At 38.9% G+C, this 288358-nt stretch overlaps 2 protein-coding genes and 1 long non-coding RNA gene across 4 annotated transcripts; 2 read left to right on the top strand and 1 right to left on the bottom strand.

Annotated features, from left to right (window-relative positions):
• The first annotated feature begins 16258 nt into the window (after nt 1-16258).
• Nucleotides 16259-19466, top strand: LOC146003344 (uncharacterized). Its single transcript, XR_014443823.1, has 2 exons — nt 16259-16304; nt 19179-19466. It is a non-coding gene; the product is annotated as an uncharacterized LOC146003344 (long non-coding RNA).
• Nucleotides 19467-59703: 40237 nt separating this feature from the next.
• Nucleotides 59704-90354, top strand: LOC146003345 (AN1-type zinc finger protein 4-like). The gene is made up of 6 exons (XM_083141625.1): nt 59704-59829; nt 65281-65646; nt 68395-68596; nt 70811-70960; nt 84108-84228; nt 88194-90354. Exons 2-6 carry the CDS (start codon nt 65487-65489, stop codon nt 89607-89609), a joined length of 2049 nt encoding a protein of 682 aa, XP_082997751.1. The 5' UTR covers nt 59704-59829; nt 65281-65486; the 3' UTR covers nt 89610-90354.
• A 6521-nt stretch (nt 90355-96875) lies between these two features.
• On the bottom strand, nt 96876-218059 carry Ipk2 (Inositol phosphate kinase 2). Of its 2 annotated transcripts, none has more exons than XM_083141822.1 (6): nt 217950-218059; nt 126126-126330; nt 124324-124500; nt 113825-113949; nt 107444-107579; nt 96876-97583 (listed from the first exon to the last, which is right to left on the bottom strand). In XM_083141822.1, exons 1-6 carry the CDS (start codon nt 217965-217967, stop codon nt 97024-97026), a joined length of 1221 nt encoding a protein of 406 aa, XP_082997948.1. In that variant the 5' UTR covers nt 217968-218059; the 3' UTR covers nt 96876-97023. The 2 variants fall into 2 exon arrangements, with proteins under 2 accessions (XP_082997948.1, XP_082997949.1); XM_083141823.1 differs by lacking the exon at nt 217950-218059 and adding an exon at nt 129716-130198.
• Nucleotides 218060-288358: the final 70299 nt, after the last annotated feature.

The raw sequence follows: 288358 nt of genomic DNA on the forward strand, positions 1-288358 counted from the left end.
CAGACCCATGTTTACTGAGACTTTTTTGCCTCTATTATCGTGTATACTTTCAACTGTGTCAGTTTGGGCTATTACTTATGATACACCCTGTATATTTGTGAATGTCCCTTCATCCATTTCATCTTACCACCATTTATCCGTATCTTCGCGACTAGCCAAAAGTGACAGAAATGCGAAGGCAATTGAAACTAATCAATCAATCAAACTAATCAATCAAACACATTGCCGTAGCAATCCCTGGGGTCTCATTTGATGTATTTACCCCTGCTTAAAATGGCCGGGCGACCCTGGAGACTACCCGTGGCGCCGCCTTCAGGTGGGACGTCCCCTTTGATTATTTCTGGATATATTAGAGTAATTGTTTGTTCTGAGTTTAGTTTTAAGTTTACTTCATGCACAGAAAGGTTAGTGCCAACAGCATAAAGTCGAATCTGTACCACTATACCTCCAACGGGTGCGTGGCTATTTGTTTGTTAAGAGTTGAATTTATGGTTGACAGAAATTATTGCTTTTTAACATCAAGTATATTACAAAATCATGTATCAATTTAAGCTAAGAGATTACTGTAATTTTGATATCATTAAGTAGGTATTAAATAAGCACATGCCTAAAATAAACTTGTTTTTTAACAGTAACAGTTAAAGTATTTAAAATATAAGGCTAAAACCGTAAACATGTAACATAGTCATTCTTTATAATGGAGAAAGATTGAAAGTAAGAGGACCTAGGTAGAAAGATAGGAGAGTCCCAAGAGCCGGCCCTATGTGAAAGGTTGGGGCACACTTTATCTGAGCTGTTGATTTGCATATGTTACATAATATGAGTAAAATTTTCCCATAAATTAAAAAAAATGTTAATTACGTGATACGAGAAAACTATTATTTTTGTCTTCTTTACTAGAATTCAGGCATCAAACCAAAAACAACTTTAAATCGGTGCTAATATGCAGATCAACACAATGCATGATTAAAACTTGTAGCAAAACCTTAGAAATTCAACCATGCTTTCTTCACACTTATTCTTATCGTTGCGGCTAGTTCACAGACTATAATTGCACTCTAGAATTTTATCAAGCTGCTAGTCTGTGTTTCCACTCTAGAATGTTAATTTCTTAATTCATTCAAGCGGCAACGAATTAAGAATCATCAGCGAGAGTTGGTGTTTATTTAGAACTCTGATACTACGTGACTTAGTGATTCACGCAAGCTGACCTACCTTTGGACTCCCCGACACAATGCACAGGCTACTCACCTACTTTCCTCCGCAGGGAAGTGTTGCAGCCTTTGATTTGGCGCAACATTCTCACGTCCTCCTGCTCAGAAGCGTGTGACTGTCGGCCATTTCTTGTTCCTCTGTCAGACTCCTTCATCGGCAGTGAAAGCTGGACGATTTCAAAACATCTTCGAAGCCACAATATGCACAATACGTTTTTTAGCTGATATCACATTCATGAATTCTGAGCTTTTTGTGAAATTTAGGAACTCACCGATGGCTTTCAGGAAGTTATAATTTACTACTTCAAATTTACTTCCGGCAGAGCCATCTATTGGGCACTTTCAAATACATGAATTGTGAAATGATCAAACCCTTACGACAGTGGTTCCGAAACTGTTGTACAATTTTCACTGAAATGATATGATTGTTCCAAATATGTGCTTATTTAGTACCTTTCCTGAATTAGAAATATGTGTTTATTTTTAACTTAAGGCAAGCAAATTAACCACACTGACAGCGTTACAAGTGTTAGATAGGCCTGCATTCTGACTTAGGCGCTGTGAAACGAAAACGTTTGGGAACCCCTGCCTTACGAGAAGGTCAAGTACTTCCATCCGTGCCAGCTATGAATGAGTATCTCAGAAGCTACCCGAGGTGTAAAGATAAAACTTGGTAGACTATAGACTTACAGAATAATAACTAAACTCAGCATAAAATAACTAGATTCGCTCGTCTGTCTGTCCGTGAGAAACCAAATGCAATTTCCCAATAACTATCATATGTAAAGATCTGACAATTCCTAAAGGTAAAGAGCTAAAAAAAAACAAAAAAACAGGGTGCCAAATCATTGGGGGACAGGGGCGATTTCCCCCACCAACAATATTGGCCTAAGAAAGCCCCCCCACCAAACATTTCCAGGGGGAAGAGTTTGTGTTATAGCAATGCAGTTAGTGTGACATAAAATATTCTTTGCTAAGGATAATTTCGAAAAAAAACACGCAAAGTAGTGTAGTTGTGAAGGTTGAATGCTTTCTCTCTCACCAATAACAATAGACGCACAATAAAAATTAAATACTTATGAAATCTAGTTAATTTATATTAATAGAAAGCAAAAACTAAAAAACTTGCATATAATAAAACTATCTCAACTATTTCCTAATGTATTGACATATTTAACCAGTTAGTAAATGAATTAGTTTGTTACTTTGTAATTATCTGATACATACAAGTAACAAATTAATTCCTTCATATTTATTTAATTAATAAATATATTAATTTAATTTATTTTTAAATATTTAATAATGTACTTTCACATGAACATATAATTATTGTGTGTATGTGTGTAGATTAGGATCTTCTCGAAATACCCGCTTCCCTGTAAGATGGTATGTGTGTTGCCTAACAGTACGGCGGTTACAGAACTTTCCATTGAAATTTTGGTACAGTAAAACCTCGTTAATCCGAACCCCGATAAGCCGGACTTCGCTTAATCCGGACAGGCAAAAGGCAAAGAAGAGAATGCAAGGTTTTAAATGTGTCAATAAGAGAACTTCCCAAAGAAAAGGCAGTCAACCACTGATGAAATTCTGTTTCCCGCAGACTTTGTACTTTACCCCTAGTGTATTTAGGCCTATGCCCTTTAAAGACACTATAATAAACGTGTCTTGTTGCTATAAACGGAGTTTTAACACACTTTCTAATGTTATTTTAGTTAATTTTCAGTTAATCCGGACTTTCGTTAAACCGGTTAACTTATCCGCCATTAGTTCGGATTAAGGAGGTTTTACTGTGTTATAATTCGTTTATCGCCGAAGAGTTAGGCAACACACATAACGCATTGCAGGGAACCAGATATTGCAATCTAGGTGTTCCATTATTATTGCCTGTGACTGTACATTACATAGAGCCTATATTTCGAGGCTCATGTCTCCCATGCCTATTGTCCATAGTAGCTATACTCTGTCCCGCCTATCTCCTGAGCAAGAGAACGAAAACAAGTCTCTGCGCAAGTAGTGAGGCGAGACGGTTCCACCAATGAACACGTGAGAGGGAATGGGATTGCGTGGAGGGGGAAAGCGACTGCAGTTAACAGCTTTCGCAGCAGCGTGTACTGCTTCGTTCTGCTCATTTGATTCCCTCCCCTCCTCTACCGCGGTCTTGCTCCAGAGATAAGCCGGGACAGAGTATAGAAATTTTGAGGTATGTTTATTTCGATGTCGTCTATCCAACATCGGAACTGTGCGACAACATTTGGGTCACCTTCCTTGTAAGTGAGAAGGGGTGATTGTAGAGTTTCGTTCAATGTCAGATATGTGTAGGCCCACACTCATTTTGTAAGTCTAAAAGGACCATAAGCAGTGGCGGCAATTATGGAGGGCGAAGGGGGTAGTTGCCCCCCAGTTTTCGCCACTTTTGCCCCCTCACTACAAATGGAAATATACTGTCTTCGCCCCCCCCCTTAGTTTTTGGCACCTTGCACCCCCGGTTTGGAACCAAATCGCCGCCACTGGCCATAAGAATTCGGCTATGATCTCCTTTAGTAGTTATTAATGTATCTGACGATTTTGTTTAGGAAGCCTTTGATTAGTTCCACAACGTCGTCGTCCCCCCCATGGACATGCTATTGTTCAATATAATCTCGTATATTCTCGCTATAGCATTTTATTCACACTCACTGCGAAAAGTGTAACATTTTTATGTTGTGAATTTCTTAAGAAATTCAATTACGCTAATTTAATCGTATCGTACATTGTATTAGCACGAGCAAAAATCGAATACAAATTATACCAAGTTTTATATTGTAAAAACATAATTTGTTTAATTTCCCATGTCGAGTTTTAGCATGTATCTACGTCATTATATCATTTCAAGACTTCAACTACTAATTATTATAGTTTAATGATGACAGAAACTAGGCTATTATATTTTCTAAATAATTGTAAAAAATTAATGATCTTTTCGTCCACAAAGCTAACACATGAGTTAACTTTATACATTTGGTAAGTGCTGCCACCTATGAGTTAAAACATTAGTCTCTCGTATTTTCCTTGTTCTGCATAATATTTAATAATAATAATACATTTTCTTTATTAGGCGGGCAAGGTTCAGCCTAGGGCTGCTCTGTCACCTAAACCTTGTCAATGTAATGTTACATACATATATTATGAACTGCATATGGATAAGTAAGCCACATGTCAAATGAAAAACTCAATATGCTGACCAAGGCAGACATTTATTTTATTATAAAACATAAACTAAACGTAGCGTTTCAACCTTCTAGCAAAGTCTTCTTCAGACTCTCCACCAAGTACAAATGTAACGAGGTACACAACAGGACGATATATATACACGAAAATACTCCCCTCCAGACTATTAGATAGTTGTTCTGGAACATTCTAGCAGGTGGCCTTCCCTTGTCAACTGTACTTTCACCTGAAAGTGAATGTGGTTGGACTCTTTATCTCACGCTCTATTTCCTTCATTCTTCTTCCTTCTTCTCTCCTCTTTCTCTCTTGTCCTTTCCACTCTTTCTAACACCTTCTTTCATTCTTTGTTTATCTTCAGTCATCAATTCCAGTTCATTTTGTCTTCTTCACCTTTCTTCTCTATTTCCTTGGCCTCCTTCCATTTTCTCACTAGTATTCTCTTCTCCCTTCCTATCTGCTTAGCCTCATCCCACTCTATGTCATGTCCTGTTTCTCTCGTGTGCTTAAATATCGCATTTCTCTCTCTCTCTCTCTCTCTATTAAGTCGTACAGTCATGGAAAATAGTTCTTGGGCCACGATACCTACGATATCGTAACATCTTAAAGCCTGTTGTCTATGCAACCCAAATAACAAAATTGTCGCTTGGGTTTGCCTGGCGGACCTGGATTCTCGGGAATGATTGAGTATTGACAGCAGCGTGAGTCATACCCCCAGGCCCAGCCATAACAAACAACAGCTGGGTGCCGTGAGACCACCGGAAAAAGTTTCAGGAATTGGTTTCTTAACAACAGCTGTTCGTAAGAAAATGTTCTCTTTACTGATATTAGAGTCATTGTCAAGAAAGATCACTGAAATGGTGGTTTTGGTCGAATCATCATCGCGGAATACACATGCTGTCAACCCAGAAGTCCTTGAAAAAGATTGGAGTTAGAAACAACTACTTGACAAATGATAAGACGAATCGACATTCATTAGTCCCCAAGGGTCCCGGGTTCGAATCCCGGTCGGGCTTGGTTGTTTGTGAATGTCCATTCATCAATTTCATAATTTCATCTTCGCAAATTAGCCAAGAGGCACAAAACGCGAAGTAAAATAAACTAAATCAAATTAAAAAAATCAATCATTAGTCCCAACTTAAAATTTTGTGTAAGACATGGATCATCATGTCCTATCATCCATTTCATAACTTCATTAATCATCCTCATCGCCTTTGTTGACGCCAAGTGCTAGAAAAGCAATATAAAATAAGCAAAATTAAGAAATTAATTAAATGACATTTTCAGCGATTTCACGCAGCGACTCAGTTGCATGTAGACAAAGTCTCATTAATCGGGAACCAAGGGCCCCCTCGTTGTGCTTCATTGTCATTTTCCCTCCACTTTGCCTGCCGCGATTAACCTGATGTTGATTAATGCACAATCCACAAAGTGCACCAAAGCGGCGCATATTATGAATAGGTAAACTATGTGATATTATGCTAATTTACAATTTAGTAATAAAATGTGAATTTTGGGGGCTTCAGTTAAGTGGCTGCACATCCATTACGTAATCGCGATATCATCAAATTGTACGAAGCGTGTCTACACCTACGTAAAGTGTCAGTCCCCGTCATAGGCGTGCGCAGACCCTCTGATTAGAGGGGGATAGCCTTGATTATATTTCAGGCCGGAAAAGAATAACGTAATTTCATCTCACTTGTTTATATTTATTGCATTGATGGGCGTGTTTATATATACACACCCCTCCCCCCGCCCCACACACACATATAAATACATACATATATATATATATATATATATATACAACACACACACACACACACACACACACACACACACACACACACACACACACACACACACATATATATATATATATATATATATATATATATATATATATATATATATATATATATATATATATACCAACAGTAAAAATCATATAAATTGTCTCTCAAATCAGCGCGTTCCTTTTCCTCCAAACAATTTTGTTCATGCACTTAAGAGAAAACCTTTTAGCAGCAGTACTTCTCTCCTCGGTAATATAAAATGCATTACAGAAAACAAATTGCGAGCAAAGCGACCAATAAATTTTCAGATCCAAATTTTTGCAAAATGAAAACAATGTCGATTTAATATGGGGAAAAAATTCATGGAGCGCCATATTATTCTCTTTTACAATTTTTTTCATTTAGATCGTTTGGCGTCCAGGGTTAACTCCCGCCGACCGCTAGCTACGGCTCTGAACTTGACTAGACTGCAAGAAAAGCAGACATTGCGAGCGAAGCGAGCAAGCACATTTCACAAAAGGTATTTATATTTGTATAAAATTTGAAATCAAGGGGGCAATTGCAGATCTGTCCCCCCCCCCGCGCAGGTGCTCTTGGCAGTCAGGAAGAAATAATGCAAGAAAGACGTGAAAACAAAATCCATCTTGAGTATCCTTTTGTCCTGCTACTCTTAGATTCTGCTACTCTTGCTTTCCTTTACTTCCATGTTTGCCCCCTAAAATTGATTTCCGTTCAAGGTTATGGAGGGCTGTGGTTTCGCCACTGCACCCCCTTCCCCCGTAGTTGCCTTTAGTGTAGCCCACGAGACGAGACTTTGGCCTGTCTCGTCTCGTGGAAATGCTGTGAAATGCTGTCTCGTCTCCAAAATATTCGTTTGTCTCGGGACACATGATCAATCTCGTCTCGTCTCGAATTTTTAAAAGCCTGTCCCGTCTCGTACCGTGGGCAACACTAGTTGCCTTGAACTTTCATCGGCTTGAAAATACTTAATTTTCTTTAAGAGTATAATATAGTTTAATAACGACGATAGGATTCATCTATCCTAAATTTCTAGGTGAAAATATAATAATATAGGGGCATAGATGTCTAAAAGGGAGGCAAGGATTGCCACATCTTCCCCTTAGAAAACGAATGTCAACCAAAAAGTACGTTTTCACATGTATAATTTGATTTCAGTCATAATAATTTACATTAATTATTATAATGAGGATGAAGGAATGCGATAATGCAACACTATTATCGGGGTAATATGCCCCATGGAAAAATACCTTGCATGTCTCTTCGTGGAAAAAATCTGCAGACGTCCATGATTAAGGGTGCATTTGCCCTCCCCCTGGCCCCATGGGCGCACGCTTATGATCCCCGTGATGGAATATGTAGCGCAAAGCCAGGGCTTTAAGATCAAATTTGTTTTGTTATTGTTTTTATTAGTAATTACCTCAGTTATCTTCCTCTGAAGTTAATTATTCATGACGACGATTTATGATTACATTAAATACATGAATGAACATACACAATGAATCCATTTTGGTCGGAACTCGAACTCGGAACCTTGTTCGGCAAAAAATAAAAATATCCATAAGGCATGAGTGTTTCATTGGAGATGTTCCTCTACTTCCGTCATTTTATCACTAATATATTTCTTTAATATACAATAATAAGTCACAACTACCTAAAAATAAATATTATTTTGCATTTTCACATGCATATGTTTTTTTACTGTTAGAGTGTGAACTGGCACCTGTTTATTTAGATTGTTCATTATGTTTCGTGTGTAGTTAAAGATAGGAAATATGCTTGAGGAACGATTAGGGCTATAAGAATTCCGTCCGTGACGGAGTGGTTGGCACAGTGCGCTACGATGTCTGAAGTCCTGGGTTCGAATCCCGTCGTGCGTATGAGTGTTCTTTGTGAGAGCCGCTTCATCAATTTCATCATATCACTCATCCTCGTCGTCGCGATTAGCAAGAGGTGAAAGAAAAACGACGCTAAATAAGAAAATAAAAGGACTTATAAGAATAAATCTTATTTCCGGACGTGTCCTACATTTTATAGTTGTGTCTGATCTCCGGAAGGAATTTGAAAGAAATCTCAAATGTCTTATACGTATTTTGAGCATCACGTAACTTCAAATTAGATGGAGAAACAGAAAAACTGAGGAAGTCTAAGATAACGTGGTTCCTTGGAGAAGTATGCTTAAATCAAAGAGTGTGCATGGTTGCTACTGGATGTTCGTTAAAACAATTACAATCCCAGTTCAGAAATTACTTCACGATTTTCTAGAACCGAAAAAGTCCGGATATATGTATAAAAATGCTTACTTTGTGAAGTTTTATCGATATAAGTGTCAGTAATTTGTTCGAAGTAACAAGTAATTTTTCTCGTTATTGGAGAAATAAGGCACACAATTCTGTTTTTTTCCCAGCGTATAGTAGTTTTTTTTTTTTACATATTAATAAACAAGAACTTCCAGACTTTGTTTACGAATTGTGAATTTTTTCCTTCCAGAATTCATGGATTGTTTTCTCTTCCTGGCCCCACATCGACGAACAACGTTCTGTCTTACATACACAAGTTGAAATCACATACAGCCGTGCTATTAATTAGCAGTTGAGGAATTTTGAACTCAACCGTTCACTTCAACATTAATTTTTCAGCTGAAGATGTGTCATATTCTCGTTATATGCTAAGATGTCCTAGTAACCTATTATAGTTACTGCAAATACGATCGTGTTCAACATTTTGAGACAATTTGTCCTACTTTCCGCTGAAGAGTGATCTGATAGCCCTATGTGTGATGAGAACTGTTTTTACTCAATTTCTGATATAATTTATCCCAGCATTTCCTTAAACTTCTATTACCTTCTTATTACCTCCAATGCTTATACAACTTTTCCTTCGTGCTCGACCTTTGGGTTCAGAAATGTTTACAACACCCCCATCTCCGGCGTGTAAATAGCAGGCAACAACACTCTGGAAGACCATAATGTTTACAACTTGTTTACTACATATTTTACGAAAATATTAGAATGTTAGCTTGATATAACTGTGGATTGGAACGAACGAAATAAAATACCTGTTTTATACGCACACTGGAACGAGCGCACGCCTGCTGTGAGTCACTCTGGCAGTGAAGGTCACTGATGGAAGCAGTTGGTGCTTGCCTACTACAAGCAGGCGCCTTATCTTTCCTCAAGGAAACACGGAAATCTTCGTTACTTTCTTTCGCCAGACTAATGGTGAACATTTACAGGAACGTAAGGAGTAGTATCGTATTCTATTGGAATTAGATTTCGTGGTGTTTAAAAGATATCATAACAATATGTAAATCTCTTTTGTGACCTACACCGAACGTATTTTAAGTTTCATTGACATGTGAAAGCGGAAATTTAGAGATCCTTCTTCCTTACGATTTCTAAACAACCGAAGAGTGTGGTGAACGTGAAATTACTTGTTGTTCGCATCAACGATATGCATTATACAAATGGTCCTTAATCAAAAACCCTATTACATCACAGGAAGTGATATTTAAAACAATTCTACCACGTATCCAACGTAACCAATATTCAGATTGATTCCAAGCTTCTGTTTGGTTATTTTGTGTCGCATTTTTACCTCTTGCGATAATCGCGACGACGAAGATGATGGGTAATGATACGAATGCAATGCTACATCTAAGCCTCAACAGGTTTCAAAAATGGATCCTCTGCCTTTGTAGAGAGTTACGGTGATTTTGATTTTGATTTGGTATTTTAAGTCCACTTTATGCACACAAAGGCTAATCGAGACTGCATCTACAGTTTAAAGTGGGATCCTAACCACTGTGTCTCCACCGGGTATCGAACAGGGGACTCCTTGCGACTCCTCTACTACAGCGCCATCGGGAAGGATGAGAGAGAGAGAGAGAGAGAGAGAGAGAGAGAGAGAGAGAGAGAGAGAGAGAGAGAGAGAGAGAGAGAGAGAGAGTGTTACGGTGACTACGATAATGAAGAATTGAAAGTAGCAGAACGCCTAAGCTATTCTTTTGTCAATATTGGAATCGTTAATGAATGTTATGAATGTCAGTTCAAATTGAAAAAAATAAACTACTTGTAAAAGGTTTCCAGAGTGCCGTTACAAATCGTTAATTTTTCTCTTTCCACACATTACTTTGCTACTATGTAGATATTTGCATGCTAAGATGTAGAAAGTGCTGCATATTCAGTGTGTGGAATTGAGATTTATTTCTGAGAATGGAGTGAGTAGTGGGAAAAGGATCACCTCACATGTTTGGATCATACCTCCGCGCAAAAAAAAAAGACACAAAATATATATCGGCTGTTGTTCTTATAAGGAAATATAACATGTATGAATTGTCTCAAGAAATATTGGAGCCTATTCACATCCCTACGGAACTTGGAAGAAAGCCCACTTAGAGATTGGGAAGTTTTGTTACGACAAAATTGGGATGTATACTAAATTAAAATGCAAAGTCCTACCTTGTGCTTTGCACCAAGCCATGAAGGCGTATAAGGGGTGTGGAGTTAGTGGAGTTAGGGCCCCACGCTTTCTTCATCAGGCGGAAGGTGGGAATGATGTGATCAGCACCACGCCCCTGGCCGCCATACCACCCCCCCCTTCCCCAGAGTTTCCTCCAGGTACCCACTTTATACGACGCTGGGTGGGTACCGAAAAAGCTTGAACAGGTGGACAAAATCCCGATTATCCCCCGTCGAGGATCGAACCCAGATCTCTCGCATGGTAATAAAACGCCTTAACGACTGTGCTACTGCGGCACATACAGTAATTAAGGCAAGAATTGTTTTAGCGTTTCGTTCAACGTTTTTAGGGGAATCATTTTCGGAGATATAACGGGTAGCTCTTGTCGGTTCTGCGACCTGGGTTGAGAAAAGGTGATTTTCTGACGAACAACATTCCACCTGACAAGTCACGTGACTTTCCTACATTTCCTATGCCTGTTAGCTTTTGCATGAAAGACGAGTTGCTCTTGAGACAGACAGAATCACCCGATCACCTAATGGTGCAATGTGTGTTGCATACCCTTTCGGCATTATTTACTGCCATTAACGTCTTATGGGGAAGAACTTTTTTCCACCACTGTACATCATCCCTATGTTGTTTCAACCTGTCTTTCAGCCTCCTTTTCGTTTCTCCTATGTACACACTCTGACATTCTTTACATTTCACTTCGTAGATAATCCCTTCCTCTTCCTCTTCTCTGTTTTCCTTTTTCTTGTTTGCACTCTTCGTTATTCTTAAGATGCTTCTCCCTCCCTTCCTGTAAGTTTTAATGCCCACTTTTCTAAGCACTTTGCGCATCTGGAGGGGAGTATTTTTGTGTATATATATATCGTCCTGTTTTGTACCTTGTTACATTTGTACTTGGTGCAGAGTGTGAAGAAGACCTTGCTAGAAGGTTGAAACGTTACGTTTAGTTTATGTTTTATAATAAAATAAATTTCTGCCTTGGTTAGCATATTGAGTTTTTGATATCATTAATGGTATTATTATCAAATGGTACATATACGAGGGGCGTCTAAGAAACTCACAAAAAGCGACCATGCAGACAGGTCATATTGTGCTAAAGTAATGTTAACACCTTTACACATTTACTCAATTGTTTACATGCTGCTATCTCTTTCCAGGTAATTGCTGGGAAAGTTACCCTTGCCACTAAATTAAGGTTCAATAGCAATTGAAGTATCGAGCGGTGATAGTGCTGGTTCACCTTGAATGGATTTTCTTCCTCTCTTGAACTCGTTAGCCCAGTTGTAAACGGTCAATGGAAGAAGCACTGTATTTGCGTACCTTGACCAATCGGGTGTGGATGGTCTTCGGTAAAAGCTCTTCCAGCATCAAAAACTCTTATCACCCCTCGATGCTTCAATTTCTGTTAAGCCAAAATTTAGTGGCAAGGATAACTTTCCCAGCAATTACCTGGAAAGAGATAGCAGCATGTAAACAATTGAGTAAATATGTAAAGGTGTTAACATTACTTTAGCACAATATGACCTCTCTGCGTGGTCGCTTTTTGGGTATAAGTGTAGTATGTCTCCACATTGGAAGAAGAAGAAAGACAATAAGTGTAGTATGTCTCCACATTGAATAGGTAGGAAGTTCTTCATTTTGCATGTTTTCTTTATTTTACTTTCACGTAGGTTAGGTTAGGTTAGGTTAGGAGTGTTCAGTGAACACTGCAAATCAGAAAACTGTCTCAATCAGGACTTTTAGAAGAATGATGAAAATGTTTGCAAAGAACATGACTAAGAGAAGACTTCCAAAACATGACTTAGAAAAGTTATCACCAGTGAACACACCTAACCTAACCTAACCTAACCTTACCTACGTGAAAGTAAAATAAATAAAACATACAAAAATTAAGAACTTCCTATCTATTCAAATGTGGAGCTCCTCTTAGTCATGTTCTTTGCAAACATTTTCATCAGCCTTCTAAAAGTCCTGATTGAGTCACTGATTTGCAGAGTTCACTGGTGTTAACTTTTGGAACATTCTGATAACACAATTCACGTTTCAAACAACAAACACATTAACTTTCAATTCTTAACAACCAACCTTCATTGAAACAATGAACATTACATAATTGTTGAATACTTTCCGAACAAAGGATCAGTCCTTCCGATTTTCGTATGTCGAGAATGTGGATACATACTGCCGTGATTAAATGTGGAGACATACTACATCTATACCAGTTTTTGTGAGTTTCTTGGACTCCCCTCGTATGTAGCCTATACCGGACAGTAACACACAAAATTAAATGGATACACAAATATGAAACTGTAAATACAGAAGACAATAATAATGAATCAATAAGTTCTATAGCTATAGTGGTGGTACCTTCAGTATGTGCTGCGACCAGTGATGTGCCGTACACTATAAGTTTTCGTCTACATGCGTTGTCTACACGTAATCTACGCGTAGATTACATTAGGTTATAGTTTAAATAAACTACGCAGACAATCTAAAGTGCCTTAAAATTAATTTTCAAGGATTTCATGAAAGGAAAGTGACATTTTCAACTATATTGGTTCCTAATGAACTAACAAAAATCATATTTACAACAAAATTTCTCTTCTCTTCTATCATCAACTACGAAAGAAGATAAATCGTATGCAAGGAAAAGCAACAGATGGCAGTCGTGAGGCAAAAGTAGTATTTTTCTCATAAAACACTAGAATATTTCCTGTTAGGTTTCTTCGTGGGTGAGAAATTGTTCGAATTTGGAAGAAAGAGAATGAAAAGTTCTCTGCACACATCAGCAACTGATACGCAGTATAATTTTCTTTTTATTCCAAGGAGCCCTTTGCTAAGTTATCACCTTTCGCCATGTTGTTTACATAGATTACTTCATCTACGTGTATAAAATAGTCTACGTGTGCTCACAACTCAAATATGATATTGGGATTGTGCTATTTGTCAACCACTTTCAGCAGAACCTTTCGCAGCTCAGTATAGTTGATACGAAAAGCCGGCGGTTGAGATACAATGCATTAGAGTACTGGATTAAAGTGCCTCTATGAGCTGTTTTTTTTTAATACAAGCAATCACGCCCTAAATGCACAAAACACGGCCTCTTCGCACGATTTTCAAACTGACAGCAGACAACTGCATCAAAAAACTTGATAAAAGAACGTTGTTGTTAAATCTTAAAACATTGTACATATCGATGCTTTATTATATCAACAAATTAATGCTTCAAACATGTTGTAAGGCATCCGGTTGGGCTCACTTCTAGACTCGAAATATAGCTTGTTTGAATGAAGCATTCACTGCGCATGCGGGAACAACAAATTGAGGCGACACGATGCACGGTATTGAGAAAACGGCACAGTCCGAGCGACATGCGACACGTGCAGCTTGCCGTGTTTCTTCGGTTGGAAAGGTTCAATTGATTACTGAGTGTTCGCTTGCAAGCGTCACGTGTCTCTTGCAGCGTGTCTCTTCAGTGTGAATTCTCCCTTAAGCTTAGACAAGTGCAATTAACTTCGTAATTTTTTTTAGTTTCTTTTTTTGGTAGGACACGTGGAGTTTTTCAATAACTGAATATTAAACCCTCAATATAGTGGAGTTTGTTCAAAACTCTATACCACAACGAAACAGAGACAGACAAAACCGGTCCTATGAAGGGGTAACTAGGGCCCAGGCTCCGCTCCAGTTAAAAATTTATTTTTTTGTGTGTATGATTTATAATGAGTTCATAGCAATTAATCTGATGTTACCTGCTTTGAAATACCGGGTGTCCCAGAAGTCTTTCCCTGATTACAAACTTTATTCATATCCGCTATATGCAAGGTAGAGATGTGAAAGTGGTGCTAAATGTTGGAAAACTAACCATGTTATTTTGTTGCAGGTTTGAGTAACGTTGCAGTAGTGTTGCAGTGTCAGTGCCGAGAAAACCGGAAATGTTCACAAATCAGGAAAAAGCTCAGCATGTATCACGAGACCCGGTCACCAATAACAGTGCAGAGGAACTTTCAAATGTACAGAATTCTTCCGTATAGAATATCTGCCATCAATAAGTTGGTATTTAAAAAATGGAATTTATCTTCATTCCCAAATCCTGTCAAGTCCAAGAAACATTGTATGGAAAGATGCCACCCGATGTCAAGAGCATTAATTCTGCATTCCTTGGTACTGACACTGCTACACTCCAGCCACATTACTGAAACCTGCAACAAATAAACTTGGTTAGTTTTCCAACATTTTGGCACCACTTTCACATCTCTACATTGCATATAGCGGATATGAATAAAGTTTGTAATCAGGGAAAGACTTCTGGGACACCCGGTACTTAAAGATATTCAATATTACTGAAATCATATTGTAAACATTACATAAAAATCGTGTTCAAATATTTCAATAAAAATTATTAACATACGCTATTCGTTTAACTACAGAATACAATTATCAAGTAAAGCTTAAACAACCTAAATTCACTACAGCGTCAATATTCAATGAAAAATAAACAAAGGAAAATTCTGATAGAAGATTACTGCATATGTTAAAAATTGTCAATTTGATTCATAAAATAATGTCTTGAAATTGAAGACACCCAGTTTTGCAATTAAATAAATATAATGAACGTCACGAAATGAAACACTAATTTAGAATTTCTTATTCGCTTCTCACGAAATATATACATTAATTGGTTATTAATTGGAATCATGTTGATAGTGTGATTGTAGAACACCTGTACTTCAGACTAAGGATGAATAATAGTCTCTTAATTTCTTCACAAGTCTGAAAAAAAAGTTAATGCCCCGCGTACATTGTATGGCCAAGGTTTCGGCCCCAGCTCGCGCCGGCCCTGGATTTGATTGATTGGCTTGCTTTATTTTACTTCGCTTTTTGTGCCACTTTTGGCTAATTTGCGAAGATGGGGGATGAGTGATGATATGATGAAATTGACGAATGGACACTCACAAATATCCATGCCCAGGCCGGGATTCGAACCCAGGACCCCTGGCGTCGTAGCGCGATGTGCTAACCACTCCGCCATGGGGAGGGGGCGGCTGGCGGCCCTGGAGACAGAAAATATGAAGTGAAGACGCACATACTCTTCACATGTTATCAGAACCAATGCTGTCCAACATATCTTGTAAACTTTTGATTTTCATCGAGGTGAAAGCGTCAAATAAAAATTTCATGAAAATTACACAGTCGCTATTCAAATCTCCATGCATAGACCATTACATAATAACCGATGTATATATTTGAAAGAAAGCAGCCGAAAAACTAGCAAAAAGGGTCCTGTGGGCCAACTGCTATTACATAACGTAACCAACCGAGACGTTTTTTCGCCACCAATTGACCGCAACTCTTCGATTTCTCGTCTGCTGAAATCCATTTCATGCTGCAGCCAAAGATGACTACGTGGTTTCTTTTGCACCGAAAAAACTACAAGCCTCAACGTCTCCTACGTGCCTCATTGACACCCGCTTCTGGCTTCCAAGCGAAACGTCTTTCGGGTATAAAAGGCGCGACAAGTTACTGGTGTCTATGTACTTACCACAAGTTCTTCACTGGTACATTTGCCTTCTCAGGAAACCAGCAGCTCACCATGAAAGCTTTTGTAAGTATGCAATGTAGTCTCAGCTTCAGCTTCTGAAAGCTGAAGGAATACTGTAACTTGATCTATTTTCTGCAGCCTTCAGCTGTCGTCTTTTGTTCTCATCGTCTTAAACTGTAGGTCCAGTCTCCATTAGCCTAGCTGAGCACGAACTAGACTTGCAACAAATTTTGATTAAGCTGAGGCTCTTTTAAAGGTTGGGGGTCTTTCTAGATCAGAAAGGAATCCAGTAAAACAAACTTTGATTAAGATGAGACTCAAAGGTTGAGGTTTTTCTAGATCAGAAAGGAATCCAGTAAAACAAACTTTGATTAAGATGAGACTCTTTCAAAGGTTACGGGTCTTTCTAGATCAGAAAGGGATCCAGTAAAACAAACTTTGATTAAGATGAGACTCTTTCAAAGGTTGAGGGTCCTTCTAGATCAGAAAGGAATTCAGTAAAACAAACTTTGATTAAGATGAGACTCTTTCAAAGATTGAGGGCGTTTCTAGATCAGAATGGAATCCAGTAAAACACACTTTGATTAAGATGAGACTCTTTCAAAGGTTGAGGGTATTTGTAGATCAGAAAGGAATCCAGTAAAACACAATTTGATTAAGATGAGACTCTTTCAAAGGTTGAGGGTGTTTCTAGATCAGAAAGGAATCCAGTAAAGAAACTTTGATTAAGATGAGACTCTTTCAAAGGTTGGTTTTTTTCCTAGCTCAGATAAGAATTCAGTAAAATCAACTTTGATTAAGATTATACTTTTTGAAAGGATGGGATTCTATTTAGATCAGAAAGGAATTCATTACCACGAACAAATTTGATTAAAAATTCTGAAGCCTTATAATCAAGGTGTCTCGAGTTCGATACCCTGTGAAAGCACATATCACAGTTGTTGGATCCTATTTTAAACTGTAGATTCAGTACAGATTATCCTATCTGGGCATAAAGAAGACTTAATAACAAACTGTGATTAAAATGAGACTATTTTAAAAGTTTGTGTTCTTTGTAGATCAGAAAGGATTTCAGTACAAGTAACATTTTTTTTGTAAACGTTGTCGCCAAATATTCAAGGTGTCACGAGTTCGATATCAGGTGGAGACGTATTGCACAGTATCTAGATTCCGCCTTAAACTTATATGTCCAGTCCTGATTAGCCTATATGAGCATAAATTGAACTTAAAACAAACTTTAATTAAGATAAGACTGTTTTAAATTTTGGGGTTAAGTTCTACATCAGAATGGAATCCACTACAATGAACAAATTTTATTGTAAGAATTATAATCACAATCAAATCCTTACCTTAATGTAAGTTCTGCGAAAATTACGGTAAGCAAGTAGTTTGCTTACTTAATTTGAACTTGGTAAGTCTTTTGAAGGAGGGAGGGGGGAGATTCTTGATACGTACGTACCTGGTATTTAATGTTAATCCTAGCTTACCGTACTTACCTGAAGGGGGCTCAGAGGTATACACAATATTTTAGCACTTATTCAAGAAACCGTTTTGGGCTCAGAGGTATACACAATATTTTAGCACTTATTCAAGAAACCGTTTTGGGCTCAGAGGTATACACAATATTTTAGCACTTATTCAAGAAACCGTTTTGGGCTCAGAGGTATACACAATATTTTAGCACTTATTCAAGAAACCGTTTTGGGCTCAGAGGTATACACAATATTTTAGCACTTATTCAAGAAACCGTTTTGGGCTCAGAGGTATACACAATATTTTAGAACTTATTCAAGAAACCGTTTTGGGTTCAGAAGTATACACAATATTTTAGAACTTATTCAAGAAACCATTTTGGGCTTAGAGGTATACACAATATTTTAGCACTTATTCAAGAAACCGTTTTGGGTTCAGAAGTATACACAATATTTTAGAACTTATTCAAGAAACCATTTTGGGCTTAGAGGTATATTTATCACTTAAACAAGAAACCATTTTGTTACTGAATCACTGCTTCCGTTGTTTCTTACATTAGTGCAACTTATATAACAATAACAGTATAATATTTACGCAAATCCTCATCATTAATGAAAAACAAGAACCAGTTATTGCGGGAGTGTCACACACATATTCTATCATTCACAAAACCTAAAAAAATATCATTTGTTGCCTCAATATGTTTTTATTTATATGGGTGTAGTTATATAGCAATTATAATAATTACAATAATTACCATAATTACCAACCAACCAACCACTGTTACTGGCATGAGTGTCATGTCAGAGCACACATCGCAATGGGTGGCTGATAGGACCACCACGTGAATTTTACCCTTATATACGTTACCTTTGTGATTTTATGAACGAAAGTAATTACATAAATGGAACACCATAGGAACAATGTAATTTATTTTCAATTTTTTAATACAAGTGTTCACAGTTGAAAATTCGAAACAAAACAGGAGGTGGTTGGCCTGCTGTATCACCTTTCTCTCTGGTAAGTTAGGTTTAATTTATTACGATATAAATTGTCTTCATTAGTAATTGATTAGCATCTTCATTACCAGTGAACTGTGGATATACCAGGTGATTACGCGTAGATATGTAGTAAACACGATGTATCAACTTCTGCAGCAGGGCCTTCCCGATGGCGTAGTGGTAACGTCGTCGTCTTATAATCAAGTGGTAATGGGGGTGCACATAGTGGTTCGGATCCCACTTTAAACTGTAGGTCCAGTCCCGATTAGGCTACGTGTGCAAAAAGTAGACTTTACGAAAAAACAATTCAACAACCACTACTCAAATATTTATAAAATTATCAAAATTTGAAATTGACAAACAAAATTTAGCAGAGGGTGTTGTAAAACATCTTCAGAGGTGTGTACATTTCTTATTGTTTCTTATTCTTTCTTATATGTCCCAAACGTTTCCTTTATTCTAGTTTGCTCTGTTGGCTGTAGCCATAATGGTCGGTGTTCTTAACGCCCAGCACCATGGAGGACACCACTTTGGTTCTGGTGGTGGTGGTTCTGGACACGGTGGTTCTGGTGGACATGGTGGCCATGGAGGACACCACGGATTCGACCACCATGGAGGTAGCGGAGCAGGCGGCCACCATGGGCATGGGTTCGGTGGACATGACCACGGATTCCATGGGGGTCACAGCGGAGGCCACGATTTCCACCACCATGGCGGACCAGGAGGTGGACACCATGGATTCCACCATTAAGAATTTCATCGTTATGTCTTCATTGTTGCTCTGTACGGAACGTTAATTAACTATATTTATTGAAATAAAGTAGTTATGTTAGTATTCATTGAGTCTGTTCCTTATGTGACACTTGATACTCCTAACGAGTGGTGTTCGGTGTTTTCCATTTCTGTCACGGGCCTCGCAACGGAATAAGTATCATAAAAGTGGAGACAAAATTGCTTCTGGAAGTTCTTGTGCGTTTTCATGAGTGGATATATCGAAGGTGGGGCTCTAGTCCACGATGAAATTACAGTTATGAATCCAGTGGAAAGATTTACTTGCTCTGGCATGGTTCAACTGCCGTACACTATACGTTTACGTCTACATGCGTTGTCTACACGTAATCTACGCGTAGATTACATTGGGTTGTAGTTTACATAGACTACGTGCACTGTAAAAAGTGTGGCAAAGTACATTAAAATTAATTTTCAAGGCTTTCAAGAAAGGAAAGTGACATTTTCAATTATATCGGTTCCTAATGAACTGACAAGAATCCTATTTACAACAAAATTTCTCTTCTCTTCTATCATCAACTATGGAAGAAGATAAATAGTATGCAAAAAACAACAACAGATGGCAGTCGTGAGGCAAGAGTGGTATTTTCCCCATAAAACACTAGAATATTTCGTTAGGTTTTTTCCCTAGGTGAGAAATTCTTTGAATTTGCAAGGAAGAGTATGAAATGTTTTCCTCACACATTGCCAACTGATACGCAGTATAATTTTCTTTTAATTACACAGCGCCCTTTGCTAAGTTATCACCTTTCGCCATGTTGTTTACGTAGATTACGTCGTCTACGTGTATAAAATAGTCTATGTGTAGAATGTAGACTATCATTGTTTACGCGTAGACGCATATCATTGGGTTCAAGTCCTGATTCGAACGCCAGTTTGGTATTTTTGACATATCTCGAGAGGAAGCCGACCGGAGCGTTTCTGGTTTGAGCCAGCATCTGTTTTTCTGAGAAGCTTTGTTGTCATTTTTAGCTGCAATGTTTAGACATTCAACACGAACTGCGACGACGTTAAACTCCCAAGGTCTCCACATTGTATACATAAAACATAGCACAAGCTAGAAAAGATAACGGCAATCTCAAGTTATGAAATCTCTAAAGATACTGAAGTGGTAACATGTAATTTTTTTTATCATAACTGTGTTTAGAACCTCGCTCAGTAGAAAATAAATAGACTATTATATTCTATTTACTCCACGTGGACTTGACAAGTACTGTCAGTTCCTAAAATGGACGCTATTGGCGGGAAAGTTTTGAGGGAGGATATACTGCGGGCTCCACGTGGACTTGACATGTGGTTGTCAGAGGGAAACTGATCTTTCGGAACTTTCTTTGACGTAAAGTGGCGTTCGAATCAGGACTCGAACTTTAGTCTGCCTTGAGGTAAATGCTTCGAGGCTCAGAAACTCGGGTGGGCCCAGGGGGAAATTGTCCCCCCTTACCCTAACAACCTCAGTACGCCCTTGATAATAAGTCTTGTATTCTACTACATCCCTTTTCTGCCGCAAAGTGTACCACATACGATACTTACAAAAAACTGTGTAGTCCCACCCTGACCATATCATCACCCTGTTCCTGCAGGAGCACAGAATCCATCGCAGCCATGGCCAGCTTATTCACCCGACCTCAACCGCATCAAAAGTGCATGGACACTCCTGAAAAGAGCTAACGTCAAACGCCCCAACCCACCACAGATCCTCCGATAGCTCGCCGAGGCCACTATACAGTTATGGGAGCGTATTCCTCGAGATACACTGGACAACCTGGTGCGACGCACGACTCGTCGTGTAGAGAGATGCATACGTGCTCTGGGAGGCCCATTGTTTCCTGCAGGAACCAGTGCAACCGTGATGACAGTTGTGACTGCTGACACTCATCTGCACATCAGTTGTCTTGGTTCGTTTTGTAACAGTGCTACTGTATACTTTCCCCCCATTGTTCCATGCAAAACACTTCGACTTTACTGTCAAATAAAACTTTCTGCTTTCTGCCTCATTTCCTGACAACCCCATTGCCTTCCGTAAAAGTCACATTATGCAACAATTTTTTAAAGATGAGAATCAAATGTCATTGTTAGGGACATAAATTTATTGTAAATAAAAACTGAGGAGAGCGGTAAATAAAATGTTAGATCAGCGGTATATACCAGCGGTGGAAAAAAAAAATTGCCATACACTTTTTCATCATGAGGGGAAACAACATACAAAAGAGCTATAAATTGATAAACTATTTCTTCATTTTTATGTACTGTACACATACACAAGTACTTAGCTGTCCAACCAAAATAAAACTTCAACAGAAAATAACTTCATTTCTAAATTGCATATTCGGGGGAAGCAAGGAATGCACCTTGACAGGGAGCGAAGTTTTGGAACTGAGATTATGTTTATGGGAAATCCCAATTTGCAGCGTCTTCCTGATGTGATCGAAGATAAAACGTTCTTCAGCTGCAAGTGGTAGGAAGCTTTAGGCAAACGTTTCATTATAAATCGACAGTTTGCGCGCACAACCTCGATTGCCGGTTTTTGCATGTTTTCTACTTAATTTGATGATATTTCACGGTTATTTTGCGAAAAAGCGTTCATTTCGTGGAAAGCACACATTTCGCATTACTTCGCGAATAAAACTCATGCATATTTCATCATTGGGGGTGTAGTTACGTGCAGAATGTTCAAAATTGCATCTTTTTTTCACGCATCGCGAAAATTCAATGTCCCTAGTCATTGTTATTTTGTGGATTTGATGAACTTATTTTTCTTCTGTTTTGAAGTTTTCGCAGGAATGTATTGGAAGCTCACAAAAATAAAACATCTAATGTTGTCATGCGATTAAAAGTGTTACAGTTTCAGAACAAAGCTTTCTTTTATGGAAAGTGTCAGTGTCAGATATACATATCTTGTCCCCTCCCCGCAAAATATTACCAAACGCCCCCTCTACCTACCTACCTTTACCTCCCCCCCACACACAGTGCCTTCTTTTTATAGATGGTCGCGGAACGGCGGCTAGCTCTGCGAGAAGCAAGAGCGCATCTGCCGGCATTTAGACCCGCAGCTGTACGCTGACTTGCCACTGGACGCATCAGTGCTTCTTTATCCAGATAGATGGTGTCCAATTTGCACGTGATTGTTAAGTGTTAAGGTGTTAACAAATGTTTTAGAATGTTTTGTTTTAGTTTATGTATTACTTGTGCTTTTCTGCAGTACACATAACAATTGAAATTAAAGAGAGAGGTAAAATTTATTACATAAAATGGATTATATTAAACTAAATTATAATTAGAAATAATATCACGAAAATTTCCCCAAAATTCTCTGCAGACGTATATACGAACCCTCTACTATGCCAATGGCTAGGGCCCCCTAAAGGTTTACTAGAATTATTGTTATCACAACCTTGAGGACACTTCTAGATCGTTAAATGAGTAAATCATGTTACAACTGTATTCTTATTTTTTATTTTAGTTTGCATACATTTATTTTGTCGAAATGTACGAATATACACACATACATACATACATACATACTTACAAACTTGTACATAACTCGTTCAAGAATAAGCTCTAAAGTTTATGGAGAAAGTTTAATCATAAAGTTTTGAATTCTCACACAAAAATCTCATTTTTGGAATTTCGAAAGCTGTGGAACAATTTATTCTTTAGCTTAACTGATAGAATATAATAAAGGAACACAACCCGGTTTCTGTATTTTGAAAAAATGCAAAACATATTTTGAATTTTTTTCGAGCTATCGCATGTTTTTCTTAAGTTCATCAGTTCGAATACTAACATAACTTCATTTATGGTATGAAATATAAAAATATGAAGTTTGCTGCTTTTTTGTAACTTGAAACGAGTTACATGTGTAAATTTCAACTCGAACACATCGATATTGTAAACAGAGAAGGCATCAAAACAATACGACACTTTATTTGATACGATATAAGTTTCATTTCTCACAAAATATTACAGTTTGGATGAATATACGAAAATGTAAGCGAATAAGTCGCAATCATGTATTATGTGTCTACCACTTCAGATTGTACAAGTAACATCATGTATTTTGAATAGTTATTCATTGTAAGAATAATATCTGTGCAATTCCTATTTGTCAGTATAACTTGCATATTTTCTTATCTATATATTTGTAAATTATGGTATGAAATATTAAATATTTTATTGGTCTCGTTTATTTTGTAGTCCGTAATTAATGGAAGTATTGATTGTGTAGTAATGTTTTACAATATCAATTGTAATTTTTAAATGTAGAATTGGAAGCTGTTTTCTCAGTTAAAAAAGGTAAAGTGCTCCCCTGTGCTATGCACCACGCCATGAAGGCGTATAGGGGGTGTGAGGTTAGGGCCCCACACTTTCTTGATCACGGCCGAAGGTGGGGGCTCCAGGTGCCCACTTTATACGACGCTGGGTGGGCAACTGAGCAGCTTGAATGGGTGGAAAAAATCCCAGTTCTCCCCCCGCCGGGGATCGAACTCGGGTCTCTCGCATGATAGTCAGACGCCCTCGTCATTCACACTTTTTCTCAACATCAGTTTTTTCTCATTATTCTCGGTTTCTTTATTTTACGGACAACACAAACATCCAAGTCCTAGCTGGGATACGAACCCGGTACCTCTGGCTTCGTAGCGCGCTATGCTAACCACTCCGCCACGGAGGCCGACTTTTGAATTACGCGGTCGGCTTTCCGGAGGAGATTTGAACCCGCGTCTCTTCGACGGAAAGCCAACACCTTACCGATCTATCCACGCCGGCTAACGACTGAGCTACCGCGGCTTATTTCTGCTGTTTTCTCAGTGCCATAATATTTAATAAACAAAAGTAAAAATTAACAAATATTTGTAAACATAATTAAAGTTAAGAACAACTAAACCGTGGAATGGTATCACGTGTAAGTCAACAATTCATTAATATTATTCATATCTATGATCGCCAGCAGGGAGGATCAACTTGGGCACTTGCCCTCGTTGGATTGAGGAAAAGTTGCCCACTTATTTTCTCCTCTTTTCCCATTTATTTGTAATTCTTTTCTCTTCTTCTCTTCTTGTGCCTTCTTTCTATCTATCTTCTAGTCTTTGTTTTACTATCTATTTGATTCTGAATATTTCCTCTCCTCCTCTATGTTTTCCATCTCGTTATCTGTCTTGTTTTCTGATTTTTTTCCTTCTCTCTCTCTCTCTCTCTCTCTCTCTCTTTGTGTCGCATCTATATTTCTCTTCCATCCTCCCTTTTTATTTACTCTCCTTCATTTCTCACGGTTTCCTTCTCGCTTCTTTGGCTTTCTTTCTTTCTTTCATTCTCTTGCTTTTTATTTCTCTTTCTCGCCTGTTTACTTAAATATCTTTACTTCTCTCTCAATTTATTATTTCTTTCTCTCTTGTTCACTTCTTTTTCACTCTCTTGCTATCAGTGATGTGCCGTAGACTATAAGTTTACGTCTACATGCGTTGTCTACACGTAATCTACGCGTAGATTACATTGGGTTGTAGTTTACATAGACTACGTAGACAATCTAAAGTGCATTAAAATTAATTTTCAAGGGTTTCATGAAAGGATAGTGACATTTTCAACTATATTGGTTCCTAACGAAATGATAAGCATCCTATTTACAACAAAATTTAGCTTATCTTCTTATCAACTATGGAAGAAGATAAAGAGTATGCAAAGAAACAACAACAGGTGGCAGTCGAGAGGCAAGAGTGGTCTTTTCCCCATAAAACATCAGAATATTTCCTATATTAGGTCTTTTTCCTAGGTGAGAAATTGTTCCAATTTGGAAGAAAGTGTATGAAAAGTTCTCCTCACACATCAGCAACTGATACGCAGTATTATTTTCTTTTAATTCCACGGCGCCCTTCGCTAAGTTATTACCTTTCGCCAAGTTGTTTATATAGATTACGTAATCTACGTGTATAAAATAGTCTACGTGTAGAATGTAGGCTATCGTTGTTTACGCGTAGACGCACATCACTGCTTGCTATTTATTCCTCCTTCTCCCTCTCTCTCTTTTCTTCATTTTTATAGTATCTTTATCTCTCTTTATAAATGTATTATTTTTCATTTATATTCTTTCTATCCTTCTGTTTCATTTCTTTATTTCTATTTTTCTCTCACACACTTCATTCTATTTCCAAACCAGTCTTTCCTTTTTGTCTCTCTCATTCTCTCTCTCTCTCTCTCTCTCTCACACACACACATACAAACTTCTATCCTCTTAATTTCTCTCACTCCCTACCGATTCTGTCGCATCTCTCCCTCTTAAATTTTCCCTTTCTTTTGACGACATGTGAACACGACGCCAAACACACTACCCAAGAACTCAATCTGCGACTTGGTCACCCTCCCTTAGACATTTCTTTTGTCGCCGCCAATATCTCATCTTTCTTCCGGTTCGTATTCCAGGAACTGAAATTTCCAAAGTGATCTTGCTGCTGTGAATTTTAAAAAGATTTACGTACGGGACACCAGGAGAGTCCGCAGCGGGAAAGCTTTTCTCCAGACTTACTGGAGTTTGAAATTGTCTTGTAAGCTCCATTGTTGAGATAAGTGCATTGTACTCCGGTGCAGAGAAAGGTAAACAATTGTTCCATCCGGCAATGCACATTTGTACAAATTAAGCGTCTCAAATCGCTTTTTTCACTTGAATGCAGGGAAAGTTGTTCCCTTGCTGAGAACTGTCTGTTGGTGTTCTTGATTTTTTTCCCCTGAAGATCGTATTCGAAGCTCCAAACGTGTCACAGTATACACCAAGGGTGGGCTGTTGAGGTCTCTTCGATTTGGTGGTGCAGTGACGTAATTTCTTCCTTTTCTGACGTCACCATGGTGAATAAAAAGGCTTTCTGTCGTTGGAGAACAGCAGATCGCTATCTTCTTCTGGAGGTAGAACATTGGCTTCTTAGGGGTAGGGTAATAGAAAGGACAATGAAGGCTGTGGTAAGTTTTGAAGGTAATGGTAACGAGTAATGGTGCAGGCTCAGAAGGCGGAAATATTTGTTCTCTGGTGAAAACCGGAAGCTTTCCTGTCATCACCGACAATTGCGGTTTAGGGCAAAAGGCAGCTTCTGGCTAGTACGTGCGGTCACGTGGACGCTGTTGCTGATACACTTGTGTCGTCTGCTTTACCATTACTACAGAATCGATTCCCATAATGCAAGACTGCCTCCCCGATGGCGCAGTGGTATCGTCGTCGCTTTGTAATCAAGGGGTCCCGGGTTCGATACCCGGTGGAGGCACAAGTAGTTTGGATCCCACATTAGACTGTATGTCCAGTTCCGATTAGCCTTACTGTGCATAAAGTGGACTTAAAACACCAATTCAATCAATCAATTGCAATATCGCGCTGTGTTTCTCCTACTTGCCGTTAAGTTGTTTTTAGTCCACTTTATGCTCAGATAGTCTAATCGGGACTGGACCTACAGTTTAAAGGGGGATCCGAACAACTATGTGAACTGTATGGCGACGACGTTACCACTACGTCATCAGGGAGGCCATATTTGCTTTTGAACATTTTCTACGAATCAGAAAGTAAAGTTCTTCCATGTCAGAAAGCTACTACAAGCAGTGCAGACAACAACGCCATGGGCGAGACTTGGCACCTAACTTTTGAAGGGACAATACATTCTGAAGCTTGTCCTTTCGATAAAAATGTCGTTCAGCACTATTTTGCTAGATAACTGTTACATTTGAGAAATCATATAACACTACTGTTTTATTTATTTCTTCCTCGGGTTCCAGAAGGTTAGCAAAACTTGTAAATTTTGATCAATCTGAAAAATGTAATGGGGCAAGTGACCTCCCTTGCCCCCGCTACGTTACGCCTGTGACTAACATCACAACCAGAGGCGTCTCCTGAACGCATGCGGTGCATTCTGCGCATGCGTCAATTGTGGGAAAAAGAACAGCTTGCTCTGCGACGACATTAATGAGCATTTCTACATTCTAATTTCTTCATATAGGAGAAGTATTTATTTCAAACGAGAGGGCTCAACTAAGCTTATATTACATTTCTTGGATCTGAAGTGAAAGAAAGTAATAATTATTTTCCCACAATTGACGCGTGCATCACTTCAGATCCAAGAAATGTAATATAAGCTTAGTTGGGCGCGCTCGTGTAAAATAAACACTTCTCCTATTATGAAGAAATTAGAATGTAGAGATGCTCATTAATGTCGTCGCAAAGCAAGCTGTCCTTTTTCCCACAATTGACGCATGCGCAGCATGCACCGCATGCGTTCAGGAGATGCCTCTGAAACAAACATAGCTACAATGTCGCGCACATATTCTGTTTGGAGATACAGCGCTAGTTATGGTAAAGCCATAACATGCAGTTACTAATGACCCTTTAAAGTGCTGCGAGGTTTGGCAAGAACGATGGCCAGATCGCTGACGTGGTTGGTTTTCGCTGACACAGCCCCGTACTGTCGTCTGATCGTTGGCGGGAAGCCGTACCGCAATACCTTTTGTCATGTAGTCGAGCAAGAAACTGGATGCCTGTGCGTAATTTTAGGGCATTCTTTAATAACAAACTTTAAGTTTAGGTCCTGAAGATGGAGCCATTTTTTTAATTGGCGAATTTCGACCACCATCTTGAATACTTTCGATTATGTGTCTGCATGAAGCTCAGCTAGCCCTAATCAATAAATACCGGGGGATGTTAAAGTAGTTAGTTGATTTTTCAGTTCTGTCTATAATGGTCATTCATTGCAGAACTACTTTTGTCACGTAGCACAACAAGTATTTTCTACACCATAGGAAAGTTTTCATGTAACGAACAGTTTTGCATTTTACTTTCCAGATCCTCTTCCTTCTGATGGCTTCTTTAGCTATTGTTATTGAAGTCCAAGGTGGCTGGCAGGGAGGTGGTGGAGGCGGTCACGGAGGATATGGTGGCGGCAGTCGTGGAGGTGGTGGAGGCCGTCATGGAGGTGGTGGCGGCAGTCACAGAGGTGGTGGAGGCGGTCATGGTGGATATGGTGGCGGCGGACACGGAGGTGGTGGAGGCAGTCATGGAGGAGGAAGTGGCGGTCATGGTGGATATGGTGGTGGCGGTCACGGAGGTGGTGGTGGAGCAAGTGGCGGTCATGGTGGATACGGTGGCGGCAGACATGGAGCTGGTGGAGGCGGTCATGGTGGATATGGTGGCGGCGGTCACGGAGGTGGTGGCGGCGGTCACGGAGGAGGAAGTGGCGGTCATGGTGGATATGGAGGCGGCGGTCACGGAGGAGGAAGTGGCGGTCATGGTGGATATGGAGGTGGCGGTCACGGAGGTGGTGGCGGCGGTCACGGAGGAGGAGGAGGAAGTGGCGGTCATGGTGGATATGGAGGCGGCGGTCACGGAGGTGGTGGCGGCGGTCACGGAGGAGGAAGTGGTGGTCATGGTGGATATGGTGGCGGCAGTCGTGGAGGTGGTGGCGGCAGTCACGGAGGAGGAAGTGGTGGTCATGGTGGAAATGGTGGCGGCAGTCGTGGAGGTGGTGGCGGCAGTCACGGAGGAGGAAGTGGCGGTCATGGTGGATATGGAGGCGGCGGTCACGGAGGTGCTGGTGGAGCAAGTGACGGTCATGGTAGATACGGTGGCGGCAGTCATGGAGCTGGTGGAGGCGGTCATGGTGGATATGGTGGCGGCAGTCGTGGAGGAGGAAGTGGCGGTCATGGCTGGTTTGGAAGTGGAGGAAGACATGGGTGGTGACAAAACATACCGCACATGTATTACAAATTTATTTATTCCCAATAAACAATAAAATACGTAAAGGACAACTATTTTGTTCCAAACTGATTCTTTCTAATAAAACTGGTCTATTTTTGCTTGCCGATATTTATAATGCTATTGCAGTGGAGAAATTTTAATGTAATTATTATAAATCTGAAGTGAATTTGAAGGATTCCTTCTGGAGCAAAGTTCTCAAATATCTGCTTTTATGATCCCCCGCTAGATGACACTAGGTACGCTGTTCGTAAAAATTTTATTATTAAATCGGTTAGAACGAACCCTAAATTAAATGTTCTCTTCTCATTTACGTACCTTTTTACAAGGTGTATTTGTAGAAAGATTGTATTCAATTGAATTCGTATGGTCGTCTATCTTCGAGGGAAATCTCACATTTCATACTTTTGTAGTGTAACTTAATTTATATAAAGACAATTGTGTGGACCAATTTCACAGGGAATCCCACTCAACGGGTTGCCAATCGAAGCACTTGGTAATCTGTTGATAATGATTCCTGTCTGAGACCCGACCTCCGAGGCGGAGTGGTTAGACTAACGTGCTACTACGCCAAGGGTCCCGGGTTCGAATTCAGGGCCAAACATGGGTGTTCCTTGTGAGTGTTCCTTCGTTCTCGTCTTCGCGATTAGCCCGAAAGTGACAGGAAAAAAAACAAATCAATCAATCAAACAACAACTGATGGTGAAACGGGCCCAACAATGCAAGAAAAATCCTTGTGAGTGTTGCCAGTTCCTGGACCGTAAAAATCTTCCTCTTACCCGAAACCACAAGAAGCACTATCACTTTCCTCGCCTCTTAAACCAGTCACCTATTCCAGGTTAAAAGATTCCCTTTCGACACCGTCGGAGTCACCATCTGATATCCCCCGTGACAAAACAAAAGATTCTAACGGAGTGGGCAAGAAATCAAAATACAGAGGAAAGTTAATTGGTTTATTTCCAAAAAAGGATGCTCTGTATTTCGTGTGTGTTCTTGGAAATGTGAAAGGTGTGTTTTTAACATCATTGTAGAATTAAGTTCTATCGGCGTGTTAGGCAAAGCTCTGTGCTTATTTCCGTAGTTTCACATAGATGGCGCCACATTAATTATAAATTATTTATTTACTTCCTGTACAGGTATTGAAGTAATGCTTAGAATTTTTCATGCATTTTATTTAATTTTCTTTTATAGTAATTGAGTGAATAATTACAATTCAGAAGTGTTATGTACAGTGGCATAAATAAGTGACAAATTTTATCTCGCTTATATGTAATATTGCTGAAATGTTATAATAACAAACAAAAAATGAAGTAAACTGGTATAGAGTTAATCCTGACACGTAACTTTGCAGCTCCCACAACAAGCACAAACCTAACTCAACCACCGAAGAAATTTAATAATGTACAGTCAACGGCAAAAATAATAGGCAAAACGAATTCTGTTGATGCGAAACAGATGTTGTTTTCTATATTGAGGTTCTTATTCCCATTCATGATATCATTTTGTGGTAAACAGACTGGAGGTAAGGACAGTTCGCATACCATTTCTTTTGCCGTTGTGTGTACGAGACTTTAAACATAGGAGTATCATGAGAATTACTGTAGTTGCACGCTTGTGTCCTGTTTTCAAGCACCTTCCAATTTCAATGACAATGGTAATAATAAAAACAACAGTAATAAATCAAACATGAAAACAACTTTAAGGAACAATGCGTTAAGTGGTATACTTTGCTTCCAACCATCGATGCTCCCGGCATCAAGTCCCGGCCTGGGTATCGGTGTTCTTTGTGAGTGCATCTGCATCAATTTCATCTAATCACCGTCATTTTCATCGTCACGATTAGCCAAAGCTGCAGGAAAGCTACGTAAAAGCACAAAAAAATTAACAAGAAATTGTAACAAAGTAATGTGCTTTTATATTTTCGGTGGCGATATACATGTCCAAAGTGTAAGTCGAATTCCCATTAGTCGCCACGAGCAATTTCTTACTTCATTCTGATTGTTAATATCTCATTTTCTTATCAATAATTGGTTATACGCTATTATCTTACCTTTTCACAATACAATTAGTAGTGGTATTTGTGGTAGGGACAGTGCCACTTACAAGTGTAGAAAAGGCGAGGCTATTTGATTGAACAATCAGATTTGCTTACACTTAAAACAATGCCAAGATGGGGCCTGTACCCCAATTCTTCAGGTGTGATATGCTCTGATTTTTAAGAAATTCTGAATTTCTAGTGTAGAAAAGGCGAGGGCTCAACAGATAGATTTACCCATACTTAAGACAATGGCAAGAGGGGCTTATACCCTAATTTTTCAGGTGTGGAGGTTTGGGTTTAAGTCCTCATAAAATATGAAGCCTCCCCTGATGGCAAAATGATAATATTGTTGTCTTGTAAACAAAAGGCTCGGGGTTCGAGTCCTGATAAAATATTTAAGATTGAAATACATGTGGCAAAATAATATGTCCACAAGTGAGATTTTGAGAATAATTACTGCTAGTTGATAGCCCCCAAATCTGAAACCCCCCTCCCTCCTCTGCTCAGACAGATTCGGCCATGTGTGTAAAAGCTATATCTGTGTGATTGTTGTTTATAAACTTGTCAAAAATATGGCTTTTTTGTATGAAAACATGCAATCCAGAATACAATTCTGGTTTTGTATTGTTCTGTTAATATAAACACAAGTGAGACTTACAGAATATTTATTGCACAGTTCAAAATCCAATTTTGAATTGTATTTAGTTGATATAGAGATGAGGTTTTAAACCTGGTGAAGTGTGTTGTACATCAGCAAAACTATCACCAAAACCTAGTTACTGCTGTTGTTTGGGTATAAAAGCACCAGCTCAGCCACTAACTGCTGAACCCAACTGATATTTTTTATTAAGTATAAAGTTTTGAATTGAAGCCCAGAAAATCTTATATAATAAACAACAAGAAAAAATGCCAAAACAAAAATATTGCAAACAGTGTAATAAAAATATATCTAGTTCTCATTGGGCTAGGCATTGCCGTATTTGTAACTCTAAGAAATGCAGAAAAGCCACAAAAATGTGTCCAAGATGCCATAAAATATTAAGCAAGGCATATTACAAATGGCATAAGTGTAATTCTTATGTACAGTCATCAGCATTGCCCTCACAACCATCCACATCTGGTCTGAAAAGGAAGCATGAAGCACCTGTTAATGCTGGACCTGCAAAGCAGCCACGCTATGAACCTATCCATAGCAGTTTTAATGCCCAACTTAGGGATTATCGGTTTGTATCAGAGCCAAGATGTGGCATTAAGAATTTTTTGAACAGTAAAAAACCTGATATACAGGCAATTCTAAATGCACAAAATGGCTCTTATAAGCTGTCCCTCAAATTGTATACTCAATATAAGAAACCAAATGGCACAAAATTTACACAGCCCCACATAACAGAAACTGTACCGGTTTATTCAAATACAAATTCGGACAAAATAATAAGCAGGTTGATAGATCAATTGAATATGAAACACTCTGAATTTGCGGCAAAAGAGTCAGGATGGACTCTCCGCACAAGTTATATGTTAATATTTCTGAATTCAGCCCATTAAAAGGTTCTACATATCTGCCATTACCTGCTAATATCAAAAACAAAAGAGCCGTGGTCAACATAAAAAATAATGACGCGAAATGCTTTTTGTGGTGTATATTAGCTGCTTTGTTTCCAGTTTCAAGGAATCCTGAGAGAATAACTTATTATAAACAACATGAACATCTTTTTGACGATGCAATGGAGGGTTTGGAATATCCAATGTCTGTACAGAATATTGATAAATTTGAAAAAAAGGGCCAGGCATATCAATGGCAAACAATTATCTATTAATGTATTTATTTGTTCTACTGGCAATTGCCCGATAGCACCTCTCAGAATCAGTACACTTGATGATGAATCTGCTGTTCCGATTGATCTGCTCTTAATTGAAGGGGATGGCACATATCATTATACTCTGATACATAATCTTGAAGCTTTAGTGAGAACACAACTAGACAAATCCAATACAATATTCAAGTTGTGCAGAAGATGTTTAACTGTATTTGATGGTAGAAAAATGGTGAATGGTGTTTGTGAAGAGAGTGCAGAAATTGCAAAAAACAAGTTAATTGAGCATCTGAAATACTGTGGGAACCATAAACTTGTTCATATGGTAATGCCTAATCCAAGTGAAAATTGCAAATTCAAAAAGTTTGAAGCCTTGTTGGAACACCCAGTATATATTGTCTGTGATTTTGAATCGAACCTCAAACCTCTTGCATTCTGTAGCCCAGATCCCGAAGAATCTGCAATTACACCATACCAGCTACATGAACCTTCCAGCTTTTGTTGTGTAGTTGTACAGGATGGTGTTGTTATTAAAGAATATTCATACGTGGGACCAAATGCCATCAAAATATTTGCACTTATAATAGAAAATGTGTGCCGTGACATAGCATCTAACATCTTATTAATATCAAAGCCCATGTTGCCTTTAACAGAGAAACAGATTGAAGATTTCAACAATGCAGAAAAATGCCCGGTATGTGATTCTGAATTTTCAGATACAAATATCAAGGTTCATCACCATTCTCATACAGATGGTAAATTCTTAATGGCCCTGTGTAAAAGCTGCAATATTAAGATCAAGAGACCAAGATTTATCCCCATATTTTGCCATGGAGCATCCAATTATGATTTTCATCATCTGATCAGGTACGAGGGGTTTGAGAAGGAGAATTTAAATATTTTAGCTGAAAATGATGAGAAATATATATCTATTAGCAAGATAATTAAAGTTGATGGTGTTCCTATTCACATAAGATTTCTTGATTCCTACAGATTTCTGTCGGCTAGCCTGCCTACACTGGCCACTCAATTATCTGATGATCAATTCAAAATCACAAGTGCCTCGTTTCCAAATCTGGACCTGAAATTAATTAGGCGGAAGGGTGTATATCCATATGACTATGTCACAGATTTTTCTAAATTTGATGAGTGTTCCCTGCCACCACAAGAAGAGTTTTACAGCAGAATCAGAGGATCTGGAATCACTGATGATGATTATCACCATGCCCAGTTGATGTGGAACAATTTAAATTGCCAGACATTTGGTGATTATCACAGGGCATATTTGAAACTTGATGTCACCCTCTTAGCTGATATATTGCAGGCATTCAGAAAATCTTCCATGCGAAATTATAGACTGGACCCAATGTATTTTTACAGTGCCCCGGGCCTAGCATGGGCCGCAATGTTTTTGAACACTAAAATGCAATTGGATCTGATCCCAGATCAAGATACGTATCTGTTTATGGAGAAATGTATAAGAGGGGGGATGGTGCAATGTTCCCAGAGATATGCCAGAGCAAATAACAAATATATGCCTGATTATGATCCAGCACGGCCATCAAATTATATAGCGTATGTAGATGCCAACAGCCTCTATGGTCATGCCATGATGCAAAAACTGCCATATGCAGGGCTTGAGTGGGTGGAAGATTTCAATATTGAGGATCTTCAGGACTTTGATGACAGAGATTATGGCCTGTTCTTAGAGGCTGATCTGACAATTCCTGATGATTTGCACAATAAATTTTCTGATCTGCCCCCATTTTCCGATGTTCAGTGCTCACCTGGCTCTAAACAGAAGAAGCTCATGATGACTCTGGAGCCGAAACAAGGTTATGTCATATATTACAAAAACCTCCAGTTCCTGATGAAACATGGTGTCCAAGTGACCAAAGTTGGCAAAGTTTTGAGGTTCAGGCACTCAAGATGGTTGAAACCATACATTGATACAAATACAGAACTTCGAACATCTGCAAAGAGCCAATTTGATAAGGGCTTGTTTAAATTGATGGTTAATTCTGTGTATGGCAAAACTATTGAAAATGTCAGAAAACATACCGATGTTAAAATAATTACTGACCCCAGCCTGAGCAAAAAATTGGTTGCAAAGCCTAATTTCAATTATAGAAGAATTTATGATGAGCACATGGCACTTTTCAACATGAAGAAAACAAAGATTAAGTTTGATAAACCTATTTATGTAGGGGCTGTGATATTGGAATTGTTCAAATTACATATGTTAACATTGTATTATGATGTGTTGAAACCTTTTTATGGTGATCGTGTAAAATTGATGTACATGGACACGGATAGTTTTATTCTTGATATTAAAACAGAAGATGTTTATCAAGATATGTCACAGCCTGAATTGTTTCAATACTTTGATACCAGTGAACATACAATAATTCAACCCCACAACAAAAAGGTGCCTGGCAAGTTAAAAGATGAGACACTTGGTGATGTTATTGTGGCATTTGCTGGGTTAAGTGCCAAGGTGTATAGTTTTAAAACATGTAGTGCTGTTGTCAAAAAGGCCAAGGGCATTGGCAAAGTAACTGTTGAAAAAGACCTCCAATTTGAAGATTATGAAAATTGCCTCAAATCAAGTGGCACAATTAGAACATCAGAAAATAGAATTCAGAGCGTGGATCACTTGCTGACTTCAAATATTGTAAGAAAAGTAGCCCTGGACCCACATGATGATAAGAGATGTATTTTATCATGTGGCATACATACTCTACCATGGGGTCATTGTGATTTGAAAAATGGAAAACAATGCCCAATTACAGAGCATGATTTGAAATAAACAAACATGCCTATGAACTTATTTGGGTTCAAAAAACAGGCTATTATGGAGCTGCCAACACCACAACCCTCTCCTGATATGCTGTCTAAACTGAGTGGCTTGTTAATTATTCATCTGAACAGCATACTTACAGATAATGATGATGAAACAGGCAAAACATTGTACATATTTAACAATAATTTAAATCATTACCAGTTACCTGTAGGTGGTCAATTGCAATTTATTACAACCCCTGAGGGTGATGTCAAGATTTCAGTGGGGAGAAATATTTATAGAATTAAGCACTCAAACATGATTTCTGGCACTGTTTATACTGTTTCTGCTGGTGACTGCTTATATATTGAGGTCCCTGGATCTTATGACAAGCTTATACCTTTTTTTATAGAATTAAGAATTAGATATTCAATAATAAATAACCATTAAAATAAAAATGCCTAATGATATATTTGGCCATACAAGACATGAAGATCACAGTGATGAGATTCTGATGCTTGATGTCAGAGTCAAGAAATTAAGAAGTGATTTACAAGCTTTACAAACCACACTCAATGCCAGTCTTCAATTAGAAATTACAAATTTACAATCACAATGCATGGACCCTCTTCTTAAAATTGATTCTGAACTCAAATTGTTGCTTCAGAAATATACTGACCTGGCTACATTGGATAATTTTCAAAGTTTAGAAGAAGCTGTAGCAGCTCTTCAAGCCAAATTTAAGACCCAGGCCACCAATTCTGAGCAATTGAAACAACAATTGGAAGAGCAAATAAATAATGTCCAGACACAGCTCCAAACAATTGTCAAAAGCATAAAATCACAAGAAGATTTTGATCTAGTGATTTCCACTCTAAAAGAACAGATTCAATCACTCCAGATACCTAATCTGGATCCTCTGAACAATGCCATAGCCGAGGTTAAAGAAAAAATTGAGACACTTGAAAATTTTATGAACAACTTGCCATCTTCTGATGCTTTGAATGCAATAACTCGGAGTGTAGCAAATATTAAGCTGCAACTTGAAACATATGAAGATTTTGGAAAAATTCAAAGTTCCATAACCCATCTTGAGGGTACAATAGCAGCAGTGCAAAATGATTTGGCAAATGTACTAGAATCCCGCCTGCCTGGTATTGTAGATACCCTTGTCAGTGTCCAGCAACAAATCACAAAGCTTGAAAACCTCAATACTGAATCTGAACTATCACATTTTCATCACTTGATCGATGATATCCAAACAAAACTTGAAATTTTACAACAATCCACACCCTCTCAGGCAGATATAGCCCTGCTCCAAAATGCTATGCAAAATGTGGCTGATGCATCTGAATTAAACAATGTAAAATTGGCACTTGAATTTTTGCAAAATACTGTATCAAATCTCCCGACATCACAGGAACTTAAAAATATTAAGAGAGCTGTGAATAGGATATTGAAATCAGAAGATATCAAGAATATCCAAGCAGAGATCAAACAACTCACTCAGACAGTGGCCACTCTACCAACCAATCAACATATTAATGAACTGCATGCCCTGTTTGAGGATATCAGAAGACAGGTCCATGATCTTACTGCTCAAAATTCAAAATTGGCAGTTGTTGAAAATTTGCAACAAATTGTAGCTAATATCAAGCAACAGCTAGGGACCATGGAATCCAATCAAGCAAATGCTCTGTCTGTTTTTGCCACCCAGCTTCAAGAGATTGTGCAACAATACAAGAAACTTGTTGTGGACATAAAGATCAAGCCAGGCCATGATGATGTTGTTAGGACCATCAATGAGCACCTTGAATCTGTAACAAGCAGATTGCTTACAGCAGAAAAAGAAATAACCGGCATAATCGAGAATCCAAAACATACAGTAATTCTTGAATTGTACAGCATCCCCAACAAAGAATATGATTCACCATTTACACCAGGTGGCAAAATATATATGCTGTCCCCTGCACAATTTTATTACCAGTTTTTTGTTGGAGGCACACTTAGACCAATCAAGATCAGATATTGGCATCAGCCACAGGCACACCACTACCCCACCTTATCAATAACAAATGCTGATAACAAAGTAAAAATCACCAGTGTAGAGTTAGAGGATTTTACAGATCCCAATACATTAGAAACAGCCTATACTGAAGATGATGGCACTTTGGAATTTAAAATACAAATAGGGGACAAATTATATTTAGAAAATCCTGCAGTTTCAGCTGCTGAACACCCCATAGTTGCAATATTCTTGTTTACATATTATGTCTAGACAAATTATTGTTGATGAATTACACAGACAAGCCAGACATAATTATAAGAGACTGCCAGTAGTCACAAAAGGCATAGATGATTTATGGCAGAGCGACTTGATTGAGTTGTCAAGTGGACAGTTGAAGAACTTAGACAAAATCAACAAGGGCTACAAGTATCTACTCACTGTAATAGACACATTTTCAAAATTTGCCTGGGCTGTGCCACTCAAATCCAAGACTGGAAAATGTGTTACAGAAGCCTTCAGGACAATCATCAATCAGAGTGGAAGATCACCGCGCTATTTGCAAACAGATAATGGCAAAGAATTTTATAATTCAGTGTTTCAACAATTTATTAAAAGCCAGGCAATAAAACATTACTCGAGTTACAGTGACCTCAAAGCCTCAATTGTAGAGAGATTCAACAGAACCTTAAAAAATCTTATGTATAAACAATTTACACTTCAAGGTAATTATAAATGGCTTAATATTCTTCCAGAACTTCTACATAAATATAACAACTCGGTCCATTCCACAATCAACATGAAACCCTCTGAAGTAACTTCATCTGATGAGCAAAAATTGATCAGGACTGTTTATTATCCTAGATACCAGCCAACAACAAGAAAGGCCAAATACAAGGTGGGTGATCAAGTAAGAATCAGCAAATATAAGCACTTATTCAAAAGAGGCTTTACAAGAAACTGGAGCACTGAATTATTTACAGTGGTTCAAGTTAAACCCGGGACCCTTAACACATATATAATAAAAGATCACCGAGGAGAAATTCTCAAAGGCAGGTTCTATGAACAAGAGCTCAGCAAAACTAAACAGCCTGACACATATCTCATAGAAAAAATCATCCGCAGAAAAGGCAACAAGTTACTTGTCAAATGGCTGGGTCATCCGGAAAACAGCTGGATCGATGCAGACAAAGTGATAATATGAGCACCTGGGATGTTATAAAAAGGCTGCCAGAACCTGAACAACAAAATAAGAGAAATGGCAACTTGCTGCCTGATAATATTAGGTGTCTTATTGTTGGGCCATCAGCTTGTGGTAAAACTACACTAATGGTTGATAATTTTTTATTGGCACCCAACTGGTTAGACTGGAAAAACAGGCACTTGTATATCTTCTCTAAGAGCTTGGAACAATTAAAATATCAGCAGCTGATGAAGCTATATGATGGATTGGATATAGCCACATTTGAACCAGATGTTAAGCCACTTCATGAATGTCTCGATAATTCTGTTGTTGTGTTTGATGACATTATACTGGATAATCAAAACAAGGTTAGAAATTTCTTTACACAGGGCCGCCACAAAAACATTGATTGCTTCTACCTGGCACAGACTTTTTCTAAAATACCGAAGCAACTGATCCGAGACAACAGCAATTTTATATGTGTGTTTCATCAAGATCATACCAACCTCAAACACATACATGATGAATATGTAGGTGGGGACTTGAGCTACAATGATTTTTCCAAGTTTTGCAGCAGGTGCTGGAACCAGGACAGTTATGGGTTTGTCACTATTGATATGACAAGAACACCTAATAGTGGAAAATACAGAAATAAAATCAACGATTTTCTAGACGTAGAGACGTATATAAACAACCATGAAAAGGCCAATCATTGATGATCTTAAGTTAAGAGATTATCTTGTAAAAAGATTTAAGGGATGGAAATCAGAGAACCGTGGAATTTATGAAAAACACAAACAAACAGAACAGCCTGTCATTGATGCTATTAATAATTTAGGTAAGAATATCAAAACTGTTACAGAGCAGAATCAAAATTTGATCACAGAGCTTGTACCTGTAGCTGCAAGGAACATATTAGATTATCCATTCACCCCACTTTCCAGCATTCATACGCCTAGTCCTGTTGCTCCTAGAAGAATTGAAGCTACTCAGGATCCTATTGAATTGGGTCTTCTTGCTCAAAAATATTTAACCACACCTAAAGACAACAAAGATGAGGTCTTTGGCTTATATGCTGACACAGAGCTTGATGGGAGCATCATACATAGAATTGGCAATTTCAGAGTAACTTTTATGGGGGATGATCTGATTGTTTATTCAGAATCTCGTCTCGGAGAAAAAGGTGCTTTTGTTAAGTACCCCGGAACACCTGGATTGTGGGAACTGATGACTAGGAAGAGGCCTGGCAGCTATACAGATCAAGATTATGAGCATTACAAAGAAATATTAATAAAATCAGATGCTCTATACCAGAACAATGATCCCACACAAAAAAGAGTCAAGTCGAGCAGTGGAGCAAAATACAACAACTTAATCAAGCCCATATGGTCACAGATCAAGACTGGCAGTGGAATCAAACAATACAACACCCTGCCTAAAGAATTTGTGTGGGTTGATGATGTCAGGAAACTTGTAGATAGGTTATTGGTAATAGCTGGGGAGGAAAATGCAGGGAACCACAATTTTTACAATGAAAAGGTTGGAATTATGGACATGATAAGCACAAAATTGTCTAATTTTATAGTGAATGACACTAAGGGGATTGGATATCTTATAAAAATTATTAATACTCTACCACCTAAATTTTGGAATATTTCTGAGGGTCGGGGCCTGGTTAATGACATTATAAACAAGCTGCCATTTGAACTACACATTCCAGGCTATCAGTATTGTGGTCCCGGTACAAAATTGGACCATAGATTAAACAGAGGTGATCCTGGTGTTAATCCCCTAGATGCTGCTTGTAGAGACCATGACATAGCATACAACACACATTCTGATCTTGACAAGAGACATGTTGCAGACAAGAAATTAGAAGAGGCTGCATTTGGTAGATTTGTAAGCAAAGATGCTTCTTTGAGTGAAAAAATAGCAGCATTGGGGACCACCATAGCTATGAGCACCAAACAAAAACTGGGGTGGGGGTTGTGAATATGTATATAATAAACCTACAATGAAGGCCAAGGGTGTTATGTATCAAATACCTTATGCAGGTCTTAAATCTCTTAAAACTATTGACAGTCTCTTGACCAAAAAGCAGCGCAAGAAAAAAAGCTCTTGTCTTGCAAAGGGCCATGGTATGAAATTGTTGCTTAGTACCCCCCAATTAAAAAAAATACAGCAATCCAGGAAAAAATCACATGTGGGGGGTTTCATATTTACTATCCCTGCCATCTTAGCAGCTCTCGGGGCTGTTGGGAGCTTGGCTTGGGGTTCAGCTGCCATAGCAAAAACAGTAATAGATGCCAAGAAGAATAGGGCAGAATTAGATGAGCAGAGGCGCCATAACCTGGCAATGGAGAAAAAAGGCAAAGGTGTTAAGAGAGCCATGAATAAGTTTAAAAAAAACAAGAACCGCTTACAAACCAAGATATTGAAGCTTTAATCAAGCCACTGGGCATCAAACATTTTAGAGGTGTGTACATGTCTGATTCTTTACCAGAACAACCACTCAACAAAGAGTGTGGCATTGTTAATTTGGATGAGTACAAAAATCAGGGCACTCACTGGATTTGTTATCTTAAATATTTAAACAATGAGGCATTTGTGTTTGATTCATTTGGAGGTGTTCCGCCTGAAAATTTAATAAAATATCTAAAATCAGCTAATCTTTATTACAATAATGCCCGTGTTCAAAATTTCAAAGATGTTAATTGCGGACATTTGTGTTTATCTGTTCTCAGATATATGTCTCAAATAAATAAACCATCAATTGAAAATTTTCAAAAGGCCTTGTGGTATTTAAAACATCATGGGGGTATTCCATCTCACCAGCCAAAATTCTATATTGAAACTCAAATTGCATGATGACATAGTGTATCCCAAAACAATAGCTCTCAGAGCATTTTACGGCATGTACCTGATCCCCAATATTACTCACCACAACAACAAAATTGCAGTAGGGGATCAAAAAATTGTCATCACTCCAGGGCAGTATAATCTGTCCACTCTAAATGCTCAATTACCCAGAGGTGTAGTGTTAAGTCAAAATTCTGTCACTCACAGAGTAGAGATTGTATCTGCTACAGAAACAGTGGATCTGGGTACTATATGAGAGCTGTTAGGCTTTGAGAACAACACAAAACTTGAACCAGCCATCAAACACACTGCTATCAATATACCTCAATTCTTAGCCATAGAGACTCTGAATATTCACTGTAATGTAGCCGAGGGTATGATCACCAAATCAAATGGCATAGGCACTCACAAACAAACCGGTATCATTGCAACATTCAAACCTAATTCCGAATTCATGGAGCCAATCATCTACAATCCATCCCCAACATTATATTTTCCTGTGTGCCATAATAGAATAGATTACATTGAATTGATGGTCACTAATGAAAAAGAAGAATTAGTTGATTTTGCTGGAGCCACAACAACTGCAATCATAGAGATTAATATTTAAATAAAAATACATACAATGGAAAATATTGAGAGTTATGAGCTACAATCATTCCCCCCAAACAGGAGGACATTTGCAAATTTAAATCAACCCAACACAGAAATCGAGGTTGATCTTGATGTAGGGGACGGCTTTATACACCCCCACAGAGCAGATCTATACATCAAATTTGATGTTGTAAAGCTCGATGGAACAGATTATCCGGCAAATTCAAATATAAGATTGGTGGACAATTTTGTGCCGCATCTGTTCTCTGAAATTGAGATCAGAAAGCATGGCGTTGTTATAAACAGAATAGATTATCCCGGCATTACCTCCACAGCTTTGGCTACATTAAAATTATCCAAAACCGAGGCTTCATACTACAAAATAGGTGGATTTGAAGCTGGTGATAAGATATTAACCAAGAACCACACAGTGCTGTTCCCTATGCGCCTGTTGCCAGGATTCTTCTCAGATTACAAAGATATCATGTGGAAGGGTGGTTTAAGAATCACATTTAGAAGAGCTGCCAATGATAACAATGCTTTGATGAGGTACAGTGCAATAAACTCTACAGGAGAAGCTTTGCCTAATACCTTACCAGATGCAGGCAAATGCATTATTCAGACTATGGAGCTAAGAATCCCTGTTGTTGAATATGAAGCCAGCTATGCTCTTAAATACAAAGCTGATATCCTAAAAAATCCACAGGTTCCTCTGCAATTTTATACATATCAATCTGTACAGAAGCCCGCATCTGGTACCTATTATGAGTTTGATGCTACAAATTCATTCTCCAGCATACAATATGACATGCCGGATTTTGTAGTGGTATTGTTTCAGACTGGAAGACACAATAATCAGGAAAAAAATTCAAGTAAATTTGATAGCTGCAACATCAAAAACATATATCTTAAAAATGGCAGAAATGAGGTTTTTCCTAGAGAAAATTATAATTTAGACATGTCCAAGGGTGATTTTCTCAAATTATATGAGGCTTTTTCGGCTTTCAAAAGGGTCACTACAGGCAATACTGACATGTATTACACACCAGATGAATTCAAAGCACAGAGACCCATGTTTGTCATCAACACTTCAAAAAGAAAACAAGTTGTGGTGAATGACAGGACAAACATTAAAATTATCTGTGAATTCCATGAGGCATTACCCGATGACACCATATGTAGTGTTATTCTCATAGGTGAAAAATCATATGTTTATGATGTAAGAAATGAGAGAGTCACGGAGCAATTCTAGAGGTCCGATTCAAACACAAAAGCCCTTTGATTACAAAGCAATAATACCAACACTTTGCTGTCAGAGAGGCCCCAGACACTCTACCAGCTTTGAAACCTCAACTGTATTATCAGCTAGCAGTGAATATCTTATGTGTGGGCAGTTGTATGTATTTCAATCTTTTATCAGGACTCAAACCCAAAACCCCTGATTACAATGCAACACTATTAACACTTCTCAATATGGAATATGCCCACATTTTACTGGGTTCTGAGACCTTAATACAGACAAAATTGGATTTTGAACTGCCATAATATTTTCTAAGTCTTTGCCTAGGCTCATATTATCAGAATAGAATTGCTTTCAGCGTGAAGGGGGTCAGTTCATTGCCACTGTGTGAAAATATGTATTTTTAATCTCAATAATCTTTGTTACACTTTTACATGTTGCAGACATGTTACACTTTTTCCCCCTGTCGCACAGAAAGATTAATGGCCCCTTCAGTGAATCGTACAGAAACATCATTAATGCTCCCTTCTAGCGTGTAGATTTTATCTCTTGCGTGCCGGCAGGACATGGAGGCAATTAATTATGCCTACCCACTATTCTTCTATTGTATTGAGCAAGTGGTTATAAAACATGAGAAAATAAGAAAATTGAGAAATTCAGTTTTTGTACAATATATTGTTGTAAAACATTTTTTTACCAGGGTTTCAGATTTGGGGGCTATCAACTAGCAGTAATTATTCTCAAAATCTCACTTGTGGACATATTATTTTGCCACATGTATTTCAATCTTAAATATTTTATCAGGACTCGAACCCCGAGCCTTTTGTTTACAAGACAACAATATTATCATTTTGCCATCAGGGGAGGCTTCATATTTTATGAGGACTTAAACCCAAACCTCCACACCTGAAAAATTAGGGTATAAGCCCCTCTTGCCATTGTCTTAAGTATGGGTAAATCTATCTGTTGAGCCCTCGCCTTTTCTACACTAGAAATTCAGAATTTCTTAAAAATCAGAGCATATCACACCTGAAGAATTGGGGTACAGGCCCCATCTTGGCATTGTTTTAAGTGTAAGCAAATCTGATTGTTCAATCAAATAGCCTCGCCTTTTCTACACTTGTAAGTGGCACTGTCCCTACCACAAATACCACTACTACAATTCTTGTGTATAAAACAGAATGGTACTACACATAGCTATAAAAGATATAGAAACAATATTGCAGGAATAAGTGTGACCTTACTTCCAATAATAAATACTGCTAAATCGCCGCCACTACAGGGGGAGGGATACGAAATGTTATTAGCCACAAGAGCAGTGAACTTACAATACATAAAGATGGCAGCACATGACTTTCAGAAACTCCGAGGTGAAGAAATTGAACGAAAATAGGATAAAACGTTATTAAACAATAAAGAATTCGTGCACCATATTACACAATGGTATATGTGAGTAAAAGATACACAATAAGCAGGGTGAAGCAGAGGTAGGGCTCTACATATTCCCAATCTCGGTCTTTTGCGGAAGTGATGTCTTCAGCAAAACACCCTGACCACCATTACCCTCAGTTCCCTTTTATAAGAGGGTGGGTGAACCACAGAGCCGCTACATGGATATTAATGATAAAGTTCCCATCAATTGAAATCGCCCACAAATAATATTAATAATAATATAACCTGAGACACAATGTGTAAAGGTAAGAAAAATATAGATGGCAGCAGTGACAACGCAAGAAGGGGCAGTGGGCACATGCTCCCCTTCCCGGAACCTAAACTAAACAAGCAAATCTACTAGGTCCAAATAAACATCATCTTAGCACAAATATACCCTGTCCCGTCTATCTTTGCAGCAAACGAACGATAACAAGTCTCTGTGCAAGTAGTGACGCGAGACGTCTACACCAATGAACACGTGAGAGGGAACGGGATTGCGTGGAAAGGGGGATAGCGACCAGCCTTAGGTCAATGTGTATTGCTTCGCTCTACCTATTAGATTCCCTTCCTCCCCTTTATGCTCTACAGATTCCGGGGATAGGGTATAATTATGCATCCTTCTGTATGGTATTTAGAGGTAACCTATATTAAATGTATCTGTCCCCCCAGAAAATATTTCCGCGTCCCCAAGTGCAAGTTCGCCCACTGAGGCAAAAGCTCACTTCATTGCATGTATTTTTCCTCAATGGCGCTTCCGTGCTTGCACTTTATTTCATGTATTTTTCAGTGGCGTAGCATGGACATTTCGGGTGGGAACGCCATGTCCGAAGGAAGAGTCGGCCCTTTCTTGCTTAATAATTTACTTATGGTATTAGTCACCATAGGTATTGTTTATTTGCCTGAAGATAGTTGGGTTTTCAATAAAACATCATCATTGCATGTTTTAGCTAGAAAATTAGATGCCTCACTATGCCACAGATGTTTTGAACTCTGGTGTTCTATACCTTTTTTATATATCTTTCTGCATGACGCAAGTCATTAAAAACCTACCTGAATCACAAGTGCCTCTGCACAACAGTAGACGTCATTGTTGTGGGCGATCCAACTACTGATTGATTTGGTTTATTTTATTTCGCTTTTCTACCACTTTTGGTTAATTGCGAATATGAATATGAGTGATGATATTGATGAAGGGACACTAACAAAGAACACCCGTGCTCACGCCGGGATTCGAACCAGGGACCTCTGTCGTCTTGGCGCACTGTGAAAAGCAGAGTGGATGATCCAAATATCGTACACTCTACTGACGTAACAGTGCCGATTAGTAATTCAGACCACTGTTTATTACATCTTGAGAATGCTGATAAACATTTTAAAATATTTTTGTCCAGAGACAATTCGATGTTAAGAGTTTTCAAATGAATGGTAAACATTTCCATTGACACAATATTAAGCAGTTAGATAATAACGAAAAAATAATAACAATAAAAAAATAAGTGGTTAAGTGGTAGAGCAGCCACAGGCTGAATTTCTACCACGAGGACTTCACCAACTTATTTGACAAAAACTGTGTTGATCTTTTAGTTTCTAATACACATCGCTGTTCGTGCGATAAATTATACAATGCAGTGGCCATTAAGAAGCAGTATATTTGAGATTGGTAAAGTTATGTCAGTCAATATTGCGTATTGTAGCATCACATAGCACGATTTGCATGAGCGCGAAGAGCGAAGAACCGGGTAGGAATTCTGCCGCTGTCGTCTGCTTCAGAAGGCAGGAAGGGTCACATGAACCAATTACGGTAGACCTCTCGTACGCTGGCGTAAGAGAGCCCATTTACGCGCGTGCTGTAGAAATGGAAGCTTTCCCTCCATAAAGGCAGCAAGGAATATAGGAGTCCTGTACGCCGAACCTCCTCGGCGTCCGGCCGGGAAAGGCATTGAAAAGAGATGCTAGAACGAGTGTTGAGAGTGGAGCGTTGCAAGCGGATCGCGAAAAATAGCTATTATAATGCCATGAAGGTCAAACATATATGAAATTAGTCACGTTTTACTTTATAATCACAGCATTTAAGCATTTTTGAAATTTTAAATCTGGGAACGCCGGGCGTACGGGCGTACTATAACGCTACGCCACTGGTATTTTTCCTAATGACGCTTCCGTTCTTGCACTTCATTCCATGTATTTTCCCCCAATGACGCTTCCGTGCTTGCACTTCATTGCATGTATTTTATCCTAATGACGCTTCCGTGCTTGCACTTTATTGCATGTATTTTCCTCAATGGCGCTTCCGTACTTGCACTTGATTCCATGTATTTTCCCCAATGACGCTTCCGTGCTTGCACTTGATTGCCTGTATTTCCCCCAATAACGCTTCCGTTCTTGCACTTGATTTCATGTATTTTCCCCAAGACGCTTCCATGCTTTCATTTGAGTGCATGTATTTTCAATGACGCTTCCGTGCTTGCACTTTATTGTTGATTTTTTGAACTGAAATATGCTTGTTGTTAATTCCGCATTCTTGTTGTTGTTGTTTTTGTATTTTTTAATGCTTTGCATTTTTCGCCGTACAATGATTAATGTCGTCAACAGCTTTTTCTCTTTCTTTATTGATTCACACCTGGCTGCTATTCAGATCTTGTTTCCAGTGACACTTATGTTTTATTTCGCTTCATTTTCTCTCGGTATCATTCTGTGATGAGAAAAACGTCGAGAGAAAGAGGCACAGTTTTTTGTATTGTGGGAGGAAAAGCAGAATCACTCTCATTTGAACTTGGGATGGTAATACTTTGCTGGAATTCCATCAGCAAAAACGTTCCAGAAGACCTTCACAACTGAGATCTTCACAGTCCAGTGTTCAGCAGAAGGCTTCCAAAAACTAGAAACCTTTTTTCTACTTTTCTGACCAGTGGACAATTCATCTTACCTTTCTCCTTACGATTCGTGCAAGGTGGTGTTCAACGACATTCCTAGATAAAAGGCACGCACGAGAGAAAGAGGCATTCAGTTTATAACACACCTCTTCAGTGTACTTTGGAAAGATTGTTCGTACTGTGCAGTTCATATAGGATTATGTGGTGGCTGGTGAGTGGTTAAATAGTTATTTAATGTTATTGAAGAAGACATATGGGAAGCAGCCATTTGATTTTCAAGGTATCCATTTTACAATCGTGTTTATGTTTGTTTATTTCTTATTTGGCTGCCACTTGGAAGACCCGGGTTCGATTCCAGGGGTGGGTGAGTTCAATTGATGTGAACTTTATCATTAATATCCATGTAGCGGCTCTGTGGTTCACTCATCCTCTAATAAAACGGAACTGAGGGTAATGGTGGTCAGGGTGTTTTGCTGAAGACATCACTTCCGCAAAAGACCGAGATTGGGAATATGTAGAGCCCTACCTCTCCTTCACCCTGTTTCTTGTGCATCTTTTACTCACATATACCATTGTGTAATATGGTGCACTAATTCTTTATTGTTTAATAACGTTTTATCCTATTTTCGTTCAATTTCTTTACCTCGGAGTTTCTGAAAGTCATGTGCTGCCATCTTTATGTATTGTAAGTTCGCTGCTCTTGTGGCTAATAACACTTCGTATCCCTCCTATGTAGTGGCGCCGATTTAGCACTATGGCCTGTTAACTTATTTGTTTGTCTTTTCTTATTTATGTTTAAAACCATCCAAATTTAGAATAGCACAGGAACAACGGCGTGTTTAAAGGAGGGAAGAGATTTTCCCGAAAGACTTCACAAGTAAGCTACCAGGCCCGTACCCAAAATTGAGGGAGGGGCCAGATCCGTGTTTATGAAATATACAGTGGCGGCTATTTGGGGCGATCTGGGAGCAAATGCCCCCGACTTTTTTGCCAATTTTCCCCCCAAACCAGTGAACAGCCACGATAATTCTACGTAAGTTCAGAAAATATGTATAAATTATATTATACGCCTTAGCAATTATTATTACGATAAAGAATTCTTAATGTGGAAGGATCAAAGCGGGTTATGGTTAACCAAAGAGAGAGAGAGAGAGAGAGAGAGAGAGAGAGAGAGAGAGAGAGATGTATGTTCACCTGGTAGCCATTAGCGGCGATTGGGTGCCAAAACTGGGAGGTAAGGAAAATTTACTTTCTCTCAGTAGACAAGTTTGAGTTTTTGTTTTAGGCCCATTTTCTGCACAGACAGACTAATTGGAACTGGACCTACAGTTTAAAGTGGGATCCGAACTACTATGTGCCTTTACCGGGTCTGGGTAGACAAGGCTTAGCATTCATAGGCCATAGTGCAAGAGCAAAAGTTGAAATAGTAGGGGAGGACAGGCGACTGACCCCATGCCCCTCCAATGGCCGCCACTGCTGGTAGCCTTGCATCAATGGTTATAAAACTAAATGTACCCAGTTTTCCAGACTGCAGGCTTCTAGAGACTGCCTCTCTACGCAACAAACACATTCATTTATGCAAGGTCAAAATTGAAATTTTGCAAGTTTGAAAAATCGTCGATGTTATTTTCGTAGCTTCTTATAGGTTCACATTTAAAAGTTTCATGGCTCGAGGTGGGGACCATGGCCCACATGCCCCCCCCCCCCCCCTGGGTACGGGCCTGTAAGCTACTACAATTATATAATCAAAATAAACTTGTTAAGCATTTCTTGTATAAGCGAGGTGTATTTATTTCTGTCGAACTTGCATGAAGGCAAGGATTAGCGATTGAGATCATACGACTTGACAGTACCTAAGAAGAGTAATGCACACTACTTATAATAAAATGCATAAAATATTAATCAGGAACTTTTACTTTTCATCAACTGGACATAACATCCCTTTTTTTGTTTTTCAATAAATATTCTATTTTTATTTTTTGCCTTTAACTTCCTTCCAGGACAGTTTTAATGTAATACAAATTTTAGCGTTCGTAACTACACATAACCTAGATCATGAATACGTGCTGTGCTATTCAGTGGCGTACACTGGGGTATCTCACTATATCACGTGGTCCTAGGCTATGAATAGAAATAAGTTTACCAACTCCTAAGAAGTCAGGTTGCCAACTCATAAGAAATCAGGTTGCAAACTCATAAGAAATCAGGTTGCCAACTCCAGAATCAGCATCTCACTGATATGAATAATATTATTTACAATTTCTGATCGATTTTTTTCCTGTATTTTATTCTCTAGACTTCAGGCTTCGCTGAAAGCCCCGGGTACGCTCCTGGTGCTGTTATATCTCTATCTATTCTCATACCTATTCATGTAATAATAACGTTAATTAATTTACCTGTTTCAATAATTATTATTATGAATAGACCTATTAAAGTGCTAATGAGAAAACAATGTAAACCTTAAAAACAAATCATATTGAAGTAAGAGGAAATTAACATATCTAAAAGGTAAGATCCCTGTGCGATTGCATGCATGCCATGAAGGCATATGGGGGTGATGTGGAGGTATAGAGCTCCACTTATTCTTGATCTCTGCCATAGTCAGGATGATGTTATCAGAATCACCCCCGGCTGCCTTTAACCCCCAGGGTTGTCCCCAGGTACTTATTGCTGGGTGGGCCTCAGAGTCGTGCAGGAGCAGGGAAATGGCTGGAAAATATCCTGGTGCAGATCATCTGCCTCGGGATTCCAACCCGGATCTTCGGCGTGATTGCCAGATGCTCTACCAACTGAGCTACCGCGGTTCAGTTATTATTATTATTAATAATAATATCATCATCACGCTGATTTTACTGTTGTGAGATCGTGAGATAGCTCTTAATGATAAAAACAAACTGTGAGGGTACTAATTGTGGTTCTAAAATTTCTTGCTTTAAAAATGGTTACGGTAAGAAATGTGATTTGCCTTATTAAGTGAGGAACTGCTGCAGGCACTTAAAACAAGAGAAGTTAAAGTTATTTTCATCAATAAGGCTTCTTTTAACACCAACTTTGAATCTACTTCTCAAGAGGGTTGTTGTGGATTAGAAGCGTTCAAACATATGTTTCTATTATGAATCAAAAGAGAGACATCTATAGTTCACTGCAATTATTACATCATAGCCCGCAGGATCGTACTGAGAGGAAAGTGATGCTAAATAACAAAAGTTCAAATCAAATCAAATACGGGGTGATTCAAAAGTCCCAGGACACACTCTTGTTCCTCTGAAACGGATGAGGTAGTGTCAAATTCAACTTCACCTGGGTACATCGGGGAAAGGGACCCATGTGTGTGCTTCCGTGACATGGCCGCCATCTTGAAGTCAGCCATATTGGATCGAGGTCAACTTTTACAAATGGCAAAGGGGTCATGTGGGGTATTCTGTTGTTTTCTCATACACCCTTACTTTCTTAACTCTCACATCGGAGTGTTATATACCGTTTCTGAAGACACTTAATGGTCAATTCTCTTCCACATTACTTTGTTACAGACTTATAACACCATTAAGCCTTGTTTCCATGATTATGAAAAACTAAATATGCTGACCAAGGCAGTACTTTATTTTATTAAAAACATAAACTAAACGTAACGTTTCAACCTTCTAGCAAGGTCTTCTTCAGACTCTGTATCAAGTACAAATGTAACAAGATACAAAAACAGGGCATATGCAAAGTGCTTAGGAAAGCGGGCATTAAAACTTACAGGAAGGGAGGGAGAAGCATCTTAGGAATAGCGAAGAATGCAAACAAGAAAAAGGAAAACAGGGAAGAGGAAGAGGAAGGGATTATCTACGAAGTGAAATGTAAAGAATGTCAGAGTGTGTACATAGGAGAAACGAAAAAGAAGCTGAAAGACAGATTGAAACAACATAGGGAAGATGTACGACTTAAGAGAGAGACAAATGAGATCTGTGTTTCCCTTGTCAAATGTACTTTCACTTAAAATTCTAAACATAGTTACTTCCATATAGAATGTGGTTGGACTTTTTATCTCACGCTCATTTTCCTTCATTTTTCTTCCTTCTCCTCTCCTCTTTCTCTCTTGTCCTTTCCACTCTTTCTAACACCTTCTTCCATTCTTTGTTTAACTTCAGTCCCCAATTCCAGTTCATTGTGTCTTCTTCACCTTTCTTCTCTATTTCCTTGGCCTCTTTCCATTTTCTCACTAGCATTCTCTTCTCCCTTCCTATCTGCTTAGCCTCATCCCACTCTATGTCATGTCCTCTTTCTCTCGTGTGTTTAAATATCTCATTTGTCTCTCTTAAGTCGTACATCTTCCCTATGTTGTTTCAATCTGTCTTTCAGCTTCTTTTTCGTTTCTCCTATGTACACACTCTGACATTCTTTACATTTCACTTCGTAGATAATCCCTTCCTCTTCCTCTTCTCTGTTTTCCTTTTTCTTGTTTGCATTCTTCGCTATTCCTAAGATGCTTCTCCCTCCCTTCCTGTAAGTTTTAATGCCCGCTTTCCTAAGCACTTTGCATATGCCCTGTTTTTGTATCTTGTTACATTTGTACTTGATACAGAGTCTGAAGAAGACCTTGCTAGAAGGTTGAAACGTTACGTTTAGTTTATGTTTTTAATAAAATAAATTTCTGCCTTGGTCAGCATATTTAGTTTTTCATGTTACAGACTAACGAGGCTATGGCGTCTGGACTCACGTCCAGTATAATCCTCTGTTAGACTTGTGCTGGTGTGCTGTTCATTTGTGTTTGTGATTGTCCTTTCATTAGTTTCATCTCATCACCTTTACCGATTTGCCAAAAGTGGCAGAAGAGCGAAGTAAAATAAAGCAAATCAATAAATTAACTCGCTCACCACTCAGTTAAGGAATTATACTAGTATGTATATTTTTATCTTGCAGATTGTGCTATGTATAATCAGCTCAAGTCTTCTCCATGGGCTTGGTAGATCTATAGAGACTGATGAGAGAAGGCAGTATGACAAAGATGCCGGCCAGGAGTCTCCAGCTCATTTGAGAAGAGGTTCTAATCCAGGCAACAATCGAAAATACCTATCTGAAGCTTCCAGGCACAGTGTTGACAAACACCCAGATGATGGAGAAGAGTTTACCGGGTTACTAACTCGCACCCCTCATCTATACCGCAGAGCTGACCAACGAGTTCATGCAGAGGAAAGCAGAGAGTATCCAGATAGTATTTGCGATCATCATCATCACCATCATGGGTCTGTTCCAGCGAACAGCAGAAGTGGTGAAGTGAAGTATGAAGGTAAAGGTACCCGATATCAAAAAGAAGGTGTGAGGGACAGTCATTATCGTGAGGAAGAACCTAGCTACAAGGGACAGCAAAGTGGTGTGAAACCTTTACCAAGGCAGCACCACACTCGCTACCATTCGGATGTTGAAAAAGTAGGCCCTGTCCAGTTTGATCATCCCATTCGTCCTATTGAAAAGGAAGTGGACGAATCATTCAAATCTGGTAACAAACATAGGGTTCATAACTTGGTTCTCGATTCCCACAAAAGGAATTTCCATCCCCACAAAGATCTGAACGATGCAAAGGAATCTACTGAATCACTGAGACATTCTCACGATGCTGATGTCGGGCATTGGATTAAAGAAGGCAAAGATACATTGAGATCGAGCACTGGTGATTATCTGGAGAACAAGGAATCTGATGATAAAAGCTACAATGAGGAATCTTTCAACGAAGAACCTGTTCCTCATGTATACAGTGGGTCCTACCATAGTGACATATCAATTGCTGAAGACGACCATGCACCTGACAATTATGGGAAAGATCATGGTGGAGACTTGCATCCCAAACCAGAAAAGAAGCCCGGTATCAAACAGCACTCTGAAGTACAGTACAACAAGCATGACAGTGGGAATGCACCAAGTAAGTACAACAGAAAAGAACACAGTACAGTGCACAGTGAAGATTCATACAGACACAGCAATCCTAGAAAGAACAGCAGACCTCGGGAATATAACTATAGCACGTATATTAACAGAAACAAAGAGAAAGCACATTCACAACCAGCTGATTACCATCCTAAAGCACATTCACAACCAGATGGTGACTATCCTAAAACACATTCACAACCAGCTGATGACCATCCTGAAACACATTCACAACCATCTGATAACTATTCTGGTAGGCATCACTATAATGAGGGAAGGAAAGACACCACACATGCTCATGACTTGCGACAACCAAACACACCATATACCCAGACTAAACATGCACATCATTTAGCTCAACCAGAACGCAAACACTACAGCGAAGATATTCATCATGGTAGCCACACTAAGAAAGAAGAGGATGCTCAAATCCACCACGTGGAGCACCCTTACCATCCAAAGAAACCTCACTACATTACAACTTACAATAATCACGCTCCAAACACACACGTTAAACACCAACCAGAACGCGAGAAAACACACCATGATGGCCACAGACGTAGAGGAAAGCATGATCATATTGAGGAGCAAATATCTACCAAGATACTTCATACCACTGGAAGAAAACATGAGAAGGACGACAATGGTAAACCCCAAATTGACGAGAAGAGATATACAGAAGACAAAGAAGAAAGAATAGTTCACACCCCACATGAACATGCCAGTAATGCACATCCAATTAGTAACAAACACCGTAACTGCCATTGTAACAAAACAACAAAAGTCACTATTACTTCACATAAAGATCCCAGTAACCACAACCATGCTGCTCATGAAAGTTCTGGCAAGCCTACACATTCACCTCATGCACCAAAGAAGCATGAACCGGAAGAGGATACTAAAGAAGATGAACGAAGTGAAGCTCCACCACATCCTCATGACGATGAAGATGACCACAAGGAACTTAACCATGAAACTCATGGCACTCGCGATCATTACCATGCACCTCATCACGTAGGATACATTCGAGGCCATCTGCATCCTCTTCATGACCATTACGAACATGATTATGATCATATCCACGACTACCATGACGATTATGGTGGAAATAAATTTGGAGCCGATAACAGTGACAGTTATCGAAGTTATGCGCATAGGCCTAAAGTTGGGGGTTATGGTCAAAAGTGGTTGTTCTGGAAAAATTGGTAGTGTTCTTTAGATTTGTTTTATTTGCCAGTAAACACAATGACCAGATTCGCAGGTGAAAATTTGTAAAACTGGTTCTCAATCAATTATTTCCCCACTAAAATTCACGAGAAAGAAAGTATGTGATGACCAAGTCACGGTTACAACCCAGAAATGTCATTGACTTTACTAATATCATCCACAGCAATTGTGCTTTGAAATATCATTTTTAATCGTGATCTATTTGAAGTGAAAATTTGAAATGTTCCTTTTCAGCAAGTCTGTTGTACAACCACCAGAATATACACTGAAAATATGTAATATTCCAAGATATGGTTTATAAAGGTGTCATTTATGTTGTTCCAATGTATGGTAATATTCAAGGTTTTAAGTAGCTGTGTTACTACAATAATTTGCACAGGTTGCCAAATCCTGAAGCACCATCATTTTCTAATTAAAATTAACAATTTTGTACACTTTTCAAATATTCTGCTATAATTTAGTGTCTATCCTTCGGGCTTCGCAGTCCAGCTAGCCTATAACATGCTTAGTACTATAAGATAAATTTATTAATACACGTTAACTCATTTAAACGATATTTTTTGCGTTTGTAAGGTATTGGATCCAATACCTTTGCAAGGTATTGTCCTTCCATTTTGTTTGCTTACCTAGATTGTATCATTGTAATACGTATTTCTGATGTACCTTAGAATGTATGAATAGTATACTACAAATAATGAGAAAATTTAATTGTGATAACTGTTACTTTTCCGTTCGAGTACATGTCCAGGGGAAACTCACGTGATAACCTCTCTTACGAGATAAATACTTCGCTGGTACAGCTAAATTAACTAAATATCGTCTCGTTTTCTTCAACAAATAAATATTGTGCCAAAGTCCGCTGCATTTGAGGACAAGATTTCATTAGACTTCAACTATCTTCAGAGTGGTAAGAGAATACTTTTTTTCATTCATCAATTAAATATCTTAATGAAATTAAATAAAAATTGTGTAAGTGAGCAGGTAGTTATAAACACGTTTGACAATCTATTTCTTCTTCTTGTGTAATCTGAATAACAGTTAACAGTGTTTTAAAGGTAGTTTGTATTTAGCTTGTCAATGTTCAGTCTGTTTCACAAACCAAAAGTATACACATATCTTCATATCAATAATTTTCTTATTTAGTTTTGTGCTTGTGTAAATTCTTTTTATTTTCGTTTTTTTATTATTATTTTGTGCAAGATATATTCAGTACAAAATATTAACCTCAAAAAAATGTTGTTATACAAATATGTTCAATATATTGTGTATATTGCTATTTTGTATTGCATTGTTTTTGTATGCTACACTCATATGTTTTGCGGATATTATCTATGTATAGTATTGGGTTGAAGTTGGAAGTTTTTTATTCAACACTGATAATGTATTAATGTAAATAAAAACGTTACATTTAAATTAATGTTAAGACTCACTCACCCCAGTCAAGATATGATTTTACGAAATTATTCATTTGTTCAACTTCTAGACAGGTAATGCCTCCCCGATGGCGTACTGGTAGCGTCGTCGCCTTGTAATCAGGGGGTCCCGGGTTCGATACCTGGTGAAGGAACATTGCACAGTGGTTGGGATCTCACTTTAAACTGTAGGTCCAGTCCCTATTAGCCTTACTGTGCATAAAGTGGACTTTAAAACAACAACTCAATCAATCAATCACATAAGGAATTTATACAGCGTACATTTCGTGGGATGCGAAAACTGGCAGACGAGAAAATACAACACCTCTAGTCCAAGTCCAAGTGGCAAATCAAGAAGGTAATCTAGTCTGGTGTGATTCAGCCTTTACTATTATTCAACCACACCACAGAGGGTTTTTCAGTATCGGGAGATGCGGCGATGACCAAGCAAAATATTAAAAATATTGCATTTTAAAATTTTTAGAGAAGAACTGAAAAAAGAAGTCAGGATATTCGCATATTTGTGCGAAATAAGCCAAGCGACAGCATGAAACAGCTCGAAATACGCAAGAGATTCGCTAATCTTAGCGCATCGGAATGAGGCCCCAGTACTTCCCCTCGCGCCGAACCGTCCCGCCAAGTTTACTATTGAAGGCAATGGTGTTGGACGGCTCAGTTCATCGCAGAATGGTGCTAATCTCTCTGGTCTCTCCCGGTGCCGAAAACAGTCGAACGTTTCCGAACATGGAGACCCTACGACATGATCCAACAACTTCTACTTCCCTTCACTGTTGAAGGTCTGGGTCATAACAGGCCTTTTTTCAGCCCCCATCCCCATGTTTACAGCCACGGCAGGGTTTTTCTTGAGTCATCAAGATTCTTCCGAGTGCCCAGTGGCGTGCTCTAGGAGGGGTTTGTGAGGGTCATAATCCCTGCGTAGGCTCAATATAAAAATAAGATCGTCAAAGGTAGAAAAAGATGGCAAAATGAGGAATGATTATTTAAAAAAGTACACATAATCCTCAATTTCGAAAATCCTGGGCACGGCACTGCGAATGTCTGCTATTTCCACTTGTTAAGAAGAAAAACATATATTGAACGATATAATCATATTTAATAATTCTCATCGTATGGGGCCGGACCCTGTGGTCGAGTTGTTAGCACATCGCGCTGTGGCACCAAGGGTCCCGGGTTCGAATCCCGCTCGGGCTTGGTTGTTTGTGAATGTCCATCCAACAATTTCATAATTTCATTACTCATCCCCATCTTCGCAAATTAGCCAAGAGGCACAAAACGCGAAGTAAAATAAACTCAATCAATCAATCATCGTATGGGATACAGTTATGCATTTTGTAGTCGTAAGATCTGTGGTATGAGCTTTTACATTGAATTGGCAATGACCTTGGCGTTTATCGCAGAGAAATATTGCCCCCCTCCCCCCCCCCCGGTTGAAAGATCGACCCTGACGTTTGGCAAATCTTGCAATGACTACGTGAAGATGTTACGCTTCGCCACTGACTGATGATACAAAGGCAGCAATAGTTAATGCCTGAATACCATTGCCATTTGTCAATGGAGAAGATATTATTTTTACAAGAAAGACAGTTGCATGTTCGCATTCTAAAAGTACACTTCGGTTTACAGCGTGGAGAGCCGATTTTCGTGACGGGGTGCTAAACACTACGGCGTTAGAGGTCCAGGAATCGAATCCTGGCCTGGGCATGCGAGTACTTGTTAGAAAAAATAGAGCCCCATAGAGCCTTAATACCAGTAGTCTTATGGGGGAAATATTTCTTTCCACGACTATACATCAATTTCGTCATATCATGTTCATCCTCATCTTCGCGTTTAGCCAAACGTGGCAGTAATGCGAAGTGAAAATAAACCAAATCAGCTCAGCGTGGAGATATTGCAAACGTACTTACGAGATCTCAAGAGTGCTATTTTTGCAAGAAACGAGTTTTATTTAGTCAATATATTTTTCTATTCGTCTGTATTTTCTCCTTTCATATAGCTTTTCTGTCACTTTGTATAATCGACCGACGGATATGAATGTTGCAGTGGCGTGCCCAAGGGGGTGGGGGTGGTTGGTGGGGATTATAACCTCCCCCTTTGGCCCAGTTTTCCTAAGAAAAAGAGCATCAAATGCAGGAAAAGATGGCAAAATGAGGACTGACTATAAGAAAATGTATACCTAACCCCCTCCTTTCGAAAATCTTGAGCAAGCCACTGAAATGTTGAATATTATATTTTTCTTATTTTCTGTCAATTTTCTATAACAGTGAGGGAATGATGATTAAATTAAATTTTTGAAACGAAAATCGAAAAGAAGTACTCCTGCCAAGACGGGATTTTAACTCGGAGCTTTCGGCGAGGATACAGGTCTTCCACTCAAGGCTTTCGGACATGAAGGCAGCTAAGAATGAATGATTATTAGATTAACTTTATGAAGGGACTTTTACATTTCTCTGTGCTTTTACAAAGGAATGCCCATGAGATTTTGAGCCGACCAATAAATTATAAATGTCTTCTTCTAAAGTTATTTATTTTGCAAATTTATCGTAGCTACTCTTTTTAAGTATATGATGTAATGCTATCCACATGATTTCTTAATAAGAGGTAAAGTCAAAGCTTCAACATAGTAACGTAGCCAGGATTCTCTCTTGGGAGAAGGAAGAGGCTTAATGTGATCAAATATTTATACACAACTATCGTCCTGCTACCTACACATTTACGAAACACATTTTTATTATCGGCTTATATTAGAGAAATCTTCACTTCGGTGAAAATAACTTTTGAATAACACACTTCATCGCGCTACAATGTAAAGCTTAAGGCAACCAAATGACGAACGAAATTCTCAATGGAATCAACTATGCTGGCGCCACCACCGGGAAAGATCGGCAGCAACCAACTTCCCTAATCAGCCCAATTTGCCATTTCCCAAACGGAAAAAAATCGAAATTTCCCGACACTGCGAAGAACTCGAATTTCCAGACTCGAGTTATGGTTTGCCAGTCAGGAATCTGATTAAAAGAAAAAGATGACATGTTGCAGTTAACTGTGACTGCGAGCAATGCATTCTGGGTAGTTTAGGCATTCCACCGTGGTTTATTCATGCGCTAGATGGCAGCAGCAAGGACAAAGTGGGTGTAAGCTATGTGTAGCAGACGATGTTTTTCAGTTGTGACATAAACAAATGCAAATTTTGTAATTCTGCGTTTAGTTGAAGTGTTTAATGAAAGGTAACGATGTTGTAACTTGATATGTAGCACATTTGTTTTCTCAAGTATCACAAACTAACACACATCTGATGTTTAGTGATCGTTTTAATACAAACAAAACTATCCCTCTTTAAGGTTTACTACGGTATTGGTAAGTACACAAAAATGTAGCCCACAGTATAGTAGTAACGACACACGTCTAGAACAAAGTGTACTTAAACATAAGTAAAGTAATTTTACAGGATATTATTTCGTCCAGTAGTTCTGGATTTCATAGTGTTCAATGAGACAGGAAAAAGTCATTACGTGGTACTTGTTTTCATAATAAAATGACGAGTGAAGCGCAATTTGTGTTATATTAAACATAACATCATAGCGTTTTTTTTTCTGCATAAGTCCTTCTATTGTTTTAAAAAGAATCAAGATCAAATCTAGGATGAATGCAATTGGATTTTGAAGAACTAGGCTACATGTACTGCTTCTTTGTATGGTAAAGCTTCGGTATATCGGAGACACATTTCTTAATTTTTACAGAAGAAACTACTTACGGAAATGGGTAACATGCCCATTATAGTATAGGGGAGACGGATTTCTTCAAATTTACAGGAAAGTACGGTAGTATTATAGTATGGGGGAGACACCTATAAATCATATATTTCGGTCTTTTTTACATTGCTAACATACTATTTTGGAATGCGGAACATTTCCTAAGGTGAAATAATGCATTTCTAACTAAGATAATGTCTATTTCTTTCATTTACGCGCACTTACTGTTACTTGTTATTTCGATTCTGTAACACATTATGGCGGGCGATAGTCTACTGGTTCAGGGCGCGTTGTGCGAGTGTTTTGTCGATTTTGCAACCTCGTTCACCGGAAAATACCTACTTTCGTGCCCGGATTTGAAATTATGCTAATACCTCACAAACCATTGACGTTAGCCCCAAAAACCATTTTCCGTAAGGTTAGGTTAAGCAAGCAGTTTAAAAAAAGGTAAGAATTTACAATATAGAGAAAGTCTCCAATTTTGTTAATTTTTGGTGTACTAACTAATTTTTGGCCTCCAAATGATGAATCTGTTGTAAAAACCCGAGGGTCACGTCTGGAAATTGTACATTTTGATGAAACATTGTTCATTAGCCCCAAAAACCATCCACGGGGAGCCCCACAAACCATTGACCCAAAAACCATCCACAGGGACCCACAAACCATTGACGTTAGCCCCACGAACCATTCACACGAGGTTAGGTTAGGTTCCATTAGCTCTCATTTCACCCCTAGATTCATCGAAAAAATAGGGTTCGTACTAGAATTGAACATCATAAATCATTTTCTTGTAAAATAATGGTGTGGTTGGAAACAATGACATTTTCATTCGTAAAACTACACATATACACCTATATATGAAAAAAAACAATCTGCTTTTTTTTCTAATTTCCAGATGTGACCCCCGGTTTTTTACAACAGATTCGTCATTTGGAGGCCACAATTAGTTAGTATACCGAAAATTAACAAAATTGGTGACTTTCTCTATATTGTAAATTCGCTCCAAAAAAAATTCAAAAAATAAAAAATACTAAACATGTCATGTTCTAGTGAAAACACAGCGAGTTTGAAACACTGACTACGTGGTTACATCCCCTATATTATAATGTTACCGCTTTTGTATGGTACGTCCTTCTTTTTCGAAACAAAATAATCTTGAACTACGTCACACAAGTCTTGGTTATGTTCATTCCAATACCCCACTGAGGAAATAGAATGAAGCACTCCTCTAATTGTGATTCTTCTGCAACTGTTAGTGCAGTAGACGTTCCAGGATGCGCTTTTAACTTCATACAGCCGCTCAGCAGTTCTTCATGGAGTTTTCGCGTGGCTTTTGACTGGGTCTGTTTCCCAGTCTAACTACGCAGCTTACATGCCATTTGTGTGCAGAGTACTATTTACACAAACAAAAGAGGATCACAGGCCATGCACACGGCTGGTGTGCCTGCCGCTTCACATTTCTTTGCATTTTTTACAAAATTCTAGCACACGGTCCTTGATGCCCCATGGTCCTTAATACCTTGGGTTACCTTCAGTACCACATTATTCCAAAAAAAAAAAAAAAAGGAATGAAAAGGGACTATAGTTTATTTTTTCACTCCACTAAAAATATTTTAAGCACAATATATATCATTCATATATGAAAAGCGATACATTAAATTTCATATGAAGTAAAGTGAAAAATGCAAGAAATTTATCCCTTTTTATATGTGAATGGTATGTATTGTGCTTTCATTTAAAATAATATTATTAGTGGAATGCAAAAATAAAATATAGTCCTTTTCCATTTCATTTTTTTGAAGGTAAAGTACAGTGAATAATCTTGCCCGACCCTGTGGCCGAGTGGTTAGCACATCGTGCTGGGACGCCAAGGGTCCCAGGTTCGAATCCCGGTCGGGCTTGGTTGTTTGTGAATGTCCATTCATCAATTTCATCACTCATCCCAATCATCGCAAATTAGCCAAGAGGCACAAAACGCGAAGTAAAACAAACCAAATCAAAATCAAGTGAATAATCTTACCATCCGTTTCAATGAAATCTTCCTTGAAACAGCTTACTGCCATTTGTACCTGGCTTTGCCATTTGACTGACACTCAGTACTGTCATGACTGTCACACAGTAAAGTTAAAACTATTCTAAGAAACTTCACAATAAAAGTCTAAATCTAGCAGATAAGTACAGTTTCAACTCAACATGTGAGCCGCTTACAATGCATTTGTTACTGCTTAATCTCAGATTGCATTGTTCTTTAACATACTTCCAACACTCGTGGAGGGAAGGCAAAGTAGAAGGCACTTGTTCATTCTTTCCTGGTAGCTGCACCACATAGAAAATTGTTGAATGTTTTGTTTAGGGAAAATACAGTCATACAAAATATATGATATCTTGTCAATAAAGGGCCTGGAAAGAAAATGTTTTTGAAGAAGGGGAAGGTGGGCTGAAAAAGAGAAATCAATTTTTACACATAATTTCCCAACCCTGTTTCTTCAAATTCCAACAGTGTCTGTTTCTATTCCAAGCATATTCCTGCATGTGGTATTTCAAAACTTTGTAATCTGCCATTATTTTTTACATGTGGGGCATTCCACGAAAAGTAGTTCTACTCCATGTACGAGGGGCGATCAGGTTGCTCTGACCCTAACATAGAAAGAGCGGCAATAGGGTTTCAATTTTTATTTTATTTTTCAACATACTCCCCTGCAACTCCAATGCACTTCTCCCATCGGTGCTCCAACGTGTGGATACCTTGCAAAATAAAAATCTTCGGACTGGTCCTCCAACCATGATTCCACAGCCATTATCACATCGGAATCATCAGAAAATTTTTGCCCACGAATGTCATTCTTCAAATGTTTGAACAAATGGAAATTACTGGGGGCCAAATCTGGGGAATAGGGTGGGTGGGGCAGCAATTTGAACGATGCATATGCAATAGCGGCCCTCGCAATGCGTGAGGTGTGGACAGGTGCATTGTCCTGGTGAAGGAGCACACCACGGGTCAACATCCTACGCCTCTTTTTCTTGATGGAATCACGTAATTTCTTGATTAGGTCACTGTAGTATGTGCCAATGATGGTTTGGTCTCTTTGTAGATAGTCCACAAGAAGGACACCTTTGCAGTCCCAGAAAATTGAGGCCATCACCTTCTTGGCTATCGTTTGCACCTTGAACTTCTTCGTTGGTAAGGAATGTGGGTGTTTCCACTCCATGCTTTGTGATTTTGTTTCTGGGTCGAAGTGATGGACCCATGTTTCATCCATAGTTACAAATCGGTGAAGGAAATTGTTTATATCAGCACGAAATTTGTCAAGAAGATCTTGACTGATGAGCACTCGGGTGCGCTTCTGATCTGGAGTGAGGTTTCGAGGGACCCATCTTGCAGCAATTTTTTTCATTTGCAATTCCTGGGTAATTATGTTTTGCACAGTGCCATATGACAGGCCACACATCTCAGCAACATGACGGATAGTGACTCGACGATCCTTCAGCACGACATCGTGGACTTTGTTAATGTTTTCGGTCGTCATGACAGTTTTTGGTGCTCCACCTGCATGTTCATCCTCACACGACTCTCTCCCACAATTAAACTCACGACACCATCTCTTAACCATACTGTATGAAGGACCACTGCCCCCTAATGTATCCACCAAGTCCTCATGAATTTTGGATACCATCCACTTCTTCTTCACAAAATATTTGATCACCGCTCTCACCTCAGTTTTCTCCATTCTGGCACATTGACACAACTTCACTCAGTTAAACCCCTGTAAAAAGAAAACTGTATGTTACTTAGACTTGCAATTCAGATTGAAAGCATATAAAGGATCACTAAACAATAACAAAATAAAAAATCAATCGTGACGTCATTCCTTCTATGTTAGGGTCGGAGCAACCTGATCGCCCCTCGTAAATAACAAAATGAATCTGGAAATTATTGTTTTTTTAAATTGGATTAAGATTTAAAACGTTAAATCGTTCACCAACAAAAATTATTAGCATTGGTGGCCTGTATGCTTCACAGACAAATAAAGTCAAACTTTGCTGAATTTTGTAAAGCATCACACACACGTAACACGTTTTGTTCATATTTTTCTTGCATTCAGGCTACACTATCATACTTATTTTTTTAAAAAAGAAATTACTAACAGACACTGTCTCAGATCACAATTGATATGTTTGTCCTTTTTATCAATAGATGTCAGGGCAATGCATACTCTCGAACCTAGGAGACTGAGACTCAATCAGTGCACGTGAGACAATATGGCGGAGCATATGCAGTGCTTCATTCCATCCACCAATTTGCATTACAGCAAATTTGAATAAACATGTCATCTTTTGTTTTCAATCAATATATCATCATTTCATATCTGTGAGTGTCATTCCACCAAACATCCGAGTTGAATCAACCCAATGGAATACAACATTATGGTCCTCAACTCCAGAGGCAAGGGTTTGTACTACAACACGACGTGCAGTAAGTAACCTCATTTTAATTTCGCGTGCATCGTGCAAATTAGACATGCTAAGCTCAGTCCAACAGACACTACAAAGTACTTCATATGTTAATCAAAATCGCATGTCTAGAACCCTACATTTTATGTGTGAATGTCACATGCAAAGCTGGAATGCCTCACGTGTGAAATGATGATTTTATGATAAAAGTGTCGGAAATTCATAAAAAAAAAAAAGTTTTGTTTTGCAACTGCTTTTCCTATAGTTCCAGAGTTTGTGAATTGCAATGTTGAAGAAAAAAAAATCTGAACGTAAACACCTGGTTTCAGTGATATGTTTTATTATTATCTTACAGGTGTGCTTGTGTGTGTGTGTTCAGCAGTTTTTGATTTACTACAACTTCCAGTATTCTTAGCCACAAGCTGCAATTGTTTAATTGTGAATTGTTATGCTTTACAACTTCCTAAATTTCAGATTCAGCTCCTACTGGGATGAAATTCTTTGCCAAGGGAAAAGTCAGCTGATTCTGTCCGGTAGTCGAGGGATGAGGGGGAGGAGAAGCAGTCTTCATGAATCTTCCGTCCCAGCGTTGCTCATTTTCTTACGGCCTAGATGAGTAGTTTCCCTTGGTGCACCTTGTCGCTGGTGCCATAGCTGGCAAGGTGGTTCCTTCCTGTACAATGTCACACAATGGCTACCATCCATCCCTGCAGTCTTCCTTGCCCCATGTGGGCACGATGGAACTCTACATCGAGACGCTCACGGGTATTGCATTTGAGGTGACCGTCTCGCCATTGGATACGGTCATCTCAATCAAGGCGAAGATTCAACGAGTTGAAGGTAAGCTTGGTATTTGTCTAAAATTGTTTCACAGGTGTGGGTGTAATAACTTTAATAAGCCCGAGGATAGTAAAATTTTAATAGTTATAGACTTGATAATAATAGTAATAACTATTGCTAGATGTTAATGAGCATATTTGTAAAATAGTTTACTTATTATTATCATTAAATAGTTTACAATTAATTAATAATCTATTTTCTTTAAATCAATCTCATTATATGAAGGACATTCAAGACAATCCCGGACTTTTGAGTTCATAAAATAAAAGAACAAATTTCAAGGGGTGGAAACTGCTTTTATTTTTCAACGTACCCCCTTGCTACATTTATACACTTATTCCATCGTTTAACTAATGCCTGGAAAGCTTCGGCATAGAAAGATTTGTCAGTACGTTTGAACCATTCTAGGACAGCCTGCTTCACTTCGTCAACACTGCTGAAATGTTGACCTTCGAGGAATTCTTTTAGGGGTCCAGGCAGGTGGAAATCACTTGGCTCTTAGTTCGAACTGTAAGGGGTGTGTGGCAATAATTCCCAGCCGATTTCCTGGAATGTTTTCATAGTGCATTGAGCGGTATGAAGTCTTGAATTGTTCTGCAGAAACAGACCACCCTTTGTGATCAAACGAGGTTCTTTCTTCCTCAGAGTTTTTGTGTTTTGGTTCCCAGTGTGCACTAACTTTTCGGAATATGAATTATTGTGTTTTCTGCTCCAACCAAAAGATTACACACCTTAGCAATGTTTTTTAATTTTTTTTTAATCGTTTGTTCCTAGGTAAACTGTCTTTAGTGCAAGACTAGCATGCACAAAACACTCGTCATTATAAGTTAAAATTGAATAGTCCAATTCGATGCACATCATTTCTTTGTGACAGTTTAGCAAACATTTTTATGGTCATGAAAAAAGTCAACACGTTGGTTGTTATGATTTGTGCATCATAGTCGAAATATTCCACTTGAGAGAATTTGCTAAAGTGCAGCGAAGCATGGATTTACACAATTAATCATTTGTTTCCAAAGGTTCTGTGTCACTATCACATTGGTTTCATTATCTGATGCAACTTTTACATGATGCAATGTTATAAACCAGCAGTTCTCAAACTTTTTTTTCTCATTGTCCCCTTCAGTCATAAATAAACGTCTGATGTACCTCCACCATAGGTTTCTCAAAATGTTTTGGGGATTTTTTAGCTGCCTGATTGGTTAGGCGATTTTGATATGTTGGAGGTGTGTAGAGCAAAATGGCATTCGGGCTGTATGTGGAAAGGCTGTAAACAAATAAACATTAGAATCCTATGTTTATTATTTTATTGGGTGTTCCTAATAAATATATAAAAAAACTTGAATTTTCACATATTTTTTCCAGAGTTATTGAAAACGAAGTAGAGAACACAAAATAAGTTCGTAAACAAACTGTCAAGCACAATTTTGAAGTTTTTATTGTAAATCCTCAGAGTTACTAGTAAGAAAGATGTGCCTGCATAGTCTGAAACATTTTCTTGATGTCTGGTTGTGCACTTGAAACTTTCAAGCGAAGATTCGGCTCTATTTCAGTAATTTTTTAAAGGTACACCATGGATGAAAAAAAAACATACTCCGAACTGATTGCGTACCCCCTTCAAGTACACTACAGTCCCGTTTAACTGAATTTCCGGGTTAACAGAATCGCTACCGTGTTTTACGCGGGAGCACTGACGAAGCACTTTTGTCTTTTTTTTGTCTAACAGTTAGTTATCAAAGAGTAAGTTCATTGTTAGGATGCCTTGGCTATACTCACCCACTCCCCCATCCCTGTCTATTTTTAGCAGGCGTACTGTGCTGTACGCTCAAGGACAACAGACACCTGCCAGTTGAGATTTGTAATTCAGTTTGGTGTGCCTGAAATCTTACTGTTAGTGAGCATTATATTGTACGTAGTTTCGTGGCGTGGCATTGTGTTCAGTGAGTGAATCTTTTGTGATCAGCAGTGATTATGACAGGAAAGAGAAAGCTAGTTGTAGTGACAATGCAAAACTGGAGGCAATTTATCGTATGGACAAGGAAAATCATACAGAAGTCACTAGAATGTTTGAAGACATTATGGTTTACATGGAACAACAAGACGAAACCTCCCCTGCTGAATTGCTTCCGATTAAATGCCTTAGAGATCGAGCTGCTAAGAAGCGTTCATCTAATCTTAAACAAAAGAAAATATCAATTTTTTTTTCGCAAGCTGAATTAAACTTTATTGTTTTAGTCGTACGGCTTTTTGTACCAGAGCTTTAATGTTACTTTAATTCATGTTCTTGTGTTAAATGACTACATATTATTGTAAGCTTTTTGTTTATGCGTACATGCTGAAATACATATATACTGTATATCAAAATACTGTACCTAATAAAATGTGCGTACTGTATATCAAAAAATCTTTATTCCGGTTTAACCGAATCTTCGTTCAAACGAAGCACCATCGAGCCAATCAAATTCGGTTAAACGGGACTGTAGTAAGTTACGTACCCGTGGGGGCTTTGTGTACCACAGTTTGAGAACCACTGTTATAAACCGTTTCTGGACTGAAAAAAACAGGGTGCGACAATTACGCAGCGAAATACAGTGTATGTGCAAAGTATATAATTTTAGGCTTTCAGTTTCCAGGTGCCCCACACCCCTTTGGATGCCCTTGATAGCAATGTACACATTAAAATAATGTTTTCTTTTAGGGGTAAAAGGTGTGATCATATTACATGGAGCCTTCTTGTTTTTATTGCAGGAATTCCCATATCTCACCAGCACCTGATCTACAACTGTCAGGAGCTGGATGACACAGCATGCCTAATGGACTATGCAATTCAGAACGGAGCTACTTTGAAGTTGGTTCTGTCCATGAGGGGAGGTCCTATAAGCACGAGACGTATGCCGAACCATGACGAGTTAGCGTGGAGAGAACTTAGGGAGTATATGGAGAGCAACAGGTACTAGAATTTTGTTTCTGTGGGGGAGGGTATTATTGCAAACAGACAACACTCATTTTTGCCATAAATGCCAGCTGGTAGGAGAATCCCTGCTTTCAGATCAAAAAGTGAAAACAATTCCATCCAAGCACAACAAACTTTAATTTTGAAATTTCTGTGATTGGTGTTTTCTTTTTGTTTTTCAGTGCAGTTTTCATTGCCAACAAAATGTGCATTTATGACAGTAACTAATTTTGAATCAAGGAGAAATGTGTATTTACAGAGGGGGGGTTAAAGAAATGTGCCACGTACATTGTCATAAATTCAGTTTTGTGAAAACATTGAGGGTAAAAGTTACACCGCTGTCAGTGTGTGGGTGGACAACATATAAGGACAGCGCTGGACGACAAGGTTCTTTTGGAAAGGGGACACTTGTGGCAAATTTGAGACAAACCCATGTTTTTATCAAAAAGCGGAACTGTCGTGGAAAAAACTATTGTGTAAATAACTTGTAATTAGATTCAAATTTGGCTCAAATTTTTATTTCAGTTTTCACAACATAATTTAATCTAATTGTAAAGGAGATATGAAGAAATATTTTTAATGTGAATCCTTTATGTTTTGCTTGTCCCTTCAAGATGAACCAATCATATGCAGGATTAGGTAGTATGTCATGCTGCGACAGTGTGAAAGTTTGAAAGGGATGGGTTTGTTTTTAGATGACATATCCATGTATATTTATTTGATTTTACATTGTAGCATCTTAGTGATAGTGCCTAACAGTTATATTTTTTGTTTGTCATAGTGCATAACAGTTATGTTTTTTTGTTTGTGATAGTGCATAACAGTTATGTTCTTTTGTTTGTGATACTGGATAACAGTTATATTTTTTGTTTGTGATAGTGCATAACAGTTATGTTTTTTGTTTGTGATAGTGCATAACAGTTATGTTCTTTTGTTTGTGATAGTGCATAACAGTTATGTTCTTTTGTTTGTGATACTGGATAACAGTTATATTTTCTGTTTGTGATAGTGCATAACAGTTATGTTTTTTGTTTGTGATAGTGCAGAACAGTTATATTTTTTGTGATAGTGCATAACAGTTATATATTTTTTTTTTTTTGTGGTTGAATATTTGTCAATGAGAACATGAGTGCTTTAACCATTTTGTACATAATCTACAGGCTCATTTTTAGAAATATTGGATATTTAATAAAAAATTAGCTAGTGAACAGTGGATAAAGTTAACACAATTTACTTCAAAATATATTGTCCATTGTACAGAGTGTATTGTTCATTGATTAGTTTTATTTTATTTTAATGTTACATTAATGCTTACAATGATGATAATAATATTGTCATGGCAAGGGGCGTCGAACAGGTTCAACGATCCCCTTCCCCTGGAAATTATCATTCATTTCAAGTTACAAAAAAAATCCAGTTTGTTACTTTTTTTAGTCATTAACAGAAATAGAGTTCATCTAGTTATTATTCGAACAGAATAACAAAGTAAGAAAAAATATGCGTTGAATTGAGAAAATTGAGTGTAAAATACAGGAACCAGTTTTTTTCATCGTCTGCCATTTAAACGAAAGAATAAATCGTTTCAGTTTTCAAAATGAAAAAAATAGTTTAATGTGAAAGGGCATAAACACTATGGCTAAAACTTCCTCCTAACTTCTAAAGCCTTCCTTTTTTTTAATGAGGTTTGTACAAGTTAATAACAAAAGACAGTTGTGCTGGTATTCACTCATTTTGTGGATCGACTGGATAAGTATCCCGAAGTATATAATTTAATAATGATATTGATTAGGAATAAATTTTTGTTTACAATTTAATAATGATATTAATTGGGAGTAAAGTTCGTTTTTGTTTTCAATAAAAATAATAAGCATAATTAAAATTATAATCATTATTATCATCATTTCTACTATTCGAATTTAATCAGTTTCCTGATCCCCCCTGCAAAAATTTCTGGCGACACTCATGTGGTGCACTCTTACCCTCACCCCCCAAAAATAATTTATTTGTGTTGGCAATGATTATGGCCCTTCCTCCAAACTAAAAGCTTTAACTCAAACGCTATTTGGCAGACCCATTTTAATATAATTTGCAAGATTTATGTAAAAATGGAATACTGAAAAACTAAGCATGATATATAATAGGTGTTTTCACGTGTGTGTGATTTTCATATGTTGCTAGTGTAATTTCTGAAATGAAATATGTATTTTACAGAGACGATGTGTGGAGCAAAATACCACCTGGTGGTCAAGTAACAGTGCTTGTATTTCGCGAGGGGGATCAAGTTAACTTCTTCAAAGTGATTGAGAACGAAGATGGAACATATTCGCCATTATCAGAATCTTGGAGTGGGTCCTCCATCAGGTAAATATAGCATTTATACGAGGTTTATTTTTTAATTAGGGGCCGTTTTGAAATAAAACTAAAACATGCAAAGGAATAAATTTAATTACTTCTGTGGCTGTTCATATGTACATTCAGCTATTTCTCAACGTAGTTCCCATAGTTGTTGAGACACTTGACGTAGCGGTAGATGAGCTTTTGTAGACCCTCATCAAAGAAATCTGCCGCCAGGTCAGACAGCCAATCCGTCACGGTCTGTTTTATCATCGGCGCTGTTGAATCGCTTCCCAGCAAGGAAAGTCTTCAAGTGGAGGAATAGGTGATAATCGCTGGGGGCCAGATCCAGACTGTACGGAGGGTGGTCCATCCCCTCCCAGCCAAATGAGTCAGTGAGCGACTGTGTGGCAGCTGCAGTGTGGGGCCGTGCAGCAACATGATACCGGAAGACGGCTCGTCGTTTATTCTGTATTGCTCGGCGAAGTTTCCTGAGTGTGTTGCAATACACGGCTGCATTAAGTGTTTGTCGATTCGACAGAAACTCAATCAGAAGCACCCCGAACCTTTCCCAGAAGATGGTGAGCAGAGTTTCTTGGTGGAGGTCGCTTGCTTGAACTTCACCTTTGTGGGGATGATGTGTGCACCATTCCTTGGATTGTTGTTTTGTTTCGGGGGTGTAGAGGGACATAAATGACTCGTCCACAGTGACAATATGGCTCAACAGTTCGCCACCTCTTTCACATTTTTCATGGTCAAACACCTGATCACTGATCGTATCTGACAGTTGGCGGGATTTTCAATCACCTGCACCACTTCCATTGTCCACTACAACCACACCAAGCATTTCACAACGTGCAAATGGCATCTGTTTACGTGCAAGGCATGTCGGTAACTAACGCACATGCGCAAAATGCCAAGCATGCAATGTTGCCAACATGAGCGCAAAACTGCCCCTAATTAAAAAAATAAACCTCGTATTATCTGTGTATACATGTTAGCTGGCCCCCGTGGCAGAGTGGTTAGCATATCACACTACGATGCCAAGGGTCCTGGGTTTGAATCCCAGCCTGGGCATGGATGTTTGCGAGTGTCCATTCATCATATCATCTCTCATTCCAATATTAGCCAAAAGTGGCACAAAAAAAAAGTAAAAGGAAATGAATGCATGCATGTTATTGCTGACCCAATACCATTGTTTCTACTCCTACCAATTCACAATGATTGCAATACTCAAAAGTCACCCCCCCCCCCTTGCAAGATCATGACACAGTCCCCATGAAGTATTTAATTATGGCAGCATGTCTACTACTTGAAAGTCCCTCCCTTTTTTAAAAAAATGCTTTTCTGAATTCTACTCCTCTCCAATTTTGCCTTTTCTTCATCTAACGTATCAAATATGGTGCACCTAGTAGTAAAAGTAACTGTCAACCAGTTAAAGCAAATGAATTACTAAGGAATACCGTATTTCCGCATGTACAGGGTGAGGCTGTCAAATGGGAAGATTTAAAAATTTCACAAAAAATAGAGCCAAATATTATTTATTTTTTGAACGTGAATGTACTGTACATGAGTGGAAATTACGAGTGTACCTGTATTTTTTGAATTGGTGTCAGTAAGATGGCATCCTTGGTGTTGCACACATTGTCGGAGTCTCAGAGTAAATCCGCCCATGACGTTGCGTAGCATCTCCAAGGGAATGTTGTGAATCTCTTGCCGAATTCGCTCCTCAAATCCAAAGTATTCAAGGACAACCCACCAAGAACCAGAAAGTCTTAATGAATAACTCTCGAACCAAACAATGGCATTTTCTATTTCGTAACATTACTTAGTGTTTGTTAGAAATCTTTAGATGAACTGAACCCCTATTTTTTCTAGATTTATTAATTTACCTAAAATAACATTTTAAGAGAAATACAATTTACAAACAAGTCAACATAATTTTTGAAAAAAGAATCATTGTTAAGACTTTCAACTCGCAGTTATTCGCGTAAAATGTTTTGTAGTTTTTCTGAAAAACTTCTACTTCTTATTTTTCAAAAATAGATTTATTGATTTATTACGAAAGTTTACACTATTTGGAACATTTGTGAGAAAACCAGACGTTGATAGGAGACGCCGTTCCCGAGACATATCAAATCAAAAAATATCAAATATGGCGGACTATTTTCAAGATGTCGGCCGTCGGAGTGCAGATATTGATTGGCTATTTGACTGAAAATATATTTAATGATAGAACAATTAATCCTACCAAGTCTCTTGCTTTTATCAACCAGTCACTGATTCGGGACTTAGCCTCCAGCCTGTGAAAAAGATGTAATTTTTTGTGCTTTTGTTATGAAGTCCAAAGTCATTTTGCGGCGGGTGTAGTATGTCTTGTATATAATGTGAAGCACATACAGGTTCAAGAAATGGCTTTCTTAGTTGTAGGTTGTAAAACTGTTACTATGCCAGTCAACAGTGAATGACATGATACCTATTCAATGAGTCACCAACCCAGGCCACCTCTCCCTCCACTGTGCTTGGAATCCCACAGCTTTCACTTCTGTAACCACCTTGTTTATTCTGTAGTAGAAGAAAGCATGTTCAAAATTACATTATGGATTTGTAGTGCTGAGGAAGTTATTTTTTATTATTTCTTGCCCAACAGATACAGCTGATATACACTGCATTTGATGGGAGGTGCATTCTTGAATTTTGCCATCCCGGGTTCAAATCCTGCTCGGGCTTGGTTGTTTGTGAATGTCCATTCATCATTTCATCACTCATCCCCATCTTCGCAAATTAGCCAAGAGGCACATAACGCGAAGTAAAATAAACTAAATCAATCAATCGAATTCTGCCAGAATGGTGCTGTTTTTCTCAGTGTCACAAAACATTCAGTTACAAAGTGAAAAATCATGGGAAATGGCCATTTCACTTTGTAGTATTTTTTTAAAAAATTGTTATTACTGTAGAAATCCAACCTGGTAATTCGTATTTCACCTGTTTATATAAACATGTTATATGCAGTGACATAGTGAAAACATGCATGGTTTCATGTTGGCTCTCTGAATTACACCATGCATAATACACACCAGTTTTTGGGCTCAAAAATTTTGGAAAAAAACTGTGCATTATGCATGAGTAAATACACTATAACCTGATATCTCCTCCCCCTCCCTCATCACAAATATTGCAGCATGGTGCCAAGGTGTAAACTTTTTTTTTTTACATATACTTTAGAAATAATAATATGCATGTTCAATTTTCATTTTATTTTAAGGGAAAAAAATGCACTCCTCCCAAGAAATGTTGATGGTGCACTCTGCACCATTATCTTCCTCTGTGGGCAACTCTGCCAAAACTGATGTTTGAAAATTGTACCAATTAGAAAGCGTTGTGAAATATTGATGAGTATTAATATGTCCAAGAGATTGCAAAATATACCAGATAGATTACATACTGGTACAAGAAAGATTTCGAAATTGTTTGAAAAATGCGAAGACATTGCCAGGAGCTGACATTAATTCAGACCACATCTTGCTAATAGGAGAAATCAATCTTAGATTGAAGAAGATAACACAAAATCAGATGAGCAAGAAACCCCACTTAGAGAAGCTAAGGGAAGAAGAAGAAAGACAAATATTTGCAGAACATTTCGAAGGAAACTATTCTAAGTTTAAAGCTAGTTGTAACAATAAGGATGAGATGTGGGATGGAATAAAAAGATGGTTACAGAAGGCAGGGGATGAAACAATAGGCTACAGGGAAAGGAAAAGAAGAAACCATGGATTACTGAAAGTATGCTGGAAAAATGGAGGAACGGAGAAAATGGAAGAATGTAAATACAGAAGAGGGAAGAAATAATTACAGGATACTGAATAACCAGCTAAGAAGATAAACTGAGAGGGCAAAAGAACAATGGATGAAACAAAAATGTGAAGAAATTGAAGAACTGGAAAAAAGAGGAAGGTACGACTTGATGTATCGTGAAGTAAATTGCTTGGGCTTCCAAAAGAAGAAATGGAAAACAGTGTGGATGATAGAAGACGAGGGAGGATGTGAAATCACAGACAAAAAAGGAATATTGAATGTGTGGGGAAAATACGTTGAAGAGCTGTATCAGAAAGAGAATCACCCAGACAGTCTGAATGAAGAATTTGAGCAAGCACTCAAAGAAATGAGGAATGGGAAAGCAACGTGCACTGATGAAATTCCTGTTGAACTTATCAAATACCTGGGAGATGGAAAAAGAGAAATACTGCATTTATGCAATGAAATCTATGAGAAAGGGGATTGGCCACAAGATTTCACGGAGACTGTTTTGGTACCTCTGCAGAAGAAAAGCAATGCCAGAAAATGTTCTGAGTACAGGACAATCAGCTTGATATCTCACTCAGCAAAAATTCTTCTAAGAATTCTGAACAGACGCCTATACTCCAAGGTCAGTGGTGAGTTAGAGGAAGAACAGTTTGGTTTCAGGAAATGAAGAGGTACAAGGGATGCAATTGGTTTACTGAGGACCATTGGGGAAAGATATTTAGAGAAAAGAAAGGAGGTGTTTGTAGTATGTGTAGACCTGGAGAAAGCCTTTGATAGAGTGAATTGGGTTAAACTTTCAGAATTTCTGAAGAAAATTGGTGTAGATTGGAAAGAGAGAAGACTTCTAAGCAACTTATACATGAATCAACGAGTTAAAGTGAGAACAGGAGACGAAATGACAGAAGGCTGTGAAATTGGAAGAGGAGTACGACAAGGATGCTGCCTATTGCCTACTTTATTTAATATCTATTTAGAAGATATAGTGAAAAATTGTTTCCAAGGCACAGGAGGTGTCAAATTGGGAGGAAGAAGAATAAACTGCATAAGATTTGCTGATGATATGGCATTATTCACTGAGGATGAAATAGCCATAAATAGTATGTTAGACGAGTTAAACAGCAGCTGTGAGCAGTTTGGGATGAAGATTAATGTAAAGAAGACAAAGGCAATGGTCATAGGACGGAAACCAAGGAATATTAATGTGAGAGCAAACAGTGAAAGAATCCAGCAAGTGGATAGCTTCAAGTACCTCGGATGCACTATAAGCAGTGACATGGGCTGCAAACAAGAAGGGAAAATGAGAACCGCAATAGCAAAAGAAGCTTTCAATAGAAGAAAAAATGTTTTTTGTGGACCCATGGACATAGGTCTAAGGAAGAGATTAGTGAAATATTTTGTTTGGAGTGTAGCACTATATGGTGCAGAAACCTGGACATTGAGAAGAAATGAAGAGAAACGACTCGAAGCTTTTGAAATGTGGACATGGCGAAAAATGGAGCATGTAAAATGGACGGACAAGGTAAGAAACAAAGTTGTACTAAAAAGAGTTGGTGAAAAGAGATCTATACTGGAGACCATCAAGAAGAGGAAAAGAAACTGGTTAGGATACTGTCTAAGTAGGAACTGCCTGCTAAGGGATGCCTTGGAGGGAATGGTTGAAGGAGGAAAAGTCCGTGGAAGAAAGAGATATCAGTTTATGGATGATATTAAATTAACTGGGTCGTATGCTATTACGAAGCGTAAGGCAGAGAATAGGGAAAGCTGGAGATTGCAGTGAAAAACCTGCCAATTAGGCAGAAAACAATGAATGAATGAATGAAATATGTAAATTACATTGGAATATTATAACTCCTATTTAATCACAAAATCCACTTTTTGCACAATATTTATGTGAAATGAATGAAATTTCAATTTCATAATTTGCATAATATACAAGATAATTGGAGTTCAAAAAAGTGGTGAGACATTTTTGCGGTCCTCACAAAATACCCAAACTCCAAAAAAAAGTATCAGTTTTGTATCCGGTAGGAGCCGAGCCCTTATATATTGATATATTTATATGACATTCAATGAGCTCTTTAACCCTGCATTGATCGTGCAGGGTCTCTAGTTCTTGGTGTGTGGTTTTAACATTGCCATTTATCAATGATTATTTTGTCATCTCCCTCCCTCTGTTTAGCCGACTTCCTGACTTCCGTCTTTTACACCAGTACTTTGTTTTCAGAGTTAGTCAAATTTTCGAGCCCCTGTTATTTTATTTGCAAAATAAACTAATTTTTCCAGTTTGAGCATTACTCCAATATCGCAGTGGTAACATCATTGCATTGTAATCAAAGGTCCTGGGTTCAATACCCGATGAGGTACAGTGGTTCTAGTCACTTTCAACTGTTCTAGTCACTTTCAACTGTAGGTCCAGTCCCAGTTAGCTTTTCTGTCCATAAAGTGGACTTAAAAATATAAAAGTCGTTTTTCAAAATTTATGGCCGCACATATAAGATTGAAATTTTCATTATGTGGAATATTACTTATTTTGTTCTTTGTATTTAATTTATTAACTGAAATGTACATTTCATAGTTTTGTAGAATCTCAGTTCTTGACATAAAGAAAATATAGAATTAGGGTATAAATGTGGATTTCTTCTACCATCTATTTCATTAGTGCATCATCATTTATTCATCATCATAAACATAAAAAATAAACACACAAGTGTGCCTATTGCATAATGGCTTGTGTTCATTCAGGTGCACTTGTAATATGGCAGGCATGATTACATGCAAGATGGTCTAATCCCTTTCTGTAACTGTAATCTAGAAGCAATTTATTCAAAACACCAGTGTACGAAAATCAAAAGCTAGTAAATTATTCATCCTAAGGAATTCAGTGCATAGTAACTCACAAAAATGAAAGGTCTTTCTGAACTCTTGTTTATAGTTTTCACTCTAACCTCAGAAGGGTGACTTCAATTCAGTGGCGAAGCGTCCTATGAGGCCAGGAGGCCGGGCCTACCCACGCCATTACTCTTTTAAATGTGTATTTACTTATTTCGTCAAAACACATGCAATGCAATGGAAAAGTTTGGAATTTTCATTTATGATAATTACAAAAAGATTCTAACCCTGTCCAGTCAGTATACGAACTTTCCACGGAGTGAGGCACATTTGCTGGGGCCTCTTCTCTTCACATTCCGTCCTACGGTGGTATATGCGGGAAGCCTAATCTTACGAGTACTGTACGTATGCTTATAACGTGCTCCTGAGGCCGGCCTCCCGGTGTTACCCACTAGGACGAACAGCATATCAGCAACACTGCATTTCCGCCAGGGTTGGAAATTTATGGTGTACCGGCATTTTTTATAAACATTAGCCTGTGTTCGTGCAGAGAGACTTCTATTTCATTGTACATTCTCCATATTTTGTACGAAACTTAGGTTTTCCTTCCTTTCATCGACAAGTGTAAGTGAAATTGAAAATTACGGAGTACTGTAGTTCTGACTTCGTTTTCTGGTCAGAGTGCTGATGGTCTTGTCGATTCACCCAACACCGTAGCGTAAACAGAAAGTCCAAAGAACTTATATTTGTAAAGTAAGTCTTCATACCAAATTACGTAAATTAAAATGATAATTACGCTTTATATTTACAAAGTAGTTTTACTTTCACTGGGAATAGAATAATTTATTTTTATCGTAAACGGGGATTCCCCTCTCGTTCACCCTCTGGGAAAAAATGCCTCCTGCTCACGACGCTAGAAGGGAGCTTGGCGCTTGGCTCGGAGCGCGAGGTTCGTGGCGGTAGAGCTTTGTTTTTGATTGGTGTCGTGTGCAGCGATCAGATTTATGCAAGAAGTGCTGGACTGAAATGCAAGAACAAGAACAATCGAGTTCTTAATTGAGTGAAGAAGTAATCATCGGTAAGGTAGGACCCACTTTTGGTCTTTCATGTTTCCTTCTTATAACAATCATTTCTAAAATGTTTTCAAGTATATTTTCCTTTGCAAGTAGCAGTGGCAAGTGACAGCAAAATATTTTTAAAAATTCAAAGTTGTTGAAACGTTATTTAATGCGTTAACACTGTCGTTGAATAAATATTACAAGCAGATATTTTTTTTATGCAGCCGACACAAGCGAAGAGGTAGGCAGTTTCGTTTACCCTGAAGGGATAACAAGAGAAGAGGGCGGCCAAATAAAGTACAATGCAAGGGAAGACTTTTTTTGGGTTTAGGACAAAGAGGGTTATGGGGTTATTGCACGGGCCATGTCTGTTTCAGGTCTGGCGGAACATGCCAGTGTTGTCACATTGGATTGGCAGAAAAGAACTAAATTGCGCCTAAAATTGGGATTCTATTCTCTCAAGCAACTACATTTATTATAACCTGTTTATATGTTACATAGTAACCTGTCGTGTTGCCGGGTCCCAAACAAGGATCCTATGTACTGTTATCACGTAAGGATGTCTACTAACACAAGGGGTAGAACAAACTAGGATGCGAAGTATACACACTGAATGAGAGAGGTCACCTTTACTTATGTTTTTTTTCTTGAAAGCCCCGTAGTCGTCATCCTAACACGTTACGAAGCCAGGTGACCTAATTGTGGTCATGTCAATGTTTCCTGGTCATCTTTAATTCATTCTCCATACATTCTCATCGTCACGATTAGCATAGATCAGAACAAATGAGACGAAAATATTCAAAATTTAAATTATGTTTACTTGCACATACAGGTGTCAGAAATTCATTTATCTAGAAAGCCAAGACTGAAATTAACTACAACCATTCCTTTAGTTAGACAACATATAACAATGGTGTTTTCCTCGGTGCGAGGAAGTCTTACTACAAAAACTAAGTTGGCAGCAATAGAACATACCAAACTGACAGTCGCTGAAAGTGCGGAATTCTGTCGTCTGCTCACGGCACAAACGTCAGACTAACCCGAAAATTATGGGGTTCTTCTAGCCCTTTTCACCTCAATTGCAAAATAAATAAATAAATTTAGAAAAAAGTGATGAAGAATTGACAACAGGGCTCGAGCACTATTCGTTGGATTTTCGCAATGTCTCATGATTGGTAGTTCTTTCTGGAGGTGTGTGCATAAATCAGGGGTTGAAAAAATACAAACAAATAAAAAAAACCAGAAGTGAACAAAAATCTAGATCGATGACATCTGGTGGGTGGGGGAGAACGTCTAAGACACAATTATCGTGCTGATGGCCGGTAACAACACTTTTGAAAACGTCATGCCACTGCCAAGTAAAGAAGCGGTCTGGAGAGACATTGAACCACTCTCCATGACATAGCCCCCCCCCCCCCTTTCTTTTTACAGATTTAAGCAACTAATGGAAATTATCGCACTTCTGTGCCTACCCTGCTAGGAACTCTACGCTTCGCCACTGCTTCAATTACCGTATTTACTCATGTATAATGCGCACTTTTTTCCAAAATTGTTGCCCTCAAAAACCATGGTGCGCATTATGCACGGAATAATTCGGAGCGCCAACATGAAACAGTACAATGTCATTCCATGATTTTGTGACACTTGCATTCATTTTTCATGTTTACGGAACCCTATCATGTTATATATCATTGTAAAGCTTGAATTCTGTAGTTTCTGAATACAGCAACAGTATTCCATTCAAGATGGTGACACTAATGTGCAATGCGGTTGGATGAAAAAAAAGATAAGAAAAAAGAAATTATAATTAAAATTTATTACTGGCCAAATAATATGACACATATGGAGTGTGTAAATGCCTTAATGAAAGAAATCCTGTACTGTGCTACTTACTACTGCTAGTTTGAGCCTCTTAAAAATGTTACGTTAGTCATGGCACAGCTCCACTGGACTCGAGAACTCTCGATTTCCATCCAGTCCCTCACCAAAATCCTCCTACTGACCCCAGGCAACAACAACAACCAAATAAACACACTCTGGAACCTTTCCCAGTCCATTGCCCACAACCTCAACCAGAAACACCTGCAAAAACTCTCCATTCTCTGCAGACAAGCCCTGAATGCAGGATGCACCCTCCCCCTCCCACCACAACACCAACACAAAACTACATGTCCCTTACTTCCAGACCCACCCTTGCGGCTACCCACTCCACCCCAACCTACCATCTCTAACCGTGCCCCTCCCTCCCACCACACCACAGAAGCACCAGTCCTCTGACAAAAGATGCCCCCAGCATACTGACATTCCTCACCCCCAACCACCCACTGACTGCACCTCCATCTTGAACCTTTCCAACCACAACCTCACAACCACCGAAATTGACTTTCTTTCCAAAGGTCTTACCTTCTCCCCAGCCTCCACTCCTAACAATTTCCGGCTATTATTTGACATACAAACTTTCGCCCACAGACTTTGGTGGACATATTTTTGGGCCAAGAATCCCCCCTCCAATGCTAATCCCTCAGACATACATCCCAGTCTCCTCCAATTCTGCCCCTCTCCCCCCATGATCCCCCTCCCTTCCCAACAACCACCCCCTCGAAAGATACATCACCTCTGTTGTCAACAATGTTTCCGACAGTACATACCTCCAAAACTCCTCTTCCCACCACAATCTAACCCCAGCCCAGCACCAAGCCCTCCGGTCCCTCCGCAACAACCCAGACATCAAAATCCTCCCCGCCAATAAAGGGTCCACCACAGTAGTCATGAACTCCTCTGACTACATGGCGGAAGCCTCCCGTCAACTTTCTGATTCATCGACCTACAAGCCCACCACAGTTGATTCATCTACAACACACCTAGACAAAATTCGGGATTTTGTCCCCTCCCGAGGACCCCCTGAAGGCCTATCCAATTCCACCATCTCCTCACTCATACCGACAACCCCCGCACCTCCACTTTCTACCTCCTCCCGAAAATTCACAAACCGAACAACCCCGGGAGACCCATTGTGTCCAGCTACAATTCACCCACTGAACGCATTTCAGCCTTTCTAGACTCTCACCTCCAACCCCTCGTCCAAGTCCTGCCCTCCTACCTCCGTGACACCAACCACTTCCTTAACATCATCCAAAACTTACCATCCCTACCACCTAACACCATCCTCACAACAGTTGATGTCACATCCCTCTACACAAATATTCCCCATGCCCATGGCCTCCGTGCCACGGAATCATTCCTTAACAGCCGACCCAAACCCCACAATCCCAGCACTCACTTCTTGATACAACTAGCCAACCTTGTACTTACCTGCAACAACTTCTGCTTCGGTGACCAACATTACCTGCAGATACGTGGCACAGCCATGGGTACCCGCATGGCCCCCTCTTTTGCCAACCTGTTCATGGGCAGGCTGGAACAGGAATTCCTTGACTCCCAGCAACTGAAACCACTCCTCTGGCTAAGATTCATAGATGACATTTTTCTCCTCTGGACACATGGCGAACCCTCCCTCACTACATTCCTAAACCACCTGAACGACTTCACTACCCTCAAATTCACCTGGTTCCACTCCAAAGACCAAGTGACCTTCCTAGATGTGGACATCCACATTGCGGGAGACCACTTGGAAACTTCCATACACATCAAACCGACCAACCACCTCCAGTATCTCCACTACTCCAGCTCACACCCCTACCACACCGAAAAAGCCATCCCATTTTCCCTTGCCCTCAGAGGCCAGCGCCTCAACTCATCCCCCTCATCCCGCCAAAACTACAACCTACGCCTGCACCAAGCCCTAACCAACCATGGCTACCCCTCCACCCTCATCAACAAACAAATCACTAGAGCCAACTCCCACAACCGCACCAAACAACCCAAAACCAACCCTCCAACTCTGATCATTCAATACCACCCCCACATTACGAAAATCAGACATACCCTCCACTCCCTCCTCCCCATCCTGCACAGTGATCCTGACACCAGGGACATCTTTCGGGATAAACCTAGGGTCGTCTTCCGTCGCCCCCATACCTCCAAAACATCTTGGTCCGAAACACTCCCACCCCTTCCACACCACTTCCCCCAGCTCACAGGTGCAACAAACCCAGATGCAAGACCTGCCCCATACTCATCACCTCCCCCACCCTCCTGATCCCACAGTGGCAGGTGAGTTCACCCTTCACCCTAAGGGCACCTGCCACTCATCAAATCTAATTTACACCCTCATCTGCCAAATCTGCGGCAACTTCTACTTAGGCAAAACCTCCACCCCCTTGAATCTAAGGATAAATAATCACCGTTCCTCCACCCAAAACTACGATTTCACAGTTGCCATCCACACCAACAGCCATAACACCAGCTAACTGCTTCCGTGTTGCCATCATCCATCTTTTACCCCCCCCCCCCCCCCGCTCTGACACATCTTTCCGCAGGCGATGGGAAAGGGTCTATATAGCAGGCATGCATGCCACTATACCCCCCGGACTCAACTAGCCAACCAGTAACTCTTTCCTCTCCTCCCTGAAACTACCCACCCACCTTACAGTAAACACTGGCTTAAGTACTTCTTATTTTCTGGCAACACTGATCGTAGAGACGCTACGGTCAGTATTCTGTGCCTCTTCTGTGACACTTCTCCAAGTGTCGTCGATCTTTTTCCTTCTATCTTGAAAATGCGACTCAGATCGCGAAATATAGAATTATTTCTCTTTGTGTGGTAAGTGTTTACTGTCTCCTTCATCATTTGTATTTATCCACCCTTCTGGCACCTTTTCTGACCCTATTCATGTATATATATATATATTTTTTTAAGAAAAAGTAAAGAGAAAATGAGCAAAACCATGTATAAAATTTTATCTCTTCTTGGTCCACATATCAACAGGTGACTCATTGAATAGGTATGATGTCATTCACTTTTGATTGGCATAGCAAAAGCTTTACAACTTACAACTAAGAAAGCCATTTCTTGAACCTGGATTATACTGTGCTTTATATACAAGATAAAATTTTTTGTAACTTTTTCCCATCAAAATCCAGGGTGCGCATTATACACACGTAAATACGGTATGTTGGAACATATTCTTGGTATTCGATTAACAATTTTAGATTTATCTGCTAAAACTTGCAATATCACATTTATTTTATAACATGTATGACAATTGAAGTTAGCTTAAAATGTCCAAATTTGGTATCATCAGAAATTCATAAGGTATGTGCACAAAGTGATCTTTTTAAACAATCCTCTAATTAATGAAAGTATAAGAAAGACAATGCTCAGATTATCAAGACTAATATTTAATATGTTACTCTGTAATATCGACGATTTTCAATCCATTTCTATCCAAGTTAGCATATATGAAACGTATGATTGAACAGTGAGGATCAGATCTGAATTCCTGAATTAAATTTGGCACACCTAAGCACTTAAGAATGGATGTTTTTCTGTCATTAAATAATGATTATTCTGTTCCCAACAGAAATCTGTTTGCAGAAGAAGATCCCGAAGAAACTGAGAGGAAGATGCAAGAAAATTCAGTCACCATGGGTAAGATGCAAGAGCTACGTCAGAAAATGGAAAAGATGTCACTGAGGAAGAAGGCAAGTGTCAAAATTCAATCAGTACATATTGTTGATTACTGTTTTAATCTCTATTTTGATTATTTGACCCTTCGGTGTACTGACTACTTCTTAAACCCGGAGGTTTATGGCTGCAGCAACAAACACAAGCCAATCCAATCTTTTCCATCCTTACCGATTTCCTTTAGGTCCATCTCAATGTTATCCCTCCATCTTTGTCTTCCTACAGGTCTCTTACCATCAGGTTTGCCAACAAGAATCCTGTACGTGCCTCATGGCCTGCCCATCTAAGTCTTCATAATTTAATTATTCTAATGATATCAGGACATGAATACATGTTATGGAGTTCTAAATTATGTAACCTTCTCCATTCACCTGTCTCCTAATCCTTTTTAGGTCCAAATATTTTTCTAAGGGTTTTATATTTTCAAATACTCTTAATTTATGTTCCTCTTTTTAATGTAAGGGACCAAGTTTCACATCCATATAATACTACATGCAAAATTAGTTTTGTATATTTTAACTTTTAATTACTTAGATATTATAGAAGATAAAAGTTTATCAAGAGAAAAGTAACATGCATTTCCTGAATTAAGTCTGCTTTTTATTTCCTCTTTAATATCATTTTCATTTGTTGGTATCTCTCCTAAGTAATTGAATTTGGAAACTGATTCAAAAGAGTTGTTATCATCATCCTTCACCATTTTCTGCCTCTGGCTGGGTCAGCATAGAAGTCAAGCCTCTCCATTTTTTCTGGTGTTCCACCACCCTTCTCTTTCCACTGTGTAACAATCATGTCCTCCTCTCCGCTATCTGCTCTTTCCACTGACATCTTGGTCTCCCCCTTGGCCTTATTCCCACTCCTTGTACTTTGTAAGCTCTTACTGGTAGTCTTCCTGCATCCATCCTCTTCATGTGTCCGAACAATCTCATCTGTGCCTGATCTATCCTGTGCTGAAGCTTCACCACCCCCCTGGTCTGTCGGATCTCCTCATTCCTTATCCTATTCCTTCTAGTCTTTCCCAATATACTCCTTAAAAATGTTAAGTCGTCTGCTCCATATGTAATTATTGGCACATAGTATGTGTTATATATTACCTTCTTGCATTTCATAGGTACATTCCTGTTCCATATTAATCTTCGAACGCTTTGATATAGTCCACCACCCATTTGTCCTCTTCTGTTCACCTCTTCATCTATTCTTCCACGTCTCTCAATTATGCTTCCTAGATATTTGAAGCTCCTCACTACCCTCAACTCTTCTGTGTCCATCTTTATTCTTGGTACATTTCTGGCTCTGTTTCTTGTTGTTATTAGCACCTCACTCTTTTCTGCACTGAATTTCATTTGAACGCTTTGATATAGTCCACACCCATTTGTCCTCTTCTGTTTACCTCTTCATCTATTCTTCCACTTCTCTCAATTATGCTTCCTAGATATTTGAAGCTCCTCACTACCCTCAACTCTTCTCTGTCCATCTTTATTCTGGCTCTGTTTCTTGTTGTTATTAGCACCTCACTCTTTTCTGCACTGAATTTCATTTGAACACTTTGATATAGTGCACACCCATTTGTCCTCTTCTGTTTACCTCTTCATCTATTCTTCCTCTTCTCTCAATTATGCTTCCTAGATATTTGAAGCTCCTCACTACCCTCAACTCTTCTGTGTCCATCTTTATTCTTGGTACATTTCTGGCTCTGTTTCTTGTTGTTATTAGCACCTCACTCTTTTCTGCACTGAATTTCATTTGAACACTTTGATATAGTGCACACCCATTTGTCCTCTTCTGTTTACCTCTTCATCTATTCTTCCTCTTCTCTCAATTATGCTTCCTAGATATTTGAAGCTCCTCACTACCCTCAACTCTTCTGTGTCCATCTTTATTCTTGGTACATTTCTGGCTCTGTTTCTTGTTGTTATTAGCACCTCACTCTTTTCTGCACTGAATTTCATTTGAACGCTTTGATATAGTCCACACCCATTTGTCCTCTTCTGTTTACCTCTTCATCTATTCTTCCACTTCTCTCAATTATGCTTCCTAGATATTTGAAGCTCCTCACTACCCTCAACTCTTCTGTGTCCATCTTTATTCTTGGTACATTTCTGGCTCTGTTTCTTGTTGTTATTAGCACCTCACTCTTTTCTGCACTGAATTTCTTTTGAACGCTTTGATATAGTCCACACCCATTTGTCCTCTTCTGTTTACCTCTTCATCTATTCTTCCACTTCTCTCAATTATGCTTCCTAGATATTTGAAGCTCCTCACTACCCTCAACTCTTCTGTGTCCATCTTTATTCTTGGTACATTTCTGGCTCTGTTTCTTGTTGTTATTAGCACCTCACTCTTTTCTGCACTGAATTTCATTTGAACGCTTTGATATAGTCCACACCCATTTGTCCTCTTCTGTTTACCTCTTCATCTATTCTTCCACTTCTCTCAATTATGCTTCCTAGATATTTGAAGCTCCTCACTACCCTCAACTCTTCTATGTCCATCTTTATTCTTGGTACATTTCTGGCTCTGTTTCTTGTTGTTATTAGCACCTCTTTTCTGCACTGAATTTCATTTCAACTATCGAACTGTTATCAATAATTAAATTTTGATTATTACCTAATAATAAGCAAGCATGTATGTATTTAATTTTCTCTTTGCTAACTTCCAATCCTATCTCTTTATCTGCTTTTAAAAATATTTTAATTGTATTTACATCATACCCTTCGGTGTACACATGAATTGTTAGATGAGAAGGCATGTGCATTATGCTTGTTAAGACAAGAATATCAGACCCTTCAGGGCTTGTTAACATGAGACCGAGAATAAAAGAGACCTCTAAAATCGAGATGAGACCAAGATTTGGTATCATCGTTCGAGTGTTCTTTCCAGATGTCAATCTCCCTTCCACTTATTACACCCTTGGCTGCATTTTGCAGGCTTCTGGACTTGTAGCCAGGGTCGATAAAAATCATGATTTTTATTTAAAAAATCATTTTTGATTATTATTTTTTATTTAAATCAATTTTTTAAATATTTTTTTAAAAACAACGCTCAAAATTGCTTGTATGGTTTTGGGCACCATACATAAAAATATATGTTTTTTATTGAAAAGCTTTCTCTAGTAAACTGCCCTGTAAAATATTTGAACAGTTTGATTAAAGCAAATAAAAATTACAGTAAATGTAATTTTTTTCTGTCTCTGATATTGTATATATGAACCTGCTATGGAAATGTTTGTTGAGAGTGTCAATAAAACTATAATAAATTTCAGTAAGTTTTCTTTCAGTGAAAATAAAACATCCTGGATGTACTATATAATTGTAACTTAAAATATTATTTTGTAGTCTTTGTAGCTGAATTTTGTTATTTTTTTGTAATAGGTTTGCAAAATCAGTTGCCATATTTATTTAGAATTTAATGATAATGATACTGTTTATGATTTAACATGATTAGTATTTTGTATATTATTCTACAGAAAATGTTTGCTATTTTTTGCCCATAAAAATTATTGAATTTTAAATGGAGAGAAATATAAGTGTGTTCACAGTTTATATTTCCTTTCGTATGAGCTTCACCATCAGTATATACACCGGGTGATCTGTTTGTGAGTCAGAAAAGTAAACCCTTATATACAAGAGGTTAATGGACGTATCTCCGAGCAGCTTGCTGTAATATGAGCAGAAAGGATGTAAGTTTCGAGGTTTGGATTGGAGGTTTACTGACTTCAGCTGCGTGACGGCAGTAGCATGCATGTAGTACTAAAAAATTTTGCATACCATACGACATACTGTGTGCGCTGTTGCGACGTGATCACCTTTGTTACCATGCACATTAGCGCCGCCATGTTGCTGAAGTCTGTAAACTTCCACTCATTCGAAACTTACATCCTTTGCTCATGTTGTATTGTTCATATATGTTTCTGATTGTTCCTTCATCCACATCACATCATCTTATCACTTATCATTATTTGTAACATAGAATTTTTTTACAGCCAAAGAAACCACGTGTGATATCTGGAAAACGGACATCACAGCATGCTGTACCATCTCGTCGTTCACCTCGCACAAAGGCTAAGGTACAAAAGGACAGCTGGGATCATCAGCTACCTCCGATCTCCCAAACAAATTCTGTCGCACCACCAAGAGTCACCAAAGAAGCAAGTTATTTAGAATCAAGCTCCCTGTTGCAGAACCAGCCGGCTCGGAGACCGAGTTTAGCTGCTGCTGGAGCAAGGTACGGTGATGCGGAAACTCTTCCAGTGATGACAAAATCGCAGGAATCAAGGAAGGGCAGAGACCGGAAGAAAAGTCCGACAAAAGTTCTCCGAAAAGGTGCAAATCAAGTGTGCATCAGTGCCGACCCAAGTGTGCTAGCATCCCTCCCAGGCACAAGATCCGATAGGCATTACAGTGCATACAGGCAAACATTAGGGAAATTTAGTGCGGCTCATGCCGGGAAAAGTGAAGGGAGCATTATGCAGGAGACTGAACAAAAAGAAGTACCAAAGAAGAAAGAGGAACATGAGATCCCTTCTAGTAGTGCAAAGAGCCACATACAAAACGAGAACGAAAATAATAAGAAAACCCAAAGTCTTTCTCTACCAAAGGAAATGCCAGTCGGTGATAGGTTAGCGTGTTCCTTGAACTCCGGTTTAAGCAGTCGCCATAACCTTCTTGCTCACATTTTCGATGATAGACCGAAAACATCACCCGATAAGCTGTGTCTGTTTGGAGACAGTGACGGCGTGCGTGACTGTATTGAAAATCACTTGCCGCCCTCTGTTGGCAAGAAAGCGCACGAGTTGTGTAGAATATTGAGCGCTGCACATAGAAGACGGCGATCTCAGGAACAGCTTAAAATAGATAGCAAATCAGGTTCTTTAGAATTCCTGAAAAAGCCCGAGTCATCCTCTAATATTAGTGACCGGGAATCTTACGGTAGTTTCTTGAGTAGAAGAGTCAGTTTAGCAGCAGAGGCTAGTGTTCCGGGGAGATCTCCAAAGTACGGCCGAAGAAGCATGCTACCTGCTGGCGGGAACCGGACAAACTTAGAAAACTTTCGAGATGCGGTTAACCTGCAAGAGATAAACTTAGTTCCGCAGCGGGAGGACAAAAAACTAGAAGTAAGACTGCAGCGTAGATTGTCTGCAAGTAGGCAAGGACGTCTTCATTCTGCACACAAATTAGGTATTGCAGCATCTAAAAAAGCTTCACGAAATCGCTGCTCAGAGTGTAATAAAAAATTGAACATAACAAACATATATTCATGCAGATGTGAGAAGTTGTTTTGTGCTGCTCACCGCTACGCCGAAGCTCACAATTGCACTTTTGATTATAAATCTGAAGGCAGGAAATTACTAGAGCAAGCTAATCCCCTTGTTACTGCACCAAAGTTACCAAAAATATAATTCTCATGTACCTGGTTGGAAGCATTTACTAAGATTATATAGAGCACAGTATTATTGTCGAAAACTTTCAAAATGTAAATCTATTATTTTTTTTAATTTGATATTTTATTTGTTCTATAATGCATTCTTTCCACTGTAATTTGTTGTATATTGTGTTGTAAAAATTTTTCTCCTTTTGTAATTTTATGGCCTGTACCACAAACTGTTGCTACAAAATAATCTCATTATTGTGATATTCTGCGTTTCCTTTATACTGGGTGTCCCATAAGCCTGGAACCATAGGAGAACAAAACAAGTTCATGTTAGGAACTTATTATTGTACAACACAATTCAAGAATGTGTTTAAAGTGTTCACTAGCAAAAAAACTTGGATTCGCTCCTCTTTAGTCAGTGCCGTGGTTTACCTGTAACAGAAAAAAGGATATGAACAATATCTATGGTTCCAGACTTATGGGACACCCAGTAGTTTGACTAAGACTAAATATTTTGTTATTTGATTTGTAAATTTGTTGTTATATTTATAAGCTATATTCTCATTTGAAATATGCTGTTGTAATTTCATACATAACTTCTATGCAAGATAATAAGATAAGTTAAGTTATTGCTGTATACTTTTGTGTTTCTTGTATATATACCTGTCATCCCATTTGTGCTTTATTCAAACAATTATCAGATGCTTTTAATATTGCATGCGGTGGCTCAGTCAGTAACGCATCTGACTACCATGCTCAAGGTCCCGGATTCGATCCCCGGCCGGTTCAAATCCGGGAACTTTTCTAATGATGGAAGCGGCCCCGGCGCCCACCCAGCGTCGAATAACATGGGTACCTGGGGGAAACCCTGGGGGGTAAAGGCGGTCAGGGGCGTGATGTTAACATTGCATGCATGAAAAATTAATATGTTGCTCTTTTGTCAACTGACTGGTCGAACAATTGCATATTGTTTGGCTTCTATGGACAGATTTACCAATAGAGAATAGAGATTTTGTTGTGTTGCATGATATCTCGACGTAAAACGTACCATTTCTTGTACTTTGAATTTTTTTTTACTGCTGTAAATAGGTGTAGGGAGCCAATCAATAAAATGTCATATTAAAGTAGCATTTGCAAGGTACAGTCAATAGCAAAGATAATAGTAGTCTAATTATCCATCAGGGGCATTCCAATTTTTAAAATTAAATGCAATGCTGTAATTTTATCCTATCTTATGAGTGAACAATCTAAAATTGTCATTTGTCTAAACATTAAAGTATTATACAAGGTATTTTATTTTACATATTGTTTGTTTATTTTTACTTTTTGTATTTACATGCATTTTGTATTGTGTCCCATCCATGACACCAAATTCCTCATTTCACCATTACATTTCCCCCTCAACTCAATTGGAATATTAAAAGGTCAATTACCTTCTCTCTTTATCCAAAATAATTTATTTTTCATCATTTTACAATTCAGAGAAATTAAAATAAATTTCTTATTATGTGAGGAGGCAGTGTTTCATCTGTTCCACCCGTGACCCAAAATTGTTCACTGATAGATACAAATCTGGGAAAGTATTTTGAGGGTCGTTATGTTAATCAACAGTGTTAAGTTTCATATTTCATTGCACAGAAACTGTTAGAAAAATGTTGCTTAACTATAAGTAGAATTAGTCACTTTAATTTTAAAAAATGTAGTCTGAATGTCCCACTCATGACAATGGAATGTCCAATCATGGTTTTCATTTTTTTAATAGTACTTCCTGTATTCTTTTGAGGAATGGAATGCTGTTGATTCGGAACAGATGTAGTCCTCTGCTTGCTAATGTTTTTATTTCAATTCATAATTGTTAGTGTAGAAAGCTGAATGAAAATTGAGATTGACAATTCATCTACTGTTGCTCTTGCTGTTGGGTGTACCTTTTACCGCTTGAATCACCTCTTTGTTCACATCATGAAAATGCTTCTGGTGATGATCCACCAAGATCAGGATCTTGGGCACTGATTAAACAGCAAAAATGAAGAGTGCGTGGAGGGAAATACATGCAGGTGTGGTGGTTTGCAAAATACTGGCGGCTGATGGATACAATCGTTGCATTGGGGGGGGTTTGCTTAGATCTGTGTCAAGTTTCTCGTAGAGAATTCACAACAATCTCCAGATGGGTTGCATTCTCCATTGTTCCAATATCTGTAACAGAAAACATCTCAACTCACCTTGAAACTATTACAGTTTGAAGAAGAGAGAAACCCTCCATTGGTGGTGCCCTCAAATTTCGAACTGTAAGCGAGTGGAGAAAGCCTAGGCGATGCAATCAGCTGACCTTGTGATGCCAATATGTGTGCCATTCTTCAACACTTCATCACCTTTATTTAGTGCCAATTATTTGTAACATTATGAAAGTTAACATTGTAGGTACACAGTGAAAGCAGAGCCGTAATATTTAATGTTGCTGATGTTTTTGATGGCAAGGCAAGGGAGGGATGTTATACATATGGAAAAATTTTGTGGCAGAAAAGAAATGACCGACCACTTAAGTTTGTTGGGGTGGTTCTATCTTGGTTGAACTGCATGTCAGCATGCGTACATACAACCACAGACACCTTTTGCAGGGACATAGTGGTTTGGATCCTGCCTTAAACTGTGGGTCCAGTCCCGATCAGCCTATCTGTGCATAAAGTGGACTAAAAAAAAAAAACAACTCAGTTCTAATGAGATCGTTGCAACCTGGAAGTGTTTATGACTAACAGGTTGTACACCCGGCCACAAAGATAACTGTAGGAAAAAATGTGCACACACCGAGGCATTCGTGATAAGATGCATGAGGAGCCTCAAGGAAAGTTTTCTCAACGCACAACTTCAGTACCGAAGGTCATGTTTTCTGACAATGCAGTAATCTTACAATATTTTTTGTTCTCATTTTGCTTTGCTTTTACCATGACACGATTATAATTTATCGCAACTATGAGGATGGATGATAATTAGATTAAATTGATAAAAAATACTACAGAGATAGAACTCTATGCCGAGACCAGGACTCGAACTCTGAAGCAAGCAGTAGTGTACCCAGGATTTCATCAAGGGGTTTTGTCATTTCTAAAGCTTTCTCCAAATTCACATTGTTTTATTATACTTTAATTAAATAATAATACTCATAATTAATTAATAATACTTATCATTAACTAGTTAGTTGAATTACTACCAATAATACTACTAATACCACTACTACTATTAAGTAGTAGAGATCTACATAAATATAGTATTTATGAAAGCAATAGAACAAAATTACTTTCTAGTCATTCGATTTTGACAAATTTTAGGAGCACTTTTGTTTCTTTGATACGAAAAAATTGTCATCAACGAGGTGAGACATTTTAAGTGTGAAGAAAATCCATGAAAATAAAAGTTAATTGAAATAATCAAAGTATGGAACTCATCCAAGAAGCTGTGATGGTCTGGTCGGTAGGGCATCTGACAACCATGCGGGAGATCAGGGTTCGATTCCCGGAATTGGTTGGAATTTTTCAGTTCTTGTCCCCGATAATTCACATCTGGAATATGTCTCTGTTCTTACCAACAAGACATTTTACAATAGTTAATGTTATTGTCGTTTGAAATCAGAAATTTAAACGTGCCAGTGTAAACAATGGGAAGGTGGACTGGTGGATGTGTATTTTTGTCTGCCTAACTATACATTACCCGCTTACAACGAACGAAGAACTTTCTTTAGTTAATGCTCATTGTTCACACACACGCAAAAAATACATGTTCATTGAACATTGATGCAGTCGACATACAAAACAACTTTTTTTCTCTTAAATCAAAGGTGCCCTCATATTTTTTCAGGAATTCGTCTTTATTTTCAGGGCATTCACTCTGAAAGACGCGTGTGCTTGGAGCTGCGCTTTTCTCCATGCTGCATGGGAATAACAATTCAAATTATTATTATTATTATTATTAGTAGTAATATTGTCGCAAATGTCTGACTATGATAAATTGGAAACCCTGCATGCTCCAAGGAGTTTTGATAAGGCACTGAATTGCCTCGAGTTGAACCAGGAAATGGGCGATCTTTAATCCTCAAGGCCAATCTCTGCAATATGAATGCCACAAGAGGTTGCTATGTGGATTTGGTCAGCATGAAATTGCTGGTTGATGATTAGTGAGGTTTTTTTTTTTTAAAAAAAATTATTATTATCCGTTGCTTTTCTACCTTTGGATGTTGAATGGAAAATAGATTAATTTGGTGAAATGACCAACCCCGTGGTTCATTGGTTAGCGCACGCGCTTCGAAGTCTAATATCTGGAGATAGAACCTGCCCTAGAAAATATGGATGTGTCATTGTCTTCATTCCACTCCCATCTATCACATCTTTAATCTTCATCATCGCGATTAACCGAGAGTGGTAGAACAGTGACTTGAAGTAACAGAAAAAGAACCTTCGGTGTTGGCTTCAGAGCTTGAAGCATTGTTGTTTCTTCAGTCAATACCGAGAATAGACTGTGACAGGGATATGAAATGCTTCTTATTTTGTAAGCAATAGCAACACTAGAACAGCGACAGATATTCCTCATATTTCCGATTTTCCCTGAAACTAATTTCCCGTCTGTGGTGATAATTAATTGTATTTAGTGTGCGAAATATGCTTGATATCAATTTGTGCTAATCTATGCAGATGTAACTGATTTGAGAGAGCCTCTACGATGGCGCAGTCAAAACGTCGCCTCATTGCAATCAACGAGTTCTTGGTTCGGATTCCGCTTTAAACTGTAGTTCTCATTCTCATGCACAAAGTGGACATGAAAAAATTACTTTTTCAAAACTTGTGGCAGTTAGTTACTCATCGTACGTTACATTGTTGCAGGATCTGTGGATAATAGACGTGTTGAAAGGACCTTCTAATTTTCAAATAATTTTAATTTTTGGTATTTAGTGCCGTTTTTCTGCTACTTTTGAGTAATCACAACGATGAAGATGAGTGATGATAACACTTTTGATAGATGGACAAAAAAACAATGCCCAGACCGGTATTCGAACCCGGAATCTCTGTCGTCGTAGCTCGCTGTGCTAACCACAGCTCCACGGAGGTCGACAATTTTCACATACAGTAGAAACTTACACATCTTCCTTACGTATGTTTACCTACCGCACCTCAGACTACTCTCTCATCATGAATATGAATATTACCTCTTCATTTCAAGTCTAGCTTATTTACAGCTGCCGCTGCGTAGTGAATGAGTATTGTATGTATATTTTAATTTCCTGTTGAGGCACAAAATCCATCTCCTAGATTTGACATTTAAAAAAAAGTAATCCATTGTAGTTTAATTATTATGAATTCACGAGAATCAGTAAACATTTTGCGTTGTTTCGAGATTATCAATTAGGATAAAATTTAGATATAATGAAAAAATGAAACTTGCATGTCATAATTGCCATATCCAACTGATCTCCATACGTATAATAAAAATAGTGTTCTGCACGTCACACTTCAATTGTAAGCTATGATTGTTGCTCGGTTATGAACAAGATGAGCCTCCCCCTAGCACCCGTCAAACAGAAAGGGGATTGTCCCCGAATAACTAATTTTCGATCTAATACCACACATAAACCAAGTGTCCAGAAACAGCTGTTAAGCATGAATGTAAGATAAAATACTCCTTAGCAATTACAAATAATTATAAGCTAACTCGTGGCCGAGAGTTAGAACGATGTGACTAAACTTCCCCACTCTTGCTTCCGAGTTCGAGGCCTGGTCTCGGCATGGAGTTCTATCTCTGTAGTGTTTCTTTATCAATTAAATCTAATTATCGTCCATCCTCATAGTTGCGATAAATTGTAAACGTGTCATGATACAAGCAAAGCAAAATAAGAACAACAAATAATGTAAGATTACTGCAATGTTAAAACTACATTGGAAAGAGAAAACGTGAACACAAAATCATTCTCAAACAGGCATTTGGGGAGAACTGTGTAGACAGACAACATGCTCCCGAAAGTTGCCAATCGACATGTGGCATGACCTTGAGAAATCTTTGCTTGCGGCTCCTCATGCATCTTATCACGAATGCCTCGGTGTGTGCAGCATTGCAAACTTATTTTCGGCTGTGCAAATTTTTTTTCCTACAGTTATATTTGCAACCGGGTGTACAATCAATGAATTTGGTAGTACTGTGTAATTTAGTCAAATTTTCATGCACTCCTTTTAACATTTACTAAAATTAGTTTCTTTCACTAAGAAGAATTAAAGATTAATTATACAAAGCAATAAAATCTCTACTTAAAGCAATTAAAGCAATGTCAGTCAAGTTGCAGCTTGGGACAAAATTGCTTAATAAAGAGAACTGCTGTACAACCGAGATGATTGTACCTCCCCCTTCCCAACACTGAGAATTTTTGATAAGCCTGGCAAGAACGACATGGTTTTCCGAGCCATCTGTATCTGCACTCTAGACCTGGCAATGTAGCAGTTCAAATACTCGCATCTGTTTCCACTACCTTTAACCTAACTGAAGATTAAACCCATGTTGAAAAAAAAAAAAAAAAAAACTTTTGCAGCATCTGCAGTGTGTTTCTCATTGCCAATTAGTTCTTCTGACCCTCCTTCCTTAAATCCTCACGAAAATTCCCTGACTGATCCAACATATCTGGTTTCTGAGAATTAGAATATCTGAAGAAGAGTAAGACTAGCTTTAGACAAAAGCATTTCCCTTAGCATTTATGCCATGACCGAAATGCTAACGTGTAAAGTAAAAATCTTATGGCATTTCAGATTCCATAGCATTTCTCAAAGATAGAATAGAATAGAATACTTCCGTAGCATAACTAATCAGAACTGAGCTCTGGGTCACGAGTGAGATGTGAAGTACGCATCACTTCACATTTTTAAAGTCGATAACTATTCAACCGAGTGGAATAACGTTTCCTATAAAAAGGTTTTAGGTACAAAGGAATGGCGCTGCTTAACTTTATAATGTACACAATACACATATGGAAGAATATTTTATTTGTTTCAATTGTAAACACCATGCTCTCACCATAGATGGTGTGTAACTTGACGTGATTTTTGTACTGTGTATATTATACATTGTAATCGCAAAAGCCAACCGAAATGTAAATGTTACATTTACATGAAATGCTTCTGTCTAAAGTACTATTGGCTACAAGCTTTTTGGAAGCATTTACATACCATTTATGCTAGTAAAAATTTTGAATGAAATGCATCTGTCTAACGCAAGCAGACAGATCTGAAATCCTGCCGAGGCTCAACACTTACATAAAGCCATCAAATAACTAACTCCAATAAATATTTATTAAACTGTATAAATGCTTATGAAATAACAATATGTGCAATAGTAAAACTTTCGCTTTTATACATACATACAAAATTCTCTTCTTCGACAATACTGGAATCTTATTGTATCAGAACACACACAATCTATGGAACCTGTTCGAGAAGGGCCTCAAGAGTCTTCACAAGATTCTCCAATCCGTAGATGTAATTTGTGTCCATCTGACCATTTGCCGGCACCGCATGCGCAAAGTCAATCATCTTTACAACCGTAAAATCTTGGACGTTGCAAGAGCACGAGTTAAGCAACTCGTCCAACTCTGCTGAATAGTTCTCTTTCATGGCTTGCAAATCCTTCTCGTAATTGTTCACAAGAGAATGATTCTTGGATATGTTTTCAAAGTGGCTGTGCCAGCCGTTGCAGCTCTCCGGTTTCCTATGCGAAGCCCGATCACTATTCTGACTCGGAGAATGTGGACGAGGAAGGTTTGAGTTGACGTTCAGATTAGGGCCGCTGCTACTCTGGCACTCCGTCTTGAGGTAGTGTCGCAACTTACGGGCATCGTAGACAAGTAGTATTGACGATGCGTAGAACAAGAATTTCCTCTGATTTCTGCACCAGCGAAGGATCCGCCATAGCTTGGACAGAAACTGAAGGATTAACGTTCGACTAAGACCAGACTCTCCGTTCAGGTACAGTTTGAAAGCTGGAAAAAAAGAGAGAGATATTCTCATAAATACAGTGTGCAGCAGAGAGTTGGGTGATTTTAAATACTCCGCACTTAAGACAAAATAATTCACAATACATTAACAAAACATACATAATTAAGACAAAATGAATTATTTTATTCATGGAAGAAGAATCACCCCAAAAAATACAAATGCAATCCTTACATTTTGATTTATTTGAAAATAACATTACTAAGATGATCTCTATTTCATTCCACACATTCTATCAGTCTTTGGATCCGGGAAGATATGGATCAAATTCATAACCAATCTTTAAGTTCATTGAGGGTGCATGGGGGTTGGTTGGAAGAGTTTTGCTTTTAAATATCCAAGAAAATAATCATGCGGATAGATCCGGTGATGTGGCAGACCAAGGAATATCTCCGTTGTTGCTTTTGTAATATGCTTTTAGAGCGAATACATGCTGAGCTCAGTTCCACGACTTCATCATAAGTGAATGGTAAAGCAGGGGCTTCAAGATGGCGGTAGTCACTTGTTGCCTCTGATGCAACAACTAGCTATACCCAGTGTTGCAAAATCGCCCACTTCATTGCCCCACCCTGTATATACTACATCTGAAGAGTATGATACACGATCTAAGTTCAAACAATGTACTATTTACACTAATCATTTCAAAGATATGTTTTATGTTATAACAAGGCTGAGGATTGATAGGTACTAAAAACTCGGAAAATTGGCATGCAAAAAAGGCAACTGGGCACTAAAATTTATTTATTTAATTCCTATTTTATATGGTGGAGATTAAGGCTCAGGCCCAGGCTTACTCTCAACTGTAATATTGTGTCATAATTCACAATATTATATAAATTCAAAATATGATGTTGATGGACATCAACAGATTTTTATCATCATCCCAAATTAGGTATTAAAAAATAGAAACACTAGCATATCAAATTCCACAAACATAAAATTGAGAAAGTACATGTCAAATACAAAGCACACACTCTCATAGACACAAAAATCAAAGAAACACACGCCATCATGCACTAAAACCGTGAACTGAACATAGATAGTGGTCCGACACACCACGCCCTGGCTTCCGTTACTGCAGCAATTAACACCGGTGAACAGCAGACGACATATACGCAGACATACAGGTGACAGCAGCACACCTAGCGGTGATTTAGGAAGAAGAAACAGAAACGCGGCAAGCAACAACACAACGAATTCCAACGAGGATGGTGGCAGTGGCCACCGAAATTAATAGAAAATAATGTAAAACAGCTTTGTGGAAACGTGAGTACTTTAATTTTTCTGGTGTAATTGAATATTTTGAAGCAAAACTGTGATAAATTTATACTTATAATTCAAGGGTTCGGGTGTAAAACATAGCAAGTGACATTTTGGTCATATTTGAGTGACAAAGTAGAATGTGATATCCTTCAATTTTTGAGTGAAATTGCCATGTCATACAATTTGCATTGGAATCAGTGAAGCCTTCTGAAATGGGTAAGCACAAAACAAAAACAATTTATCTACAGTATAGCTTCTAACAACCTTTTTTCTTAATGAAGTCAGATATGACCAAAATGTCACTAATATTAATTAATATTTTGAAAAAAATATTAATTATTAGAAACAAATTTCAAGCATTGGTAGTGCTGTAGTTGAGGGTATATGCCATATACCCTCTGGTACAATGTGTATAAGTTTTACTTACGTTTAGTTTAGATTTATTTATGAAATTGGGCAATTGTCTAGTGAGTTTGTAATCTCAATGTGTCGCTTTGGTGCAAAATCTCCACAAATAATATTCTTCTTTCTTTTTCTCTGAAACAACTGGCGGCAGACTATGCGCTTATCATTAAAAACGACAACTGAAGTCTGTTGTATTTCAGTTTTAAACACTCGAAACAATGGAAGAAAAAATAATTCTTACATTTTCTGTTATTTCTTTTACATAAGTATTTTTCCCAAGATTTTCACTTTTAGTGTAATTAGTGCTAAATTTGTTAACGGTATACAAACTGATAATGCACAGAAGCAATATCAACAAGAAAATAAAATACAATAACATGCAGTACTGTAGCCCATAAAATCCATGTTTAAATGCGATCATTAAAATACACATTCATGTTCTTTTTTATTTTAACAATGCCTTCTCTATTCTACCTCTTTTATGCCAATTATGGGTATATCATAGTCATCAGTATTTTAACATGAGTGACATTTCTTGTGGAAGTTAAATGATTTCATCCAGTTGCCGCAATAGGGTGCTAAAACTAGGGGGACAAGGACAGTTTACTTCTGGGGGCAAAAAGTGGCAAAAGGTTGGGGGAAATTTTGGGACTACAGCTGTAACGTTTGCCTTACTTTTGTATTTACAAACCTTACACAAAAAAAAAAAGTGAAGAAAAGCGACGTTCATTTTTTTTTTAGCCATCGGAGGGCGTTCTCCCTCACGATGACTTCTGGTGCTGCCTCTAGCGGCGATTTCTGCCGCACAGGTTTGCTCGTAAAATACGCTGCACCGGGCAGCCAGTTTTCGCCTCTCGCTCTCCACCTCGTAGACCCGCTGCGAACGGCACATGCCTGTTCTTGTGCACGACATCTAGTCCTCGTCGGCAAGAGATAGTACTCCACCACCGTTTGTTGAAGTGAAGCCTGCCATACCAACCGTTAACAAGGAGAAGCTAGTTAAATGAGTATTGTGGAAGGATGGCGTTGCATTTTTGTGTGCATTGAACATTAGTGGTGAGGTACGTACAAAACTAACTCTTTGACCGTGATATGGGAATTTGATTACATCTTTCAATCTCGCCGTTCGCTGCTAAAATTCGATTACTTGCTTTTCACTTTTATGGAACTTTGAATAACGAATTCTACGAGAAAAACAATAGTTTCTCTTCCAGTTGTCGCCCCCCCCCCCCTTTGCCTTTTGTTTTTCACGGTCAACATTTTTTGACAAGTGTCTGAAACCAATGCACATGTTGGTGAGTGCGCGTTAATAAATGGAGCAAAAGAAAGAAAGGGCATGTATGCACGCGTAAACTCATACAATATTGCGAACGTGGTTATATAAACTGGTATTTGTAAATCCTACACAAAGCGTGACCAGCTGCATAATTGAACTATTTGTTAAACATTATATGCGCAGGCAGTGTATTAAACTTGACAGTGAAACATATCATTCTCGATCGCTCAAGACTTGTTTCAGCGACGTTAAATGTACGCACGTTCGTACTTGATAATAAGGGCAGTAGAAAATCGCGATTCCTGCCGTTTTGCCCCAGTTTACTTTCTCGTAGTTTAATAGCCAACCCGTCCATATTTTGGTAGCACTAGCGATGCAATAAGAAACAGGGTAAAAATAAACACAGTAGGTGCAGCTTAAGTAAAAGAGAGGTATTTTCTTGGTTAAGTAAAAGAGAGGCATTTTCTTGATTAAGTAAAAGAGAGGCATTTTCTTGATTAAGCAAAAGAGAGGCATTTTCTTGATTAAGTAAAAGAGAGGCATTTTCTTGATTAAGCAAAAGAGAGGCATTTTCTTGATTAAGTAAAAAGAGAGGCAGTCCTTGATTAAATAAAGGTAGCGGTGAGCATTCTTGCAAAACTGCACCTTCACGGTATTTTAGAGATACGAATCTGTGCATGCAAATTATTCTATTGTCTCATCCAGTAAAGAAATAAGGTTGTTGTTAAACTGATTAGTATATTTATGCTTGCTCGCTGTTTGTTAAAAAGGAAATGAAAATTTATGCGAGAAGGTTGAAATAGCGCGCAGGTCGCGCGGACTGTTGTTAATACTACATTGTTCGTTAAAATTGCTCCCAACTCTTGCCTTTTTGGGATTGTCTGTACTCGTAAAGTGTATTAAATTGGAACCTTGAATATATATATATATATATTTGTTAATTGAATTGTGGGGATCATTTAATTTGTATTGGTTATACGCTCTAGACAGTAAGACCCATATAACAGAAAATTGGTTGAAAGCCAACAGAAAATTGGTTGAAAGCCAAAATTGAAGTTAACAAAAAAGGCAGCTATTGAGGACATACGTTTTGTGAAAGTTGGGGGAGGAGAAAGGATATTACGTTGGGAGAACATCGTCATTAAACCTTGGTTACAGTGGAGAAGGCATGTATTGCTATCCGTTGTCGGACCCTTCGAAACTATTGCGCATATATGCTTAATTCACAAGTTTCTTTATTTCAGGGCTTTTTTTTTGTCTCGTGCTTCTTGTGCGTGCCGCCCGTAAACTCTCGCAGCACGGTGCAGGAAGTACGACACAAGAAAGAAAATATAACTTGTAACGTGAAGTGTGTGCATTAAATTTTTCTCTTTTTGCATATGTGATCGCCGCCTGGCCGTTTCCAATTAATTACTTGGTGCGGTCACGTTTTGACCACACTGTTACGTTACAAAATTGGTAGCAGAGCATGGTTTTATTTGATTCATTGTAGCAACATTACTGTTGTTACTATATAACCTGACAATTTTTTTCCCTCCCAATTGTTTTATGACCTCCCCCCTTTTTTTTAGGTAATCGATTTTTTTTTCCTTTTCAGGTCACCTTTTCTTTTCCAACATATTTACTGTTTTGCAACACTATCTTTTGTGCAATTTGTAACTGGGTGCAGTACAAAATTAGCAGCAGAGCTTTGTTTTTTTTTTTCCTTGATCTAACCAACCAACATTATACCTTTTCGTTATAATTGTAACGGAAATTTTTTTTTCCCTCCCATTAATTTTTGCCCCCCCTTTTTTTTCTCAGCTTTATTTTTCTGGTACTTATCCTTTCGTCCTTCAGTGGATATATATATATTTTTTTCCTGTTCCCGTATATTGATTTTTTTGACACACCATATTTAATTTTTACATTTTCCCTTGGTGTATACCTTCATTATATTTGTACAGGCTGCTTGCATAGCTATTTATGGCTCCTCCGGACGACGTAAAGGTTATTGACGCCGGTTGTCAAACTGCGTTGTCTCTGCCTGTCATGCCCCCTTTGGGTAATTCCAATTTGCCAGTATGTTCGGTTCCTTCCGCTCCACCTTTACAGCATCATTCTTCTCTCCCCCCTTTTTATAGATTTTCCGATTCTACGGTTCGTCCATCGTTTGCACTCCCCACCCGTCCATTGTTGACAACCCCCCTCCTTGTGTTCCAATTCCTTCTGTTTCCATACCTGCTCCTCAGACCTTGTGTTCTTTTGTTCCTTCCCAGTCACCCTTAGATACTATCAAAATGAAAAATCTCAATAGAGCGATTGACGCCTTACCGCTCTGCGATGGCATGGACCCCCCTAAGCTTTTCCTTTTTATGGTTGCCTTACAGCGCCTTATTGGGTATGGCCATTTTCCTTTGGAGTGGGTCTTGCATAATGCCTTCCGTCGCACCACAGGTTTTTTGGAAAATACCTGGTTGGAGGTTCTGTCTCAATCCCTTTCATGGGATGACCTCAAATCTACTATTTGGAACTGTTTGGTTCCTAACCATCAGTATCTCTTGTTAGTAAACCAATATGTCACGCGCCTTCAGCGACTTAATGAAAATCTCCATCCTTTTGTATGTGACATAGTCACTTCTGCTTCCGCTCTCGTGCTTGCTTGGGACGAAAACATCCTGTTACAGACGATTCTCCTCCATCTGAATCACATTTCCATGGGTTGCCTCCTTTTTCGCGGCCACCCCCAGTCCTTGGCGGAACTTACCCAATACGCGAAAGAGATTTTTGCTATAGAAACTAGCAAAACTGCTCACTGGAACAATTCCGTGACTTCTTTGGCGCCCATTCCTCACTCTCCCTCTCGGCCCGCTTCTCAGGATAATTTTCCATACTGTACCTATTGTCGCCGAAGGGGCCATTTAATTTCTGCGTGTCGCCGTCGTCCTACTTCTTCCCTTTTCACCGGTTCCGGTAATGTGCCGCGTCCTTCATAGAGCTTCCCTTTCGGTTCATAACATGTTTTGATATTATTACGTTGTAGTGCTCGGTTCATCCAACGTATATCCTGGCTCTTCTTCTTAGATAGTTCTTGTATGTATATATATTGTGTATTTTATTCTCAATGTGTATTTTTATGCACACATGTATTATCCATAAAATAAGTTTTTTTTGTGTATTTATGAGGGATTTTATTCATTCTTTGTAGAGGTGTTTATTAATACTGCTGATTATGCTCTATTGAAGATTGACTCTGTATATGTTGTGTATCCTAAGGTTATACCTGCTTTTTTGCATCTTTTTGTAATAGTGCTACCTTCCTTTTCCCTTCTGTAGTAATTTCCCTCCTCTACTTTCCTATTTCTTGCCTCTTCCTTCCTTCTTTTCTAGTTTTTGATTCTTGGTTTTTTTTCTTTTCTATGTTTTTACTCCTACGAGGATGTGATGTACTACTGGTGCTCTTTTGGGAAATGGTTGTGTTTTAAAACTCCCTTTACAACTCGCCGTAGCCTTTTGATGCATGCCTAGGAATGACCACGTAGCAGACATGTTTCAGTCAGTGTGATTGTTTCTGTCAAGAGAGAGTCGAATTTCGTCAGACATCTAGGTGTTTCGACCGGGAGGTGTGCACGATGTTCTGCGAATTGGAGGATCGACAACAGAATTGGTTTTCAAAATTTTGAACTTTACGTGTTATTAAGAAATTCGTCAGAGTTAGACTCTGATTGGTGATTACGATTCAGTGTGCTTTATCATGTGTCTTGTTAATCTTTGGGTTTTTTTTTACTAGCATTAATTGCTTTAACATTTCTTATATTGTTGGTCAATAACGGGTATATATTTGCATGCTTATATTTTTTGGTAAATTGCATTGCCTTCTCTATATCAGTGGGTTTTTTTTTGCTTTTCTAGTCGGGGGTATTTGTAACGTTTGCCTTACTTTTGTATTTACAAACCTTACACAAAAAAAAAAAGTGAAGAAAAGCGACGTTCATTTTTTTTTTAGCCATCGGAGGGCATTCTCCCTCACGATGACTTCTGGTGCTGCCTCTAGCGGCGATTTCTGCCGCACAGGTTTGCTCGTAAAATACGCTGCACGGGGCAGCCAGTTTTCGCCTCTCGCTCTCCACCTCGTAGACCCGCTGCGAACGGCACATGCCTGTTCTTGTGCACGACATCTAGTCCTCGTCGGCAAGAGATAGTACTCCACCACTGTTTGTTGAAGTGAAGCCTGCCATACCAACCGTTAACAAGGAGAAGCTAGTTAAATGAGTATTGTGGAAGGATGGCGTTGCATTTTTGTGTGCATTGAACATTAGTGGTGAGGTACGTACAAAACTAACTCTTTGACCGTGATATGGGAATTTGATTACATCTTTCAATCTCGCCGTTCGCTGCTAAAATTCGATTACTTGCTTTTCACTTTTATGGAACTTTGAATAACGAATTCTACGAGAAAAACAATAGTTTCTCTTCCAGTTGTCGCCCCCCCCCCCCTTTGCCTTTTGTTTTTCACGGTCAACATTTTTTGACAAGTGTCTGAAACCAATGCACATGTTGGTGAGTGCGCGTTAATAAATGGAGCAAAAGAAAGAAAGGGCATGTATGCACGCGTAAACTCATACAATATTGCGAACGTGGTTATATAAACTGGTATTTGTAAATCCTACACAAAGCGTGACCAGCTGCATAATTGAACTATTTGTTAAACATTATATGCGCAGGCAGTGTATTAAACTTGACAGTGAAACATATCATTCTCGATCGCTCAAGACTTGTTTCAGCGACGTTAAATGTACGCACGTTCGTACTTGATAATAAGGGCAGTAGAAAATCGCGATTCCTGCCGTTTTGCCCCAGTTTACTTTCTCGTAGTTTAATAGCCAACCCGTCCATATTTTGGTAGCACTAGCGATGCAATAAGAAACAGGGTAAAAATAAACACAGTAGGTGCAGCTTAAGTAAAAGAGAGGTATTTTCTTGGTTAAGTAAAAGAGAGGCATTTTCTTGATTAAGTAAAAGAGAGGCATTTTCTTGATTAAGCAAAAGAGAGGCATTTTCTTGATTAAGTAAAAGAGAGGCATTTTCTTGATTAAGCAAAAGAGAGGCATTTTCTTGATTAAGTAAAAAGAGAGGCAGTCCTTGATTAAATAAAGGTAGCGGTGAGCATTCTTGCAAAACTGCACCTTCACGGTATTTTAGAGATACGAATCTGTGCATGCAAATTATTCTATTGTCTCATCCAGTAAAGAAATAAGGTTGTTGTTAAACTGATTAGTATATTTATGCTTGCTCGCTGTTTGTTAAAAAGGAAATGAAAATTTATGCGAGAAGGTTAAAATAGCGCGCAGGTCGCGCGGACTGTTGTTAATACTACATTGTTCGTTAAAATTGCTCCCAACTCTTGCCTTTTTGGGATTGTCTGTACTCGTAAAGTGTATTAAATTGGAACCTTGAATATATATATATTTGTTAATTGAATTGTGGGGATCACTTAATTTGTATTGGTTATACGCTCTAGACAGTAAGACCCATATAACAGAAAATTGGTTGAAAGCCAAAATTGAAGTTAACAAAAAAGGCAGCTATTGAGGACATACGTTTTGTGAAAGTTGGGGGAGGAGAAAGGATATTACGTTGGGAGAACATCGTCATTAAACCTTGGTTACAGTGGAGAAGGCATGTATTGCTATCCGTTGTCGGACCCTTCGAAACTATTGCGCATATATGCTTAATTCACAAGTTTCTTTATTTCAGGGCTTTTTTTTGTCTCGTGCTTCTTGTGCGTGCCGCCCGTAAACTCTCGCAGCACGGTGCAGGAAGTACGACACAAGAAAGAAAATATAACTTGTAACGTGAAGTGTGTGCATTAAATTTTTCTCTTTTTGCATATGTGATCGCCACCCGGCCGTTTCCAATTAATTACTTGGTGCGGTCACGTTTTGACCACACTGTTACGTTACACAGCACTGGGCATTGGTATTGGTGAGAATTGGTGAGAGTATGTTCATCGGTTTTGGTATGAGCATAGTCCTACAAAATACGAGGGTCACTATTTATATTTTGAGCCTAACAATGAAAAAACAGGAATTTGGCATTGAAAACTGCTTTATTGTTTTTCGAAGTATTCTCCTTTATGGTCAATACACTGGGTTCATCAAACACCCAAGCAGTCGACTGCTGTTTACGTTCCGGCTCATATGCATATATCCATGATTCGTCACCTGTTACAATCTTATATACGTCTTTTGAAGCACCACGATTGTGTTTATTGAGCATTTGTTTGCACCAATTGACGCGAGCGTCTTTTTGAGTTTTTGTCAAATTGTGTGGGATCCAACGAGAACATACCTTTCTCACAGCTAAATGATCATGTAATATTTTATATATGCTGGTGGAACTAATGCCTATGGTTGACTCAATCTCACAGTATGTCACATGACGATCTTGCAGTATTAGGTTTTGCACAGGATCAATGTTTTCTTGAACAACAACTGATTTTGGATTACCTTAGCGAATCTCGTCGGTGAGCGAATGGCGGCCAAGATTAAATTCGTTATACCAGCGTTTCACAGTGGCTTCATCGCCAAATGTGGAAGTAAGTTGATCAATGCACTCTTGTCTTGATAATCCACGTCGAAAATCGTAAAAAATCATCGCACGAAAATGTTCACGAGTTAATTCCATTTCATTGTTGTCGCGCAATCTCCAAGGCAACATAAACAACACAAATCAAGCTATTGACAAAACATTTAAAGTACGTTATGGTCAATAATGCCAGACGATTCCGTGCAAACGTCAAATCGCGCCTAACTTCAATCAGTGTTGCCAAGGCTCAAAATATAATTAGTGACCCTCGTATTGATACCATCTTCATTATTACAAAAATGTACTGTGACTACTACATTTAACAGGATATCTTACCATCTTTCACTTTGTCTTCTGTTAAATTCTTTCCGTATTCCTTTCCCAGTTTGAGAACTTCTCCACTTGTGAGATGGTAAGTCTGGAGTCCTGGAATGCAGAAGCCAAGAACTTGCTTTGTCTGCCGGTATTTAGTCTGAAATAAAAAGATACATTATAACGTCTGCTTCAGACAGCTCGATTAGTGGCTTAGTGTCAAGTTTCATCAGCACAACATTCATTTTTATGCATTTTCCAGTGTTTTTTTTAAATTTAAAATATCTTTCTTCAAACCAAAATCCCTCCTCTTTAGTCACCAAATCAATATTTAGATATATTTTCACCTCAATTAAAATCAATGCAGGAATAGATAAAATATAAATAAAATCAATGCATTCACTCCCCTCAGCTTGGAAAATTTTGAAGCCTCCCCAACGGTGTAGTGGTAGTGTCGTCGGCTTGTAATGTGTACCTGGTGGAGGATCATAGTGGTTTGGACCCCACTTTAAACTGTGGGTCCACTCCCAATTAGCATTTCTGTGCATGAGTGCACTTAAAACACCAACTCAAGATTGGAAAATTTACATGTTCAGAGTGTCTCCACATTCATAAAAAAAAAAAAAAATTCCCAGACTTTTCCAGAATGAAGTCATTAGGGCAATTCATCTGTGTATTTAAACATGTGCATAAGAAGGCAACTACTCCCTCTGTCCCATAATTATTGTCCGGTACACTTTTTTTTGTTGCTCATAATAATTGTCCGATAGGCAAACTGTGACATTGGTGTATACAGAAGAAGAAAATTAAACACGGGAATGAGTCATACAACGTTAGGTTACTCAAGGATCAGTACAAATTGGCCGATCAAGTATCCAAAAGAACCTAAATAAAAAGACACAATTTTGGCATACCGGACTATAATTATGGGACAGAGGGAGTATATTTTAGCAAACACTGCACTTAGAATCACTTAACCAAATTTTTAGAATACGTATTAACTTCACATATAAAAGTGATACCAACAGTATTGACTCACGGTTAACAAATAATTCTTTGTTACATAGTATAAATATTATATGTAGCATATTTATTATAATACATAATTATAATAACATTTCGTAGTAAAATCTGTACTCTAACCGAACCAAAAACGCAAAACAAGAAAGTGGAAAATTCTAATAGCCGCTTACTGTAATACGAGGGTCACTATTTATATTTTGAGCCTAACAATGAAAAAACAGGAATTTGGCATTGAAAACTGCTTTATTGTTTTTTGAAGTATTCTCCTTTATGGTCAATACACTTTTGCATTCGTTCGAACCATTTGTCAAAGCAGTTTTTCCAATCTTCTTGAGACACCTCCATAAAAATGGTTTTTGAACGCATCAACGGCATCTTCCGCCGACGAAAATCGTTGTCCACGCAATTTATTCTTGACATACGGGTACAAGAAGAAGTTTTTGGGTGCCAAATCAGGACTGTACGGTGGATGACCCATCAATTCAATTTTTTGACTATTCATAAATTCAGTTGTTAGACGAGATGTGTGACAGCTGGCATTGTCTTGATGAAGAATGATCCAACGGCGTTTGTTTGTTTTCCGTATTTGACCGAAGACCTCTGGCAAACAAATTGTTGTGTACCATTCAGAGTTGACCGTTCTACGTTCCTCTAAACGCACAGTTGCCACATGACCAGTTTTCCCGAAAAAACAGGCAACCATTTGTTTCGATGTGCTTCGAGCGCGAACAACTTTTGTTGGATTGGGTTCATCTTGAAACACCCATACAGTCGACTGCTGTTTACGTTCCGGCTCATATGCATATATCCATGATTCGTCACCTGTTACAATCTTATATACGTCTTTTGAAGCACCACGGTTGTATTTATTAAGCATTTGTTTGCACCAATTGACGCGAGCGTCTTTTTGAGTTTGTCAAATTGTGTGGGATCCAACGAGAACATACCTTTCTCACAGCTAAATGATCATGTAATATTTTATATATGCTGGTGGAACTAATGCCTATGGTTGCCTCAATCTCACAGTATGTCACATGACGATCTTGCAGTATAAGGTTTTGCACAGCATCAATGTTTTCTTGAACAACAACTGATTTTGGACGACCTTCGCGAATCTCGTCGGTGAGCGAATGGCGGCCACGATTAAATTTGTTATACCAGCGTTTCACAGTGGCAAAGGATGGGGCTTCATCGCCAAATGTGGAAGTAAGTTGATCGATGCACTCTTGTCTTGATAATCCACGTCGAATATCGTAAAAAATCATTGCACGAAAATGTTCACGAGTTAATTCCATTTTATTGTTGTCGCGCAATCTCAAGGGCAACATTAACAACACAAATCAAGCTATTGACAAAACATTTGAAGTACGTTATGGTCAATAATGCCAGACCATTCCGTGCACACGTCAAATCGCACCTAACTTCAATCAGTGTTGCCAAGGCTCAAAATATAAATAGTGACCCTCGTACCATTTCTACATAAAAATAGTTCAGAACACTGCCTTTTCCAAGAGTATAATGTACAATTTCTGCTGTAGCTACTGATAATACTCAGTATATCAAATTGAAGTATAGTTGGTCCACAACAAATTTAAAATTTCTTGCTTGTCTTTTTTCCCTTATCTGTTCGAAAACCTAATTTTGGTGCACCACTACAAAAATGTTGATTTTCCAGAAAGACACGAAAGTTCCCTGACATTTCAATGACTTAACCACAATTTTCCCCAACTAGTAGATACCCTGAAGTGTCATTGTTGCCTTGCTGAATGATACAAATATCACCAACAAACCCCACCTAACAAGTTCCACTTCCATTCCCAATATATTGTATTATACAGCATGTGTGGCTTAAAAGTACAATAAAAGAAAAAAAAATCATTATGTGTAATATTTAACCAAGAGCACCTTAAGCCTTACGTAGTTTCAAAGGTAATCTCAAAATGTTTTTTTCCCCACCCTTGCAAAATGCCAGCACTCGTTCGATTGTGTGCACGTGCGTGCATGCACAAACTGAACTGAACAGTCGTAGCGTCAGTAGCCATGTGTACTCCGCAGAAGGTATGGTGTGTTCTTGCTCTCGCCGAGTTGAAGTCCGTTAAGTGTACCAGACATGAGTTTGTGACCTTCCTGATCAACGACATTGCATTTGTGCTGCAATCTGAAATGTAACTCCAGTTATGCTGAACAACAAATGTGCGGAGCTTGAATACAGATTGGACATCTGTAGAGCAACTAATGATGCTCATATTGAGGTGTACTAGGTATGTAAACAAACTTTTTGAGTTACTCTATAGGTAGAAGAAAACTCTACGGAAATATCTTAATAAACTTAAATGTTATAAAATTTTCTTTTATTGTACTTTTAAGCTGGACACACTGTATTGTATGTCTCACCGTCTCTCGGACAGTGTTCAACTACCTCCATTTCTCCTACTCCATGGGAAATCACAGTCATAACTCTTGGGGTTTCGGAACCACAGACAAAGAAGGGCTGCTTCTGAGTGGGTGGAGGAGGTGCACTTGTTCCCACAAGGCACAGAGAGAGATGGGAGGTGAAGAAAAGGATCAAAATGGTAATTTTAACTAAGATAGCAGAAAACAGAAACAAGGTGTGGCGATACACTTGGCTGCCAACTGTGGCATGCACTGCAAGAAAGGGATGGGCAAAAGGCATTATGGAATGAAGTAACATGGAATGGTTAAGTGGAAGAGAAGGTATTAATGCCTTAACTTCGCCATGTAAATAAAGTTGTTAATAAATAATAAATACCGTATTTACTCATCTATAATGCGCACTTTTTTTCCAAAATTTTTGCACCCAAAAACTGTGGTGCGTATTATGCACAGAAATTTTTTTTCGTGTTTACGGAACCCTATCATGTTATATATCGTTGTAAAGCTTGAATTCTGTAGTTTGTGAATATGGCAACAGTATTCCATTCAAGATGGTGACACTAATGTGCAATCCAGTTGAAATAAGCTCATCACAAAATGAAGGAACGTTCTGATTTTTGTGGTACTTTGGATGAAAGAAAAGATAAGGAGGAAGAAAATAATAATTAAAATGTATTACTGGCCAAATAATATGACATATATGGAGTGTGAAAATGGCTTAATGAAAGAAATCTTGTTCTGCTAACTGCTAGTTTGAGGGTCCTGAATGGGCCTCTTATAAATGTTACATTAGTCATGGAAAAAGTATATATATACTGAAGTTTTTAGAAAAAGTAGAGAGAAAATGAGCAACACCATGCATAAAAGTTTGAAGGCCATTTTCCACGATTCTTCAATTTGTAATGTAATGTTCTGAGACACAAGAAAAGCAGTGCTGTTCTGGCAGAATTCGAGCATGCACCTCCCATCACATGGAATGTATCAGCGGTATTTGTTGGGTGAGAAAAAACAGAAAATAACTTCCTGGCCACTGCAAATCCATACTGTAATTTTGATCTACCTTTCTACTATTACAGAATAAACATAATGGTTAAAGAGTGAAAACTTTAGAATGCTGAGTGGAGGGAGAGGGGGGAAGTGGCTTGGGTTGGTGACTTACTGTTTACACAAGAGGATAATCTCCTCTTGGTCTACATAACAAGTGACTCACTGAATAGATATGACGTCACTATCTCTTGATTGGTATAGCAACAGCTATACAACCTACAACTAAGAAAGCAATTTCTTGAACCTGGATTATACTGCGCATTATACAAGAGATAACATTTTAGTCACTTTTCTCCATCAAATACCAGGGTGCGCATTATACACGTGTAAATACAGTAAAATAAATAAATAACACTGAATGCAACAGTGGGCAATTGCAGCAAATGACGTTTTTCATTAAAATAAACATTAATTTACCATTTTCAGTACTTATCACAAATGAGAATTATGATAATAAATAAACTGTTCTACCCCTGAGAGGCATCTCTCTTTTATTTTTGAAATCGCTACAACTTGCAAAATTCCCACTGATCTAGAAAAGTTGGGAAAATTGACGAGATAAAAATGGTCTAGAAATTTATTAAAAAATACCTGGGAAAACATCTGGGAATTTGACTTGGGAAATTCTCTTAAAGTTTACTCTCCAAACCAAGTGCACAAAGTGAAAAAATATTATACTCTTTCATGTGATCTGTCAGTTTTGTGTGGATCTCTGTTACACAATAGCAGGCAAATCAGCATTGAATAAGAAATTTTGAAGCTTGGAATAAATTTACCCAGGTTTAGATTTAATATAAATTAATATATTTTTATGCCATGGAAATAATTTCTGCAAAATTACAAAGATACTAGAATAAATTATGAAACTTAATGGGAGTTCAGAAATTATACATATATGTGCATTCAATATATTTTTCAATGTCAATTAGTTTTCCCTTGTATGCCACTGCATATTTTAAAAGTGAAACCTATTTGTTATGTCATACACACAGTATGCAAAAGAAGTTCCCGTACCCCTACTTGAATGTATCCTGTTGCGACCATGTTGAAAATTGGCCAGTATTCGGTTCATTGGCAAAGATTTTGTTTTCAAGGTTGGCATCCCTGTTCTGAAGGTAACATTGAATTTGTATGGCAGTTGTTGCACCATAGCTGATGTGAGCGGACATAGTTCCAGTGCTGAGGAATAGCTAATAAATGTGTGGGTGAATGAACAACGTGTAATGTACTTTAACATAATATGAAGTTCGCAAGTATGTTATAATGTAAATAAATAGATACATATGTCATAATAAATAAATATGTGTCCTATGTATCTAGAGGTAATATGCAAGGACGTATTTAGAAGGGGAGGCCAAGAAAGACTGACCAACTACTAAAATTCGATAATGAAAATATAATTATTTTAGCATTTCTTATATAATCAATAGTTAATTTATTTCCACCGAACGTATTGGAAGGAATTGGGATCATATGGCTTTGAAGAACATTACCAAAGGTTTAGGCACTTAAGATATTATCCATAACATACTAATGAGAAACTTATTTTCGTCAATTGGATCTGACTCCTTTGTCATTCAATAAATATTCAATTCTTTATCCATTTGACGTTAATTTTCTTGCGAGGGTAGTTGCTTTTATGCAAAATTTTGCCGGCCTTAACTACACGTAAGCTAGATAATAGATACGTGTTGTTATATCTCCGCTCTTATAATGTATTTATATCTATTCATGGAATAATAATACAATATGAATTAATTTATATATTAATATTATTTTAATTTAATTAAATATAATTATGCTAATTATATTATTGTTATAATTATTTAGAGACTTGGTCGGACCCTACCCAAAATATATTTCTGCCATATGTACTATGTAATATGATGTAGGGGTATGGGGATTTTTGTACATTTTGTATAATGTAATTACAGCACTTACATCTTCAGCCTGTTGCTTTTCTGGAGTTGCAAAGGGATCCCATGTCTGCTTCCCAATTTTAACATCCATTATACACGGTTCACTCACGCCTTCTGTTAGATCTTCCAACAATAGGAACCTCACATCTGCAAAAACAAAAACAAAAAAGATGATTAAAAACTGGAATAAATCCTGTCTATTCATTTTCGTTTTTTACAGCCTGTTCATATTTATTTTTGTCATGATTTGACTATGTGTGTTGGCCTTCGTTAATCGTGTGTATGTCTTATCCCTCTCAAGAAGAGGTCATTTTAACTAGACTTCAAATTACACAGCCGTCACACTCATGGTAATTTAATGCAAGGGCTGGACCCTCCGTTGTGTCATGTATGTAATATTACTTTAGTGTTCGGCATATTCTTCTTGAATGTGCCAACGATGCCATAGTGGTAGCCTTGTTGCCTTGCAATTCAAGGGGCCCGTTTCAATACCTGGTGAAGGCTCATAGTGGTTCAGATTTCACTTTAAACTGTAGGTCCAGTCCCAATTAGCCCTAATATGCATAAAGTGGACTCAAAACAAAAAAAAACAATCAAATTGAATGTGCAGATTTTACTTTACTCAGACGAGTTTAAAATTTCCCCAATGATTTGTCATCCAGGTTGGGAGATAATGACAATGTTTTAGCAAATGTTCTTAGCTTTTTGAGAAGAGTAGGCCTTTTTACACGGTTTCTGAGGAAGTTTTATAGAACGACCTTACCTTTTTAATGTGTTGCGCTTGCTCTGTGCAGGTACCTTTACACGGCTTCTTTAGCTTTAAGATAGACTTTAGATAGGTGATTTTTCCTCGTATACTTAGAAGGGTGTAAAAAAATGGTCACACATATGGAAACACCCCAAAATTGTAACTCAATCAATTAATCTTATTATTGTACTTGCTGATGATTACACCTGTACAGTGGTCTGACCCATGTCTGTCTCACTGCCTTGTCTTAATTATTTTGCAATGCACATGCGCAATAACAAAATTCACATTTGGTAGGGCATTGTTACGGTCTTGGAAGAATTGCATATTTCTTAAAGGAGTTCACTCTGTTAAGGTCACACTTTAATATTAGGCCTGCATCACCAAAGTAGTTTTTGAAAACCTGCTATGATATTCCAAATTATGAAAAATTACATCCATTTAGAATTCTTCTATAGCTGTAGACATATATGTGATACAAAGTAGGCTTTAGTGCAACAAGACTTTCACTGCATGGCTTCAATTATTTCCAACAAAAGATATATATTTCAATGATTAAGAAACATTGTTATAGTTAATGTATGTACTGTGTACCTCACCATGAACTGCCAAACAGAATTACCACCAAATAATCAAGGGGCATATGTCAATAATTCTATAGTTTGTGGGTTTTTGAATGAAGGGAATATATGACTACCGGGAATATGTTGCTAGTGTGGCACGCAATAACGTACTACCAGGCGTTTTGCTCGCAATTGTGGCAGAAGGCCTGTGTGACGTCATAAATGCAAGATGGCTACCGCTTCATGCACTAACTAGAAATTCCATCATAATTCCTTTAATAGTGGTTTTGCAAAAATGTTTATAGATACATGTTCTGTTCAAAATTGAAAAAGAAAGATAATTATTTCTTACAGGTTTTTTTCATATCTCACACTGTTATGGATATATATCTAGTGAAACTATTTCGTGCCCTTTTCTGCAAGGATTCTCTGCATATTTTACACTTTACATAACATTCTGGCATATAAAGAGGGAAAATTACTGCCTGTGATATTTTGTTGTTGCCTACTATTGTGGCGTATTGCCTGTGTGACATCATACATCCAAGATGGCTGCCTCTGCAGACATTAACGAACAAAATCGACTCTATCTCCTTAACTCCTTTAGGAGTATTTGTAAGTTTGTTGGGTTTTTACATGAAGGGAAGACATGTGTATGGAGGATGCTTTCATTTGTAGGCATGCAATCATGTATTACAATGTGTCATTGTAATAGTTCCAACGACCCTAGGAGATCCGGAAAATTTTACCCCAGCAAATCCACTAGTAACTCCAGTACACACTCAACCAGAATGATACTTTCTATTTGCCATACATGACGTCTGAAATCCAATATGGCCACCATGGGGGTTCTGCACATGATGTACTGTTCATATTCTGATTTAGAGTTTTGATTATCAGATTTTTCCAGAGGTATTTTCTGTTAATAATTGAAAAGTGAAAAATATTATAATTTTTATAACTACAGTAGTATCCAAAAGTTAAGCATAACTAAGATATGAGAAAATGTTTTATTAATAAAGTGACAGAACCGCATAAAACATAGTGAAAATTAATCAAAAAGCTTTTGTATAGGGTGAAGTTACCCGTATCAGCTACACAACCTTTCAACAACGTAGCACGCTATTTACAAGGTGGTTCAAGAGTTCTACAGGCAGCTGGTTCCATGAAGAGGGGTGTGGACCTCTGGAAATGTCTTTGTTGGAGGATCACGAGCTAACTCATCTCCTTAAGACACTACAGAATTTACGTCTGGGGACCTTGGTGGCCAGTTCATGCGGTGGATTTATTCACCTTCAAGAAAGTCATCCATCAATTTGGTTCGATGCGCACATGTATTATCATCTTTTCATCCTTGAAGTTGAAGTCTGAGCCGACTGCGCCTCTGAAAAGTCGCACATGTTGTTGGAGTACCTCGTTTCTGTGCCTCTGGGCAGTAAGAGTACCCCCAACAGAGAAGTACAGTTCTGTACGTCCACTGAGCATGATGTCTTCCCACACTAGTACTCCATCTCTACCAAACTTATCCCTTTCCACGATACTCTTTGGATTAAATCGTGATCGAGGTTCTCTCGAGATGAATGTGCGACGGGAATCATTTTGCAAACTGAATCTGAACTGATCTGTGAAAGAGCACGTTCCTCCATTCTTTCAGGGTTCAATTTCGATGATGTTGACTCCACTGTAAGCGGATCCTTCTGGCGAGAGAAACTCTAACCCCTGAGGTGGCTGAAAGCTTTGAGGACAGTTGTCTTGCAGGAATTGTCCGGTTTCGTCGTGCAGTTAAAGCCAGATATTGGCTTTGTTGTGGCGTTGCTACTCGTTGACAACCTTGTTCTGGCCCACCATGAACATCTACTGTGTCTTGGAACCCTCGCCAAAGCCTGGAAATGACTGTGGCACAGTCAAAGCTGACGTGACTTCAGTCTGTGTTTGACATGCTTCCAGACGTACGATGATTCTTCGCTGACGTCTTTGTGCCATGTGCTTACTGTACATTGAACACTTTACCAAGAGATTGTCCTCCGATTACAATGAGCGTTCAATACAGAATGAGGCACTCTTGTTCTGATATGTTGTGTTTTGTTTACCTTTCAATCTCGAGCCTATTTGACACTAGCAGTACTGTTGAGTATGTGCGTAAGGTGAGTTACATTCCTTGATGATTATTTATGGTGATCGTGCAGGTCTTCCTCTTCCCTTTTTCTACTTTTTGAACACTACCGTATTATGGTAAAGGAGTAATGACGTCGCCTGTGAGTTCCTCATTCAACATTCTCTGGAGCTCTAGGCAGTGTCAATATGACAGGAATGATCTTCTTGTCATCCTCATTTTCTCATCAACAAAATATTGTGATTGGTAGATTTGGATGATCCTTTTCTGCTTTTATTTGACACCAATACTTGGAAGTAACTCCTTCTGATAAAAAGTGTGATGGGATCTTTGGTTAGAGCAAGCCGTGAGCCTTGGAACATCCCTTTTCGCGAACAGATACCATTGCAATTTGCCGAAATATTTGATTTTGGTGTCATGCAAAATCCTGTCAGCATATTCGGGATGTAAGAGACGCCCAAATATCAACCTCACTTCCATGAAGTACACCCTCTACTGCATTTTGCAGACTAACATTGCTCTGACGTCTAGGGTGTTCCCAATGTCAGAGTGGTATTGTTGTCACCTTGTAATCAAGGGGTCCCCGAGTTCAATACCCGGTGAAGGCACATATAGCGGTAAAGATTCTACTTTAATTGTAGGTCCAGTCCCCATTAGCCTTACTAATAAAACATCAACTAAATCAATCAATGCTCTAGCATCTAGACCCATGGGACTTGAATTGTGTGCTGCCCATATGTGTTTGTGAATGTCCTTTCATCTATTTCATCTGATAATTCATTTGAATCTTTGAAATTAGCCAAAAGTAGCAGAAACTAGAAGTAAAATAGTCAATTCATTCATTCATTCTGACATCTTGTTCATCGATTCCATGAGAACAAAGATTTGCAAGTAGATTCAAGCACGTCATTTTCTACGCCATCAAATGCATTCAACAACCACTTTTGTGCCTTCTTTGCAAGTACAAACACAAACCGGGATACCATTAATAGTGTGAACGCTGTCACCAAAGTGTCCCTTACACCTTTCACTAGAAGGAATTACTTCCAAGTATTGGAGTGAAATAACAGCAGAAAAGGAACATCCAAATCTACCCAGCCCAATAGGTTGTTGAATGGAGAAAGAGGAAAATGAGGATGAAAAAAAAGATAATTCTTGTCATATTCACACTACGTAGAACTTCAGAGAAGATTACAGTTGACTTGTGGTTGTGGAAAGAGGAAATGTTCATGCATATGCCGGGATCAGTCACTGTGACGTACTGAACTGTGTCTTTGTAGTACAGGTGAAGAAAAGTGTGAAAACAATGACTTACAGGACAGACACTCAGATCGGAGTGACGAGGAATTTGAATAAAGTGACTATATTGATGACATGATATTTTACAAATGATTACAACCACTCTCAATCTTGATGACAGGTGAGCCGCTTAAATTTCAAAATAAAATGTGGAATTCACAGGCGATGTTATTACTCCTTTATTGTAATATTTATAATAATAGTAATGATAATTATAACAATAATATTTTTTACTTGTTATTTATTAACAGAAAATGCCTCTGGAAAAATCTGACAAATGAACTCTAAATCAGGTTATGGACAGTGTTTCATGTGCAGAACCTCAAAGGTGGCCATCTTGGATTTGGGAAGTCATGTATGGTCTCTCTGACACATTATCCAGCAAAACACCTGTAGTAATGCATGATTGCATGCCTCCAAATGAAAGCATCCACCATACACATGTCTTCCCTTCATGTAAAAACCCAACAAACTTACAAATGGTCAAAATTACTCCTAAAGGAGTCAGGAGATACGGTCGATTTTGTTTGTTAATGTCTGCAGAGCCAGCCATCTTGGATGTATGATGTAACACAGGCAATACGCCACAATAGTAGGCATCAATAAAATATCACAGGCAGTAATTTCCCCCCTTTATATGCCAGAATGTGAAGTTAAGTGTAAAATATGCAGAGAATCCTTGCAGAAAAGGGCACGAAATAGTTTCACTAGATTTATCTCCATAACAGTGCTAGATATGAAAAACATGTAAGAATCAATTATGTTTCTTTTTCAATTCTGAACAAAACATGTATCTATAAAAAAATTTCCAAAACCACTATTAAAGGAGTTATGATGGAATTTCTTAGTTAGTGCATGAAGCGGTAGCCATATTGGATTTATGACATCACAGAGGTCTTCTGCCACAACTGTGGGCAAAACACCTGGTAGTACGTTATTGTGTACCACACTAGCAACATATTACCGGTAGTCATATATTCCCTTCATTCAAAAACCCATGGAATTACAAATCCCCCTGGACTAAAAGGTCCAATCAATGCAGTTCATCAGGTTATGGATCTACCTTTATGTGACATCCTGAGAAAGTAGTTTTTGTTTTTTTAAAGAGAGGTTTCTGAAATGATTTGTAGTACTAACTTCTAAGTATTATTTTATATAGTGTACAGGAGAAACAGCCTTCCATCAACAAGTATCTCGTGTAGACCCTGAGTGGGGATGGGGTTACGGTGGTCAACAGAAAGAATTTGCAATGTCCAAACTCTACACCACTTTCCGTGCATTCTCAGAAATGTGTCAACTTTCAACCTCACCACTGAGGCTTACATTACAGGTGTTCTTTGTGAGTGTTATAATTTTGAAAATTTTAAGTTTACTCCACACCTTCCATGTTCCGTGACTTTTAATAAATATTAGTGCTATACACTTCCAGAAAAAGTTAAGGGCATGCGACACAGTTTCCACGGGAGTCTTCCCAAGCCCTTCCGTCCGTGGCAGTGTGCCAACTTAGCTCTCTTGGAGCCAGATCTGGCTTTTTCGTGCACTCGTTCGGCGGTGAACTGGGACGGCCACCCCTGTGCCCCACTATGATGCCATCACTGGTTCTGGTCCATATAGACCAACTTTTGTCCATACAATTTGCACGTGACTTGATATTGTGATATTTTCTGCATCGCCCCACTCCCTCTTATCTCCCCAGCTACTTCTTTATAGCACAATGTTTGACATGAAATTGATATAATATTTTTATCAGGGAATTCTTTATTTTCGATTTCATACAACGACCATCGATGGATTACTGAGATGGGCGATGCAGCCGGATCTAGATCTTGAAAAGTAAGAATAAATTGTCATCAATTTAGAGTTAACGATAATAGCAGTGCCCTACCCCTTTGACAACTAACATTACCCTAGGAAGCACTTTATCCAGCCTTCGTAAATCTAACTCCATAAACGTCAGTTTTAACTCCATTTAAGGTGAAATTTAGTTCTTTTATGCACATCAGGTTTAGCAACACTGCCAGGAGGCAAGGAGAAAAGCATTGATCATATGGGAGTATCATTTGATTCGTTCTCTTGGGAATATAAAACTTCCGATGGAATAGAAAGAGATGTCAACGGGAAGAGAGCAGTTTGAAGATGAATTTCACCAGCGGAAAAGTCGAAACTTGCATTTCATTAGCCGTAACTTGATGTTGAAATTGATGCATAAGGAATACATGGGATTCCAAAAATTCTTATTCATCATATTTTTCAAACTTGTTGTCCAGCTTAATAATCAATATAAAAAAACGATCCCACTAGCAACATTGAGAAAAATTCATACTCTTGGATACACCCAGGTTTTTTTTAGTAGCAGTGCCCATTCGGGCGATATTGAAATAAATGCACAATTGGTGCATAACTATATCTCCTCCCCTTAAACTTTAACCTAACTCCTGAAGGATACTACAATGGATTACCACTATAAGTATGATCACCCGTCACTTTGACAGGTACAGTTTTTACGTATGCCTAGGGACGTCTGTAAGCAATAGCAGATTTCAAACTGCGAGTGAACCTTTGTTCAACTTTTCTCATTTTTGTTCGTCTAATGGACGTATCTTCAAGTTGAATGTTAGTTCAGATCGGCCAATGAATTATCCAGAGTAAAACATTGGTGATCTCTACTCGCCTACTGTATTTGGCTCAGTTCAGTGTCCAATATGTCACCCGAGCGTGGATTACCGGATTGTGATGTAGCTACCTCATTATCTCAGTGATTTGTCAGATGTTGAATCTGAGGGAGAGGACAATATTTATGAAGATGATGAGTTCGAAGCAGATAATGACAATGGGAGGAATAGATACAAATTCTTCTTCAGATGACGATGTGAAATTTGATGACAATGTAGGCGAGTGTCAGCACATTGATGTTTCCTCCTTTCCAAGTGAGTTTTCGTGTATTTCAATTCTTTGTGATAGAATAAAGAAATTATAGTTTTCAAAAGTTCGCACGAATGAAAAAATGTAATGTAAATGGCCAGGGAAAAGTATTAACCCTACGTTGGTATATGTATTTCACAGTAACGAGGTTGGTATACGTGTGAGTGTGGCACTCCAAATGAATTTCAGTTTTTTTTTGGCATTTTTTCAAATATCGTTTCACATTTATCACATTAGACATAGTTTATAAATATATATTGCCTAACATATAACACTTACATGTTAAAATTTATCTCATTTATTGCATAATAACAAAATGATATTATTTTATTGCAATATTACTGATGACCTAATGTGAGAGACAATTTATCACGGAAAACAACAATTTTTATAATTTTATTTTGATGTTAACTAACTTGCACAACATTAGTAATAAATTCAATAATTTATTATGTGTTGATGAGAGAGATGTACATTCTACTTCGTAGTTTCATCCCACCCAATATATTGAGGGGAAAAGAACACATAAAAATAAGCTTATCTTCACAAGGAGTTTGATCCTTGTTGCTTTCATTTTCGCTTTTCAATAACTCCTCAACAACATTATCATCTGTGACCTGAGAATCAAACACCCTGCCCAGGTCTTCACTTCTTGTCATCATTCAGTTCAGCAAACAATGCTAGGAACTGCCTTTGTTCATTCGTAATGAAAACCAGGTTTCAAAGTTTATTTAGCCAGAAATAATGACAGTAATAAATATATTAAGTCAAATAAAATAATTACCGAAGAATCAAAAGAGAAAACAATGATACAACACGAATTCAGGGAGCGATTTTACAATACCGGACAATTCCCCGATTTAGTTCATATTTCGCATACTCAATAATTTAGGGCTCCTAATCATGAATCTGCAGTTAATATTTGGCGCTCACGTGTGGAATTTCCAAAAAAAAAGGGGGTCTGTGATTGCAACCGGCAATGCACGATTGCTCATTATGTACCACTACTGATATTACTACGGCCCCAAATTTTAACTGTGTTTACCTAACCTAACCTTACCGTGAAGGGTTTGTGGGGCTATGGGTGAATGGTGTGTGGGCACCGTAAGAAAATGTAAGTTTCGTAGAAAGAACAAAATCTTCCGGTACAATAATGAGCAATCGTGCATTGTCGGTTGCGACCACGGACCGCTTTTTTTATTTTCGAAATTTCACACGTGAGTGCCAAATATTAACTGCAGATTTGTGATTAGGAGCCCTAAATTATTGAGTATGCGAAATATGTATGAACGAAATCAGGGAAGCGTCCGGTATTGTAAAATCTTACCGAATTCAGTACACACAGAAATAAAATATGCGTGAAAAAAATGGTTACGCGGCTGGTATACATGTGAGCAAGTGCTCAAAAAACACAGATTGTCATAAAAATGACATGTCTGCGCAGACAGAGAACAGTGCCACAACCTACAACTGACGTCATCTGGTCATAGACATTCCAAAATACAGGTACACAAGACCAGAAAGTGATATCACTATCTGGGCCTGAAAAACTTACAATTATATCCCAGGGTGAGTGCCACGCTCACATACTAACGGAGGGTTAAAACACATATTCATATAATACTATTGACAATGTTAAGTTGACTTCATGGCTTCCATGATGTAACTGAAGATGAATAACACAGTCCTTCTGACCTGACTATTTGTTCCCTATGTGCCCCTCTATTAGCCACTGTAGGAGGCATAATTTGTAACAAAGGGTTATGATGTGAAAATAAAAGAAATAAACAAACAGTTGTTTCAAGCTCAGAATAAAAGCAGTGAAAAATATTGCAAGGCAAAACTGAACCCGTCAAAATGACAGGTTAGTGCTAATTGGTAGCTGAGAAATCACAGTCCTCTCTAGTGTTAATGATGAAGGATGAAGATATCAGTACAAAAACTAGGCATAATTCAGGATCGAAAGTGATACATAAAATGGCATTTCAGTGTTACAATGGTGAACCAAGTCCCAAATTTGATTGGAATTCTGCACATAAAATAAACATTTCCCCTCTAACAGCACATTTATATAGTTATCAGAGTATTAAGTAAAGCGGTTCATTTTGTTTCTCAAATATTTACATCAAAATTAATCTATTTTACATCATTAGCATAACTCTAAGGATAATTTTTTATTTTTATAGCATATTTCACATTTTGCATAATTTCGTGACAAAATGTGGTAGGAAAATGCAGTTCACGCCTTTCAAAAACATGAAAAATGAACAATACAGTGTGTTATTTCACATTTCGTGTTTCTGTCAAAAACGAAATATGTATGCCTCTACTCATAATCATTGTTGTGATTAGCCGGACCCTGTGGCCGAGTGGTTAGCACATCATGCTGTGACACCAAGGGTCGCAGGTTCGAATCCCGCTCAGGTTTGGTTGTTTGTGAATGTCCATTCATCCATTTCATCACTCATCCCCATCTTCGCAAATTAGCCAAGAGGCACAAAACGTGAAGTAAAATAAACTAAATCTACCAAATCAACCAACCATTGTTGTGATTAGGCAAAAGTGGTGGAAAACAATGATAAATAACAAAAATACAAATAAGGCGAAGTGCAATGCATAATTGATAACTTTAAACTTTACACTCAATACTTGAAAACCATTTTTTTTGTAATATCAATTATAATTTCTATTTTTATCATCTGTTAACATATTTGCTGCAACACTGAATATATCTGAACTTTTTACTTTCTCTGATGGCTACTCGCCACCAATATGAAGAATTTCCCATCTGTTTTTATTTGAACACGTGCATTACCATATTTATCTAAGTATAAAAGAGCTCCTTACAATTAATTTTTCCCCATATGCAAACATACCCATGCCATCCAGTTTGACATGTGTGACTCCTTGGTATCTGGGTACAAACTGCCTCAGTTCAGCACCAACCGGATCGACATCATCTTCCAGATCTTTGTAGAACTTTATCTCGTTATCGCCTTGAGGACGTTTCTCTACAGGCTTCAACACGTAACCATCCTTATGCTTTAACATTCCTGGAAAATATTAAATTCAAATTTAACTAACTACCTGAAATTGCTATGTAACTAGAAATAAGAAAATGGATATTGGCCTATATCAAACGCAATTTGTCTTGGAAGGTATGAGTTTGAATTTTAACTTACCTCTGCATCCGAGAGTCTACGTGCACTGCAACTTCCACTTGTCACCACTGAACCACCTTGGGGTATTTCAGTGTTAACATGTGTGACATTCACTCATAAAATGTAAGGTTCTAGCAATGCGATTGGATTAAATATTCACAATGAACTGAGAATTATTAACACGTTAACTGCCACAAACTCATGCTAGTATTATGCCTGGGGCCTTGTGAAGTGTATTTAACTCTCACGTTTCTTTACCTTGGGAGCCATCGTATACATGTTACGTGAAGAGTGGTCCTGTGGACAAAATTTTGCAGATGATTTGTGAAAATCTTGTTTAGTGATACTGGTACTGTTGCAATAGAAACAATTCTAAAAAGGTGGATCAAATGAATAGATATACAATAACTTACTTTTACATTTATTTTTGCGTTTAAATTTCACTTAAATCTGACAAGTAAAAAAAAACAACTAGGGCTGAGCAGATACCGATGTATTGGTATCGGTATCAGAAAGTTTCGGTTTGAATTCATCTACCGATACCAGCCGATACTTTTCCAGCATTTTGATTTTTCACGGAGTCCGCAGAAATGCTGCGGACACTTTCGCAGAGTACAATTATCCTGGAAATTATGCAAAATAAAACTTTCGTTTTATTTTACACCAATTTTGAATGAAAAACTGTATCTTGTGATTACGTAACATCTCTATTAACATCTGATGTAATTCTTAAATATCATAAAGCAAATTTCTTGGCAAATTGATGCATATAAATGCATAAAAAAAATTAGTAGAGAAGCAGAACTGAAAGTTGTCAGAGAGCGTAGATCATGTTAGTTACGCTACAGGTTATATACAAGGCAAGTTGTATTACTTTGGAAGATATTTTTTTTCTCCAAAAATACAAATAACAATTGCGCAATTTTTGCAGTGTGAGTGGAACAGGTACATAGCAACATGTTGGTACCATTTTTAACTATCATGTTCAAAATTTACCAAAAAAAGTTTTTTTTTTAAAAAAAATCTCCTACTTGATGAAGAAAAATTTCATTTTTCACCATAATCTTATAGTCCCATCTGTACTAAACAAAACAAAGTATGATTTGAAACCCTACTTTTCATAGTTTTCAAGATATGAAATTTTATTTAAAACATTGCAGAATTTTAAATTTCTCACTCCGCAATTATGTATTTTTTATGAAATTTCCAAATTTTCAATGTTTCTCAGGTCACTTATGCCCAATGTTAATTACATGTACTGCCATAATTTACAGGATGATTCAAAGTCACCATACATATATATAGCACACTCACTGTTCTTTTCTTTGAGGTAAAGTGACACAATGGTATTGGTTGATGAACACTTAGTTTCAGTTAACTAATATTTACATGTGCATTCAAAACAATGGGAGTCATATTGAACATGTTGTGTAACCACAAAACTGCTTTGTATGCTATATATGGCATCTTTTGAATCACCCTCTAGTTATTTTCTTAGAGTTGCAACTTGCACTCACCAAAACAAACTTTATCCTTGTTGCTATCTATGAACCTGTGTCCAGCAACTTGGTGTTCAAATGGTTTTGTGTCGCATGTGCGACAGTTGTCGTTTGAGTCGGCCGATTGATGTGAATTCAGCTTTCCTCGCCCGCAGCTAGACTGCGGAGGCTGAAGGTTTACGTTGCTGCATATTTTCTCTGCACTCATCCTGATGACAACATTCTGCAATGCACAAGAATAAAGATTTTCATAAAAAAAAAACAGTAATGCAGTTAGCCTATTCGGCATATGGTTACAGGCATATATGCATATTAAAAATAAAATGGGTATTGTACAACATAAACCACATTATACTATACCGATATTAATGCATCTCAATGTGAATGCATATTACTATTAAAATGGACACACTGCTAAAACAATAAAGCAGCATACAAATGATACAATAATGAAATTAGTGTATTCACATAAACTGCACCAGAGCAGTTTCTCCAAACATGGTGCGGTAACTGGTACAAGGTGACACTTCCATTGCAGTGTTTCACTACATTAGGTATGTTATCTCAATGAAATTTTATTATATTCAACTTTAACCATGCATTGACTGGCATCGTATTATTGTATAATAATGTTCATGGGATTGTAAACAAAAATTGGTAACATTTCGATTGCAGTATTTAATCACACACCACTATATTTTACTACATTTCACTGTATCCGCATATTGATTGAGTGGCTTTATTTTACTTCACTTTTTTGTGCCACTTTCGGCTAATTTGCGAAGATGGGGATGAGTGATGATATCATGAAATTTATGAATGGACACTCACAAACATCCATGCCCAGGCCAGGATTTGAACAATGTGCTAACCATTCTGCCACGGGAATGGCTGTAAATGCTTATTGTATTTCATTGTATTATTATATTGCAATGTTTATGATGTTGTAAACACAAATCGACATGTCCTATATCACAGCATGTAAATGCAAACAAGTCATTCATGGATGAAATAAATCTATCTATCGAAAGGATTGGATTTATGTAGAAAACATACATATATCATGATAACATTGGAATATGTGTCAACAGAATCAACCTTGCACCACACATGGAAATACTTTACAGATGACAGCCTTAGTTTGTATCCTATGGAAGCCAACAAATGGTTAATCATGGGAAACATAACATTATGTTAGAGGATAGAAAAACCTTTATGCATAAAAGATGTAGTATGTTTACACTATGTTTCACTGATGTGTTTCCAAATATGTAAAAAATTCATATCATGTACAAAAGGCAAGTATAATGAAATATAAAGTATCTGCAATGGGAACTTGTTTCATATAACTATTCCTTGCCATAAAAATATATACAGGGTGTCATTTTAATGGTGCCCACGGTACACAGATTCGTATAGAGGACATAAAAAAAAAAACTTTTCTTGGTAACATTTTCCTCGTTGGTGCGTCGATTCAACACTACAGCCTTTCAAAAAATGACAGTTTTGCCGCCTGGATGCTGGCAACCCAATCCAACATTTGATCGTATCTGTGACGCCATTTCCTGCGGCGAAACTGTGCACGGCAGGGTTGCAAGGAACACACAAAATTTGTGAAAAATGACAGCATATTATTAGCTGTAAAACGAAGCGAGAAACACGTCCAGTAGACCGAACATCATAGCCTACCAGCCAGAGGATCAGCAGTCATCTCAGGGGAAGGGGGAAGTGAACCAAGGATATGAGAAATGGTAAAAAAAAAGTATTCAAAATGAAGTGTCAATATCGGATTTGTCTCAGCCTACATGTGGCTGTTTACGCCCAGCTACAAGTCAAATATTTGCAAATCTCGTTGCAAGGCTGATATCTGGAGATTTGTGTCCAGATGCCTTGTGGTACTTTTGTGATGATAACAGACGTATCCGAGGTTCACGTTGTTACATTACGTACGACTAAAACACGTACAACCACAGTAACAATCTAATGATGAATCAGTAGCGAATATACTGCCCTGTTCAGAGTTGCAAACTATTACATGTGAATCTGGTGCATAGATAAACACTGTCGTCTGAGAGCTTGTATTACTACTACTTATATCCCTGTATTTTCAACCATTTTTGCCACTTGCCTCATAAATATACATTGTCTTGATTATGTGGTATGTAGTAACTATACGTTTCATGTGCAGTAATAAAAAACAAAATGCTCAACCAAGCAGTTCTGAGTATCCAAAATATTTATTTTCTTGTATCATGAAGGCACGATGAAATTGCAGGATTAAGAAAAAAATTGGTAACAGTATGGTATAGGGAAAACACATTTCCTCAAATTTACAGGAGAAACTACTTACGGAACTGAGTTTCTGTAGACTTTTGAAAGCTCGTGGAAGTGTTTTTTCTCTTCGTTCAACTTATTCGGCCGCTAAATCATGTATTTTTCGACATTAATTTCTCTCCGATGCACAAAAGCTGTTGCCTCCATTACGTTCGACTACGTGAAACAAATGTTCCGTGCATTTGATGACGTAACCCCCGGTCAGTGTTTCTAAAATCGCCATTGTTTTGCCAGAACATGACAATTTTAACTATGTTTGCCTAACCTAATAGAACCTAATCTAATCTTGCGTGCATGGTTCGTGGGGCTTTCCGTGAATGGTGTGTAAGCCTACGCATGCATGGTTCGTGGGGCTTTCCGTGAATGGTGTGGGGGACTACACGTGCGTGGTTCGTGGGGTTTTTGAACCCGGAAAAAAATACAAAATGAGTAACATGAAACACCTTAAACAATGTTTCGCAATGCATAATAGGTAAGTACGAATGTAAAAAATGACTAAATGAACGAGTGAAATGTGTTTTCCCTATACCATACTGTTACCAAAAAATTATATGTACATTCTGGAATTGGCTTTCCCCACCCTACCCAATGAGTAACTCCCTGATCAAATTTTAAAATGTTTGGTTGGTTGAAGACAAAATAAAACACACAACATAAATAAAAGCATAACATGGTTTTCTTGATCTATGACTTTGTTTTCAAAACCATCAAATTTGGCAACATGGTAAAATTGACAATGTTTTGCAAAAAAAAACCTGCATCGCCACGGGGAGTGTTTGAATTTATATTTGATTTGTACATCTCACATGAAGCAAAAAATACGATGTTGTACGGAGTAGTACATATTGAGCTTATATTTTTTAATTAATAAACCAACAATTTTAACAATATGACCACAGACAAGACTACCAGTGCAGTATATTTAAAATCTATCTGTTACACCACTCTTTTGCCTTCGATCACCGAATGCCCTTGATTACAGGAACAATGAAAAATGCTCATCATTATGCACAAGTAAAATATCAGAAAAATAATCAATTTAAATTCCATGCCACTAAAAATCCTTTACATGACAGCAATGTTTATTTTAAAAAATCGAGAGCTATTGCATGTACAAATTTCAAGACGAGTATGCAATACACTGTCACAACACGTACAATTGCTCTTTCATTTTATCTCTCACCAATTTTTGTAACCAAAATATTCCTGCTATCTAGAATGACCACGCCTAAACAGTTTTGGAAAATAAATATTGCGTGGCACAAGATACTTACATTCCACATGTCAACATCAACAAAAACAAAAGTTGAAGGTAAACCACTTTCTCGAAGTCACGGGTAAAACATTTTTTTTCTGCGTCATGTTATAGCATTACGGCAGACAAGATGAAGCAAGTTTTGCAGTTGAAATACTACGTACATAAATACGGCGACATAATGAGGAAACGAAAAAAGTACTCTTGAAACTACGCATTCACAACTGACAACAACCCAAACACTTTTTCTTGCACCTTCGCAGTTCCTTTCATGTGGGCGTAGCTGGAACAGTTGTCGAAACTCACTTCACTTGACACTTGCGAACTACTTTCTGGACTTTACCGGTGCGCTGCGCTGTCTGTGAATGAATTGATTAGGTATTCAAGGCATTCATGATTCATAAAAAATACCATTTCCCCCACCTCGAGGGAAATGGCCAGTCAAAAAGGGTGGGGGTGACGGAAACTCGAAACTTGCGATGTCATAATTTCATGCAAGGCGTTTCGATTACTTTGCAGTCTATGACCATGCTATAACTTTGCAACACGACAGTCGAAAGCTAAGTGGGGCATGGAAGGATACCCCCCCCTTTTGTAAACTATATAAATTTATTCTTCATTATTTATTTAATTAATTAGCGCACGTGAATGTGTTATATTTTTTAATAGGTCAGGATTTTATTTCGGGGGTCTCATATACCAATTCCAAACTTATTGTTGTTGTTATTATTATTATTATTATATAAGTGGAGATACTTTGTTACTCGATCCACCGTATGAGTACAGCCCCTTGAATAACGTAGTGTGGAAAACGGCACTGTTTTGGCAACTCTGGCTGGTTCCACTCGAATATGATACCGCTAGAGGCGCTGGTGTGGGTACACCTGCATGGCATTCGTCTGCTTATAATGGAAGAGAATGGAGTTTTCGTTACAACGGTTACAACGTTTGATTGTCTTACACAAAGCAGTGACGCAGGAACGGGGGGTACAGGGGTACATTGTACCCCCTCAAATTTTTGAAGGGGGGTACTGTACCCCTCTAAATCCGAAAATCCCGTTGTACCCCCTGTACCCCCTTAGATAATTTGACAGACGCAAGGTGCTACTGTTAAAGGAACATATTTTCAATTCGCTTAATAAAAAAGGTTTAGGTATATTGTTTATAACTTACAAGCATTATCTAATTTATCTTACTTAGCTACCACAGAAATTCAAACCATTGTAAACTTATTCTACTACACTGTGCTTGCTACTATGTAGTTAGTTCATTGACCTGTGTTCTTGGAAACCTCTTTAAGGAGATGAAAATTGTGTAAATTTCTGTGAAACAGTTTACTCTCAGAAAATCACGCTCCAGATGAATGCTCCCTTGCGTAAGGTGGGGGGCTACACTTTTCTAAAGAAATGGTCGCGTCGATTCAAAGATAATATATAAATCATCATCAGAAGAGTATATGACTGACCTTTTCTTTTGAATTTTTCAAATGGAATTTTCCGAAACGAAATACTTACACAAATGAGACGAGACATTGGGGGGTACAATGTATTCCTGTACTTCATAACTTTGTAAGAGAAAACTATACTTAAACCTATATATTAAGAGATTTTTGAATATAGAGATGATACTGAGACAAGAAAAGTCTGTGTTTCCTCTCAAATTTCGAAACGAGACTGAAATAAATCTCTGCAAAATCAAAGCGAGGCCATACTTGATGTCCGAGATGATCTCGTTCAAAACTCTGGTATCATATTTGAAGAAATTGGTAAAAATAAATTTAAATTACTGTGTGTCTTATCACACATACCAAGCGTTTAAATTTATTGACTTATTTTTTTTCAAATTGTCCTGTATTTTGTTTACTGTAATTGCAAAGTTAATGCATTAGTAATAATTGCGAGCATGTGCTGCCCGGTTTAATGTATTTATAATATAATTCCGAATTTCGACGGTTCGCAGCATCGAAACAAGATATAAAGCAAAGAAACGTTAGGAAAAGTTTTGCTTTAATGACATATACGTTGTAAAACTTTGAGTGGTGACACAATGTACGTGTTGCTTATACTATACATTTCGTGGGTCAGGACGAGATATCTCGCCTTGTAATTGAGGATCCAACATGCACTGAGCTTTGGATTCCACTTTAAACTGCAGATTCAGTCCCGATTAGCCCATGAAGTGGATATAAAGTACATAGAATAAGTTTTAACAACTTCTGAGTGGACACCGAAACACAAATAAGAACGAGAAGTACCTCAGCACACCGGAGGGCCTCCCCGATGGCGCAGTGGTAGCGTCGTCGCCTTGTAATCAAGGGGTTCCGGGTTCGATACCCGGTGGAGGCACGTGGCACAGTGGTTCGGATCCCGATTAGCCTAACTGTGCATAAAATGGACTTAATACACCAACTTAAACAAACTCAAACTCACCACACAGGAGACGAGATGAGGCTGTGACAATTCTCCTCTCGTCTCGTCTCGATGTTCCCCTTTCCTAGACATTAGAACAGGGTGCAATTTGTGATTTTATCAGAGGACGACAACTTACTTTTACCTAAGTATTAGATATAGTACTTAGAATTGGACATTAATCGCTTAAAACCTAATTTTGATATCGAATGCAACACAAATACAACGCCATTTGAAGTTAAACCCTAAAGTCAAACTGGAAGAAAATTACATTAGTCAAATGAATGCACGGGATAAATGAGACTCGCTGCAGGTCGTATAGTTGGCTTGTCAAGGCCACTGTGTTATCTTCATTCAATTTCTTGCAAATTGTTCTGCATGAATGAATGCACTGGGGGTATAAGGAAAGTAAAAGTATGTTTAAAATGTAAAGTATTCCCCTGTGCATAGCACCACGCCATGAAGGCGTATAGGGGGTGTGGGGGTAACGCCCCACACTTTCTTGAGTATGTTTAAAACTTCTAAATTATTTTTCTAATCAGTTAAGGTTAGGTTTATGACATTTCACATTCGGTTGGTAGAAATTGGTAGATTTTTGATTGGAATGTTTGGTTGAGGGATTTGGTTTATTATACTTCAAATTTCAGCCACTTCTGGCTAATAGCGAAGATGAGGATGAGTGATGGTATGATGGAATTGATGAAGGGACACTCACAAATACATGTAACACCCATGCCCAGGCCGGGATTCGAACCGGGGGCCTCTGGCGTCGTAGAACGATATGTTAATCACTCCGCTACGGGGGCTGGCGAGGTGGGAATGTGTTTTGGATTTTCTTTGTAGATGCGAAAATATTTAACTGTGACGCGCACATGCTTTTGCTTACATTAAAGTTCACCTTTTCCCGAAAACGAGGAATTGACAAGTCACCTTAAAACATGCATGTATATGCATTTAATACTACTAAATACGAAAAGAAACCTTGGCCGGCTCTTCATATTATCCACCGAAGATTGAAAAGAGAAATAAAACAACTTTCGAGCGTTTGGCTTTTCCTTGCTTGCTGTGAGATCTGAAGGATTTCGGTTTTGTATATATAGCCTAATGATAGTATTTTCAGTGCTTGAAGAACGTCGTTAGGCACACATAATTATGTTACAAATAAATACTTTGTCAAATGTTTTACAAACATTCCAAACTTAGACCTCTTACGAGTTGATCGGGAACCATCTCAACTCAATATTTTTTTTAAAAAAATACAACACCCTATAGATGTCTGAGGAAATACGGAATACATGGCTTCTAAAAGGCATTGGATGTGGTACACATCTGCCATAAATTATTTAAATATATTTTTATGCTTAGCTATGGGACTTTAAAATTAAAATGAACTGAACTGATGTGGACTCTATAAGTATGATATATTCAGTAATATTGTTTCTATATCCAGTTGGTGAGAGACGATTATTCCTGGTTGGGATGGCTGAAGATAGAGGAGAGGGGGGAATCCTCCTCAGCCCCTTTAATCTCACACTGCATTAAAAATCAATAGCTGTATCTTTGTTCGCAATTTTCACATTTCGAACTCCTGATATTCCGTTTCGTTAAATTCAAAACGAGCCCATGAACAACGACCAGAGCTTTATATTTTTCAGGATTGTTATCCGGTTAAAATCTGTTTTTAAAATGACAATAAATACTAAGGAAAACAAAGAAATAAAAATTATGTATGCCAATTTTTAATTTAAAAAAAAAAAAACAGGAAATTCGTGTGCTGTTCTAAAATGGAATATTTCCGATGCCTTCACATTATACCTATAGGTACTACCTTTGAAGTAGTACTATATGCGTAGTATATATATATGCGCGCGCGTGCGCGTGTGTGTACGTATATATATATATATATATGAATTTTGTACACCCCCAAATGAAAAACGTTCCTGCGCCACTGACACAAAGCATTTCTATGAATGTGATAATTGCTATGATATTTGGTACGGTGGTCGCGAAGATATTAACGAACATTGTAGACAGTCGACCACGTCCTGTTATCGTCATACTTTCGTTAATAATACGGGAGAAAAAATACGCGTGGAATGCTCTTGGCAACTAAATTTTTGTGTACGAATTAGGTTCATAATTATTACATCATTTCTTTTAAAGATATACACACTGAAGTATTTGTATTTTTGATATTTACTGTCTCTTTTCTTCAGCATGAAACTAATCGCGGCGATGATGATAATGATGATTGCATGAAACGACAAGTGGTAGTGCCATCGACATGAGTGTAAGGAAACTTTCAAACCAATGGGACAAGCGACACGGGATGTTCCCACTGTAACACACACTTCCAGACTGTAAAATAGTATTCATTGCACATGAGGTTCCAAACAGCAAACGGCACGTTCATATGGCGTATTCGCGTGCTACTTGTTACTTTGGTCGGAAAGGGTGCTGAGACCGAAGCGACGCGCTACAGGGGGAGTTCCCAACTAACGTAAGTGACAAGCGACATGGTGCCTTCAGTCTATTAGCAAGCGTTTGCTGCTAATTGTGCGAACAACAGATAGGCGACACGATAAACCGCACGTTACAACAGATCTAGGCGACACGATAAGCCACTAGTGTCGCTTGTGAGTCGCTCACACTGGGCTATTTCCTCAATAGGAGAGTCTTGCTTTAGGGAGATTGTGCACCAAAGTGAAAGCGGCACGCGACACTTATCGCTTGAGGATTTCACGAACCGATTGCTGGCCTGTGCATCCCGCCATGCCGCTACGATGTGAAATGTTGCTCTTGATTGGCTCGTTTCCAAGCAACATGTGTCGCGTGTCGCTTCGGTATGAAAGTTGCCTTGGACCGAAGGACCCGTGTCGCTTTGGTGTGAAATCCTCGTATCGTTTGTCGCTTTGGTGTAAAATCTCCTTGAGGAAACGGTGCAGCCAGAGCTTGTGTCCCTTCGGTTCGAAAGGCTGCATTGATTACGAACTGCTCGCTTCCAAGCGACACTTTTGGTTTGTCGCCTCGGTATGAAATATCTCTCAGGGTACTATTTATATTCTAATAACATAGAAAAATAAAACTCTAGTACTCAATCCAACACCTGACGTCCGGAATCAGTTTGCGATGTTTCTTCTTGTGTTAGGCATGCTATTTATTTATTAATTTTATTTTACTTTTCTTTCCAAATTAATGTCATTTCGTAACTGCAAATCACTCCACAAATATAACTGTTTCCATCAATTCACGTACCGCATTTCAAGACAAACAAATCTACACAATATATTCCAAAACTAACTAAGCCGCATTACCTTCATAAGAAAATTAGAAGTGGCACTCATCGCACTGCCATCTGTGTTGTCATCCGTCTCGGGAACTAGTTTCTTGGGTCGTTTTCCACATTACGTTATTCAAGCCGCTGTAGTATGACTTCATTCCGAGTCCAACGGAAATTTTATAAAACCCAAGAAAATTCAAAGGGACGTATATCTGCCCCTAATTGAGCTAGAGTCAAGTCAAGACCTTTCAATAGAGTATATGGAAGAGGGGGGGGGGGGTATGTCTACGATTTCGCCATATCTCCGTTCCTAATTGAGCTAGGAGGATGGTTGATAGCTCGTTGGACTCGGAATGAAGTTGTCTTTCCGATTCTACAATACAAAATAGGGGTTTCCATTTAAAATTTCACCGTTGTCTCCGCCCCACCCCCAGGGGGCGGGGGGTGGGGAATCAAGTGTGATATAATTGAATAGCTTTCTTTCACTTATTAAACACGTATTTTTTTCGTTTTCCGATTCGATGTGTATTTCTCACGATATGTGACCGTTCCGGGGCTTTTGGACCACTCGGTATATTTTTTACTACTCATGACAATGAGGTGGGCATTTCACCTATACCACAGGAAAAATTTCTTTTTCATATTTTGTATGATATTTTGAATAAATCCGTGAAATCGAAGTTGGTTGTAAAAATATTGATTTTTTGATCTAATGGGTTGATTTGAAGTTTTTTTTGGTGGGAGTATTTATCTGCAACATATTGATTGATTGGTTTGATTTATTTTACTTCGCCTTTTGTGCCACTTGGCTAATTTTCGAAGATGGGGATGAGTTATGATGTGATAAAATTGATGAATGGACACTCACAAACATCCATGCCCAGCAGTGGCGAAGCTAAGGCGTAAATACTGGGTAGGCTGAAAAATCTGCTTATATTTTTTTTATACAGCAGGTCCATGCGTCGATTCTTCTTGGTTGTAAAAGTATCAATTACTCTTTCCTTGAAGCCTTGATCAATAGAAAGTTCTTTAACCAGTTTTTTTTCAATGGCTATTGTACTAAGATAACTTAATCTTTCATTTTTCATTGAATTGCGGAGATAATTGTTTACTCTCTTGAGGGTGCTCATACTTCTTTCGGAGGAAGCTGTTGTAACAGGGAATGTCAAGACCAACTTGATAAGTTGTGTTACTTCTTTGTAGATTGTTTGAAGATCATTGCTAACTATGAATTTTAGAAGGTCTGCACTAGGTAAATGCTTTTCTTCATCAGCATAGATATTCTTTAATTCATTTTCTAATCGTTCTTTGTTGAAAAATGGATATTTGGACAGAAGGTTATTTAATTTCATCACAGAAAAATTTAGTTTATATCCCCCAAAGCTATTTTGGTCTAGCAATTCAACAAATTTTATATTTCAAAGATCTCCAAAACATATTTCCATTTGTACAGTCAGTGTGTCCAAGATTTCGTAGGTTAAGCATCTGAGAGCCACGAAGTCTTGTTCACTTACATTTATTTCACTGCAAATCCTCTTAGAGTTTTCAACATATAATTTCACAGTATTATATTTTTATAACATAAATACACTATGTGACACACAAACAAACACATGCGCGCATGCACTTGAAGTAAATTAACATTCAACAATGCAGCGCGTGAACGACGCACTTTGCACAAGAAGACTAGAAGCACAACAGGTAGGTTCTGAGGCTAGCCGCTTTCACCCAGCGAATCGGCAGTCCCCTCCCCTTACACTCCCCTTCCACCTACGCAGAGCTCACGCTGTAGCTGCCTTTTAACGCGAGGCTTTTCGTCAAAAGCCTCACAGTTCGGACCGAACGCGCTCTTCTCTTTCTGGCCTGACTGACGAGATATCTGCAAGGATCGGCGGAACCAAACGTTCGGATTACATAGTTTAATTCGTTTTAACGAACTTTGATTGTTACAGCGTACAAGAACATTTTAATTTCAACATTTTTTGGGTAGGCTAAGCCTCGAAAGCCTCATTGGAACTTCGCCACTGATGCCCAGGCCAGGATTCGAACCCGGGACCTCTGGCGTCGTAGCGCTATGTGCTAACCACTCTGCCACGGGTGCCGGCAACAGAAACGTAACTTTCATTATTGATTGATTCATTATTATTCGTTCAATGTTTTGTGGATCCCTCACAACTTCCGCATAATGTTCAAGCGCAATCAGGGATTAAGTCCTTCTCCGTGGCCTAGGGCGCTGTGCTTTGGGCTGCGACTGCGGGACGGCATGGGTTCGAGTCCGCCTGGGTTCTCGCTGTGTATATAGGACCGGTGGCAACTCACCATCGTGAGGAAATTGGGGAGCTACGAGTGAGTAGCGTAACCCGGTCACGGATATCTCCTATAACCGGCTGAGGGTTCGACGTGCTGACACCACGTCACCCCATTACCGGTTGATGACCTCCACACCTTTCTAGGATTGTGGGAGGGAGACTCTCAGGCGGGAGATTGGCCAAGACCATAATGGGCTGCAGAGCCACGGGTTATTATTATTATTATTATTATTATTTTTAATCAGGGCTTAAAGTGAGCCGGAACTCCCTTGTGGCAAATCAGTTTGGTTCCAGAACTCAGTTATTCGTTATTGTTGCTTCGTTATTCTATTTATTTAATACACTATACAAAGGCCTATCCGTTGCGACATTAATAGATGAAGAGGAAAAAGAAAGTTACATTACTAAATCGGTGGGCGGGCGGTCCGGAAATTTAGAAAAAAATGAGAATCTAATTCCCAGAAATGACAGACGTGAAAGATTTCTGTCTGTTTCATAGAGTGCTCCTATAGCGTTACAGCCCAATATTGGGCCCCGGCTTACCTACCGACTACTGGCCTCCCTCCCACGCGGGCCACCAGGGGGACGTGGAGATGTGCAGCCAGATTAGGGGGACGGGTGGTCAGCCCGACCAACCCCCAGTCGTTGTAGGACGTTGCGACCGGATTACGCTCACTCACTCGGAGCTCCCCAATTTCCTCACGATGGTGGGTTGCCACCGGCCCTATACACAGGCCGAAAATTCCCGGAGACTGAACCGGGATCGAACCCATGCCGTCCCGCAGCCGCCGTTCAAAGAAAGGTGCCTTGGACCACACGGCCATTCCTTCTATTTTTAAAATATCTATAATTGAAACCATTAAACGTTTAAGTAAATATTTTAGTATTAACTATTATTATTTGCAATTAGTGGCAGCGGTGGCTCAGTCGGTAACGCGTCTGACTACCATGCTCAAGGTCCCGGGTTCGATCCCCGGCCGGTTCAAATCCGGGAACTTTTCTAACGGTGGAAACGGCCCCGGCGCACACCCAGCGTCGAATAACATGGGTACCTGGGGGAAACCCTGGGGGGTAAAGGCGGTCAGGGACGTGATGCTGATCACATCACCCCCACTCACGACCGGATCAAGAAAGTGTGGGGCGTTACCCCCACACCCCCTATACGCCTTCATGGCGTGGTGCTATGCACAGGGGAACACTTTACATTCACTTTTTTATACACTAATTGTTATCTCATCTCGTTCTCTAGTAACCAGACTAAAAAAAAAAAAAACATCCCCCATGTTATTGATAATAAAGCGTCCTGTTTCATGAAAATTTACATTTCGAATCCTGGCTCGATCCAAAGCAGGCTGCAAGCCGCAAACTTCAGAAGAACCTCTCGCGGCCTGGTATTATTAACGCCAGGGTCCGGCAATGGTGGGGGTGGGGGGAGGGGGGTGGGGGCGTATGTTGCAGACTATTAGTTTACATGTGTTAATTTGCTTATTAACGTCTATAATCGTAGGTAACCAGGTCGAGGTGGTCACCTTGTCCAACTGTGCACAATACAATTTAGATGTCAAGGTTAAGTAAGTAAGTAACTTCTGTAGGACATGAAATGATTGATTGATTGAGTTGGTGTTTTAAGTCCACTTTATGCACTGAACCTATGGCTCAAAATGGGATCCGAATCACTATGTGCCTCCACCGGGTATCGAACCTGGGAGGACATGAAATGAAACGCAGGGTGACTTCATTTCATATTGCATATGCTTTCAGCTATAAATACTTTTCTTTACTGCGTGCCAGAGTGAGAATGAGAAATATAGTTCACTTTGAATCTTGCATAAAACTCTGACTTTTCTATGTGATCACTTCATCTATATCATTAAATACACAATTTATTTCCTCAACTTCACTTACAATATTTACATAGAGAATCATTCTGTACACACAGTAATTATAGTACATTTCTACTCCTGTCTATGTCTTACAACAGCACTCGTTTAAAGCAACGAAAACATCTGCTGCTTTATGCTTCTAGTCTAGCGTCGTCGCCTTATAATCAAGGGGTCCCGGGTTCGATACCCGGTGGAGGCACAAGTGGTTCGGATCCCACTTTAAACTGTAGGTCCAGTCCCGATTAGCCTTACTGTGCATAAAGTGGACTTAAAACAATATATCAATCAATCAATCAATCAATTATGCTTCTAGTCTGCCAGTGAAGTGTTTGCAAGCAGGTTACTATGAAAAATGTATCTGCTGCTGTCAAGACTGGCGTTGAAATCCTTTCATCAAGGTCAACTAAAAAGCCTACAATCAAGAAAATACGTTTATCTACCACGTCTTATTAATTTGCTATCAATTATTTTCACTTAGAAAATGTTCACTTCCTTTCCCATATTACAGTTAGGGTAAATTTCTCGTATCGGCCAAACGGCTGAAATTTGCTAGTTCATTTAATTTGAATATTCGTACTTACGTATTCTGCTTTGAGAAACATTGCTGAAGGTGGCATTTCGCTTATTTCACGGAAATAAGCTCTATTTGAGACATATCGAGTAAGTTTTCTTCGTTTCTTTTTACCTTCGGTAAAACTCCAAATGTCGGTCACAGTTTCACTACCGTACTCGGCATGCAGTGTTTCCACCCCACTGCACCAAAAAATACCTAAGTAGCCCCACAAACCATTCATACATAGCCCCACGAACCATTTCCGGTAAGGTTAGGTTAAGTAGGGTCACGTATAGATTACAATAGTTAAAAATTGGTTTCGAAAAAAATATGCGTAGCCCCACACATCATTCTCGCATAGCCCCACGAACCATTGACACATAGCCCCACGAACCATTGGCACATAGCCCCACAAACCATTTGCGAAACGTACCTTCTTCAGTTACAAAAACACGTGTTTGGAAACACTGACCGGGATTACGTCATCACACACAGGCTACATCCACCTGGAAGTAAATGGATGCAAGAGCTTTCGTGCATCGGTCACACATTTATATCGAAAAATAGATTATTTATCGGCAAAATTCAATGAACGATGCGAGAAAACACTCCCCCGAACTTACACAAATATAAAGAAACTGCATTCGGTAAGTAATTTCTCCTGTCAATTTGAAGAAATCCGTTTGTCCGATACGAGAAATTCACTACAGTGGGTTCCAGTTATGCATGAACCCTGTTGTTAATCTATTATGACTAGTTGTTACTAAGTATCTGTGTCTGGAGAGAACGGGGAGCGATACCAGGATAAACGTACCAATAATAATAATAATTTTAATAATAAAATAATGTTAATATTAATAATGTTATTATAACATTATTATTATTCTTATTATTGATTTGCTTTAATTTACTTCGCTTCATGTGCCACATATGGCTAATTTTCGAAGATGTGGATGAGTGATGGCATGATGAAAATGATGAATGGATACTCGCAAACATCAATGTCCAAGCCGTGCAAACTAAATTGTTAGGGACATTGAATTTTCGCGATGCGCGAAATCGCGAAATGTGAAAAAAAGATGCAATTTTGAACATTCTGCACGTAACTACACCCCCAATGATGAAATATGCATGAGTTTTATTCGCGAAGTAATGCGAAATGTGTGCTTTTCCACGAAATGAACGCTATTTTGCGAAATAACCGTGAAATATCATAAAATTAAGTAGAGAACACGAAAAAATCGGCAATCGAGGTTGTGCGCGCAAACTGCCGATTTGTAACGAAACGTTTGCTTAAAGTTTCCTACCACTTGCAGCTGAAGAACGTTTTATCTTCGATCACAGCAGGAAGACGCTGCAAATTTGGATTTCCCATGCACATAATCTCAGTTCGAAAACTTCGCTCCCTGTCAAGCTGCATTCCTTTCTTCCCCCGAATGTTTGCTCAACTTGCAGTTTCATTGAACTTGAGTAGTGGGGGTTTGTGGTACAACCAGGACGAGAAAGGAAGAGTTTTCTGAGAAAGGAAGAGCACTCCTCCAGCAGCTTTGCTACACTTAAAACTTGCTCAACATGAGCATATGAGCATTTTGTTCTAGTGTGGAGCCCTACATAATCCAAGATTTTTGTAAAAATGCCCTCGGGAATTTTTGAGAAAGGAAGAGCTCTTTTCATGCAGATTTGTTATACTTACAACTTGCTCAACATGTTCATATGAGCTTTTTGCTCTAGTGTAGCACCTGCCTAACCCAAGAGTTTTGTAAAAATGCTCTTCGGAAAGTATCAACCCCCCTCTCAAGCAGATTTTTGTCCATAAACTTGCCAAAAATTGATATATTTTTGGCCACACCAGAAATTAAGCAAAAACCCATACATACACACACATATTTACTTCCAGTTTAAGTTTAATTGGACCCCGGCCTCAACTTGCATATCCAATATTAAAACAATGCAATATGCAGAGAATTGCTCCGTGATTGCATGTTTCAAGTAATTCCCCTCTGCGTCAGTGTGTGCAATTCCCGAGACGGTAGTATTGATTTTTGGTTTGCATGTCTCCTCAGCGCCAGTACTTACAGAAATTCCCGAGTATTGCATCAGCCAGTGTTGTAAGAGTGGCTGAGGAGAACAGATGTATTGATACAGTGCTTCTCATACTTACTGGTTTAAATATTCATATTGAATAATATTTGTTGTAATCTACTCATATTTAATCAAGTTTATATTTGTCCCAGCCTGTTATACATAACAAGGTTATTGCTATTCAAAATATGCATGTTCGTGCAGAGTCAGTGTGATTCTCTTTTCCACTTGTAAGCTATTGGCTTTACAACCTGCCATAAGATAAGCATAGAGATTAGATTTAAAACCCAGGAAATTTTATATAAATACCAAAGCCAAAAATATTAACACACATACACACATACACACATACACACACACATACACACGCAAAGCACAGTGCTGAACCCAACTGATTCAGTATAAAGTTTTGAATTGAATCCCAGGAAATTGTATATAATAAACAACAACAAAAATGCCGAATCAAAAATATTGTAATCAGTGCAATAAAAATATATTTAGCTCTAATTGGGCCAGACACCAAAAGATTTGTAACCCAGACAAATACAGAACTCCCACAAAAATTTGCCCCAAATGCAATAGAAAATATAACATGGAATATTTCACATATAAACATAAAGATACTTGCTCTGTACAGTCATCAACTCAATCATCTACATCTGGTCAGAAAAGAAAGCACGAAGCACCTCATAATGCCAGAGCAGCAAAGCAGCCACGCTATGAACCCATCCGTAGCAGTTTTGCTGGCCAATTAAGAGATCACCGGTTTGTATCAGAGCCAAGATGTGGCATTGAGAATTTCTTGAACAGTATAAATTCTGATCTGCAGGCAATTCTTAATGCACAAAATGGCTCTTATAAGCTGTCCCTCAAATTGTTTACACAATATAAGAAGCCAAATGGCACAAAATTTACACAGCCCCACATAACAGAAACTGTACCTGTATATTCAAATGCAAATTCAGACGGAATAATAAGCAGGTTGATGGATCAATTGAACATTAAACACTCTGAATTTGCGGCAAAAGAGTCTGGATGGAGCCTTTGCGGCTCATCACACAAGTTATATGTTCATATTTCTGAATTCAGCCCATTACAAGGTTCCACTTATCTGCCATTACCTGACAATATTAAAAACAAACAAGCCGTGGTTAATATAAAAAATGCCGACCTGAAATGCTTTTTGTGGTGTATATTAGCTGCCTTGTATCCAGTTTCAAGCCATCCTGAGAGAATAACTTATTACAAGCAACATGAACATCTTTTTGACGATGCAATGGAGGGTTTGGAATATCCAATGTCTGTTCAGAATATTGATAAATTTGAAAAAAAAGCCAGGCACATCAACGGTAAACAATTATCTATTAATGTATTTATTTGTTCCACTGGCAATTGCTTGATAGCACCTCTCAGAATCAGTATACTTGATGATGAATCTTCTATTCCGATTGATTTGCTCTTAATTGAAGGGGATGGCACTTATCATTACACTCTGATACATAATCTTCAAGCTTTAGTGAGAACACAACTAGACAAAACTCATACAATATTCAAGTTGTGCAGAAGATGTTTGACTGTATTTGATGGTAGAAAAATGGTGAATGGGGTTCGGGAAGAAAATGCAGAAATTGCCAAAAACAAGTTAATTGAGCATCTGAAATACTGTGACAACCATAAACCTGTTCATATGGTGATGCCCAATCCAAGTGAAAATTGCAAATTCAAAAAGTTTGAAGCCTTGTTGGAACACCCAGCATTTATTGCCTATGATTTTGAATCGAACCTCAAACCTCTTGCATTCTGCAATCCAGATCCTGAAGAATCCTCAATTACACCATACCAGTTACATGAACCTTCCACCTTTTATTATATGGTTGTACAGGGTGGTGTAGCTGGTGAGCTGTGCTTATACATGGGACCAAATGCCGTCAAAGAATTTGCACAAAGAATAGAAAATGAGTGCCGTGACATAGCATCTAACATCTTATTAAAATCAAAGCCTATGTTGCCTTTAACAGAGGAACAGATTGAAGATTTCAACAATGCAGAAAAATGTCCGGTATGTGATTGTGAATTTTCAGATGCAAATATCAAGGTACATCACCATTCTCATACAGACGGTAAATTCTTAATGGCCCTGTGTAAAAGCTGCAATATTCAGATCAAGAGACCAAGATTTATCCCCATATTTTGCCATGGAGCATCCAATTATGATTTTCATCATCTGATCAGGTACGAGGGGTTTGACAAGCAGAATTTAAATATTTTAGCTGAAAATGATGAAAAATATATTGCCATTACCAAGATAATTAAAGTTGATGGTGTTCCTATTCAATTAAGATTTCTTGATTCTCACAGATTTTTACCTGCTAGCCTGGCTACACTGGCCAGTCAATTACCTGATGATGACTTAAAAATTACACGTGCCTCGTTTCCAAATCAGGACCTGGAATTAATTAGGCGGAAGGGTGTGTATCCATATGACTATGTTACAGATTTTTCTAAATTTGATGAGTGTTCCCTGCCACCGCAAGAAAAGTTTTACAGCAAAATCAGAGGATCTGGAATTACTGATGAAGATTATCACCATGCCCAGTTAGTGTGGAACAATTTAAAATGCAAGACATTTGGTGATTATCACAAGGCATATTCGAAACTTGATGTAACCCTCGTAGCTGATATAATACAGGCATTCAGAAAATCTTCCATGCAAAATTATAGACTGGACCCAGTGTATTTTTACAGTGCCCCGGGCCTAGCATGGGCTGCAATGTTTTTGAACACCAACATGCAATTGGATCTGATCCACGATCAAGATACGTATCTGTTTGTGGAGAAAGGTATAAGAGGAGGGATGGTGCAATGTTCTCAGAGATATGCCAGAGCAAATAACAAATATATGCCTGATTATGATCCAACACGGCCATCAAATTATATAACGTATGTAGATGCAAACAGCCTCTATGGTCATGCCATGATGCAAAAACTGCCATATGCAGGGCTTGAATGGGTTGAAGATTTCAATATTAAAGATCTTCAGGACTTTGATGACAGTGATTATGGCCTCATCTTAGAGGTTGATCTGACAATTCCAGATCATTTACACAATAAATTTTCTGATCTGTCCCCAATTCCCGAGGTTCAGTGCTCACCTGGCTCTAAACAGAAGAAGCTCATGATGACTCTGGAGCCAAAACAAGGATATGTCACATATTACAAAAACCTCCAGTTCCTGATGAAACATGGTGTTCAAGTGACCAAAGTTGGAAAAGTCTTCAGGTTCAGGCACTCAAGATGGTTGAAACCATACATTGATACAAATACAGAGCTTCGAACATCTGCAAAAAGCGAATTTGATAAGGGCTTGTTTAAATTGATTGTGAATTCTGTATATGGCAAAACAATTGAAAATGTCAGAAAACATACCGATGTTAAAATAATTACTGACCCCAGCCTGAGCAAAAAATTGGTTGCAAAGCCCAACTTCAATTACAGAAGAATTTATGATGAGAATATGGCACTTTTCAACATGAAGAAAACAAAAATTAAGTTTGATAAACCTATTTATGTAGGGGCTGCGATATTGGAATTGTCCAAATTACACATGTTAACATTGTATTATGATGTGTTGAAACCTTTTTATGGTGATCGTGTAAAATTGATGTACATGGACACGGATAGTTTTATTCTTGATATTCAAACAGAAGATGTTTATCAAGATATGTTACAGCCTGAATTGTTTCAATATTTTGATACAAGTGAACATACAAAGATTCAACACCACCACAACAAAAAGGTGCCCGGCAAGTTAAAAGATGAGACACTTGGTGATGTTATTGTGAAATTTGCTGGGTTAAGTGCCAAGATGTACACTTTTAAAACATGTAGTGCTGTTGTCAAAAAGGCCAAGGGTATTGGCAAAGTAACTGTGGAAAAAGATCTCCAATTTGAAGATTATGAAAATTGCATCAAATCATGTACCACAATCAAAACATCAGAAAATAGAATTCAGAGTGTGGATCACTTGCTGACTTCAAATATTGTAAGAAAAGTGGCTCTGGACCCACATGATGATAAGAGATGCATTTTGTCATGTGGCATTCATACTTTACCATGGGGTCATTGTGATTTGAAAAATGGCAATCAGTGCACAAGCACAGAGCATGATTTGAAATAAATAAACATGCCTATGAACTTATTTGGGTTCAAAAAACAGGCTATTATGGAGCTGCCAACACCACAACCCTCTCCTGATATGCTGTCTAAACTGAGTGGCTTGTTAATTATTCATCTGAACAGCATACTTACAGAAGTTGATGATGAAACAGGCAAAACATTGTACATATTTAACAATAATTTAAATCACTACCAATTACCTGTAGGTGGGCAATTGCAATTTATTACAACTCCTGAGGGTAATGTCAAGATTTCAATAGGGAGAAATATTTATAGAATTAAGCACTCAAACATGATTTCTGGCACTGTTTATACTGTTTCTGCTGGTGACTGCTTATATATTGAGGTCCCTGGATTCTATGACAAGCTTATACCCTTCTTTATAGAATTAAGAATCAGATATTCAATAATAAATAACCACTAAAACAAAATGCCTAATGATATTTTTGGCCATACAAGACATGAAGATCACAGTGATGAGATTCTGATGCTTGATGTCAGAGTCAAGAAATTAAGAAGTGATTTACAAGCTTTACAAACCACACTCAATGCCAGTCTTCAATTAGAAATTACAAATTTGCAATCACAATGCATGGACCCTCTTCTTAAAATTGACTCAGAACTCAAAGTGCTGCTTCAGAAATATACTGATTTGGCCACATTAGATAATTTTCAAAGTTTAGAAGAAGCTGTAGCAGCTCTTCAAGCCAAATTTAAGACCCAGGCCACCAACTCTGAGCAATTGAAACAGCAATTGGAAGAGCAGATAAATAATGTCCAGGCACAGCTCCAAACAATTGTCAAAAGCATAAAATCACAGGAAGATTTTGATCTAGTCATTTCCACTCTAAAAGAACAGATTCAGTCACTCCAGATACCTAATCTGGATCCTCTGCACAATGCCATAGCCGAGGTTAAAGAAAAAATTGAGACACTTGAAAATTTTATGAACAACTTGCCATCTTCTGATGCTTTGAATGCAATAACTCGGAGTGTAGCAAATATTAAGCTGCAACTTGAAACATATGAAGATTTTGGAAAAATTCAAAGTTCCATAACCCATCTTGAAGGCACAATAGCAGCAGTGCAAAGTGATTTGGCAAATGTACTAGAATCCCGCTTGCCTGGGATTGTAGATACCCTTGTTAGTGTCCAGCAACAGATCACAAAGCTTGAAAACCTCAACACTGAATCTGAGCTATCTCATTTTCATCACTTGATAGATGATATCCAAACAAAACTTGAAATTTTACAGCAATCCACACCCACTCAGGCAGATATAGCCCTGCTCCAAAATGCTATGCAAAATGTGGCTGATGCCTCTGAATTAAATACAGTGAAATTGGCACTTGAATTTTTGCAAAATACAGTATCAAATCTTCCTACATCACAGGAACTTAAAAATATTAAGAGAGCAGTGAATAGGATATTGAAATCAGAAGATATCAAGAATATCCAGGCAGAGATCAAACATCTCACTCAGACAGTGGCCACTCTACCAACCAATCAACATATTAATGAACTGCATGCCCTGTTTGAGGATATCAGAAGACAGGTCCATGATCTTACTGCTCAAAATTCAAAATTGGCAGTTGTTGAAAATTTGCAACAAATTGTAGCTAATATCAAGCAACAGCTAGGGACCATGGAATCCAATCAAGTAAATGCTCTGTCTGTTTTTGCCACCCAGCTACAAGAAATTGTGCAACAATACAAGAAACTTATTGTGGACATAAAAATCAAGCCAGGCCATGATGATGTTGTTAGAACGATCAATCAGCATCTTGAATCTGTAACAAGCAGATTGCTCACAGCAGAAAAAGAAATAACAGGCATAATCGAGAATCCAAAACATACAGTAATTCTTGAATTGTACAGCATCCCCAACAAAGAATACGATTCTCCATTTACACCAGGTGGCAAAATATATATGCTGTCCCCTGCACAGTTTTATTACCAGTTTTTTGTTGGGGGCACACTAAGACCAATCAAGATCAAATATTGGCTACAACCACAGGCACACCACTACCCCACCTTATCAATAACAAATGCTGATAACAAAGTGAAAATCACCAGTGTAGAATTAGAGGATTTTACAGATCCCAATACATTAGAAACAGCCTATACTGAAGATGATGGCTCTCTGGAATTTCATATACAAATAGGAGACAAATTATATTTAGAAAATCCTGCAGTATCAGCTGCTGAACACCCCATAGTTGCAATATTCTTGTTTACATATTATGTCTAGACAAATTATTGTTGATGAATTACACAGACAAGCCCGACATAATTTTAAGAGACTCCCAGTAGTCACAAAGGGCATAGATGATTTATGGCAAAGCGACTTGATTGAGTTGTCAAGTGGACAGTTGAAAAACTTAGACAAAATCAACAAGGGCTACAAGTATCTACTCACTGTAATAGACACATTTTCAAAATTTGCCTGGGCTGTGCCACTCAAATCCAAGACTGGAAAATGTGTTACAGAAGCCCTCAGGACAATCATCAATCAGAGTGGAAGATCCCCGCGCTATTTGCAAACAGATAATGGCAAAGAATTTTATAATTCAGTGTTCCAACAATTTATTAAAAGCCAGGCAATAAAACATTACTCGAGTTACAGTGACCTCAAGGCCTCAATTGTAGAGAGATTCAACAGAACCTTAAAAAATCTTATGTATAAACAATTTACCCTCCAAGGTAATTATAAATGGATTAATATTCTTCCAGAACTTCTACATAAATATAACAACTCGGTCCATTCCACAATCAACATGAAACCCTCTGAAGTAACTCCATCTGATGAGCAAAAATTGATCAGGACTGTTTATTATCCTAAATATCAGCCAACAACAAGAAGGGCCAAATACAAGGTGGGTGATCAAGTAAGAATCAGCAAATATAAGCACTTATTCAAAAGAGGCTTTACAAGAAACTGGAGTACAGAATTATTTACAGTGGTTCAAGTTAAACCTGGGACCCTTAACACATATATAATAAAAGATCATCGAGGAGAAATTCTCAAAGGCAGGTTCTATGAACAAGAACTCAGCAAAACTAAACAGCCTGACACATATCTCATAGAAAAAATCATCCGCAGAAAAGGCAACAAGTTACTTGTCAAATGGCTGGGTCATCCGGAAAACAGCTGGATCGATGCAAACAAAGTGATAATATGAGCACCTGGGATGTTATAAAAAGGCTGCCAGAACCTGAACAGCAGATTAAGAGAAATGGCAAGTTGCTGCCTGAAAATATTAGGTGTCTTATTGTTGGGCTATCTGCTTGTGGTAAAACTACACTAATGGTTGATAATTTTTTATTGGCACCCAACTGGTTAGACTGGAAAAACAGGCACTTGTATATCTTCTCTAAGAGCTTGGAACAATTAAAATATCAGCAGCTGATGAAGCTATATGATGGATTGGATATTGCCACTTTTGAACCAGATGTTAAGCCACTTCATGAATGTCTCGATAATTCTGTTGTTGTGTTTGATGACATTATACTGGATAATCAAAACAAGGTTAGAAATTTCTTTACACAGGGGCGGCACAAAAACATTGATTGTTTCTACCTGGCACAGACTTTTTCAAAAATACCCAAGCAGCTGATCCGAGACAATAGCAATTTTATATGTGTGTTTCATCAAGATCATACCAACCTCAAACACATACATGATGAATATGTAGGTGGGGACTTGAGCTACAATGATTTTTCTAAGTTTTGCAGCAAGTGCTGGAACGAGGACAGTTATGGGTTTGTCACAATTGATATGACAAGAACACCTAATACTGGCAAATACAGAAATAAAATCAACGATTTTCTAGACGTTCAGACATATATAAATAACCATGAAAAGGCCAATCATTGATGATCTTAAGTTAAGAGATTATCTTGTAAAAAGATTTAAGGGATGGAAATCACAGAACCGAGGAATTTATGAAAAACACAAACAAACAGAACAGCCTGTAATTGATGCTATTAATAATTTAGGTAAGAATATCAAAACTGTTACAGAGCAAAATCAAAATTTGATCACAGAGCTTGTACCTGTAGCTGCCAGGAACATATTAGATTATCCACTCACCCCACTTTCCAGTATTCATACACCTAGTCCTGTTGCTCCTCGAAGAATTGAAGCTACTCAGGATCCTATTGAATTGGGTCTTCTTGCTCAAAAATATTTAACAACACCTAAAGACAACAAAGATGAGGTGTTTGGCTTATATGCTGACACAGAGCTTGATGGTAGCATCATACATAGAATTGGCAATTTCAGAGTAACATTTATGGGAGATGATATAATTGTATATTCAGAATCTCGTCTCGGAGAAAAAGGTGCTTTTGTTAAGTACTCCGGAACACCTGGATTATGGGAACTGATGACTAGGAAAAGGCCTGGCAGCTACACAGATCAAGATTATGAGGATTACAAAGAAATATTAATAAAATCAGATGCTCTATACCAGAACAATGATCCCACACAAAAAAGGGTTAAGTCGAGCAGTGGAGCAAAATACAATAATTTAATCAAGCCCATATGGTCACAGATCAAGACTGGCAGTGGAATCAAACAATACAACACCCTGCCTAAAGAATTTGTGTGGGTTGATGATGTCAGGAAACTTGTAGATAGGTTGCTGGTGATAGCTGGGGAGGAAAATGCTGGGAACCACAATTTTTACAATGAAAAGGTTGGAATTATGGACATGATAAGCACGAAATTGTCTAATTTTATAGTGAATGACACTAAGGGGATTGGATATCTCATAAAAATTATTAATACTCTACCCCCCAAATTTTGGAATATTTCTGAGGGTCGGGGCCTTGTTAATGACATTATAAACAAGCTGCCATTTGAACTACATATTCCAGGTTATCAGTATTGTGGTCCAGGCACAAAATTGGACCATAGATTAAACAGAGGGGATCCTGGTGTAAATCCCCTAGATGCTGCTTGTAGAGACCATGACAGCATACAACACACATTCTGATCTTGACAAGAGACATGTTGCAGACAAGAAATTAGAAGAGGCTGCATTTGGCAGATTTGTAAGCAAAGATGCTTCTTTGAGTGAAAAAATATCAGCGTTGGGAACCACCATAGCTATGAGCACCAAACAAAAACTGGGGTGGGGGTTGTGAACATGTATATAATAAACCTACAATGAAGGCCAAGGGTGTTATGTATCAAGTACCTTATGCAGGTCTCAAATCTCTTAAAACTATTGACAGCCTTTTGACCAAAAAGCAGCGCAAGAAAAAAAGCTCTTGTCTTGCAAAAGGGCATGGTATGAAATTGTTGCTTAGTACCCCCCAATTAAAAAAATTACAGCAATCAAGAAAAAAATCACATGTGGGGGGTTTCATATTTACCATCCCTGCCATCTTAGCTGCTCTCGGGGCGGTTGGGAGCTTGGCCGGCGGATCAGCCGCCATAGCAAAAACAGTAATAGATGCCAAGAAAAATAGGGCAGAATTAGATGAGCAGAGGCGCCATAATCTGGCAATGGAGAAAAAAGGCAAAGGTGTTATGAATAAGTTTAAAAAAAACAAGAGCCGCTTACAAACCAAGATATTGAAGCTTTAATCAAGCCACTGGACATCAAACATTTTAGAGGTGTGTACATGTCTGATTCTCTACCGGAACAACCACTCAACAAAGAGTGTGGCATTGTTAATTTGGATGAGTACAAAAATCAGGGCACTCACTGGATCTGCTATCTTAAATATTTAAAAAATGAGGCATTTGTGTTTGATTCATTTGGAGGTGTTCCACCTGAAAATTTAGTACAATATCTAAAATCAGCTAATCTTTATTACAATAATGCCCGTGTTCAAAACTTCAAAGATGTTAATTGTGGACATTTGTGTTTATCTGTTCTCAGATATATGTCTCAAATAAATAAACCATCAATTGAAGATTTTCAAAAAACCTTGTGGTATCTGAAACATCATGGGGGTATTCCATCTCACCAGCCAAAATTCAATATTGAAACTCAAATTACATGATGACATAGTGTATCCCAAAACAATAGCTCTCAGAGCATTTTATGGCATGTACCTGATCCCAAATATTACGCACCACAACAACACAATTGCAGTAGGGGATCAAAAAATTGTCATTACTCCAGGGCAATATAATCTGTCCACTCTAAATGCTCAGTTACCCAGAGGTGTAGTGTTAACTCAAAATTCTGTCACTCACAGAGTAGAGATTGTATCTGCTACAGAAACAGTGGATCTGGGTACTATAGGAGAGCTGTTAGGCTTTGAGAACAACACAAAACTTGAACCAGGCATCAAACACACTGCTATGAATATACCCAAATTCTGAGCCATAGAAACTCTGAATATTCACTGTAATGTGGCAGAGGGTATGATCACCAAATCAAATGGCATAGGCACTCACAAACAAACCGGCATCATTGCAACATTCAAACCTAATTCTGAATTCATGGAGCCTATCATCTACAATCCATCCCCAACATTATATTTTCCTGTGTGCCATAATAGAATAGATTATATTGAATTGATGGTCACTAATGAAAAAGAAGAATTAGTTGATTTTGCTGGAGCCACAACAACTGCTATCATAGAGATTAACATTTAAATAAAAATACATACAATGGAAAATATTGAGAGTTATGAGCTACAATCATTCCCCCCAAACAGGAGGACATTTGCAAATTTAAATCAACCCAACACAGAGATAGAGGTGGATCTTGATGTAGGGGATGGCTTTATACACCCCCACAGAGCAGATCTATACATCAAATTTGATGTTGTAAAGCTCGATGGTACCGATTACCCGGCAAATTCTAATATAAGACTTGTAGACAATTTTGTGCCGCATCTATTCTCTGAAATTGAGATCAGAAAGCATGGCGTTGTTATAAACAGAATAGATTATCCCGGCATTACCTCCACGGCTTTGGCGACACTGAAATTATCCAAAACCGAGGCTTCTTACTACCAAATAGGTGGATTTGAAGCTGGTGATAAAATATTATCCAAGAGTCACACTGTGCTGTTCCCCATGCGCCTGTTGCCAGGATTCTTCTCGGATTACAAAGATATTATGTGGAAGGGTGGGTTAAGAATTACATTTAGAAGAGCTGCCAATGATAATAATGCTTTGATGAGGTACAGCACATTAAACCCTACAGGAGAAGCTCTGCCTAATACCCTACCTGATGAAGGCAAGTGCATTATTCAGACTATGGAGCTAAGAATCCCGGTTGTTGAATATGAGGCCAGTTATGCTCTCAAATACAAAGCCGATATAATAAAAAATCCACAGGTTCCTCTGCAATTTTACACATATCAATCTGTACAGAAGCCTGCATCTGGTACATATTATGAGTTTGATGCTACAAATTCATTCTCCAGTATTCAATACGACATGCCTGATTTTGTGGTGGTACTGTTTCAGACTGGAAGACACAACAATCAGGAAAAAAATTCAAGTAAATTTGATAACTGCAACATCAAGAACATATATCTTAAAAATGGCAGAAATGAGGTTTTTCCTAGAGAAAATTACAATTTAGACATTTCCAAGGATGATTTCCTCAAATTATATGAAGCTTTTTCGGCTTTCAAGAGGGTCACTACAGGCAATACGGATATATATTACACACCAGATGAATTCAAGGCACAGAGACCCATGTTTGTAATTAACACTTCAAAAAGAAAACAGGTTGTGGTAAATGATAGAACAAACATTAAAATTATCTGTGAATTTCATGAGGTTTTACCTGATGACACCATTTGTACTGTTATTCTCATAGGAGAAAAATCATATGTTTATGATGTAAGAAATGAGAGGGTCACAGAGCAGTTCTAGAGGCCCGATTCAAACACAGAAGCCCTTTGATTATAAAACAACACTTTGCCGTCAGTTACCTACCATAGCACCTCTGCTCGTGGCAGAAAAGCTTTTATACCTACCCAAAACACAACACATCTGCCGAAAACCTAAATACAAGAAATATTGCAAAAATTATTCTGTAAATTAAAGACTTGTGTGCAACAAGACCAAACCTGCAATTCGGTTTGCATGACAATATCCAGGAATTTCCTCAATATGATGGATGGTTCCCTGAAAGGGTGCACAGTGTAGATAACTTTGAGTCCCATGATAAATGACATGTAATTTCCCTCTGAAAAAGCATAGTGCATGTAATATCAACAGATATAATCACTCAGGCATACAGAAAGAAAGCAATTACTCTTTGATGATGAATAACTCTCTGAAAAAGACGCAGTATAGATTATATCTGTTGACATACAGAAAGAAGGTAATTGCTCTTTGATGATGAATAACTCTTTGAAAAGACGCAGTGTAGATTATATCTGCTGGCATAAAAGAAATATAATTTTCCCGGGCAAGCAATAATTTATTACTGGCCGAAACATGGGACTGATCAAAAGATTGGAAAGAACATGGAAACACAATTAAATGTTTCCATGACCTCCATTCTATTGTATTGATCAAGAAGTTTTGCCTCATAGAAATATAACAGCAGTTAATGTGATTTTATACCCAGACAACAGCTATTAACTAGGCTCTGTTGTATAACACTTTTACCAGGTTTTCAGATCTGGGAGTTGTATATCAACTAGCAGTAATTATTCTCAAAATCTCACGTGTAGAGATATTATTTTGCAACACATATTTCAATCTATCAGGACTCGAACCCGGAGCCCCTTGTTTACAAGGCAACAATATTAACATTTTGCCATCAGGGGAGGCTTCACATTTTACCAGGACTCAAACCCGATTACAAGGCAATACACCACACTCTACTGGATCTCAGAACCCAATAGATATCAATTCAAGATTCCTGGGATTTTGACAGAAAAACATACTATAAACAATAAGATGACAAGAGAACTTGGCATAGTTGTAAGTATAAACAAATCAATCTGAGGGGCTCTTCGTTTCTGAAAAATTCCCGAGGGCATTTTTACAAAAATCTTGGATTATGTAGGGCTCCACACTAGAACAAAATGCTCATATGCTCATGTTGAGCAAGTTTTAAGTGTAGCAAAGCTGCTGGAGGAGTGCTCTTCCTTTCTCAGAAAACTCTTCCTTTCTCGTCCTGGTTGTACCACAAACCCCCACTACTAACTTGCTAGCTGTAGTAGCGATAAGATTAGTCTGTTCCCGCACATCAAGGGAAACAATGGTGTCTTTTGTGTTCAGTCATGAATGAATTTTGTTTATCATCATGTGATTTTCAACATGTGTTTGTGTATGTGCAGTAGTGATTATTTTATTTGTTGGACAGCCAGGATATCCTTTAAATACATACAATGAATAAATCACTTGAGATATGCAATTTAGAAATGAAGTGATTTTGTGTTGATGTGTTATTTTTGGTTGAACAGCTAAGTACTTGTGTATGTGTACAGTATATGAAAATGAAGTAGTTTATCACTTTATAGCTCTTTTGTATGTTGTTTCCTCTCATTATGAAAAAGTGTGTGCCAATTCTTTTTTCCATCAATATATATATATACCGCTGATCTAACATTTTATTTACCGCTCTCCTCAGTTTTTATTTACCATAAATTTGTCTCCCTATAAATTGTGTACGTATTCAAAGTTTCTTGAATAAATATTATATACAGCATATATTATTTAAATACATTACACAACCAATTCATCCATCTCACAATAAACCAACAGCAAAATTACATAAATTGTCTCTCAATGTGCACGCTCCCTGTCCTCCAAACAATTGTTCATGCATTTAAAACAAAATCAATTAAGACAAGTCTTATTTCTCTGTGTGGAAATTTACAATGCATTACAGAGAAGAATGAAAAATTGCGAGCGCAGCGATCAAGAAATTTTTTGGATCCAATTATTTTGTAGGCTGAAACAATATTAATTTAATCGGGCGCAAATAATTTCACGGAACTCCATGGCATTATATTATTTATAACTTTTGTGCCTCCCCAACGGTGTAGTGGTAAAATCGTCGCCTTGTGATCAAGGGGTCCCGGGTTCGATACCCGGTGGAGGCACACAGTGGTTCGGATCCCACTTTAAACTGTAGGTCCAGTCCCGATTAGCCTTACTGTGCATAAAGTCTTTCTGTCTCCCGCCATCCCCTAGCTACTGTTTTGAACTTGATGACTAAGAACAGTAGGCATTGCGAGCGAAGCGATCAAGAAAATTTAACGATAAGTATTTTTATTTGCATAAAATTTGAAGTTCTGGGCGGTAATTGCCCCCTGCAAGTACACTTGGCCGTCAATGTTTGCCCCCCCCTTTCCCCCTTGTGTTTGCGCCATTGGAGAACTTAAATTAGCACTAGCGTTCGAGCCACTCAATAATTTGTCGTGCTGTTGTTATATTTGTTATTGTGATTCGTTAGTTTGTTTGGTGTATTTTATGTCTCTTTCTGCCACTTTTGGCTAATCGCGAAGATGAGGATGGGGGCATTCCACAAGAAGTGGTCCTGCTCCATGTAATTAAAAGAAGGAATCAATCTTAAAATTATTATGGTTTTTAATAGCATTAAGGTTTAAATGTTAGTGAATGTACGTACATTGATGAGATTTTTTTGCAAACTTATAATTTAAGTGTGCGAGTCCACCCAATATTCTTAAAAAGTTGGCAGGCACCCCTCTGAACTAGATACTTCGAGTCTTGTCAATACAAGATCTGGAAATAGACAGACCTCTGGAAAGTGAAGACGAGATTCAGACTTAGACCTCGGTACGATATTTGACAAATTTACTATCATACTAGCTATGATATTTCTTCAAACATACCCAAGAGTGCCCACGGGGTCAAAATGGCACCATAATGGCGTGTCCAGGATTTTCGAAAGGGGGTGGGTTATGAATACTTTTTTCAGTAGTCAGCCCTCATTTTACCATTTTTTCCCTGCCTTTGACGTTCATTATTTAGCAATATTGGGCCAAAGGAGGGTTATGAACCCCACCCCTTGGGCACGGCACCGTATGGTGCAGATCGCACCATACAAATCTTTGGTGGGATTTTTCTTAAAATAATAATAATAATAGAATATATCTTTTTCGAAAATATATTTTTAAAAAAGTTACACCTCGGCATCATGCTGCAAAATGTGCCATGTGGCAGATGGGAAGAGCGTCGGCCGCTCGACGGCCCCGTCCTGCAACAGATCCCGGCAAATTGCGTTACAGGAAGTCCAGTGGCGGCGATTAGGGGGCGAGAGTGACAGTTGCCCCTCCGCACTATGCTAAACCTTATCTACGAGGGAAAGAAAGCTGTCCTTGCCCCCCCCAGTTTTAGCACCTTGCCCCCCTAGTTCACGAAACCCAATCGCCGCCATTCATCAATTTCATCATATCATCCTCATCTTCGGGTTTATCCAAAAGTGACAGAAAAGTGAAGTAAAATAAATTAAATCAAACAATGTTGAGAAATTGCATTTTTTGATATTACTGTGGACGTCTTGATGCCTTGTGGTAACTTGTGGGGTAACGTTAGTTTAATCACAACGTAACGCAAAATGCTGCGCTATAACGAATCAAAAAGACCAGGGTGGCGTCTGGGTGAATTCCGAAAATTATGCGTGAATTTTTCTCCGTAGGCGTTAAAAATTTGCTACTTTTATTAATCGAAATCTCATTGAATTAATACATATTTATAAATACCCTGACGCAAGTTTTTCACAGTTTAGATTTTATATTTATCAAGGAAGGGAAAAAAAGCTGCGTGAAAGTAAAACAGAATTCTCTCGATCCGTTTTCTATGTCAGTGTCCTTTTGCACAACAGTCTATCTGACGGACGGATGATTATTAAAAGATAACATAAGCTTGAAGTTGATTACGTGCATTTGAGTTCGAAATTCTTATACGATTTACAGTTTCTCGAAGATTAGTATATCCCGTAACATTTGTGATTTGTGTATGAGGATGTATTTCGAGTCTTGAGTATGTGAAATGGCAAATGTAAACTACACACCTTAAATTATATATTTTAAATACATATACCGCTTAATTGGATTCAATTAGAATTTTTGGATACATTAGAATCACACAGATATTTTATGTTGTTAATATATTTGCCTTTGCATGTGTGAGGGTGGTGAGAGCAGGGTTGTTGAAGGTTCAGCAACCCCTAAATTCTAATGGGTTCTATTGGGTTCCGGTGCAGGACCGGAATCTTTTCTTTCGCACAATTTAAATTCGGTCCAAGTTGCGTATTGTTTCATTGAAAAAAGGTTCCTGGACAGAATTGAAATTGATCCGGAAAAAATGTTCCTGGACCGAATTTAAATTCAGTCTGGAAAAAGGTTCCTGGACCGAATTTAAATTCAGTCTGGAAAAAGGTTCCTGGACCGAATTTAAATTCAGTCTGGAAAAAGGTTCCTGGACCGAATTTATATTCAGTCTGGAAAAAGGTTCCTGGACCGAATTTAAATTCAGTCTGGAAAAAGGTTCCTGGACCGAATTTAAATTCAGTCTGGAAAATGGTTCCTGGACCGAATTTAAATTCAGTCTGGAAAAAGGTTCCTGGACCGAATTTAAATTCAGTCTGGAAAAAGGTTCCTGGACCGTATTTAAATTCAGTCTGGAAAAAGGTTCCTGGACCGAATTTAAATTCAGTCTGGAAAAAGGTTCCTGGACCGAATTTAAATTCAGTCTGGAAAAAGGTTCCTGGACCGAATTTAAATTCAGTCTGGAAAAAGGTTCCTGGACCGAATTTAAATTCAGTCTGGAAAAAGGTTCCTGGACCGAATTTAAATTCAGTCTGGAAAAAGGTTCCTGGACCGTATTTAAATTCAGTCTGGAAAAAGGTTCCTGGACCGAATTTAAATTCAGTCTGGAAAAAGGTTCCTGGACCGTATTTAAATTCAGTCTGGAAAAAGGTTCCTGGACCGAATTTAAATTCAGTCTGGAAAAAGGTTCCTGGACCGAATTTAAATTCAGTCTGGAAAAAGGTTCCTGGACCGTATTTAAATTCAGTCTGGAAAAAGGTTCCTGGACCGAATTTAAATTCAGTCTGGAAAAAGGTTCCTGGACCGAATTTAAATTCAGTCTGGAAAAAGGTTCCTGGACCGTATTTAAATTCAGTCTGGAAAAAGGTTCCTGGACCGAATTTAAATTCAGTCTGGAAAAAGGTTCCTGGACCGAATTTAAATTCAGTCTGGAAAAAGGTTCCTGGACCGTATTTAAATTCAGTCTGGAAAAAGGTTCCTGGACCGAATTTAAATTGAGCCGGAAAAGACTCCTCGACCGTATTTAAATTGATCTGGTAAAAATATTCCTGGACTGAATTGAAATACTTTACAGATATAAAGGTCCATTACGGTCCAGAACCCATTTACGTTTACTGACTTTCTCTCCTGGACCGGAATTGAATTTATTTAAAATTCCTGGACCTTTAACAACCCTGGGTGAGAGTCGATAATACGTAAGGTCGAAATAGAGAAAACATCTGCTTGTAGCCTTGACTTTTTGGAAAGTTAGAATTTAAAACCAGGAATTATACTTGAATTTTATCATAGGCATACCCCTAGAATGGCAACGCTGAAAGACTTTTGCGTTGCTTTCTTGGCATAAATTAACAATATTTTTCTTATTTGTTGTAGAATATTATGCCTCGAAAACCCGAGATTGAAAGGGGGCGGGAGGCAAACCCCACAATCCTCCCAAAGGCGTTAAAATATCTAGCTACGGAGCTGTTTGAACGTTCTTGGAAATCTTAGCATCCATTCCCACTATATATTAGGTTCTTGGTTCTGACCCCTCCGAAAATGAAGCACTGTGTGTGCGACTGGGTAGAAACGTCTGTACTCTCGACTAAAAGTTAATAATTCTGTTTGTTAGATCAGGTGATGAAAGCCGCTCTGAATAAATGAAGGGATCTCCGGCTGTGACGAATGGGTTGTTGAAAATTTGAAGATACGAAACGAGAGCAATAACTAACTATAATTGGCTCTGAAAGCATATATGGATAAATATCAGAATGAGGGTTAGGTTTTATTTAGGCCAGCCATGCACAAATCACAGTTGTGTTAAAAAATGACTTTGTACTTCCATTGGATCCTGCAAATATAATTTCTGTGGAAATCGAAGATAACTTCCGAAAAGCCCTCTCTACAAATACATGCAGACAATTGTGGATATTTCCTTGGCCGTGCGGTTTAAGGAACCTTACTTTGGACGGCGGCTGCGGGGCGGCATGGGTTCGATCCCGGGTTTAGCCTCCGGGAATTTTCGACATGTGTATAGGGCCGGTGGCAACCCACCATCGTGAGGAAATTGGGGAGCTCCGAGTGAGTGAGCGTAATCCGGTCGCGATGTCCTACAACGGCTGGGGGTTGGTCGGGCTGACCACCCGTCCCCCTAGTCTGGCTGCAGATCTCCACGCCCCCCTGGTGGCCCGCGTGGGAGGGAGGCCAACAGTCGGTAGGTATGCCAGGGCCCAATATTGGGCTGTAGCGCTATAGGATTACTTATTTGTGGATATTGATGCGGAACAAACATCACGAAATATCCAATCTTTTCCCAGGACTCGACCGCTTTCGTGCGAACCTCTTCACCATGAGCATGTCTGCTCGAGTTGTCACGTGCCAGTTCCGACGACACAATTAAAAATTCAAAAAAGAACTGTTTCCTGAAAGCGACGATAGATGGCAGCACGCCATATAAAGAAGAGCGGAGTTCTTGTATAAACTAGGAGCGGAGAAGAGTGATTATATATAGTATAGTAAATGCAAAATACATAAAGGAAGAGTATAAAAATTATAGAAGGAGTGAATAAAATGTTGTAAATAGCCAATTAAGAAAATTAAGAACATGCTCGTATATGAATCAATTAGGAAAGTTAATAAGTGAGCAAATGAATTCAGAAATGTATCTCATTTTTGATCCTAGAGGTCTAAGGAAGAGATTAGTGAAATGTTTTGTGTGGAGTGTAGCACTATATGGTGCAGAAACCTGGACGTTGAGAAGAAATGAAGAGAAACTACTCGAAGCTTTTGAAATGTGGACATGGCGAAAAATGGAGCGTGTAAAATGGACAGACAAGGTAAGAAACGAAGCCGTACTGAAAAGAGTTGGTGAAAAAAGATCTATACTGGAGACCATCAAGAAGAGGAAAAGAAACTGGTTAGGACACTGTCTAAGGAGAAACTGCCTGCTAAGAGATGCCTTGGAGGGAATGGTTAAAGGAAGAAAAGTCCGTGGAAGAAAGAGATATCAGCTTATGGATGATATTAAATTAACTGGGTCGTATGCTATTACGAAGCGTAAGGCAGAGAACAGGGAAAGCTGGAGATTGCAGTGAAAAACCTGCCAATTAGGCAGAAAACAATGAATGAATGAATGAATGATCAAAATTTGATTCAATACCTCTGACGAGGAGAACATCGTCAGCTTTTGTGTTTGTCCGTCCCTCGGTGGCGCTGTGTCAAATTAGACGTCCCGAAGCACTTACGGTTGTGCTCCTTATTAGACGCACTGGGCCATAGACAGCGCTTGCTTTTAGCGATCCTGGGCTATTCCCCTTTTGGTCGTTACTTATGAGGTCGCGCTACTGTCAGTTTAGTCGCCCCTAATCTTTCTATAAGTATAGCTTGTGTCGTTTGTATAATGCCAAAGAAGCGGGGAAAACGAGCGCATACATATAATAAATGAGATTACGCTTTGAAGGCAAGGACAATAAATTAGAAGAAAGAAAAGAAGAATAAGCCTTTTCCAAAAATAGAAAGAAGAAGAAGCCTTTTCCCTAATCAAAGATAGAAAAGAAGAAGAAGCCTTTTACCAAAATAGAAGGAAGAAGAAGCCTTTTCACTAATCAACGATAGAAAGGAAGATTTTCCCAAATCAAAGATAGGAAAGAAGAAGAAGCCTTTTACCAAAATAGAAGGAAGAAAAGAAGAAGATGCCTTTTCACTAATCAACAATAGAAAAGAAGAAGAAGCCTTTTCCCCAAAATTGTGAGAAGAAAAGAAGAAGAAGATTTCCTTTCAATTATACATATATTTATAAGAAGAATATAACCGACGTAAATTTGGAATCAGCATATATATATATATATATATATATATATATATATTTCAATGTATATAGAAGCTTCGCTATATATTTTCTCTGTATTGTGTACAGTTTTCAGAATATAGATCCGCATTTAACTATATCCTCTTGGGTATAAAACGCTTTCTTATTTAGAATTCTCGAATAAAGAACCTATCCCATGAGATTAAGATATTTCTGTAGCCGTGGTATAAGTTTTTTTTAAGAAGTGCACTAGAGGGACGTTGCAGAGTCTCTGGCTTAAAATAGTTGAGTCATGTTTTCGAAATTTGGATCTATGGTAGGATCACGAAATTTTGATAAATTCAAAGAGCTTTGGAAAAAACAATCGTAAATGCAAACCCATCTGACAATTACCTCAATTGCCACTTTGTCTTTGAAGAGTTTTTAAAAATAGTAATTACGAAATATTTTATATTCTCTGTCCCAGCTAACTGTGGAGCAGGCAAACGAAAACAAGACGCTCCACCAATGAACACGTAAGAGGAACGGAATTTCGTGGAGGGGGAAAGCGACTGCAGTTACCAGCCTTCCCAGCAGCGTGTACTGCTTCGCTCTGGCCACTCGATTTCCTTCGCTTCTCTGACGCTATGCGCAGCCTAGCTCCACAGTTAGCTGGGACAGGGTATAGTGTGTTTAATGTCCACTGCCTGGAACACGCAACTATGTAATATAAACATTCCAGCTCCCTATGAAAAGAAAGCTGCATACGCTAGTGAGCTAGGCAGATTTCTTTGGGGACCAAATTTGCATGTATGTATGTAGGTGTGTGTGTGTGGGGGGGGTGTGTGTGTGTGTGTGTGTGTATTCCTATATATTAATAATACTTATCATCACCTTGTATTCAAGGGGTCCCGGGTTCGATACCCGGGTGGAGACATGTTGCACAGTGGTTCGGATTCCACTCTAATCTGTAGGTCCAGGCTCGATTAGCATATCTGTGCATAAAGTGGACTTAAAACAACAATTTAAAAATAATGTTCATCATTAGGGCTCGGATAGTTATGTACTAAAAAAACGCAAAATATGCACTTTAAAAACCTGTTTAATTTATAAATGCTGTATAATACAAACTATGAAAGATTACATGCCAGGCAATGAATATGCTCATTCGCTACACAGATTTTTTTCAATTAATATGGTTCTGCGTTAATTGAAACACAATACACTACAGATCAAGATCATTTGATATCAACATGATGTCTCAAATTTTCGAACTTGAAACACTTCTGTTTTCAGCTAGAATAGTCTTATATTCAGAAAACACATGTTCCACTTCGCAAGATACAAGTGGACTGTATTTTAGGGCAACAAAGTCAGACACATCAAGTTCCAGATCATCCACACGTTGTCCATTTGCGATAAGAAACTTACACGAGGCGTTGCCAGTTTAGTCGACTGTTGAGGTGAGAATGACGTACTTGCCACATTTCATACAATCCAGGAAAAAGGACAGAAGAGATACAGAAAATATAAAGAAAAGAGAAGAGAAGCGAGGAGATGAAAAGTAAATACAGTATATGCTCGGTGTTGGTTGTGGGTACAAAAATATGCACAACATCAACTTATTTTCATACAAATATGCATTTTTAGTTAAAAATCCTTATCCGAGCCCTATTCATCATTATACAGGGTGTTTCTAAAGGTCGTTTACAACGCTTGGGAGGTGATTCCTCACACGAAAACAAGCAAAAAGTCTAAGTTCCATTTTTACGACTGAGGCTTCGTTTCCGAGATAGGAGCCTCGCAAAAAGTGACAAAGTGAACGTCACACCTGACTGGGACGAATACTATAACAGATAGAGAGGCGGTTCCAAGGGAATCATAAAGGAATCGTATGTGCTCAGTCCGGAAGTCACTATGAAAAGTTCACTGCACGCATGCGCAATGGAGTCCTCAAAGGAATTGGGGATTTCCAGCAAGAACAATACATGGAAAGGGTATGTAACGCAGCAAGAAGGACCATGACAATGAGAAATGCGTTAAAGACAACACATCCCGACCTCAAACATCAAAACATGAGCACCGAACACAAAATCCGAAAACTTGAGCACGGTTGCATACCCCAGTTACACGCGAGGAATGAACGAATCATGTCATGTGGCATACGAGAGACACATTACTCCATCAGGAGGAGGGAAAGAAAAACACAATATCAGATGATTGCGACAACGTGTATTTTTACACGCGACAACTACGTAATATCCCCCCCCCCACACACACACAAACGATACTTTGCAGTTCCAGCTCCCTATTACACAGATGGCTGCGTATACGACCCAGCAGCTAGCACACATGCATCTCATGTATGGGGAGGCACGTGGTAATAGCCGTGAGGCAAGGCGTCTTTATGGAGAACGCTTTCCACATAGACGTTTACCGTCTCACACCTTCTTTTAGGTAGTGGACAGTCGACTGCGTGAAACAGGGTCAGTGTTACCACCGCGGCAAGAAGTTGGAAGACCCCGAAGTGTACGCACACATCAGTTTGCAGAAGATGTGTTAACAGCAGTCGCAGAACATCCTGGCACCAGTACGCGAGTGCTCGCTCGGGCACAAAACACGTCTCATGTGAATGTGTTGTCAGAGGAAGGAATGCACCCTTTTAAACTGCAGAAAGTACAAGAACTGTTACCTCGTGACTTTCGCCCTCGTATGGAGTTTTGCCAATGGTTGTTGCATCAGCTGGACACAAACCCTCACTTCGGGGCAAACGTATTGTGGACAGATGAAGCCATTTTCACCAGGATGGATGTCTTCAATAGTAGAAACAGTCATGTATGGGACTTTGACAACCCACATGCACTTTTTGTGGCCCATCACCAGCACAGGTTTTCAGTGAATGTGTGGTGCGGGATAGTACATGATCATTTAATTGGACCATACATTCTCCCTGTTCGCCTGAATGGTCGCACGTATCACGCATTTCTTAGTGAGGTTCTGCCTGAACTGTTGGAGACCGTACCTTTGGCACTGCGGCAAGAAATGTGGTACAAACACGATGGTGCACCAGCTCATTTTGATTGTAATGTACGACATTTCCTGCATGACGTGTTTCGCAATAGGTTCATTGGTAGGGATGAGCCTGTGCCTTGGCCACCGAGGTCGCCAGATCTCAACCCTCTCGATTTTTTCTTCTGGGGAGAAATGAAAACCCTCGTATACGACACACCTGTCACATCAGCTGAGGACCTCTTTGCTCGCATCAACGTCGCCGCCGCGACTGTAGCAGATACACCTGGCTTGTTTGCTCGTACTCGACAATCCTTGATTCGTCGCTGTCATCTCTGCGTAGAAGTAAACGGCAGACATTTTGAAAACAGTCTGTGATTATTGCCCTCGGCAAATCTCAGTGAGAACACTCTTGGTATTGCTCCCCACCCCCTTTGTGTGGTGAAAGTGACATCTTCAGTTGGTGTACAGTGACACGCACTGTCTGTGCGTAAGATATTGTAGCATTTGTTGTTTGTTGTGTGTGTGTGTGGGGGGGGGATATTACGTAGTTGTCGCGTGTAAAAATACACGTTGTCGCAATCATCTGATATTGTGTTTTTCTTTCCCTGCTCCTGGTGGAGTAATGTGTCTCTCGTATGCCACATGACATGATTCGTTCATTCCTCGCGTGAAACTGGGGTATGCAACCGTGCTCAACTTTTCGGATTTTGTGTTCGGTGCTCATGTTTTGATGTTTGAGGTCGGGATGTGTTGTCTTTAACGCATTTCTCATTGTCATGGTCCTTCTTGCTGCGTTACATACCCTTTCCATGCATTGTTCTTGCTGGAAATCCCCAATTCCTTTGAGGACTCCATTGCGCATGCGTGCAGTGAACTTTTCATAATGACTTCAGGACTGAGCACATACGATTCCTTTATGATTCCCTTGGAACCGCCTCTCTATCTGTTATAGTATTCGTCCCAGTCAGGTGTGACATTCACTTTGTCACCTTTTGCGAGGCTCCTATCTCGGAAACGAAGCCTCAGTCGTAAAAATGGAACTTAGACTTTTTGCTTGTTTTCGTGTGAGGAATCACCTCCCAAGCGTTGTAAACGACCTTTAGAAACACCCTGTATATGTAATACACATTTACTTTACGATATATTAAGTTTTAGACTACATATAGGCATGCAAAGTTTCCGAAGGAGGAGACTAAGATGCATTTCTAATAAACACACACACACACACACATCCGCACCCCCCACCTCACACACACACAAGAAGAGGATATTTCAATTATTTCTACAAGGTATATCATGAACAGCGAAGAATGGTGTCATGGCCCCTTTTGGTAAATAAAAGAATGTACACGTTAACTATTTTTTGAATACTTGCTACAAGTACAATATTACAATTTGTATTTAATTTAGTTTAAATCTCTGTGACTGCTACAACTAAAAAAAAAAGACACATAGTAATGAATGACCCCGAGTTTCTATTACACTAAGAAAATTTAGGGGCGCAAGTGGAAGTATCGGAGGGGAAAGACCCTCCTGGTACCCCTTAAAGATGCCTTTGCTACACAGACAATATAAGATTAACTAGAAAGTCAGTGGCGTGCGGTGACCATTTAGTTAGCCGAAGCACGGAATATATAATTTTTAAGTAAACAATAGCAAATCAAGGGGAAAGCTTGCCTTGATAAAAATCACAGCTGGTAATAGTTCATTTCATTTTTAAGCTAGTCATCAAGCGAAGTTTCTATTCTGTTTTCCCCAAAAGCAGCTACAGCTACAGACGATCGTAGATGGTTAACAGGCAGTGCGTGCTCGGCTATTGACTTCACTAAATTTCCCAAATGCATGTACCCAGTTTTGGTCCAAGAAGTATTTCTATCTTTCCCAAACAACAGACAATACCAGCAAAACATCGCAGGTAGCTCAGCGCTATCGGCTAACCAGTCACATTTGATATACATATTACACTGAAAATGTCTAGTGAATTTACTGGTCTTTTGAACCAAGTTTGATAGTTCTGGTGTTGGCCGTCCATTTTTAATTCTAATTTTTTTCTGAGAAAGAAAGGGCAGAAAACGGCTTGGACGAAAGCTCTTTTATAGTAAACATTGTTCTATATTACTAGATACTAACTGGTACCTTCACATATTTTCATATACATTCGGAAAACCAAATCCGTAAACTGAAGAAAACCGAAAACAATACGAGTTGAAACACTCCCATACACTCGCGAACTCCCTGTCCGATGCTAGCTTCGGTTGCAGAAGAAATACACGCACACGGCCCGTGACCTTGAGGTGCGCGCGCAACTGTCTGCCACTGCTTAACCGATGCGAGAGGAAGATTGCTTCGGCTCAACCTCAGTGCAGCCCTGCAGGGACTAGTATTTGTTCTATTTGTAGCGAAGAAATGTGACGGTTTTATCTAGATATTATTGAATAATCATGTGATTATAATGACATAATATATTGTCATTATTGCCTATTGTATTCCGAAGCAAAGCTTCGGTAGCTTACCTTGTATGCACGCCACTGTAGAAAATTAATTTACAACTAACTTCTATGTTGGTATGTATTCAAATGGAGACAACAGTATTGGCAAGACACAATTCTCACATTCTTTCCCACGCACCATCTGTTGGGGAAGAGGTAAAATGTCTGCAACGGCCCTCAGTGACGAAGTGGCTAGTACAGTACACTGCAACGCCAGAGGTCTTAGGTTTGAATCCCCCCTGAGCACGTGTGAGTGTTTCTTCATCAATTTCATCACTATCTTCGCGATTAGACAAAAGTGTCAGAAATGGGAAGTAAAGTAAATCAAATGAATTAAGCATATTTTCAGCAGCAAGTACGATTAGCGGATAGGCGCAGTGGCGGCTCAAATTAAAATTTTTACCCTGGTGAGGTAGATTTTTGCCTCCCCTACTACCCTCTCCACAATTTTTCCACATTCTTCCAACAAAAAACATGACATCTTATATACGAGGGTAATTTTTCTTGTAGTGGCAAGACTGTTGGTATACGCTTGTGAATTGTCGCCGAGACAAAATACGATCGGGCCTTGTTTACTCTTGTACAGTCATGGACACTGCTGGGTTGTAATCAGTGATGTGCCGTACACTATAAGTTTACGTCTACATGCGTTGTCTACGCGTAGATTATATTGGGTTGTAGCTTACATAGACTACGTAGACAATCTAAAGTTCATTAAAATTAATTTTCAAGGCTTTCATGACAGGAAAGTGACATTTTCAACTATATTGGTTCCTAATGAACTTAAGAGAATCCAATTTTCAACAAAATTTCTCTTCTCTTCTATCATCAACTATGGAAGAAGATAAGTAGTATGCAAAAAACAACAACAGATGGCAGCCTTGAGGCAATATTAGTCTATCTTCCATAAAATACTAGTAGAATGTTTCCTATGTTAGGTTTCTTTCTAGGTGAGAAATTGTTCGAATTTAGAAGGGAGCGTATGTAAAATTCTTTTCACACATCAGCAACTAATACGCAGTATAATTTTGTTTTACTTCCACGGCGCCCTTTGCTAAGTTATCACCTTTCGCCATGTTGTTTACATAGATTACGTCATCTACGTGTATAAAATAATCTACGTGTAGAATGTAGACTATCGTTGTTTACGCATAAACGCATATCACTGGTTGTAATGAATAGATTGACTTTCAATGGAATCGTTCCAACTCGGCAGTGTCCGTGACAGTACTACTGATCGTGTGTGTGTGTTTGCATTCCTTCGACATGGAACCTGAAATTTGATGAATATTCGCTGTTCTTCACGAGTGAACATTCTTCAGGCCGGTATTATACACACACTTTACTTTAACGTCGTCTAACTACCACACAACAGTACTATTCAGCACCAAACACCTACACACGATCCTTAGTACACGACTAAACAAGACAAGATCGTCATTTGTCCCAGCGACAACTGACAAGCGTATACCAACAGTGTTGGCACTAAAAGAAAAATGGCCCTCGTATTTACGGTTTTAATGAAGAAGAATGATAACCTTATTTTCAAAATACTTTAAGTGAACGGCAGTTGTAATATGTAGTTTTACAGTTCCAGATACCCTCAGAAGAAAATCCTGCTACTTTAATGGATGTCTTCCCAAATTCCTTCTGTGCGATCGAACCTCAAAGTATCTATGCTTTGGTAAGTACATTTGTTAATTCTTTAGATATGCATATATATGGTAGGAGTAATCATTGATGAGCTGACCTGCGTGGAGGAGTAGTTACCACAGCACGCTACGACTTCAGCTGTACCGAGTTCGAATCCCGGTTATTTGTGAGTGTCCCTTCATCAGTTTCATCATATCATTAGTCATCCTCATCCTCTGGATTAGCCAAAAGTGGAAGAAACGTGAAGTAAATAAATAATTTCATTAATTCAACTTATTGCTAGTGTTCGGTGAAAGGGGGGGGGGGCAAACAACCATCCTCCCTAGGGCGCCAAAGTATCTAGCTACGGGGCTATTTGAACGTTCTTGGTTCAGACCCCTATCAAAGTAAAGTACTGTGTATGCGACCGGATAGAAACATCTGTACTCTCGATTAAAAGTTAATAATTTTATTTAATACCTAAGCCCCGCGACAGGTTAAGTTTGCAGCATTTCACACATGTAGACAAAAGCGTGCGCGCAGAATATAGTCCCGCTGCAATACTGCCGATTTGCTCGCTGCCTGTGACATGAACAGCTCGACGGTTGATTGGCACGGGAGATGCTGAGCGCCGTTTACGCGGATTAATACATAAAACGTGCTGCAAACTTAACTTGTCGCGAGGCTTACATAATAACATCAAAATAACAGTAACCTCTTAGCTTAAATTGCTACATGATTTGCAATATACTTATTGTGCCATGTAGCAGTAACTTTGTTGTTGTTGAGTTTGTGTTTTAAGTCCACTTTATGCACAGTAAGGCTAATCAGGACTGGACCTACAGTTTAAAGTGGGATCCGAACCACTATGTGCCTCCACCGGGTATCGAACCCGGGACCCCTTGATTACAAGGCGACGACGCTACCACTGCGCCATCGGTAGCAGTAACATTAATTAATTCGGCAACAATAAATTCAACTCTTTTTAATACAAATAGCCATGCACCCGATGGAGACACATGGTGATTCATATCCCACTTTAAGCTGTGATTCCAATCCCGATTAGCATTTCTTTGCATAAAATGGACTTAAACAGCCACGTTTATGTAATCAGAAATAAGCTTTTGGCGCTAATGAAGGAGTACGCCTCGGTTTGGCGCCCCCTCAAGGACGGCGCCTCGGTCAGTCACACGGCGCTTAAGCCGCCTTTGCTGGCAAGAACAGTTATAGGAACTAGGAGATAAGGATCCGATATTTCCTTGTCTTATTAGCAGCACGGTTACAAAAAAGGGTCGGGAAGTGACCTTCACAAACACTAAGGGGCCTTCCCGTCGTCGCCTTGTAATCAAGGGGTCACGGGTTCGATACCCGGTGGAGGCACTTTATAGTGGTTTGGATCCTATTTTAAACTGTAGGTCCAGTCCCGATTAGCCATACTGTGCATAAAGTGGACTTAAAACACACATTCAATCAATCAACAAACACTAAGTCACGCAGCATGAAGGCAAATCACAAGACTTAACGCAAAACAAGCTAGAACACGCGAATGCATCACACATACCTTACACAGACTTTTCCTTCGGATAGAGTTTAAAATACCAAATACGGTACCATTTAGATATAGTGAAAACACATTTAACTCGTTTATTTCCGAATTATTTACATTTGTACTTACCTTATATGCATAGCGGAACATTTTTCAACTTGGGATTATGTTGTTTTTTTTTACTGAAAAAAGCATAATTTTTCACATTACAAGTATTTATTGTTCGTTGCTATATGGCGGGCAAATCTTGACTCACGTTGCCTATCGTCAGCTGATATGCAGTGTTTCCAAACGTATGAACCGAAAAATGCCACACAAACTATTCACAAAAGGTTTTTTTTAGCGAAAATTGATCCACAAACCATTCACGGAAGGTTAGGTTAGGTTTAGTTAGGTTAGGCAAACAGAAAATTAAATTTGAAAAAAAAAACGGTCACACGTCATCTGGTAAAACTACCGCGTGGTTGCTACACTGACAGGGGGTTACATATTCGAACGCACGGAACATTTGATTCACGTAGTCGACGTTAATGGTGGCATGAGCTATCGTGCAACGGAGATACGTTAATGTCGAAAATGACATTATTTACTGGCCGAATAAGTTGCACGAATGGAGAAAACACTATTCCCAGCTTCCAAATGTCCACAGGAACTCAATTCCATAAGTACTTTCCCGTCATTTCTCCTGTAAATTTGAAGAAATGTGTTTTCACTATATCTAACTGTTACCTAAAATATAAACATGGGACGACTTGTGTGCACAGGAAGTCCACAACACAAACACGTACACGCGGTACACGCAAATCAGCTCAAAATAACCTTGTTATCAGTCAATGTAACTGCCTCGGGCAATGATAGGGCTCACCTTGAGAATGTGCACGGATCATATAGGCTACTCGTGAATCAGCATTTGGCAGCGCTACGAGCGTCACCTACAACTTTTTGCTTCTGCTATTTTGAGATATGTTGAGTTTCTTGTCAGCTGGCACGTAACCAGGATAGGACTCAGGGGGCTGAAGCCTCCCGAAATCCTACAAATTTCTAATTTAAATCGTGTATAATGGTAATTAATTTTACTTCCTTAGCAGGATTAAACTTCATTTATACTTATAGTGGCACTATACTCAGGAATTCATCTTCAGGGCTTCGACATCCCTCACACTTTTTCGCCTTTAGATGGCGGTTGCTAATAAATTGATTGATTGATTTCGTTTATTTTACTTCGCGTTTTGTGCCTCTTGGCTAATTTGCGAAGATGGGGATGAGTGATGAAATGATGAAATTGATGAATGGACATTCACAAACAACCAAGCCCGACCGGGATTCGAACCCGGGACCATTGGCGTCGCAGCGCGATGTGCGAACCACTCGGCCACAGGGTCGGGCAGGTTGCTAATAAAGGATGAGCCTCCACCCCCGAAATAAAATTCTGTCTACTAGCCTGCTCTGATGACGCTAGATGGCATAGGGAATAGAATGTTTCTTCGCTCGAGCGAATAACGCTCGAAGCTCAGTAGTACACGTACAACCGTAATTTGTCTGTGGTAGTGGACCTTCAAATATGCTTCGTGAAGTGAAAGATACAGTAAAATTAAAACTAAAGTGAACATGGTCATCAACTTCAAGTTAAAATGCAATTCACTCTATGTTACCAATACATAGCAATATATGAAAATGAATAGATGATTTGATTTGATTTGATTTGGTTTATTTTACTTCGCTGTTTGTGCCACTTTTGGCTAATTTGCGAAGGTGGGGATGAATGATGATATGATGAAATTGATGAATGGACACTCACATAGGCGCCGACTACATGGGACTTGGGGGGGGGGGGCCTCGGGTCCCCCAATGTTAACGATGTGGGGGCAGATACCCCCAAATAATTTTGCTTAAGAGGATCTAATGTATTATTTTGCTTCTATTGTAAAGTTTACTCTGAATTGTGCTACATGAACTTAACTTTAAATACACATTTGAAATGATCTAGACCATCAACTTTGGGGGCCTGAAACCGCTAAACCATCAACTTTGGGGAGGGGGGGGTGTGTGTTATGACCAGAGACAGCAAAACACATGACTTTTTACTATATACTAAGTATATAATTATGAGTATTGTTAACATTTTTACTAAAAACAGTTTCAAAAGAAGATGTGCATGAACTAGGAGAGTGGATGCGACGTTCGGGCTACAAATGGCTCTCACATTACATTCAGAACGAGATCATTGATATATTAGGGAGATCTGTTTTGCGATCCGCGGTAGCAGATATTACAAGTCGGGAATATTTTGCTATTATGGTTGACGAAGCTTGTGACATATCCATCCGTGAACAATTGACATTCTGCATTCGAACTGTAAATAAAATTTTTAATATTTTTGAGGAATTCGTGGGCTTTTATGAGATTCCGAACACTGAGGCCAAAACTTTAAAAAGGGAGGGAGTGAGTCATTCATTAATTTATTTCAGTGATCAGAGGCCCCCCAATAATTTTGACAAGTCGGCGCCCCTGGACACTCACAAACATCCATGCCCAGGCCAGGACTCGAACCCGAGAACACTGGCGTTGTAGCGCGATGTGCTAACCACTCCGCCACGGGGCCGGCATGAATAGATGATTATGGGCTGAAACTACCACTACGAATTCTACACGTATATTTGTACGATTATTGTCCCATTGAAATGATATTTTATATTCTATATATTCGAGCGAATCACGCTCGAGCATGGGAGATTCGATCGAGTTTGAGCGAGCAAAAGTGGCCCAATGCAGTACTCTATCATAACAACAGGTGGCTCTGTTTTTCGTATTCTGAATGGCATTTGCATAGGGTCATATCTTCCTTAATGTCTACATTTTGCGAATTGCATTTGAGACATGCTTTTTCCACTTTATTTCTAGTGTTGCCCACGGGACGAGACGGGACAGGCTTTTAAAAATTCGAGACGAGACGAGATTGACCATGTGTCATAAGACAAACGAATATTTTCGAGACGAGACAGCATTTCACAGCATTTCCACGAGACGAGACAGGCCAAAGTCTCGTCTCGTGGGCAACACTATTTATTTCCCATGTGTCAGTTGAATTTAATAAACATTACATGTAAGTTATTCAAACTAGCTTAGTAGACCTACATATGATTAAAACTGAGAATTAGAGAAATACATTGTAAAACAAATGGGAAAAAACAACGTTGTTCAATCACCACTTTTGTCTGTTTTTCACGATGTTATCATGAATTCAAATAAGAAAACATCTTCTGCTTTGCATCAATGAAATTTCATTCCTTAAAATAACACATGATGTGTAATAAAAAGGAATGAAAATGTAGATGCACACTTTGCCTACTATTATCTTATGCCATCAGCTGTAAAAATCATACTTTGTTAACTGACAAGGTGCATTTTCGCTTCACATTCGGAGGGTTGCCCGTTTAAAGTCGATTTGACCTCGATCGACTGGTCATCCCTGTCCCCTCTTAACTCGGGACATAATTAAGTCGGAAGGTAGAAGGTATTTTATTTATCGCTCGTTTATTTTTACTTTTTGCTTTACTTTTGCTTTCTATTGTGTCCCACCCGTGACACCAAATACAATTAATTTCTCCTTTAACTGTTACATCTCCCCTTCAACTCCATACAACTGATATACTAATTTTTATTTATTATTATTATTGATTTTTTTGCATTTTCTTTTAAAAAAACAGCTGTTTTAAATAAATTAGTATTTTTTATGAAGCTTGGTTTATATTTAATATTAAAAAAACCACTGTGATTTTGCAATAAATTTTAATATTTATTTAATCTATATTTGGTTTATATTATTATTAATTTATATTCGGTTTGATGGTTGAAATTTAAAAAAAACAAAAGGCCAATAGTGAATTGCAGCTAATTTCAAATCTCAAATATTTTAAAATTTAAAATTTCCAACACACTTTTTGCTTTTGTTTTAACAACATTTTTTTTTATTTTCGAGGGAGTAAGCAGCTACCCAAACTTAAAATTAAAACAACAATTTTGTATATAATATATTGGAACAGATAATATAAATTCTGCAAGCGCGTCAACCAGTCTATAGTTTAAATATATTTTTTATTAATATAACAAATACATAAATTTGAATTACAATTTTGACCGAAAATATTTTTTGTTTTAATAAAATTTTAAACCTACAAAATATATAATTTCAGCACAATTTTAACAAACTATTTAAAATAAATTAGTTATATTTGAGCTGTGAGCAGTTAAAATTAATTAAACCGAAATACTTTTCGCTTTCCAAATCAATTTGCAAATAAAATATTATTGTATTTTTATAATATACAATTATTGTTTTTTAATACAAATTTTAAATTATGTGGGGTGGAGCTATAATAAACTAACCAATAACAAGAAAAAATCCACCTCGGTGGCAGTGTAGCCGAAAAATCAAAAATAAAACCACAATATATTTAAAATAGTTTTAATATATTGCTTCAATTCTCCGAAAAAATCTTTTATTATATCCACTAGAATATTCAAAGGACAATCACCTTCTCTGTTTGTCTTAAATAATTTATTTTTCATCATTTGATAATTCACAGAAATTAAAATAACTTTGTTATTAAGTAAAGAGACAGTGTTTTATTTGTTTCAACTATAGCTGTAAACCCGGGAAAATATTTTAAAGGTAGTTATTTTTAATCAACAGTGTTTAGTTTCATGATTCAGTGTACAGAAACTGTAAGAAAAGTATTGATGAACTATAAGTAGAATATTCAGTTTAATGCATGGTTGTTAAAGGTCCAGGAATGTCAAATAAATTCAATTCCGGTCCAGGAGAGAAAATCAGGAAACGTAAATGGGTTCTGGACCGTAAAGAACCTTTTTATCTGTAAAGTATTTAAATACGGTCCAGGAACCTTTTTCCCGTTTTTTTTTTTAAGTTTAAGTACAGCGCCTTGAATAACGTAGTGTGGAACACGCGCACGGTTCTGCGCTCTCTGGCTGGTTCCACTCGAGAATGATCCGCTAGAGGCGCTGGTGTTGACCCCGGTGCTTGGTGTTCGACTGCTTATAATGGAAGTAAATGGAGTTTTCGCTGCAACGTCTGATTCTTTTACATGAAGCATTTCTATGAATGTGATAATTGCTATGATATTTGGTACAGTGGTCGCGAAGATATTAACGAACATTCTAGACAGTCGACCACGTCCTGTTATCGTCATACTTTCGTTAATAATACTGGAGAAAAAATACGCGTGGAATGCTCTTGGCAACTAAATTTTTGTGTATGAATTAGGTTCATTATTATTATCATCATCATAATTCCTTTTAAAGATATACACACTGAAGCATTTGTATTTTTGATATTTACTGTCTCTTTTCTTCCGCTTTAAACTAATCGAGGCGATGATGATAATGATGATTGCATGAAACGACAAGGGGAACCCCACAAAACTTTCTTAGTGCCATCGACATGAGTGAAAGGCAACTTTCAAACCAATGGGACAAGCTACACGGGATGTTCACACTAGTGACACACACTTCCAGACTGTAAAATAGCATTCATTGCACATGAGGGTCCAAACAGCAAACGACACGTTCATATGGCGTATTCGCGTGCTACTTGTTACTTCGGTCGGAAAGCTCCTTAAAGGAAGGGTGCTGAGACCGAAGCGACGCGCTACAGGGGGAGTTCCTAACTAAGTGACAAGCGACATGGTGCCTTCAGTCTATTAGCAAGCGTTGCTTGTGAACAACAGATAGGCGACACGATAAACCGCACAGATCTAGGCGACACGATAAGCCACACGTGACGCTTTGTCGCTTCTGCGTCGCTCAAACTGGGCCATTTCCTCAATAGCTTGAAACATGTTGCCGTGGTTTGTTGTTCGCGCATACGCGATGCAATGAGTGTCTTGCTTTAGGAGATTGCGCACCAAAGCGACAAGCGGCACGCGACACTTATAGCTTGAGGATTTCACCAACCGAACGGTGGGCTGTGCTTTCCGTCATGCCGCTACGATGTGAAATGTTGCTCTTGATTGGCGCGTTTCCAAGCAACATGTGTCGCTTCGGTATGAAAGTTGCCTTGGACCGAAGGACCCGTGTCGCTTTGGTGTGAAATCCTCGTATCGTTTGTCGTGTTTTGCTTTGGTGTAAAATCTCCTTGAGGAAAAGGTGCAGTCAGAGCTTGTGTCCCTTCGGTTCGAAAGGCTGCATTGATTTCCGACTGCTCGCTTTCAAGGGACGCTTGTGGTTTGTCGGCTCGGTATGAAATATCTCTCAGGATACTATATATATTCTAATAACACAGAAAAATAAAACTCTAGTACACAATCCAACACCTGACATCCGGAATCACATTGCGATATTTCTTCTTGTGTTACGCATGCTATTTATTTATTAATTTTATTTTACTTTTCTTTCCAAATTAATGTCGTTCTGACTTCAAATCACTCCACAAATATAACTGTTTCCATCAATTCACGTACCGCCTTTCAAGACAAACAAATCTACATAATATATTCCAAAAACTAACAAAGCCGCATTACTTTCATAAGAAGATTAGCACTCGTACTGATCGCACTGCCATCTATGTTTTCATCCGTCTGGGGAACTAGTTTCTTGGGTCGTTTTCCACACTACGTTATTCAAGGCGCTGTAGTTTAAGTAAGGATCAAGTTCCGCGTTGGTTGGTTGGTTGGTTGCTTTTGGTGTTTTAAGTCCACTTTATGCACAGTTAGGCTAATAGGGACTGGACCTACAGTTTAAAGTGGGATGCGAATCACTATGTGCCTACACCGGGTATAGAACCTGGGACCCTTTGAGTACAAGGGAACGACGCTACCACTGCGCCATCGGGGAGGCGCAAGTTCCGCCATTGAAATGAAACAATACACAACCTGGACCGATTTTAAATTGTTGGAGAATAAATGTTTCGGTCCTGTTACGGGACCTAATAGACCCCAGTAGAATTTATAAATTCTTGGACCTTGCTTTAATGCTTTAATGTGAAAAATGTAGTCTTGCCGTACCACCTGTGACAATGGAATGCCCCATATATATACAGGGTGATTCAAAAAGACTTTACAACTTTGAAAGCATTATGTATTCAGATAACTTACAGAGTCGATTGAGGTGCCATTGCAAAGCAAAACACATCATGTTTTGACTGACGTTGTCTATTAGTACCGAACTCACCCACCAGTAGCGCTGTCAGCATTGCATGGCCACCTCGCTCCCCAGATTTGTCCCCGCAATTTTTTTCTTGTGGGGTTTCGTTAAAGAACGGGATTTTGTACCATCTTTACCTGCTAATCTTGCTGAGCTGATATTTCGAATTAACGCCTCCGCTGCAGAAGTGATGCCTGACTTACTGGTGAAAGTCTGGAATGAAATCGACTTCAGTTGGGATGTATGTCGCATTACAAATGGTAGCCACATCGACACAACGTGAATGTTGTATGACAAACTTGATGTGCTTTGCTTTGCAATGGCACTACAACCGACTCGGTAAGTTATCTGAATAAATTTCTATATGCTTTCAAAGTTGTAAAGTCATTTTTGAATCACCCTATATATATATATAACTGCACCACCGCTAAGAACGAGGGGAATATTGAAGTATTGAAATATGTTTAAATTGCCATTTTAATAATGTGCAAAACAATGGCAAATTGCACCTGGGATTGTTCCTTGGTGCATTTTGATTCTTTGCCAACAGGTGTCTCTGACGTCTGTGTGCAAATGGCTGCCGCCTGTTCCTGACTTGCAGCCGTGTTTACTGGTGGAAATCATGTGAATAGTGGGTGGAAAATCTATGTAATAGATTGTTACCAACTGCTAGAGATTAGCTACTTCTCAAATGAGAATTTAGGTTGTTTAGAATATTTCATTTTCCAGGATGACAATACTCCCTGCCACAGAGCCCGTGCAGTGAATGAGTGGTGTTCTGACACCGATTGTGGTGGCCACCTAACTCGCCAGATCTGAACCCGATTGAGAATTTGTGGCACTTCATGTCCCGTCGGCTGCAGGGAAAGTCCTTCAAGTCCAGGAGGGAGTTCATGGAAGCCATATTACCTAAAACACACACACACACACACACACACACACACACACACACACACACACACACACATATATATATATACCGGGTGGTCCAAAAGTCCCGGAACGGTCACATATCGTGAGAAGTACACATCGAATCGGAAAACGAAAAAATACGTGTAATAAGTGAAAGAAAGCTATTCAATGATTTCAAACTTGATTCCCTAACCCCAGGGGGCGGGGGCAAGTGTGAAATTTTAAATGGAAACCCAAATTTTGTATTGTAGAATCGGAAAGAGGACTTCATTCCGAGTCCAACGAACTATCAACCATCCTCCTAGCTCAATTAGGAACGAAGATTAAAAAGAAATTAAAAAAAAAAATTAAATTTCATAAAACCCAAAGAATTTTTAAAGGGACTTAGAGTGAAAGCGATTGAAGATTCGTAATCTGCATGTGATCGTAGACCGCCCCCTTCCATATACTCTATTGAAAGGTCTTGACGTGCAGATTCCGAATCTGTAACCGCTTTCACTCTAGCTCAATTAGGGGCAGAGATACGTCCCTAAGTTTTATGAAATTTTCAAGTTTTTAATTTTTTTATTTATTTATTATTATTATTATTATTATTTTGCGAAAATTTAAAATCGCCTTATCTCCGTTCCTAATTGAGCTAGGAGGATGGTTGAAAGCTCGTTGGACTCGGAATGAAGTCTTCTTTCCGATTCTAGAATACAAAATGGGGGTTTCCATTTAAAATTTCACAGTTGCCCCCAGGGGGCGGGGTGGGGAATCAAGTGTGATATCATGGAATAGCTTTCTTTCACATATTGGGGTGTAAGGGGTGATTTTCCACGTAGTACACCCAACTGTCAACCTCACTTCCACGTTAGTACACCCTGGACTGCGTTTTGCAGACGAACGAGGCTCTGGCGACTGGCACTCTGGCCAGTATAATTTTGTGTGTGTTGTCCTGTTTTTTTTTGTCCTTGTGTGTGCTGAGGGCCGTTTACAACCTCAGCTTTTAACGGAAGTCAGAACATTTTAAGCTATTAAGATTTTACTTATGCAACGTTAGAGTTGTTCTTTGTAAAGACAAGGGGCTGGACCCCGTATAATGTGATGGGTGCAAAATAACCTAAGTGCTGACGCACCCAAAATTTTAACATCAAATCAAAATCTTTCACATATTAAACACGTATTTTTTCGTTTTCCGATTCGATGTGTATTTCTCAGGATATGTGACCGTTCCTGGACTTTTGGACCACCCGGTATATAAATAAAACCATATGTGTACTCACAAACACACAGTGTATATATATACACACACACACACACACACACACACACACACACACACACACACACACACCTTGTACGTACTGGAATACACTATTGCCACGAATACCGCTTTACAAGTGACATTAAGGGGTATAATGAATATGGCTATCCCCTTCCCTCTGGCAGAAAATATCCTCTCTCCCATTCACCCTTTCCCTCATGATGATGATGCTAATGAATTGTAACACAAGCTTTACCAAACTGACTTCATTATCTGAGTGTTTGTACCGCGGTTTTCGATACATTTTCCACTTATATTGATTTCCGATAAATTACTTTCTGTGAACTATGCACAGTGGTTTAGTGGTTTTGTCAGTTTTGGACTGTCTGTTGAAAGCCTATGTTTTACTGTGGAGTCGGGTCAAGCTGGGCAACTGTGAGGATGCACCACCCTGGAGAACGGAATCCAAAAGTGCGAAGATGGAACAGCAGCACAATAAGTCTAATCTTAGTACTCATTACTAGTATAAATATGGCTATGAGAACCGAGTCCAGATATGACTTGGTTGTTAATGTGAAATGTGCATGGCAAAATCCGGATATCGGATAATTATTTATCCGGATTTCAAATATCCGGATATGGGATAATCTGATATCCGGATTTCAAATATCTGGATATGGGATAATCTGATATCCGAATTATTCTAATAACTTTCTAACCGGATTTCAAATATCCGCATATAGGATAATCTGATATCAGGAATATTCGGATAATTTTCTATCCGGATGTTAAATATCCGGATATAGGATATTCTGATATCCGGATAATTCAGATAATTTTCTAACCGGATTTCAAATATCCGGATAATTCAGATAATTTTCTAACCGGATTTCAAATATCCGGATATAGGATATTCTGATATCTGGATTATTCAGATAATTTTCTATCCGGATTTCAAATGTGTGGATATGGGATAATCTGATATCCGAATTATTCTAATAATTTTCTATCCGGATTTCAAATATCCGCATATAGGATAATCTGATATCAGGATTATTCGGATAATTTTCTATCCGGATTTTAAATATCCGGATATAGGATATTCTGATATCCGGATAATTCAGATAATTTTCTATCCGGATTTCAAATATCTGGATATGGGATAATCTGATATCCGGATTATTCAGATAATTTTCTATCCGGATTTCAAATATCTGGATATGGGATAATCTGATATCCGAATTATTCTAATAATTTTCTATCCGGATTTCAAATATCCGCATATAGGATAATCTGATATCAGGATTATTCAGATAATTTTCTTTCAGGATTTTAAATATCCGGATGTAGGATATTCTGATATCCGGATAATTCAGATAATTTTCTATCCGGATTTCAAATATCCGAATATAGGATATTCTGATATCCGGATTATTCGCCCATCTGAATTCTCCGAATTATCCGGATATCCGATATTCGGATTATCCGAGTTATCTAGATATTCACATTATCCTAAATGTCTGAATATCCGGACAGTTTTATAATTTATCCGTTTTATGGTATATCCACATATTCTTTTATTCGTTAAAACCTGTTCTATACGGATATTCGGATAACCGGATTATCAGCTGTATTCGAAACGGATATCGGATAATTTAAAATCCGGATATCCGTTATTCGGATTTTGTTGTCATCCCTAGTAGAAATAACTATTTTTCATAGGCGTACGCACACTCTGATTAGGGGAAACAAAAGCCTTCATGAAATTTTAGTCCGAGAATGAGAAATTAATAATTCCATTTCGTGTTTTACAAATTTATTGAAGTGTTCAAATCAGGGGCATACCTAGGGTGGATTCAGGCTCTGAAAATCCCATTTCTGTGCACATTTAGTGTAATTTCAGGCGTAATTAAATAATATCATACCTCCTATGCGGAAATGGAACCCATATTTATTCAGCCGGCCTCCGTGGCGGAGTGGTTAGTACATTGCACTTCGACGTCAGTCGTTTCATGTTCGAATCCCTGCCCGGGCATGGGTGTTCTTTGTGAGTGTCCCTTCATCAATTTCATCATATCATCCTTCATTCCCATCTTTGCGATTAGCCAAAAGGGGCAGAAACGCGGAAGTAAAATAAACCAAATCAATAAATCATGTTTACTTTATGTATAGGAAAGCCCAATGCAAAACATCCACGGCCTTTCAAAAACTAAAAGTTTCACTATACATACGCTTGTGAATTGAATGCACATAGATTTCCAAATACGGGATAGCATATGAAACATTAGAATGAACAAGTCATACGGCTTTGAAGGACAGGAAGGACGTTTTTAGGGAGTCCGGACCCCCCCCCCTCCTACCTACACACACGCACACACAAAAAAAAAAACCGGGAGACTTATTATGTTCGAAAATTAAATTATGAAAATACTCGTTTAGCATTTGTTGTATAATTTCCTCTGAACGTATTGGAAGACAAGGATTATATTGGGATCATACGGCATTCAATGATAGGAAGGACGTATTTAGGAGGATTCAGGGGTCCGGACCCCCCCCCCCCGAAAGACTTACCAAGTACAAAAATTAAGTAATGAAAATATTAGCATTTGTTGCACAATCGATGGTTATTATTTTCCTCTGAACTTTTTAGAAGGCAAGGCTTCTCGTATGGGGATCATACGGCTTTGAATGACATTACAAATAAGATTTATGTACACTACTACTCAAAATAATATGCATAAGATATTAATCAGAAACTTACATTTCTCCAACTACATGTAACATCATTTTTGTTATTCGGTAAATATTCAATTATTCATCTATTTGACATTAATTTCGTTGCCAGGGCAGTTGCTTTTATGTAAATTATTCCGATCTTAACTACAGGTAAGCTACGTAATAAATATGCGCTGTTATATCTCTATTCTTATAGTATTTTTACCTAATCGTGTAATAATAATAATATAATATTAATTTATGTATTGTAATTAGTATTAATTTCATTTAATATAATTATTTTAATTTAATCATTATTATTATTCCTGAGACACTTGGTTCGGACTCCCCCGAAACATATTTCTAGATACGTGCCTGCCTGCCATCTATGCAGGAATTTTTAAAAACAAGTACAGTCATCGTAAAAAGTATTCTATTCCGGGAATCCCTGGAGCGATCGAACGAAAGCAAGTCTCTGCGCAAGTAATAACTCCAGAGCACTCGACTAATGAACGTATTCGAGGGAACGGGATTGCGTGGAAGGGGAATGGGGACTGCAGGTACCAACTTTCTTGCCTACTCTGCTTTCATGCGTGGCCTTGCTCCACACATTCCCGGGACATAGTATAGGAATGTCTTAAGAGAGAAGGGGTGAGAAGAGAAACAAGGAATTGAGAGATGGAGGCTGGGAATAGTGTGAAGTAAAGAAGTGAAATAACGAAGCGATGGAAAAGACAGGATGAGAGATTGAAAGAAAAATGAAGAAGTGACATAATGTGTGAGAGAAAGAAGACTGAAGGGGAGGAGAGACAGCAAGAGAGGCGCATTAGAAAGAAAGGAAGAAGGGGACAGAGAGGAAAAAGGAATAAGAAATAGAAGATAAAAGTGACAGAATGGGTAGGTAGAAAGATAGGTAACGAAGTGAAACAGGGAGTGAAATAAGAAAAGCAATATAAAGAAGAGAGAAAGCATGGAATGAGAAATACAAAAAACAAATTAGTGGTCCAGAGAGTGAGGAACAATGAAATACGATAAAAAGAGACAAACAAAGATTGAAAGTTTTAAGTCCACTTTATGCACAGTAAGGTTAATTGGGACTTGACCTAAAGTTTAAAGTGGGATCCGAACCACTATGTGCCTCCATCGGGTATCAAACCCGGGACCCCTTGATGACAAGGCAACAACGCTACCACTGCGCCATCGGGGAGGCCACAAGAAGCGGGTTAAAAGAGACAGAATGGGAAACGTAAAGAATTGAAATAGAGAGGGAGAAAAGTGTGTTTCTTGGCAAAAAAAACGCTTTTGAACATCAATTGGGTAAATTTCTCGTATCGGATTTCTTCAAATTTACAGGAGAAATTACTTACCGAATGCAGTTTCTTTATACTTCTGGAAGTTCGGGGAAGTGTTTTCTCGCATCCTTCATTGAATTTTGCCGATAAATCATCTATTTTTCGATATAAATGTGTGACCGATGCACGGAAGCTGTTGCATCCATTTCCTTCCACCCGGATGTTGCCTGTGTGTGATGACGTAAGCACGGTCAATGCCGGTGAGTGTTTCCAAACACGTGTTTTTGTAACTGAAGAAGGTACGTTTCCGCAAATGGTTTGTGGGGCTATGTGTCAATGGTTCGTGGGGCTATGCGAGAATGGTGAGTGGGGCTATGCACTTTTTTTCTAAACCAATTTTTAACTATTGTAACCTAAACGTGAGCCTACATAACCTAATCTTACCGGAAATGGTTCGTGGGGCTATGCGTCAATGGTTTGTGGGGCTACGTAGGTATTTTTAGGTGCAGTGGAGTGGAAGCTCTGCATGCCGAGCACGGTAGTGAAACTGTGACCGCCATTTTGCGTGTTACCAAAGGCAAAAAGAAACGAAGGAAACTTACTCGATATGTCGCAAATAGAGCTTATTTCCGTGAAATAAGCGAAATGCCACCTTCAACAATGTTTCTCAATGCAGAATACGTAAGTACGAATATTGAAATTTAAAGAACTAGCAAATTTCAGCCGTTTGTCCGATACGAGAAATTTACCCATCAATTGGTATTCCGTGCATCAAATAGACATGACGCATTCAGAGTCCTGTGTTTACAGTAAGAAATAAGCGACGAGGTCACTGGGAGGAATTAAAAATATAACAGTGATTGGCGATGACATTAAGTGATGCATTTCCAACTAGTAATGTACAGCCCCTGTAAAGTACTTGTAGTTTCGGAGCTATCGACAGATCGGAATTAATTATGATGGACGCGAATTGCGCGGTCTTTTGATAACCTTGTCTATTGAATTTAGCGGCGTCGCACAAGCAGACATAAATCCGTCGCTTGTCCCCGTCAGCTGCGGGGATGAAATGGGATGTTTTGCTGGACCAGAGGTGGGGGTCTATCGGGGGATGTGCCCTTTCAATAGCCCGTGCAATTGAAAGGTTAATATCGATTCTGGTCGATTAGCACTAGATGCGGAACCTCCGAAAGTTGATTACGTCGCTTGGTTTTATGAGGAAGCGTATTGCAGAAGCTTCATTGTTTCGTCGCTAGATGGTGCTGGTTCCGGTGTCCTCAAGAATGGGTGAAATGTTTGAAATCGGGCTTTGCATCGCTTATCATGGCTGACACGATTGTCAGGGAGGTTTCACACCGAAGTGGCAAGCCACACGGTCTTCTTCAGTCGGGAAGAAAGCATTTAATGCGCATGTGCGATCAACAGGCCGAGACGACACGGCGAATTTCATTGGTAAAACGGCCCAATCCGAGCGACAAGCAAGAGGCACGTGAGGTATTGCCGCTCCAGTATGAAGGGTTGCAGCTGTTTCCGTAGATTCGTATCCAAGTGGCAAGTCTCTCTATCTCTCTCTCCGTCTGTTTCGGAAATGTAAAAATTGCGGAAAGTGAAAACCGGAGAGGAAGTTATGAAATTTGCGGACAATCAAGTTAGCTTTATACTTGTCTCTGGTTTGCTGGAATTTTAATAATAGTCCGCTTGTGAAAACAACTGACAACAGGGTAAGATTTATCTTCTGCCGGACCTTGTGGCCGAGTGGTTAGCACATCGCGCTGCTACGCCAAGGGTCCCGGGTTCGAATCACGCTCGGGCTTGGTTGTTTGTGAATGTCCATTCATCAATTTCATCATTTCAGCACTCATCCCCATCTTCGCAAATTAGCCAAGAGGCACAAAACGCGAAGTGAAATAAAACTAAATCAATCAATCAATCAAAAGATTCATCTTCTACCCCCCACCCCTTTCTTTCTCAGTTCAAAGTCTAGGGGGCTGCTACGTTGGTTAGCCTGAAAGACAAGACAAAAAAGTGCAAATGGATACTACTGGGCAAATGTGACATTTTGGACACCCTGTATGTGACGTTTCCTTTGTTTAGTTAGATCATATCGGTTAGTTCTTTGCATTAAACAAGATGTGCACTTTCTTGTCTGTGATGCTATCTAATATAATATAATATACAGGGTTGTCACAAATTCACTTTCCCCAATAAATGAAGAAATACTTGTTTTGGGGAAAGCGACTTTGTGCCCACACTGTATAAAAATGAATGTATGTCTGTGTGTGTATGTATGTGTGTTTGTTCAGGCATAACTCTCGAACTCCTGGAGTGATTTCAACCAAACTTGGTACGCGTATCACTTGCAATCTCGAAGGAAATACTGTTGGGGTAAGACACCGCTGGCACCCTTAGGGGTGGGGAAGGAGGGGGTGACATGTAAAAATAATCGAAAACGACCGATATTAGTGTGCAATAAATAGTTTTCGGGGTCGCCAAGATGAATAGTGACACTCCCAATGCCGTTCAACTCTACGTTTATCACCTATCGGGATGGGGCGTGAGAGAGAATGAGAGGGGGTGAAAAATAAAATGTCAAAAATGACCTAGATTAATGTCGAATCCATAGTTTTCTGAGTCTCTAAGTTAATTGGTGAAATTCACGATGACCAAACTTGGCACACATATGACGTACAATCTGGAAAGAAATACTGTGCGGGAAGACACCTCTGGCACCCCTAGGGGTGTGTGTGTGAAGGGGTGGAGACGTAAAAATAATCGAAAACGACCGATATTAGTGTGGAATCCATAGTTTTCGGGGTGGCTAAGATGAATAGTGACACTCCCAATGCAGTTCAACTCCAAGACACCCCTGGCACCCCTAGGGGTGGGGGTTGGAAGGGGGTGACATATAAAACGACCGATGTTAGTGTGGAATCCATAAGTTTCGGGGCCGCTGAGATGAATAGTGACACTCCCAATGCCGTTCAACTCCAAGTTCATTTTACACTATAGGCTAGTTAGAATTCATTATATCCCTGTATGATAGAAGATTGGGAGAAATAAATACTCGGGCAACAGCGGGCAATCAGCTAGCATTTCATATTAACGACCTTTTAAGTCTGTCCGTACACTGTCAAAAAGAATGTCAAGTTGAATTGCGCTCTTGAAGGAAGTGACGTCAGAGCACACGTCATTTTTCTCGATGTATTCGATTGACGTTCAAGAATTCTTGGAAACAGTTCTTCAAGACATGCTGTCTACCAAGAGGAGTACGTGGTATTGAAATCGATTCGAACAAAAGCATCGAGGCACAGGATATTGTTTATTTCAGTTCTGTTATAAAAAAACGACGTTGAAATTGAAAATCATTAGTTGTAGTAGGAGTAGTATATTCTTGTCGGCATTTTCTTAATCACAATAGTCAACAAAAAGTAATATAACAATAATGTTATAATAAATTAGAAACAACTCATTGTAGAGTAAAATATCTTTTATGTGATTGATCTTTAGATATCAACCAGTCAGATTGATAATCATAAGATTTAAAATGAAAATTATGAATCTTTGAAATGTATATAGTACTTAATTATGAAAATAATATGCACAATTGTGTAAATACAGCTTCTCCTTGTTCTCAGAAACTAATTTAGCGTACCGGAAAAGTACATCTTATTCTTCCCCAAGTTTTCTTACATAAATTTTCATTTAGGAAGAAAATTATTGCCATTTTTAAGATAATATTCTTATTTTATTTCCTTGCTGCACGCACTGCCATCTTTCGGTAGGATGCAAAATCGTTGTCAAATGTTCTTTCAACGAGTACAATTTCAGATCTTTCAAGTTTTCCAATATGAACATTGTTAAACGTCCTTCAATTGTCGATTTTTGTTGGATCATGAACGCCAGCTCACCAATCCACTTCGTTTATAGATAAAAATTTTAATATACGTGCAAACCTGGGGCAAGGGGGATTAGTTGCCCCCTAATATATTGTCATAGAAATTCAGTGTAGGGTGATTTTATCGATGTTCGTAAAAATATTATACTCTTAACAAAACACGAGGCAAATTTCAAGTGGATGAAAGTTCCAAACAACGAAGGAGGATCATTTGATTGGTTGTGTCAGTGACAAGGTGGATGTGTTTTAAACTCTTGTGCTAACTGAAGGAATATTAACATCCACATTACAACCACCCCCCTCCCGACAGTTTTTGAAATGACACTACGCTGAAATGGAATATGTACAAGGAACTAAAGTAGCACTTCTTTATAGATTCTAGGATGCTGAATTCCAAAATAATATGAACTATTGTTAATTTGTTCGTTTTCATGTTATGCTTGAACTTTACCCGAAATTGCTTATAAGTTAATAACATAACATGCGAAATATAATTTTCATGCATGCCAACTCACGAAATATGCAAAATGCAGTAATTTATGTGATGTTGATTGTTTCTCGAAAATGTCAACACATTAGGCAGGAATTCAATAGAACATAGCAATAATCGTAAATTTGTTGCTATATGTGTAATATTTTCGATAACAATCTGGAAAACCGTATTTTATGTTTACAGTAGTCAAAAATGCTACACAAGGTGGTAGCTACTGTACATTACAAGTTGTTATTGCAATATTATTTTCCTACAACAAGTTTCGTTTATAGATTTTGCTTTTATCAAAGTTGTGAACAATACATGGTGCCACACGGTTTTCTCACACACACACACACACACTTCTACGTATAACTCGATCATTTTGACTCCCGTTATAAAGTAATGTAGGGACTTGTGATTGGACAGCATCATGATCCCCTCGTTGAGAATTTTCAATTTGGTCCATTACGAGGAATTCTAATTTCGAATATGACATAGAGATTGAATATTGTTGCCAAAGCAGCTTGTACAAATGGACATTCCTAATACAATTCTCAGAATACACAGCGCTCTGTCGACAGGCAAAATTAATCTTCTTTAAGTTCCATTTGGTGATGAGGTTTGGGTGGCCCTTACCATGTAAGTTTATTTTCCTTTCTGAGCCCCTAAACATGTTCTACAATCAGTGCCATCTGTTGTTTGAGTTATCAAATCACGAAGGCTTATAACTTCTCAGTTTGCATTTTCCACTAGAAGGGAGATTATTTCCATAACATCTTTGGCTGTTATGCATTTGAAGCTTCGAAACGAGTCACAACTCTCAAAGCAACCAATCAACTAAGCGAGCCGCTGACGTCATCTCAACCCAGAGCAAATCGCTAAGCCCCGTGCTCAGGCTCTACACGCCCAGTAGGCTCGCTAGACAGACTCGCTCAGTCCGCTGGAGATGTTCCGAAAGTAATTCGACTCGTGGAATCAGTTTGAATTTACATGTTTAGTTTTCGTTGCTTTGAGATCTAATAGCTGGCGAAATTTTCCCTGTAATATTCACTGTAATATTGTTGTTAATTCTTAGAAGCAGCCAAGCAGTTTTTTTCTTTTTTGACAGTGTACTTTCTGCAGTAGAAATGCAACTATTATGTCTTTTATTTTGGTGCATATCCCAATCTACAGGGTGATCAAAAAGAGACGCAACCTTATGGTGAAACAATTTATTGTACAATATTTACAATAAGTGTTGGAAGTGGTCGCCCCTGTGAGATTCACACAAGTGAATACGGTGAACCGTTTTTTTCAAGACTCTTCTTAAGGTTTGCTGTGAAATTACATCAACACAGTTTTGAATATTTGCTTCCATTTCCGGAATAGTGTAGGGATGTGTTACGTAGGCAGCATCCTTGAGGTAACCCCATAAGACAAAGTCAGGTGGTGATAAATCTGGAGACCGAGCTGGCCACAACTGCTGACAGATTACTTGTCCATGAAAACAGTGTACCAAATACGCCATCACGTTCTTGGTGGTATGGGCTGTAGCACAATCCTGTTGAAACCTCGTATGCTCTAACCTGTCTGCCTGTATAGTGTCAACAAACTCTCGCACCATCTGTATGTATCGGTTACTGTTCACTGTGTCATAAAATAATGTTATGAAGATACTACTGCGTGACATTGAACACCAAACACCAAGGAAAAGAGAAAATAAGGATGTAGGACAAAGATAGGGTGAGAGAAAGAAAATGACATAAAGAGGAAAAAGAGGATGAAGGTAAAGAAAAACAGAGAAGGATGTGGGAGAAAGACAGGGAGAGAGAAAGAAAATGACATAAAGAGATAAAATAAAGAGGGAAGGGAAAGAAAAACATTAGGATGTGGGGGAAAGAAAAGAGGAAGACAAATAGAGAAGAGAGATAAAGTATAGAAAAAGAGGAAGAAACAAAAAATTAAGCAAAATAGGGGGGATCAGAGAATGTAGCAACCATGGCAACTCTGATTCGGTTCAAGTGAAAATATTTCGTCTTCCTGTGGGGTTACCTAAAGGACAAGGTGTACACCACAAGGCCCACTACCATCAATGAACTGAAGGACAACATCCGAAGGGAGATAGCGGCCATCCCAGCCGAAACACTGGGCAAAACTATGCTGAACATGACTGTTAGAGCCAAAGAATTTTCTCGTCAAGGTGGTGTCCATCTCAGGGATGTTCTTTAAACACTGAACACAGTGCAAAACTCCGTCCTTTGGCAGTGTTTTGCATATATTCGGTAATAAATGTTGCTTCCTACATGCTCCACATATGCATTTGAAATGTGTCCCATCAATATGGCCCACCCTGTATATAAGTAAAGTTGAACTTCTTCATTGTTCCCATAGTGTTACGTACTGAACAGATTAGGCACCTGACCGCCAATGCGCGAATTATGCTTTATGCTTGGGGAGGTGGGATGCCCACTCAGTGGCGTATTTGTGATTTCATTTCGGGACTTTTTTTCGTATGCAAATTTGTTTATGTTGCTGTTAGAAAACAAAACTATTGCCGTTCTGTTCTAAGTACCTTAGAAAAATGGTCTTTAAATGTTATGATAACATCTATACGTAATTTAGAAACAGCATATTTAGATTCTAAGATAACCCATGAGCTATCGAACTAGTAACATCAAAAACATCACCACATTTCTAGTGCCAAGTTCAAAGTTAATGTCCATCTAACTTACCTACAAGTTTCTTGTGAACACTTCAATACTTGTAAAATATCAGCACTGTGCCATGAAAAGGTAAGTGAAAAACAGCTGCTGTTGTCTCGGCAAGGTTGGTTGCTTTCTTCCAGGGTTGTTAAAAGTCCAGGAACACATAAATTCTAATGGGTTCTATTGGGTTCGCTATAGAACCGGAAGCTTTTTGCTCGCACAATTTAAATTCGGTCCAAGTGGCGTATTGTTGCATTGATAAAAGGTTCCTGGACCGAATTTAAATTCATCCGGAAAAAAGGTTCCTGGACCGAATTTAAATTCATTCTTGAGAAAAGGTTCCTGGACCGAATTTAAATTTATTCTTGAGAAAAGGTTCCTGGACTGAATTTAAATTTATTCTTGAGAAAAGGTTCCTGGACCGAATTTAAATTCTTCCGGAAAAAAAGGTTCCTGGACCGAATTTAAATTCATCCGGAAAAAAGGTTCCTGGACCGAATTTAAATTTATTCTTGAGAAAAGGTTCCTGGACCGAATTTAAATTTATTCTTGAGAAAAGGTTCCTGGACCGAATTTAAATTTATTCTTGAGAAAAGGTTCCTGGACCGAATTTAAATTTATTCTTGAGAAAAGGTTCCTGGACCGAATTTAAATTCTTCCGGAAAAAAAGGTTCCTGGACCGAATTTAAATTCTTCCGGAAAAAATGTTCCTGGACCGAATTTAAATTTATTCTTGAGAAAAGGTTCCTGGACCGAATTTAAATTTATTCTTGAGGAAAGGTTCCTGGACCGAATTTAAATTTATTCTTGAGAAAAGGTTCCTGGACCGAATATAAATTTATTCTTGAGAAAAGGTTCCTGGACCGAATTTAAATTCATCCGGAAAAAAGTTCCTGGACCGTATTTAAATTTATTCTTGAGAAAAGGTTCCTGGACCGAATTTAAATTCTTCCGGAAAAAAAGGTTCCTGGACCGAATTTAAATTCATCCGGAAAAAAAGTTCCTGGACCGTATTTAAATTTATTCTTGAGAAAAGGTTCCTGGACCGAATTTATATTCATCCGGAAAAAAAGTTCCTGGACCGTATTTAAATTTATTCTTGAGAAAAGGTTCCTGGACCGAATTTAAATTCATCCGGAAAAAGGTTCCTTGACCGAATTTAAATTTATTCTTGAGAAAAGGTTCCTGGACCGAATTTAAATTTATTCTTGAGAAAAGGTTCCTGGACCGAATTTAAATTTATTCTTGAGAAAAGGTTCCTGGACCGAATTTAAATTCATCCGGAAAAAGGTTCCTTGACCGAATTTAAATTTATTCTTGAGAAAAGGTTCCTGGACCGAATTTAAATTCTTCCGGAAAAAAAGGTTCCTGGACCGAATTTAAATTCATCCGGAAAAAAGTTCCTGGACCGTATTTAAATTTATTCTTGAGAAAAGGTTCCTGGACCGAATTTAAATTCTTCCGGAAAAAAATGTTCCTGGACCGAATTTAAATTCATCCGGAAAAAAGTTCCTGGACCGTATTTAAATTTATTCTTGAGAAAAGGTTCCTGGACCGAATTTATATTCATCCGGAAAAAAAGTTCCTGGACCGTATTTAAATTTATTCTTGAGAAAAGGTTCCTGGACCGAATTTATATTCATCCGGAAATAAGTTCCTGGACCGTATTTAAATTTATTCTTGAGAAAAGGTTCCTGGACCGAATTTAAATTCATCCGGAAAAAGGTTCCTTGATCGAATTTAAATTTATTCTTGAGAAAAGGTTCCTGGACCGAATTTAAATTCATCCGGAAAAAAGTTCCTGGACCGTATTTAAATTTATTCTTGAGAAAAGGTTCCTGGACCGAATTTAAATTTATTCTTGAGAAAAGGTTCCTGGACCGAATTTAAATTCATCCGGAAAAAGGTTCCTTGACCGAATTTAAATTTATTCTTGAGAAAAGGTTCCTGGAACGAATTTAAATTCATTCTTGAGAAAAGGTTCCTGGACCGAATTTAAATTTATTCTTGAGAAAAGGTTCCTGGACCGAATTTAAATTCTTCCGGAAAAAAGGTTCCTTGACCGAATTTAAATTTATTCTTGAGAAAAGGTTCCTGGACCGAATTTAAATTTATTCTTGAGAAAAGGTTCCTGGACCGAATTTAAATTCATCCGGAAAAAAGTTCCTGGACCGTATTTAAATTTATTCTTGAGAAAAGGTTCCTGGACCGAATTTAAATTTATTCTTGAGAAAAGGTTCCTGGACCGATTTTAAATTCCTCCGGAAAAATTGTTCCTGGACCGAATTTAAATTTATTTATGAGAAAAGGTTCCTGGGCCGAATTTATATTCATTCTTGAGAAAAGGTTCCTGGACCGAATTTAAATTTATTCTTGAGAAAAGGTTCCTGGACCGAATTTAAATTTATTCTTGAGAAAAGGTTCCTGGACCGTATTTATATTCATCCGGAAAAAAGTTCCTGGACCGTATTTAAATTTATTCTTGAGAAAAGGTTCCTGGACCGAATTTAAATTTATTCTTGAGAAAAGGTTCCTGGACCGAATTAAAATTCTTCCGGAAAAAAGGTTCCTTGACCGAATTTAAATTTATTCTTGAGAAAAGGTTCCTGGACCGAATTTATATTCATCCGGAAAAAAGTTCCTGGACCGTATTTAAATTTATTCTTGAGAAAAGGTTCCTGGACCGAATTTAAATTTATTCTTGAGAAAAGGTTCCTGGACCGAATTTAAATTCATCCGGAAAAAAGTTCCTGGACCGTATTTAAATTTATTCTTGAGAAAAGGTTCCTGGACCGAATTTAAATTTATTCTTGAGAAAAGGTTCCTGGACCGAATTTAAATTCTTCCGGAAAAAAGGTTCCTTGACCGAATTTAAATTTATTCTTGAGAAAAGGTTCCTGGACCGAATTTATATTCATCCGGAAAAAAGTTCCTGGACCGTATTTAAATTTATTTTTGAGAAAAGGTTCCTGGACCGAATTTAAATTTATTCTTGAGAAAAGGTTCCTGGACCGAATTTAAATTCTTCCGGAAAAAAGGTTCCTTGACCGAATTTAAATTTATTCTTGAGAAAAGGTTCCTGGACCGAATTTAAATTCTTCCGGAAAAAAGGTTCCTTGACCGAATTTAAATTTATTCTTGAGAAAAGGTTCCTGGACCGAATTTATATTCATCCGGAAAAAAGTTCCTGGACCGTATTTAAATTTATTCTTGAGAAAATGTTCCTGGACCGAATTTAAATTTATTCTTGAGAAAAGGTTCCTGGACCGAATTTATATTCATCCGGAAAAAAAGTTCCTGGACCGTATTTAAATTTATTCTTGAGAAAAGGTTCCTGGACCGAATTTAAATTCTTCCGGAAAAAAGGTTCCTGGACCGAATTTAAATTTATTCTTGAGAAAAGGTTCCTGGACCGAATTTATATTCATTCTTGAGAAAAGGTTCCTGGACCGAATTTAAATTTATTCTTGAGAAAAGGTTCCTGGACCGAATTTAAATTCATTCTTGAGAAAAGGTTCCTGGACCGAATTTAAATTTATTCTTGAGAAAAGGTTCCTGGACCGAATTTAAATTTATTCTTGAGAAAAGGTTCCTGGACCGAATTTATATTCTTCCGGAAAAAAGGTTCCTGGACCGAATTTATATTCATCCGGAAAAAAGTTCCTGGACCGTATTTAAATTTATTCTTGAGAAAAGGTTCCTGGACCGAATTTAAATTTATTCTTGAGAAAAGGTTCCTGGACCGAATTTAAATTTATTCTTGAGAAAAGGTTCCTGGACGGAATTTATATTCATCCGGAAAAAAAGTTCCTGGACCGTATTTAAATTTATTCTTGAGAAAAGGTTCCTGGACCGAATTTAAATTTATTCTTGAGAAAAGGTTCCTGGACCGAATTTAAATTCATCCGGAAAAAAGTTCCTGGACCGTATTTAAATTTATTCTTGAGAAAAGGTTCCTGGACCGAATTTAAATTTATTCTTGAGAAAAGGTTCCTGGACCGAATTTAAATTCTTCCGGAAAAAAGGTTCCTTGACCGAATTTAAATTTATTCTTGAGAAAAGGTTCCTGGACCGAATTTATATTCATCCGGAAAAAAGTTCCTGGACCGTATTTAAATTTATTCTTGAGAAAAGGTTCCTGGACCGAATTTAAATTTATTCTTGAGAAAAGGTTCCTGGACCGAATTTAAATTCTTCCGGAAAAAAGGTTCCTTGACCGAATTTAAATTTATTCTTGAGAAAAGGTTCCTGGACCGAATTTAAATTCTTCCGGAAAAAAGGTTCCTTGACCGAATTTAAATTTATTCTTGAGAAAAGGTTCCTGGACCGAATTTATATTCATCCGGAAAAAAGTTCCTGGACCGTATTTAAATTTATTCTTGAGAAAAGGTTCCTGGACCGAATTTAAATTTATTCTTGAGAAAAGGTTCCTGGACCGAATTTATATTCATCCGGAAAAAAAGTTCCTGGACCGTATTTAAATTTATTCTTGAGAAAAGGTTCTTTGACCGAATTTAAATTTATTCTTGAGAAAAGGTTCCTGGACCGAATTTAAATTCTTCCGGAAAAAAGGTTCCTGGACCGAATTTAAATTTATTCTTGAGAAAAGGTTCCTGGACCGAATTTAAATTTATTCTTGAGAAAAGGTTCCTGGACCGAATTTAAATTCATCCGGAAAAAGGTTCCTTGATCGAATTTAAATTTATTCTTGAGAAAAGGTTCCTGGACCGAATTTAAATTCATCCGGAAAAAAGTTCCTGGACCGTATTTAAATTTATTCTTGAGAAAAGGTTCCTGGACCGAATTTAAATTTATTCTTGAGAAAAGGTTCCTGGACCGAATTTAAATTCATCCGGAAAAAGGTTCCTTGACCGAATTTAAATTTATTCTTGAGAAAAGGTTCCTGGACCGAATTTATATTCATCCGGAAAAAAGTTCCTGGACCGTATTTAAATTTATTCTTGAGAAAAGGTTCCTGGACCGAATTTAAATTTATTCTTGAGAAAAGGTTCCTGGACCGAATTTAAATTCTTCCGGAAAAAAAGGTTCCTGGACCGAATTTAAATTCATCCGGAAAAAAGGTTCCTGGACCGAATTTAAATTTATTCTTGAGAAAAGGTTCCTGGACCGAATTTAAATTTATTCTTGAGAAAAGGTTCCTGGACCGAATTTAAATTTATTCTTGAGAAAAGGTTCCTGGACCGAATTTAAATTCTTCCGGAAAAAAAGGTTCCTGGACCGAATTTAAATTCTTCCGGAAAAAATGTTCCTGGACCGAATTTAAATTTATTCTTGAGAAAAGGTTCCTGGACCGAATTTAAATTTATTCTTGAGAAAAGGTTCCTGGACCGAATTTAAATTTATTCTTGAGAAAAGGTTCCTGGACCGAATATAAATTTATTCTTGAGAAAAGGTTCCTGGACCGAATTTAAATTCATCCGGAAAAAAGTTCCTGAACCGTATTTAAATTTATTCTTGAGAAAAGGTTCCTGGACCGAATTTAAATTCATTCTTGAGAAAAGGTTCCTGGACCGAATTTATATTCATCCGGAATAAAGGTTCCTGAACCGTATTTAAATTGATCCTGAAACAAAAGGAAATGCTTTAATATGAAAAGGTTCTACATTGTCTATAACTCATTTACGTTTGCTGATTTTCTCTCCCAGTCCGGGATTGAAATTATTTACAATTCCTCGACCAGGCTTGACCGATTAAAAGTTGCCTTCTAAAAATGTCCGCGAGTACGTTTTACATTGGAATGTCACACTGCGGGTGTAGAAAGCGTAGCACAGGGAATAAATAATAACGCTGTTGTTCTCTCGTGGGCCAGGTTCAAAAACTCACTTGTGGAAGAGTTACTGTAGTACGAGGGGATATCAAAAAGTTTTAATTATCCCCCAGAATTTATCGAGTGATTTCGATGAAACTTTGCTTCTGTAGTCATTAGACCTTCTATATGTTCTGTAGTGAAAATTATTAATGTGTGTTATTTCTGTTCTTTATAAGTGGCGCTAGTTGTCAGTAAAGTGCAAAATGGATAAGATCGAAGCTCATAGCGTTATTAAGTTTCTGCATTTGAAGGGTCACAACGCTCGCCAAATTCATGAAGAAATGAAAGTTGTGTATGGTGGTGATTGCCCATCCTACGACACTATTGTGAGGTGGAAGAGACATTTCCAAACATGTCACATGTCTGTTACAGATGAACCTAGATCTGGACGCCCATCATCCACGGATGACGCCGCCACAGTGAAGAAAATCGAGGATCTGATACTGGAAGATCGACGCATAACTATCCAAAACATCATGCGACAAAGTGGACTCAGTTATGGTAGTGTTTGGAATATTATTCATAAGGAATTGCATATGTCTAAGGTGTCGGCCGCTGGGTTCCGCGTTTGCTCAGTCTTCTTCAGAGACAAACACGGCGTGACATGTCGAGTCAGATGTTGAACATTTTGGAACAAAACGAGGAAGATTTTTTTGCCCGTATGATAACTATGGATGAATGTTGGATCTACCTGTATGATCCTGAGACAAAAGAGATGAGCAAACAATGGAAGCACCCCTCGTCCCCTCCCCCCAAAAAAGCAAAGGTGCAAAAGTCTGCTGGGAAGGTCATGCTCTCAGTGTTTTGGGATTGTCATGGGGTCATCCTTACAGACTACCTTCGGAAGGGAGAAACTATCACTGGGACATACTACTGCTCACTTCTGAGGAAGTTACGAGATGCTGTGAAGGAAAAACGTCGCGGCATGCTCTCCAAAGCGATCCGTCTCCTTGCGGACAATGCACCTACTCATTCATCGCAAGCAGCGGTTCTTCAAGCTCACCGTTGTGGCTATGTATTATTACCGCACCCGCCCTATTCTCCCGATCTAGCACCAAGTGACTTTTTCCTTTTCCCACATATGAAGAATCCACTTCGGGGTCGCCATTCTGACAACATTAACGATGTCATATTGGAGGTGGAGCGCTGGCTTGCCATGAAATCTGCAGAGTTCTACAATGATGGTCTTCGACAGATCAAAAAACGCTGGGAGAAATGTGTAACTCTGCATGGTGACTATGTAGAGAAGTCACAATAAAAAAATATAAAACTCAACTTTCTGTCTCAATTATTTCATGGGGATAATTAAAACTTTTTGATACCCCCTCGTACATAACGCAATGGACTATATTAGTGTGGCGTCATGTTGAGTTCAAACAAACCCGTCACGTGTTGCTCTGGCATCCGATCCAGGAACCGCAGCCAATAGGAGCCGTCGATGAGGTAACGTGAGGCTGCTGTCTTCACAACAGGACGGGTAGTGTTGCTACAACCAAGTGAAGGAACACGCGCGACAGAATGGGACTACATGGAGAGGGGTAACGTGACTGCAGCGTTTGCGTTTCGCCCATTTCTATCTTGTACATACCTTAGATCCTCGAGGCAGCCAGCACCTGGATTATTCTTTCATGCTCACAAGTAGATAATTCTTTATCTTCAGGTCCGTAATCGATCCAAGTTGCGTAATGTTTCATTTCAATACGGAACTTGGACCCTATTTAAACTGATTCGGGAAAAAAAATCCTGGGCCGTATTGACATTGAACCTGGAATAAAGGTTCCCGGACCGTATTTAAATCGATCGAGAAAAAAGGTTCCTGGACCGAATTGAAATACTTTACAGATAAAAAAGTTCTTTACGGTCCAGAACCCATTTACGATTGCTGATTTTCTCTCCTGGACCGGAATTGAAATAATTTAAAATTCCTGGACCTTTAACAATCATGCTTTCCTCCTTTAATCCGCAAGGCTGCACACTTTTTGGCAGGGAAATATCTGATGACTGGGCCATTAATGGACACGAATGATTTTGTTAGTTTGTTGCCTAGTTAAGAGATGGCATACTATATATGTTTAAACCCTATGGATTCTCAAAATAATTGCCTCAATGACATACTAGTATAAAACAAGATAAATTAGCAAAATTTGGGGGTGGGGTTTTTAATGTTCAATGATTAATTTAATATTTTTCATTTACGTATTTTGTATTGAAATAAGTGAAAATCCCGCATCTCCATCACGTATTATACTCTTAGATATGAGGGATCGTATTGGGAATGTAGCTCGCTAATCATCATTCATCCTTGATGCTAGAGCAACTTGCTGTACATAGTGAGCTCGGTGGTAAAGAGCAAGAGGTACTAATGACTAATGAAACAAGATACACCAATAAACAACTAGAAAAGGCAAACATTTAACACTTGGATTTTAAAACCTTCGAACCTGAATCATACATGTGAGGTTAGGATAATTGCCTGTCTAACGTGAAGTGTGAAGATCGAATTGAAAACGAAGTGTAAAGCTGCGCTAAGGCTTACTTGACAGTGTGCGTTAGTAACACTGACTTTGTTGGCAGCCAAAATCAAAGAGCTGTTTACTATTCTGGCAGAATCCAAAGATAATCCTTCTACCTATCTCCTCTGTCCCTGTTGCCAGTGGAGACCTCCTCCACGCCGATTCGTCAAGTTGTCACTTCACATTAATAATATATGTAAGAAAGCCTATGCCTCCTTACATCTATTATACAAATAAAAAAAAAAAATCTTCCGCCTGTTATTAAAGAGCGACTTGTACAAGCTTTGGTCCTCTCACATCTTGACTACTGCGATAGCGTATATGCTGATTGTAATGAAATGCTGGCAATGAGAATTCAAAAAATTCAGAACTCATGCATAAGATATATATTTAACCTTAAGAAGTATGACCACTTAACTGAATATTATAATAAATTAGGCTGGATTAAAATGAAGGAAAAACGGAGGTACAGAAAACTAGTGTTGCTATATAAGTTACTTTATACAGAAAGTCCTTTATATATAGGAAACCCAGAGTTATCACACACAAGATCCCAAAGTTCCAATCTTCTGACAATTAAAACTCACAAAACTGAATTTTTTAGTAACTCTTTCACTGTATCAGTGGTTAGGCACTGGAATGCACTTTCACATGAAATGAGAAAATCAATTTCCATAGGTATCTTCAAAAGAAGATTAAGAGAAAGTTTTATGGAGTGTTATTTTTATGTTTCGTCAAATTAGTACATGTTTAATAGATATTTGTAGTAGCCTGTTATGTATATAAACCTATGTATGAGTGTGTGTACATGTATATATATATATGTTATATGTATTTCTTTGAATTACATATTTTACCGCTGTTGGTTTGACATGAAAGGTATATGTGTGATCGTTATTTGCAATGTTTATATATGAATCAATTTATGAATATGTTCTATATTATGAACTTTTGTAAGTGGTTGAGTGTAAGAAAAGGCATGAGCCTTAATCTCCGCCACAAATAAATAAGAGACAAATAAAAATATAAAATAAATAAATATTCCCTTAGCAGAATTGCTGCCTGTTTACCTGAGCTATTTACTACATCAATACTCCAGGAAGTCTGTTTACACTTGACTTTGCATATCTGACAGATCTAAGAGGAGCAACTGGCTGGTAAAAATAAGTGAACGACCCTTGGTCAGATTGAAGCTTTGAAGCTTCTAGAAAATGTACAGGCTTACGTTTTGTTACCCTTTCAATCCCATTTTATTTATTTTTATTTATTTAAAAACATCCCTGTGCATAGATATAAATTGTGTTTTTTCGACGCTTCTCACTTCGCCCTTTCAACTTACTTACCCATACATTTCAAAACCTTGTCCCTAGGTTCAAAACACACCATATCTGAAGTTCTGTGGATATAACTATTGGCAATAGAATCATTAGATAACGCCCATTTCTCTTTTGGTATATGTAGGTTTATTCATATCTTATTTACATAACTTAAATCTTGGCCGTTATTAACAAAAGAAATAACATTTCAGTGTGCCCTGTCCCCCCTTCCAGAAAAGTGTGTGTAGACTTCACGAGTAAAAAAAATATAACCCTTCAGTACGAAAATAGGTGGCTGAAGGTATGTGTGTTGTGTACCCGGTTTCCCACATGAAATGTACTATTGTAATGATGTGAAAAAAACAAGTGTGTGTATTAGAAGAAAGAAAGTTAACATCCCCGTCGGTTCACATAGTAAGGTAAAAGAAAGCTCGCCCAGCCGCTCCCCTCAGAGAAAAAGATACCTCTTAACCTCGCCGTATTCCGCGAAACATCTGAGGCAGTGTTGCCACAACATGAGGGCTCAATGTCCCTTTCCAAGGGGTAAAATTTCCCTTTTTGGACCAATTTTTCCCTTCACCTTAGCAAATTATATAATAATAATTCGTGTAGTATTATTACTGGGGGTGGTGGAAGCAGTAGTAGTAGTACGTTGTAAAGTATTCTGTTGAATTCGTTATTCTTTTGAATAAAAAATATTTTTAAAAAAATCAAATTTCAGTTTCATCACTTCCTGACCAGATATCCCAGGTTTCAATCATGGTCAGGAATCCATTTAATTGTTAATCCTCATCGTTATTATTTATCCAAAGATGCATAAAAGCAACGTACAATACACTTAAAGGAGCAGAAACAAGTAGGAATAACAAAATAAATAAATAACATAAAAATGTGGATATCAAAATCAAAATTAACACAAACTATAATAATGTAGTCAGATGACCTTAAAAATTTCCCTGCAATTCTGTTATTTTTCATCGAAATTCCCTTTTCCCTTTTGGGCTAAAATTTCGGTACGAATTTCCCTGCAAAAGGGAAATTTCCCTTCATGTGGCAACACTCATCTGAGGGCCACTGGTCTGGTCTGGTCTTTCTTGACGTTTGGAATAATCATGGAGTGTCGGGTCTGGCCCATGACTCCTATATGTGTTATGTTTTAGGAGTATGTTTGTTGTCGGTGTTTTTCTCCTATGCTTGTGTGGCTGACGGAGTTATTTTCCTCTGAGTTTGCAGGAGTTACTGTCTAGGCATTGCGTGTACCTGTCTCGTGGCTGGGCGTCTGCCGATGTTTTGGACTGTTGGGTTTTCGTGGTTAAGAGTGTTTTGCCAGAACTTGTGCACTAAGTATCTGATGTGGTTTTCCAGGGTTGTCATCTCCAGGTCTTCATGGAGTTGAGTGATTCGTGTTGATCTTTCGTGTCCTGAGATCATCCTACATGCTCTGTTTTGTATCACTTGTAGTAGGTACTGGTGGGATTTTGCGGCGTGTGCCCACGCCGGTGCTGCGTACGTCAGTGCTGGTCGGATCATCGTGTTGTAGATTCTCACCCTTGTCTCTATGGTTAGGGCACTGCTCTTGAAGATGGGGTAAAGGGCGAGTGCTCTGTTGAGTCCTTTTTTGCTTGAGTCTTGGAGGTGCTGCCGGAATGTTAGTCCTGCGTCTAGTTTTACTCCTAGGTATTTGGTAGTAGTCTTCTTTGGGATATCATTTCCGTGTAGTTGTAGCTGGTGTGGTGCTCTTGGTCGTCTTCTGGTGAACATAATAGCTTCACTTTTGGTTGCATTGACTTGCATGCGCCATTTTGTCGTCCAGTCCTCTAGTTTTCGTAGCTGCTCTTGCATGGTTGGGTATAGCCATCTGATGTTCCTGCTGCTGGTGTAGTAGGCGACATCATCTGCGTACGTAGCTTGGTGGCACTGTTGCATTTGTGGCATGTCTGACGTGTAGATTGTGAACAGGAGTGGGGAGAGGGTCGATCCTTGTGGCACTCCTGCCCTGCTGGTCTTTGTTGACGACTTGCTTCCAGCGAAGGTGACGTAGAATCGTCTGTCTTGGAGGAATGATGATATTAATGCGGTGATCCATTGGGGGTATCCTTTTTGAGTGAGTTTGTAGATTAGTCCCTGTGTCCATATCTTGTCAAAAGCCTTCTCGATGTCCAGGAACACTGCCAGGGTGTGTTCCTTGTTGTTGTATCCTGTGGTGATATGATCTATGAGTCTCACTAGCTGCGTGGTAGTCGAGTGGCCTGATCTGAATCCATACTGGTGGTCTGGTATTATGTTGAGGGCTGCCGTGATGTTCCTGAGTCTTTGTAGTAGGACGCGTTCGAAGAGCTTGCTGATGTGGTTTAGTAGGCTTATCGGTCGATAGTTCTGTGGGAAGAGCTTGTCTTTTCCTGGCTTAGGGATCATGATGACTTTGGCTGTCTTCCAGCTTGTGGGTATGTGTCCGGTGAGCAGAATGGCGTTGAATAACTTCGTTGTTTGCACCAGCGTCTTCCTGGGGAGGTGTTTCAGATGTTGGGTGCTGATCTTGTCCGGGCCAGGAGCTTTCCTTGCTGGCAGCTGGCGGATGATTCGGGCTACTTCTGCTGGTGAGGTGAGTGTGGGATTCTCCTCTCCCTGTCTGTCTCTCTCCTCCTCTAGGGCTTCCTCCACTAGTGTGATAGTGTCTTCGTCGTATGGCTCGGCTGGGGTGTTGAACTGTTCCTCTAGATGATCAGCGAAGATTTCGGCTTGTTCCTCAGGTTGGAAGGCCAGTCCTCTCGGCCCGTGTAGTAGTGACGTGGTTCCTGTGGCTCTGTTGGTGAGTGAGCGAGTAATTTTCCAGAACTGCTGGTCCAGCTTTTGGTGTTCAGCCAGCAGGTCGTCCCATTTTTGTTGCTGGTGGTGCCACATTCTTTTCTTTAGCTTCCCTGCTAGCACGTTCCAGATGGTTTTGTATTGGCGATTTTGCGTGCGCTGCCACTTTTTCCTTGCCCATCTTTTGAAGCTGACTATTAGTATTTCCACTGGGTCGTGGTCTTCGGTGGCTTCGGTCTTGGTTGTTGTGCTACTGATGAGCGCTGCTGTGTTGATGTTTTCTATGATTGTTTTTGCGATTCTCTCAATCTCTTCCGGTGTTCTGATTTTGCTGTGTAGGTCTGTGACTTCTCCGAGGTGGTCCATGAACTTTTGCCAGTCTATTGTAGTGGTTTGAGGTGGTCTTGGCTTTTGTTTTCGGTGGAGATGATTGAGCTGGAAGAGGACTGGGAAGTGGTCCGAGTCGAGGGCGTTCAGCGTTTCTGGCGTGTTTGGGATGGGTACGTTTCCTGTTATTATGACATCTAATACATCCGGACGTCCTCCGCTCGCTGGGTAAAATGTTGGTTCTGATGGGGCGTATACGTGAAGACCTTGGGAGTTTGTTACTTCTCGCAGTTTCCTTCCGTTTGGATTTGTCGTGCGGGAGTTCCAATCCGGGTGCTTGCAGTTCAGATCGCCTGCTACTATTGTTCTTGGGTCCATGTTCCTGAGGGCGATTATGTCGGCTTGGTCCAGAACTTGGTCAGGTGGTTTGTAGCCCGCCACCAGCGTTGTGGTTTTCCCTGTGCTGTGTAGCTGGATTGCTGTACCTTCTATTGACTGGAGTTGAGGTAGCTGGACTTGCTGCGCTGGTAACGAGGTCCTGAAGATTATGGCAGTCCCACCTTTCGGCCTGTTGGGTCTGTCTGTCCTGTATATGGTGAAGTTTCGAATGGACCATCTATGGATTGGCTTCAGGTGTGTTTCTGAGACTAGAGCCACATCGATGGAGTTAGTTTGGAGGAATTTTTCGAAGAGGCGGCGTTGCTTAAAGATTCCATTGGCGTTCCAGTGGATACATCGTAGTTGGTTTTGTATTTCTCCTCTATTGTTGTGCCCCATTGTCCAGTATTTCTGAAAATATGTCGATGATGGTTATAATCTTGCTGATAGTGTCTTTGCAGGTTTTTAATTTGTTGAGTCCTCCTTGGATTTTCCTCCACATACTCTGTATATTCCATGACCGGATGAGATCTATCAGGTCCTTGGTGGAGTTTCCGGGGGGGTCTTCCGGGGCGGCTGCTTCATTCTGTGATCTGTTTGGTAATTTAGGCCAGGTTGTGGGTGGTGGCTTGGGTGCTGCTGTCTGGGTGTACTGTCCGGTGTGTGAAGTGGTTCTTGTTGATTCTTGTTGTTTCCTGGTGGCTGCGAAGAGTGGGCAGCCTCTGTAGTTTGCTGGGTGGTCTGCCTTACAATTTGCGCAGCGTGCTGGTGTTGTTCTTGGTTTCTGGCAGGTTTGTGAAAGGTGTGGTCCTCCGCAGCGCACGCAGGCGGGGTTGGCCCTGCAGTTTGTTTGGGCGTGTCCTAATCTTTGGCATCTGCTCCCCTGCCCTTTCTATTTATAGGCCCCGCTAATGACCTAAGCCATTACTGAAAACTTTCCGCTGTTCGGTTGTCCAGCGACACACCTGCCTACCCCAATGGCCAAGAATCCAAACGTACAGGAATACATACGTATATCTACATACACAAAAGTTGCACACTAACATTATCAAAACACATGAAACTTCTCTATAGGTGTCGATAATGTAATAGAGGTTCAATATACAGCTTTCCCACCCGACTCTTTGACATTACTGCGTTCCAAAGAAACTTTCCGGGACACCGGAACAAATGATACCATTCCGGGATTGTCCCGGAAAATCCGGAACGTATAGCAACTCTACAATTGCATTAATGACCATCCTCTTCAATAAGTAGTATGAATTCTCGGATAACATCCAATCAATTTGAAAGTGTTTTCGAGTTCAAAGCACTCCGTAATCTTGTATCAATAAATGTACTAACAGATGTCTCTAAGAGAATAGCTTTAGTGTATGCCGACACTGTTGTAATTTCCGGCAGATTTTGAAACTTCTATCGCAAAACTCAATTTCAGATTAAAGTTCTACGTTCGTAATCTTTCTCGTAACAATCGTTAACATTTATCTCGTAAGTTACTTCCTGCCGAATGTAAACTTCTTAGCTTATCTGTCTGTCCCTTGGTGATAATAAGACGTTGCTGCTTTGGAAACCGCGTTCAGGGAAATTTTAGTTTCGTCATAACTGCAGTTAAAGTTAAAATAAGTTTTCTTCCCCAAGAAAGGCTTGTTGAACAACCACCGTAGCAACAGCAAGACTACAGCAGCGCCCCATTGGCAGGATTCTTAACATAGAGGGTTTTTGGTTCGAATCCTGGACAGAACCGGCCTCAGGTACCTGCACACACATAAGAATGGTGCATTCTCAGTCTAAAATGTTGGTAATAAGTGCATAAGTCCACTTATCGCTCCGACAGGCTTATCGGGACTCTATTACAAAGTTTTGAACACACGTGTACAGTAATAATACAGTAACGTTTCGCATAAAAATATTTTACTTAGCTTTTCTTCCACTTTTGGATAATCGCGAAGATGAAGATGATATGTTGAAATTGATGAAGGGACAATCACAAACATTTAAGAAAGACACGTCACGACCCCACCAGAGGATTATACTGGCAAGGTGGATTTTTATTGTTCCCCTACTTTCCACCGTGCCCTTGACCAAAAATAATACCTTTATTTTCAAAATATTTTAAGTGTTACACTGTTGAAGAACACGTTTATTGTACAGGGTGGCTCAAAAAGTCACTTAACACCCCCGGTACAATGCCACAGCAGCGCGCAACGTGGAAATGGTGATGACCAATCGTTATCAGGCCAAGGGGGAACCACATTGACGCCATCCGTGCGGTCGGCGTCCATCTTGATGTCCGCCATGTTGAATTCAACTTCAGAATTTTAAATGGGAAGAAGGTGATATGATATATCAAATCAGGCTAGAATTTCACGAGAAATGCAATGGTGAAGGTTTTTTTTGATGTATCTTTAACCACTAAAAAGTTATGACTGAATTCTTGTACCAATTTGCTCCTTTTCGAGGTGTTAGAAAAATGCCTTAAAATTTGTTTAGCGCATCGATAATGAATCGAGATCAAAGTGATGTCTAGGGAGAGAAGTTCGCATGCCATTGCACAAGATTTTAATCAGATACATTCACGAAGAGTTGCGCATTATGAATGGTTGTCGGGAACAATTTACAGTGTGACGCTTCCATTGAATTAAAAGTCCATCACAGTGACAAGGCTAATGTTTATGTTCATAAGGAAGTTCATAAACAGAATATGCGACTCTTGTCATCTGATAACTAACTTTGGACAGAAACTGCTTCACAACGTTCCCATAGTGTTCTGGTGTTCCTCCCTATTGAAAAAACTCTGTAAAAAGTACTTTCTTCCATGAGCAAGGATGAAAAAACCTGTTTATTTAACATACCCAAGTAGCCCTAAGCATTTAAGGTTCCGTTGATGGAAAATTGACTAACCAATTGTGTTCTACACAGCACGCCACACCATTAACTTACCAGCACTAACCATTCAGCTTTGATCTGTCGAAAATTGGTTATCAGATGACAAGGGTCGCATATTCTGTTTATGAACTTCCTTATGAACATAAACATTAGCCTTGTCACTGTGAAGGACTTTTCATTTAATGGAAGCATCACACTGTAATTTTTCGCGACAACCATTCATAATGTACAGCTCTTCATGGATGTATCCGATTAAAATCATGTGCAATGGCATGCAAACTTCTCTACCTAGAAGTCACTTTGATCTTGATGCGTTACCAATGCGCTAAACAAATTTTAAGGCATTTTTCTAACACCTCGAAAAGGAGCAAATTGGTACAAGAATTCAGTCATAACTTTTTAGTGGTTAAAGATACATCACAATAACCTTCACCATTGCATTCCTCGTGTAATTCTAGCCTGATTTGATATATCATATCACCCCCTTCCAATTTAAAATTCTGAAGTTGAATTCAAGATGGCCGCCGACCATGCAGGTGGTGTCAATGTGGATCCCCCTTGGCCTGGCATCGATTGGTCATCACCATTTCCATGTTGCGCGCTGCAGTGGCCTTGTACCGAGGGTGTTAAGTGACTTTTTGAGCCACCTTGTAGGCATGTGTTTATTTAATACCTAAATAATGGCATTAAAATAACAGTAATTTCTTAAAAGAGTTGAGTCGAGTTGATTGATATTTTAAGTCCAATTTATGCACAGCAAGGCTAATCGGGACTGGACCTACAGTTTAAAGTAGGATCCGAACCACCATGTGCCTCCACCGGGAACCGAACCTTAACAGATTTTGCAATATAATTATTACGTTATTCAATTAATTCTTGTCAGTAATAAATCCAACTCTTTTTAAAACAATTAGCCACACAGCCGTTGGAGGCACACAGAAGTACGGATCCCACTTAACACTGTAGGTCAAGTCCCGATTAGCCATTCTGTGCAAGAAGCTGACATATAAACGTCAACAAACAAACAAATAGCCACGCTTATGTAATCAGAAATAAGGTTTTGGCGCTAATGAAAGAGATGCCTTCCCCTTCTCACGATGATGGAGCCCCGTCCAGCCGCTCGGGTGGCCCGTGGTATCCACATAATAGGGATGGCCAATTCCGGATAAAATTTTATCCAGATATCGGATATTTTTTCCAGATTATCCGAACTATCCTGATTATCCTGATATTCGGATTATCCTGATATCCGATATTCGGATTATCCGAAATGTCCAGTTATCCGATATGTGCATTATCCGGGCAGTTATATCATTTGTCTGTTTTACGGGTAATGCACATATTCTTTTATTCGCCCCGTTCGTATCGTCTCGTGAACGCATGCGGTGCTGGCTGCGCATGCGCCAATTGTTGGAAAAAGGACAGCTTGCTCCGCGACGACATTCATGAGCATTTCTACATTCTAATTTCTTCATATAGGAGAAGTATTTATTTTACACGAGAGCGCTCAACTAAGCTTATATTACATTTCTTGGATCTGAAGTGAAAGAAAGTAATAACTATTTTCCCACAATTGACGCATGCGTCACTTCAAATCCAAGAAATGTAATATAAGCTTAGTTCAGCGCTCTCGTGTAAAATATATACTTCTCCTATATGAAGAAATTAGAATGTAGAAATGCTCATGAATGTCGTCGCAGAGCAAGCTGTCCTTTTCCCCGCAATTGACGCATGCGCAGCATGCACCGCATGCGTTCACGAGACGCCTCTGTATTTCACTTTATGGATTTTGTGCAAATCCTTAATCAAATCTGTACTATCCGCATTATTCGTTGCATCTGAAACGAATGTCGGATAATTTGAAACCCGGATATCCATTATCCGAACTGTGTGGCCATCCCTGCCACGTATCCGAACATTAGGACACAACAGATCCGGGTTATTAGTCACTCAGCGATACCTTACCAGCTAGCAAAATGCTCCTGGGTTGATTGTCATTGTTGAATAAGCCTTTAAAGGAGTGACAATTGGTCTGTACCCTTTGAGTCCTTGACTATCTCTCCATGTGATTCTCACGCAACGCTGGGTACTTTCGTAAGTCACTCCCAAGGTCATACGAAAGGGTGTGCCAAGAAACGACGGAGATATTCTTCGGAGAAGAGTAACGCAAGCAATTTCGTTGCTGGAACTCGCTTTGTACAGCAAGGCGGATTCGCCTTGTAGCAAATATTTCTGGCAAGGCATTAGTGCCTATGTTACGAAAGTGTCTCCCCGTTGGCGTAGTGGTGTGAGTTTTGTTATTTAGCGTCGCTTTTCTGTCGCTTTTGGATAATCGCGACGTGCTGATACGATGGCATTGATGAAGGGACACTCACAAAGGATGTCCAGGCCGGGATTCGAACCCGGGAACCCTGGCGACGTATCGGGGTTTCATTTGTGGGTCGAGTCCCATTGTCGCCGTTTTCTGGCTTTCGACACAGAAGCTCCAGCTACGAGGGTTAAAGGTCCAGGATCATTATATAAATCCAATTCCGGTCCAAGAGAGAAAGTCAGCATGCGTAAGAGAGAATTGACACCGAAGAAACACGCCACACGCGACATGCGACATGCGACACGAGTGTTTCACACCGAAGAGACAAGATGCACGCGGCAAGCGACACTGGTTTATTTGCTCAGTTTGCATGACGGTACCGATATAATTGCATTAATCAGTTTATTAGTCACCCGAAAATAACGTAACAAGAGACATTGTTACATGTAAATTGCGTTGTAAAATTTGTGCAAGTTATTGAAACTTGGGAGAGGCATGCTGTGCACGAGAAAACTGAGAAATAATATGTACTGACCTCAAACTGCATACGCTAGACTTTTCAGCCTGAATAAAGCGAATACCTAAACACAAGAGAAATGGTTCTCAACCTTCGTGAAACCATGTCACGGTATTTTTTTTAAGTCAATGCCCTTACCCGAAGAATTTTCCTCGTAAATCTTTACAGTATTGAAAATTTTGTGCATGAATTAACATGTACTTATGAAATTAAATATTGATAAATAAATTCTAGCATAATCATAAGAGTTGTGGCCGCGGTGGCTCAGTCGGTAACGCGTCTGACTACCATGCTCAAGGTCCCGGGTTCGATCCCCGGCCGGTTCAAATCCGGGAACTTTTCTAACGGTGAAAGGGGCCCCGGCGCCCACCCAGCGTCGAATAACATGGGTACCTGGGGGAAACCCTGGGGGGTAAAGGCGGTCAGGGGCGTGATGCTGATCACATCACCCCCACTCACGACCGGATCAAGAAAGTGTGGGGCGTTACCCCCACACCCCCTATACGCCTTCATGGCGTGGTGCTATGCACAGGGGAACACTTTATAATCATAAGAGTAATAATAGTTTGATTACGTGTGTAGCATTGTTGACAAATATAAAAATATGGAAGACAAAGTGGTAACGTCGTCTCCTTGCAATTAAGTGATCCCGGGTTCGATAACCGGGGAGGCACCGGGCAGATCCAGTTCTGATTAGTCTATTTGTGCATAAAATGGACTTAAAAAAGGAAAACTCACAACTAAAAATATGATATTGGGATTATGATAGTTGTCAACCAGTTTCAGCAGAACATTTCACAGCTCAGTATAGTTGATACGAGGGCACGGTATCGGGTCGCCGCCCGGTGGTTGAAAAACAATGCACTAGAGTACTTTACCATGTTAACTAATATAGTTTGGACTAAAGTGCCGCCATAAGCTGACTCTTTCAAATAAAAGCAGTCAGGTAAATGGCCAAAACACGGCCTCTTTTTACGATGTTGAAGGCAAATTACAGCCGATAGATAACTGCAAAAAAAAAACAACGATAAAGCGAAATGAACGTTGTGTTTAAATCTTAAAACATTGTTAAAACATTGTACATATCGATACTTTATTATATCAACAAATTAGAGGATCAAACATAATGCCGGTTGTGCTCTCTTCTAGAGTCTAAATACAGCTCGTTAGAATGAAGCATTCGCTGCGCATGCGCGAACAACAAACTGAAGCAACACGATGCACGGTATTGAGAAAACGGCACAGTCCGAGAGGCTCGTAAGCGACACGTGCATCTTGCCGTGTCTCTTCGGTTCGAAAGGTTGCATTGGTTACTGAGTGTTGGCTTCCAAGCGACACGTGTTTCGTGTTGCATGTTGCGTGTTTCTTCGGTGTGAATTCTCCCTAAATGAACTCTTTTTATCTGCAAAGTATTTCAATTCGGTCCAGGAACCTTTTTTTCCTGATCAGTTTAAATAGGGTCCAAGTTCCGTATTGAAATGACAATACGCAAGTTGGACCGAATTTAAATTGTGAAAAAAAAAGTTGCGGTCTTGTTGCAGAACCCTATACAACCAATTAGAATTTATGTGTTCCTGTACCTTTAACAACCCTGCCAGCTACTTCTCTTCAAGTACACTCTTACCGGGAATCGAACCTGGAACCGCTCGCCCTACTCGGCAGCCTTTATGAACCTCTTCCCAGAATCAATTCGTTGGCTTTAATCTTGCCATACCGTCTTCGTCGCTATTTCCCCCCCCCCCTAAATGAAATTTCTTTCTCTTAGAAAGGAATTCGTTCCTTTCCAAGAAGATGAAATTTCTCGGGATCCAATACGAAACTGACATATGATACTAACAAGGATGGAAACAAATGGAGAATCATGACATCTTTCGATATCCAAGTTTCAGTACAAGGTCTCTCCTGTCGCGGCAATCGAATTTGGCATGGCTCCCACTTCTGGGAATTTCGCTATTCAGTACGTGCTCGCTAGGGTATGGCCTGTGCCTCCCCCTCCCCCGCCTGCTTTCCCACCACGGCTCATATGTCTTAAAGGAAGCATTGGGTAGGTGGTAGAAGCAGGGAGGATGTAGCATTCCAGAAAAAGGAAAAGGAATCATACCACTTTCCTCTCCTACTAGCTACACTTTGTCCTGGGAATGTTTGTAGCGAGCGAGCGACTCGACAAATGAGGAAGGGGAAGTGAGTGCATTGAGGGAAAAACGTTGCTCCAGCCGTTTGCAGCAGTGCACACTGTTTTGCTCCTCCCACTCGCTTTCTCCCCTTCTCAGTCGTTATGCGTGGCCTTGCTGCACAGATCCCCTAAACAGAGTGGAGTTGCTCTGCTTATACGCGACGGGCATAGTAGTAACGTAGTCGCCTTGTAATCAAGGGGTCTCGGGTTCGATACTAGGTGGATGCACAGTGGTTCGGATCCACTTTAAACTGTAGGTCCAGTACCGATTAGCCTATCTGTGCATAAAGTGGACTTAAACAAAGGTAAAAAAGGTAAAGTGCTCCCCTGTGCTTAGCACCACGCCATGAAGGCGTATAGGGGATCTGGGGGTAACGTCCCACACTGATCCGGTCGTGAGTGGGGGGGGGGGTTATGTGATCAGCATCACGCCCCTGACCGCCTTTACCCCCCAGGGTTTCCCCCAGGTATCCATGTCATTCGACGCTGGGTGGGCGCCGGGGCCGCTTCCAACGATAGAAAAGTTACCGGATTTGAACCGGCCGGGGATCGAACCCGGGACCTTTAGCATGGTAGTCAGACGCGTTACCGACTGAGCCACAGCTTAAACAAACAAACCAAACAAGCAAGCGACGGGCACACACCTCTTACGTGGGTATAGACACTGAGGATGTAGATGCTGTTCATATCGACTGACGATGTTCAGATGTACCTGGAGAAAATTGGTAATGATGATCAAGCGTCTATTTATCTTGCACAGGATAGGGAAAGATTGCAAACGTATGATTTTACGGCAATAAATCTTCGGGTTTATGTATGCCAGGGAGTTAATTTGTACAGATGTAAAGCAACCTATTGTTCAGAATAGGCCAATCGGGATTGGAGCTAGAGTGCCTCTAGCTGGCATCGAGCACGGGACCTCTTGATTACAAATCAAGGAAGTTACCACAAATACTCCATCGCCAACTTCCGTGGCGAAGTGGTTAGTACAGGTACTTTCGCTTGTATAATTATGGACTTTTCAAGTCTTTTGGGGGGGGGGAGGAAGTCCAGACCCCATAGACTACCCTCTAAATACGTACTTGTAAACGAGATAAAATATTTTGAGAAGGAAATTAAAACGAGCTTTTTTAAAAGAATACACTTCATAATTGTCCAGAGTCCTCTGTTATCTTCTCCCATGTCACTGGAGAACCTTAAATAACATACAATACGCCAATCAAATATGTATTAATGGTTGCATATGAACCATGTATGTATACTCCAGCCCACTTCTGGTCCTGACCGTACAGTACAGGAACAGTAATGCTTTATAATTTAAGCTTGTCTTGCCGTAACGATATTCAACGCCGAGTGTTTATTTTATATTTCTTTCTAATTTTAGATTTACGTTGTGGACGAGCAAAAGTATTTGCTAATGGTAATAGGTGCAAGGCCGACAATAGTTGAAGCAAACATGGAAAAACATCACGCAGTAAGTATTGTAAGTAATTAAGCGATAATTGTGTCTTAATTATACCACATAAAACTCGTCAAAAGCTTCCAAGACTATTCGCGATTAAAATTACCACACGAGCGCTAGTGTCGCTTCCAATATGGCCGCTCTATGTTCACGTTCAGTTAGTAGTAGCGCGTGGTCATAGCTGTTGTGGAAGAAACGTTGCAGTTACGTGATATATTTTTTAAATATTGCGAAAACGTGTGAACACCAGGAACTGTGACGGAAGGTGAAGCTGTGCTGAGAAAGAAGCATTTAATTATGGTAGACAATAATAACACGGAGAACGCAACTATGACGTACTAGTCCGTCAAGGCAGTGTTGCATCATCTGCCAGAGGCGCAACCACGAATTTTTGTCAGGTGGGGGGCGGGGGGCAAGTACCAGGATAAACTACCAATAATAATAATAATAATAATAATAATAATAATAATAATATAGTAGTAGTATCAAAGACGTTATTATGCTCGTAAATCACGTAAAAAGGGTGCTAAAGCATTTGTGTTGGCACAAAGGAAACGGTTTGAACTTTATTTTCAAATCGTTTAATTTCACATTAATAATGGAAAACAAGCACAGAAACTGTAATATTTTGAAGACAAAATGCATGATAAATGCATTCCGAATATTTTTTTACACATAACATGTATAACTTTCACGTGCAACATGTGTTTTACACATATGCAACATGGGGCGACGTAACATAAGAAAATACATGTGTAATATGCTAACACTAATTGTGTACGTATCCAAAGCTTGTTTAATACATATGTGCACAACATATATTATTTAAATAGATTACATAATCAATTCATCCACGCTTCTTTCCCTCAAAACAACTGTTTATGCATTTAAGACAAAATAAATTAATGGAAGTGTTATTTCTCTCTCTGGTAATTTGCAATGCACTACAGAAAACAACAATGTATTGCCAGCAAAGCGAGCAAGAAAATATGCAGATACAAGTTTTTGCAAACTGAAAACAATGTTGATTTAATATTGTGCAAATAATTTTCATGGGGCGCCATGGCATTCTCTCTTTTACAACTTTTTAATTTTGATCGGTCGGCTCCCAGGCCCTAGCTACGGCTCTGAACTTGATAAGACTAAGAAAAGCAGGCATTTCGAGCGAAGTGAGCAAGAAAATTTTACGAAATTTATTTTAATTTGCATAAAATTTCAAATCGAGGGGGGGGGAATTGCCTCTCTGTGTCCCCTGCAGGTGACCTTGGCCGTCAATTTTTGCCCCCTAGAATCTATTTCCGTCCATGGTTGTGGGGGTAATGCCCCCACTGCCCCCCCTGTGGTTGCGCCAATGTCATCTGCACCTCATAGCAATTGACCTGTATTTGAGAAGCTAGGTCAGGAGAAGAATGCAAATATGTAGTTACCATGACCTCCTTGATGGCGCAGTGGTAGCGTCGTTGCCTTGTAATCAGTGATGTGCCGTAGACTATAAGTTTACGTCTACATGCTTTGTCTACACGTAATCTACGCGTAGATTACATTGTGTTGTAGTTTACATACACTACGTAGACAATCTAAAGTGCATTAAAATTAATTTTCAAGGGTTTCATGAAAGGAAAGTGACATTTTCAACTATATTGGTTCCTAACGAAATGAAAAGAACCCTATTTACGACAAAATTTCTCTTCTCTTCTATTATCAACTATGGAAGAAGATAAATAGTATGCAAAAAACAACAACAGATGGCAGTCGTGAGGCAAGAGTAGCCCTTTTCCCATAAAATACTAGAATGTTTCCTATCTTAAGTTTCTTCCTAGGTGAGAAATTGTTCGAATTTGGAAGAAAGAGTATGAAAAGTTCTCCTCACACATCAGCAATTGATACGCAGTATAATTTTCTTTTAATTCCACGGCGCCCTTTGCTAAGTTATCACCTTTCGCCATGTTGTTTACATAGATTACGTCATCTACGTGTATAAAATAGTCTACGTGTAGAATGTAGACTATCGTTGTTTACGTGTAGACGCACATCACTGCTTGTAATCAAGGGGTTCCGGGTTCGATTCCCGCTGGAGGCATATAGTTGTTAGGATCCGACTTTAAACTGTAGGTCCAGTCCCTATTAGCCTTACTGTGCATCAAGTGAACTTAAAACACCAACTCAATCAATCAATCAATCATGTAGTTAATAATAATCACAATTTCATGACCAGGCTATCTGCACTGAAAAAGCACTGAATGAAACAGCAATATTAGCATGCACATTTTCTTTTTCTGGTTATATTTAAGCCATTAATTCATTCTCAAGCTATAAAGTACAATTTCAAACTTTACTAGCCTGGTAATATATAATCATCTTTGGAAAAACGAAGCGAGCATTCTTAGTGATTTTCTTGCCGCTTTTAAGTATAATCTCCCACGATAGACTTCGATCAATCAAGTCTGTTTCACATGATTTATTTACTCATTTCACTTTGTTGATTCCTCTGGGTGGAAACATGACAATTGGTCACATGTTCTGACCCATAAAACGATTTGCAGCACAGTTGATTCTTTCGCACCTTCCCCATGCTTTGAACAACTTAAACAGAGCAGTGTCCTACGTAGAGTAGTTTCAACAAATTCCACCAGATGGCATATCAGATAATTTGAATCGCAAATAATCAAAGTTACGATAAGAATAACAAATATATCGCAACTTTTCAAGTCTAAACTTAAGGTTTTTTTTGTCTCGATAGCATCGCAATCATCTATACATCTTCCTCAGTATTGTTCGAAGTCAATGAAAGTTCGCAAGACTAGCTCTCACATATTCTAAGTACTATACTTAATATAGTATAAGCACTAGAAGCGCAATACGATGGAAAATGATATAATGATGTATGCTTACATACAACAGTCATCACTAATACAGCATAGGAGTGGTATGCATTTAAACTTTGTAAATGTAAACAGTACATACAATTAAAAAATAATATAGCCACACGTAACGTATTCAAATGTTAATTAACGTGGGTCTAGTATTCGATAATGGCAACAGATGCCGTGATAAGATACATGTGAGGAACGCCCTTATGCAGAGGTAAGGATTAGATTGTGAATATGTAGCTTTGAGTTAACAGCGCCTGTGAAAATTTATGCGTACGCCCCCCACAAAATGAACTCATTTACCGTTTTTGAACTTAAAATGTTGTTCAAATAGAGAAAAAATCATAATCGAGAGGTATTTTACATTGATTGATTGATTGATTTGGTCTTTAAGACCACTTTATGCACAGTAAGGCTAATCGGGACTGGACCTACAGTTTAAAGTGGGATCCGAACCACTATGTGCCTCCACCGGGTATCGAACTCGGGACCCCTTGATTACAAGGCGACAACGCTGCCACTGCGCCATCGGGGAGGTATTTTAGAGGGGGGATGTATTTACCACTTTGGATTTCCCCGAGTGTTTTGCTGCTTTGATTTAAAATTGTTATTTTCTCAATTTCGGGGGAGGGGGCTGTAGCTCTTTCATTCCCCCCTCTGCGTGGACACCACACATTCTCAAACTCGATCAGTTGGCCCCAGTGGTGGAGTGGTTTACACATCGCGCTACGACGCCAGGGGTCCCGGGTTCGAATCCTTGCCTGGGCATGGATGTTTGTGAGTGTCCATTCATCAATTTCATCAAATCATCACCCATCTTCGCAAATTAGTCAAAGGTGACACAAGAAACGAAGTAAAATAAAGCAAATCAATCAATCTCGGTCATTTGTGGAGGTGGTGTGATCATCACCACTCTCGACTACGTTGAGGGACGAAATTGGTGCAGGAACACACACAAAGGAATAAGAATGCCAACGGCAAGGCTCAATCCCGGAACCTTCGGAGTCAAGATCTTTCAAAGCTTTCATCCATATCGTCGCGATTAATCTAGAAAAGAAAAAAACGACGTAAAATGTACAGTGTCGTACTAAATTTTTATATACAAATATACTACATACCTGCATTCTTCGATCCATTCACACAACTTTATGCTGAACGAGCACATGCACGTCTGATTGCAAGCACTTGTACAAAACAACTGAAAAGGAGTTACGAGCGTTTATCAGGGACTGTTACGTAAGGACAGCCCGAGGCAAAATAGCTTGATTCTTATTGGCGGGAAAGCGTCGCTTAGCCTCCACGTTATGCATTGTTAGCAGCTTCTGAATGGGAGTGTGTCAGTTCCATCTGTTAGCAGGATTTGCACTCTCGGATTTAAATGTCTCCCACATTCGTCTGTTTCTTAATCTTCTCGTTTCCTTTCACCTGTATAGTCGTTACTGCTGTCTGTGCTTAGTGTTATATGTTTCTAAATATATTGAGATACGTCTGGTTTGTTAGTGCAGTGTTGCCAGTGGGCATAGGCGTTACTTGGCGGGGGCAAGAGGGGCACTTGCCCCTTCAAAATTTTGAGGTTGTTTCAAAAATTACAAGTTAACATCCTGAGACCTGAGGAGCTAAATAATAATATTTGTGATTTCGCAAATGGATTAGTTATTTAGCAAATTATCCTGGACACTATTTTTATGGGATGAAAAACTTTTAGACTCTGCCCCCCCAAAGGTTAAGCCTGAAGTTCGTACCTGTCCCCAAAGTTAAGTCCCAAGTTACGCCCAAGGGGTCCCGGGTTCGATACCCGGTGGAGGCACATAGTGTTTCGGATCCCACTTTAAACTGTATATATTGTTTCAACTTCAGAGTGCGGTGGTAGGGGGTGACCCTTTCTGAACAAGGACGTATTTACGGGTGGGTGGGCGGGTCCGGACCCCCCCCCCCGAAAGACTTACCAAGTACAAAAGTTAAATAATGAAAATATGCGTTGTTTAACTTTTGTTGTATAATCGAGGGTTTTTTATTTCAAGGCAGTAGGTATTTAGTTTTTAGAAGTCCTTTTATTAACATTAATTTGATGTGTGTGTGTGTGTCTAAACACAAGCTAACGCAGTACAATCACTACTTTGGTGCATAACATAAACATAATTATTTTATTGGGAGACCAAACTATCCTACCGCACTGTGAGAGACGTATTAAGGGGCGAGGCCCAACGGTCCGAACCCCGCCCCCCCTCATGAAAGACTTACCAAGTACTAACATTAGCTAAACAATGAAAATATACTTGTTTAGCATTTGCTGTATAATCGAGGGTTACTTATTTCACCGAGCTTTGAATGACAGTACCAAAGATATTAATCTGAAACTAATTTTCGGCTAACCGGATCTAACATTCTTTCTTGTTATTTAATAAATATTCAATTCTTTATCTATTTGGTACTGATTTCCTTGCCAGGGCAGTTGCTTTTATACAAATTTTAGCGATCTTAACTATTATCCGTACCAGCTAACTGTAGACCAGTTGAACGAGAACTAGTCTCTGGGCAAGTAGTGACGCGAGACGCTTCACCAATGAATAGTGAGAAAAACAGGATTGTACAGGGTGTCCGGCTTAGACCTTTAAGATTACAAAGCAGTATAACTTTAGTTACATTCAATTTCAAATGAAACTTATTGTTTGTATGGGACTGGCAACTGTGGCCATTTGCGAGAATCACCAGTACTTCGAGTTGACGTGACGCGCATGCGCGTGTAACGCATGCATAAATTCCAATATGGCGGAGTTGACGGTTCAGCAGAAAGTGTTCTGCGTTCTTTCACTGGCAGAAAACAAATCAGTGAAGCTTGTTCAACCTGCTTTTCGACGTGAATTCCATCTTCAACGTCGCGACAATGTTCCTTCCTATTTGAGTATTTCTAAGTAGGATAAACAACTAAGAGAAACTGGAAGTGTTGTGTCAGTGGGCGTGAAGTACGCGAAGCGGAAGGTATCAGAGGAAAACATTGCAGTGATTCGCACTGCATTCACAAGAAGTCCAAGAAAATCAAGAAGACGTGCAAGTTTAAAGCTCAACATTCCTCGATCTACTATCCATGACGTTGTGCACAAAAGGTTACGTCTACGGGCGTACAAGATCCAGTTACATAAAGGAATTGATCCTGATGATAAGCCTAAAAGACAGACGTTTTCGGGCAAAATGTTAACCGAAATTGACAACAACAATGTTTTTCTGAACAAAGTGTGCTTTTCTGATGAAGCTGAATTCCACACGTGTGGCAAAGTTAACAAGCAAAATTTCCGTGACAATCCTCATGAGTTTCGTGCAATTATGAGAGACTCGCCAAAATTTAATGTGTGGTGTGGGTTAATGAAAGAGAAGATAATAGGCGCGTTCTTCTTTACTGAAGAAACAGTGACAGGAACGAATTATTTAGACATGCTTCAGCATTACCCTGTGCCTCAAATGCCTCCAGAAAACATTTTCCAACAAGATGGAGCCCCGGCACATTTTGCTATCATTGTACGAGAATTTCTCGATGAGCATTTTCCTAGAAGATGGATAGGAAGAGGTTCTAAACCACTTACTTGGCCGCCTCCACGCTCGCCTAGAGTTTTTCTTCTGGGGGTTCATCAAGGACCAAGTCTGCAGTATGCCCGTCGCGAACTTGGAAGATCCGCGTAACAAAATTCGTCAGCCGATTAATAATGTGACCCCTCAAATGCTAGTGAATACCTGGACGGAATTGGAATATCGGTTCGACATCTGCCGTGCCACAATGGGGGCTCATATCGAGGTTGTGTGAAGTGATGGTGCTGGGATAAAAAAAATGCATGAGTGTTTCTACCAAAATGCAAATTTTGGTAATAAAATTGGTTTTTTCTACAGAATTATGCTCTTTTGTAATGTTAAAGGTCTAAGCCGGACACCCTGTATAATGGGCGACGGGAGTTTTCCAGATTTTCTTCCTCGCTATGCAGCGTTGCAAACTTTTGAAAAGAATATTACCGAACGCACATGGCAAACGGACAATATTTTTGTATCCAGGTCCGTACGATTAGTTTAACAATTTCTTAGGGAAATATTAGGAATAAAACTGCAAGAGCAAATTTTGACAAGCCTTGCATTTAGCTTGCGGACCAAGGTCCGTCGAAGCCCACTTTCCCCCGCTCTAGAAGGTCTGGTCACAACACGCCTTTTTGTCAATCCCCGTGTTTACAACCTCAGCAGGGTTCTGTGACGTCATCGGCATGTTACTCTCTGCGTGTCTGCTATTTTCAGCACTGTAAAGCATGCAACGCTCTTGTTTTTAAGAGGAAAATCACATACTGAAGAGCATCGCAAAACAACTTACACAGAATACATGAAAGTAATGGTATACAGAAGAATTATAAGTACGAAAAGCATAAACTTACCCACGGCTAGTGCTGGAAAGAACTGGAAGAGCAGCAGCTCTGGGTCCATTGTTTTTGTTTCATTTGCTTTCTATTACTTCCACCTAGATCCGAAACTATAGCGACTATTTTATACCCAGTTACCCCAACCATTGATATAATATCAAACAACAAAGCCTTGGTCATAGCCGTATCAAAGTTATAGTATAGCTACTGGCTGTTTCCATTCACCTGTCAATCCTCGAAGCATTGCAACCCGAACATTTCTATGGGGACCCAAAACTCTGTCATTTTAACTGTCGTAGCACACTCGTCCGTTAACATTCATTTCATCAAACAACAGGACACTCAGATTTTCCACTTCAGTCAAATACTGTCCCTCCTGTTTCATAATATTCAAAACTGGTGCAAGAATTCCCGGTGGGAGTCTCAATTTCTGCGCCCAGCGACGAAATTTTGCAATGCTGGGTAATGGAATTCCGACCTCTGATCTCATGTGGGTATACAATCGTTCACTGATCGCCCTTTGTGTTAATGCAGGAATTATATCTTCCTGTTTCCACCTCTGCTTTCTTTTCCCCTTAATTAACATGTTGATTTCAGTAGCGTGCCCAAGGGGGGGGGGTTAATGGGGGTTATAACCCCCCTCTTTCGACCAGTATTCCTAAAAAAAGAACGTCAAAGGTAGGAAAATATGACAAAATGAGAGCTGACTACCAAGAAAAAGTATGCATAACCCCTCCCTTTCGAAAATCCTGGGCACGCCACTGGTTGATTTGCCCTGGAGCAAAGGTTTTGCTCAAAATTTGTCTCACTTTTTTGTTCACGATAGTTTTCGCTTTCCTCCGCTCCCTTGTTTTTAAAGCCACTTTTGACTTCAATACCTTCTTATACCTTGCTTGCCATTTTTGCAAATTGATTTTAAGGTTTTTGATTTCCTCATTACAATTATTTATATCTGTCTTTAGCTTTTCATTTTCCCCACGAAGCACTTCCAGTTGTTTTGTGTTTTCGATTTTTCACTTTCTATTGAACAAACGAATGACAACACAGATAAAGGCTTTTGTTCTTCAGGTGGCACGCTGCTGTTCACAAATAATTGTTCACGTACCTTAGAGAGAACCCTTTTCCTAGCACATCTTGCCTTTGCACGTCTTGCACGAACGCTGTTGTCGTCACTGACCTGCACGTGTGTGACTGGAAGTAACAATGCAGGAATGGCATCTTTCTTCAGTAATTCCTAATAATTCCGATTTTAAATCGCGTTCGTAACATTCTGGTGAAAAATGTGAAGAGCAAATACTCTAGTTAGAACCTGAAATCTGTCTTTTCGATAACATTTGCTCTCCCAGATTTTTCTGAACTTCTCGTTGGGAGGAAATTTATGGTAAACAATATCAAAATTTTTAGTTTTCCTGAGATAGTTTCGATATGTGCTCACAGCATAGTTAGACATTATTATTATCACTCACACTACAATATGAAAAACACAACAAAATGACTAAAAATACACGAATACAAGAGCAAGGAAAGAACACAGAAACACGTTTCCCCTGCTAAAACTAGCGGATACTAAACTTTCCCCAGCGATCTGTCATGTCTATGACATCACAGATTTACAACCTCCTCTAGCCTGGTGCAAATTCTCAGAAATGTGGCTGTAAAAAGTGTAGGAGGCATTTTTGAGGAAAAGCGGACGAACAACATTTTCTGAATGTAATTGATGTGCTGATTCCGAATATTTTGTTTGCCACTCTCGATTTTGATGTTATGTGCTTCAAATCGCTAAAAAACAAAATGGCGGCCATACGAAATGAGCTCCAAATAACTTTTGAAGGAGCAGAAACAAAATAGTGATCTTGGTGTCAAACATTATGTTTTTGGGCATGCTGAATACAAACATTATGTTTTCTAATCTGAAAATTTAAGCTATGTGCTCCAAATCGCTAAAAAACCAAAATGGCGGTCATACGAAATGAGTTCCTAATAACTTTTGAAGGAGCAGAAAGGAAATAGTGATATTGCTGTCAAACATTATGTTTTTGGGCATGCTGAATCGAAATATTATGTTTTCTAATCTGAAATTTTAAGCTATGTGCTCCAAATCGCTAAAAAACAAAATGGCGGCAATACGAAATGAGTTCCTAATAACTTTTGAAGGAGCAGAAAGAAAATAGTGATCTTGGTGTCAAACATTATGTTTTTGGGTATGCTGAATCGAAATATTATGTTATCTAATCTGACATTTTTGAAAATTGTTGTAGTTTTTTCCTCTTTTTTAAATAAAAGAACCACAAAAATGACTAAACCTGTAATATGTATACATTTGAAAAGGCCTGCACTTTTGAGCCATCATCTTAAGATGTTTCTTATCAGTTCCTCCAGAACATTGCCACAAACAAAGGATTTGGCTACTTCAGATATTCAAGATACTCTCCTCAAAGCCGAAACACTGGGCCAGGTAAAGCTAGACACCTTCGTGAAGGAAAGGATGATGGCCCCTGGTAAAAGTCACACACAAGTCAAGTTAAGTGATCCTCTACATAAGTCAAATGCAAAGACCTTTAAGTCCCTCTATGAAGTTCAATTTAGAGTAAGTGGCAAGGAAACAATTTTGAAAACTGACAGGAATATTCTCCAGCGCCTCGTAACTGCATATGAGGCAAGTCGTAATGTGGATCTAAATCACATTTTGTGTCATGAACTAATGCCAAATCCAATCTCCCTTGTCAACACAAATGGAAGTCTGAGAACAGGAAACAAAGCCATTCTAGTATGTGATAACCAAGGATGTAATTTGTCCACCTGATATATCAATTCCGTCTGCGTCATGCCTTATAATACACTCATGCTCATAAATTAAGGATAATAGAGGTTTTGGTGCTCCACGATACAGCACTGAAACAAATTAGTTGTGGGAGCACAGACACATGTTGAACACACAAGAAAGACATCCACATACCCTGTTTAACCCTGTTTATTGCAGAAAACGTGAGAAAAACCAAAGAGCGCACATATGATACAAAGCAAGGGAGATTGTAAATTGTTGTTCCACAGTTCTTCGCGCATGTGCACAGGTTTCAGTATGGAATGTGATGCTCATGCACATTGACACATGCAGTACAACGGCTTGGCATACTCTGGAGGAGGTTGTCGAGCAGCTGCTGGGGTTATGGTCTCCCATTCTTGCACCAGTGCCTGTCGGAGTTCCTGAAGAGTCCGAGGAGGTGGAAGACGTGCGGCGACACGTCGGCATAGAGCTTCACAAGCATGTTCGATTGGGTTGAGGTCGGGGGAATAGGCAGGCCACTCCATTCGTATGATGTCTTCTGTTTGAAGGTACTCCTCCACAATAGCAGCTCGGTGTGGTCTGGCATTGTCATCCATCAGGAGGAACGTAGGACCGACTGCACCTCTGAAAAGACGAACGTAATCTTGCAGAATAACATCCCGGTACACCTGACCTGTTACAGTACCTCTGTCGAAGATATGCAAGGGTGTACGTGAACCCAGGATAATGCCACCCCACACCATGACACCACCACCTCCATGCTGGTTCCTTTCGACGATGTTACCGGGTCGGTATCTGGTTCCTGGTTCACGCGAGATGGTTACACGACGAGAATCGGTGTTGAGACTATACCTGGACTCGTCAGTGAAGAGTACCTGAGACCATTCTTCCATTGTCCATGTCCTGTGTTCTCTACACCAGTGTTACAGGCTACTCTGTGACCATGTGACAGTGGAATGCAAATTGCAGGCCTCCGGGCGAATAAACCGTGCCTGTTGAGTCGTCTGTACACAGTCTGTCTAGAAACAACTGTTCCAGTGGCAGCTGCAAGGTCTCGAGCAAGGCCCCCGACAGTACTCCGTCTGTGTCACCGGGCACTTACGGTCAGATACCTGTCTTCTCGTGGTGTTGTACACTGTGGACGTCCACTGCTGTAGCGCCGAGACACGTTTCCAGTCTGTTGGAATCGTTGTCATAATCGTGAGATGACACTTTGTGGCACATGGAGAACATGTAACACGACCTGCTGTCTTTGGCCCGCCTCTAGCCGTACAAGTATCCTTCCCCTCCTTACATCATCAATATGTGTTCGTTGAGCCATTTCACACACGCACTCACCATTAGCACAACCGAACACAACTGCACACTTCCTATTGGCACTGTACCCTGGTCAGCAGTTTCGCTCCTGTGAGTCATTGGTCTGCTTACAGCGCCACCACACACTGGATCAACGTCATAGTCAACACAGGTTCTTTGGTACAGTACCCGGACATCATTTCAAGCTGCAACGTGCACACCAAATATTTCTTTGTACAAGATTCAGCATTATCCTTAATTTATGAGCATGAGTGTAGATGATCAAGCATTAGTTGTTGCACTTGGAAAGCCTGCAGGAGTTTTTAAACTTTGGTCAACTGGCAGATGTATTTCTTAACCTTGTTCTTTCTATGAGAAGAAGCTTTAAAAGGATTGATGTCACCTTTGATCGGTATAGCGCAACTTCAATCAAGGCTGAAACAAGGGATAGGCGCTTGAAACATGCTCATTTAGTAAGGAGAGTAATAGAAAATGAATCCGTCCCAATCCCCAACAAATTCAGTGACTTTCTTGCTAACTCGGAGAATATAAAAGATTTGGCCTGTTTTCTCTCTAATCATTTGATCGACAATGCTCCTGAAGACAAAATATTTGTGGTTTCCGGTGGATTTCACAAGGAGGATGACATACGAACAAACAATCGTGATTTGTCTATTGAAGGATTGCAGGCAAACCACGAAGAGGAGGACACGCGCATTGTACTTCACTGTCTTCATTCTGGTGCTGATAACATTGTTGTCTCAGCACGTGATGCAGATGTATTAGTGCAATTGGTAGCGTTATTTCACAAGATTAGATGTACGAAATTGTGGTTGCGAGCAGGAACATAAAAAAAGAAAAAAAAGAAAATACATTCCAGTACATGAAGTCTGGCAGAAGCTTTCATTTACGGATCCTGTCTTCGAAACTCTCATCCCATTCCACGCCATGACAGGATGCGACACAGTATCCTACATTGCTGGGATCAGTAAGAAGACAGCATGGAAAATATTTAACACTAATAATAATGATCTACTAAATCTTGGTGTTGACGAATTGAAACAAGAAACAGCACACAAGGCAGAGAAGTTCACATGCAAGTTGTATGGTGTACCGGATGCAAGCAGCTGTGATGAAGCCAGAGTAAAACTGTTCAGCAAAGGAAAAACACCACAAGCACTGCCCCCCCTCCCCCTCACTACCGATGCTCTACGGTATCATGTACAACGGGCCCACTATCAAGCCATGGTGTGAAGGCAGTCGGTCATACCAAAACCTGCGTTACCACCATCTACTGTATTGGGATGGAAAATGGATGATGGACAGCTCGTTCCAAAACTTCAATCGCTGCCACCAATTCCACAATCCTGCTACGACATTGTCACCTGTGGATGTTTGTGTGGTTGTATATCTGCTATATGTTCCTGCAGGAAAGGCCAGCTTGCATGTACTGCAGCTTGCAAATGTGCAGATACTGGCACTAAGGAGTGCATGAATATCCGTGACTAGAAAAATGTTATACTACTATTTTTGTAGGCAAAATAAGGTTGAATAAGGATAACGTGCGGATTTATCATACACTGGTACTGTTAATATTTCAATATGGTCTTATGCTTTGAATAATATTATTATTTTGCATCTTTACTTTAGCAATGTTCTATACTTTTTTCTGTATTAAAAACCTATTGTTACACAAGAATCACTGTTTTATTCCTACTTCTAAAAGTATGGATACTAAACATTGCATGGATGTACGTAGCCGCAATTTTGTTTTTTACCGATTTGGAACAAACAGCTTAAAATTTCAGATTAGAAAACATAATATTTGGATTCAGCATACCCAAAAACATAATGTTTGACACCAAGATCACTATTTTGTTTCTGCTCCTTCAAACGTTAATAGGAACTCATTTCGTATGGCCGCCATTTTGTTTTTTAGCAATTTGGAGCACATAGCTTAAAATTTCAGATTAGAAAACATAATATTTGTATTCAGCATACCCAAAAACATAATGTTTGACACCAAGATCACTATTTTGTTTCTGCTCCTTCAAACGTTAATAGGAACTCATTTCGTATGGCCGCCATTTTGCTTTTTAGCGATTTGGAGCACGTAGCTTAAAATTTCAGATTAGAAAACATAATATTTGTATTCAGCATACCCAAAAACATAATGTTTGACACCAAGATCACTATTTTGTTTCTGTTCCTTCAAATGTTATTAGGAACTCATTTCCTATGGCCGCCATTTTGGTTTTTTAGCGATTTGGAGCACATAGCTTGAAATTTCAGATTAGAAAACATAATATTTGGATTCAGCATACCCAAACACATAATGTTTGACACCAAGATCACTATTTTGTTTCTGCTCCTTCAAAAGTTAATAGGAACTCATTTCGTATGACCGCCATTTTGTTTTTTAGCGATTTGGAGCACATAGCTTGAAATTTCAGATTAGAAAACATAATATTTGGATTCAGCATACCCAAAAACATAATGTTTGACACCAACAACACTATTTTGTTTCTGCTCCTTCAAAAGTTAATAGGAACTCATTTCGTATGGCCGCCATTTTGTTTTTTAGCGATTTGATGCATATATCACCAAAATCGAGAGTGGCAAACAAAATATTTGTAATCAGCACATCAAATACATTCAGAAAATGTTGTTTGCTTGCTTTTCCTCAAAAATGCTTCCTACAGTCAGGATTTTCGAAAATTGTCCCAGTCTACTCGGCTTGCTCAAAAAGCGCGTTATGAACGGACCTTCAAAAGCGAGCGGCAAACACAGGTCAACGGACCTTGGTACGGACTAAGCTCTGGACAGTACGGTTGGCAACACTGCGCTTTCACCACTCGATTTTCCCTCTTCCTCTGCCGATATGCCCTGCTCCACAGTTAGCTGGGACAGGATATACATGCTAGGAAATGAATACATGCTTTTATATCTGTATTCTTATACGTTTCTTACCTATTAAGGTAATAATAGCAATACTATATTAATTAAATATTAATTAATTAATATTATTTTAATTTCATATAATTATATTTATTATTGCCGACCCCCGTGGCGGACTGGTTATCACATCGCGCTACGACGCCAGAGGTCCCGGGTTCGAATACTGGCCTGGGCATGGATGTTTGTGGGTGTCCATTCATCAATTTCATCAAATCATCACTCATCCCCATCTTCGCAAATTAGCCAAAAGTGGCACAAAAAGCGAAGTAAAGTAAAGCAAATCAATCAATTGTATTTATTTTAATTCCAATGTTGTTGGTGTTGTTATTTTTATTATAATTATCATCATCATCATCATTATTTTATATATGAGACACTTGGTTCGCCCCCCCCAAATAAATGTCTAAATATGCCTGTTTCTGAAGATACCCAAATGTCAACCTTTTTTCCACTCGACTGCATTTGGCAGACTAACGAAGTTCTGGCGTCTTGACCCACGGCTAGTATAATCCTCTGTGGGGCGGGGGGAGTATTTGCCACTAGGCTATCCTAGGCTTTTTAGCCTAGGCGCTGCAAACCCAGGTGGGTGCACAAAAATGAGGCGCTTAAGAATTTAAGTGTATTGTTTTATCGAAGTTTAGTGAATAATTTTTAATCAGATGTCAATATTTTAAAGTTCACAGTGTTGTTACTACACTGATTGATTTATTTGGTTCATTTTACTTTTCTTTCCTGCCACGTTTGGCGCGAAGGTGAGAAAAAGTGATGATATGATGGACATTTACAAAGGACACCTGTGACCAAGCCGGGATTCGAACCCGGGACTCCTGGCGCCGTGGGGCTACGTGCTGACCACTCCGCCACGGAGGCGGAGGCTTGTCATCTAGACTTCTAGCAGATTCTATACGCCGGATCCGTTATCCGATTCTAGAATCTAGCCTACTAGTGGAAACTAGGATCCAGCATTAATTACCCGATCCTAGAATTTAGCTATCTAGCGGATTCAAGAACCCGGGATTAGTTACTCGATTCTAGAATCTAACTTCCTAGCGAATTATATAATTCAGGAGTAGTTACCCGGTTCTAGAACGTAGCCAGATTCTACATAAGATTGATTTACTTCGTTTATTTTACTTCGCTTTTCTGCCACTTTTGGCTAATCGCGAAGATGAGGATGAATGATGATATGGGGAATTTGATGAAGAGACACTCGCAGAAACTATCCATGCCCAAGCTGGGATTCGAACCCGGAACCTTTGGAGCCCTGTAAGAACTCTGCAACGGAGACCGATAGCTCCCCGATGGCGTAGTGGTACCGTCGTCGCCTTGTAATCAAGGGGTCCCGGATTCGATACTGGTGGAGGCACATTGCACAGTGGTTCGGATCCCAAATTAAACTGTAGGTCCAGTCCAGATTAGCCTATCTGTGCATACAGTGGACTTAAAACATCAATTCAAACAATCAAACGGAGGCCGGTGATGAGTGGACGTTCACAAAGAAACACTAGACGACGGTTCGAACCCGGAAACTCAACACGCACGGCCAACGAGACGGCAAAATGTGGCGTCTCGTCTTCGATTACGTCACACAAAGGAAACGGATATTAAGCGAACAACCCTATGAAATTTTTGCGCTGTAAGTCGTCGTTTAGCCATGGCAACTGTCGCCAAGCACGAAACTGCAATCATAATTATAAAATTCGTTATGAGAATTGCGTAACAGAAAAGCCAGAACAGATTGCTATATCCGGTTTGCTTTAAACACATTTTACCACGTGTAGTTACATCATGGAATTAGCGATTTCCTTCAGACTGATAAAATTTTTACTGCAGGAAATGGTGCTACGTCATGACATGCGCGTCTGTAGTGTAACATGCACTATGAGCTGGCAAGTTGTGAATACGGAAGTTTCGTAATGTATACCTGTCTATTTCAACGAGAGATAAACTCTAGATAAGGCAGGGGTAGACGCTGTCTCTTCAAATCAGCAAGACACGTGTGGTTCTCACTAGCTGTTAATACGAGGGTTATTCGGAAAGTAACTTCCGTTTGGGTATAAAAGAAGCACGAGAACATTGTAAGAGTTTTTATTATATACAACTGAAAGAGACAACTCTAAGTTATTTTTCTACCTATGTACATAAGCACCGTTTCTGTTGAGACACTTATCATATCGCCGAACAAGGTTTACATTCAATTATGCAGTAATACTGTCCTTGAGCTCAGAGCAGACGATGTTGTTGTTGGTTCCGTTTCACTCTAGCGCGCGGAAGAGTTGGTTTATTGTATATTGTGAAATCTTGAAGAAATTACGACGAGCAATTCAAAACAGGCGACGTTGGATATGGAGTTCTGGCATTGTTCTCGTGCATGATAACGCTCTCCCGCATACTGCTGCTCGAACCAAGGACCTTCTCCAACATTTTCAGTGGGATTTGTTTGACCACCCTCCTTACAGCCCAGATTTGGTCCCTAGCGATTATCACCTCTTTCCACAAATGAAGAAGTGGTTAGGGGCACAGCGGTTCAATAATGACCAGGAACTCAAGAACAGTATTACTGCATGGCTGAATGCACAGGCGGCAGATTTCTTTGACATGGGTATTGTAAACCTTGTTCGCCGATATGATAAGTGTCTCAACGGAAAAGGTGCTTATGTACATAGGTAAAAAACATAGCTTACAGTTCTTTCAGTTGTATATAATAAAAACTCTCACAATGTTCTGGTGTTTCTTTTATAGCCAAACGGAAGTTACTTTCTGAATGACTCTCGTATTGTAAACATTGGCCTTGGGTGCTTCAAACATAAGTCCTCTTTCATCTCACTGTACGTACGGGCCTATCTCGGGAATATGTGGAGCAAGACCACGCTTAACGTTAGAGTATGGGAGGGAGCGAGTGGGCGGAGCAATAGTGCAATCGGCTGGTAGATGCAGCAGCTATTTTCCTCCCTTCACTCACTTCCCCTCTCACACGTTCATCGGTCGAGCCCTTTCGAGTTACTACTTGCATCGAGACTTGTTTTCTTTTACTTGCTCCAGAGATTCCCGGGACACACAAGCTCTTTTCACACACTAGCCCTTCTTACATTACAACACTAGTTCCTACTGCGTCCCACAATACTCTCTGTCTGTCTTAGCCGAGACTATGGACGGAAGTGCGCATGCGCAAACCGGACGCGTCCAATGTCTAAATAGGGGTGACGGAGCTTTGGACAGGAAGCGGGTTCCTTGAAAATCGTCTGCTGTAGAAACAGCAATGAAGTTTCAACGTAGTAACATCGCCGCCAAAATATATACAGAGATGTTTACGAATTATGTAAGGGTTATGTAAGCCAGTCATATACTATATCAGCAAACAGAACATATCAGGAAAGTATTCATATCGTCACATTAGTAGATAAACTTGTTTGTAAAGCAGTAGCTTTGTTTTAGATCATTCAATTAAATTGATCTTCTTAGTAAATATTATAATTAGCACAAATGTACCCAACATTAATCACGATAGTATTCAATAATAATAATATTGTTGTATATAGTATTATAAATATAAATGTAGTAACTCAATGGCTTGTGACATTTTCTAGCATAACGAGGGTGATTTGTAGAATGTGCAACAGGGGCCAAAACGCCCCAATTCTCCTCATTCCACTTCGACACGGTTTGTTGCGAATTGTGAGAGCCATCACAAACACAACACAGAAAGCGGTAATAAACACAACAAGCGAACCCACGCAAGGGAAATACCACAGGGTAGTTTGGCGAGTGCTTCTCCCTGCTTCCCCTCTCGCCTTTGGAATCGTCCTTTCCAGGTAGTTTCGTCTTCCTTGGCCGGACGTTTTTTGTAGGTCCTGTGTTCCGCACCAGCCTTCATTGCCTTCCACATTAACCCGTGTTGCATTGCACATTAACATTAGTTTCATTACACAGTATCCCTTGTTATATTCCTAGCTTTTGTTCCATTACGCGCTAGCCCTTGTTCATTAATCACTAGCCAAGGGGGTGCGAAGGGGTCCCTTTTTCAAAACCTGTGTTCAACCGAAAACACTAACTTCTACAATGATAGAATGTATTGCAAAGGTTCGAAAAGTATGTTTTTAAAGGCAGTGAGACTTTTATTATGCATTTCACTACATTGTTCAATGAGATTGTAACGTGTGTCTGAATGTTTACATGCTATGACCACTTTCTTGGAGCGTAACTTGTAATATGTCATCATGGACTTTAATAAGGGGGAGGGAAGGGGTTATGGCCTCTCTTGGAAAAGGAATATCAACCTAAAGTTATATATTTTACACATGTAGTTTCATTTCAGTCTCAGTAATTTATGTAAATTATTATATGAGCGTTGCAGGAACATGATAACTTCTGACTGAATGAATGTTGTTTTTTCTTTTAGAGAGCAACACTATTAGGGGGGGGGGGAATAATATGCCTAGTTTGACCTAACCACTCCCCCGTGTAAAAAATTCTTGCTTGCTCTCCCAAGGAAAAACAAATCACCGGTTGATCATTGGCCTTCCTTCAAAAAGTTGTTCCTTTCAAACTTCCAAACATGTCGTTGTGTTAAAATCAAACAAAAGTGAAGCACTATTCTTCAGTTTCATTTGCATATTTTCATAGATGGGCAGTAAAAGAGGATTAGTACTTGATTTAGTGGCTCATGCTTTTTTTTCTTCTTTTCTTCAAAATCGCACCCCCTAAATTTCATTACGCACTCTTTCAGCACTCCAAGGTGATTAATCGTAGTGCCGCCGCTGTCACTAGCCCTTGGTGTATTACACACTAGCCTCTGTTGCATTACACACTAGCCTTTGTGGCATTACACACTAGCCTTTGTTGAAGTACACACTAGCCTCTGTTGCATTACACACTAGCCTTTGTGGCATTACACACTAGCCTTTGTTGAAGTACACACTAGCCTCTGTTGCATTACACAGCTGCACTTGCTACAATACACACTAGCTCTTGTTGTAATTCACAGTAGCCTTTGTTCCATTACACGCTAGTCCTTATTGCACTATACACCAGGCCCGTACCCAGGATTTTTTTGAGGGGGTGGGGGGCAAACCCATAAGCGAGTTTTCATAATTTTCTTCTCATATTATACACTACGTATATATATATGTGTGTGGGGGGAGGGGGAGTGTATGGTAGAGGGTGGTTTGAGAAATTTGCTCATTTTTCTACGAAATGTTGAAAAACAGCATTTTCTAACCTATATGTATACAACAACGTGACAAATACTTGCAGTTGCCCCTGACATTTTCTGTCAGAGAGCGAAAAGAAAAACTGTATGATACGGGTAGACTACATGTATGCATAATATAAACAATTCAAATAGCCTACGAAAAGCAACATATGTGTGTGGGGTTGATAGACGAGGGTTCACACCCATTTTGCAAAGTCCCTGACTTTTCCAGGTATTTTACATAACTGTGTAATGATTTAACATGCTAAAAAATAACAGTTGCACTTTAACTTTGTAAGTTAATCAAATGAATCACGTTTGATATAAGCAATATTACCCAAAAGGAAGATTGTTGGGAAAATTAAACGAAACCTGTTTCAGATTACATATTCTGCCATGCAAAAATCATTTAATTCACCTGATTTTTCCAGGTTTTGAAAGCTTTTTTTTAAAAAAAATCATTTGTTTCCAATGACCTCAGTCCTAGCCTTGTTTTCCTGACTCCTCCAGTTGTCCAGGACTTTGGAGTCAGTGCGAACCCTGTAAATAAATTATCTGAAAGGAACGGCTAAGTGACTTCACCCTGGCAGTGTGTCTGCTGGCGTAATATTGTCTGTATGGTGTATTTAGAATCTTATTCGACATTAAAAATAACAGCCAATGGCAACCAAGAAGCTATTAAATGGGGTTGCATACACGTGAAATAGAAAATGCCATTTTCAACGGCTCGTAGGATCGAATTTTTTGGCCTTGATGTCCTCTGCACACTGTGAAAGTTGTCTGTTGTACGGTCACACCATTGTGTATTCATGTTCAAGAGAATTACAAGTAGAAAAGAAGAAAAGTTTCAGTAAAACAAATTCCGATTGACAGAATTTCGTAAATAATAAATTACTTAATTTCTTGAGTGTTTTGGACAAATAACAATATATGTTTGTACTTCATGCAATTTTTTGCCCCAAAAAATCTAGCAACGATTCTGCTGTGAAGTGGATTTTTCCTATTTACATAATATTAATTAACCCTAAGCCATTGAGTGGCAGAATTGACATCAGTTGCATAAAACCCCTGATTTTGAAGAAAGAAAACAAAGTTTTTATCCTTGTGTTCAGTGGCGGCGAAAAGGGATCACAGACCTTGCGGTGCGGGTGGAGAGCTAAATGCCCCTTGTATGGTTTTTTTTGTATTGCAGCCATTGTGGAAACTTTCTTCCATAATGTAAAGAGTATAGAAAATTCCCCTCTATTCTAATTATGTAAAACATTTGTGACACTGTAATAGAAGAAACCATTCAATAATCAAGTGGTGTTGTCGAGTGTCAAACAACTGTTTTTGACTCATAAAATGTTCAGACAATTTTAATAATGTACAGAGTATTCTACAGAAAGTCCTGCATAACTAGTACATACAATGTCTGTAGTGGTGGAAGAGTCTTTCTTCCTTTATAGCAAGTAGTGTCCGAGCCGAGACGAAAAAGTCGGGACATGGATTAATAGGAATGGACTATCCCGACTAAATCGGAACGTCTGATAGCCTTGTATCAATGGTTATATAACTAAAATAGTCCAATATTGCAGACTGCAGACTTCTAGAGCCTGCCTCTGTTCAGAAACAGCCTATTCATTTGCGCAAGGACAAAATCGAAATTCATACAAAATTTAAAAACCGTCAACGTAATATTTGTAGATTTTTATACGTTGAAATTAAAATTTTTCATGTCTCGAAGAGGGGGGCATGGACCCCCTGTCCCCCCTGGGTACGGGCCTGCTACACACTAGCCCTTACTGCACTACACACTAGCCGTTATTGCATTACACACTAGCGCATGTTGTATTACACAGTAGCCCTTGTTGAATTACTAGTTTTTGTTACATTACACGCTACCATTGTTGCATTAAACACTAGCCTTTCTTGTAATACACAGTAGCCATTGTTGCGTTACACAATATCCTTTGTTGCATTGTACACTAGTCTTTATCGCATTATACACTAGCCCTTGTTGTATTATCCCTTGTTGCTATAACACTACCCCTTGTTACATTACACACAAGTCCTTATTGGGTCTCACACTAGATCTTGTTGCAGTACACACTAGCCTTTGTGGCATTACACACTAGCCTTTGTTGCATTACACACAGCCTTTGTTGCATTACACACTAGCCTTTGTTGAATTACACACTAGTCTTTGTTGCATTGCACACTAGCCTTTGTTGCATTACACACTAGCCTTTGTGGCATTACACACTAGCCTTTGTTGCATTACACACTAGCCTTTGTTGCATTACACACAGCCTTTGTTGCATTACACACAACCTTTGTTGCATTACACACAGCCTTTTTGCATTACACACAGCCTTTGTTGCATTACACACAACCTTTGTTGCATTACACACTAGCCTTTGTGGCATTACACACTAGCGTTTGTTGCATTACACACTAGCCTTTGTTGCATTACACACTAGCCTTTGTTGCATTACACACTAGCCTTTGTTGCATTACACACAGCCTTTGTGGCATTACACACTAGCCTTTGTTGCATTACACACTAGTCTTTGTTGCATTACACATAGCCTTCTTTGCATTACATACTAGCCTTTGTTGCATTACACATTAGCCTTTGTTGCATTACACACTAGCCTTTGTTGCATTACACACAGCCTTTTTTGAATTACACACTAGCCTTTGTGGCATTACACACTAGCCTTTGTTACATTACACACAGCCTTTGTTGTATTACACACAGCCTTTGTTGCAATACACACTAGCCTTTGTTGCATTACACACTAGGCTTTGTTGCATTACACACAGCCTTTGTTGAATTACACACAGCCTTTGCTGCATTTCTTACTAGTCCTTGTTGTATTTACACACTAGCTTTCGTTTCGTTATATAGTAGCCCTTGTTACATAGCACACAAGTCATTATTGCATGTCACACTAGCTTTTGTTGCATTGCACACTAGACCAACAAGGAAAAATAACCAAAGACATATAAAAATAAATACGGCTTTCTTGGTCATCTGTGCAACCTTTGTTCTAACCCTTAATTCTGACATTTTGTAAGCTGGATTTGTGCGAAAGGGTTTGTATAATCACGTGATTGCCCAAATCTTCATCCTCCTAATGTACTTAATGATGGAAGGAAGAGTATGGCACCCAAAAGGATGGCGTGCAACCTCCCACACAACTTTTCAAGTTAATTGGACAAACTCCCAAAGATATTCGAAGGGTTGTCTGGGTAAATCTGATATATTGAAGGTGATTCGTGGCTTTTAGTTAGTGGCATAGCAAGATAATCTTATCTGTCTGGGTTTAAGGGTGGATTCTGTTTTGGGGTTCAAAGATTTTGCCTATCTGTCTCTCTCTTCCTTTACTATATCTTTTCCTCGTTCTTTCTTTATTTCTTTTTGTCCATTCGTTTCCTCCAATTTCTTTTTATCTCATTCACTTTTTTTTTACTCATTCCTTTCTTCATCTTTTTATCTTGCTTTTTGTCATTCTTTACTTTCTTCTTTCCTTACCTAATTTCTTGTATCTCTCATTGTATCTCTCATTCCGATTGGAGGCATAGAGAACTGAGAACTCACGCTGAGGCATTGGAGGAAGGAGAGATCAGTCCGACCAGGTGGAGATGCTTTGTTGATGCCCAATGTTCCACAGGGAACAACCGGAATTAAATAAGTAAAGTCCTCATCTCATTTTTCTCGATTATTGTATCTTATTTTTTAAATGTTATTCATTCGTTCTCTTCAATTCTTTTTCATTCATTCGCTTTGTTTTTAACTCATATAATTCTTCTTTTTCCCTCATCTTTTTATCTTATTTCTTGAATTTCTCATTCCTTACACCTCATTCATTCGTTCTCTCCAATTCCTTTTTCTTTAATTTATTTTCTCCTTTCCTTTCTTTCTTTACTTCTTTCTTCTTTTTCTCAATTTCTTCCATCTCTCATTCTTTTACCTTATTATCTCCAGTTCCTTTTCTCTCTCATTATTTTTATCTATTATTTCTAATTCATCTTCTCTTTCTCTATCCTTACTTTATTCTTCTTTTTCTCAACTTCTTGCATATCTAATTATTTTTCTCATGCATTATCTTCAATTCCTTTTTTGTCTTTACTTCTTTCTTCTTTTTCTCAACTTCTTGCATCTCTATTTTTTTTATAGCATGCATTATCTCCATTTCTTTTAATCTCATGCATTATCTCCAATTTATTTTCTCTTTCTCTTTCTTTTGTTTATTGTCTGCTTTCTCTTTTCGTTTCTACCATTCCATTTTGTATATCTCTCTCTCCTTCCATCTTCCCACTCACTCCGCATTAGGCGTGAATCTAGGTCGAATAACGAGTCCTCTGATTTGGAAAATGTCGTGGATGTCCGAAATTCGGATAAAATATACCAATTTTCGATTTGCCTTTATCTTATCTCTGAATATACTGTGTTTTTCAATTATTCAAAGATAATGACCATGGCTCGAAGTGGATGACCTAAAAATTGTCAAAAAAATGACCCATAAAATGACCTTCAAATTCTTAACATAATAACCTAAAAATAATTTTCACTCTAAATATGAAAAGCTTGATTTTTTCATAAATTACAAGAGAGTTGTTGAATAATTCGATAAAACAAGTTGTTTGGTGGTTTAAACTACTGTAGCAAAGGCATAAGAGCAATTAAGTAATGTTGTTTTCTTTATTCTAACTTCAAGGTTAGATAATATACACCCCAACATTTTTCTGTATAAGCCATTCACCTCCTTTCATAGTGGGCGTTGCACGATGCGGTCAGCATCGGAAAATACAACTGTGTTTCGCGTGCATCTGATTTTAATATCTTTGATGTGACTAATTTACTTTAAAACTACTGATTAAAGCAATAATAGTGGCCAGCAAGGTAACCTCCAAGTAGGTTTCACCTATAGTATTTTCAGTTTACTTTAGGAAACATTATTTTACCACAATTAATTATTCAAACCATTGGCAAAGATTTAAGTTATTTTATTTTAAGATTTAAGTTGTGTTGGTTAATGCCGTTCTTGCTAAAAATACCATGCTAGGAAATTTAAATATGGTAGTTTTGCTACCAAATGCATTTATAATTCGGAAATAAGGCCGGAAATGCAATATAAAATCAATGTTTTCTGGTTCTAACTGAAGTGAAAAGAACTAATATCAGGTTAATATTGTCTTCAAGGCCCAGAAATTCATTTCATTGAATTTCATGAATTTCATTAATTTCCGAGACCTAATTGTGGCGCTTATGCTTGTATACATTCTATCAGAGATCCCTCCGCCCTGCAAAACAAGAGAAACACATCTGCTAATGCAATGCATTAAACACACGCCACAAGTGTATTTTTCTACGTCATTTGTCCTTCAGGAGTCCATTGCCTTGTGCTGCGAAAGCTATGACGTTATAGCTCTTTTAGCACTCCTTTTATTTCAAGGGATGGTGACAATTGGGCGAGTCCATTGTAAGTTTGGGAGAGAGCGGCTTTGTTAAAGCCATCGGTACAAACGTTGTTTTCACGTTTGTAGACGCGGCAAGTCTTCAAATCATGTTAATGTACCGTGAAGGTATATTAGGAGGTAGTGTCCCGCCCATTCTCAATCACGGCTATTTGTTGTGGAGGTGGTGTGATCATCATCATGCCCCTGACCGCCTTTACATACCCCAGGGTTTCCCCCAGGTACCGATGTTATTCGACGCTGGGTGGGCGCCGGGGCCGCTTCCAACGTTAGAAAAGTTCCCGGATTTGAACCGGCCGGGGATCGAACCCGGGACCTTTAGCATGGTAGTCAGACTCGTTACCGACTGAGCCACCGCGGCAGAATGCCCACTCATTCCTTTTGCCAGTTAATTGTGCTGTCTGAAGGACTCCCCAGCACAATCCATTTATCTGGACACATGATTTAAGTGATTCAGAACGTTTGTCTGGTGAAAGTTATTTGCAAGTTTTATTGTTCACTTTCTGTATCTGGCTGGTCTCATTTGCCACAACCGGTGGGGCAAGTGCGTTCACATACAGACTTGATTTATTTCATTTTTAGTTGCCCTCAGGACGTCGAGACGGTATTCGATCTCCATCCATAGAGGCTGCAGCATAGCACCATCAACCTGTTCGAGAACTTCTGCAATCCGTGTACGAAGTGTGACAATATCTGGAACAGGGGTTTCGTAGACACGATCCTTGACATACCCCCAAAGGAAAAAAATCCAAGGGGGTGATATCAGGGGAGCGCAGTTGCCAGAAAATGTCTATCCAAAAGGTCCCTCACAACATAATCTGCAAAATCAAAAAAAAAGAAAAAAAATAATAATAACAAAAAAATACCACTACTTATTAAAACTTTGAGAGCTGTAGAACACGTTGCAAAAAACCGCATGTCTTTATCTCATATAGTTTAGGAGCTACAGTATGTTTCATTGTAATGGTAGCAGGACTTTGTGGACACCCTGTATATAATGTGTAGAATGTGCTAAACAATAGTACTGAATTTGTAGAGGCAGTAGCGGGTTTGCTGGGTGATGCAATGTCAATTTAATCATATCATCATCCTCATCTTCGCAATTAGCCACAAGTGGCAGAAAAGTGAAGTAAAAGAAAACAACAACAACCAAAGAACAAACGAACCAATCAATCAATCAAACAATAAATCTGTCAACCAACCAATCAATCCATTCATCAATCAAACAACCAATCAATCCATTCATCAATCAAACAACCAACCAATCAATCAATCGTATATTTTGAATTTGTTGACAGGTTTTTTGTCTCTGGCTCGGATTCCTGTATTACCGAGACATGTGTAATACAGTGGCATACAGGTATTCTCCAAACTGCCACGTTTATCGCCGATAAACAGACTATTTTATATATTTTTAAACATTCAGCTTTAATGTATAGGCATTTGCTCATTATATATTATGAAAACTATTAACAAAAGCTTCCGAACTAGAATTTAAGTAAATTATTGAAAGAACTGAAAGACTGGTTTATATACGCCTGTGATCGCTGTCCATCGCACTCTTCTGAAGCCCCCCCCCCCCGCCGATTGCACGCGGGGAGGGCGAGCGTGCAGAAGAGAGTGGCTATTTAGTAACACGCATCCTGTGGGGCTCAGTTCCACCGCTGCAAACAGCGTTGGCGGGAGAACGCTGCTTCTACCTTCCTGCTTTCTGTCCCGCGCTTGGCAGAATCAGTGTTACTACATGAAGATAATTGTCCCTTGGTGAAGGGGGATACAGGTCCAATATTAGTTAGAGAGGGAAATCATGAAAATTATAGAAATAGCTGGAAAATTTGAAGTTGACAGACTTTTGTTGTCGTTCATTTCTATTGTATCCAATTAATCTAATGGGGTACATAATAAATGTATACTAGATGACGCATAACGTTTTCATACACTATTAATTACATAGTAATTCAAATTTATAGCTCATCCGATAATGATTTTCTTGAAATATCACAATCTACAGGTGTGTACAGGTTTACTAGTTAAACTTTGGCATTAGATTTCATGAGATTGTTGTAGATAGATTTATGATGAATTTATTCTGAAACCTAACTCTTCATAAGTTCCCCTTTTCTGCGACAGGTAGCGACAAATTCAAGTAGTATAACATGCTGCCATCTGGTGTCCTTTTTTAGCACTGTTTTATGATTAAACACCTTTCCTTCCAACGATAAACTAAACTGTTTTTCACCGGAAATTCACAATGCTACTTAGGCCGGTACAGACGCTCGCATTGTTTTATACCACGTCTTGCGCAGTTCTGAATGAATATGGCCCTGTGGGGCTCGAGCCCAGCCAATAATTTCCCTCTTTATTATATTTTATTTTAAAATATAGCCCGCGTGCTTAAGTAAACAAACTATTTCATCATCGTACACTTAAATAATGCTCACAATTTAATTTCTGACTGATTTTCATTAAAATATTTAAATGAATTTGTTACATCTCCAATATGATAGTTTTCAGTGTCCTATATTACAAAGGAGAGTCAAACGAGAACCTTCATTTGTTTTTGTTTCTTCTCTAGTAGATTTCTAGGGTTGCACAATTTTGCTGAATTTTATCACAGACTTATTGCTGAATATATATATTTTCACCTTTGAGATAGTACCAGTATACCTTAAGAAAAATAAGTCTTTCAGGTCCACGTACAGTCATTTATGAGCCACTACGATGGCCTTTCCACCCATCTGTCTGCGAACTGAGCCATTGTCGAGCTTTCTCTTACATTAGTAAACTTGCTGGTGTGGTAAGCTTGCACAGAGATATTGAATTTTCATTTGCAGAGAAATTTCTGTAACTTTTAGGCTGACAGAAGGCAAGAAATCACTCCTCTTCACTGGTGCAAGTGTGTATAGGAGGCGCCATATTTAAAAATAATAAAAATGGCGATTTGAAACTTACTTGATTAATTTTGCAGCCATGAGGTCGTTTTGTAAACAACAGTTGATACCTCATAAAAATTTGAGCTGTATACAGTCTGCCACACAATACTTATTGAACTTTTAAGGATTTCATTTGACTCTTGTAATATTTACACTATCCCTGGTCACGTCGTTATTAGTAAAGTAAGGGAAAATAAGGGCTTATAACCAGGATGAGTATAAATAGGCACAAGAGACTCTCAAAATAAGCAGACGAGAAAGCACAGGAAAAAAAAATAGTCACTAAAAGCGATTAACAAGGACAGATGTGCTTTTAAAAAATGGACCCATTCATACCGGTCCGCTACTCGACATCTGTGAAATGCAAAGGCCATTTTTCTTGGTAAATGTAAAGAAAACATGCTCGGAATTGGGAAGTGTTATGGAGTTGCTTTAGTGGCCTATCTCTTCTAGAAGTTGGTTGGAAGGTAAGTTGATAAAGTTCAGGAAGAAAGATTTGGAGGACAATATCAACATAAAAGTCCCATTTTTCATATGGTTCTCTTCTTTTATGCAGGAGCACCGATTTATCTTGTCTTTCTTCTGCCCTGCTTGATACGACAATCGAAGTGACTGTTTCCTCAACCTGACGCAAGAGGGGAGTAAAAGTCACCACAACAAGATTTTCATTTGTTTACATTCTCTTTTTCCCTCTCACTCTTTTCTCCCGAAACAGATTTCCGCTTTTATATACGAAAATATATATACTTGAAAATACTGTCTTTTATCGAATCCGTGGTAGCTTTATTGTAGTCAGCTACTTAGATTCGCGTTTGCAAAAGCAGATATATGCGAGAGATGCATTCAAAAGTTTCGGGCTGGGTTCAACCGTTGGGAAAGATTGATTTCGCTTCCTTTGCCTGATCAGGTGGTTAAAGTTGATGGAACAGTGGCGTATTCTCCTTGTTTCCGCGTTTACCATCGATGAACCGACTTTTCTCATCTTTTACAAATATATATATATATATATATATATATATATATATATATATATAGCTTCAATGTCTCATGTCTCTAAGTTTCATCTTTATATCGATTTTTGTACAAAAGTTACGTACGTTCAATATCTCGGTTGCGTGACTTTTCTGACATCCTGTATAAGGTCTGACAATTTCAATATAGCAGTAGAATGGCTTTACCACATGCTTAGGCCTATAACTGTCATTGGAACAGTCAATAGAATTTAACCGAAGAACGAGGAACCTGTCTTACTGTAGTACCAGAAATGTGATGTAGCTAAAATTCAAATGCATTCTTAAATAAGTTTTAGCATTGTCTAAATACATAGAGATGTACGAGGGTGAGAGGATAAGTCATGGCAACTATTTTCTTTCACGAGAACGGCTATTTTGATACACGCCGTGGCACGGTTGACTCAACGATGAATTACAACTGCCCTCTGTACAATAAGCATTCATCACAGTGCCATCTAGTGACGTGTTCACATACTACAGGTGCTACGTTCTCCGGAACATACTATGATCATATCGTGGTCCCACCGTTAACTTTGAGAAAGAATTTAGTTGCCATGACTTATGCTCCAACCCTCGTACATACAAAATTCAATGATCAATACACACTCACGGTTAGCAAGTAAGCGAAGGAAAGCCATTGAATCATCTACACGTTCCCTCTTCAAGAGTCCATTGTAGATGACCATTGAGACTTCATATGATGATAAAGTTTGAATAGATTCCTTTTAAAAAGAAATCTTGAGTGGCACTTGAAGTGAATAAGGGAAAACCTACTTGAAAAATTCTCAGGAAAAAGTATGAAAATATTTCTCCTGTGAATTGCATAATGCATGTTTTGAGAACCGTCATTATAATTTCAAAAAATACTTGGAGGGAATGTCTTCCTGAACTTGTTTGTTGAATTGGGTGCACTTGTCAAAACGCTGAGGCTTCGTGGCAGAACTCAAGCGTTTGACAAAGTGTGGTTTAGAAGTGATGTGTTGAATTTTCGTTGCACTTGGTTGAGGTTAGAAAATTTACTGATAAGAGTATTATTAAAATTGAAGGAACCTTGTTACGTAATTCTGCCTGAGCCTGTAATATGTCGGGGTTCAATGCGCTAACCACACATCGTCCGATGAAATGCCACTTCAAAGGCCTTGATCCTCAATTTTGTTTTCGTTTTGAGTTCTGTAAGATTATTCAAAACTATATTTTCTACAAAATTTCTTGATCTCTCCTGTTGGATTAAATATCAATTAAGTTTCAAATTTTAAAATAAACTGAGTTAGATGAAGTGAGCACCTGTTCTCCCAAAACTTTACATAAAAAACGTGTTTAAATGCTTGTATCAACCGTAAATTACAAGAGAAATAATTCTACAATGCAAGCAATAGTTGTACACAATGGCGTACGCAGAGGGGACTGAGGAGGATACAGCCCCCCGGAATTTAACTAACTAACTAACTAACTCTCTAGCCTTCTTAAACCCGAAGGTTCATGGCTGCAGCAACACAGGCCTTCCATCCTTCCCTATCTTGAGCAAGATCTATATACTCTTTTCCATCCCTACCGATTTCCCTTAGGTCCATCTCGACGTTGTCCCTCCATCTTCGTCTTGGCCTTCCTACAGGTCTCTTACCATCAGGTTTCCCAACAAGAATCCTTGTAAACTCCTCTTTCCTCTCCCATTCGTGCCACATGGCCTGCCCACCTAAGTCTTCTTGATTTAATTATTCTAATAATATCTGGACATGAATACAAATTATGTAGTTCTAAATTATGGAACCTTCTCCACTCACCTGTTTCCTCATCCCTTTTAGGTCCAAATATTTTCCTAAGGATCTTATTTTCAAATACTCTCAATTTATGTTCCTCTTTCAATGTAAGGGACCAAGTTTCACATCCATATAATACTACAGGCAAAATTACTGTTTTGTATATTTTAACTTTTAGTTTCTTAGATATTAAACGAGAAGACAAAAGTTTATGAAGAGAGAAGTAACATGCATTTCCTGAATTAAGCCTACTTTTTATTTCCTCTTTAATATAATTTTCATTTGTTAATATTACTCCTAAGTATTTGAATTTGGAAACTGGTTCAAACGAGTTGTTATCAATGATTAGATTTTGATTATTACCTAACACTTGGTTTCGGCCTGTAACAATATATTTAGTTTTCTCTTTGTTAATTTCCAAACCTATCTCTTTAGCAGTTTTGAAAATTATTTTAGCATTATTCTTAATTGTATTGACATCATCCCCCAGTAAGTCTACATCATCTGCATATGCTAACAACTGAGCCACACCATTTAATTTTAGTCCTTCTTTAGTTTCTTTTACCTTCCTAACAGCATATTCTAAGGCAAAATTAAAGAGCAATGGAGATAATGCATCTCCTTGTTTTAACCCATCATGAATTGTAAATTTGTCAGACATATTAATACCCACACGAATTTTACTTTCTGGTTCACTGGTGCATATTTTTATCATACTAACAAGCTTCTTAGGTATTCCAAACTCTACTAATATATTATATAATTTATCTCTTTTGACCGAATCATATGCTTTTTTGAAATCAATGAATAGCTGATGGACATTTTGATTATATTCCCACTTTTTTTCAAGTGTCTGTCTGATGTGAAAAATTTGATCTGTAGTTGATCTGTTACGTTTAAATCCACATTGATAATCACCTATAATTTCATTAGCATATGGGGTTAGTCTTGTTAAAATAATGTTAGATAATATTTTATATGTTGTTGAGAGTAGAGAAATTCCACGGTAATTATTGCAGTTCATTTTATCACCTTTTTTAAACACAGGAGCAATTATGGATTCTTTGCCCCCCGGAATTTAGAGTAAATAAACTTTCTCAAATAAAGACAGTGAAGAGGAAAACCATAGTGGAAAATGCAACCCCCCCTGAAATCACCCCCCCAATTGCTATTTTGAGAGTAGAAAGTTATACATATACGAAATATCTTACTGTGCACACCGTACCCCCTAGAAAGCAGCTATACATTCCATCTTTACAATTCAAGCCCCTCTAGAAAACAAAATCCATCGTACGTCATTGGGTGTAACCTTCTTTCGTAAATTAGTAATATAAAATATAATTATATTACATTTTAAACTTTAGTTTTCTTACATATTTTAGTAAAGAACCATTATTTTCTGAAGATTGTTTATACAGCCACCTCATGCTTTCACCCTCACTAACAGATTGTTAAAAATAGATATCTTCTTTCACATATTTTAAAATTATTGAGAAAGCTGTTGATATTTACCACGTCTTTCACTTGTACTTGTATTTATAACATAACATAACGATTACCGATAATTTATTTGGATTGGATTTCAAAGGTTTAATAACAGCTTCAAATTCCTTTTTCATGCGTATTATATACTTGCTTAGGCTAAGTTATGGTGTGGCAGTTTATAGAATTGCAATATAAGAGTACATAGAAATTCGAAAGGAAAGTTTTTTAAAGCCCTTTTTTTTTGTTTTCTGCCACTGCTAACTGCCATACATAACAATAACCATCGCAAAAATCATTTTTTTCTTCTAATTTTCATGTTTGACTCTAGTGTATTACATACTTTACGTTTTATACATATTTTACGCGTAATTTATGTGTCACGTAGAAAACCTTTTCTTTACACGTAATTGCACAACCCTGGTGTGCAGTTGGATCCATGAGTATTATCGTGCAAAATGTCCATCACCATGTTCATCCACTTTATTTAATTCAATTAGAGCTTCAAGAATTAAAAAAGCTGTTGACAACTTCTGCACCAACGCACATAAAAAACCATCGCTTAAAAACATATATGATGTAAGAGAAGAATTAATGAAAATAGTCATGGACAATTTGCATCGTAATACTCCATGGATCCCACTGTATATACAAAAGCAAAACCTATTAAGAAGATAAATAATAATAACTTACAGGACTTAGAGGTGTGCATTCTTAATTTTGACTAAGAAACAGAGGTAACGTAATTCTATTACGACGTATACAGTCTAACTTTTCATACAAAGATAATTTCAATCTAAACGCTAAATTGAATCGTGCTACAGACTCAATCTGGAGGCGACGTGCACGAGTTTATATGCTCGCTTTGCTGCAAGGTATCTTTCCAGGATATACCGCAAAAAATGTACACTTTCACGCTCATTGAGCACTAAAAGCCGAGTTATTATCGGATGCAAAAACGGAGACGCACGAGCTAGCTCAAGTTACATCTACCTCCAGGCATTTGCCGAGCTTGTTGGTACTACAAAGGCGTATTAAACTTAAAAAGAAGGGTTTACCTCCTAATAGTGGCTTGCTTGATCAAGAAATACCAACTCTGCTTTGTTCCACTCCAGTTACTCTCTGATCTATTGTTCCGCCATTGGTGGGATGAGGCTCTCATTTAATTAGAGGACCATTACGTGATTAAAGTGATGTATATTAGTGCTGACGAGACTACATTTCTGAAAATTGTTGCACAGGTTACATGGGCGTATTTAGGGGGGTTCAACGGGTTCAGCCCCCTTTGGTTCAGTAAAATTACCAGATTACCTGTTCTATCCGTTATGCGCAGAGACTTTTTCGTAAAAAAATCTTCAGACTTATTGTGTTCTCATAAATTACAAGCGTATAGAACGGGATACGGATGGGAAAGAAATTGATTCCACACACCAGATGGGACTGCAAAGCAAATGTCTGCAATTTCCTGATAGTTTCGGAATTTCTCTGGAAAATTCTCAGGAAACTCCTGACATTTCACAAATTCTATAATGCCACATGTAATTTCTGCCCGAAGCAGCTGCTTGTGATCTTATAGCGAAAATATTATAATTTTATTAGAAGTTCCCAATATGGTCTGTACCATTCAAGATTTAAGTATTCCTCATGTTCTAATTTTTTGATAATTTGAAATTTCCCAAATGTTTGATAATCCCGAAAGTCGATAAACCATTTTTCAAACTCTAGATCGGAATGGGAAACTTGTCCCTATTGGAGATTGTAACTGCATCTGGGTTAGCTTCAGCTGTAAGTACTTCTACTCTCTCTGGGTGGAGTAGGTGTGGATTAAGAAGAGGAAAAAATAGTTGTAGAATATGATAGGTATTTGCCATTTTCATTTTGAGGATGCGATTGTTTTACCCACTGTCTCGGGAATCTCTGGAGCAAGTTAACGGACGCAAGTCCTCTGCGTAAGTAGAGACTTGAGAGGGCTCGAGCAATGAGCGGGTGACAGGAGAAGTGAGTGCATGGAGGGATAAACGTGGATGCAGCTAACAGCCGTTTAACCTACAGTTTAAAGTGGAACCACCGCATTGTGCCCTCATTGGTAATAAGGCAACAACGTTACTTTCTGAGCTATTCGGCTGAGGTCCAATCCAGACCCTCATTCGAAATATTATTAATGCAGTCTCCTGTCCACCGAAATAGAGAAATTCTCAGAATAATTTATGGTAGAACAAGAATTAAAAATAGAGGGGGATAGACAGGATGGATGGAAGGAGATAGGGAAATGGAGCAACTGTGGAAGAGAAAGAGAGATGGAGGAGAGGTAGAAAGTGAAGGAGATACAGTCGAAGAGAGAGGTAGAAAGAAAGCTGGAAACTGTGAGAGAACGAGAGGCATAATTATCGAGACGGAGGAATTACAGTAGAATGAAAGAGAGAAGCAGTGAAAGAAAGAAAACAGGACAAGGAAAGAAGAGAGAGAGAGAGAGAGAGGAAAAGAGGCGCAGAAAGAGAAAATGGCTTTTTGTGTGTGTGAGAGAAAGGAAGATTAAGAATGAAGGAGATGGACGTATATTTAGACAGCCCCCCTACCTTCTCCGATTTGCACCAAAATGGTGCCAAACGTTAGTGCATCGTTTGTGCACGAATGTGCACGCAAAAATTTCGTTTGTGCACAAGGGGAAAACACCAATATTAGCAAGTCAATTTGGGGGGCTGTCTAAATGCCAGCCACCCCACCGTCTCTGATTTTCACTAAAATGGTGCCAAACGTTAGTGCATCGTTTGTGCACGCAAAAATTTCGTTTGTGCACAACGGGAAATCCGAGATATTAACACCTTAACTTTTGGGGTCAGCCCCCCCACCTTCTCCGATTTTCACCAAAATGGTGCCAAACGTTAGTGCATCGTTTGTGAATTTGCGTACATCTATTCTATCTCATGTGTGCGATATGGAATACATGTGCAATGGGATTCATATGTGTTACCGTGAAAATTGTCCATCACCATTTTGGTGCAATTTATTCGAGGCAATAAGAGCTTCAAGAAGTTTAAAAAAAAGTCCAAACAAACTGTTGACAACTTCTGCACGAGCACACACAATAATTCATTGCTTAAAATCACGTAAGATATAAGATAAAAATTAATGAAGATGGTTATGGACAATTTGCACGGTTATATTCTTGGTACACTGTACCACGATATCTTTTCTCTTACGCCGGGCCCAGTGTTGGAGTGGTTAGAACATGGATGGACTACAGGGGTCTACGGTTCGAATCCTGGCTTGGGCATGGGCTTTTGGGAGTGTCCATTTATCAGTTTCATCATATCATCACTCATTCCCTTCTATTAGCCGAAAGTGCCTTAAGAGAGAAGTAAAATACACTAAATCATTTTTTCCTTTACGGAAAAAATATGAAAAATCAATTTCAATGATGACGTCTATCCATGTGTACACCTACATATCCATACTTCCAGCAAGTCATACATTTTCCTGCTTGATTGAACCTGTACTCATATCAGTTAGCATGCTAGATCACTCTAGATGAAACTGATAATCCTAGAATTCTTCTACTTGTTTAGTAGCATAAATATTGCATCTACTCACAGGTATATGCGTATGCTGTTATAAAAAATATATATCAAATCTAGTGTGATATATTGACATTACTTAGTTTGCAAACTGCAAGTATAATATGAAATAATTTTATAATGATGATGACTGGAAGAATGATATGAAAGATTTCTTAATGAGATACACTAACAAAAAACGAGAAATTCACTGCATCAATGTAATAAATTTTATTCGTCTTTAACAACAATAATAAATGTTCAATTAACTTAAAATTGTAATATTGAATTGTGTTTTATACATAATATGTGCCTATGTTTCAATTAGCACATTTTCCTTAACTACTTGATTCATATTTTTATATACCAGATTTAATTTGTAAATACAATACACTTATAATTTACATTAAAACTTTTTATTGATTACTATTTCTGAAGAATTTAGTTCAAAATAAAAAAAAAATATATGCATCAAGGAAATGAAAATATGCAAGTTTCTATCCTTGTTTCTCTATCTTCAGATTACAGTATATGCTATAAACAAGAACTTGGCAATTCACAGCTGTTGATCTCTTGAAGTAAGTCTTCTCCTGGCGTAATCATCATATAACTAAATAGCTATTCTAAGGAGAGAATTCAGTATGATCCATAGTGACCAACACATTGATCACGTTCGACCGTGATCCACACCCCCTATACGTCTTCACGGCGTCGTGAAAAACACAGGAGGGGGCACTTTACTTTTATTTCACTTTTTTGCCACGTGCTTTGTCCAGAATATCATATTTATTGCAATATACTGTACTGGCTAAATTAATAATTATTGACAATAAGCACAGGCACTGTAAAAAGTGAGAAATAAACATGTGACACGTGCATCCCCCTCCACTTCCCTCGTACGCTAGAAAAGACTAAACACGCACAAGTGATAATATGGGTACACCCGTGATAAATGGCTGACTCCATAAGTGTCTGCTTAATCGCATAGAAAGACATACGACGTCATGCAAAACTAAAAGTTGACGCCACAGGCATTCGTAAAATTACAACATGAAACACACTCCACCTTTTCTAATAGCGGTGGTGCAGGGAGGAGGGGTGGAGGATCTGCGCGTGTAACAGTTCAAGTAATCACGTTGTTTAATTTTTAACTTTGCCCATAATAATCGTCACCAATTCTTAATTTATCCAGTACGCTACTGTGACGATGCACGGTATTTCGAACGAAGCATGTGGCAACATGACATTTTCTGCTTCCATTAAAACTCGTACAAATATACAACCTCCACGCCGAACCAAAGTTGAAAATTCAATCACTTTAGACGAGTGGTGGAGACTGGGTTCCAAAACCGGGGTACAAGATGACAAAACTGGGGGGCAAAGACAGTATATTTCCCTTTTTAGATAAGGTTTAGCATAGTGCGGGGGCAAAGGTGGCAAAATGTGGCGGAAGTCAATTGCACCCCTCAACCCCCTAATCGCCGCCACTGCTTTAGACTGAAAACAATATATTTCCGAACGACACGTTTTCCGTCCTTACATTTTTCGCTTTCTGCACCGGACTTTTGAATCACCGTGTGTATCAAGAACTGATACCGTGGTGTGGAGTTATTAGGCATACAGGTGTCTTACGAAACAGCTGCTTCAGGAGCAAAAGGAACAAGATTTTCCTTTCATCTACTTTGCAAATTATTAAAATAATGCGCAAAAGAAAATCAAGTGGCTCTAAGACAAAGTGATCGACACTATCTTATATAAATTATCTTTTTACTCGGTCTGAGCTCACCTTACATCGACAACCGTTCCATTCGTCCCCTGTAGCTGCAAAACAGGTCGCATAGAACAAATAAACAATATAGGTTAACTTACAAATCACAGTTATAAAGAATATTAAAAAGAAGAAAAAAAGGTAAAGTGCCGCCTTGTGCTTAGCACCACGCCATGAAGGCGTAGCTATAGGGGGTGTGGGGGTAACACCTCACTTTCTTGCCCGGTAGTGACTAGGGATGATGTGATCAGCATCACGCCCCTAACCGCTATACCCCCAGGGTTTCCCCCTGGTACCTAAGTCATTCGATGCTGGGTGGTCGCCGGGGCGGCTTCCAACGTTAGAAACGTTTCGAGATTTGAACCGACCGGGGATCGAAACCGGGACCTTTAGCTTGGTAGAATAAAGAATATTAACCAGGAGGAATTCAAATAAGTCATTCATTCCTCGCCCCCACAAACACAAAGGTGAAGGGGCTGACCCCAAAAGTTAAGGTGTTAATATCTCGGATTTCCCCTTGTGCACAAACGAAATTTTTGCGTGCACATTCGTGCACAAGCGATGCACTAACATTTGACACCATTTTAGTGAAAATCGGAGAAAGTGGGGGGCTGACCCCAAAAGTTAAGGTGTTAATATCTCGGATTTCCCCTTGTGCACAAACGAAATTCTTGCGTGCACATTCGTGCACAAACGATGCACTAACGTTTGACACCATTTTAGTGAAAATCGGAGAAAGTGGGGGGGCTGACCCCAAAAGTTAAGGTGTTAATATCTCGGATTTCCCCTTGTGCACAAACGAAATTTTTGCGTGCACATTCGTGCACAAACGATGCACTAACGTTTGGCACCATTTTAGTGAAAATCGGAGAAAGTGGGGGGGCTGACCCCAAAAGTTAAGGTGTTAATATCTCGGATTTCCCCTTGTGCACAAACGAAATTTTTGCGTGCACATTCGTGCACAAACGATGCACTAACGTTTGGCACCATTTTGGTGCAAATCGGAGAAGGTGGGGGGGCTGACCCCAAAAGTTAAGGTGTTAATATCTCGGATTTCCCCTTGTGCACAAACGAAATTTTTGCGTGCACATTCGTGCACAAACGATGCACTAACGTTTGGCACCATTTTAGTGAAAATCAGAGACGGTGGGGGGGCTGGCATTTAGACAGCCCCCCCAAATTGACTTGCTAATTTTGATGTTTTCCGTTTGTGCACAAACGAAATTTTTGCGTGCACGTTCGTGCACAAACGATGCACTAACGTTTGGCACCATTTTGGTGCAAATCGGAGAAGGTGGGGGGGCTGTCTAAATATACGTAGGAGATGGATGTAGAGTGACATGTAGAGAAAGAAAAAAAGAGTGGAAACAAACAAAAAAGTTGCAATGAATCAAGAGAGAAAAGAATATAGGTGCAGATAGAGGAAAGGACTATGTGTGTGTGTGAGAGAGTGGGGGATAGGAGAGAAAGATAGAAGAAGAAATATAGAAATAAAGAGATGGAAAAAGAATGACAGCCAGAGAGAAAAGAGAAAGAGGAAACAATGGAAGATAAAGAGGGAAGGAGAAAGATAAAACAAATAGAAAGAAAGATGGAGAGAGAGACAGTGAGAGAGAGAGAGTGGAGGTAAGAGATGAAGAAATAGTGAAAGACAGAGGAAGATAGATAAGGAGAAACCGTGAAGAAAAGTGAGAAAGCGAGGGAGAAGTACAGTAGAAACATGACCAGAGGAATAGAGATACAAAAAAAGAAAACCAACGGAAGAAGAAACAGAAAAAGACTGCGTTGTTTGTGTGTGTATAAGAGAGAGGGTAAGGTAGAGAATGATCATTGAGGAGGCAGGTCACGTCACTGGCGAACGATTCCCACTAAGAGCTGGACTCATGCCATTGCCTTTCGAAGGAATCTTACAGCAGTACGGTTAATAAGTTTGGCAACAGCAGCTTGGAGACGACAGTCCACTCAGTGGCGGGAACTGCATCGGGTAAATCAAACTGGTTTATGGGAAAACGAGGCGCCTCAAGGCTTCTTTTTAGAACCACGGATTAATCCCCTCACATCTCCGGAAATTGTAGTTAGCAACTCGTTGTATCCCGAGGCATTACCTTTGCAACCTGGATATTAACGAGGCCAGCTCACCTGACACCCTTAATTTCCGAGTCAAAGGGAACGTTTGTATTTGGCATCGACCTCCGTTAAAGCGAGGCGTATTTGCGGTCCATAAGCAATCATATTCTCTCTTCTAGGCGCTGTTGTCCAGGGCTTAATTAACCGTGCTCCTACACGAGAGAATTGGCAGTTGGCCTTCCACAGAAATTGGATTTCCAGTGAAGCGGCGAGTTTTTAGAAAAGGACCAACAAAAGAAGCCGCGAAAATGAATTCGACCATTTCACACGAATTTAAAGAAAGCAATGAGAAATCTGTTGTAAGCAAAATACCAGAAAAATACAAACAGCGGGTCCCTTACCAAATGGCCTATCCAAAGTTCGAATTGAAAACTGTTACGTGCCCGAACGCAAATATTAGTTATACAGCGGACGATAGATGGCAGCGCGCGGGAGAAGATGAAAGAACGCTGATTATTGGAATAACGCGTGAGGAAAACATACGAAAGTAATTGTAAATAGTAAAGTTAATTATAAATGTTTAATCTGTGAATGTGTAACAATAATGAATTGAACGGGGGCGTCAGAAATAAAGGATCGCCATTAATATCATATATGTTTCGGCAGGAAAAGTAAAGAAGTCAAGTCACAAGTATGATTCTGAGTCCTAATTGTTTAACGGGAACGAGCTTTTCCGTTAGACCTATTGGTCGTTTGTCCTGTGGTAGCGCCAAGTCCTCGGCAGCCCCCAAGCACTTGCGTGCAGCGCATTTATTGCAGCTCCGAGTCGAGGTTGAGCGCGGGATCGGCGTCACCCTTTGATCACCCCTTCTGGTTGATTTAGGCGGGGGCGCAGTGCTTCCAGCAGCGACCCGAAGGAGGGCTTTAGATCTTTGGGTAGATGCCTACAAAGAAGATATATATATATGAATATAGAAGGTTGTAGTCCAAGAAGAAGCTTGTAGACATAGAAGAAATATAGATATTCTACGGAAAAAGAAGCCTGTAGTCCAAGAAGAAGTTTGTAGACAAAGACGAAATATATATATATTGTAACGGTATATTTTGTGCTTTTAAGCTGATTCTCAGCAACATACACAATATACACTACCATACATTTTTGAATCCTTGTCCCGAGGTTCAAAACTTGCAGTACCTGAAGTTCTGTGGATGCTAGTTTAGGCAATAGACACGTACCTCTTCAAATTACAACTTAACGCCCATTTCCTTTTAGATATATATAGGTTTATTCATATTATATTTACAGAAGTTAATTCTTGGCCGTTATTCACAAAATTACATTCCGGTGTGCCCTGTCCCCCCTTCCCGAAGAAAGTGTGTAGACTCGCGTAGCCACTGGCTCCACGAGTAAAAAAAAATATAACCCTCAGTACCAAAAAAGGTGGCTGAAGGTATGTGTGTTGTGTACCCGGTTTCCCACATGAAATGAACTATTGGAATAATGTGAAAAGAGCAAGTGTGTGTATTAAAAGAAAGAAAGTTAACATCCCCGCCGTCGGTTCACATAATAAGGAAAGAAAGCTCGCCCAGCCGCTCCCCTCAGAGAAAAAAGATACCTCTTACATTGCTGTACTCCGCCAAACATCTGAGGCCGACTGCTCCCCGGCCCTTCCTATTTATAGGCCCCGCTAATGACCTAAACCGTTACTGGAAACTTACCGCTCCCCCAACGGCCAAGAACCCAAACGTACAGGAATACATAGACATAAACAATTTATAACATAAAAAAGGATCCAGTAATGATCGCATCATTACATAGTCCCTCCTTCCTGAAGAGAGAAAAATCAAAGTTCTGTAACCTAGAAAAATAATAATAATATACACAAAGCACTTGTCCGCAGTTTCTGTTCACTACAAACACACTTTCATTAGCTCACACGACACTGACAGTCAATGTTCACTCTAATTTTGTCCACAAGTGTACTTCGAGATCCGCGATCTTCCCTCAGCACTGGAGCTGGTTAACCCACGTCGATTCTTACCCACTCAGCATCTCTACCATCCTTCCTCCTGGACCAATGAGAGACAGTCTCCTGGAAATCCATCCAAGTCATCAAGGCTGCTGCGTTCACTCGCCACCGAACTGCGACTTCTCGACGAAATTACGCGGTAAAAGAATGCGCACTAACTTTGCGTTAATTTCGCGATGAAATTGACTGCGGAACGACACTTTTGTATGAGTACTGTATGAGGTATGAGGTAGAGAAAATAAGTGAAAGATAGAATAAAGAAAAGATAGATAAGTCCCTATGTGCAATATTTACAAAAAATCCCCCTTTGAAATTAGACTAGAATCTGTTTCTCAGCTTGTAACGCATCCGGGATATATCTTCGTCTTGCTCCTCCTGCCGAAGTTACGTGCGCTCTCTTTGCTGAATTGCGTTCGGCTACTTTCCTTGCAAAGTCAGGTGGCGAAGAATAAGGCTTTAACTGGTCACTGTTGGCTCTCGATATTCTTCCGTCCCCGCTGTGTTTCATTTTGAAAGTATTTGCCGAAGTTTGCTCCACAATTGCGTGTGCTCCAGAGGACTTCCCCGAGAATTTACTGGTTACTCTGCGGGCCTTACCAGAGATAGGATGTTCCTTAAGCCAAGCTTTATCCCCCACCTCAAACGTGCATTTGCGGCGTTTCCTATCACAAGCTTTCTTCTTGGCGTCTTCTATCCTGAATTTCGTTTCCTCCTTACTTGACATGAAATCTTGCTTATGCCTGTCATCTTTTAATACGCAGCATGGCTGGCACGACTTACAATACTGGATAACGTCTTTAGTTAGGCCTATCCAAGTGTATTGTTCCCTAACCTTCGCTAACGTTTTCAATCTCCCAGGATGACAAACGAATGCATTATCATGCAACGACACGAGAATTTGCGAACGTAGAGAAGTAGGTGCCCATATTTTCCCTTTTCCCTTCTCTTTGTACTTTTCCGTAGGCAAATTTCTTCTAAGAATTCCCTCGTTGTCGAAGTACGAAGATTTGGCCTGGGTCTTCACCTTTTCCTTGTACTTCTTCGTTCCTTCCACCTCCTCATTCCTTGTAGCCCTCGCTACGTCAGCAAGAAACTTGTCTTTCATTTGCTCGGAAATGAGGGAGGCTGTGTCCAGAAACCTACGTGGCTCCTCAGAATTGTATTCTTCATTTCCCTCAGTGGCAGAGAATGGCAACAATGAAGAATTTTCCATATCTTTAGTTCCACAGATACGAACCATGGGCAGTTTTGTGCTCCGAAGCAAATTTTCCCTCTGTTGCTTCCTCATTTGCTTCGCACTTTCCTCAGTACACAAAGCGCTGAAATCTGCAACTGATTTCTGCACAGTGTCAGTCGAACATTCCACACGGTCAATCATGTCCTCAGTTTCGGGGTGTGGTTCGCAATTTCCCATCGTCGCGGTTGCTTCAGCTACAGTTTCATTTCTTTCCATCGTCGCAGTCATCGTCGCGGTTAGCCCAGATCCAGCTTCCACAGTCGACGTCCTCCCCTGCTGCGAGAACGGAAGCCTCCTTCCCACTTCCCTCTTCTCCGCAGAAAATAAATGAATGACGTTACTGTTCTCGAAACTGTAGCCTCCCTGCTTCAAATGTAGCGATATGCCGGCCTTCCTTATGAACCCACGACCTGCGATAAATCCCGTGAAACAATTGCGCAGAACGACGAATTTATGCTTAAATTTCATCCCATTCAAATGTACAGTAAGATACATTTCCCCACATGATTGTACAGAGCCTACTGCCAAAGAAATATTAATACGTTTATTGTTAATCTTATTTCCTTGTTTTTCCAGTTCTCTTGCGATCTCAACAGACACGGTGCTCACAGACGCACCAGAATCCAAATATAGCGAGAAGTCCTTTCCCTGAACCTTACAGGTGACTAACGGTTTTTTGTCACCAGAAGTGAAATTTCTGCAGTTGCGTATTTCCCTATTCCTCCCCCTGTTTTGCTTTCCTTCTACGTGAGCAAGAACCGGAGTTATCTGTTCTGGTCTAACGGTATCTTTAGAAACGGAACAGGTGGCGCCTTTCTGCTGACCATCATACCCCCTTCTCCTCGCCGGCTCTTCTGCTCTCGACGGGGTTCCAAAATTCCCGGAAAGGCTCAAGCGGTTGAAAAGACCCGGATTTATGGCACTCATTGATACTTCTGTTCCCACGCGGCCGAAAGGGTGTGTTGCCCCCGCAGCTACTAATTGCCTTGCGACACTCCCTGAAGTTGACGCTAGTGGTAAACTGCTATCTCTTAGCTCTGGACAATAGTACAGAGCTTCTGAATACAATCTCTTTTGAATGTCCATAGAATGGGTTTCCAAATCTTTGATTGTTGCGAATGTTCTGTTGTACAAGTGTGTTCTGAATTTAGGATGGGAAAATTTCAAAACGTGCTGAATGACCTCGTCTTCTGTCCCCCGTTTCTCCCTCATTGCAAAAAGCTTCCTGGTATGTCGAATAAATGCAAGAAGAGACTGGTCTGGTGACTGGTAATTGTTCTGAATTATCCTTGCTATTTCCGAATCATAATCGACACTAAAGAATTCCTCAAGAAAAGCCTTCTCGAATTCCCTAAAAGTGCCGAAAGGTCTCGAAAATCTGAACCAATCTGCAGCGATTTCCTTCAACGAAAGCGGCAAGATTCTATCTAAGAGAAAAGTATCCCCAATTTCCATGATTTCCTGATAATTGCGTAATTCATACAAATAATCGTGTGGACTTACATCGCCGACGTTTCCCTTAAAGATCGGAATGTTAATGTTGCTTTTTTCCAAGATTTTGCTCATTTTTTCCTCGCCGGTCCTTATCGAAGTTCCTTGTGTAACATTTAGAGAAAGTCTCTCAAGTTCCCCCACAATATCTTCCTCAGGCCTTCCTTCCAAGTTCGCATTTCCTAGCAACTTGCTAATGAGCTCCCTGTCTATTTGAATTGCCATTTTTTCTATTGTTGCTTTCTTTCCACTTCGCAATAACGTATGCCTTCAGTACTTCTTACAAAAAATATCCCGACTATGAGCCCCCAGTATGTAGCGGTATATTTTGTGCTTTTAAGCTGATTCTCAGCAACATACACAATATACACTACCATACATTTTTGAATCCTTGTCCCGAGGTTCAAAACTTGCAGTACCTGAAGTTCTGTGGATGCTAGTTTAGGCAATAGACACGTACCTCTTCAAATTACAACTTAACGCCCATTTCCTTTTAGATATATATAGGTTTATTCATATTATATTTACAGAAGTTAATTCTTGGCCGTTATTCACAAAATTACATTCCGGTGTGCCCTGTCCCCCCTTCCCGAAGAAAGTGTGTAGACTCGCGTAGCCACTGGCTCCACGAGTAAAAAAAAAATATAACCCTCAGTACCAAAAAAGGTGGCTGAAGGTATGTGTGTTGTGTACCCGGTTTCCCACATGAAATGAACTATTGGAATAATGTGAAAAGAGCAAGTGTGTGTATTAAAAGAAAGAAAGTTAACATCCCCGCCGTCGGTTCACATAATAAGGAAAGAAAGCTCGCCCAGCCGCTCCCCTCAGAGAAAAAAGATACCTCTTACATTGCTGTACTCCGTCAAACATCTGAGGCCGACTGCTCCCCGGCCCTTCCTATTTATAGGCCCCGCTAATGACCTAAACCGTTACTGGAAACTTACCGCTCCCCCAACGGCCAAGAACCCAAACGTACAGGAATACATAGACATAAACAATTTATAACATAAAAAAGGATCCAGTAATGATCGCATCATTACAATATATATATATATATATGAAAATAGAAGGTTGTAACCCAAGAAGCTTGTAGCCAAAGAAGAAATATATATGAATATAGAAGGTTGTAGTTCAAGAAGAAGCTTGTAGCCAAACAGGAAATATAAATGAATATAGAAGTTTGTAGTGCAAGAAGAAGCTTGTAGCCGAAGAAGATATATATATATATATGAATATAGAAAATTTTAGTCCAAGTAGAAGCTTGTAGTCAAAGAAGAAATATATATCTGAATATAGAAGGTTGCTACAGAAGAAGAAGCCTGTAGTCAAAGAAGAAGAAGCCCATATATGAACGCATAAAATTGCTACAGAAGAAGCCTGTAGTCAAAGAAGTTTATAGAAGGAAATTTGGAACAAGAAACGCTATATATAGAAATTGTAAAGAATCGATTAAGTGAGTAAATTGTATATAGAACGTGTTTTTCAGAATATATGACGGATTACTCCTTCTGTAGTGGGAAATTATGGTGTTTTCCTTGATCAACCTTCAAATTGTTGTTCAGGTTTAATTGCCCCGAGATATCTCATGAATCTACCCCTGTGCTAAGCTGGCAGGTGTCTTGTACCCGAAAGGGGTGTAGCAAACAAAACCTTATCGTCGGGGGAGGGGAGCGGGTGCTGAAGAACTAACTCATATGTAAATCAATCTAAATGTTACAGTAATTACAGTAATAAGTAATTACACATGAAACATAATAACTTGAAAAATATTTAGATAGCATTTGTTATGTACTTTATTTTCCTCCATCCCGTACACAGTAAGAACTTTGTTTGCAATCACCAGACAATAATTTCTGGGAACCACATGTTTGTTTAGATATGCGACAAACTAATTATTATTCACCAGAATCGAATTGTTTTATTAAAAATGTATAGATTTACGCAACCTTCGAAAATAAATGCAACCTTTCGAACCGGAGAGACACGACAATCTACACATGTTGCTGTTTGTCGCTTGCGTGTCGCTAGGACTGGACAGTTTTCTCAAAGGCGTTCATCATGTCGCCTCGGTCTGTTGTTTCGCTCAGGGAACGATTTCTTAGGGCACGTGTCGCTTGTTGTTTGTCGTTTCGGTACAGTGGTTGCTTAAATATGTCTGTATTATATTGTTCGGCGAATTTTGTCTGACCAAAATAATTTGAGTAAATAATTCGGCATCAAGGGGGGGGCATGGGGAATGTTCTACATTTTTGGGTGGAGTGTGTTATTGGCCTTGAGGGGCACCCCTGTTACGGTGTGAAACTTCATTGTCACTTCGGTCTGAAAGCTCTTTGAATGAGCCCGTGTCGCTTGTTGTTTGCCGGTAGGGTGTGAAACCCCCGTGTTGCTTCTGTCAGAAAGTACATGAACTCTCACGGCTAGACACACAAGCTGGTAAAGTAAATGTGTGTTGTATTAAGCTATACTTCGAAGTTCTGTCAGTCCACCTTGATTCATCTACATACCTCTGGTTGATATATTGATAGTTGAAACATAAATGACTGTCGCACAGTTTTTTTGTCCTGATTTGACTGATTAGTTATCTAAAAACTAATAAATGATCATGTAGCAAACATAAAACATTAAAATGAACCAAACAGAATCAAGGCATGGTGTCGTTCGCAGACGTAGTAGGCCGTTGAGACACCCACTTTCTATCTTTTGGGGCTTTGAGTTAGTCTGTATACATCTCTTATCGGACTACTCAAAGGGCATCAATAGGTTTGTAGGACCAAGCTCTTGCGTGGTCTGTGGTGTAAGATTTGTTTCATCTAGAGTTAATTGGAATTAAATATTACTATTATCTCCTCTTTAGAGCTTCATTCAAGCTTCCGGCTATATACAAGTACATAAACCTTTTAAACAGACAATTCACCCGATATCACTTGTAGGCCGAAACTTATTAGTAGGGAAGTGAAGTTTACGTTTTATTTTTCCATAAGTTTTGATGTTATTTTTCGCGGTTTAGGGCATTTTTACTGTTCTTTCTGTGCTTAAGATTTTCACGTTGTGTTGGTTCTGGAGTTTGGTTTGAGTTGCTGTTTTAGGTCCACTTTATGCACAGTAAGGCTATTCGGGACTGGACCTACAGTTTAAAGTGGGATCTGAACCACTTGTGCCTCCACCGGGTATCGAACCCGGGACCCCTTGATTACAAGGCAATGACGCTACCACTGCGCCATGGGAGAGGCCCTGTTGGTTCTGGAGAATTGAGACAAATTTTAGCTTTAATGACAAGAAAAATATTATGGCTTTCCTTTGTAAGAAATGACCAAATTTCTTCCATTTGGAAAACTATTTCATCTCATCCATAACATTTCCATAACAATGCCAAAAAATCCCTCTGCGACATCCGACTAGCGTTTTGTGTACACACACACACATATATTCCTTCCTCCTCCCCATCCGAAACACAACAGGTGTTTCTCATTGAAAATTTCTCTTCTGGAAAGAACCCTCCCCCCTGAGCGAATTCTATTTTAGGACGAGGTTAAACACTGTCTGTATGTCTGTGTCAAACTGCAATAAATGAAGCGTGAATCGAACTATCACAAGTTAGACTACAAATGACAGGTCTAATATAACTTCAGGTAGTTCCTTTTGAACAGATGAAGTGTTATTGACAGTTAATATTGCATATTTCGCGGCGTTTCTCGCATTAGTGTAAAATTCGATGTTATTCTGAAAAAATGGCATATTATTTTGCGACTTCGAAACACCGAAAACTTTCCTCCTTTATCTACCCAAATATATTTTAAGCACTTAACTTTGCTTTCCTCAACTTTCCGGTGTTATCGTTAAAACGAAAACTTCACGTTACTACCTATTAGTTATACAGCAGTTTAAAATCCTTGTCTTTTTGGTGATGCAGAGAAGCGGCCTTTCGGAGTCTGGGTTAGAAATATTCGCCTTGGAGTACACCAAAGCCGCCCCGAAGAGCGCGGCAAGATACAATATTTTCCCAGGCATCCCCTGAATCACTAGCTTTTCAGAAACCAGGAGATTGTCCCCCCCCCCTCCCCCGAGTTCACAGAACTTTCCCCTTGTATACAGAAAATTTGTTTACATTTTTCCAAGACGACAATATAGTGGTTTACACATCCTCATAGTTACAGGACTTTGTACATTGATTTACAATTTTCTTGTTTATTAACAAAATACCAACATCTTTTACATTATTTTTTAGTAAGACATCTGTTGGAAAACCTTTACACATATGATATTAACAATAAAGTTTATTTTTCAAAAAACGGAGTTGACCACAGATTAATCTTACACAGATGTAACAGTTAGCGCTTGAAAAACGCGTAGGCGACTAGAGCGACACAATAGGAAGAACTGAATACAACATGTCACAGAGTTCCAGAACACAGTTCCCTCGCTCTCCGCTCAGGTACAATTTGCAGCATATCGTATCTCTATTGTCATACTCGAAGGAGCATGGAGAGGCCTTCCTTTGTTTGCACGTCGTCCTTCAGTTGTTCCCTAAAGTTGATAAAACTGTTTGTCCAGCATTTTAATCGTCCTGCAACTTACGTTCAAGCGTTTCTAAGACTATTTTCCGAATTTAAAGTTCTCGTTGTCTTGGCTTGTGTTTTCCAGTTGAACTGCTCTTGCACTAGTCGTTCTTTTGTTCAATAAATTAATCTGCAGCGACCATTGTTCGAGAGAATGTAGTTTAGGGGATAGATAACCGATTACAGAGGCCTGCATTGTCGTCTTGATAAGTTCCACGGTCCACTTGGCTATTTCTGTCATCGCAAGTGCTTCGTATGGAAGCGGTTTCGTAAGGTTAGCAAGAGGGATGACCAGATATATACACTGCTCAAAAGAATTAGGGGATAATGCGATATTGACGGAATTCGCCACTAACATGCACAAATCGTTACTCTGTGGGTCAACGTACGTATCGTAGTGTTATGTAATCACAAAAGTAGGTTGAAAAGAATATGCACCAGGGGGCTACCAATGTTCCACATCACATGACTTGAGCGTAGAGTGGAATGGGCAAAAAGTTCTGCCCTCTCTGTGTCATCCTGTTCACTTGGAACAAGACAGTGCTGCTGTAGGGTGATTACGTGATGCCTCCGCAATGCGAATTACGCGAGTCCACGGCTTGGAGAGCAATTGGATGACTGGAAGCTGGTCAAACACAGCAAGTTGTGGCAGCAGCGTGTGGAGTGTCGCAAAGTGTCATCTGTAGACTGTGGAGGCGTTTCCAGGATACCGAAACGGTACGAAGACGACGTGGGCAGGGTCGGTCAACATCAACAACCCCACAAGATGACCGGTATTTGGCATTACTAGCCCGTCGGAACCGCCGAATGAATGCTACCGAACTGCAACGTGAGTTCACCGTGGCTACGGGAAGACGCGTATCGTAGCAGACAATACGGAATCGTCTTCATCAGGTATTCCTGTATGCCCGTCTACCGATGGTGTGCGTGCACCTCACTGCACGTCACTGGAGAGCTCACAGAGAGTGGGCTGAAGAACATCGTGCGTGGAACCATGAACAATGGCGATCGGTTTTGTTCAGTGACGAATCTCGGTTCAGCACGTATCCCGATAATCGACGACTGTTTGTGTGGCGAGAAAGAGGAACACGCAACAATCCACAATTTGTGCAAGAACGACATGCGTTTGGTGGTGGAGGAGTTCTCGTGTGGGCCGGCATCAGTATTGGTGGTCGTACAGACCTCTACAATGTCCGGAATGGATCGCTGACAGCAGTGCGATACCGTGATGAGATCTTGCGATCCATAGTTGTATCTTACGATGCAGCGGTAGGGGACACATTCCTTTTTATGGACGATAATGCTCGACCTCATCGGGCATAGCTGATGGACACCATGCTTGACGAGGAAGGTATCGAACGGATGGACTGACCAGCATGCTCACCTGACCTTAATCCTATTGAGCATGCGTGGGACACACTAGGGCGACGTATTGCAAGTCTGCAAACACCTCCCCGGACTCCTCAGGAGCTTGAACAGGTCCTCATCAAGGAGTGGCACAGAATCTCCCAAGACCTGTTGGATAACCTGATTCTCCCTATGCCACAGCGATCCGCAAAAGTTTTAGCGGTTGCTGGACACCACACACCATATTAGAGGTCCATTTCATGCGGCGGCATTGTTCTCTCACAGTCCATCGTTGGTGAGTCCCATGTAACATGTTGCTGTTGACCACTAATTTTGCCTTCATGTTCCACAAGTGGCCTTTGCCTTGCCTGTTTGGCATGTGTTAGCCTCCCATTGACTGGCATTCTTGGTTTTCATACCTATCTATCGTCTGGCTGTCCATGCAAAGTCTAAACTCACATTATCCCCTAATTCTTTTGAGCAGTGTATATCCTGGGATATCCAAGTCACGGGTAAAATTGGATTCGGGTACCCAACTTTTACTTGCGAACCTATGTATCCGATTTTTTGTTTTGGATCTGGGTACTTGATTTTCAGTTCATCGATGGACCCAAATTTCGATAACGGATCCGTGTACTTGATTTACTGCTTGGGGATTCGGTTATCTGTTATTTGCTTCGCATCCGTGTACGCTATTTTCGGTTGCGTATCCTTGTACCCGTGGTTGTACGGTGGTGGAAAAAAGTTCTTCCCCATAGAATTTAATGGCAGTAAATAATGCCGGAAAGGTAGGCAACACACATTGCTCCTTTAGGTGATCGGGTGATTCTGTCTGTCTCAAGAGCAGCTCGTCTTTCATGCAAAAGCCAACAGGCACAGGAAATGTAGGAAAGTCACGTGACTTGTCAGGTGAAATGTTGTTCGTCAGAATATCGCCTGTTCTCAAGCAAAGTCACAGAACCGACAAGAGCTACACGTTACATGTCCGAAAATGATTCGCCTAAAAGCATTGAACGAAACGCTAAAATAATTATTCCTTTAATCACAAAGGGTACTATACTATATGTGCCGCGGAGCTGGGTCGTTAGGGTGTTTGATTACCATGCGAGAGATCTGAGTTCGATCCCCGACTGGGGAGAATTGGAATTTTGTCCACCTGTTCAAGTGGCTCCGGCGCCCACCCAGCGTCGTATAAAGTGGGTACCTGTAGGAAACTCAAGGGGGTGGGGGGTTTAAGGCGGCCAGGGGCGTGGTGCTGAGCACATTATCCCCACCTTCGGCAATAAAAAGAAAGTGTGGGGCCCTAACTCCACACCCCCTACACGCCTTCATGACTTGGTGCAAAGCACAAGGTAGCACTTTGCATTTTCATTTTCTACACGTCAGATTTGGTCGGAACAGAACTTTCTAATCTCTACGTGGACTTTCTTCCAAGTTCCGTAGGGATGTAAATAGGCTCCAGTTTTTCTTGACAGAATTCATCATGCCATATTTCGTTATAAAAATCACGGCCGATATCCTGTGTGTGTGGGGGGAGGGTATAATTCAAACATGTCAGCTGATTCATTCCCACTACTCTTTTTTCCGATTCTTCGTATCCTAAATAACTCTCAATTCCATACACTGAAAATGTAGCACTTCCTACATACAGGAACACGGGCCTCGTTCTGCTAACCCTAGTTTCGTAGAGCAGAAGGCTGTTTGCCACCCTTTGGTTCAGTGACCTCCGCTCGTAGTTACCAAGAGTGAATGACTCACCAGATACCTGTTGCCTGTGAGATTATACAAGAATAGATATTTCGTTAGCGTCTGTAAGTATTGTTTCATCAGTAGTTATATCAGTTAACGTTCGAATTGTTTCCTAATGGTTACCTTATTTATAAATTAGTTCTCGAGAGTGAGTTTTCTCTATTTGCACGGGGGGGAGGGGGGTGGTATACAGTCTGCATGTATTATTTTTTTCCCGGAAGAAGAAGAAATTCGAAGCCTCAAAAAGAGTCGTATAAGAGTAGTTAACAAAAAGAAAGAAAAAAAAAACGAAAATGTAAATGTTGAAATAAATTATTGTAGAGATGGAGTGAATAACATTTTGTCACGGGGCCTCCTCGATGGCGTAGTGATAATGTCGTCACCTTGTAGTTAAGGTATCCCGGGTTCGATACACGGTGGAGGCACGTAGTTGTTCGTATCCCATTTCAAACTGAAGGTCGAGTCCCGATTAGCATATTTGTGCACAAAATAAATACTAAAATAATAAATTGTCACAGTGTAAGAAAATTTCATGTTCAACCACATACGAAACAAAAAATAATAATTTTTTCCATGTTGGAGTTCACATCTGTTGCATCTAACCAACACAATTATGGATCGCAACATATTTTCTCAGATCCATTTTAATTATACGTGTATGATAAAATAACAGAAGTAGAGGAAAGAGAAAGCCAAGCGAAACACGGATGCCTTCTCCAGAATTTCAAAACTCGTTACGTAAGGTTCTGGGTTGGAGTCCCGGGCAGGCATGACTTTCTTGTTCTTGCCCTTTTATCTGCTCTATTTCATCATAAATCGTCGTAATGGTTTACCTACAGGGGAAGAAGAATGACAATTATTGCCAATACAAAGCCAATAACAAACAGAACAAAAATTCAATTAGGGAGATGTGAAGATAAAAACAAGATTTGACAGTGTCTCGGTCTCTCGGTTTCTCGAATTGAAAATTGCTCTCCCGTTCTCGGTCTCGACTAGTTAAATATAGAAATCGAAAACGTATGTGAAGATACATATATTTCATATATATATCCCGATTTTGTAGGAGATTTCGTGACATATGAAATAAGTACTCTTAGATCATGTTTATTTTTATTATTTTTGTTACGTAACATCACTTTTCTTCCAAGTCGTGGACGAGTGATCATTACATGAAATTAATGACGAAATACTCAAACTCCCGTGACAAGGACGGTACTCAAACTCGGGAACTTTGGTGACGAGATCGAATGTCCATCACTTAATGAGCTTGCCCACCGAGTCTGCTTAATGATGTTTGTCGAAGTCGAAGAATTAGTTGAAATGCAAAAATGCAAGATTGAATGTCTCTGATGTTACTTCGTGCCGAATAATATGACGTGATATTATATGAATATATTAATAATATAATATGCCTAGTCATTCCATTGATTGATCCCAATTGCGCACACAAAATATGGTATAATGCCCACTCCTAACCGACCTTCGTAGCGGCACTAAATAACAACATCCAATCAAATCGAACATCTTCACCGATTTAATTCTATACCGTACGAAATGCCCAGTTTATTACTGCATCTTGCTTCATTTTAGAGCATCTCAATTGTTTTTCGATTCCAAAACAATTGGAATGTTGTTTTTTGCAGTTGATTGGCATTGTTTCGTTGTTTGGATTGTTTAATTAACGTCGCATTAATTAGTTTTAGACCAATCGTGACAGAGGGAATCGAGAGCACAAAGGAAGGGGAAGAGACAAGTTAGAGACCACGGCTCTCTTTAAAGGTAGCATTCCGTGAATACGACTGAAGTGACTGCAGAATATTATGGATAAAATTTGTTTCGCTTTTTCCTTTTATTTCTGTTTCAGTTATTTTACTTCGCTTTTCTTCTACCACTCGCGTTAATCTTGTCGGAGAGGAAGAATTATAAACTCGTGAAATGGACAATGTCACAAAAAATCTATGCCTCTCTCACGGTTCGAAACTGTGACCACAAAATATTCTCTTATTTTTAAAATTTACGCCAAATATGGTTTCACTCGTGTCTTTCTCAAGACGTTATATTGCCTCTCCGATGGCGTAGTGGTAACGTCTTCGACATGTAATTAAAGGCTTCCGAATTCAATACCAGATTGAGGAACATTTGGTTCGGATCTCACTTTAATCTGTAGGTCCAGTGTATAAACTGGACTTAAACAATTAACGTGTGGCATGTGATGAGAACCATCGTTTGAGTGAAACACCTTCTTGACAATGACTCTAATATCACTCGAAAGAATATTTCCTTACGAGTAGCTCTTGTCAAGAAACCAGTTCCTGAAATTTTCTTCTGGAGGCCTCGTAGCACCGAGCTGTTTGATGTGACTGGGGCATGAGTCATGTGATTCATGCTATCAATGCTCAATCCTTCCCGAGAGCACAGATCCACCAGGCAAACTTAAGTGAATATTTTGTTATTTGGGTTGCATAAACAACAGGCTTTAAGACGTTACGATATTCTAGGCCCCTTGGTCCAGGTCCCTTGTATTTCTCTGACTGTACATCCGGGTACCCTTTCCTGTTTTCCATCCAACAATGCTGATGTAAACAATACCACGTGCATAGGTATAACTTTGGCGGGGGCAAGGGGGTGCACTTACCCTCCCCCCCAAAAATTCAGGTTATTAAATTTAAAATTAAGGATACTTTTCTTAACGTCCTGAGACCGTACCAAAGTATTAAAGAGCATATTTTATGATTGCGCAGTTCTGGACTTTTTACGTGATCCTGTCTCCCAAAGTCCCAAGTTTGATTCTGGCCCCAAAATTTAAGTCCCAAGTTTGAATCTGCCCCCAAAAATTAAATTTCAAGTTTGATCCCCCCTCCTCCAAGTTAAGTCCCAAGTTCGATTTTGCCCCTCCAAAGTTAGGCCGCAATTTATGCCCATGACCACGTGACTTCTAAGAAATATTTTCTTCCTATGTGTTAGTTCCAGTGCTTATGGATATGTCGTAGCTAAAACTAGATCCGCTGAGCAATGCAGTTTTATTTACGTAATAAGAGCAAACAAGGAATGTAACGTTTCGACCCTGTGTCAGAGCTTTCTTCAGACTAACGCAAGTAATAATTTCAAAATCCTTCACCATTGTCGTAGCTGAATAGTTGAAATGATTGCTTCTACAGATGGGGGACAAAATAATACGAACACCTGCGAATGTAGAGAAAATATTTATTAATAGGGGGTTGGACCACCCTGTGACTGAAGTACACATTGTATGCGACGTGGGATGGACGCATAGAGGTCATGCACAATGTTTAAGGGAATATGGAACCATTCTTCCTCCAGAGCAGTCTCCAATTCCGAAAGTGTGGCTGGAGGCGGACTTCGAGCACGAAGTTTGGACTCCAAATATCCCCACAAATGTTCTATAATGTTCAGGTCAGGAGACTGTGGGGGCCATTCAAGATGTCCTACTTCATCGTCATGTTCTTCAAACCATGTTTGGACAGACCCAGCAGTGTGGATAGGAGCGTTGTCGTCTTGAAAAAAGCGGTCGGTCCCCAGGAAATAAAGTCTGGACAAAAGGATGGAGATGATCCCCCAGAATGCTGCGATAGTGACTGGCATTGATCTTCCCATGCAGAAAAACAAGTGGTCCCACACCACGCCAAGATATCGCGCCCCATACCATAATGGACCCATCTCCATGCTTCACAGTCGGCAAGAGGCAGTCAGGATGAAATGCATCTCGAGGCGTTCTCCACACATAAACGCGCCCCGTGGTCTGAAATAACGTGAATGTTGATTCATCAGACCAGATGACTTGTTGCTACTGCTGTGGGGACCAACTTCTGTGAGCTCTGCACCATTGGCGTCGCTTGACAGCATTACGTGATGTCACCAATGGCTTACGAATTGCCACTCGGCCATGAATGTTTGCAGCATGGAGTTCCCTTTTGACAGTTTTGGTTGAAATGGGGTCCTGGAGATGCCTGTTCATTTCAGATGTTATCTCGGATAACGATTGCTTGTGCTTTCGGGCCACTATGTGCTTCAACACCCTCCTATCCCGAGCAGCAAGCTTCGTCTTTCGTCGACTGTTGTGCTTTGAAGACGCCATCTTACCTTGTGTTGTGTACGCTGTCATAACGGCTGATACTGTGCTCCTTGCACACCCAACAAGCTTTGAGGTTTCAGTCACCGTGGCTCAGCTGAACGTGCTCCAACAATCATGCCTCTTTGGAACTCTGTCAGGCCTGACATTGCAGTGTCTCTTGAGAGCGTATGATAGACGAATGCACCACCAATGACTGCTGTTGGCAAACTAATACCTTCCCCTTCACAGCCACTAGGTAGCAGACTTCAGTGCCAGGTGGTGCTGCAGTACTGCCGGTGTGAAATGTGGCATACTTTTTCACAGGTGTTCGTATTATTTTGTCCCCCATCTGTATCTTTTTTGGTTTCTCTATCGTCTTCTCTTGGGTTCTGTTGCACGATCGTTCTCTTTCTTTCCCCCTCTCTCTCTCCCTTCCTTCCTTGTTTCACTTTTTCTATTTACTTTATCGTCTTCTCTCGGTTTCTGTCCATCAACCTTTTTTCTCCCTTCCTTCGTTTCCTCCATTGATATAATTTTCTTTCTGTCTTTGCTTGTTTACCGTTTTCTGTTCCTCAATCTTCTTTCCTCTCTTCCTCTCGCTTCCTTTCTCTGTTTCTATTTTGTCTCCAACTTTCGCTTGCTTATTGTTATCTCTCGGTTTCTGTCCATCATTCGTTCTCTCTCTTTCCCTTCCTTCATTTGTTTCTATCTTTCTTTTGTTAATCTATCTCTTTCTCTCGGTTTCTGTTCTTCAATTTCTCTCTCTCTTCTTTTCTGATATGTTATCTTTTTCTTTATATCCTTTCTTTGTTTTTTCTCTCGGTTTCTGTCCCTCAACATTTCCCTCTCCCCATCTTTCTCATTGTCTGTCCCTTCCTTCCTATTTTCTCTTTCCTTTCTTTATCGTTTCCTCTTCATCTCTGTCCCTCAATCTTTGTCTTTCTCTATCCTTCACTCTCTCTCTCTCTCTGCCATCATTCCTTCATCTGTTCCTCCTTCTGCGTTTCTTTCTCCGTTTTCCTATATATTTATATCATGTTCTAACAATTTATGCCTCTCTCTAATTCCTCTTGCCCTTTCACTAACGATTCTAAAAAAAAATCTGACGTAGGGTAATTGAGTGGGCAGATGGGTGGACTTTCATACGATGGTTCCATCTGTAGGCGAGGTTCATGTTTACAGAATTTCGAAAAAATATTACTAGATGAGAGGGTTGTAGTGGCTTTGAAAAGAGTTCGCTGGATCAGTCCTACTGGCGGTTCTTGTCGCTGTAATAACCGGAGACCATCAATAAATAAAAACGTAAAATTTGCATCGAACTAAACGAGTGTATAAATTAATCATTTCATTGTGTATGAACTGGGGACTCGTCTGCTACATTTTTAATTGGCGAGCCTGCAATTCGAAACTCACTGGAAATTTCATACGCGAATCCGGACAGGTTCTAATTGCAAGCAAGTGGATTTGTTTACTGGCTGCTATCGTCCTGTATAATGAAATATTAAGAGAACCCTCAACTATCGGGTGTTCCACTTACAACGCAACCCGGAGTTGGGAATAGTACAACTTTTGAACCGGAAGTGGTACACATATAATCCTTATACCAAATTGAAGCCTTGTGCATGCATATATTTTTAAACTAGGGAACAATGATTGGATTTCATTAGTGTCCACGCATTGTTGCCAGATGTAACGGGAAGTGTAAATGAATTTTTTTACGAAGCATGAAAAATGACACATAACACACATGTACGGACATGCCGTCGGTAATTTTCAGTTTGGTTAGGTGTATTAGCTCGGCATCTATGGCAGTGAAAAAAGATATGTCATTTCTACCAACAGCCAATCGGATGAGGCGTGTTTAATGGGAGGGGGAACTAGGAAAATCGTTGTTTTTAGAAATTAATACTGTGCATTGGCAATACTGCTGGTGTTTCAGTGTCACAAAAGGTGTGTTTCAAAACTGTATAGATCATGCAATTACTGAAAACAATAAAAAATAAACTTGGAAATTTTCATGAAAATAGTGTTACTTACATGCGATAAGTTTGTTTCTTCATCCGAATATGTAATTGCTGTCAATGTTAATGAGTAGGGCTAGGAATTTGATGACCTTAAAATTGCCAAAAAAATGACCTTCTAAAAATGCATTTATGACCTAATACATGCAAGACAATGCCCTATAAACTTAGAAAAATTGACCTAAAAATTCTGAAAGATTTGTAAAACAAATTTATAAACTACTAAAAGAAATTCAAATTACAAATTAACATTACAGTATCTATCACATGTTAATTGCGTATGGTAGTACAAGTAAGAAAGTTCACTTTTTGTCATCTTTTACACTTGTAAGTACCGAGTTGCAGTACACAACGAAAATCATATGCAAATTTTCAAAAGTGAATGATTGTCGGTTTTCGGACAAGAGAAAACGGAAAACTTTCTCTCGACTTCCACCGACACAAGAGGAGCGTACTTGAAACAATATCACTTGCTGTTAAGTAGGATGACCAGATATTTGTTGAGCAAAAAGAGTATAGTCTATAGGTTGAAGGTGCGCATGCACAAAACATAAAAAGAAAACGAAAATAAGGAGGCTATTTGTCATTGCTTCTATTATAGTCCCTATAAAATGGGCCTACACTCTACAGATTCAAATTACTTGTGGGTCTAATGTAATTAGCTAATTACAAATACTTACTCACCAATGGGCACCATCATTCATACTTCTGGGATGATTTTGCTTTATTGAGTATGTATAAATCGTCCTTAATTGTGGTCATGTCCACATTAAATTTCACTTTCATTACTTGTTCGAGTGTTGACACCAGGAGTGTACGTTTTTCCTCTCGCCAATACGTTTTAATAACACTGAAGAGTTTTTCACAATCAACATTCGTACCAGGCAGAGTAGAGTAAACAAGAATTGTATAACAGCCACAATCACTTTTAAATTCCACCCAGCCTGTACTAAATCTTTGTACACTGACCTCCACTTACCCATCATCGCTTCTTTTCTTCCCCCACCCCCCAATCTTGAAGATATTTTTCAACGGCTATTGAAAATGCACAGTAAGTATCATTATCATTAAATTCCAATGAATTTGAAATATGTTTTGCTTGTTGATGGATATATGAAAATGACTCTTGAAATTGTTCATAGGAAATTCTTGAGTCAAGGAGTAAATACCTCAGTTTCTTGACATCTTCAAAAAAAGGAAGTGACCATGTTTCTAAATATTTTACCACTTCACAATACGGTAAAATCTATTTGAAACAGAGTATGCATATTCCTCCTTCATACTCCCTTCTTTTACAAGTTTCATAAGTAAACTTTTTGCTGAGAATGGGGAAAAGTTCTGTTCTATTCTGTAGGAGTTGCAAATATTGAACAGAAACTTCAATTACTGTTATATCACACCTTTCAAATTTTAAAATAGTATAATTAAACAGGAGTAGCTGTGCATCCATAGCCATAGTTAACTTGAATCATCTTGAAAAAATTGACTATAGCAATTGGGTCTTTTTTCCTCACTCAAAAAATAGGCCTTTATCGCTACATACTAACGTATAATTAAAGTAAGGAGAAGAATCTTATCTTTGAGTAGTATAAAAGACCTTCATAATTGCACCCAATAAATTCACAGAATCTTTTCAAATTTTCTGTTCTCACAGTAAAAATACTAAAATGATTGTATATTTTAAAAACCAAGTTCTCAACATCTATGGGTATATTTTCACACAAGGTACAGAAATTGCATTCTGTAGAATATGAGTCCCACAACAAATAGGCAAAATATATTTTCCTAATCTGCACTCTCTGTGCACATTTTCATTTCCTGATGTTGTCTTGTTTATGCTACCAAAATTTAATGGTGCATTATCTGCTACAAATCCAACAACCTTAGTTTCCAAACTATATTGACTTACTGTATAGAAACTATCCAACTTACGTGTCTCAGAAACCGATGAACATTCTGTGTGTGACTTCGATTTTATATGTTGTTCAATATCATATTTACCTTTGTTTTTATGGAAAAGAGTATATTTGGGGATTTTTGCAAATTGAAAAGAGTATAGAGTATATGAACCTCTAAAAGAGTATAATACTCTTAAAAAGAGTATGTCTGGTCACCCTATGTTAAGTCACTCTCAGTTCCATAGAGTGCAAATTGCTTCCCTGACAAAATGTCCATACAGAGCAAAAAACTCTGTACCCGTTGTTTTTTAACAATAATCCGTCTGGCGACAATGTATTTACTGATAGAAGGGGAAATCACATTGTCTGAGCTGAATTGTTACACAACAGCTTGTGTCAACGATACTGCACAGAATTTCTTTGTTTCTTCAAACAAAGGCGTTCAGAACTGCGCTGAAGGCAATGAAACGAGAGTCGGGAACCTCTCTCCTTCAAAGGGTTCCATTTGCATGTAAAATGCCCCTTCTTTCACCAAAATGTCGGAAAATTCATAATATGACTTTTAAAAGGCCGAAAAATTACAAACTGTTCAAAAAGTTTTAAAAATGCCCTTTACTCCAAAAAGGGTCAAAAAATGCAAAAAAATGCCCTAACAAAGGCATCCCAATTAATTCGATTACGTGTAAAACACGTTCCTATCTACTTATGCAATGTTTCTGCCTTACCAAAAATAAAAAGATGCATAGCTCATTGTGATAAATTCCTGATGCATCGCATGGTTGCCAGGTGCATGTAAGTAACACTATTTTCATGAAAATTTCCAAGTATATTTTTTATTGTTTTCGGTAATTGCATGATCTATACAGTTTCGAAACACACCTTTTGTGGCACTGAAACACCAGTAGTGTTGCCAATGCACAGTATTAATTTCTAAAAACAAAGATTTTCCTAGTCCTTAAAGACGCCTCATCCGATTGGCTATCGGTAGAAATGAACATTTATTTTTTTCACTGCCATAGATGCCGAGCTAATCCACCTAACCAAACTTTGTAAAAAAAATAATTTACACTTCCCGTTACATCTGGCAACACTGCATGGACACTAATGAAATCAAATCATTGTTCACCGGTTTAAAAATATATGCGTGACAAGGCTTCAATTTGGTGTACCACTTCCGGTTCAAAAGTTGAACTATCCCCAACTCCGGGTTGCGCTGTAAATGGAACACCCGATAGAACCAATGGGGACATGGTTGAGGAAGAACAAACAAATTGGAGCTGTGTATACTGCGTATACCTGTCATGTCGATATTGGCTTAAGATTCATTAAAGCCTGCGTGAGACCTAGAGCCACCCGATATCACCCGTACTGGGAATCGAACCAGGACCTCCCGCATGGCACTCGGACGCCTTTTAGGTCCTCCCAGATGGCAACGTTTTCGCTTGTAATCAATGGGTACGTGACTCGTTATCCGGCGCAGGCACGTCGTGGTTCGGATGCTACTTTAAACTGTAGGTCCAGTCCTGATTAGCCTGTCTCCACGATGGCGTTGTGATAGCATTGTCGCTTTGTAATCAATGGATCCCGGGTTCGATACCCGGTGGTCCAGTTCCTATTAGCCTGTTGAGTGCATGGAGGGGGAAACGTGGCTGCAGCAGCAGCGCCCACTGCTTTTCTCCGCCCACTATGTTATCTGAATCTTACAAGCACAGTTAGTATTTATTAATATATTATGAATATACAATTAACAATAATAATAAACTACATTTTTATTCGCAATTTATTATAATTATTTCCTTGGGGAGATATATGAGTGAATATCCTAAATATCTTTTTTAGTGTTTGCATTTTCAAATGTTGGTATACTGAACTGAAATTCATATTATTCGCTCTTTTTATTAACGTTATACGCTTCTTTCAAGAAACAAAGTTAACGGTACGTATTACGCATGTCAAAATCGCGTTTTTGGAACTTTGAAAAATCCATGAAACCGCTCCCTTCACGCACAGAATCAAAACGTGTCAATTGAAAAATATACCAGGCAGAGGCGTCTCGTGAACGCATGCGGTGCATGCTGCGCATGCGTCAATTGTGGGAAAAAGGACAGCTTGCTGTGCGACGACATTCATGAGCGTTTCTACATTCTAATGTCTTCATATAGGAGAAGTATTTATTTTACACGAGAGCGCTCAACTAAGCTTATATTACATTTCTTGGATCTGAAGTGACGCATGCGTCAATTGTGGGAAAATAATTATTATTTTCTTTCACTTCAGAAAATAGTGATTAATTGATTTAGCATCAGTAGTGGGAAAGGCCATATTATAAACTCGAGAAATTATGAACCCCCCTCAGGCAGATTTGGCTACACTTAAAACTTGCTCAACATGCCCATATGAGCTTTTTGCTCAAGTGTGGTACTCCGTCTAATCCAAGATTTTTGTAAAAATGCCCTCGGGAAGTTCCTGTGAAATGATAAGCCCCCTCAGATTGATTTGTCCACACTTACAAAAGGCACTTCTGTCAGATTGTTGTCCATAAGCTTGTTAAAAATATGCCCCTCTTGATATTTTTTTTGCCCACACCTAAAACTAAGCCAAGATGCTCATAAAACCCACACCCACCCACATACACACCCACACACACCCCTCACACACACACACCCACCCACCCACACACACCCCTCACACACACACACCCACCCACACCCACCCACACCCACATACACACACACCCACATACACACACACCCACACCCACCCACATTGACCTTGACCTTGACCTTGAGATGACCTTGACCTTGACCTTGACCTTGACCCTGACCACATCCACCCACATACACACCCACACCCACCCACACCCACCCACATACACACCCACACACACCCACACCCACCCACACATATTTACTTCCGGTCCACTTGTGGCCTATTTCTGGTTTATTTATATTGCATCATGTTTTGCAACAAATTATTACCCAATATTATGCAATAAATTATTAGACATGTGTTGTTTTCTGATTGGTTGGTTATGACATAATGTGATGATGTGTTATATTCTGATTGGCTTATTGTTTCAGATGTTTTCAATGCGGTCTGTGCTTAGGCTATATAAAGAGATTTTGCATTGCATATCAGCCAGTATTGTGAGAGTTGTTGAAGAGTAACGGTGTGTTGTTGCAGTGTTGCTCATATTTTTAAACACAAAAATATTGCGATTTGTATAAATTGAATTATAAATCTATTTGATTTAATATACAGAATTTTTGACAACCTGTCATAGGTTTATTAAGTATAGAGTTTTGATTTGAACCCCAAGAAATTTTATATAAATACCAAAGCCAAAAATATTAACACACACACACACACACACACACACACACAAAAATCACACTACTGAACCCAACTGATATTTTTTATTAAGTACAAAGTTTTGATTTGGGCCCCAGGAAATGTTATATAATAAACAACAACAAAAATGCCAAATCAAAAATATTGTAATCAATGCAATAAGAATATAACCAGCCCCAATTGGGCTAGGCATCAAAGGAATTGTAATCCAGACAAATGCAGAACTCCCACAAAAATATGCCTTAAATGCCATAGAAAATATAGCATGGAATACTTCACTTATAAACATAAAGGTACATGTTTTGCACAGTCATCAACATTGCCCCCTCAACCATCTACATCTGGTCTGAAAAGGAAGCATGAAGCACCTGTTAATGCTAGAGCAGCAAAGCAGCCACGCTATGAACCCATCCATAGCAGTTGTAATGGCCAATTAAGGGATTACCGGTTTGTATCAGAGCAAAAATGTGGTATTAAGAATTTTTTGAACAGTATAAATCCTGATGTGCAGGCAATTCTAAATGCACAAAATGGCTCTTATAAGCTGTCCCTCAAATTGTTTACACAATATAAGAAACCAAATGGCACAAAATTTACACAGCCCCGCATAACAGAAACTGTAGCTATATATTCAAATACAAATTCAGACAAAATAATAAGCAGTTTGATAGATCAATTGAATATTAAACACTCTGAATTTGCAGCAAAAGAGTCAGGATGGAGCCTACGCGGATCTCCACACAAGCTCTATGTTAATATTTCTGAATTCAGCCCATTACAAGGATCTAAATATCTGCCTTTACCTGCCAATATTAAAAACAAAAGAGCCGTGGTTAATATAGAAAATAATGATGAGAAATGCTTTCTGTGGTGTATTTTAGCTGCTTTGTATCCAGTTTTAAGGAATCCTCAGAGAATAACTTATTATAAACAACATGAACATGATTTTGATGATGCAATGGAGGGTTTAGAATATCCAATGTCTGTTCAGAATATTGATAAATTTGAAAAAAAGGCCAGGGATATCAATGGTAAACAATTATCTATTAATGTGTTTATTTGTTCCACTGGTCGTGGCAATTGCTTGATAGCACCTCTCAGAATCAGTACATTTGATGATGATTCTGCTGTTCCGATTGATCTGCTCTTAATTGAAGGGGATGATACACACCATTATACTCTGATACATAATCTTGAAGCTTTAGTTAGAAAACAACTAGACAAAACTCATAGAATATTCAAGTTGTGCAGAAGATGTTTGACTGTATTTGATGGTAAAATAATAATAATTGGGGTTCGTGAAAGGAATGCAGCAATTGCTAAAAACAAGTTAATTGAGCATCTGAAATACTGTGGCAACTATAAACCTGTTCATATGGTGATGCCTAATCCAAATGAAAATGCCAAATTCAAAAAATTTGAAGCCTTGTTGGAACACCCAGCATATATAGTCTGTGTTTTTGAATCAAATCTCAAACCCCTTGCATTCTGCAGCCCAGATCCTGATGAATCTTCAATTACATCATACCAGTTACATGAACCTTCTAGTTTTTATTATGTGATTGTACAGGATGGTGTTGTTAGTAAAGAATTTTATACATGGGAGCAGATGCCATCAAATAATTTGCACATAGAATAGAAAATGAGTGCCATAACATAGCATCTAATATCTTATTAAAATCAAAACCCATGTTGCCTTTAACAGAGGATCAGATTGAAGATTTCAACAATGCAGAAAAATGCCCGGTATGTGATTGTGAATTTTCAGATACAAATATCAAGGTGAAACACCATTCTCATACAGATGGTAAATTCTTAATAGCCCTGTGTAATAGCTGTAATATTAAGATCCAGATACCAAAATTTGTCCCTATATTTTGCCATGGTGCATCCAATTATGATTTTCATTTGATCAGGTACGAGGGGTTTGACAAGCAGAATTTAAATATTTTAGCTGAAAATAATGAAAAATATATTGCCATTAGCAAAATAATTAAAGTTAATAGTGTTCCTATTCACTTAAGATTTCTTGATTCATACAGAATTCTGTCTACTAGCCTGGCTACACTGGCCACTCAATTATCTGATGATCAATTCAAAATCACATGTGCTTTGTTTCCAAATCAGGACCTGAAATTAATTAGGCGGAAGGGTGTATATCCATATGATTATGTTACAGATTTTTCTAAATTTGATGAGTGTTCTCTGCCACCACAACAAGAGTTTTACAGCAAAATCAGAGCATCTGGAATCACTGATGATGATTATCACCATGCCCAGTTGATGTGGAACAATTTAAAATGCCAGACATTTGGTGATTATCACAAGGCATATTTAAAACTTGATGTGGCTCTCTTAGCTGATATACTTCAGGCATTTAGAAAATCTTCCATGGAAAATTATTAGCTGTATTCAATGTAGTTTTACAGTGCTCCGGGCCTAGCATGGTCTGCAATGTTTTTAAACACTAAAATATAGTTGGATCTCATTCAGGATCAAGATATGTATCTGTTTATGGAACAATGTATAAAAGGAGGCATGGTGCAATGTTCTCAGAGATATGCCAGAGCAAATAACAAGTATATTCCCGATTATAATCCAGCACGGCCATCAAATTATATACTTTATGTGGATCCAAACAGCCTGTATGGTTATGCTATGATGGATAAATTGCCATATGCAGGGCTTGAGTTGAAGATTTCAATATTGAAGATCTTAAGGATTTTGATGACAGTAACTATGGCCTGTTCTTAGAGGTTGATCTGACAATTCCTGATAATTTACACAACACATTTTCTGATCTGCCCCCAATTCCTGAGGTTAAGTGTTCGCCTGGCTCTAAACAGAAGAAATTGATGATGACTCTAGAGCCGAAACAGGATTATGTCTTATATTACAAAAACCTCCAGTTCCTGATGAATCATGGTGTTCAAGTGACCAAAGTTGGAAAAGTTTTGAGGTTCAGGCACTCAAGATGGTTGAAGCCATATATTGATACAAACACAGAGCTTCGAACATCTGCAATGAGCCAATTTGATAAGACCTTGTTTAAATTGATGGTCAATTCTGTGTATGGCAAAACAATAGAAAATGTCAGAAAACATATTGATGTTAAAATAATTACTGACCCCAGCCGGAGCAAAAAATTGATTGCAAAGCCCAACTTCAATTACAGAAGAATTTATGATGAGAATATGGCACTTTTCAACATGAAAAAAACAAAGATTAAGTTTGATAAGCCTATTTATGTAGGGGCTGTGATATTGGAATTGGCCAAATTACACATGTTAAAATTGTATTATGATGTGTTGAAACCTTTTTATAAGGATCGTGTAAAACTGATGTACATGGACACAGATAGTTTTGTTCTTGATATTCAAACAGAAGATGTTTATCAAGATATAACACAGCCTGAATTGTTTAAATATTTTGATACCACTGAACATTCAAAAATTAAACCCCACAACAAAAAGGTGCCTGGCAAGTTAAAAGATGAGACACTTGGTGATGTTATTGTGGCATTTGCTGGGTTAAGGGCCAAGATGTACAGCTTTGAAACATGTAGTGGTGTTGTTGCAAAAAAGGCCAAAGGCATTGGCAGAGTAACTGTTGACAAAGAGCTTGAATTTGAAGATTACAAAAATTGCCTCAAATCATGTACCACAATCAGAACATCAGAATGCAGAATTCAGAGTGTGGATCACTTGTTGACTACAAATATTGTAAGAAAAGTGGCTCTGGACCCACATGATGATAAGAGATGTATTTTATCATGTGGCATACATACTCTACCATGGGGGCATTGTGATTTGAAAAGTGGCAAACAATGCCCAATTACAGAGCATGATTTGAAATAAATAAACATGCCTATGAACTTATTTGGGTTCAAAAACAGGCTATTATGGAGCTGCCAACACCACAACCCTCTTCTGATATAATATCTAAACTAAGTGCTTTGTTAATTATTCATCTGAACAGCATACTTACAGATGTTGATGATGAAACAGGTAAAACATTGTACATATTTAACAATAATTTAAATTATTACCAATTACCTGTAGGTGGTCAATTGCAATTTATTACAACCCCTGAGGGTAATGTCAAGATTTCAGTAGGGAGAAATATTTATAGAATTAAGCACTCAAACATGGTTTCTGGCACTGTATATACTGTTTCTGCTGGTGACTGCTTATATATTGAGGTCTCGGGATCATATGACAAGCTTATACATTTTTTTATAGAATTAAGAATCAGATATTCAATAATAAATAACCACTAAAACAAAATGCCTAATGATATATTTGGCCATACAAGACATGAAGATCACAGTGATAAGATTCTGATGCTTGATGTCAGAGTCAAGAAATTAAGAAGTGATTTACAAGCTTTACAAACCACACTGAATGCCAGTCTTCAACTAGAAATTACAAATTTACAATCACAATGCATGGACCCCCTTCTTAAAATTGACTCAGAACTCAAATTATTGCTTCAGAAATATACTGATTTGGCCACATTGGATAATTTTCAAAGTTTAGAAGAGGCTGTAGCAGCTCTTCAAGCCAAATTTAAAACTCAGGCCACCAACTCTGAGCAATTGAAACAACAATTGGAAGAGCAGATTAATAATGTCCAGGCACAGCTCCAAACAATTGTCAAAAGCATAAAATCACAAGAAGATTTTGATCTAGTGATTTCCACTCTAAAGGAACAGATTCAATCACTCCAGATACCTAATCTGGACCCCTTGAACAATGCCATAGCCGAGGTTAAAGAAAAAATTGAGACACTTGAAAATTTTATGAACAACTTGCCATCTTCTGATGCTTTGAGTGCAATAACTCGGAGTGTTGCCAACATTAAGCTGCAACTTGAAACATATGAAGATTTTGGAAAAATTCAAAGTACCATAACCCATCTTGAGGGTACAATAGCAGCAGTGCAAAGTGATTTGACAAATGTACAAGAATCTCTAGAATCCCGCTTGCCTGGTATTGTAGACACCCTTGCCAGTGTCCAGCAACAGATCACAAAGCTTGAAAACCTCAACACTGAATCTGAGCTATCTCATTTTCATCACTTGATCGATGATATCCAAACAAAGCTTGAAATTTTACAACAATCAACACCCACTCAGGCTGATATAGCCCTGCTCCAAAATGCTATGCAAAATGTGGCTGATGCTTCTGAATTAAATGATGTGAAATTGGCACTTGAATCTTTGCAAAATACTGTATCAAATCTGCCTACATCACAGGAACTTAAAAATATTAAGAGAGCTGTGAATCGCATATTGAAATCAGAAGATATCAAGAATATCCAGACAGAGATCAAACAACTTACTCAGACAGTGGCCACTCTATCAACTAATCAACATATTAATGAACTGCATGCCCCTGTTTGAGGATATCAGAAGACAGGTCCATGATCTTACTTCTCAAAATTCAAAATTGGCAGTTGTTGAAAATTTACAGCAAATTGTAGCTAATATCAAGCAACAGCTAGGGACCATGGAATCCAATCAAGCAAATGCTCTGTCTGTTTTTGCCACCCAGCTACAAGAAATTGTGCAACAATACAAGAAACTTGTTGTGGACATAAAAATCAAGCCAGGCCATGATGATGTTGTTAGGACTATCAATGAGCACCTTGAATCTGTAACAAGTAGATTGCTTACAGCAGAAAAAGAAATAACCGGCATAATCGAGAATCCTAAACATACAATAATTCTTGAATTGTACAGCATCCCCAACAAAGAATATGATTCACCATTTACACCAGGTGGCAAAATATATATGCTGTCCCCTGCACAATTTTATTACCAGTTTTTTGTTGGGGGCACACTGAGACCAATCAAGATCAAATATTGGCTTCAACCACAGGCACACCACTACCCCACCTTATCAATAACAAATGCTGATAACAAAGCAAAAGTCACCAATGTAGAGTTAGAGGATTTTACAGATCCCAATACATTAGAAACATCTTATGCTGAAGATGATGGCTCTCTGGAATTTTATATACAAATAGGAGACAAACTGTATTTAGAAAATCCTGTAGTATCAGCTGCTGAACACCCCATAGTTGCAATATTCTTGTTTTCATATTATGTCTAGACAAATTATTGTTGATGAATTACACAGACAAGCCAGACATAATTATAAGAGACTGCCAGTAGTTACAAAAGGCACAGATGATTTATGGCAGAGCGACTTGATTGAGATGGCAAGTGGACAGCTGAAAAACTTAGACAAAATCAACAAGGGCTACAAGTATCTACTTACTGTAATAGACACATTTTCAAAATTTGCCTGGGCTGTGCCACTCAAATCCAAGACTGGAAAATGTGTTACAGAAGCCTTCAGGACAATCATCAATCAGAGTGGAAGATCACCGAGCTATTTGCAAACAGATAATGGCAAAGAATTTTATAATTCTGTGTTCCAACAATTTATTAAAAGCCAGTCAATACAACATTATTCGAGTTACAGTGATCTCAAGGCCTCAATTGTAGAGAGATTCAACAAAACCCTAAAAAATCTTATGTATAAACAATTTACACTTCATGGTAATTATAAATGGCTTAATATTCTTCCAGAACTTCTACATAAATATAACAACTCGGTCCATTCCACAATCAACATGAAACCCTCTGAAGTAACTTCATCTGATGAGCAAAAATTGATCAGGACTGTTTATTATCCTAGATACCAGCCAACAACAAGAAAAGCCAAATACAAGGTGGGTGATCAAGTAAGAATCAGCAAATATAAGCACTTATTCAAAAGAGGCTTTACAAGAAACTGGAGCACTGAATTATTTACAGTGGTTCAAGTTAAACCTGGGACCCTTAACACATATATAATAAAAGACCACCGAGGAGAAATTCTCAAAGGCCGGTTCTATGAAGAAGAACTCAACAAAACTAAACAGCCTGACACATATCTCATAGAAAAAATCATCCGCAGAAAATGCAACAAGTTATTTGTCAAATGGCTAGGACTTCCAGAACACAGCTGGATCGATGCAGACAGAGTGATAATATGAGCACCTGGGATGTTATAAAAAGGCTGCCAGAACCTGAACAGCAGATTAAGAGAAATGGCAAGTTGCTGCCTGAAAATATTAGATGTCTTATTGTTGGGCCATCGGCTTGTGGTAAAACTACACTAATGATTGATAATTTTTTATTGGCACCCAACTGGTTAGACTGGAAAAATAGGCACTTGTATGTCTTCTCTAAGAGCTTGGAACAATTAAAATATCAGCAGCTGATGAAGCTATTTGATGGATTGGATATAGCCACTTTTGAACCAGATGTTAAGCCACTCCATGAATGTCTTGATAACTCTGTTGTTGTGTTTGATGACATTATACTGGATAATCAAAACAAGGTTAGAAATTTTTTTACACAGGGGCGACACAAAAACATTGATTGTTTCTACCTGGCACAGACTTTTTCTAAAATTCCGAAGCAGCTGATCCGAGACAACAGCAATTTTATATGTGTGTTACATCAAGATCATACCAACCTCAAACACATACATGATGAATATGTAGGTGGGGACTTGAGCTACAATGATTTTTCCAAGTTTTGCAGTAGGTGCTGGAACCAGGACAGTTATGGGTTTGTCACAATTGATATGACAAGAAAACCCAATAGTGGCAAATACAGAAATAAAATCAACAATTTTCTAGACATTGAAACATATATAAATAACCATGAAAAGGCCAATTATTGATGATCTTAAATTAAAAGATTATCTTGTAAAAATATTTAAGGGATGGAAATCAGAGAACCGAGGAATTTATGAACAACACAAACAGAACAGCCTATTATTGATGCTATTAGTGAATTAGGTAAAAATATCAAAACTGTTACAGAGCAAAATCAAAATTTGATCACAGAGCTTGTACCTGTAGCTGCTAGGAACATATTAGATTATCCAATCACCCCACTTTCTAGTATTCATACACCTAGTCCTGTTGCTCCTCGAAGAATTGAAGCTACTCAGGATCCTATTGAATTGGGTCTTCTTGCTCAAAAATATTTAAGCACACCTAAAGACAACAAAGATGAGGTCTTTGGCTTATATGCTGACACAGAGCTTGATGGTAGCATCATACATAGAATTGGCAATTTCAGAGTAACATTTATGGGAGATGATATAATTGTATATTCAGAATCTCATCTTGGAGAAAGAGGTGCTTTTGTTAAGTATCCCGGCACACCTGGGTTGTGGGAACTGATGACTAGGAAAAGGCCTGGCAGCTATACAGATCAAGATTATGAGCATTACAAAGAAATATTAATAAAATCAGATGCTCTATACCAGAACAATGATCCCACACAAAAAAGAGTCAAGTCTAGCAGTGGAGCAAAATACAACAATTTAATCAAGCCCATATGGTCACAAATTAAGACAGGCAGTGGAATCAAACAATACAACACCCTGCCTAAAGAATCTGTGTGGGTTGATGATGTCAGGAAACTTGTAGATAGGTTATTGGTGATAGCTGGGGAGGAAAATGCTGGCAACCACAATTTTTACAATGAAAAGGTTGGAATTATGGATATGATAAGCACAAAATTGTCTAATTTTATAGTGAATGACACAAAGGGCATTGGATATCTTATAAAAATTATTAATACTCTACCACCTAAATTTTGGAATATTTCTGAGGGTCGGGGGTTGGTTAATGACATTATAAACAAGCTGCCATTTAAACTACATATTCCAGGCTATCAGTATTGTGGTCCAGGCACAAAATTGGAGCATAGATTAAACAGAGGTGATCCTGGTGTTAATCCCCTAGATGCTGCTTGTAGAGACCATGACATAGCATACAACACACATTCTGATCTTGACAAGAGACATGTTGCAAACAAAAAATTAGAAGAGGCTGCATTTGGTAGATTTGTAAGCAAAGATGCTTCTTTGAGTGAGAGAATAGCAGCATTGGGGACCACCATAGCTATGAACACCAAACAAAAACTGGGGTGGGGGCTGTGAATATATATATATATAATAAACCTAGAATGAAGGCCAAGGGTGTTATGTATCAAATACCTTATGCAGGTCTTAAATCTCTTAAAACTATTGATAGTCTTTTAACCAAAAAGCAGCGCAAGAAAAAATGCTCTTGTCTTGCAAAGGGCCATGGTATGAAATTGTTGCTTAGTACCCCCCAATTAAAAAAATTACAACAATCCAGAAAAAAATCACATGTGGGAGTTTTATATTTACTATCCCGGCCATCTTAGCAGCACTTGGGGCTGTTGGGAGCTTGGCTGGGGGATCAGCTGCCATAGCAAAAACAGTAATAGATGCCAAGAAGAATAGGGCAGAATTAGATGAATTGAAGCGCCATAACCTGGCCATAGAGAAACAAGGCAAAGGTGTTAAGAGAGCAATGAATAAGTTTAAAAAAAAACAAGAGCCGCTTACAAACCAAGATATTGAAGCTTTAATCAAGCCACTGGGCATCAAAAATTTTAGAGGTGTGTACATGTCTGATTCTTTACCAGAACAACCACTCAACAAAGAGTGTGGCATTGTTAATTTGGATAAGTACAAAAATCAGGGCACTCACTGGATTTGTTATCTTAAATATTTAAACAATGAGGCATTTGTGTTTGATTCATTTGGAGGTGTTCCACCTGAAAATTTAATAAAATATCTAAAATCAGCTAATCTTTATTACAATAATGCCCGTGTTCAAAATTTCAAAGATGTTAATTGTGGACATTTGTGTTTATCTGTTCTTAGATATCTGTCTCAAATAAATAAACCATCAATTGAAGATTTTCAAAAAGTCTTGTGGTATTTAAAACATCATGGGGGTATTCCATCTCACCAGCCAAAATTCAATATTGAAACTTAGATTACATGATGATATAGTGTATCCCAAAACAATAGCTCTCAGAGCATTTTATGGCATGTACTTGATCCCTAATATTACACACCACAACAACACAATTGCAGTTGGTGATCAAAACATTGTCATCACTCCAGGGCAGTATAATCTGTCCACTCTAAATGCTCAATTACCCAGAGGTATAGTATTAACTCAAAATTCTGTCACTCACAGAGTAGAGATTGTATCTGCTACAGAAACAGTGGATCTGGGTACTATAGGAGAGCTGTTAGGCTTTGAGAACAACACAAAACTTGAACCAGCCATCAAACACACTGCTATTAATATACCTAAATTCTTAGCCATAGAGACTCTGAATATTCACTGTAATGTGGCTGAGGGTATGATCACCAAATCAAATGGGATAGGCACTCACAAACAAACTGGCATCATTGCAACATTTAAACCTAATTCTGAATTTATGGACCCCCATCATCTACACTCCATCCCCAACATTATATTTTCCTGTGTGCCATAATAGAATAGATTATATTGAATTGATGGTCACTAATGAAAAAGAAGAATTAGTTGATTTTGCTGGAGCCACAACAACTGCAATCATAGAGATTAATATTTAAATAAAAATACATACAAAAAAATGGAAAATATTGAGAGTTATGAGCTACAATCATTCCCCCCAAACAGGAGGACCTTTGCAAATTTAAATCAAGCCAACACAGAGATTGAGGTTGATCTTGATGTAGGGGATGGATTTATACACCCCCAAAGAGCAGATCTATACATCAAATTTGATGTTGTAAAGCTCGATGGTACAGATTATCCGGCAAATTCAAATATAAGATTGGTGGACAATTTTGTGCCACATCTGTCCTCTGAAATTGAGATCAGAAAACATGGTGTTGTTATAAACAGAGTAGATTATCCCGGCATTACCTCCACAGCTTTGGCCACACTAAAATTATCCAAAACCGAGGCTTCTTACTACAAAATAGGTGGATTTGAGGCTGGTGATAAAATTATATCTAAGAGCCAAACAGTGCTGTTCCCTATGCTCCTGTTGCCAGGATTCTTCTCAGATTACAAAGATATTATGTGGAAGGGTGGTTTAAGAATTACATTTAGAAGAGCTGCCAATGATAATAATGCTTTGATGAGGTACAGTACATTAAACTCTACAGGGGAAGCAATGCCTAATACCCTACCTGATGAGGGCAAGTGCATTATTCAGACTATGG

Source organism: Lepisma saccharinum, chromosome 20 (genome assembly GCF_977018435.1).
Source record: "Lepisma saccharinum chromosome 20, izLepSacc3.1, whole genome shotgun sequence".
Lineage (NCBI taxonomy): Eukaryota > Metazoa > Arthropoda > Insecta > Zygentoma > Lepismatidae > Lepisma > Lepisma saccharinum.

Excerpts from the sequence above, each read along its gene's own strand:
- LOC146003345 (XM_083141625.1), top strand. The coding sequence starts at position 65,487 with ATGTCACACAATGGCTACCATCCATCCCTGCAGTCTTCCTTGCCCCAT. Across the intron at positions 68,597-70,810 it reads GAGTATATGGAGAGCAACAG|AGACGATGTGTGGAGCAAAA; the intron begins GTACTAGAATTT and ends TGTATTTTACAG. Across the intron at positions 70,961-84,107 it reads TGGAGTGGGTCCTCCATCAG|AAATCTGTTTGCAGAAGAAG; the intron begins GTAAATATAGCA and ends TGTTCCCAACAG.
- Ipk2 (XM_083141822.1), bottom strand. Across the intron at positions 124,501-126,125 it reads CAAGGATAAAGTTTGTTTTG|GAATGTTAAAGCATAAGGAT; the intron begins GTGAGTGCAAGT and ends AATATTTTCCAG. Across the intron at positions 113,950-124,323 it reads TGTCAAACTGGATGGCATGG|ATGTGAGGTTCCTATTGTTG; the intron begins GTATGTTTGCAT and ends TTGTTTTTGCAG.